Consider the following 276,639-nt stretch of genomic DNA (forward strand, 5'->3'; position numbering starts at 1 on the left):
ATAACCTAGAAGCCACCACCCCAGCCTGCCTCTGTACCCCCTCCCTCTGGTCTTCAGTTTTCTCATCTGTCAGGCTCATAGTCCCGCCTCCTAGGGCTGTTGGAGAGCTGCTACTGGGGCGAACACCGGTGATCCAGGCCCCAGGCAAAGTGCCTGATGGACGTGGTCTGTCTTACTCCTCCCTGTCCTCACCCCTCCCAACCAGCATGGGCCTGAGAGCGCTTGTTGGGAGCCTAGTGCAGGCCCACGGGCTGCAAAACGCCCGTCGGGACAGCCATCATTATTAACTGGGTTCCCACCCACCTCTCCCACCCTCTCCTTTCCCACACCCTCCAGTCGCGCTGTCCTTCCTCTGGGCTGGGAACAGCGAGCACTGTCCTTCCTGGGGCCCCCTCCTGCGCTGCCTACCCCTTGCAAGGCTGGCTTCTACCTGTCATTCAGTCTCGGCGTCTCTGAGCTCAGGCAGCGCGAGAGTTTGGAGAGATGCCAGCCGAGCTCGGCGGTGCCTGGCAGAGTGGGAACCTGTGGACCTTGCTGCCGTGTACCTCAGAACCCTGGGCCAGCCCCAAAGTGCCCAGGAGTGACTACAGAGCCAGCAGAAGGTCATCACTGTCAGAGTGAACACACCACGTGGCCTGAGAAAACACATTGACCTCCAGGTGCAGCAACTTTAGTTGTAAAATCCAACACTACCTTAAGGAATTAGAATTCTTCCAGTGAGAGACCAGACCCCGTGAACGGAGGCAACTTTGGGATTTTTAAGGCCATTTTCATGGCCCCAGGGTATCTTCCCTCCACCTTCTTCTCTGCATCCTTGTCCACTGCTTAGAGGAATCATGAAACAGGAAAGAGATTTTAAAAATCCAGCTTTAGAGAGATGGGCTGGGGGTGGGGGTGTCACTGCCCTGCCTTCCACTTAGTTTGTGGTTCAAGAAACTGTGGAACAATCCGGCTGGATTGTCAGATCGCCTCCTCTAATGAGTCTGCCTTCGCCTGTGCAGTCCAGTCTGGCCAAGCTGCCCGAAGCCGGGGCTGTAGCAAGCGCTTCCAGGCATAGATTTCAGAGTGACACTGGAACTCTAACACTCAACACCCAGAAGAGGAAGCCCGCTTGCCACAGGGGGCCTCGGCTTCCTACTTCCGGAGAAATCAGTGTGTGGTGTGGTCAGCGTGGACATCCTGTTTTGCCAGGTGTTCCAAAGAAGAGAAAGGTTCTTGACACTGTCTACCTCCAGGTGTTGGGAACCTGGCTGTAAGTGGCCCTGTCAGCATGCCAGCTAAACCAGTAAAGATGGTTAGCAACCGAAAGAACCGAGTTCATCAAAGACGAAGAATATGAAAAGGAATGTGTATGTCCATGTATGACTGAAACATTATGCTGCACACCAGAAACTGACACAATATTGTAAACTGACTACACTTCAATTTTAAAAATTTAAAAAAAAAGACAAAGAGAGAAAAGCCAGGTGAATACCCACAGAGAAAACCCCTCCGTTTCCCTGGTGTGCATCAGTGCAAAAAACGTGTGCGTGGAAACAGGCACACAATTTTTAAAAATGATAGTCTAGCATAAAATAATATATAGACATCGTAGGGGATCTAACATACTTGGAAAGTAAGACAGAAAAGGACAAAATACAAGGGGAGTGGTAGGTGCAGTTTACGTTGCGGCGCTGAACCCGGAGCAGACAGAGACAGACTAGGCAGAGGAGGGTGGTGGGGTGGCGGGTGCATGGAGGAGGGGACTTGATGGAAGGTTTCAATGGCATCATCTCCAGCTTTCCATCTCCCTAAAAAGACGGTGCTGTAGATGCGGCCACTTGAGTGTGGGCATCCTCTCTTCCTGGCCCGGTCCGGTGTTCACAAAGGGCCCCAGAGAACACCTGCCTGGTCGCTATTCCCCAGGTCAGCTGCGCAGCACAGCAGGGAGTCCCTGGGGAGGCAGCCCCGCCCACTGCCCACCTGGCAGGCCTGGAGTAGACCACGCCTGGTCCCCTGGGTGTTGGATCATTAGACATGTCCTTGGTCCTGTCCTTGCCGCCACCAGCGTCTGTAGAATGGATTCGGACAGAACAGCATTTTGGCCCATCTTGCTCCTTGCTGCCTATCTTGGTAATCCTGGAGTCATCTGCAGGAAGGATGCTCTCTGAGGCACGCTTGGCTGGGAGGGTAATTGTGGTGAGAGGCCAGAACAAGGGACCCTGTGAGGGAAGTGTGAGGCCCAGGGACACAGCTGAGCCCCCGCCAGGCAGCACGGCTCCACCTCCCAGCTGCAGACTGGCGCATCCAGCCGGCCGTCTCAAAGCAGGGCCTGTGTGAGCAGGCAGGCGGAGCTGAAGGCTCACATTAACTCCAGAGCCTGCAAGAGGGGCCTGGAGTTCCCGGCGTGGACTGCATCTGCCCCACAGCCCGCCTCCAGACCTTCATTTCAGCTCTGCTTTCCCCACAGAAAGGCAGGGCTGAAGCTCAACAGTTAGGTAGCTCACTAACCAGGCTTTGGGGCTCTGCTCAGTCGGGGTCAGGCTCGGCCGACGGGGGCCAGCTCTCTGGGCCTGGATGTTCTTGGCAGGATTGTGCTCTTTGGAAGCTGTGGAGTAAAAGCTGACCCGAGTCAGATGGCCCCCATGTTAAAACAGTGGGGACCAAACATTCAGTCTTGTGCCAGCACAGAGTGAGTTCACCCACCTTGGACTGCGGACAGAACAACAGCCTGTAAGGAAGGACTATGGCTCCTTTCTCAATTAGGGAGGCAGGCGGGGCAGAATTGAGAAGAACAGAACGGAACAGCTTCATGGCTCCCAAGACGGCGCCTCCCACCATGCATGTCTCTGTCTCCTGTTCTTACGAGGACACCACCCAAGTCCAGTATGACTTCATCTGAACTTACCTAATTATGTCTGCAAAGATCCTATTTCCAGATGAGGTCGCGGTCACAGCCACAAAGGGTCAAGAATATAAACTCTTCCTTTTCTGGTTGCAGCCGCGTGCGCTGAGGAGCTTTTGTCTAGACTGGCAGCCCTGCCGTCCGAGGACCCTCCGCGGTCGGTGCAGGTCTGCGGACTCAGGAAGGTGCCTACAGCTGCGGTGCACTGTGCGTGACAGGACGGCCTCATCAAGGTGATGGGCAAGCCCTGGGGATGACTGAACTGTGCACACTGTGATACAAACTACAGGAGTCCGTTTGGCTTCTGGGCAAGGAGTGATTTGCTGGTGTGGACATCCAAGTGCTAGTGAAGGTGGTGGTCATGTGGTCCATCCCAAAGCCTTGGTGGCCTATCACCAGAAGTATCTGGATGAGGCTTCCAAGAAGGAGATCGGGAGGCAAGGTATACAGCTCAGTGGAAGAGTGCATGCCTGGCACGCGTTGAGAAATCAGAAAAACCTGGATTCAGATTCAGCTCCCTCCAAGCCCGCCACACCATGCTGCCTCCTCAGCCGTGACTTTCAGAGTTTCTTGCAGTTATCTCGAGTTCCAGGGGAGAAAAACACACGCCCAGCCCCCAGACAACATGTACCTTCCTAACCATTTTAGGTTTGTACATTCTAAACCCGCATCATCGGACACAGCAGCCCCGAGACACAGGTGGCATTGAAGACTCCACATGTGGCTGGTCCAGGCTGAGATGTGCTGTGTGTGTATAATTCACACCGGGATTTAGTATGACAAAAATAATGTTACATATTTCATTGATAAGTTTTATACACGTCACCTATTGAAAATATTCTTTTAAATATTTATTTTTAATGGAGGAATTAGGGATTGAACCCAGGACCTTGTGCGTGCTAAGCACGCATTTTACCACTAAGCTATTTCCCTCTCTCTGAAAATATTTATTTTGGATATAATCAGTTACATACATACATATGTTAATTTCACCGGTTTCTTTTTACTTTTTTAATACTGCTTCTTGAAATGTTAAAGTGACCGCGTGGCTTCCACTAGGGGCTCACGCTGTGTTTCTGTCGGACAGCACTATCTCTATGGCCGTCATCTGTGTGGTCAGGGCTCCACCAGCTGCCGTAAAAGTGGACACTCAGAGCTTGCCTTTGGCCCATGTAACAGTGGTGGCCGGTACCGGCAGGTGCCGTCCTGCACTCCGGCTGACCGTAACTCTGCCACTCACAACCTGTGGCTCCCAAGAACCCCCAGAAGATCATCTCCATGCCAGCCGGCCAGAAATGGGGCAGGTACTCAGAGGAGGGAGCATGGAAAGCTCTGTTGGCCAGCTTGGAAGTGGCACACACCCTCCCCACGCAATCTGCCAGGGCTGCTGCAGCCAAGTGCCCCAGACTGGGCAGCTTAAACAGCAGAGACCTGCTGCCTCACGGTTCTGGAGGACCGAAGTCTGAGATCAACAGGTGTCGGCAGGTTCCTTCCGAGGCTGTGAGGGGAAACCTGCTCCAGGCCTGCATGCTGGCTTCCGGTGGTTTGCTGGTGATGGCTGGGGCTCCTTGGCTTGCAGAAGCACCCCCCCATGTCCGCCCTATGTTCACAGGGTGGTCTCCCTGTTATGCATGTCTGTACCAAACCTCCCCTTTTTATAAGGACACAGCCACGTTGCATTAGGCCTCCTCCTACTGCAAATGTGAACTCACCTTAAGTAATTACACCAGCAATGACTCTATTTCCAAATAAGGTCCTGTTCTGACCTTAAGATTAGAACTCAAGACGTGAATTTTGGCAGAGGGGAGAACAAAATTCAACCCACAACAGATGCCACTGACTGGATCTCAGTCACACGGCCACACTTACAGGGGAGGCAGGGAACTTGATGGTGTCAGTGACATCAGTGCCCCATTGGTCAGCTGTAAGCACCACGCCAGCCGGTGGTGAGGAAGGGCTTAACTGACTGTGTCGTCAGCAGTCACGTGGGTGCCCGGTTTCTAAACCAAGGCTCAGAGGGCTTGTCTGGCTGACGGGAGAGAATGCTGGAACCCAGCCCTGCATCTTCTGACGTCAAATTCCAAATTCTTTCCAGGCAGTTCTCCATACCTCTCTTTTCCTTTTTAAAATTAATTTTTTTATTATAATTTAAGCATATATCCATGCATTGTTCTTTGAAAAATTAAACCCAAACGGATATGGTTCCTACCAACCCAAGACATAATCACAGTTACGAATTTGATGTTTATCCTTCGAGAACTTTTAAAAACCTTCACACATGCACCATAGAATCGTTTAGTGGGTGTGTCCACACAAATGGTATCTTAAGGTGGGTAACATGCTGCAACCTGCTTTTTTAACTCAAAAATATGTTAGTGTCTATACTCTCTCGTTTCTTTAACTGCCACGTGACATTCCACAGTCTGTGGGTTCCATGGTCAAGACTCTCTCAAGTAGAGACACTTGAGTTGCTGTCCTTTACGAAGATCGCTAACGAGGTAGCGATAAACACCCTTGAGCCTGCTTCCCAGGAGACAGGCTCGTGTTTTGCTGGCGTGGCTTCCGAGAAAGGAGCTGCCGAGTCACAGATGGTGATAGGTTCTCCATAACACTGGTCCTGCCCAAGCATACCGATCTGCCCAGCCCCGTGAACGGGACTACCTCCGGGTTCCAGAATGGGTAAGCTCAGCACACGGGTGCAGGCCAAAAAGGGACCGCACCTCCATCATAGCTCTGGGGAGGGGCGGCCTGGTGGGCAGAACTTTGGGACACGCTGCCCTAAATAAGGAAAGGCAGGTAAGGGGGCCAGGGGTGACCGGCTTCGGTGGCTGGTCAGGAGCCTGGAAGGAGAAACCCCAGAAGACGGAGGACAAGAAATCTGAAAAGACTTGGGCTGTCTCGAGGGCTGGCCCAGACCCCGGCCAGGTCTGCCCAGGAGCCAGCAGGGGGCCCTGCTCTAAGACTGTCTGCACAGCAAGTTCTTCCTCAAAGGAAGTCCAGGAGCCAAGACTTCCTCGGCTGGGGCTTACCCCTAATGACGACGAAAATGAAACTTAAAACAGGCAAGTCCGCGTGGGGTGGGCTTGCTAAGTAAACTGCGAAGCACAGAGAGAATAAAATACCACGTGGCCACTGATAACCACATATTCTCTGTTTATTAGCACAACGATAATTCACAGCAATGACCGCGTGAAAATGTGCGTCACAGAGCACCGTGGATGGAATGGTCCCACTTACACGACTGTAAACACACACCCACGTGCTCACGTACACACGTGTGCGTGTCCTGGAAGGGGGGGTCTGGATCTATTGCCAGAGTGGAAGGGGGAGTGGGGATGGTGTCCTGTAGATTTTACAATAAGCATTTATGAATTTTACAAAAACACCAAAGCTATCACTTTTTTTAAATTTTAGAAAACACAAACAGCAAAGTTATTTTTAAAACTTTAAATCGTTTGGCAAACCTCGGTTTTCCTCCCAGCAACAGCACAGCCGCCGCCATCAGAAAGGGCACCCAGCTGCGAGGTGCCCGCTTACCCCACCTTCCCCCGGAATCCAGGAGGGCGCTGGGGCGAGAGGGCTCCTCTCCCAGACCAGGCTGAAATCCCTGCCCTTCCCTTTCTCACATGATCTGCCATTCTCCAAACCACTCTTCAAAAAAGCGTTCACACACAGGGAACAGCAGAAGGGAGGTCCTTTATCAGTCACCCCGGGGGAAGGGAGGAATCCCACCTGTGGATCCCCAGTTCCCTTCCCCTCCTCCGGGTCACCTGCTCAAGTTTCTCAGGTCCATCCGTAAGGCGGCATCTGGCACCACAGTGACAAGAACCTTCCGTGAGGCCCTCTGCCCGCGCCCGTCAGAGGCCCAGTCAGGCCTTCAGCAGGGCGATCTTGTGTTCCGGAACAGAGTCCTCGCTGACGTTGTAGGGCTGAGCCCCAGGTTCTTGCTTCAGGTATTTCTCTGCAGAAAACACAAGGTTTTCAAACACTAAAAAAGCAAAGTGAGGATGGGTCAGTTCACAGAATGAGATCAAAGGCCGGCATTTTGGGGAACTCATGTGCTGGGAGTTGAGGTCCTTGGACCGGTGTCCCTAGCCCTGGTCTGGGCTCACCAAAGTCCCCCAGCCACAACAGCCCTCCTCACTGCCGGGCAGGGTCCACCACTGCTTCCAGCAGCAACGTGGGTGCATCCAGCAGATACCACGCTGAGCCGAAGGAGCCAGGTACAAAAACATCCTTTTGATCCAGCCACATAAAGTTCTAGAACAGGCTACGCTAACCGATGCTGGGGGGAGTCAGAGCGGTGCTGACCCCCAGGGTGGGGAGGGGGCCACTGGAACGAGGAATGAGGGAGACGTTCTACATCCTGATTAGTGGACACCTGGCTGCACCCATCCGTGAGGACTCTCGGACTCAAGCACCGACCCTCCTGTCTCTCAGGGTTTCCGTCCTGCCCTCCTGACCCCATGGGGTGTGGGCAGCCGGGCTGCCTTGGATCTCTCTCTGATGACTGGCTGCACCCACCTGCTTCTTCCATGGTGGAGAAGTACAGGACGCCCTTCAGGTCAGCAGACAGCAGGACACGGAGAACGGGGACCTGCGGGCAGACAAACAGTGATTCCACGTGGGGATGCTCCTGCCAGAGCAGCCCACGTCAGACTGCCTCAGATCTCCGTAAGAACACGGAGATGAGCGCTCTGCACACACAATGTGGGATGCTGAGCTCTGCAGCGAGACACCGCAAGACAGGAGCCCGGCTGCCATCCTCGCTGTGTGCCCTTGGGCAGTCTGCTCAGCTTCTCTGGGCCTCGTCCCAGCATGGGGACTGTGATGACACCGACCTCACAGGCTGCCGACACTCACCTGCAGGCCAATGAGGGCAAGGGTGACACCCCGCTTGTGGAAGTCCTCCATGAGTTCCCCAAGCCCCTGCACCACGGTGTAGTCGATGCTGAAGACGTGGGTGCAGTCCAGGATGGCGCAGCGTGGCGGGGAGGCTGCGGGACAGGGGAGAGGTCACACTGGACGGAGGCCACCAGGGGAGGCCCTGGTCAGGGGCGCAGGCCAAGGAATGCCATCAATCTCTCTTCCCCGAGGGGGACGAGGAGGGAACAGGGACCAAAGACATTAGCTGTTTGGGGACAGCAGTCCGTTTCTGCTGCAGGTGGGTGAATAGTCTCCTTTCTCCCCTAAATACCAACTTTTAGAAGGAACAGGCCCTTAGGGACAAATGTTGGTGAACCATCACCCTTACTGCATGCAGACGGGGGGCCCAGTGGACACTGCTCTGAGACACCAGAGACACCCCTGGACCCGAGGACGAGCTCCTCTCTGACTGCTGAGGGCAGGGTCTTGGGGTCCAGCAACAGCCAGGCTAGGGCGCAGAGAGGGCGGCGGGGAGCTGGGGGGTGACCGCAGCCCATCTGGCCACATACTTCCCAAAGCCCGGTTCAGTATGTCCTCCCGGAGGTTGTCGATCGCAGGGAAGTGCAGGCCACCAGCCGGCTGCAGGATCAGCACCTGTCCCTCCGACACCTGGGGACGTGAGGGGAAGCCAGTGAGTACTGGAGGCAAGTCTGACCCGGCAGCTCTGCCAGGCACAGGCTGGAAGGGAGCGCGGAGCTGGTGGGCGCCCCACCCGCAGTGGGAAAGCACCGGTTTACAGCAGGAAGGCTACACCGTCCACCAGGTGAATGGTCACTCAGCAGTCCCTCGGGCCACAATTACATCAAGAGCTCAGAATGCCAGACCGTGGGGCCGAGGGCTCCACCTGCGGCATACTTCCCCCACCGGGCCCCCTGAGGCCAGTGGGTCCCCCTCAGGGAGGCCCGACGGGCTACCTGTATCTTGGGTCTGGCCACGGAGTGCAGGACAATCAGCACAGACACCAGGGTCCCGGCCAGGATGCCGTACTGGACTTCCCAGAAGCAGAGCAGGAAGGTCACGCAGAGGGGCAGCAAGTCCAGCCCTGGGAGAGGGGTCCAGCTGAGGGGCCGCCCCTCCTCAGCGAGCTCGGCTCCCAGCCACCCAAGTCCCCAGGGAGACCTACCCTTGTATGTGACTTTCCACATACTGAATAAAGGTGTCATGGACCCCGAGTAGCCCCTGAGGGGCCCCTGCATCTGGGGCCTTGGGGACCGATGCTGTTGACAGGCCATGCCAGCACAGGGCATGTCAGAGGCAGCAAGTCCCGCCCTGCCTGGGCTGAGGGACAGTTAAGACCTGCCTGGCTGGCCCTTCTCAGGAGACCAAGGAAGAAGGGATATGAGGACAGGGCCAGGCCTGGGATGTGGGGTCGGGGGAGGCACTGGGACGTCTCTGAGCTGCAGAAGGAGAAGGTATCACAGAGCAAAACGGGTGTGCTTGGGGGTCAGCCCTGGAGCCCACCCCAGACACACGCCTCTCGGCCAAGCCCCCCCGCCCCGGCCTCAGCGTCTGCCAGGGGTATCTGCTGTGTGCCCCGTGGCACGGAAACGGAGGCACAGCAGCGCGCGCTCCGGGGCTGCTCTGAGATGGGATGCGATGACACCTGTGCGCCCTGGTGCCGACAAGCACATGGCACGGTTCCCTTCTCTCTGTAACTCGTGAGGGCCGACTAGCAAGGAGCCTGAGAAGTCACGTAAATCCCTCCACTGCTTTGAGAAACAAGACAAAAACTAGCACAGTAAAGGGCCTGCAGGTTCGGGGTCCCTGGAGCCGCTGTGACTGGCGGGGAAGGGGCGGCTGCGGCGCTGGCCCCGCCGGTCACCCTGGGAAGCCCCGGTCTCTCTGCAGCCCGGCCGGCTTGGCAGCGGCCGTCGGCGGGGGGGCGTTACGCTCGGCGTGGACGGGGCATACGTACTCTTCACGCGCCACAGCGTCCGGACGATCTTGGTATCGAACAGGGGGACCACGGCCATGATGATGACGGCGGCCAGGGCGGACTTGGGGATGTAGTAGAAGAACGAGGTCAGGTAGTCGAGCGACAGCAGCACCAGGGTTCCTATGGGGGGGGGAGGGCTGCTGTGACCTCGCAGTCCGGCCACCTGACTCCCCCTGGGAGGAGCCCCACCGGGGCAGGGCCCAGCCCTGCTCTGGGGGACGCAGCTGCAGCTTGGCCCCGCGTCCCTTCCCCTCCTCTTACTGCTGCGGACACGGGGGTGGGGGTGACATGGTGTGTGTGCGAGGGGTGCTCACCCGTCATCAGGCCCCCTGCAGGGGTGCACACCCCCGACTGGGCATTCAGAGCTGTCCTGGAAGGCAACAGAGACCCGTTAGTGGCTGTCGGACCCCGGTGAGCACGGGAGGCGTCGGTCCACACAGCTGTGGCTGGCGTCCCAGACCGGGGCGGCGGGGACAGGAGGCCCCACCGACGTCAGCACCTCTCTCCACGGGGGACTCCCGGGCCTTCTCGGTGAACCCAGAATAACCGATCAGCATGTCTGAGAGGGGCCTGGACGTAAACCCAAATACCCAACAGAAGAGCCAAATTAAAACTCGCTGCCCCGGGCTGAAGTGCATCCCACCGCTGGGCCCCATCCCCACGCTGAAGCCCGGAGCCCTGCCCCTCAGGAAGTGACTGAGTTTGGAGAAAGGGCCTTGAAAGGGGTGTTTAAGTTAATGTGAGGGTGGGCCCTCCTCTAACACCCTTATAAGAGGAAACTGGGACACAGAGGAACGGCCAAGTGAGGACAGGGAGCAGGCGGCCATCTGCAAGCCCAGGAGGGAGGCCTCAGGAGCTGCCAGCGCCTTGATCTCAGACGCCCCCAAAACTGTGAGAAATAAACGCCTGCTGTTGATGCCACCTCGTCTGCGGTGCTTTGTTACAACGTCTCTGGTGAAAGAACACAGCACCCTACAACGGAATCCCCACCGCGGTGAGAAATGATGCCGACGCTCACTTTTACTGACGTAGAAAAAAGCTGTCAAGTGGGGGAATCCCACTTAATGTGTGTGTGTACATGTAGGCAGATCACATACAGGTGCACGCACACACGTGTATATACGTGCACGTGCAAACAGAAAAAACCTACGAGGAGAAACACAATTCCAACAGTGAGTGGACTGCCTGTCTGCAAAAATGCTTTCAGATCCAAGTGCCAGGATAAGCTTTCTCTGCCAGAGATGTGGTCCTCAGGCCATGTTCCCGTTTGCCACCACCAAGATGACGAGGGAACAGCACCGGGCCCCGCCTCCTCCACGCCTCCCAACGCCCTGACCGGGCTCTGTGCCCACCCATGCTTCCTCCAGAAATAAATTTTGTCTGTACGCTTCCCCGGAAGGCCTTCTCCTAAGTCACCTTTAACCTCTACGGAATTAAGCAGAAACTTCATTCATTAAATATCTATACAATTATTTCAGGACCCACTATACACAAGGAACGGTGCTAGATACTGAGAAATACAAAATATGACCTTGACTGAACAGGCTGGCAATCTGCTTATGCCAACAAAAACAAGTAAGTGAAACTGAAAAACAGAGGTTCTATTTCACGAACACTAACACAGCACCTACCGGGCCACCAGCATTGTTCTACGTGGTTTTCATTAAATTCTCTAAATAACTCTGAGACAGGCCCATCATGAGCCGTTTTACAGACGAGGGCACTGGGGTGCGGAGGCTGGGCAGTGTGCCCTGCACCCTCCGGGACACGGTGGCTTGGGGTGGCAGGAAGTTTGGTGCCCAGACAGGGTTGCTCAGGGTTCAGGACCTCGGCCCGGAGGCTGGGCACTGACGCCTCCTCCTCCAGCCACGAGTCACCCGCACACACGACCCCACCCGAGAGTCTGCATGCGACCCCGGGCCCACGTCCTCAGGCAGAGCCCCGCCCTTCCTGGCCCCGCTTTCTCTCAGGAGCTTTCTCTCAGGAATTAACTCCTGCGCCGAGAGGAGACGCGGGCAGCACTTCCACATGCGGGGACTTCTGAGTCAAAGGCCAGCAGGAAAACCAGCCGGGATGTGAAGGGAGGCAGGGCCAGCCCCCCGCCCCGCCCTCGGACCTCCGACCCAGCCAGACAAGAAGGAGAACGGCCTCCTCGGGGTGGAGGCAAGAGCCCCGAGGGGAAGCTGCTGCGTCAAGCCGATGAGGACCCTCTGCCTGGGCTAGGACGTCCCCAGAGACTCGGAGGAGGAAGCACGTGGTCACTCACCGTCCAAAGCTGCCCGTGACGGGGAAGGAAGAGAAGATGGAGCCCAGGATGTTGGTCAGGCCTGGAGAGAGAATGGAGGCAAAAGGCTTACCCAGGAAGAGGGGCGTGAACAGAGGGGAAAGGAGCTGGGGAGGAAAGGAGGGGAAACCAGAAAGGAAACGGAGACAGAGAGGGGAGGAGCCAGCCAGGAGGCGTCCTGCACGCGGCCGGCTCTCTCAGAGGGACAAGACAAACCACGATCTTTGACAAGCTCCCTGAGGTTGATTCTAGCAATGAAGTAATTCTGAGCCCGGCCTTGCCTGTGTGACTTAAACGCGCCTTTTCCCGTGTATGAGACAGAGGACCCCCACCTGCCCAGAAGGGGGCTCGCCGAGTATGGCAACTGTGCACAGACAGGCCCAAAGGGCCCAGGAAGTCCGCTGGCATCCCCCGCACTCTGAGTTCCTTCAAACCTACACTCCCTCGTGAGATGACCAGCCGAGGGGAGGGGCAGAAGGTCACGGCCAGTAAGCTGCCTTCCCCACGTGCCTCTGATTAATCTGCACTGGACACGAACATGCCCAAACCGAGATAACCAGCCCAAGTTCACCACCATTGGCTCCGTGAGCACCTGCCTCACCCAGGGGTCTTCACAAAACCCACAACCGGTCACAGATTCAAGGCCTCAAGACAACTCAGGTGACACCTAGGACACACCTGTGTGCAGTCAGGTGGCCTGGGATCCACTTGAGTCTTCACTCATCCACCTGCCCCACCTGGAGGGAGGCCCAGGGTGGGGCAAAGGCAGCCAAGAGCCTGCACAATCAGCAGCTCACCTGAAACCCCACCTGGCCGCATTCCTCAGTAATCTGACCATCACCCCAGGAAGCTCCCAGCCCAGCCCACGAGGAGCACTCGGGCGTTCCCCACCACAGAACAGCCACAGATCTCAGGGTCTGGTGCACAGCAGGCGCTCAATAAGCCTGAGGCAGGCTGGACGCCTGGCATCGGCTCCCTGCTCCTGGGGAATGGACAGAGCCACCCGGGACTGGAGGACAGGCCGCCCTCAGGCCACCTTTGCTACCTGCCCCTCAGCACAACCAGCATCACCCAGACCCCAAGAGCCGCTGCCTGCCCGCTGCTGGAGTCTTACCGATGGCCAGCAGCTCCTGGTTGGCGTCAACACGGTAGTTATTTTGAGAGGCTACAGAGAACAGACAATAAAAACATTGTCACTAGATGTATGCCATCAGGAGGCTGTTTATGAAATGAGAAAGCAGGTTACCTAGGTTTCTCCCTACAGCATTGTCTGTGTTTTGTAAATATAAGGTATAAACAGGGACAAAATACACACATACGTGAAAATGCAGTAGTGTTCCTGTGGGCTTACAATAAAAAAAAAATAGTAGAAAGACGTCAAGCGCAGCGCTAGCAGCGGTTAGCTGGGGCAGCGAGGGAGACCACAGGTGCTCTGTTTCTCCTTCACCCATTTCTGAACGTTCAATACTTGGTGCAACAAAAACCTACTGCTTTTATAATAAGGGAAAGATGCTTAAAACTAAAAAACTTCCTGGTTACTCAAAGTCTCATGTGAGGCCCAGAGAGAGGAGTGGGGAGCTCTGGGGAACCACGGAGGGGTATGAATTTAGGACAGCAGTTGTCCAACTTCCTGTAAAGGGCCAGACGACATTATTTTAGGCTCGAGGACCACGCTGTCACGGCTGCTCGGCTCACCGCTATGACTCGAAGCAGCCGTAGAACAAGAAACGAGCGAGCAAGAGACCATGCTCCAGTAAAACCTGACTTGTGGGCATCTCACCAAATCCCAATCTCCTTCAGAGTTTCCCTCCAAACACTTAAAAATGAAAAAGCCAGGGGAAGGGTGTAGCTCAGTGGTAGAGCACGTGCTCAGCATGAAGGAGGTCCAGGGTTTAAGGCCCAGTACCTCTGTGGAAAAATAAATAAAAATAAATGAATCTGATTACCTCTTCTCCCCCTAAATAAACAAACAAACCCACAAAAGTCATTCTAGGGTCATGAGCAGCAGGCCATGGCTTCCTAAACCCCTATTTAAGAGAATGACAACCTTTACAAATGAAAACAGGAGGGCGGCTGACTTCAAAAGAAAACAGTTTTCTAACCAACAGACAAAACAAGTAACAGCTGTCAGAAGCAAATTCCAAGATACCCTCCCCCAAGTTATAAAACAGATCAAGGGGGGAGGGTACAGCTCCGTGGTTGAGTGCGTGCTTAACGTGCACAAGGTCCTGGGTTCAATGCCCAGTATACCTATTAAAAGATATATGAATTTAAAAATTACCTGCACCAAAAAGACATTTTAAAAAATATCAGAAAAGTAAAAACTTAACAAGAAAGATGTGAGCTGAACAGGTCACAGACTGAACTGCAGTGTGATCTTGAGTAACTGCTGGCGTGTGGAAGGGAAACCCTTTTAGAACGGACGCTGGCCTAGCGGCTCCTTGGTATGCTCTGCTGGTCCACACGCCAGAACCTCAGAGAAGGAAGTGTACCCCTGGCACAACCTGGGCTGGGCAGTGAACACTATGACTTATGTCGTCATAATAACACACTCTATGTATCTGAGTTTTACCTTTAGAATCACCCTAGGCCCAAACAAAGGAGGACTTAACCCTGTTACAGAACAGAATGACCATGTCGTCCTCTTGGACAACACAAAGCTGGAAGCCCAGGGACCCAAGACGGAAGGGAGGACACGTGAAGGGCTTGGCAGCCTCAGCTCACGCGGAGGGAACCAGAGAACTGAGCCACACACGCGTAAGTAGATTAGCATCTCCCAGCCTCCCTGGGTACAAGGGGGGCCGGCCAGGTGTGCTCAGATAGCTGGAAAAGACACTTCTTAAAATTTTTAGGAATTTTTGCAAACCAGTTACCAAAAATAGCCATTATTACCAATTTAAAATTTTCAATCAAGTAAGTTACGTTAAGAACAAAGACAATGCCTAAAGCGTGTTGCTTCCCAGTTTGTTTTACTGCCTTTGATTAAGGCTGGTGAGGTTATTTAAGTGTATGTGGATGGTGGATGGTGGCTACTTCACATCGCATCCCAAAGTTCAACCTCCGTGGTCAGCCTGCAATCAGGTGGTCCGGGGGAGTGCTTACACCACACACACAGAGTGCAACTGGCAGAGGCTAAACACAGGACCTTTCATGTCCACAGAGAGCAGGCTGCCAAACGTTTCCAGACGCTGTAAGGAATCTTTCATTGTAAACCCATTTTTACTATAGATTTTGTTTTAACATGAGCATGAATCACTTGGGATAAAAATTCAAAGTTTTAAAAATCAGAGCAGATAGAAGCAAGCAGGAGAGCAGGGAAGCAAGGCAGGTGGGGCTCTGGGCTGAGACGCCAGGGAGGGCATCGGGTGGGCATCTTACCAAAGGATTTGGCCACTGCGATGCTCTCCAGGAGACCCACCAGGGGTACCACGGCCAGTCCGGCCCCCATGCCCTGAGAGAGGAGAGAGGGATGGTGAGGAACCCCCTGGGGCGGCCAGGAGGGGTCTGACCAGGCAGTGACCCGCTGGGGCAGGTGCTGACTCCTCGTCTGACGGAAGCAGACGTCCTTCAGCCGCAGGGCTGCGAGCTCACACCGCAGGCAGCGTGACGCTGAGCAGAACAGGACACGCTCCTGCTCGGCTGGCGTAAGACCCCTGGGCTCCAGGCAGAAAAGTAAATGCGATGTCCCTGGAGGTTGTGCCTCATCTAGAGTTCATTTGCACGCCTGTCTCTGCACCAGAGCCGCCCCTGGGGAGGACACGGCAGCTCCTGCTGAGCTCAGAGATGCCTGTCACTAAGCCGATGTATCCGGGACGTAGAGCCAGGCTCAGGGGCCACTGTGACCTCGGCTCCCTGCTTCTACCCACCTGCACCATCTCGGTGAAGGAGACTGTCCCGTTGGTGGTGGTCACTGAGAAGGGAGGGACGTGGGGTTCAGGCAGCCCCTCGGGTGTCTTCCCAGTTAGAACGAAGGGCTGGTATCCAGTCACCTCGAAGGAGTACGCGACCAGGGCAGCAAAGGACACAACTAGGGCGTTGCGAGCTAGGACAGACAGGGAGAGACCGTCGGTGAAACCTGGATTCTCCGGGTCCCTGGACAAATACGCCTCAGGAGGCGGAAGAGCCCGCCCCAGCCTGGGAGAAAGCACAGACACAAGCGCCCACGTGGCAGGCGTGAACACAGAACCCGAAATACGCCACAGCGAAGAAATAATAAAGGTTCGAGCAGAACCAACGAACTAGAAAACAAACCCAACAGAGACACCAATGCAATCCAAGTGGGTTCTGAGACGGCCGTGAAATCAGCACACTTCCAAATCAACTGATGAGAGAGAACGGTGGGTGACCTGGGAGCAAGGCCCCACTCTGCCTCATCCTAGCCGTGTGCCTCGGGAAGTCTGGTCTGGTTTGTCTGTTGTTAGAAAAGCAGAGGAAATAATATCCCATCTTCATGGGAATCAAAGGCAGTGACGCCTGCGACGTGCTTCCCAGGCGCCCAACACGTTATGTGGGATCACAGCTCATTCAGTTCCTGCAAGTCCGCTTTTTCACCTGCAAACAGGGAGACGTGACGGCTTTTGCATCTGCCCAACAAGGGTGTTCGGGGGCCAAACGACTTTTCTATGAATTGCTGAACAAATGCAAGGTTCTGCTGTAGATTAACCTGTACTCACTCAACTAGAATATAAGCTGAAATGATGACTTTCTGAAAAAGCACAGTTGGGAGCTCAGTAACTAGTTTCCTAAGGTGATGCTATGTGTTCTGGAGAGAGGAGACAGCAGCCCTCAGGGAACCTGCAGGGTTTCGGAGGAGCCCTTCTCAGACCTCAGCGCGCCTGCGAGTCGCCCGGTGAGCACATTGCCGTGCAGGTTCCGTGTCAGAGGGCTGGGTGGGTCTGAGCACCTGCATTTCCAACAAGCTCCCAGGGGATGCCCAGACCGATGGTCCGAGGCCACACTTTGAGTGTCAAGGTTTTAGAGGACAGAGCCTGTTTCCACTATTTTACAGGTGACAGCTGAAGCTCAGGAACTCTGGCAAGTGACACGTGCAAGAGCCAGACAAGTGGCGGAAAGCTGGGACTGGAAGCCGGGTGTTTCCACTGCGCTCTGCCCCACTCCTGACTGCTCAGCCTTCACCCTCGGCCTCCAGTCTGCAGGAGGTGGTCTGGTGAGTGACTCCAGGAACTGGGAGCCACCCTGAGCAGCTGGAAGTAACTTAAGGGCTGAAGTCTAGCCAACTCTCCTTCCCACAGCTGGCTGGGTTTCAGAAGCAGGGCCACGCAGGGTGATTTCCATTCCCCTCAGCTCTGGGAAGGCCCAGGAGACACTAACACTTTCTTGTTTTGCTGTACCTGCCTTCCTTTCTCGGTGTCACCAAAGGCCAGCTCAGTGGAGAGACTTCCGGCTGTCTCCCCTGCCCCCCAGACAGCCCTTGAGCCAGCCAGTGGTCTCACTGACCCTCCTCATCTTGTAGCCTTTTACTTCAGCCTTTCTTCACAGACCCTCTTGTTAACTGACTCATTCGATTGCAAGCCCAAAGCAAAATGTTTACCCCTGCCACCTACACAATTAAAACAGGACCAGCTGGCCTCAGGAGAGTTTGCTTCCTCCCCCAGGAACCTGCCTGGGTTCCTCGACCTTGGCAATGCTGACGCTTTGGGCCAGATCACCCTGCGCCGTGGGACGCTGTGCACTGCAGGATGTTTAGCGGGAACAGCCCCGCCCAGAGGGTCAACCAAAAACATCTCCGGGCACTGCCAAATATCCCCTGGAGGGCAAAATCCATGCTGGCTGACTGCTGCTGCAAAGCAGCGTTCCCCACCCTGGCTGCAAATCAGAACCACCTGGCAAGTGACGTGAGTGGCTCTAGTCAGGGGGGCCTCGGGCTCCTGAGGTAACCACACATGAGCCCAGGTTGCAAGGACAGATGTGGAAGCGGTCCCTCAGCCAGAAGGCCCCTCACCTGTCGTGGCAGTCCAAACCAGCCCGTGACTGAGCCGCACGCCGGGGGGCATCTCGGGGTGGACGGGAGGCACGTGGTCCCGCATCAGCTTCAGCACCAGCAGCAGCAGCATGCAGACCAGCCCCAGCACCACATCGCCCACCCTGCAGACAGATGCCACGTCAGTGCGCAAGCCCGCCGACAGCACCGGCCCTCGGGCCTTTGGTTGCTGCATCTGCTGGAAAGCTTCCTCTCTCAAACACTCTTTTTGCTTTTTCCTGAGAAATTTATGTTCCTGTTCTTCTTCAAAACCTAATTCAAATCTCAGTCGGGTAGGTGGGAGGGTATAGCTCAGTGACTGTGTGCTTGGTATGCATGAGGTCCTGAGTTCAATCCCCACTACCTTCATTAAAAAGTAAGTAAATAAGTAAATCTAATCACCTCCCACCTCCCCCCAAAAAACAAAACCAAAAATGAACATACAAAACCTCAGTAGGTACACAGGCCCTGGGAGTTGAGGCCCAGGTCACAGGGGCAGCCAAGCTACCAGCCCACGTCTTCAGTCTAGCTCTCTGAGTTACAGGTGCTTCGCTGGGTCCAGAAGATTCACTTCTGACCTCCTATGATGCTCTCTGACTGGTCTACTGCTGTTTCCACTGGCCCCCTGAGGCTGACCCCCCCCAGGTGCATCTCGTGGGCCGGAGAGCCCCTGACTTCTGGTGGGTTCAGCCCCTGGGAAGTCTCAGCAGCAGATCAGAAGGGGAGAAGACAACGGTCACAGGTCTCCCCCAGTCCCTCCTGCACTGCTCCCGCCAGGCAGCTCACCCTACAGCCCGCCCAGATGAGTTTCTTCTCCTGTCACTACGGCCAAAGAGATGTCCTGGTCCCCGGCTGGGTGCACCTAGGAGCACCTCCTGTTTGTCCCTTTACCCTGCCTGCCCTCTGGAGGGACCCCACTGTCTGAGGGAAGTGCTTGCTGCAGGAAATCGTCTCCATCTGCCACTGTCCCCCGGGCACCTGCATGCCTGCCTGCCCGCCTGCCCCTGCCTGGGTTGTCTCTTCTTCACTGAACCAGGAACCCTGTCTGTGACAACCTGCCTGCCTTTCCTCTATATGGTCCTTTCCCACTCCAACTGCCCAAGAAAGCTCTGCATGGGGCCACGCTAACCCCAACTCAGGCCACCTGAGCAGAGCTCCTCAAAGTTCCATGTGCATTCTGACCACATAGGGCTTTCATTAACCTGACTGATTCAGCAGCCCAAGCTGGCTGACAGCAGCCTGAGCATGCGTTTCTAAGCAGCTCCCAGGTGAAGTCCACAGTGCTACTCAGGGAACCTCTGCTTGAGCAGCAAGGCTCCAGGGGTCTGGAATAAATGCCACCTGGGAGTGGAAACGGGTAGAGGGCCAACAGAGGAGCCATGAAGGAAGAGCTTCTTTAAGAGGGGGCTGAAAAATAGCCAACAGGTACCTGGTCTCTCCGATGTTGCGAAAGATGTAATACACTTGCAGGAAAAACTGTCTGGGGATGTGCTGCAATCCCAACAGGTTCTGTTCAAACAGAGATTCTGATTAGACAACCTTCCCCAAAATAAAAAGCTAAGGCCACTCCCTTACAGCAAGCATCTCAGCAAGTCTTAAACCTGGAATCCCTTACCCCGCCAAAAGCCCTTCCTCGAGGAACATCTCCTGGCTCTCCAGAGGTCATCTGTCCATTCCCAAAGCCCCCAAGGGCAGCCGCGGGGAGGACCGGGCGGAGAGGGCATTTCACATTTGGGGATCAATGGCATGTCTTTGCAAATTACTTTTCTATTCGAGGAGAATCAACGTAGGCGACCGCAAAGCGGACACCCGTTCGACAGCGCCCTCGCCAGGCGTCCAGGGTCCGGAACTCCGGACCTACTGTCGCTTCCCCGCAGGCCCGGCCGCTATTGGCTCGTGGCCCCATCCATTATTTACTGGCCCGCCCTCCACTGGACAGACCGTGTCGCCATTGGCCCTAGGCCGCGCCCGTCATTCAGAGGCCCGCCCTCCAAGCACCACCCCCTGCCAGAATGAAAAATCTCGCCTAGCGGCAGGCTGATCCGCGCGCGGGGGCGAGCGCGGGGGCGCGGAGAGTGGGCTCCACTGGCTTCCAAGAAAGGGCGCTGGAGGACCCCGGCCATGTCGGGGTTCCTCGGGAGGGTAAGGGGGCGCTACTCTGTGCTTTAGTTCATTTGGCTCTTAATCTGAAGGGGAAGTCGAGGCCCAGACTCCCAAGATGGTCAGGCTCCAAAACCCCCAAAACCCGCCCAGCTCATAGCCCGGGTGGGGAAGGGCAGACATGGACAAGGGGCTTCTGTCCCAGGCAGGGGGCACCTACGTGGGCAGGTCAGGAGGACCCCCAAACCCACCGCAGCCTAGAGGCTCTCAGATGGCTGTCATGACCTAGTCAAGGTTCAGAGGGCCTGACCCTCGGGCTGCCAAACATGAATGCATACAGAAGGTACCCTCTCCCTGCACTATGAAAAAAGAACATTCTTGACACTAAAAATGAAGGATGTTTCCAGAATAAAGGACAGCTCATCCCACGGAACAGAACTCGCCAAGCTTACACACCCCGACATATGTGTGTACATAATCTGTAATTCGAGTTTACCCACATTGTTCTGGGCTGCTCCCTCATCTGAGTGGGGATGATGATCAGCCTACCTCCCAGGGGGACGTGTGAGCATGGAACACAGGGCGAGCTTCATCGGTCGCCCAGCATGGAGTGACCTGTCAGCTGCGTTACCCTCCCACCCCCACAGCGCCCTGGGCCCAACGCTCTCACTTTCTCACTCAGCCTCCATCAGGGAAGCCTGTCACGGACCCGCCTTGGAGAGCCCTGGGGTCGGGGCTGGGGCAGGCCCCGAGTCTGTCCCATTCAGCTGGGTTCCACTCAGAACACCCAAGCTCAGGGCATGGGGGCCACACTGGCAGCAGAACAGTGCTTGCCCCCCAGGCACTCGGGACCCGGGGGAGGGGGATAAACCCATGATCACTGATTCCGGCTCTTGTAGGTGTGTGAACAGAAACACAAAGAACTGGCATTTGAAAACAACAAAAGTTGGAAAAAAAGACATAAAAATGAAATCACCTAGCTAAGTTAGCATGTGGGGACAATTTGCTTGTTGGAATTTTGGCAGGAAGCTCGTGACCTGTGAAGGCCAGTGGTTGAGCGTGAGGTAAAGGCAGCAAGACTCTGCGAGGTGAACCAAGCACTCGGGTGAAAACTATGGCAAGAGCAGGGGCTGTCATTACTGGTTCCCCAAATCACCTGTTGTGGAATTTGGCCATTGTTCAGCACCTCTCCTGAGGGGTCACTTTATTACTGGAGACTCAGGCCAGCACTGCAGGCTCTGGGCCCTGAAGTAGCAAGAGCCTGACTGGCCAGCACACACAGGACCCCACCTTGGTCCTGCTAGCCAGCAGGTGCCCACGGGGCCAACTCATGTGCCTACCTTGATCTGTCCAAAGCTGATGGTGATGGCGGCAGCCGAGGTGAAACCTTTGATGACAGGGCAGGAGATGAAGTCCAGCAGTAACCCTGGACAGCCAAGAGCGAACACCAAGTTGGCCTAGCCCCACTGGGACCCAGAGGAAACAGGTGGATGTGGGCTGGGAGAGGTGGTATGGGTGGGACTGGGGCTAAGGACTAGTGGGGGGTATGCCCTGTTTGAGCTAGTCTGGAGAACAGGAAAGAGAGGCCAGGGATTGAGGTCCCAGGCACTTCTCCAAATGTCCTGGCCTCGAAGCACAATAGGGGAGGACTGAGGGCCACTTCTCCCAAGACACACACACACACACACACGGACAGCCCTTGGGATGCAAAGAAGGAAATGCTGAGGGCAGGGCATCTCCAGGAGGAGGTGCCTCGGTAGGTACCCCAGGAAGAGCAGATCTGCAGCCCACCCCCCATGGCAGAAAGGCCTGAAAGGCTTACCCAAGCGCAGAAACCCCATGCCTAACTGGATGCAGCCTGACAGGAAGGCCAGCAGCACAGCGTAGGCGGGCTTGCCGAAGGTGTAGAAGGAGACCAGGAGGGACATGATAGCGGTGGGGCCCAGAGTCACATCTCGGGAGGTGCCCAGAAAGAAGTAGACGAAGCACCCCATGAAGGCAGAGTAGAGGCCGTACTGTTGGGCAGAGAAAGCACTGAAGAGCCAGGAAGGACTCAGTGCACCCACGGGGTCCCCAGAGTGGACACCTGAGAGCAGGGACCTGGGGTCCCCACGATGGATCCTGGGCACAGCAGTGGACAAGCAGGGCTTGTGCTCACCCTGTTACCATGGTTGTGGGCCCGCAGGGATGAGGGGCCTCCTTTCCACCCACACCCAACCAGGGCCCCATGTGCTGATGTTCGAATCTGAGTCTGAGAAAGTGTCTAATAGCCACGGTGAGTCATCCCACTGGCCCCATCAGGCAATCCAGAACTAGCTTGGTGCCTGCGTGTGACAAGTGTGACAACAGGAGTCACAGAGGTGCAGGTCTGCCCCAAATCAGTCACATGCTCTAGGTTGTAAGCCAAGGCCTCCTGAGCCCCATGGGACTGGAGCCCTGGGTGCCCCTTTGCCTGGAGGAAATACTGTGCATTTCCATCTGCTCTGGGGCCAGCGCTGAGGCCTGGAGTGGGGTCATGCTGAGGGGAGGGGATGTGGCAGACAGCAGGGCAGAAATCTCACCTGGGGAGGGAGTCCAGCCACCTCAGCATAGGCCAAGGCCTGGGGGATGACCGTGAGCCCAACTGAGATCCCGGCGAGGAAGTCCATCTTCAGCGCGTACCAGGTGTAGTTGGGCAGCCAGGCCAGGAAGGGCAACCACTTCTGCATGGTCTCAGTGGACCAGCAGCAGGACATCGGGGCCAGGCCCGGAGGCAGGGGCCTGGCCGGACTCAGCGCGTCCACAGAAGACGGCATGTCTAGGGTGGGCGTGGGGAGACAGATCAGAAGTCAGAACCTAGGCTGCAGAAAACCCAGCAGTAGGGTGGGGGTCCAGGGACGTCAGAAGATGCACAATTGGTCTCCCCAACAAAGGGTGTGAGCCAGATGGGTTAAATCTCCTCGCACCTTGCTGATCTGAGACAGGAAGCCAACAGCCTGCGCAGAAGCCTCAATCAAAGGTGGAGTGCACCCCCTCCTGTCCACTGCTCTCCCTGAATCCCACCTGCCCAGACCCTGGGTGCCTTCTCTGCCTTCAACCACTGTGGCTGGAAGAAAATAATAAACGGTTTCTCAGTGAGAAATCTAAACGCTAATTGCACTCAAGGTTTCTCCTACCGAGGGAACTGTTTCCCTTTTTATTCCCCCCTACCCCGAGAATTTAAAGGGGAGCAGTGCAGAGAAAAGGAGGGTCCACGGGGGGCACCCAAGTCTGGCTGGCGGGGTGTGGGTGGGAAGACTAGAGGCTCTGAGCGCCCCGAGATTTTCCAAGTGCGCACTATAGCAGGCTCCACCCACTACGGCAGACTGCGGCGCGGAGTGGGGGGGGTCTCCCATCCTGACTCACCCCAACCCCCACCTGTGGCGTTCACATCTTTAGAGGAGCTCTGAAGATTCTAGTAGGTTCTGGGAAAACGTCAGAGGCTCCACCAGTAATTCAGGGTGCGCATCCTCTACGGCCCTGGCGCCCCCTGCGCGCAGAGCCGGTCCCAGACGACCCCCTACCCACTGCCCCGGCGGGGTGGCTCTGGACAGACCCTGTCCCCCACCCCTGAAGCCGACTGCCCGGACGCTAAGGTCTAAGGGTGGGGACCCCAGGCTAGCTGACAGTCCGCAGCCCGCCGGCCCCAGCAAGACGGAAGGTGGCGGAAACCTGGATGGGGACGTGGTGGGTGGGTAAGCGGGGTCCCCGCGGGAAGCGCCCGCACCCTGGGACCCCGCACCGCCCCCCGCGTCGGCCGCCCACCAGCAACCCCGGCCCGTCTCTGGCAGCTCGCCCACCTCGCCTCGGGCCTCGGCGCCGTCCGCCGCGCACTCACCGGACGCCGCAGCTGGGGTCTCCCGCGGCAGCCGCTGCGGGTCTGCAGAAACCGCAGAGAGACGGGGAGCGGGGGCGGGCTCGGGGCGGGGCCTAACGTGCACGTGACCCGGGGCGGGGCGGGCCGGGGCCCGGCGCTCACGTGACCGCGGGGCGGGGCCCGGCCGGAGCCGCCGCCATGCGCCTCCCGGTGCCGGCTTGCTGGGCGCTGCTCCTCGCCCTGGGGATCTGCCGTGCGCACCGGGCGCGTCCCCGGAACGTGCTGCTGATCCTCGGTGAGTGCATCCTTGCCGACCCGCCGCCACCCTGGGTACTGCCCTCCACGGCCGCCGGTTGTCGCCCCCAGACGCGGCCACTCGCCCCTCCCCACCAGCGATCAGTGTTGACCCTCCTGTTCCCTGCAGTCCCTGTTGCTGTTCATTCCTTGTCTCCTCTCTTTGTTGCCCCCAGACTCCTCGTGGTCCGCTCCTTGGAGAGGGGTAGGAGCGACCATGCGGGGTCTGGCGGTGTCGGCCCCAGCATTCCCACCCAATGCCTGCCCCTGTTCTGACCCTGCACCCTTACCTGTGACCAGAGCTGCGAGGCTAACCCTGCGGTCCCGGCCCCGCCTTGAGGGGCTGGGCGGCTTTCTAGAACCCAGCAGTGCCCAGATCGTAGAGGGGATTCCAGAACAGGGGCTGGCTGTCCAAGTCCCCAGAGACCAGCCCCGGGGCCCTGGGGCTCTCATCTCCACAGCAGTGATAATCCCCTAAATTTGCCCTTCCCTTATCAGACCCCGGAGCACTGTGGCTCACCTCTCCTTCTCCTGGCTGAAGGGAGCAGCCCCCTACCACCCACACGCCCTCTCCCGTGACCTCCCCAAACCCCAAGTTCCTCAAAAGCCCTGCTGTTCACAAGACTTCCTGCGTGAGTGACTACGGCCTGGCTATCACAAGGCAACCCGATTTTTTCCTCTTTTGAGGTCTGGCCTTTCGCCAGGGTCACTTTCTGATTAACTTGTGGTCTCAGGCAGGCCCTTCAGCTAATTGTAACTTAAACAGTATTCCACTGAGGGACTTCTTCAACTCCCCCTCTCCCAGAGGCACTGGGGGAGAACATCCTTGTGCAGTGTCTGCAGAGCCCAGGACTGCCCAGTCACACCTGCTAGCATGCCCACTGAGTGTCATGAAATTGGGCATCATGCAAGCCTGCCTGGGTCTCATGCCCGCCTGAGAGTCATGCCTCCCTGCTAGCATGCCCACCAAGTTTGCATACATGCCTGGTGGCCTTCCCACTCAGGTATCACGCTTGCTGAATATTATGCCCCCCTGGGCATCATATCTGCCTGGGCATCACTGGCTCAGGCCACGCAGCAGGACCCAGGTCTCCCTCACTCCCACAAGCTGCTCTTCTGAGCCCAGCCCACCGTGTGCTCTGTCTCCCGCCTTCTGTAGCGGACGACGGAGGCTTTGAGAGTGGCGCCTACAACAACAGTGCCATTGCCACCCCTCACCTGGATGCCTTGGCCCGCCGCAGCCTCCTCTTCCGCAATGCCTTCACCTCCGTCAGCAGCTGCTCTCCCAGCCGCGCCAGCCTCCTCACTGGCTTGCCTCAGGTGAGGGCAGCAGAGGGGCAGGAGGAGGGCATGGGGGAGGGAGTGCCCCCACGGCCTCTGTAGCCTGGAACCCCTCCCTGTTCTCCCTGGGGATGCGCCTGCCTTCCCTCCCCCACCCCCAGTCAAATGGTGGAAGTGCAGGCTGGGCTGGACGACCCACTCATGAGCCCTGCCCCACCACTCTGTGTGACTGTGAGCAAGTCACTTACCTCTGTGTGCCTCAGTCCCCTCACCTGTAAGATGGGGTCACAGTAACACCTCACTCATGGGATTAGGATGGGGTTGACCAAGTTAATACTTTATAAAGTACATAGCAAGGTGTCTGGCACGTACTCGCCTGGCAATAGTGTTAACTCCTGTTGTGATATCATCCCAGGAGCTTGTGTGACCATAAAAGCTGCCATTTAAGGCACTTACTTTGTCTTTATTGTGTTAAGGTGGGTAGTTAAAGTTACCATTTTAACTATCTTTGAGGCTACAGTTGAGTGGCATTGATTACATCCACGCTGTGCAGCCATCACCACCATCTGCCTCCAGAACTTTTTTCTCTTTCCAAACTGAAACTCTGTCCCCATGAAACACTAACTTCCTGTTCCCCTCGGCCCCGGGTCCCGTCCCTGGCAACCGCCATTCTACTTTCTGTCTCCATGAATTTGGCAACTCTGGGTGCCTCAACATAAGGGGAATCACCCAGGATTTGTCCTTCTGTGATTGGCTGATTTCACTGAGCATCGCGTCCTCCAGGCTCACCTGTGCAGCGGCACACGTCAGCACTTCACTCGTTTTCAAGGAGGAGTCACGTGTCATTGTAGGGAGAGAGCGTGTTTTGTTTATGCAGCTGTTTGTCGGTGGACACTTGGGCCGCTGCCACCTTTGGCTGTTGGAATGCTGCTGCAGTGAACTTGGGCATACACAGACACTTATTCGTGACGTGTTATCTCACGACGTTAACGTACGGGAGGCAGGTGTGCTCTGTGCATCCCCATCTGAGCGACAGGCAGCGCGCAGGAGACGCCCGTACAGGGGAGACTGCGGCCGGTACACGGGCGCTTCCTGAGAGGGTAACGAGGCGTGCGAGCCGCGCTCACTCCGGGCTGCGGGCTGCAGCTGAAGGGCAGGGCTTTCCTTTCTTCCATCTTTCGGTCTGGGTTTGTAACACGCACAGCAGTTTTTTCACACTGCGTGAAAGTTCGTTAATAAAGAGAGACCTGCTGCTGTGGTTTCCGCTCCACGACACGTGCTCATAGTAGGTGAGTGGGGAGGCACAGGTACCCAGAGAGAAGAGGCGCCCCTGACTTGCGTGATTTGCACCCTCCCAGTCTACTGTATTTCCTGCTGAGGGCCACAGGACGGGCCTGGGGGCCTGTCGGGCAGGGATTGAGGCGGGGAGAAAGCCTCTCTAATGGTTCTAAATGGGCGGCCCATGAGGGGTGGGGTTGGTGAGGCTGGGAGAGCGAGAGCCGGCGGCTGCCGGCCGGGCCGCCGGTGGTGCCCTGCCTCACGGCGTCTCTGCCGGCAGCATCAGAACGGAATGTATGGCCTGCACCAGGATGTCCACCACTTCAGCTCATTCGACCGGGTGCAGAGTCTGCCGCTGCTGCTGGGCCGAGCCGGCATTCGCACAGGTGAGGGGCTCCGGGCGGCCATGGGGGCGGAGAGCAGCTTCCCTCCCTGCCCTAGAGGAGTGAGGCCTGTCCTGAGCTCCCACTGACCCCTGCTCTGAGCACTAGGCCCCAGGGAGCCTGGGCCTCCTGGCTGGACCACGGGCACGTGAGAACAAAGGCCCAGCTGCCCTCGTGGAGGCCACGGCTCAGGGGGTGGGGGGTTAGGCCCAGGACTTGGGGGGGGGGTGGAAAAGAGAGCAGAAGGAAGTGGGAGACCGAAGGGCTCAGGACAGGCCTGTCTCCGCGGCTCCAGGCATCATCGGGAAGAAGCACGTGGGGCCAGAGACGGTGTACCCGTTCGACTTTGCGTACACGGAGGAGAATGGCTCTGTCCTCCAGGTGGGGCGGAATATCACTAGAATTAAACTGCTGGTCCAGAAATTCCTGCAGACTCAGGACGACAGGTGCGAGGAGGGCCCCGCCCCATTCCTGACCCCTCCCCGCCCTCCCACAGCCAGACCTCTGGGCACTTAGTACGTGATGCAGATCCCGAGTCTGGTTGGGACTCGTGGAGTCCCCAGACAGCTGGGGTGAGGTGGGGGAGGTTCCAGATACTCAAGTCGATCTGGCCAGAGGAGGTGGGGATGTGGGGAAAATGAGGCAGTGCCGATCATGGGGACGCTCTCAGTTATAGGAGAGAGACAAAACTGACGGGTGTTCCTTCCCAAAGGATGGGGCTCCCCAGGGTAGAAGCCAGATAGTGGGTCAACCGTCTGACCTTGACCTCAATGCTCAAGCCCATCCCTCCATGTGCAGGCCTTTCTTCCTCTACGTCGCCTTCCACGACCCCCACCGCTGTGGGCACTCGCAGCCACAGTATGGGGCCTTCTGTGAGAAGTTTGGCAACGGGGAGAGCGGCATGGGGCGGATCCCAGACTGGACGCCCCAGATCTACAACCCGCAGGATGTGCAGGTGGGAGGGCCAGCCCCTCACCATGTTCCCAAGATGCCCACCCGTCCTGCATCCTTGGCCTTGTAAATCTGGGGACCAGCACCCCTCCCGTGGGCTTGCAGCCTGGCCCCAGGTGTGTAATGAGAGACCCTCCAACTCACGGCAGCCAGGCCCCCGTCTGTGGGGTGGTACCCAGAAGAGCATATTCCGGGCTGATCCATTCTAGAAGGAAGATGACTTCGGGCCCCGGGAGGGAGGCTGGCACCTGCCTCTCCTGCCCCAATTCAAAGGCTAGTCACTGTCCTCCCCAACCTATCTGTTGTAACATTGACTTTCCACCCACCTGCCCCGTCCCAGGTGCCTTACTTCGTCCCTGACACCCCGGCAGCCCGAGCTGACCTGGCCGCTCAGTACACCACCATCGGCCGCATGGACCAAGGTGGGGTCAAGGAGTGCAGGCGGTGGCATAGGGTGCAGCTCTGGCCCCCGTCTTGGGCTGCAAGCCGGAAGTCACGGTGTCGAGGGGCTGTGTTCCCTCTGGGGCCTCTGGGGGCAGGTCCTTCCTCCCTCTCCCAGCTTCTGGTGGCCCAGGTGCTCCCTGGCCTGTGGCTGCATCCCTCCAGTCTGTGCCTTGTCGCCACGTGACTCCTCTGTGTCTTCTCTTGTTCTGTCTCGGTTTTTCCTGTAGAGACACTTGTCATGGGATTTAGGGCACACCTAGGTACTTCAGGGTGACATCTTGAGACCTGCGACTTAACTGCATCTGCAAAGACCCTCTTTCCAAATAAGGTCACATTCACAGGTTCCAGGTGGACATGCCTTTCAGGGGGACCATCATTCAACCGCCTGTAGGTGCTTGGTGCCTTTATAGTTTTCCTGTTGGTGCCATTACTTCACGGGGACCTGCAAAGGGGGTGGGCAAGAGGGAATCCCGTGTTCTGGCCTCGCCCAAGACCATCCCTGTTAGCTCTATGGGGTAGACGTGAGACTCCAGGAAACACGGAAACCAGCGTGTGGCAGGTAGCAGGTGCGTGAGGGTTACACGGAAGTGCCAGGGGATGGCTGGGGTCCCTGGATAGGGCGCTCAGGTGGAGGCCGGGCAAGTCCTGCTCCAGGACAGGGCACTGGGTAGAGTGCTGGGCGGGAGGCCTGGGCGGGTGGGAAGGATGGCCCGGGTGATCGAGGGAGATGACGGCACGGGGTCCAGTGGCTGATGGTGCAGCGGGCGAGTGCCCGCATGTTCCCGTGCCACCACGCCTGCCTGTGCTGAGCGCTGCTCCCCCTCCGCACCCCGCAGGGATTGGACTCGTGCTCCAGGAGCTGCGTGGAGCGGGCGTCCTGAATGACACCCTGGTGATCTTCACATCCGACAACGGAGTCCCCTTCCCCAGCGGCAGGACCAACCTGTACTGGCCGGGCACGGCGGAGCCCTTGCTGGTGTCGTCCCCAGAGCACCCGCAGCGCTGGGGCCAGGCCAGTGAGGCCTACGTGAGCCTGCTAGGTACGACTGCGCCTCCCTACAGGTGCAGATGCGCGGCTCGGGTGAAGTGCACGGCCAAAGGCCGCACAGCTCACAAGCACCGAGCTTGGCTTCTGGTCTGGGTCTCACCGCCTTCATGCCCATTGTTTCTCGGCTGGCCCGCTGGTGGGCGTCAGCCACCCGGAGCCCTTGGTAGCATCCAGAGGTCCCCCCCAGGGTGTGGTTCAGTAGGTGTGGGGTGGGGCCTAAGAATTTGCATTTCTGACGAGTTTCTAAGTGACAGTGATGCTACAGGCCCCTCCACCCAACTCTGAGTGGTCAGGGCAGCAGGGTGCTTGGGCCCCTGTGGCTCAGGGCTCACATCTCCCTTTGGCCCCAAAGCACAAGTCGGGGAGCACTGTGGCCACAGCACAGCATGGGAACGGCCCCTGCACGGTCCTCAGAGTCTTAGAGGGGTACTGGGTGCCACCAAGGTGGGCCTCTCCCTATGCCGTCGAAGGCACCATGGCCCAGAGATGACGCAGCAGTGACAGGCTGGCCTGTGGCAGCTTCTCCCTGTTGGTGACATGGTGTGTGAGGCGGCCCACCAGCTTTCCAGAGTGGCTGGGATGCAGCCCTTCTGTGGGGGTGGGCCTTGCCCCTGGAGGGCCCACCCCCTGAGATGCTGCCTCCTTTCCAGACCTCACGCCCACCATCTTGGATTGGTTCTCCATCCCCTACCCCAGCTATGCCATCTTCGGCTTGAAGACCGTCCAGCTCACTGGCCGGTCCCTGCTGCCAGCGCTGGAGGCAGAGCCCCTCTGGACCACGGTCTTTGGCAGCCAGAGCCACCATGAGATCACCATGTCCTACCCCATGCGCTCCGTGTACCACCAGAACTTCCACCTCGTGCACAACCTCCACTTCAAGATGCCCTTTCCCGTCGACCAGGACTTCTACGTGTCGCCAACGTTCCAGGACCTCCTGAATCGCAGCACGGCCGGCCGGCCCACGGGCTGGTACAAGGACCTGCACCGCTACTACTACCGGGAGCGCTGGGAGCTCTACGACAGGGGCCGGGACCCCCGCGAGACCCAGAACCTGGCCGCCGACCCGCGCTACGCCCAGGTTCTGGGACTGCTGCAGACCCAACTGGCCAAGTGGCAGTGGGAGACCCATGACCCCTGGGTGTGTGCCCCCGACGGCGTGCTGGAGGAGAAGCTCTCCCCGCAGTGCCGGCCGCTCCACAACGAGCTGTGAGGCCCAGCCCGCCCCCACGGCCGGGGACCCGCTGTCCTGGGTCTGAGCCATGTCCCGGCACAGGCATCTCAGGGCGCACCCGGCTGGTGCAGGGTCCCCACCCCATGACGAGGCGAGGGCGGTCTGGGGGCCTGCAGAAGAAGGGGCTTCAGAGCCTCTTGGTTCTTTGGAACCCACAGACGCTCCTGTGCCCTTCACCTAAGGGGATGCAGGCTTCCGTGTGCCACAGGGGTGGAGGGTGGGTGCAGACCGTACTCACTGTGGGGACAGCGTCTGTCTGTCAGCCCTGGTCTGACAAGCCCGGGGCTTGTCTTTGTCCTTTGCCTTGCCCACAGCCCGGCCCCGCCCCTCGGGCTGGGCTCCCCGAGGCTGCTGATTCTTGGTGGGCTCCCTGAGAGCTGAGTTCTAGCCTGGGGTCTGTAATGGCCGAGCTTGTCCTTTTTGAGAGTCCAGGGATGAAAACGCCCCATCCTCTGGCTGGGCCAGTTCTGCTTGGATGAACACAAGTCTGTGGCACAGACGTGGCTCACGGAATGCTCTAGACCTGCCCTGCCTCCATCCACCCGGGAGCAGAGGCTCTGCCAGGGAAAACCCAGAGAGGGGGCTTTCTCTCTTGAGTGGGTGGGCTCCCACCCCCATCAACTCCATCCTTGGAGGCATGGGGAGGAAGCCGCAGGCCAGAGCATTGTAAAAGCTTTCTATTTTAATAAAATATGCCAAAGTTCATTTTCTAAATTTATTTATGCCTCGGGGGGCATCAGTGGGGGCTCTGCTCTGTCCACACAACCGTCTTCTGCTCGTCTGCGATGGCCAGGCGGACACAGCCAAGCAGGGCATCCAGGTCGCTCCAGCTGTCGGGGGCCAGGCTGCTGTACAGACAGGGCGCTTTGTCCAGCTCACCCTCCTCCTGCCTGGCGGCCTCCAGGAGCTGGTCCTCCGTGGTGCCAAGCCGCTGCAGGGCCTTCCTGCAGGGGCCGGAGACGGGAGGGCAGCTTGGGGAGAGCAGCACGCTGGCCTCCCAGCACGGAGCCCCAGGAATTGGACACTGGCTTGGAATTCTCGGGATCCGGACAGACCAATGATGCAGAAGCTGCCCAGACGCCCCTGGACCCAGCAGCCTGCTTCAAGGGCACCCAGTGCTTCATGAAAACGATGTGACTCAGGCCCCAGAAGACATGCTCTGACTGGGGGCAGGGGTCTGGTTTACAGCCTCAGTTCTCACCTTATAACGAGGGCAGCGGGACATCTGGCTTTGTTCTAGCCCTGATCCAAGTGGGGGCTCTCAGCCTTCGTCCTCACCTAACACGGATGGACTGCCAGCTGCGCCCCAGGAAACGTGTGGCCTTGGCCAAGGTCAGGCAGGTTCTAGGGTCTCACCTCGCTCTGGGTTGCTCCCCGAGGGTGGGCCGTATGGCGTTTGTCCTGGGTGTTGTGGGGGAACTGCCCTGTGACACTTCAGGGGCTGGCATGGGTGAGTTCCTGGAAACTGTCATGGGCTCTGGACGTGCTCACCGTGGGCCTTACAGTGAGGTCTGGTGCCCGTTCTGACCCCCCCCACAAGCCTCCAGGGGGGCGCCTACTTGAATTTCTTTGCCACCTTCTCGTTGATGGAGACGTGGATGATGATGGGGAAGACTTCCATCTTGTGCAGGACACAGATGCTGTCCAGCCGGACATCCAGGAGGGCGTGGGTGTTCTGGAGGGGAGAAGTGGGTCAAGATCATGCACCCCAGAGGGAGAAGGGGGGCCCACACCTGGGAGTGGCGCCAAGAGAGGGGAGCGAAAGGTCAGGTAGGATGGAGGTTTGTAAGGAGAACAGGAAGAGAATTCGGGAATGCCCCTTTGTGCAAGGGTGCTTGCTGTACAGTTTTAAAAGTTCCCATCCATTTGATTTTTCACTTGGGAAGTCTAGACATTACAGGCCATTGGGACTGAGACCGCGTGGAGCTCACACCCTAGGAGCCGGACGGCTCTGTCAACCCCCTTGGGAGTCGGGGGTGGGGGGGATGGGGCTGTCCCGCCTCCGACTCAGCTGCCCTGGCTCTTTGAGTTCATATAAACTCGACTGCTTCCAGCGAGCTGCTTAGCGCACGCGCTGGGCCTTAGGAGGGCCGTCTCCATCTTACTCATTACAGGTGTTTATTGAACGCTCCCTGCTGCAGAGGAAGAGGCTCAGGGGAGCGAAGAGGCTCGCCCAAGATCACGTGGATTCCAGGTGGCAGAAGCAGGGTGTGTCTTCCTGGGATGGAACCAGACACGAGCTGAGTACTAACCTGGGGTGTCCGGGGGCCCTAGCGGTTGGCCTTTCCTGCCCTTTCCCACTGCCCTCCTCTGGAGCCCCCCCCTACCTCTTACCTTTTCCATGAGGGACTCGACTGCTCTGCGGGTCACACAGTAGTGGCCACCGGGTGCCTCCCTCTCCTGGATGATGTCCCCTCTCTGGCAGGAGGTGTCATACTCCTCCTGGCTCAGGTACTCTGCAGGTGACAGTTGATGGATGTCACACACCCAGCTGTTCCCGCAGGAGCCCGTGCCAAACACCCCTGCCCCCATGGACCCCCACCAGCTCTGGGAAGCCCGTCCTGTGTGCCCCTGCTCTTCCCGCTCCCAGGGGTCTGTGCCCGGCACGTTCACCCTAAATCATCAGACACAGCAGGTGCACAGTCAGTGCCAGGACATGGGTGGATGGTTGGAAGGAAGGAAGGAAGGAGGGACAGATGTAGATAACCCCTCTCCTATCACTTTCCAGGCTCCAAACTCACATATCCAACTTCCTGCATCCAGAAATCCCTCTGATTTCAAATCACTGGTTCTCATCCAGGGGCACTTTTGTCCCCAGCGTGCTCTCCTGCTGGCCTCCGCCTTCCAAAGTGCCCCCAGATCCTGGTGATCCCAGCCTGCAGATGGCTCTCAGGGCTGCCCTTTCCTCCTGACTGTGGTTTTGCTGCACCCCCTCTGGCTCCCGGCATTCTGGTGGTCCTCAGCTCATCTCCCAGCCCCTAGCCACGCCCTTCTCCAAGCCATCTTCACCACAGGCATTCAAGGACCAGGCCCGGTCATGTCTCCCTGCCTGTTACATAGCATGGCACGTCCGGGTGCCTGCCCCCGCCCCTGTCATGCCACCTGCGCCTCGGTGCCCTTGCACATTCTGCTCCCTTAGCCTGGACTGCCTTGTTCTGCTCACAAACTCCTGCCTGCCCGTCAGATCACAGCCTCCATCCCTGCCCCCTCCCAGGACTCCCGCTTTTGGCCATCACGGAGCTTACGCCGTGTCTTTAGGTGTTTTTCTCCAGCAGGGCAGAACAGACCTCCGAGGGCCTCTTGAACTCCCTGTCTCTAGCCCCCTACACAGAGCCTGGCACACAGCCGGTGCTCGCCGGAGGAACCTCGTGGACCAAGCCCGCTGCCCTCTGTCCCCTCTGGACTCCAGGAGGGAAGGGCAGGCCCTGTTCACACTCAGGCTGTGACACAGCTCTCCCTGGAGCCACCACGGAGGGGCGGTGGGTGGGTAGATGAAAGCGACAAGGAGCTAACTCCCACTCTCCAACCTGCCAAACCACCTTTCCTGCTGAGCAGGGACACTCAGGCTCTGTCCCCTGGGACCCAGGATCCCCAGTGGCCGGTCCGTCTCCATGGCTCTACACGGAGTGGCTTTGGGCAGGAGGACAGAGCCCTTTGGTCGTACAGCTCTGGTTAACTACAAGCCTATCTGCCGCCAGTAGCCGCTCCGGGTGGAATGACAGCCCCCCAAAATCCACGTCCACCTGAAAGCTCAGAAGGCAGCCTTTGTTGGAAACAGGGTTTTGCACACGGAGCTAGTTAGGATGGGGTCACACAGGAGCAGGGTGGCCCTAAGTCCAGTGACTGGTTCCTTGTAAGAAGATCGTGTGAAGATAGAGAGGCGAGGAGGCGGAGGCTGGAGCGATGCAACCCCAAGCCGCCAGAGCAGGAAGGGGCCGGAGGGCGCGCCCCTAGGGCCTTCAGGGGGAGGGCGGCCTGCGGGGGCATCCTGATTCCAGACTTCTGGCCTCCAGAACCGTGAGACAATAAATCTCTGCCTTTCCAGCCCCCTAGTTGGTGGTCCTTTGTCACGGCTTCCCTGCGACCTCCTCTGGCCATGCTGCCCTCCTGAAAGCAGGCATGGAGTGTTGCCGAGGCCCTGCTCCGCCAGCCACCAGCCAGGCGGGACTCCCAGCTGAGCGCCTACCTGCTAGGCATCTCTTAAACCCGTGGAGGAGGCACAGCTTCTTGATCAGGATCTTCCCGACTACCCCGGGCACGAAGAGCACGGGCCGGGCCTGGCTGGGCCGGCGGGGGTGCACCAGGGTGTAGGGCACCAGGGTGAAGCAGCTCTCGGCCCAGAAGCCCATGGTGGGGGGCTCTGCGGGGAGAAGAGCTGTGAGCCGCTGGGCCAGGCTGCTCCCTCGCGTCACCAGGTCCCCGGCCCCACCCCCGGAGGGACACGTCTGCTTTGCGCGCTGGTACAGCCCCAGCAACTGCAGGGCCACATGGGGTCTGGCACGATGCACTGTGCGCTCCACACCCACCCTGGCTGAGCGATTCCCTTGTGCTGGCTGACCAGATGCCCTGTGGTTCCCCAGAAGTAGCTCCGCAAGCTGCAGTTCAAGCTGTTCTCCTCATTTGGCCCACAAAGAGGATAGAAGCCCACTTTCTTCCTTCTAAACGATCTGGAAACCTCCTGTGTTGTCAGCCCTGGCCTCCAAGGACTCAACCCCAGTCCTTCCCTCCCTCCTGAGTCCCTCCTCTCGGCTCCTGGTCATCCAGGTTAGATTATGCACTCAGAAAACTTTTCAAGGAGAACATTCACCTTCCTCTAAATTCACTTCCGCTCATCTTCCTGCACAGTTTTACCTGCTCGGGGGTCCGGGCTGTGCTGGCCTCTGTCACGGCCTCATGCCCACACCCGTCCCTCAGCAGCTGTCTGAGGGGTCCACTGGTTTGTGCAACGCTGGGCACTTGGAGGGAGTTCACGCTGCACTATTCTAAAGGGACTGCTGACCACGTGATCGTACCAGTGGCTTCAGACCGTTTTATCAGGGCGGGTTACAGAAGTACAGGAGTGCTGGTTAAAGGACACTGAAGTTGTGCACCTCAACTGCTCTCCAGAAAGACACACAGACATCAGTTATGATTCTTAAAACACTGACTCTGGCCTAGGTGAGTGGGGTCACCCTGACCCAGCTGACCAACCAGAGCAACTCCCAGAGACCCTCCACCAGCTCCACCCACCTCACCTTCTGCCCAGCTTGGGTCCAACTGGCCCCCATCAAAGGATGACCACAGAGGGCTGGCCTTGGTTCGGTCCACACTGACGATGCGGACCAACTTTCGGGCTCCCCCAGAAGGCTGCTGGATGGGGGAGAAGGGACGTCCACACAGGACTGGGGGCCTGGTACCCCACCCCCGGCAAATCCAGGGTGGTCCCTGGACCTCCAGGCTGTGCCTGTCTTCCAGCCCACCCCAGGTGGGACCCTCTGAGTGGAAGGCAGGGTCGACTGGGCCCCTGCCTCCAGATGATGTGAGCCTGGGGAGGAGGAAGGCCACGGGAGAGAGGCAAGGCCCACCCGAGTGGGACCCGGCTTCCAGGATCTGGGCTGGCCGGGTGAGCTCGCCGCCTCACCTTGCGGGCGACGGTGCTCTGATGAGCCATGTCCTGGATGAGGCCGATGAGCAGCTGCTGGGCCCTGCACAGAGGAGGACGCCCCGGCCCAGCTTCAGGGAGGGCTGGGCGGGAAAGGACGCCCCGGCCCAGTGCCCCAGGACACCCCCCTGCACAGGCCGCAGTTCTCCACCCCGGAGGCCACTACAGCCCTCTGGGCTTGTAAAAACCTGCAGAGCATCCACCCAACCCTGGAGATGCCAGCTGAGTTGTCCTGAGGTGGGACCCGGCTGACGCAGTGTGAGCAGGCCGGAGGCCAGTGCTCCAGACCCTCACTTCTCCCGGTGTGGCCTGTGGACTTCAGCCTGGCATCACCCAGAGACCGTGCTGGAAATGCAGTCTCAGGCCTCTCCCTGCCCCCGCTGAGTCTGACCTCCAGGTGACAGAATCTGTACTGAGCCGGACAAGACACTGCGCTCTGTGCCCCATGGCTGATCCAGAACGTGGTTCTGCGCGGGGGAGACGCTGCTCCCAGGGAGGGCACCTGCTGGCCTGGCTGGCCCAGGACTTGGGGTTGCCCGGGATATGGGGTTTTCTGTGCTAAAACCAAGACAGCCCTGGACACACCAGCTCGATGGGTCACCTACCCCCAGGGTGCACAGGAGACATCCCTGGTTGTCACACCTGGGGCGAGGGGCACTACTGGCACCCAGCGGGTGGGGGCCAGGATGCCACTCAACATCCTGCAGTGACCTGGACGGCCCCCCAGGACGAAGAGTGAGCCAGCTCCAAATGTCAGTACTGCTGAGGGAGAGAAACTGGTCCTGAATGCTCTAGAGTGCTCTGGGACTGAGGTCCATCCCTTCTCACAAAGCCCCGTCTAAGCAGTGAACGTGGCATTCCACTTCTTTGAGGCACCCCACCCTCTACCCCTGGGCAGTGGAGGGAGCCTCAGGAAGGCTGTCCCTCCCGGGCAGGAGGGGACCCCCATGCTAAGTGAGACCACGCAGTGCCACCCCCCTGGGGGAAGGGGTGGGGCCCACGATGGCCACTCACCTCGTGTAGTTGGGGACAGCGCCGTGTTCGGTGCCCTTGGTGCATTGGGGGCTGACGCGGTGGGCATGCCAGCAGCTGCCCCCCTGGAACAGCGTGTCTGTGATGTGCAGGACGTCGTTGCAGTGCACCTGCAGCTCCCCCTCTGCCCGCCCCTCCATGGCCAGGTTGACCCGGATGTAGAAGGAGTCCCCTGACGTGGCCACTTTGGCTTCCATGTCCTGGACCAGCTTCTTATAACCTGATCAAAGAGGACATGAGGACAGGTAACCCTGGGGCCGGATCCCCCGAGAGGACGGTTCTGCCCCGAGAGCTTCTGCAGACTTGGGGCCCAGCCTGGCTCTGGAATGCGCTGGGAGCCTTGGCATTGGTGGCCTCTGGGGGAAGGGGAGGGGGCTGAGGACTGTGTACCTTCCACGTTGACCTTCACAGACAGGCAGCAGAAGCCGTTCACCCTCTGGAGAAGTCTGACGGCTCGCTCCAGAGTCATGCCCTCCAGGACGGCCTTGGACAAGGGCTCCGTTTCCACCTGAGGGCAAATCTCGAGGGTCACTGCTTTGATCAGGGTTCTGCAGCCACAGTCTGAGTGTAGGCGTGTGCCCCGCAGGAGACCCACGCCTTCCCGGACACCCACACGCGCCCTCAGAGCCTTCGTCCATCACCCGCCCGGCGTCGGGACGTCTTGGTACAGCGCCTCCAGGCTACACACCTTCCGCCCGAGATCGTGTACTGAGATGGCCCCTGTGCCCCGAGTTTCTGCCCTATGACATGCTCTGTTCCAGGGCAGCGTTCAGCCTGGGACTACTGACATCTGGGGCCACCCTGGGCCCTGCAGGATGTTTTGTGGCATCCCTGGCCTCCAGGCACCAGCTGCCAGGGCACCCTTCAGGCCACCACGTCCCCAGCTGTGAAACCCACGGGGCTCTCGTCCACTCACTCGTTCCTGGTGGTGTTTCACTTTAGGAGAGTTCATGTTTTTATGAGAAAAAAATGTGTTTCTAACACCGTTAGAACTGAACTGGCCCCACTGGGATATCAGGACTGTCTCATATAGGGGCTCCACTGCTGTAACCACAACGTGAGCTGATAATTGCGAACCTCGAGGACTCTCAGAAACGTGACGAGGGGCCTGTGTCGTGGGGCGGAGAGGGGTCAGACTACCTACCGGGTGACACATCAGGAGCTCCACATGTGACCATTCAAGAGCTCGGCTTGGCATGTGGACAGCTAGGGGGAAGCTGTGGGGTTCGCAGGACTCCTGACCGGGGGCACAGCCCCTCCCTGTCCACCCAGCACTTGCCTTCACGCCCTACGACCCACCCCCCGGTGGGGCCTCAGGAATGGGTGACGCCTGTTTGCTCATTTCTTTCTATTCTTAAAAGCTTGAAGTTTAATGATTCTGCTTTTAGGCGCCATCAAAGTCACCTCCCTGTCCATGTGTCTGCTTAATACTATAATTAGTTAAGTTGTACACTTAGGTTTTCTGCAATTTAATGAATATTTTACAATAAAAAAGTTTTAAAATGCCCCCAATAGTTAAAATAGTGAGTTTTGTTATGTGTCTTTTCACACACACACACACACACACACACAAACACACACACACACACGCACACACACAATGACAGTGAACAGTTTACAGTTTAAAAAAAAGCCCCCATCAGAATCGTACATGGCCTTTGTCGAAAGATCCCTGGGTCAAGACTACCGCAGCCCACAGCCCTCTCACCGCGCGGGCCCAGCCTCGCTCGGCTCGCAAGTCCACCCTCCGGGCCCGAGGATGTCGGCCTGCAGGAGGGTGCAGGGGCCTGGCGAGAGTCCCTGGGGCGAATCCCTGGGGCTCTCCTCTAAGTGGGTGTGACGCTCTGATTTCCATCAGCCCGAGAAGGAGCTCGGGCCACGCCAACACCACACCTTCGTGAAGCTGGGTCTGCGGCTGCCGCTACCGCCCCTGAGAGGATGCCGGGCTCCAGGGCACACTCACCATCGTGATCTGCGTGCCAGGGCGCAAGGCCATCTGGTCGGCCGCGGAGCCCGGTGTGACCCGGTGAATGAAGATGCCCGTGAGGTTCCCACCAATGACGCTTATCTGCTCCAGCAGCGCATCCCCCTGGAAAGCCAGCACCGTGACCTGGCTCAGGATCTTGAGGGCCGGCCTCCGCCGCACCGGGATGCTGCTGCGGGAGGGGAGGGGTACGAGCTCACAAGGCCCAGTGCAGGAGTGGGGCCAGGCAGTCGGGCGAGGCCGCCTCCCCATCGGCCCTCTAGCCCAGCATTCTGGAATTTTCCTTCCCCCTCCTTGACCTCATCCTCAGAAAGGCTGTCACCTCCCAACAGTGGTGGAACACAGCCCTCGCTCTGCTCTGCCACCTGCTGGCCCTGGCCCCCGCCCTCTGCTCACCTGGTGGAGAGGCAGGGGTCCCCAGAGGACGGCTGCAGGCTGTTCTCAGACTCTGGAAGGTCTAGGAGGAAGCTGGGCTTAGACACGGAGCCAGGCTGGCCCCCCAGGTCTCCCTACTCCTGACGGAGCCCCGGCTCACCTGTGCAGCTCCAGTGCCCACCCCTAGCCACGAACACCCCCTACCTGTCCTTTCAGGGAAGCTGAACCTTCTCTTCTGCCTCCCTTCCTTGATGTCTAGAATCCTGACTCACCTCCCTCAGAGCAGGAGTAGCTCATGGAGAGTTGCACCCACCAGGGTCTGACCTACGTCGTGTCCCTTTGCGATATTCAAATGAGTTGCCAACATTTTATAAGACAGGGACTCTGGAGCGTGGATTTCTGGTTTCACTTGGAAAATCAAATCAAGTGTAGCCCTGGGTCCCTACTTCTGTGTGGCAGCCATCGCCAGCACGCCCCAGGCCACACTGCCACCCAGCTGGCCGTGGCAGGCCCCTGAGTTGGCAGTCCCAGGACTAGAGGCCCCAGGGTCTCACCTAGGCCTGTATGCGGCCTGTGAGGCAGGCAGGCAGCCCTCAGCCCAGGCATCAGCCTTCCTGCAGGTGAGGCTCCCCTCCTCACCTCCCGAGCTGCTCCCGAGGACCAGGGGCCGGCAGCCTGCACCCAGCTCACAGGCACATGTCCACTCGTGCTTACATTCAAAGCCGAGTGAAATTATGTGTTCCTGACGTACTTGAGGTCAGTTCCACTAAAAGCATGTGAATCAGGACATTACGCAGAATCATACAAAGGACAATAAAGAGCAACGACTCCCCTGCTCCTGATCTCACATCCAGGTCGGTTCTGCCTTAGGCGGGTCCTCTCCGTTGATTCGAGTCAGAAGCATGAGGACTAAGCCGCAGGAGAGATGGGAGGTCTCAGGAGGGAGGACCACTCAGGTCAGAAGCAGGCACCTTGGCCAGGAGCAGTGAGCTCAGAAGCCTGATGCCCTCTGATGTCACTAGGAGGCCCAAGTGTCCACGGGTCAGAGCAGGGAGGGACAGAGAGAGGACACGCGTGCCTGGGGCTGCTGAACGTCAGTGCTGAGCTGGACATGGAGGTGAATGCAACTCCCCTGGCCTCCGGGGAGGAACAAAAGCACACCCAGTAAACAGAGCGTATCTGGACACTGGTTTGAGCTGCCAGGCAGCCTGGATTTTGCCACAGGCCCGGGCAGGGCAGCAGTCAAGTTCACTCCTCTCTGCCCATCTCCTGGAGAGCCTGAGGTGCCTCACCCACCTTCCTGAAGATCCCCAGCCCAGGGGAGGTAAGTGGCTGCAGAGGCCGGGGGGTGCACTCACCTGCCTGGTCTACAATCTCATAGTCCAGGTCGGCGTCGTCCACCTTGGCACCCAGGCAGCTCCCCTGGTCTACCTCCAGGATTTCCGGGCAGCTACTACAACACGTAAGAAGATGGAAGTCAGCATCCCAGTGGGCTGCCAGGGGGCCCGAGTCATGGGACCCCATTACCAGTCCTGCTCTACCTGAAAGACCAGGGGTCTTCCCGGAAGTCCTCCGCGGCCCGCTTGTATAGGGACTGCTGGCTGGGAGGCACGGGGCTACTGGAGCGGAAGCTGTCCACCAGCTCGCGGCTGGACGTGGCGCTCAGGTCGGAGCAGAGCTGAGACTGCAGGAGGTGGGAGCAGAGGTCAGCATGGGGCTCAGACGGGGACCACCCAGGACACCTCCCTGCTGCCCCAGTGTGTAAGGGGAGTCATAACAAGCCACAGCCTCCCCCTGACAGGGCAGAGGCAGTGAGACAGAGGGGAGGGAGGAGCACAGAGCTAGGTCACAATAATCAAGCACCTACTATGTGCCAGGCTATTAGCTGCGTTCTGTATCTTCCATTGCTTAGGTCTCATGATAAATCTACACGGTGGTGTATATGGTCTCCCACTTCACACATACAGCATCCGACGCCCCAAGCAGCCAAGTCACGTGCTGGTGGCGTGTAAACGTGCAAGAGCAGTGAGTGGCGCTGGAGGACGCAGGCGTGCAGCGTGGATCTGAGTGTACCCCTCCGTTCACTTAATAGGCATCTCTTTAGCATCTGCTATGTGCCAGGCCCCCTTCTGCCCCAAGAGGCGAGGGTGCACCTGGTCTGGGCCCCGCCCGTGGCACCAGAGGCACTGGCCGTACCTCAGAGGGGCTGCCGTCGTCCCGCGGGCAGAGGGCAAACGTGCGCGTCAGCCGCTGCTTCCCCTTCGGACAGGGCTCCCTGGGCCCCGCCTCCTCCTTGGGCTGCCAGAGACAGCCACACGGCTGGTTAGTTCAGGGATCGTCCTCGGATGCCCTTGGGGTTTCTACCAAGCCCTAACCCCCATCTCCAGCCTCCAGCCAGCAGGAGGTTTCCTTTCATTGGCTTCCAGACAAAACAGGTACGTCCCCTCCTCCTGGCCTGGGAGCCCGGCATTGCAGGCACCGACCACGGGGACACAGAGCAAGCGGCTTGGCGCCTGCACTTCGCTCCTTTCGGGTGATATCTCTTATACTCTCCTGGTTAGACAGATGGCACACACTTAACGTATAACACGTCTATGCAGGCTGCTGCGGCGGGGGAGGCGACTGGAGAAGAAAACAAAGTGGGCTCGTCCTCCCACACGCAGAGACGGCACGGCTAGCAGCTTGCTGCCCGTCCGTCAGTCCTTCTTACGCGCGTTATGTATTTTGTGAACATGGCTGCTGTGGTGAGGGGGGAGGGAGGTCGGGGGCCGCTGCACGGGGAGGGGAGGGTCTGGCTGTGCCTCCCACCCGGGTCCCGGGCACCTCTGAAGAGTGTCGCCCGCCTGCCAGGCTGCCTGGAGCTGCGTTGCTGACGAGGCTCTAATTAGAGGCCTTACAGTCGTGTCAGCTCCGGGCAGACGCAGACCTCCACACCGCGCGTGTCACTCCACACCACGCGCGTGTCACTCCACACCGCGCGTCTGTCACCCGGCGCTCAGATAACTGACTTGCAAGCCTCCCACGGAGGCTTCACCCACCAGAGTAAGTGCTGCCTGTACAGCTTCCTATGCTTTCTTTCTTCATCAAACACCACCCTTTACAGTCTCCAGAACCTTCTGCTAAGCTGCCCCTTCTATGAGGTGCACACTGTTATCATAAAAGAGGTGCAGGAGCAGACGCAGCCTGCCCAGCTGGGCCCCGTCAACATCCGGCCACACGGGCCGCTCACGGGAGCCCGCGCGGTGTTTGCAGTTGGACCCGGTAGTGCCAGCTGGGCCCGGTGGCCAGCTCCGTCCCGCTCCGAACACGTCTGTGTCCCCGCTCTCAGCTGGCGGCGCTCACCCCGGGCGGCAGCAACTTGGCCTGCAGCTGCTGGCGCAGCCGGCAGACCTGGTCTGTCAGCTCAAACACCTTCCTACGGAGGGCGTCCTTCTCCGTCAGGCTCTGAGAAATCTCCACCTGGGCTCCGTCCCTTGCTGAGTAGGCCTGCGGGCAGAGACAGAGCCAATGTCCAGAGCGGAGGGGCCACCACGACGCAGGAGTCCAGCCAGAGGGCCCCCGTTTCTGGCCCACGTTTATCCTGGACTCCGATGCTCTCTTCATGTAAACCGTGCGGCTTTAGTACACACGGCGGGTGGGGTGCACACGAACACCCTGTGCCAGAAAGGAAGGCAGGAGGGCGGTGTACAGCGAGCGTGGCACCAGACGGCAGCCGCAGGGAGTTAAGAAACCTCCCCAGGACCAAGGAGAGAGACCCCAAGTCTGGAACCAGCTGCCATTGAGGGTGGCTGACCCGGCTGGCCAGCCTTCGGCCACGCCCAGAGGGCCCTTCTGAGCGAGGCGCGCAGGGGTGGCACCTGCTGCTCTCGGAGCCATGCCTCTCCTGGTACCTGGTCCCGCTCCTTCTGCAGCTCGACCACGTGGCTCTGCAGGGCGCCCAGCCTCTCCTTGTAGATCTCACAGTCCGCCTGCGTCTTCTGGAACTGGAGCAGGGTCTGCTCCTTCTCCTCCCAGTACTGGGCAGAGGGGGACAAGGCCGGCCCACGGAGGTCAGTGGCTCTGGGGAGGGGACTGAGGACAGGTGCGGTGGGGGCCTCAGGGAGAGGGTGGGGAGAGGCTCTAGAGGGAACTTAGGCGAATTCATGCTCGCTTCCTAAGTGCTGGATTTCCGGCGCATCTACAGAGCTGCTGCGCTGGTCGTATTTTAATTTAGTCATCAAAGTGCACACGGGCGCTGCACGCCTAACTGTGTCTTATTTATTCCACGTCCCAAACCCATAAATAATTTCCCTCCTCCTGCCGCATTGTCTTCCACCGTCTTCTTTCTCCTTGTCCTCCCTGTGCCTTTTATAGCAACTAAATCAACCTCCGGCTCGCCTCTGGGGGCGCCACACACTTGAAATCACTCTGTGCTTTAATCATGTGTCTGCATGGCCTGTCTTCTGACCACCCCGCGAGTAGACGTGACCTCTAGTGTCAGACTGACGGTAAGGCTTTGATGGAGGAATAAACAAACGGGCCAACACCTTCATTAGGCAAAGTTGGTTTTAAGCTCAGTGTGGATTAAAGAATCTGATTCTCCTCCCCACCCACCCTGCCCCGCCCCGACGGGCAGTCCCGGCCCTACGCACAGCCCGGAGGCTCACCTGCTTGCGCTGTCTCTCAGCGGCCACGGCCCGCTCCCGCAGAGAGTGAATGCGGTCCACCAGCTCCTGCCTGGTCTCCAGGGCCTCGTCCAGGTTCTGCTCCAGAATGTCCTTCTCCGCCTGGCAAGGACAGGTCAGCCCAGGGGCCCAGACCTCCCCAGAGGCCTGGCCCTGAAGGAGCACCGCGGCACCCCATCCTGAGGGTAGGAGGCAGGAAGCTTCGAGGCTGGGTGTGTGGGTGGGTTTAGCCTTATTGTTGCACGGCAGGCAGGAGAAAAGGCAAGCTCAGCAACCGGGATGGGGCACGTGCATTTCCACTGCACACGCGCGTGGCGAGGGCACGGAGCAGAGAAGGCTGAGAGCCGCCAAGGGGGGCGCCGCACCTCCTCCCTCTAGGAAGTTTCTGCCCGCTCCTTTGACAAGTCCACCCCCGGAGCTTCCAGCAGCGGGAACGCCAGCAGCATGTCATTCAGTTCTCACGCCCACTTTAATGAACAATGGCCCAGCCCAGGCCTTGTGACGGCAGTGCCAGGGCGGCGGGCTGCCCCGCACCCCGTGAACGTCTATTGAAGGACCAGCTCAAGAAATAGATACTTTTGATTGAAAGGGACTGAAGAGGAGAAGCAGAGGGTTTGCATAATTCCAGGGCTTCGGTCACTAAATTCTCTGCATCCTACAATCCCCACACCCCTGTGCCCGTATGGGCAGGACGGCAGAATATTTTTCAGGCAGAAAGGTTCCCTTCCGCCCCCCACCCACACACACACCCTTAAAGCTAATCTCATCCTTTATAACCAGCCCCATCTACTTGAAAACAACACGGCAGCAAACCAGCTGAGGGAGGCTTCTGAGTTCGTCTGCAATAGCTGTGGGTTCTCCCAACGTTCAGGGCCGGGGGAGAGCAGGACGGAGGGACGTGAGAAGGAGCAGTGGGGGTGAGTCACTGGGTTTCATCTCACCCAGTCCTTCGCCACACCTCAACGGGACCACCTGTCAGCCATCCACAGTGTGGAGGCCACAGGCTGAGACCAAGGACAGTCCCTGCTGGGCGGGAAGCTGACCTTGGGGGGACTGGGGCAGGAAGCTGAGTCTTGGGGGGGTGCCGGGGGGGGAGCTGAGTCTCAGCAGGGTGCCGGGGCGGGGAGCTGAGTCTCAGGGGGGCCAGGGTGGGGGGCTGAGCCTCGGGGGGACCAGGGCGGGGGGCTGCATCTCGAGGGGACCAGGACCCACCAGGCTGAACGTCAGGGAGCGGAGTCTCTCATTCTCCTCCTTCAGGCGGCTCAGCTCCTCGTCTTCAGGCTCCAGGCCGCTCGCCATCTTCAGCGACCGCTCTCGAGACTCCCGCTCACAGGAAGAAGACATCTTCTCCCGCTGCAGCTCTTGCTTCACCAGATACAGCTGCAGGGAGGAGGCGCGAGGAAGGATGTCACTGCTGCCTCTCCACCAGACCAGCATCACATCTGTTCACAACCTTTCTCCTTAAGGATGCTGCTGTTCGTACTCAAAGAGGTCCCTCTCCTGAGATTTCAAAATCCACGAACGGGTTTTACCTGTATTAGTCCTAACCCCTGCCAGGGGGAGAAAAGCATTTTGGCTTTATTTTATAGATGAGGTGCAGGGGTTAAGTCACTGGCCTAGAGCCCCCAGGAATAGAACAAGGAGCCCTGACTACCAGCTCTTGGACCTGACGGTCCTTGCAGCCGGGTGAACGGCCAGCAAGCCTCCTCCAGCACGGCCCTGGCTTCTCTGCCTTCCAACATTTTGCTAAACAGGTCAGGTGAAGGGAACGTGGGTTCATGAAAATCAGTAAGTAAAAGAAGGGGAAGGCAAGTCAGATGGAGCCTAGGTGCCTGGGAGCACAGGACCCAGTCTGCTCGGACACACCTGCAATTCGCGTGCTAATGCGAGCCACCTCGCACCCAGCGGCTGCGTGCCCAGGGCCATGGGCTCCGGAGACCACCTGGTGAGGACCTGCGGCCTCAGCTCTGCTGGGTAGTGGTCCAAGAGAAACTTGGACCTCGAGCCAGCGGGCCTGGCCTCTCCGCGTACAGGTGTGGTGCCCCTGGGGAGAGGGCATTTCCCCAGAGGCAGAGCCAGGAAGCGTGGGTGTCGGGGAAGAGCCCAGCACGCACACTGGGGCCTGGGTCAAGTGGAGAAGGAAGAACCCCTGTGCTCGCACTCTCCCATCCTGACACCTAGTTCCCTTCCATAAGCCGTTCCCGCTTTCCTGCTACGGGCTGCCGGGATTCAGCATGTCACAGTCTCCAGATTCAAAAAGCAAAAAGGGAAGGGCGAGACCTAACACTGAAAGTAACTCAAACAGCTGAACCTAGTTACATTTCCAGCTATTACCACAACCACAATGAAGGGGGAGAGGAATTCAGTGCAGGGAGAAAGAGAGGAGGCAGGGCAGATACAGTAACTCATGAACATAGCCTTTAACCACAGAAGCTTGGGTGGCGGCAGGGGGAGAACTGCAAACCTCAGTTTTGTCCATTTTACCGGTGTGGGCAAAGTGACTCTGACACTATTTCAGAGGTGCCGTAGGGCTGGGCAGGCGAGGACCATGCCCGTGTTGCGGGAGCCAGGGCTCTCACCGGGGAAGGAGCACACGCAAAGAACGGGGTGGCGAGGAGAAACCCTGGGGGAGTGGCTGTAATTAGAGGTTTGGGTGTGAACTCATGATTTCTAAAATACGTGTCTGCACGTGGGTGCTGGCACGCACCTGCGTGTGCGCGTGTCTGTACACGCATGTGCACCTGTGTATTCACGTGCACGTTCTTAGCTCTGCCTACTGAAAGGGCAAAGGAGCAAAGACACCCAGGAGCAGTGAGCACACCTAGAGCCCAGATCGTGGTCTCCAGCAGGAGCAGGGCCCATCCAAGAAAGGGCTGACCCTGGAGCTGGGGCCGGGCGGCTACGAGATGATCCTAGAATATTTTGTGATGCCAGGAAGGGAGAGTCAGTGCTAAGAAAACGTGGGCCGTGTCATGTCACAGGACACAACGCAGATTGAAGGGGCCTCCACTGGCCAAATGTGGGACACGTTTAGCACCAAACTCATTAAGGGCAGTATGTCACCGACCACTGGAAACAGAAGTACAGGCGTCTGTCCCATGAATGGGTGTACAAGCAGGGAGAAGGAAGGGCTCCTCCTCGGGGTGAGGATGCCAAGGGCCACCTGGTCACACAGGGCGCCCAAAAGGCGGGGCTCATCCTTCTGCAGCCACCGCAGTAAAGAGGCGTTTGGGCAAGTCCAGGGGGAAGTGTTGACGAGGAGCAGGGTGCCCGCTGGTGTCAGAGTGCCCCCCCCCACCCCCAGATTGTTTACTAGCTGCTGGGAGTAACGGCATGACTGCTGATTTTGGTTCAGCACCTGACCCCGGACTGGAGGGAAAATGCCGTAAAGGGTGTAATTTAGGTCAACAGATAAAACTGGGACACTGACAGTAGACTGGATTGAAAAGATTGTATCAATGTAATGAGTGCCGTTGAGGGGATATCTGCTTATTAGGAAACACACACCGAAACGTCTAGGAGTAAAGGGCCGTGATGAATGCAGCTCAAGTGTTTCAGGAAAAAGCGCGCACGTGTGTGGAGAGAGACAGAGAGCGAGCACGAGTGATAAAGTGAGGACACGGGTGTCCCTTGTATTTTTAGCCATATATTTTGGGGTAGATTTGAAATTCTTCCTAAATAAAGTTTAAAATCAAAAAACAAGAAACAGTGCCATAGTTAAAAGCAAAAGCAGATGCCAAAACGACAAGGAATGAGCACCCTCAGGAAAGGACTCTTGCGGCTCAACAAGGTAATCACCCCAACAGGAAAACGGCTGAAAGACTGCTGGGGTTCGGGGGCCTCACTGCTAGCACTCCTGTTCTCCCACCTGAATCCAGGACCAGCCAGGAGAGACAAAGGAGGCGCGACAGACGTCCACCGTCCCCTGGTTACTGACGCAGCCAGAGGGGAGTAGGACCCCAGGCCATGATAGCCACTGCTCCCGGAGAGCCAGACGGGCCCCCAGACACAGGCGGGGGGGGGCCTCCCCGCAGCGGGCACTTCACAGGCCAGCCGGTCCACGGCAACGCCAGTGCAGGCCACGCGGGGGCAGGGCCCTGGTGGAGGAGGAGGGTCAGCCTCCCGCAGGGGGATCCCAGGGAGGGGCGGGAGTTTCAGGAGCTGGACCGGGGAGGGCAGCCCGCGGTCCCCGGCTACCTCCTCCTGCAGGCTGCGGCAGCGCGTGGTGGCCAGCTCCTTCTCCTGCAGCGCGTTGCTGTAGTGCAGCGAGAGGCCCAGCATCTCGTCCTTCAGCTTCAGCACCTCGTGGAAGCGGGCGCTGACCTCGCGCTGCATGCGGCCGTGCTCGGCCTCCAGCTGGCGCAGGCTCCGCTCGCGGGCCTCCGCCTGCTCCAGGCGCTCCTGCAGGCGCCGGCTCTGTTGCAGCAGCGCCTCCTTCTGCCCCTTCTCCTGGCTCAGCTCTTCCTGCAGGCTGCTGATGGCCCCCGCCAGGCACTCGGTCAGCTTGGACGTCTCCATGAGCCCTGCGGGAGGGGACAGGTGGGCCCGGGGGCTCCTCGTGCTCCAGGGTCTGGCTTCCTGCACCCAGACTCTCAAGCAGGATGCCCCTCAATCTGCTGGTTGCCTTAAGAGCTTTCAGGCTCAGCAGGACTCGATGTGTTGGTTAAATAAACAACACGGCAGGCGATTTTGGTACAAGGACTACCCACTCTCAGCCTCCCGTGGGGCCCTGCTGTTCAGACACAGCTCCTCCGACCCCCTCAGCCGAGAGGTTCATTCTCAGGTCACCCTAAGGAAAACATAACGAAGAATGTGGATCTGTATAACGGACCCTGAGTCCCGTCAATACGGCTGTGATGCGGAACAGGCAGACTTGCTCTCTCAGCCACAGCTGTGAGCCAGCCGGCCCGCTCCCGCTGCAGCTCCTCCAGGGCAGCCTGAAACCACTCAGTGAATGTAAAGGCTCCTCTCCCACCCAGCCGCTGGGAGCCTTCACCCAGCGGGCTGAGTGGACACACAGGAGGCTGCAGGCTCCTCTCCCAGGAGCAGGAGCTGGGCAGGGCCGGGGTCCCCTCCACCTCAGGCCCAGAGCAGCTGCAAGCAAAGGCTTTCTAGGGAAGGACACCGGTCCTCTGCCTGCACCTCTCAAGTGCAGATTCCACGCCCCGACGGGTCATCTCTTGGTGCTGGGTAATTAGGGACAAACCTTTTCTTTCTTTTTTTGGTTTGCTTTTGGGGGGGGGTAGGTAATTAGTTTTATTTACTATTTTTATTTAAAGGAGGTACTGGGGATCGAACCCAGGATCTCGTGCATGCTAAGCAAGCACTCTACCACTGAGCTATACCCTTTCACCCAAATCTTTTCTTTTAAAACCCAAGGTCATGGGCTCCTCCTACCCAACCCTACTATGGTTAGTGGTGGGGGGCCTCCTCACCCCCAGAGTGCAAGGGGCACAGGGACAGGAACCTCTGCCTGGAGGGGGCAGGGAAACGTCTGGAACAGCTTGCGGGCGAGGCAAGCCCCCCTAGGACTCCCCTTGCCCCCCTCCAGGTTACATCAAAGACCCAGCTCTCACCACTGAAGCTGCTGAAGTCCACGGCGGGCTGCAGCCCGGTGACCAGGGTGTAGACGTCAGGGTTGTGGAACTTCAGGCTCTCCAGGAGGGCAAGCGCCCCGTTCTTCCCTCGAGTCTTCAGCAAATCCAGCAAATGTCCTTGGGAGACAACGGCCTTAGCTAACCGGTGCTGGGCGGGTTCCGCGGGAGGGGAGCAGGCTGTGGGGAGGGGCATCTTTGCACATCTAGCAGTCAGGAGGCGAAAGCAGTTGTCCAGGGTCCCCAGGGTGGGGCCCCTGCAGCCCTGGTAGGCTCCTTGTCCTCCCGCCACGGCAGTCAGTCTGCAGAAGGGCCAGGCTGATATTTATTGAGGAACTGGTACAACCCAAGTGCTAAGAATTGGGGATAAAAGACGCAGGAGGCGGACCTTTGCGCTCAGACCTCCCAGCTGTGGTGGTGAACCTGTGCAGACACACGTGCGTACGGAGCAGGTGGGAGGAAGGAAGCAAATAGCAGTGGCCCAGGGCCCGGGTCCCCAAGAGGCTGGGCGCCTGCCACGCCCACCCAGATCCCATCACTCTAGCTCGAATTAGTAGCTCGAATTCATTTCTTCTGTATTTGATGGTCGTGAGGCCACAGGCACAAACGGCATCAGGCTGACAGCTACCACTCACTGCCTGCTTTCTGTGGCCCAGGCCCTGAGAATGAGTATCTGATCAGCAGTAACTCATTCAGTTCTCCTAGCAAACAACCTCATATGCTGGCACTGTTAGCTCCCCTGTTCTGGGATGAATAAATGCAGTTAGCCAGACAGAATCAGCTCCAGAGACACCCGGGGTGGGTGGAGTTGTGGACCCCAAAGTTATGTCCACTTGGAATCTGCCAGCAGAACCTTATTTGGAAAACACGTCCTTTGCAGACATAATTAAGGTAAAGACCTCAAGATGAGATCATCCTGGGCTATCCAGGTGGGCCCTAAATCCAAGACAAGCATCCTCATTAGAGGCAGAAGACACAGAGAAGCCGCACGACGACAGAGGCAGAGACTGCAGTGATGCCGCCACAAGCCAAGGATGCTGGGGCCGCCACCAGCTGGAGGAGGCAGGAGTTTTCTCCCCCGGAGCCTTCAGAGGGAGCTCGGCCCAGCTGACACTTTCATTTCAGACTTTTGGCCTCCAAACTGTGAGAAAAGGTATTTCTGCTGTTTTAAGTCACCCAGTTTGTGGACAGCAGCTCTGAGACACTAACACAGTGTCCTCGAGTGGGGACCTCACACCCCCTTGGTGTTGCTCCTTAGAGTCCCGCCCACTCCCACCCCCACACCAGCCTTTCCAGCACAACCTGCAAGGACCTGGCTCCGTGGGACAGGCCTGCCCCGGGCCTCACCGACTCTCATGGCCGTGTTGGTGAACCTGGGGCCATGCAGCACCTCCTCCTCGTCCAGCTGGCCCAGCACCTTCGCCTGGCGCAGGTAGGGGGTGAGGCGGCTGGGGCAGATGCTGCGCACAATCCTGCAGCGGTGGTCCTCCAGCATCTCCCACAGCACCTCCTCGTCCAGGGCCGCCAGCGAGGAGTCCGTGCGGCACAGCTCCGCCATGACGGGGCCTGAGCACCTGGACGCGAAGGGCTGGGGTCAGGGACGCGGCTTCCTGTCCGGGAGGCCTCTCCACCCAAAACCCTCTTCCCCACGCCACTGGTGGGGGGAAATGACCCATTCGGAGAGGACACGGCACCCACTCTGCCCTGGTGTCCTGTGACCTGCGGGAGGACACTCTTTATCCTTACTGCTGCCAAGTCCATTCCTCTACCTGGGGCACAGCAAGGAGAACTGGGTTTCTTTTGGATCCAGGAGACTGGATGTGCCTTTAAAACCCAGAAAGTTGCCCCCCAGCCTGGGGAATTGATTCACCGAATGAGCGAGATACTAAAAACCAGATGGCTCCAGAATACTCATTCTTCACAGGAATGACAGAGCTCCCAAGGGGCCAAAAACTGGTTCTTGAGCAAAAATTCTTACTCTTTTACATATAAAGCACAAATGTGCATAACCAGGCACACAGCACACCTGTGATATTAATATTTCATGAGAGGAAAAGGTGTTAGTATTGAAAGGAGGTGATGAGAAACTGCTTAGAGGAACCTCGAGGGTTTGGATGGCCGATCGCACCACTCAGCCACCAGAGGTGGCGCCCACGGTCCACCCAGCAGCGTGGGGGCGGGGCACTGTGGTGGGAAGCGGGCTGGGGGAGGGGTCCTGGCACAGAAAGCGCACCGGCTCTACCTGCTGTGGGGGACACCTGTCATCTTCCAGCAGCCCCAGGACACTTGTCCGGAGACACCAGGGAGTGTGCTTTGTAAAGCGTATTGCAGAACACTGTGGGACTCAACGGAATGGCTCTTTTGAGTGAGTGGCAAAGGCCTGGCCCCTTGGCTCGCGGGGTGTGCGGGTCTGATGGTGGCGGCCAGGTCTCTGAGGGGCCGCCTCCCCACCTGGAGGGCCGCGTTCACAAGCCCCGGCCATCCTGGGACAGAACTGGTGAAGCAGCCACCCTCAGAGCTCCGGGACAGCAGCTGCCCAGGGAGGGGGCGTGGGCGGGGGGCACCATCGCTGGTCTAGGACCCAGGACCTTCTGTTGGGAGGGGCTCAGAGGGCCCCTGCCCAGTCTGCCAGCCACGAGCACACCTGCAGCTGTGTTCCCACCTGAGCCCCCCTCTTCCCTCCAGCCCCAGCACAAGGTCATCAGCCCACTGATCCATCTAAATAATTCTAAGATGCTTTAAACTGCAGCCTGTTTCAAGCATATCAAAAAAAACCCCTGCAGATGATGTAAAACATCCTGGTCCCTGCCACACAGACGCAACCCGTCTTAACACCGAGCACTTGGGCCTCCTTTCTAAGGAAGGGCTCAGCTGACACAGCCCAGGCCGCGGTCTCCAGGCCCTGCCCTCCCCCACCCCCCAGGGAACCGCTGGGCCACGTCCTGCATTTAGTGTGTCTCACTGTGAGCAGCGCGGGGCACCTGTCTCTGTGTGGTTCATGAACCGCTTGGGGCGGGGCTCCACGCTCAGCCTGTTTCTGAGGTTTAGCAGATGGGTACATGCCGCCTGATACATTTTCACCTGGGTGCTGGATTCAGCTACCCGAATAAACCACAGCCGATGTGCCTGTGCACAGGCCTTCGCTACCTTTTCTCCAGCACTCTTGGTGCCCCAGTGACTGTCCCTGTGCATCCACTTGGGCACAGGTGGGAGCCTGTCAGGCCCATGAAGTCCTGGGATCGGGTTCTCTTCCCTTGGAATGACAGGATGGACCGGCCAGAGTCGAATACCTCTGGAAGGGGTCTGTGTGCTAAAAACGCTTGAAAATCAGAGCAAATCAACCCTTGTAAACTGAGAGAAATAGAAGATGGTCACGGAGGGTCCTGTCCGCACGGACAGCCCCCCGACAACCCACACCAGGGGCCTGGTCTCCAGCCAGTACTCACCGAGGCTGCTCACGTGCGCCTGTGCAGGAACTCCTCGCAGTGGGATGGGATCCGAGTCCCCCTCGAGGCCAGGTGTGCTGCCAGCCGCTGGGCAGGGCGGGGCCGGTGGGAAAAGCCCCAGAACCAGTGCTAAGATGAACTCATATCTGTTTCAAGCCACGTGACTTGCACCAAACTCAAAGTTCAGGCACCAAAGACTAATACAGGGGAGAAAAAAAAAAAAGCAGACTCTGATCCAGGAAATAATTCAACAGATCTTTGGCTCCTACAGTTGGTCAGTAACTATAAAAACTTCCTCAGGGTTTGAAAGCAGGTTTCTAGAAGGAAACTGGGCTTTGAACCCTAGAATACAAAGGAGAATGGGTAGGAGTAGTAGTTACCCGGTGTGTCCTGGTCATCACGGGGCCAGCCCCCACGAACACCCTTCTCCTAAGTCCTGCACCCAGAGCGAGGCGCCTGGTGGTAGGGGTGTGGGTGGGAAAGGCCTCACTGGGTGAGGGAGGAGAGGGAGGGGCTGCGAGCAGGAGCTCTGTCCTTAAGTGGCCCATTCCTGGTTTCTTCAGGGGAACAGTTGATGGAGGCTCGTAAATCAGGGTTTTATGGGTTGAACTGTGTTCCCTCCAAAGTCATGCTGAAGTCCTTGCTCCCAGCACCTGCGACTGTGACTTTATTTGGGAACAGGGTCACTGCGGATGTAATCAAGTTAAGAGGTTGTTAGGGTGGGCTCTGAATCCCATATGACTGGTGACCCTGTAAGAGAAGAGGCCCAGAGACAGACACACAGGGAGAAGCCCCGGGACCCCCAAGGCGGAGACTGGAGCGAGGCTTGTGGAAGCCAAGGGACGCCAGGGATTGCCAACAACCCCCGAGGCTCAGAGAAGGGCATGGAACAGACTCTCCCCTGGACTTTCAGAGGGAGCCTGGACCTGCTGACACCTGGATTTTGGATTTCTTGCCTCTGAACCCCAGAACTGTGAGCAAATAAAATTTTTTTCATGTAGAAAGCCTATTTTATTTATTTTTTTGGGGGGGTCATTAAGTCTATTTATTTTTTACTAGGGTTTTTTAAAAAATGGAGGTACTGGGGATTGAACCCAGGACCCCATACATGCTAAGCACGCACTCTACCACTGAGCTATACCCTCCCTCCCCCAATTTCTGTTGTTTTAAGCCATGCAATGTGGTAATTTGTTATGGTGGTCCTGGGAAACGAATACACAGGGACAAAGGGGATTTGGAAACTGGCCCAAGTCCTGGAGGGCTCATCCACGTCCCAGTTGTCAGCCATACACTTGAACGGAAGTCTCTTGAGCTTCTGGGGTCTCCACCCAGTAGAAGTCTGTGCCACAGGCTGTGGCCCTCCAAGTCAGGATGGCCTCCCCCTACTGCCTCAGGACCAGCTGCACAGTCCACAGAGCCGTACAAAATGAAAATATGGGCCCCTTGTTTAAAACGCACCCAGAATTTCCAGACGGTGACAGCAGAGCTTCAAACCAAGCGTGGGGCCCTGGGGACAGGTTCCACCCACGAAGCTGGCTCTGTTTGCATGCTCAAGGGGTCTCCAGGCCCCCAGTAGCTACCTAATTTATGCCTAAATTCCAAGTGATTCTTTTGCGATGACCATTGCCCTTCTGTGTATTTTTCTTTTAACTACCCCTGAAGATACAAGCATTCACTCCCTGGCGCCTGCGGGGGGTGGACTTGTCCAGAAGTGGAGGGCCAAATGGGACCCGCCTTCTCCATGGCTGCCAGGCTGGTGGCCTGGGGGTCAGGAAAGGGCTAGAGTCCAGATGGACCCACCCTGTGACCACAGAGAAATGGCTCAACCTCTGAATCTCCAGAGCAGAGGATTCTAACTGGTCAACCACCCAAGGACCCAGAACAGAGGATCAACTCCAGACCATTCCTTCCGAGCCCCATCCAGTCCTACAGGCAAAGGCCACAGTCTTTGTTCCCAAGTCCTGCCCAGGTCCTTTTGGAAACTGGGTGTGGGGGCAATAGGATCTCAGGTGCCCAGTCCTGGTGCCTGGCCAAGGAGGCTGGGCCCGCAGGCAGCTGACCATCCAGTGCCCCCAGCCAAGCTCCCGTCCTCTGCCCGAGAGGCCTTGAGAGGAGCCGAGTGCTTCTGCCCTCGGGATGCTGTGCGTTCCCTGCTGACCTCCTCCGTTACACCCCTAACACCTGCTCATTCCAGCCTCCTGTTCCCCTTGGCTGACCCCGTGACCCCCCAGGAATGCATCTCCACATGCTCGGAGGCATCTGGGGGCTCCCCTCTTGTTTCTCACATGACCACCTCATGCTGCAGTGGGGACACCACCAGAGGCGTCCCCTCTCTTGCTGTCCCCTCAGGCCTCCCAGGAAGAGCCAGCCCAACGTGTGCAGGGCACAGAGAGGGCGGGAGCAGACCAGCATGACGGGCATTGGCTGAAGTGGGGACAATTCTGGAAAAGGCAGAGGGAAAAAGACTTGGTTGGACCAGTCCTGCGTCAGTGGGGAATAGAACTGTTTCTTGTTCCCAGGACTGGATTTCTTAACCTTCCATTTAATAAAGAAGAGTGGAGCATCTCTGTAAAACCCAGCATTTCCCCACAAATTCCTCATAAAACATCCCCTCTAACACGCATGGAACGCAAACCTGTAGGCTCGAAAGCAGATGGGAAATAATCACACTGGCCCTGAACTTGGCTCCCAGGAGACAGTGACCCAAAAACTCAGGCTCACGGAGTATTAACTTTTGATTTCAGCACGTTACTCGCTGGCATGCTGCCTGGTGTCACAGGACATGGTCGCCACAGGTCGTGGTGGAGGTGGTGGCTGCGTCTCCAGCCTGCAACTCACGCTCTGGGAGCTCCAGACGCCCAGGTCTCCACGGATGCCCTGATGGCCAGGACTGGCAGGACACAGCCCCAGAGGTGCTCCCCTGGGTTGGGTCCCGGAGGTGCCAGTCCGCCCTGGGAGTGTCTTCCAGTCTGACTGCCAGCCCCACCCCTGCTTGCCCAGAGTGTACAGAACTTCCAAGGAAGGCCTCAGGGCACTCAGCTTTTCACAGACTCCCACTCCCATCAAAGTGACCTCAGAAAATCAGGGCCAGCTCAGGCGATGAGCTGCCTCACGGGGGCAGCTGAAGACAGGTCTCTCCAGGACTCTAAACTCCAGCCAACTCAGGGTTGGGATTCCTGGGAGCCATCAGCCACACAGGGTTTGGCTATACGTGGGCGAAGCCGAGTAGATGCCATGCTAGTCCATCCTTCATGCAGCTGGGCAGCTTACAACAGACCCCAATGGCAATTTAAAATATAGGCATTTCCTTGCAACTCAGCCCCCATTTAAATAGGGGCTTGGGGGGAGGGTATAGCTCAGTGGTAGAGTGTATGCTTAGCATGCATGAGGTTCTGGGTACCAGTACCTCCATTAAATAAATAAACTTAATTACCTACCGCCCCAAAAGACCCCCACAAAACATAAAAATAATAAAAATTAAAAATTAAAAAAAATCCTAACAGTAAAGAAAATTTAGCCGAGAGATGGCTCAGGATGTTTTAAACTATAAACGTCTTCTAAATCTACAGCAGTTCTAGAGAGCCTGAGATCAAAGGGTCCTGAGCATCTAAGATGTGGGTCCTCCTACATGACCCCTCCCCACATCAACAGTCTTCTCACATCCCGAGGGCAGATATTCTCCTGCCTGAGAAGTCGGGGAAAAGGGGCCAGTGCGTGTACGCACAGACACACGTACGCACACACACACGCAGGCACAGGCACACGCAGGACTCCAGAACAGGAAAGAGTGAGTTAGAGAAAGGGGACTGATGATCCACAAACACGGGGCGGGGTCACCCAGCACAGCAGAGGTGCGCCCCGCACCCTCAGCTGCAATCCCGTCCTACAGTGCCATCGTCACGCCTGGCTGTGCCCTCACCACCCACAGCAGGCCGCTGGTCGTACTCACATTATACCTGAACTTAGAAACCTTCCTTCCTGTTCTTTCACCCTAGGGCAGCGATGCAGAGATAAGAGTATGAAAGAGGGCATTCCTTCTGTCTAGCAGGGCCGCACTGTCTCACGGGGGTACACAGCAGCCAAAGAGTATCAAAGTCACTTAACTGAGCAAAACGGGAAGAGCTGTTTCCTCCTGTCCCACCCCCAAGCCAGGTACCACCTCCACACCTTATGCAGAGGAAGGGCCCCTCACTCCCCTGTGGACAGCTCTCGGCCCCCACTCCTGGCCTGCCCACCCTCCCCAGGTGTGCTGACCTGCTCTCCTCAGGACAGGCTCCGTGCACTCGTCTCCCTCGTCCTCGAGAAACGACGGATGGCCAGCCACAGTCGCGGCTGAGCAGCAGCAGACGAGCAGGTTTCGCAGGCACGTCCATCTGGGCCTGCCCCCGGAGCAGTGCCTCACCCTCACCCCTGAAGCTCCAGTACAGCCCCACAGCAGGGAGCGTGGGTTGTGAAGGGTCTGCTTTGCCCTCATGAGGACCACAGGAACCTTTAGGAACCATCCGTGCATCTGGTCAACCCACAGAAGGTGGTAATTGACATGATGGTGGAAAATCTTGAAGCTGATGGAATCTTCTCTTCTATGTAAACAGTCAGCCCAGTTCATCATAAATAGTTCAGAAAAATCCTAGGAAATTTAGGATAAATTCTGTAGTTCTTTGGTTTCATGAGCAGTTCTGTGAAGTTGCTAAATAATCCCAATATATTCATCTAAAATCAACATTTCATAATTACTAGTTAGATTCAGGCGAGAGTCTTGGTTCTTCCATGTTGAGATGTACCCAGAATCTGATCGCCCTCATCACTTGCATTGCTGTGATCTACCTACGCGGACTTCCGGAATGACCTCCTAGCTGCCTTCTCCATGCCCACACAGCGGGTTCTCAACGCAGCAGGTGGAGCCATCCTGCTAAAGGATGAGTCAGATCGTGTCACTCCCTTTGCTCTACAAGTCCTCAAGTCCTCAAGCGCTCCACACACATGGCCTTCCTTCTCTAGCACATGCTGACCTCATCTGCATTCATCTGCTCCACACCTGGGGCCTCCTTGCTAGTCCTTGAATGCTCCAGGCACACGCCAGTCCCAGGGCCTTTGCACTTGCCATTCCCTCTGCCTGCAATGCTCTTTCCTTTGCCTCCTTCAGGACATCACTCAAGGGCCACCTTCCCAGAGAGGCCTTTCCAGCCTTTCTATTTAAAAATTGTAGCACTCCCACCTTGGCTCCCCCTCCCCCTTTCCCTGTTTTATTTTTCTCTGTTGGACTCATTGCTCCCTGACATATTATATAGTCTAATTATGTATCAGTTTCTTGCCTGCCTCCCCATGACAAGCCTGAAACCTCCGGAGGACAAGAATTCTTGCCTTTCTTGTTCTCTGCTTTGTCCCCACCCAGAGAACAGTGAAACTTCACGCATACCAGTTAGGTGAATGAACAAACGCTGGCTCCCACTGATGCAGATAGTGGTCAGGAAAGAAGGGGCACTCCCCCACGGTCTGAGTGGGAAGGGCCTTAAGGCTTACCGGCCAGACAAAAGTCAACTTCCAAGGTCGCACAGCTAACTGATGGAGGAGCAGCAACCAGCACCCAGGCCTCCCCTCCTGGGAGTGGCGGGGGCTGGGCTGCACTGCCCCGCAGAGCAGGTGAGAGCGCAGGCCCGAGCTCGGCTCCGACCAGACTCAAGCTCCAGCGCGGAGGCCCACCCAGCCGCACACCAGCAACCCTCTGCGGCGGCTTACTCACAGTCCTAAGCCTCAGCTTTCTTACTTCTCCGGGGGGGCTGACGGCGGCACCTCACGGCGGGAAAGCTTTTCTCCCCGTGTCTGACACATGGAAGTTTCTAGATAGTTCTAAAAAACCCAAAACACTGTCATTCCAGGTAAAAGGAGCGGCCAGACGAGTGTACTGAAGGCAGCCAGAGCCTTGCTAAGCCTCTGCTAAGAACAGAAATACCGAGAGTCATAGGAACAGAGCTGAGGAAGCCCCAGCCTCTGAGGACTGTGAGCTTTCTGAGGGCAAAACCCTTAGTTACCACGACGTCTTCAGGACAACCCCCATGTGGGGAGTGGCCAGGGGAGGCTGGGAAGCAGCGATTTCCACAGGCGCGTGGAAGACTGGCCATTCCCTGTGGCTTTTCACATTCAAACACACAACTGCCTGCCTGTCAACTCCCCTTGGATACCCAGGCATCTCAAACTTAACCCAGTGACATCAGATCCATTTTTTAAAAACGTTTGTGAATTGAGGTACAATTCACATAATATAAAACCATCTTACAGTGAACAATTCAGTCCCATTTAGCACATTCACAGTCCTGTGCAACCATCTCCTCTGTCTAGTTCCAAAACATTTCTGTCACCCCAAAAGAAAACCCTGTGACCATCGAGCAGCGCCTCTCCTCCTTCCCGGCAACCGCTGCTTTCTGTCTCTATGGACTTGCCTACTCGGGACATTTCATATCAAAGGGCTCACACACGCGCGACCGTGGAGGTCTGGCTGCTTTCACATAGCACGAGGACAGAGAAAGAGCCCACTGTGTGGACGGACCATGCTGTTTATCCACTCATCTGCCGGGGGATGCTGGGTTGTCCCCACTTTTGGCTGTTGTGAATCCCGCTGCTGTGAACACATGGGCACATGCATTTGCTGGATCTGTTGGTTTTGCCCCCAAATCACCACAACGCTGCTGCCCTACAGCTTCCCCATCTCATGATGGTGCCACCCAGATGCTCACACTGGAAACCCAGGAGCCAATCTTTGTCCTTTAAACCCTAACAGCCCCCTCTACGCCATACATCAGCCCTGTTCCAAATATGTCCTGAGCCCTCCTTGCACCGTCTCCACTGCATCAGCTCCAGCGGCTGCCACTACCTCTCCAGACCCTCTCTGGCCCCTTCATTCCAATCTCTCAACCTCTTGCTGCAGCCAGGTCACTTGATCTTAGCCAAAAGGGTGAGAAATGACAAGCCAGATCATCTTTCCAAACTGTGAGAATGCATTCCTCTCCCCGCAAAGAAAGACCACCTTGAAGTGGCTCCTATTGGCAACCATGATGCATTTAAACTCCACTTCGTAGACTGTAAGACCTTCATGATACGGCCCTGCTCACCCCTTCTCCTACTCCCTCTCTTGCCCACATTGCCGATGCTACAACCACGCTGGCCTTCTGTCCCTGGATTGTGCCAATCTCCTGCCCACCTGGGGCCCTCCGCACACCCCGTCCCTCCTTCCTGGAAAGTGGGGCATGACCGTAGCCACCTCTTCTCAAAATTCACGTGGCACCTTCTTCCAGTCACCTGGTAAATCAGCAACCCACTAACTCTGTCACTTTACCTCATTTTGTTTGAATCACAGTAATTACAAAACCTATAATTACCTTACTGCCCTCCACTGGAACACAAGCTCCGAGGGCAGCGCTGTCCGTCCTGTTCACCGCCCCGTCCAGCCCCTGGAAGAGCGTCTGCTCCAGTGAGATGCTCCAGGCACATCTGTCCCTGGAACGTCAGATGCCAGGAGTGTGAAGCCCCGGGCCTGGCTGGGTGGCACCAGGTGGTGGTAGCAAGGTGCCACCGCGGCCAGGTGGGTTAGACAGGGCCATGTCTACAAAGGAACAGTGTTTGCCATTTAATACCAGGTGATAGGTGGGGTTTCTGGCAGGAAGTCGTTCTTCGGGGACAACCCCTAGGACCCAGGACATCAACTCTTGTGGTGATGACTCACGGAAACGCAGCTCAGCCCAACAGCACTACACCCAAAGCCCTTCCCGTCCCGGACAGCACGAGCTGCCTTGACCATCTACACTCCAAGTCCAACCGGGGCACAGGGAAGAGGCAGGTTGGCCCCTGAGGTGCAGCCCGCTGAGCTGTCCCCGTCTGTCCACGTCTCCTCTGGGAGTTCGGAGAGTCCCAGTGCTCCTCCTGCCCTCTTGCCCTGGGCATCAGGCACCACTGTATGCCGGACAGCAGTGGGGACAGCACAGACTGGGCCTGCCCTGCTTTAGATTAGTCCCATCAGGTGAGATACCTCTCTCTCACAAAGATGGAGTGTGGGAAGTGAGGTGCAGGGGACAGAGAGGGCTGCGCCTGAACATAACAGGTGGGTCCACCTGGGTGACGCAGGGCCTTGGGACAAAGGGCTCAGGTGTGGTAAGTCACAATTTTTCGGGTATTCAGAACATGGTAGCCCCTACCCGCTGCTGCGCCGGAGGTCACCTTAGCTTAGCAGGCTGGGCCTGACTTTTCCCAGCAGTAAAGTGGTTAAGACAAGATATTTGTTTGCACCCCGAGTTGGAAATGTAACTGATGTTTCTGAAAAGGATTGAAATGCCAATCTGGATGTCTCAGGAGTGGAACTGTCACCGACAGCTGAACTGGGCTGCTGATTCTTGCTTTGTAAGAATAGTTGACTCTTGACAAACAGTGGTTTGCACTATGTGGGTAACATCTACAGTGTTTTGTGTCACGTAAGCCAACACTGACTTGGGTGCTGACAGATGGACAATTCATCTTGTAAATGATGATGTAAACTTGGGGGGTCACAAATACAGTATAGGACAGTGTGTCTTCTCTTCCTTATGACTTTTCTTAACATTTTCTTTGGATCACATCATACAGGCCTTGTGAGAACCGGCACCATGTCTTTTCCTGAGACCAGCTCTTATCCTGGTTGCGATTACCCTGAGCCCTCTCTCCTGCGTAATAAAAACATGGCTCTCTATGACCTGTTGTCCCCACTTCTGGCTCCCAGCTCCCGGAAGACTGCAGGTGCACTCCCTAGCATCCCAAAGAGGACTCCTGGTCACTCACATGGACCCGCCCCTTCTGTTGGGTGCAGCGCCCTCGGTCTCTCCAGTCTCCCTTCCCACACTGTCTGTATTTGGGGGCAGGGAGGGGGTCATGCCACCAGATTAGACAAATCTCAAGGAAGACTAATACCGGCTTCCTTGTCAGGCATGTTTATCAGGTCAATTGTCTTGTAAGATGTGAACGTGCTCCGACGTCAGGGCAGGACCTTCCCAACAAGTAAGGCTCCCTTTACTTGTTTGCTGTCGACATACTGCAAAGGACTGCACTCCAGCGAGCCTGGTCCAGAGGATAAAACGATTACCCAGTTTTCACTAAGTTAACCTTCACAACAAGAGAGCACTCAGAAACTCCTGGAAAGAGGCTGTGGGGTAAAGATACGCCCAGTGATGCGACCCAAGCAAACAATGAGAAAGAACAGAGGTGGCACTCGGCAAGTCTAAGTTTCACAAAGTTAAAACCACGATTCTCACTCAACACAGAGGAACGCGCGTCAGGCGGTGAAGCTGGTTCAAGCCTGTTTTGAGGAGCTGGGCTTTGGTTAATATTCCACAGGAAAACCAAAAGCCATCCCTCATTGTTTTTGCAGGGCGGGATGTATCAGCGCCTCCACCGGACGCGCGCAATCTGGGGCCCTGATGAACACTGGTACGTACAGTCCAGCAAGGGCTCGGCCCAAGGTCCTGCGGCCAGTCCTGGGGGCCCTGGTGCTCGGGGACGTCGCAGGACCCCCACTATCCGACGCGCTCGACCCCGGGTAAGGGCTTTTCCATGACGGGGTTAAAAACCGGCCAAGGGAGTTGACAAGCAGGCAGTTAAAGACGCCAGACTACCCCAAAGTGGACATATGCAGTGAGGACTCCCACCCACTGGCAGTACTGACGAGGAGTAACGCGTCTCCCCCGCGCGCTCGGGTACACGCGGCGGAAAGGGCGCAGGTGGGGACCCGCGCCCAGGTGCCCACTAGAGGCAGGGCCGCCTGCAGACCCCGCACGGCGCAGCCTGTCTGCAGGTGCTCCGGGTCGACCGTCCCGCGCGGAGAGCCCGGTATCCCGGGGGAGCACGGCCTCCGCCCGAGAGCCCACCCGGGAGACCACCCCGCGTCCCGCCGCCTCCGCACCTTTTCCGGGTGTGGGCGGGGCCCCGTCACATCCCGCGGAGCCCCGCCTTTCTCCCGGCGGCAAGCGCCCTCTCCCTCTCACGTGACCAGGAGTCCCCGCCCCCTCCGAGGCGTGGCTTCGGCGCACGCTCGTACGCATGGGCGCGCACGTGATGGCGTCATTTCCTGGCGGCGGCAGCGGCGCGGGGCCCTACTTCCGCTTTCCTCTGCGGCGCGCGTTCGGTTGTCGGCCCACTCGGGATCATGGCGGCTACGGCCACGATGGCGACCTCGGGCTCGGCGCGGAAGCGGCTGCTCAAAGAGGAAGATATGACCAAAGTGGAATTCGAGACCAGCGAGGAGGTGGACGTGACCCCCACGTTCGACACCATGGGCCTGCGGGAGGACCTGCTGCGCGGTATCTACGCTTACGGTCGGTGGGCGCGGGCCTCGGGGCGCTCGGGCTGGGGGCGCCCTCAGGGAGGGCGGGAGCCCGGTCCGGGGGTGGGTCCCGAGACTGGGGGTCTGGAGGCTCCAAAGGCCTGCGTCGCGGCTGGCGCCGAGTCGTGGGGCCGCTGACGGGCGACCCCCGCCCCCAGCACGCATCCCCGCCCCGCCTCTCTGTCGGCGGGTTCGGGTGTTGTCCTCCGGGCAGAGCGCCGTGCTGAGTCCCGAGAGGGCGCAGAGTCCTCCCTGCGTTTCGGGGTCATTGATTTAGAGGATAACTTTGTTGTTGTATCTGCTAGGTGCTAGGGACGTTCGTGGCTCTAGGCACTGGGCGCTAAGCAGTGAACCAGATGCCTGCCCTTAGGGAGCTTACATTTGGGGAAAAAATAATACTTAGTCAAGATTGCTTTAGGCAGTGGTAATAGTTTCAAAGAAAATAAAGCGGGATAATTGAAACTGGGGGAGCGGAGAAAGTTAGAACAGTAGAGCAAATAGGTAAGGGGGCTCCAAGAGGGGCTGACATTTGAGCCGAGATCTGGGCTGAGGAGCCCATTATAAGAAGATTATGGTAGAACTGGGCAGAGGGAGCAGCTAGTGCCAGGGCCTTGCAGCTCAGAGCTGGGTGCATTCCAGGAACGGAAAGAATCCGCCTGTCCTGGGAGCCCCGGGGTGAGTTTGGTGAGGGAGGCAGGACCAGATCTTGAAAAGCATAGTGTGGGGTGATAAAGAGTTTGAATTTCATTTCTAAGTGCAGTGGGCGCCTTTGGAGAGTTTTAATCAGGGAAGTGACAGGATCAATTTACAGTTACAGAGGTTGTCCTGGGTGCCTGTGGATATGCGGGGGAGGTGAGGCAGGAGAGGAAGCAGGGAGACGTTTGGAGGTTTTTGCTCCAGTCCAAGGGAGAGACGATGGTATTGTGGAGATAGAGTGCTAACGGGGTTTGCTGACAGGTTGAATGTGAGCAGCAGGGGAAAGAGGATTCATGTGATTCCCAGGTGTGTGAGTAATCGAGTGGGTGATGCTGCCCTCTGCTCAGGCGGGGAACTTGAGGGACCTGTGAGCCATCAAGTTGGAGATGTCAGGATGTCTGTCTAAGTTGGGAGCCTGGAAAGAGGTGGGGTTGGGGACGCGGATGGGAGTGATCAGCATCAGTGCTTAATGCCTGGGGCTGGGTCATCTTTTCTCCAACTGTCCTTGATGTCGAGACAGTTTAGCAAAGAGAAGTTGCTGAGGGAACGGGAGATGCCGTGTAGTGAGGCTGACAGCTCTACCTACCTTTTAGCATCCAAGGCATCCTTGCCCTAAAACACTCTTTTAGTTTCCCATGCGTGTGCTGGGTCATCATGAGGGGTTTAAATCATCCGTTATATTTGTTATTATGTTATTTGTACATAAAGTTTTGTTTGTTTACTTGGAAAACAGAGGGATGGTGGTGTAGTTTCATGGAGCTGCATCAAGGCAGGAGGGAGTATAACCAAGAGCACTAGATTAAGTCGGGGAACCACCTGCAGACTTAATGCTGACAGGGAGTGGTGACTACAGCACTGAAGGGTTTGTTTTCCTTTCTTCTAACTTAAAAAGTAATGAAAAAAAGCCTCAGCAACAACAAACCCAGTGCAGGTTATTGTAATACAGTCAAACAGTACAGAAATAATTGGAGAAAAATATGAGCCTCCCTCACGACATTCTCCAGGGGTAACCACCATTAACATTTTTTTGACCTAACTAGGGTTTCTATGTTTTGCAACAATGTTCCTTTTATAGAGATTTTTGTAGGGATAAGGTCACATGTTAGCATAAAAATCCCCTTCAGCCTACCTCATTCAGCTGCTGTTTTTTTTTTGTAATTGAAGTGCAGTTGATTTACAATGTTGAGTTAGTTTCTGGTGTAAAGCAGTGATTCAGTTACGCATATATACATGTTCCTTTTCACATTCTTTTTCATCATAGGTTATTACAAGATATTGACTGTAGTTCCCTGTTTTATATAGAAGCACCTTGTTATTTATCTATTTTATATATAGTAGTTAGTATCTGCAAATCCTGAGCCCCCAACTTATCCCTCTTCCCTGCCTCCCCGCCACTGTAACCATAAGTTTGTTTTCTATGTCTGTGAGTCTGTTTCTATTTTGTAAATAAGTTCATTTGTGCCATTTTTTTTAGATTCCACATCAGCAGCTGTTTCTTGAGAGCTTAATGTATGTTGCACGTTGGGTTAGGGGGCGGTGGGGGACTTTAAAAAGATGGCATCCTTGCCCCAAGGAGCTCCAGTGTATGGTTGTCAGCATGCTGTCCTAGTGGTTAGAGCTCGTTTTTTGTTTTAATTTACAGGTTTTGAAAAACCATCAGCAATCCAGCAGCGAGCTATTAAGCAGATAATTAAAGGGAGAGATGTCATCGCACAGTAAGTGTTCATGCAGAGCGGAAGTCAGATGCTAGTTAGCACAGCAGCGTTCAGCAAAGTCCCGGGCTGTGGGACGGCCGCCTTCCCCAGTCCCTCACCGCTTGCCTTGACTTCAGCCATTGGCTGTCTGTTTTTATTTTTGTGTCCTGAATTCTAAAACACTTTGTTTTTTTAGCCAGCTTTACTTATCTATCATTTGGCATATGGAATTGTGTATAATACTGTTTTAATAGCTTTACTCCTGATTTACCTAATTTTTTAAAAAGTTTTATTTTTTATTGAAGTGTAGATAATTTACAGTGTTAGTTTCAGGTGTACAGCAAAGCAGTTAAGTTATACATATATGTGTATTTTTTCAAGATTCTTTTCCATTATAACTTATTACAAAAAACTGAATATAGTTCCTTGTGCTATACAATAGGTCCTGGTTGTTTTATCTGTTTTTATATATAGTGATGTGTATGTGTTAATCCCAAACTCCTAATTTATCCCTCCCACCATGGCCTAATTTTTAGACTCATTTACAAAAAAATAAGTTGGAAATCGTAGAAAAGAATTATATAAATTATATATAAACACCCACTGAAGTTACAGATTCTGCAGCTCCATTACCCCTTAATGCAAAGGCCACCTTTATGATCCATATCACATTATCACATGGTGACACTGTGCCTGAGTCCCAGCCCTTTGCAGATAAGATGGTGGGGAGGGGGTTGGGGGAAGCTGCCCAGGTGCTCTGCCCGCCGCCCGCCCGCCCGCAATGCTGGGGCAGGAGCAGGGCGGCAGCCCCTCATTCTAAGTCCTGTTTATCTGTTTTCTTTACTAGGTCTCAGTCTGGCACAGGCAAAACGGCCACCTTCAGTATTTCTGTCCTCCAGTGTTTGGACATTCAGGTAATCTGCTGCTTTTACACCTCTTTCATCTGAGGACATGCTTCTTGTAGCTCTGTGACTGCAGGATTCAAGTTCTTGAGCATCTCTAGTTGTACTGACTCAACAAATTTTTTTAAGAATCTTAATTGCACATGAGTATCTGAGCTAATATCCTGTCATAAATTCCTTTTTACTTAAACTAGGAGATTCTTTTAACTAGTGGAAATTCTTGTCTGCAAACAAGAATCCTGACCAGTATACCCCATTATTGCTGGATTTGCGGTTTAAGTAATATTCAGGTTTGCTTATCTGAGATCAGATGTGTGGTTAACGTGAGATAATATTCAAAGTAGATCTGAGACTGAGTTAGTGCTGTCTACCTTGAAAATACTGAGATTCTCTATTTTCTGATAAATACCAGGTTCGTGAAACCCAAGCGTTGATCTTGGCTCCAACGAGAGAGTTGGCGGTGCAGATCCAGAAGGTGAGACAGTTAAAGATGGTAGTGTTGTATTTGCAAGTACAGCTGACCCTTGAACGATGTGGGTTTCAACTGCATGGATCCACTTATATGCAGGTTTTGTTTTTAAATGAGTACACACTACAGCACTACGTGATCCACAGTTGGTGGGATCCGAGGGTGGGGAGGGCCAACTGTAAAGTTTAAGCAGATTTCTGACTGAGCCAGGTTGAGGGGTGTGTCTGGAGTAGGTAGCTGGCGTCCCCACCTGCCCTACCTCTCCCTGACCCCTTTTCAAGCCAACTGATTGACTTAATCTAATCCTGTTTCTCTGTTCTGTTAGTCTTTTTTTCCTGATTCCTAACATTTTGCCATAAAACACATATTATATGAGTTGCTGGTTTGTATTTTTAGTGTTGCTTGTTTTATTTTAGTAGTTTTTTGCAATCTTAGAGTTAAAAATAATTTTTTCAACAAAAAAATTACCTTAATAAAAATAATTGTAACTATTTCGTACTTATAGTCTAAACAATTTGGAGATGTGTATGTTAGGATGTTAATATTGTCTCTGGGTAGATAGGATTATGGATTATATGTATTTTTCTGTAATTAATGTATGTTGCTTTGTAATAAGAAACCAGTAAAACTGATTTCATTTGGTGTAGAAAAGGGGGGGGCAGGAGGCTTGAGCTCTGCAGGCTTGTGATAGAAACAATGGCATAAGTAACAGCTGCCGGTCATCTTAAATTGAAATCGAAATGATCTTCATTTTTGGGACACACAGCTGCTTCTGACTTTGTAGTGGTCTTGGGGCAGACCTTGGACATGAACCTGTGTTTTGTTCAGGGCCTGCTCGCTCTGGGTGACTACATGAACGTCCAGTGCCACGCCTGCATTGGGGGCACCAACGTCGGGGAGGACATCAGGAAGCTGGACTACGGCCAGCACGTGGTCGCCGGCACGCCCGGGCGCGTCTTTGGTAATTGCTTTTGTCCATACTGAGTGTGCTGCAGGTAGCATCTGTGAGAAGTGCTTAAACCGCACAGGTCAGTCTTCAGTTTGATGTGCTGCATGGCGGATTTTTGCACTTGAGTAACTTGTAAGAAGTGGAGGGAGGGTCCCAGAAATGCTATGAAAACCGGTTGAAATGGTTCCTCAAAGCTTGAAGTGTAATTATTTAAAAATCTAATTTTGCAGATATGATTCGCCGCAGAAGCTTGAGGACACGTGCTATCAAGATGTTGGTTTTGGATGAGGCTGATGAAATGCTGAATAAAGGTATGAGTAGCAGAGGAATTAGCTTTCTCGTGACGTAAGTTCTTAACTTCTCAGTGCAAAACTGGAACGGGCTGCAGTGTGTCAGCAGCATGTTGGAGAAGAGTCGTGCCTTGGATGCGCTGACGAACATAAAACTCACACTTTGATCTTTTTATGGTGGTAGTTTGTAAGCCTGATGACAACCAGAACTGCAGCGTTTCAGGCGGACCGAGGGGCTTTGCTCCCATGGGGGGCTCTGCACGGGTGGCCGAGGCGCGCGGCTGGGATGTGCGGAGGGGCCTGCGGCTTCGCGCGGGCGGGGTTCTGGGGTGTGATGCTCCATGATTTATTTCACAAGTTGTTTTGTTGGTTGTCCAGGTGGTTTTTACCCTTGTCAGTTACTTTTTAAGGTAAATGTTTAGAATTGGGATGTATCGTTTAGGCTTTTCATGTATTTCTACCAAAATGTATGAGGACCCGAAAGTGATAGCAGTTGTGCTCTTAGGGCAGCACCTGGGAAATGCGTAGCGACAGCTGTCACCTCGTTCTGCTTGTGAAACAGCTGTGGGCAGAGCCCAGCAGTGTCTTCCCGCCTCCCCTCCCTGCACACCCCTCCGGTCTCACCTCCACACCAGGGGGTCAGTGGGCCATCTCCGTAGACGCTGGGGTCACCTGGCGTGAAGAGAGTATCCTGCTTCCCGGGAGTCACCAATAACCCCGGGGGTTCTTCCCAGGTGGTTCTGTCAGGAACTTGAGGGCAATGCTGTCCTGTGGAGCTGCCCTCCAGCCCACCTCTGTCTGGGCCCTTTATCCCGAGGCCCTGCTCTCGAGCTAAGTTGAAGGCATGGTTTCTGCAGAGCACTCGAGTGGTTCCCCGTATCCCTTCGGCAGCACTTGTCAAATAAGGCCTGCAGGCCAGGAGTATCTGTGTCAGCTGGGAGCCTGGTAAGAACGCAGCTTCTGGCTTCATCTGCAGTCCAGACCTCGCAGCCGGCCACCTGCCCCACACTCACAACTCACCTTCTAACCCTGTCCTGCCAGGTCCTGCTTGCCAGCGGGTTTTATTCAGCCTGGACCATGTGAAATAATGTACACTTGTTGCATTATTTAACTGGGAGGTTTTTAAATTAAGGTACAGTTGACATGTAACATTATTTTCAGGCGTCCAACATAATGATTCGATATCTGTGGGAGATTTGTTTTTAATTAGAGATTTTTTGGTGAAAATGCAGATCTCTGGATTTACTTAAAATGTGGCAGATGTGGCCACAGCGGATGCAGATCTTTGCAGGGCAGCAGCAGCTGGAACTGAGTCACGGCCGCCTGCAGGGGTCCGAGCTTGTGGGCCACTCGGGCTAGGGTTGCTCTTGCTTCTAACAGGCGGCATCCAGGACTCTTGGGTGGGCTGTGATCCCCAGAGCACACCAGGGAGAGGAGAGGGGAATGCGAGAATTTGGATCACCTCTGTAGGAAGGTTCCTTGTGAAATCTTGCACCTTACAGCCAGTGCTGCAGCTAGTTCTGTGTGAACAGGTGATGTGCCACTTCTGGTTCAAAGAAAAAGGCCCCTGCGTGTCCCCTTCCTCACCCCAGGTTTCAAAGAGCAGATCTACGACGTGTACAGGTACCTGCCCCCAGCCACGCAGGTGGTGCTCATCAGCGCCACGCTGCCGCACGAGATCCTGGAGATGACCAACAAGTTTATGACTGACCCCATCCGCATCTTGGTGAAACGGTGAGGACGCCCCGCTTCACAGCTGGGAGCGAAACCAGCACAGTGGTGTTTGGGTTTTAAAAATGCAGAAATTCTTTCTAATTCTCTCTTTCAAAAAGCCAGCTTTTCTACTTTCTCCTTTGATCCAGTAATTCCAGATTTTAAAATTTGCTCCTAGTATTTACTTTCACTGAGATTATTTATCATTGGGAGTAAAATACACTGTTGAAGAGCTGAACATTTTGTTTAGAACCGTATACAAGGTGGACTAATTGTTAAAAGTCCAGACTGATCCAGAGCTTGGGCCCGTGCGGTGGGGGGGGGGGGGCAGGGGCTTCATGGCCAGGCTCCCGAGCCGCACACGCCCTCGCGTCTGGGTTGGAAGGAGCTGACAGGGTTGTCTTTGTCCTCCAGTGACGAGTTGACTCTAGAAGGCATCAAGCAGTTTTTTGTTGCTGTGGAGAGAGAGGAGTGGAAGTTCGACACCCTGTGTGACCTCTATGACACGCTGACCATCACCCAGGCCGTCATCTTCTGTAACACCAAGAGGAAGGTGCGTGGCCGTCCCAGCTCTAACGTTCTTGTGGCCAAAACGAAGACAGGTTCTCGCAGAACTTAGGTCAGGCGGTTTCTGTTGGGGCCCAGGAGTGCGCACTTCAGGCTCTGGGTACACGGTCTCTGCAGCGGCCGCTTGGGTCTGCCTTTGAGCTCAAAGTTGCCATGGACGATGGGTGGACAAGTGACCATGTCCTGGGAAAGTGTGTGCAGTACTGATCTGGGCCCGCGACTGAGGGCTCCGGGTCACTGGTTCAGGTGGGACCCAGGTCTGGGTTCTGTGCTTCCAGGTGATGCTGACGGCAGGCAGAGCTGAGAACCCTGGCAGCTCTCCTTGGAAAAGGAAGAGGAGTTGACTCACATTAAAAAAAGATTCAAATCTAACTTTCAAATGAGAACAGTGACATACTGTCTTTTTTTTTTTTTTTTGAGAATTTTTGCCCCAAGATTTGCTGGGTAAAATTAAGTTAAGTTCGTAAGTAATCTTAAGACGGTTAGTCTGAGTGTTGAGAGCACTTGCTTTATGAGTACCCATATCGGTTTTGCAAATAATTGATGTGAACTCCTGAGCACAGTCTCTGGTTTGGTTCACGAGCTCACAGCAGCGTCTGCTGATTTGATCCGTAGGTTGACTGGCTGACAGAGAAGATGAGGGAAGCCAACTTCACCGTGTCGTCCATGCACGGGGACATGCCCCAGAAGGAGCGGGAATCCATCATGAAGGAGTTCCGGTCGGGCGCCAGGTGGGCCGGCTGCACGCTCTGCGCAAGTGCCGCTGGCCAGCGCGTGCGGGGCATCCCCGAGTCTCCCCCCCGCGCCCCCCCCCCGGCAGCTGAGCTCAGGGCGTCAGGCAGATGGCCCCCCCTGGTGTGACAGGTTAGGCTGGGGTGAGACCTAGCCTTAACTAGATAGGTCGGTTGCTGCATTTAGAAGTGTATTTCTCTGTTTCCAAATAAATGGGGATTTTCTACTTCTCTTTTTGTATTGGTTTTAGCTTAATCCCGCTGTGGCTGGAGAGCAGTCTTTGAGTGATTTCACCCTGTCAGCGTGTTCAGACTTTCCTGTGGCCCAGCACTGGCTCAGTTTATAGATGTTCCCTGAGCAGCACTGGCGCCCTGCGCCAGGCTGTGCCTTTTGGATTTCAGTTGCTAAACGGTGTTGATCAGATCTTCTGCATCCTTGCCTTTTTTCCTTATCTCTGTTTCATCAGTGTTGAGGGTGCTGTCTTCCTCGTGGGGGTTCTGACCGTTCTTGCTTTGTGTGTCCTGAGACTGCGTGCATACGAGGTTAGAATGACTGGATTTCTGGGGACTTGGCTGTCCCTGTGGATGTGCCTGCCCTTACCTCCTAATGCTGTGTCCTGAGTCCTGCTGTGTCTGGCGCAGCCACGCCAGCTTTCTCCCTTCACATCTGGTTTGTAGACTCAAGCTTTAGATGGATTTCACACAAGCAGCAGCATATAGTTGGGTTTTGTTTTTCTTTTAATCATGGTGTGTGTATTGTTGGAGTCAGTCTGATAGTGTTTTGTTGAAGATTTTTGCATCTACATTCATAAGTGATTTTGGCCTGTAATTTTCTTCTTTTGTGATATTTTTGTCTGGTTTTGGTATCAGGATGATTGATGGTGGCCTCACAGAATGATTTCAGAAGTGTTCCTTCCTCTGCACTTTTTTGGAATAGTTTCAGAAGGATAGGTGTTAACTCTTCTGTAAATATTTGGTAGAATTCGCCTGTGAAGCCGTCTGGTCCTGGACTTTGTTGGCAGGTTTTAAGTTACCGATTTAGTTTCAGTTGGTCTGTTCATATTTTCTGTTTCTTCTGGTTCATTCTTGGGAGGTTGTACTTTTCTAAGAAGTTGTCCGTTCCTTCTAGGTTGCTGTAAGAGTCTCTCATGGTCCTTTGACTTTCTGCAGTGTCAGCTGTAGCTTCTCTCTCGTTCCTGATTTTATTGATTTGGACCCTCTCGCTTGTTTTCTTCGTGAGTCTGGCTAAAGGTTTATCAATGTTGTTTAGCTTTTCAAGGAATCAGCTTTTAGTTTCATTCATCTTTTCTGGGGGTTTTTGTCTCTATTTCATTCTGCTCTGATCTTTATTTCTTTCTTTCTTTAATTAACTTTTGGAGTTTGTTCTTCCTCCAGCTGCTTTAGGAGCAAGGTGAGGTGGTTTGAGATTGTTCTTGTTTCCTGAGGTGGGAGTGCGGGGAGTTGCAGTTCTAATTTGAAGACACTATAAACACTGCATGGAAATCAGTGAGGCTGTTGTACTTGAGTTTTTTGCTGGGCAGAAGTAAAATGTCCTTTCCAGTTACTGGCATGGGACGGGCTCTAAACAAATTTAGTGTAATAGACTAAATGCCTTTTTTCCTTTTTTTTTTTTTTAAATCACACATGACCCAAGTAAATACGTGTACCAAATGCACCTGCCACGCGGCTCGCTTTCCAGTGTGTCCCTGATGCTCCGGGCTGCAGAGGGGCCGGGGAGGGGCCGGGCGCGCCAGCGGCCTTCTTGCCCTTGGCGCCGAGGGCACCGCCTCAGATGCCTTTCTTTCTGCAGCCGCGTGCTCATTTCCACGGACGTGTGGGCGCGGGGGCTGGACGTGCCCCAGGTGTCGCTCATCATCAACTACGACCTGCCCAACAACAGGGAGCTGTACATCCACAGGTGCGCGCGCGGCACCCCGGGCCCCGCGTGCTGCCCCGCCGCCCACGCTCAGCGCCCCCACCCGTGCCGCGCCGCCCCCCCCCCGGCCCCCACGCGCCGCCCTAACACCCCTCGGGCCCTGCACGCTGCCCCGCCGCCCCCGCCGCGCGCCTCCCCGTGCCGCCCACGCCCAGCACCCCCACCCGTGCCGCGCTCCCCCCCAGCCCCCACGCGCCGCCCCCAACACCCCCCGGGCCCCGCGCGCTGCCCAGTGTCCTGCCGTGCGCTAAGGCAACCTGGCTCTATCTCGTGTCTCCCAGAATCGGGCGCTCAGGGCGCTACGGCCGGAAGGGCGTGGCCATCAACTTCGTGAAGAACGACGACATCCGCATCCTCAGGGACATCGAGCAGTACTACTCCACCCAGATCGACGAGATGCCCATGAACGGTGAGCGGGGCGGCCCGCCCTGGAGGGGGCTCGCCGCTTCCTAGCGCGGGCCGCTAGAGGCTCTCCCCGTTTTTCCCCCTTCTGCTTTGTTTTAGGGAGTCTTTCCTGAACCTTTAGTTAAACTTGCACATTTTCATTTTGTTTGCATTGCTCCTGACTGTCTATCTTTCTTCACTTTCAGTTGCTGATCTCATATGAAGAATTTGCACACCGGAGGCTGTCCACCTCTTTTGTACTCAATTTGGAAAACAATGGGGTTTATGTGAACTCTCAAAGCTCCCCCAGGACAGGGTCTGGGGATCCTGCCATCTTTTCTTACCCACGTGTAAATAATGCATTGCTCGAAATGAGTCTTTTTCATTAAACATTGGAAAGTTTTCCCATAAACTCTATATTGTATTTCTTAAGGTGCCCCCAGCTTTTCCAGTGACCTCCTGTACGGTGCTGGGCGGTCGCCTCACTCTGTCTTCTGATCTGTGAGGTGGTGACGTGGAAGTGGTAAATTGCCTGCTTCTCCAGACTTCCCAGGTTGACACCCGATCCCATTTCTTAGGGATGGCCGGTCGGGGCCAGCAGGGGAATCGGGGGTGGGGAAGTTGAGACCATAAATGCTTGTCCCCAGGTTGGCCTTGGGTCTGTGTGTCTGGGTGCAGAGGGGCAAGATAGCCCTGTGCAGTAAGCCCTAGGGAGGAAGGATTTTCCAGTCTGGCTTCTGGGTTAATGAGCCCACCGGTCAGGGCCGAGGAGGTTTCACACACACGGTACCATCGGTGACTCGGGGACGGGCCAGCAGGAAACGAGCCAAGAGGTAAGACCCCTGAGCACTTGACCTAACTCGGGAGCTGTCGAGTAGGGTTACAGAGAAGTGCAGATGTCCATAGAGGTGTGTGTCCTCAGTGGTGGTTCAGGAGTGGTGTGTGATCACCAGAGGTGGAATAACCATTAACCTTGACCACTGGCAAGAGTGGGAGTGTGGTGGGGGCCTCAAGCAGCCTGGCCCTTGGGCAGTAGGAGCGACTGGACGTTACTTCCCTTTGAGGGAGTTAACTCTGCCGTGGGCAGTAGTCTGGAGTGTAGACTGCACAAGTGAAAGATGTGAGTGCCCGTGATGATTATTTGGCAGTAAAAAGGGAGGCAGTGCTGGCTCACGCTAGGGTGCATGAACCTTGAAAATACACGACGTGAAAGAAGCCAGTCACAAAAGATCACATGTTGTGTGCTTCCGTTTCTGTGAAATGTCCCAAGTGGGTAAATCCCTAGAGACAGGCAGATGCTTGGCTTTCTGGGGGCTGAGAGGTGGAAGTGGGGAGTGACTGCTAGTGGGCAAAGGGTTTCTCTGGGGGCCATGAAGATGTTCTGGAACTAGACAGCGGTTAACAGCCACACGTTCTGTGGATGTTCGAGAAAGTACTGTGCCTGTTAAAGTGGTAAGTTGTGTGCTGAGTGACCCGTATCGGTTGCAGATCAGGTGAGGAATCAACACTTCTCTAAGGTGGTTATACTCAGAAGCAAAAAGGGCATGAGTGTGGGGGTTGGGGGGACACTAGGCAGAGGATACAGCCAGCCACAGGAACAGGTGGACCCCACCCCTCCACACCCGGACGCTGCCTGCCACAGCTGGCCTGAGCCCGGGACCAGGTTCCCCCCCGGAGCCGCCAGAGAGGAAGCTGCCCAGCTGCCTCCTGACTTCAGCCCAGTTGAGAGCAGGTCAGAACCGCGAGAACAAACCTCGTTTTAAGCTGCCGGGACTGTTGTTCCATTGCTACCATAACAAGTTACCACAGTGTATTTTATAACCAGTGATGAGATGAATAAATGCAAGTAAAAAGTCGCCAAAACACCTGAACAGACACCAGAGATTCTGGGCGACGTGAGTCCATGACAAGAACCCCGACACACCCCTCACTAGGGCTGCGTCAGAGCCGCGAGATCCGCCGCCCCTGGGTCGGCTGAAGGTGCAGCAACCACACGGAGTGACGCGGGGCTGGTGGGCGCAGAGCGGGCCAGCCGCTGCGGTAGACGGCTCAGCAGCTTCTTAAAACATTAACCACCACCCGCCCCTTCCTTACCACCCCTGGTATTTGCTCAAGAGAAATAAAAGCGTGTCCATTCAGAGACTGCTTACCACATCTTTATTCACAGTAGCCAGAAACTGCAAACAATCTTAACGTCTGTTAAAATTCTCCATGCGGTGGAAAGCTGTTGGGCAGTGAAAAAGCACACACAACGTGGATGAATCTCTGAGTAATGTTAGACAAAACGTGTATGCTATGCGACTCCATTTATACAAAATTCCAGAAAACATAAACTATGCTGACCAAGTGGTTGCCTGGGGAAGGGGGTGGGAGGTAGCTTTATCCACACGGTCCTTGGGGTGGGGGGCCCATCTCCCACTGTGCCTGTGGCACCAGGCCCAGCTGTGTCCTCGAGTCACCTTAGGCCGGGTGACATGGGGGTGTGCGGTGATGTGGGCGCACAATGATGCTGCTTTGAGAGCACAGCGCAGCACTCGCCCACCCGGGCAAGTCCAGGGCCCACCGAGGCTGGAGGGGCTGTTGCTGTGTCAGTCTGGAGACACAGCCTCCCTACCCCGAATCCCAGAAGGACCAGCAGAAGCTTCAGCAGAAGCATCGCAGATGCCCCTTTTACTAAAAACAATTGCACTTTAGATGAAGGGTGTCCCAAACCCTGTGAGTTCTGCCGAGTCCCCAGGCCCCTCCTCAGACTGGAGGACAGCCCCACCTGTGTGGGGCAGCGGCCCCAGGTCTGCTTCCATCAGGTCAGGGCAGCAGTAGAGCCGCCCGTGGTGGGACCCTGGGGTGCAGGTACCACGCATCCCAAGCACCACCTCTGTGCCACGGGCAGGCAGCGGTGGCTGGCGGTGCACACGTCACAGTGACAGGCCCCGCCCGGAGAGGCAAACCTTCCAGTGCAGCATTCCAAACGGCACCTTCGGGGCCCTGTGCCGACTGGGATCTATGCAAACAACTCAGACGAGCCTCTGGCCCAGAGCCGGGGAAGCAGACTCACAAGCAGGTTCGGGTGTTCAGGGAAGTCAGCGCCATGTGACACTAGGCCCTCACACGGCTGACCGAGGGCACGCAGTGCTGAGCCGCTGGGAAGTCTAAGGGACCACACACCACTGGGCCCTGAGTTAAGACCAACTGATGAGAAACTGCTTTCCCATCATCAGTGAGACAGGGATGTCCAGGGTCTGGGGAAGAGAAACAGAAGAAAACTTGGTCACTAAACACTTGGCAACAGAGGTGAGGCAGACAGGAGTCTGGACATGGGTGGGTGGTGGACACGGGGCCTTCCCGGCCCTGTAAGCTGCTCAGTGTGTTTCCCCCCAGCGCCCTGGGCAGTGGCTGCCTTAGTTTGCTTTGGAAGTTAGCTGAGCTGCCCTTTACCCAGTGGCGGACACTGGACACGGGCAGAGGAAAGATACGGGCAGAGTACGAGGAAGCCGATCTTCCTGCTCCTCCCCCGAGGAGCCAGTTCCTTTCCGCCCCCTGTGAGGCCTGAGTGTCCTCCCCTTTCTGGACAGTGAGTCCTGTGATGCCAGCTCAACGGGCACCTCCTGCCCCCTCACGCACCCCCTGGGGACAGGCCCTCTGGCCCCAGATGTGGGCCCTCTTGCCTCAGTGTCAGGGCTGTAGGTGAAGTTAGAGACAGGAACGCCGTTGCAGAGGACCTGCTGGGGGGCCATGGCCACCCCAAGGACGATCACCTTCCTCAGCTGCAGGCTGGCCCCCTCGCTGCTCACACGCACCAACTGGTTCACGACAGTGTTCTAGACGGAGCAGAGACAGAAACAGAACACGGTCTGTGAGCACACGGCCTGGGGCAGGGAGCCCCACCGGTGGGACAGGGAGCCCCGCGGGGCCAGCGCTGCTGGACAGCAGACAGGGAGGGCAGCTCAGCAGCACGCCCACGCAGACAAAGCCCGGGCCACTGGCGCAGTGCGAGGGGCTTGGCCGAAGCGCTCAGTCCATGAGCCCCTCTCCCCGCCAGTTGGGCTGACCCAGGGACAGGGGTCCACCCCGGGACCCCAGGCCAGCGCCCCTCACCAAATCTGGATGGTCACCCCACGATGGCCCCCAGCCTAGGCGGGCCCCAGAACTCACGTTTCCAGCCAGAAAGATGACCTGCGTGTAAGCCCCGCGCTCCAGCACCCCCAGGCTCTCCCCGTCGTCCCAGAACAGCTCCCCTCGGGCCTCCCCGCTCGGGGTCAGTGCCACGGCCAAGGCCATGGGCTGTTTGCGGGACTCTGTGGTTGTGAGGCCTGGGCCCTGGAGGAGATGGCCCATGTCACTGTCCCCAGCCTGGTGGAGGCCCCCAGACCCAGGTGTGGGGAGCACTGGGCTGTGACAGCGTCGTGTGGCAAGAAACCAGGATCCACAGGACAGCCTACAGCCGAGCAGCCTGGATGCCTGTGGTGACCACCCTGGCCCAGGTGGATCCCTCAGAGGACATAAGAGGCCCACAGAGGCTTGCTGACGGACTGTTTTCTGAGAATGGCCAGTGAAGCTGGCCTCCCTTCTGCCCACCCCAGCAGATATATCTGGCCTGGTTCATCCTCAACCCTCAGAACTATCATCTCTGCTTGGGGGCCTGAGGGTGGACTCCCAATTGAACAGAGGCACATGGGGGTCCCAGCAGCTCCAGTGCTGGACAGATGGGCTTGGGGGCCCGGCCCAGGTACCTGCATGGGGATGATGTGACCGGCCCGGACGTGGAGGTTGATGGTGTCCAGTGGGGCGGGTAGCATCACCCACTGCCCCTCACTGTGGATGATGGATGTTAGGGGTGCAGCGGGCGGAAGTGGATGGCTGCCAAAGGCCTGAACTGGCACCTGGAGGGTTTGTCATGTCACAAAGGGTCCTGGGCAGTGCCAAGACCCTGCGCTGTTGTCGAGAGCCAAGGGTGGAGACCTGGCCACGCAGTGGGGACAGTGTGAGAGGCCTGAGATACAGCATGAGACACAGCACCAGGGCTCCAGTGGGGCAGGTCAGAGGACACAGGGAGGGGCAGGAGTTTGAGGGCATGAGAACTAGAGTCCAGGCTCAGCTAGGCAGCAAGTCAGCTTAGCCTCAGTTTCCCCATCTGAGAAATGGGTTCCTCCAAGGACCGCAGGGATGATGCTGGTGGAGCACCCAGGGGAGGCCCACGTGTAACCAGGCGGGACTCGACAAACGTGTGCCTTTTTCACCATCTGGCCCACACCAACAGAGCCAGAAGGAGGGCTCCCTCGGGCTCCCCAGTCCTCCCTGATTTCAGGGGCCCAAGACTCACCATCTGCAGGTCATACCACGTGCCTCGGGGGAAGTAGCCAGTGACCTCAACCTTCCCGGCCTCGAGGACTGGAGTGATGAGCAGAGCCTCCCCCCACAGGAGCTGGTGGTCCACGGTCCAGGTGCGGGGGTCTCTGGGGAACCTTCAAGCAGGAGGGACCAAGGCAAGGGGGAGGCTAGTGACCTCTGAGGTCAGTGGGCTCAAAAGGTCCGAGGGGACTCGGAAAGGAACCAGGGGACCCGGGGTTACATGCGGCAGAGCTGGTTCTGGCTGACTGAAGTCAAGGCAGAAGCCGAGAGCGACCCCGCCCGGGCCCGGCGTTCTGGCGCGATGCACTCACACCTGCCGTCTGCAAGCTGTGTCCTTGCCCATGTGTCTGCTTGGCTCTTAATATTGCTTTTACCCCTGGTCTGAGGTTCTGGGCATTTAGGGGGCGTGAGCACCACTTCATTGACAACGTTTTCTCCCTTTCATTCCCCTTGGCAACCTACGTTCAGAGCGGTTTTAATACTTTTCTGTTTATGTTCGGAGAAGTGTCACTTTTTTCCCCCTAAGTTACACCTCCTTCCCTTTGTTTTTTGCTTTTGACGCTTAGAAAGCCCTCTCCTGCCAGAGCATAGAGAAGCACTCACTTCTGTTTTCCTGTGGCATTCTCTCCAGCTTAATTTTTGACATTTAATTACTTAATCCATCTGGAATTTATGTTTGTGCCGTGTGAGGGGAAAAATAAATTGATTTTTGCAAACAGCTAACTAATGACCTTACTACTGGAGAATCCTTAAGCCAATGATCTGAGGTGCCACTTGACGGCCGGTACAGTACTTCTTAGGTATATGACGTCCTATTGGGGGCGTCTACTGGATTCTTCTGTGGTCTTGTTCTCTTAAGCCCCAAATGGACTCAATCATGGGAGTCTGCAAGTTGCTTGACCGTCTGGTAGGCCTGGTCTGTACTCAGTGTGCCTCAGCCTAGGTTTTCTTTATGGAGTGCCCCAAGTCGGGCTGGAATCTAAGGGGTGGGGACTGGGGGTGCAGTGGGCACCCCAGGGAGAGGGCCCAGGTTTTGCTTCAACCTCCTCCCTCTCTTGGTGCCTGGTACACCCCCTGTGGCAGGACGGCCACCCTGGGGTCAGGGGGCCCAAGGTTATTGCTCCCAACCCAGACACTCACTCCAGGAAGAGGGGCCGAGCCACGGTCTCGCCCCTGACGTGGGCCCCGTGGAACAGCGTGTAGAGGTGGGGCAGGAGCGCGTAGCGCAGGCCCAAGGCCTTCCTCATGGCTTGCTGCGCCGTCTCGCTGAACCTGTACGGCTCCTGCGGCTGCAGCGGTGGGTGGAGGGAGCAGAGGAAACACCTAGGATCTGGGGTCCAGGACCCTGAGGTCCCCCCACCCTGGAGACCGGGCACTTTTGGGCCTGTGTCAGGCTGGCTGGCACAGAAAGTGGGCGTTTCACAGAGCACGGCCCGTGCCCTACCAGGCTGCTGAGGTCGTTGTGGTTCCGCATGAAGGGGTAGAAGGCCCCCAGCTGGGTCCAGCGCACGCACAGCTCCTCCGAGGTGTTGCCCAGGAAGCCGCAGACGTCCGCCCCCACCAGGGGCACCCCCACCAGATTGAAAAGCAGGATGGCTGGGAGGCAGAGTCAGACGGGTCTCAGGCTGCCACAGCCGGACCAGTCCAGAGCCAAGGAGACCGACAGTGTCTGCTGAGCTGGCTGGAGGCAAGGATCCCTCCCAACAGCCCTCCCACCAGGCCCCACCTTCCCCAGAGAGCTCAGCTCAGCAGACTCCCGGCGGCCTGAGGCTCTGCAGACGCTCCCACACAGAAGCAAAAGTCTATGAAAGCACATCCAGGCTGGGGCTTTGGCGGAGACTCTTTTTGGCTGTGGCCCAGGGGGTCACTTCTAACCCCTTCCCCAGGGCTCCCGAGCCCTCTCTGGGCCTAACACGTGTCTGCAGCATCAGAGCTCTCAGAACAAAAATCAAATTCCTCTTCGCAGGGTGGAGCCGGGCACTGAGATGAGGGGTGGGGGGTACCCTGACTGAGCTCGGATGCAGTTTCACACAGCCCAGGATGTGGTCACCAGAAGGGACATTCTGCTGGCAGACAGTAGCCAGCATGAAACGGAGATGGGAAGCTTTGGAAGAGGGGCACCACAGGTGAGCCCCTGCACAAGTGAGCCCCCCTGCATGGGTGCACAGGGCCCGGGGTGGGCCTCATGCCCCACAGGGTTTGGTGGTGGACCCCACGCCATTGCAGCAGTGTCTGAGGACCCAGCTCTGGGCAAACCTCCCCAGAGAGTGGCCCACGGTCCCCCTCACACCCCTCTTGACCGGTGCGCTCACCTGACACGGAGTAGGAGAGCTGCTCCCAGCTGCTCCACACGTCCCCTGTCCAGTGGCCAGCGAATCGGCCGTGGCCAGCAAAGGTTGAGCGAGAGATCACGAAGGGCCGCCTCCCCCGAGCCTTCACCAGGGCTCTGGGCGGAGCAGGGGGACAGGGCTGTGTGAGCGGGGGTCACCGGGAGCCCGGGGAAGCAGCAGGGTGGACGAGCTGGGGGCACGGAGCTAGCCGGCTGAGGCCGCCGCCAGTGTCTGCTGGGCAGTCAGCTCTGCCACTTGATGACACTCAGAGATGCACGTGTCACGGGAAGGACAAGCGTCCCTCGAGTCCCACGGGAGCCAGAGGTGCTGGTCAGCCCTGACCTTGCTGTCCAGGCACCACACCCTTCCTGAGGCACTAGGCGTGGAGCTGGGGGAGGGGGCTGGAGTGGCAGGGGACCTGGGGCCTCCTCTTCTCCTTCCCGTACCCAGCCCCTCACAGCACCTGGCCTGGAGCCCCTCACCTGTGGGAGGCGAAGGCCTCGGTCAGGCCATACAGGTTGTGCAGGTTGTAGTGCGTGGAGAGGAACTGCTGGCTGGAGGCGCAGATGGTGGCTGCCCGGAGAGTCCCGCCGACCACCCCTGGAGGAGAGGGGGCAGTTTCCTTGGAGCCTCTACCTGGAAGGCTGGTGCCCCTCACATTCTGGGAGCCCCTCTAGGATTTGAGGTGCGTCCCTGAAGTCTCCACTTTTCCAAGGACAGGACAAGGTGACGCTGCAGGCTGGCCCCTGCAGACCCCAGACCGCACATCCGCCTGCTCCTGAACCACTTCAAGTCTTGCCCTGTGCAGCTGCCAAAGTCTGAAATCCCCCCGGCCCCTCTTCCCCCGCAAAGGGTCTCGCCTCTGCTGCACATGCCCGGTCAGCGTTGCGTGGCTGGGGTCTCCCCACCTGAACCTTACTCCTGGGGTTCCCCTCGCCTTTCCCGGGGTGGCTGCTGTCCACTGGCTTCTCAGAAACCACAGCTTTGAGCCTCCCAAACCAGAGAAGGGAAATCCCTTATTTGAGCCATTAAACCCTCAGCCGACTGGTGCTGGTGGGTGGGCAGGTGGGGCAGCTCACCTGGCACGTAGGGCGGGTTCTCCAGGTCACTGTTGGGGCAGCCGTCCACAGAGCCCCTCACGAAGTTGGATGGCTCGTTCATGTCCTGTGAGAGAGCCCCTGGGGGTGGGCGCCTGGCCTGGCACAGAGGGTGGGACTGGTCCCCGAGACCACAGGACACCCAGGGGCAGGGCCACACTCACAATCCACATGCCATCGAAGGGCACCTGGGCGTGGAACTCGCCCACCATGTCCTGCCACCAGCCTAGGGCCTCGGGGTTGGTGAAGTCGGGGAAGGCGGTGAGTCCGGGCCACACCTGGACGAGAGGCCAGAGGGGAGATGGAGGCCCGGGGCATTCCGGCCGTGGGCAGGGCCGCAGCCTCACTACCTCCCCGGCGATGGCGGACGGCGGAGGGGAGGAGCGGGGGAACACACTGCAGGGAAAACCTCATCAGAGGCCACTTACAGGCGGGGGCCCGAGGCCCCAGAACCCCCTCCCCCTGGTTCGGGCCCAGCCTGGAGCGCAAGGCCTGGCCTCTGCCCGGGAGCTGTCGGGACGATGTGGAGGCCCCCAGGCCCCTGAGGGTCTGCAGAGCTCATGCCCGAGCTGCCCGCGAACAAGGGTCCCTGGCAGAAGGCTTCGAAGTGGCGTTTCTGGTCCTTGTCACCCCCAGTGTGACCCCCTCTCAGCCCCACTGGCCGGAGACCCCTGCCCTCTCACCCTTGCCTCCAGGCCCCGCCGTACCTTCCCAATCAGAGGCTGCCCGGTCTCGTTGGTGATGAAGACCCCCCGCCGCAGGCCCTCGTCGTAGGGGCGGTAGGTCCCGGCGGGGCTGGAGCTGCTGATGGCAGGATCCTGGGGTGAGAGGGACCAGTCAGAACGGGAAGACAACGCCTGAAGCTTTGGCACCATTGCCAGGAAAACGCGGAAACGCTCTCAACAAATGTTAAATAGGCCAGGCGGCCATGCACGAGCCGGCCCGCTGGGTGTGGACGTGCACGTGACCTCTCCCCTAGAGACTGGAGGCAGCAGGGGCGCCTGTGGCCAACGGGGGCACACCCGGATGCAAGCCTTACCTCCGTGTTAAGGGTCTAGGGTTTCACAAACGTTCTACGGTGAGCATATACTTCACTTAGAAAAAAAAGGAAAAGGTTCCATCTGACTTCCCTGCTCTGAGTGCCCCTGGACGCTGCTGCCCTCAGAGGGGCTGTGAGGATGGAAATGACCATCAGCCTAACTCCAAACGCACTTCCTGTCCTGAGAGAGTATCCACGGTGGTGACCGTTTGGTCATCTCAGCCCCTACTCCCCACCTTCTCCTTCTCTGGCTGCAGGCTGGCCCGGCCACACCAGCCCCGGAATCGCTCGCACCCCCTCTGGCTGCGGGGACTGGCCCGGGGAACGAGCCTTTGAGCTGAGCTGCCCAGGCCCTGCCCTCCTTCCCACAAGACAGCGCTGACTGGGGGTGGGGGTGGGGGCGGGGCCAGCAGCCCCGGCACAAAGCTCCACGGGCCTTCCATGCTGACAGGTGTCAGCTGAGCAACGCCCCCACCCCCACAGCTTGCTCTAAGCTCTGCAAGTAACCTGCGGCTGGAGGGGTCCTGAGCAATGGACAGAGGTTTCCAGGGATATCCCCAGACGGCAGGGGCCAAATCTGTGAATCTGATGTTCCCTCGACATCGGAGACCCTCATAAATGTCCTCAGTGACCGCGGCTGGGATGAGACGATGCCACCCAGAGTTGGAGCTACCAGACACTGGGACCCTCTTCTTCCCAAAGAAGACGCTCCACGTGGCACGGGGTGGGAGGGACAGGGCACTCACGACGATCAGCATGTACCGCCGGCCGCCCTGGTGGAGCTCCTGCACCATGGCCGGGAAGTCCCCGAAGCCGTCCTTGTTGAAAGTGAAGTCCCTCCTGGCGTCCATGTAGTCCACGTCGTTCCACTGGACGTCCTGCAGCCACAGCACAGGAGCAGTCGGGGCCCAGGCTCGCTGCGCCCGGCCGGCCGCTGCCCCAGGCCCCTCCCCGGCACTCACCAGGGGGAAATGGGCCCTGGTCATGTTCTCCACAACCTGGCGGGTGATGGCGGTGGAGGAGTAGCCCCAGCGACACAGGTGGAAGCCCAGGCCCCAGTACGGCGGCATGAACGGGTGGCCTGGGAGCCAAAGGGACTGTGAGTGGACAGCAGGGGCCCGGGAGGACGGAGCCGGGCCAGGAAGCAGGCCTACCCACGATGTCCAGGTACTGCTGCACTGCGTTCTTGGGCTCCGGGCCCAGGAAGACGTACAAGTCCAGAATCCCGCCTGTCGACCTCCAGCTGAGGGCTGGGCTTGGCTGCAGGACCACGTCTGGGGGAAGCAGCCCCAAGACTCTGAGACACATACTCGCCCCCTCCCCTTCCCCCACCCCCACGGCCTTCGGAGCTGCATCAATGGGCCAAAGCACCACTGGACAGGTGGGGTCCTCCCACAGGGAGCTTGGGGGCCCTGGGGAAGTCACTCTGAGCCCAGCTTGCTGAGGGACTTGGAGCAGGACAGGAGGAGGCTGAGCAGCTAGGCCCAAGAACCCTCTTTCTGGCCTTGGCCTGGCCCTGGGAAGAAGTCCCAGAGCCCACTTCAGGGGCACTGAAGGACAGAGCTGGCAGAGGCCACAACCCACTGGTCATTTCTCAGAAGAGCGAACGAGCCCAGACCCGCCTGCCTCTTCCTCTATCTTCAGCCTGTTGGGCAGGTAGAGAGCTCCACCTCCCTCTATGAAGGAGGGGGTGCAGTCACACCAGGGAAACCCTGGCAGGGGGCTCAGAAGCAGAACTGGCTGGGGGACATGGGGGACCCCGGTGCCAGCTGGCTTACCCATGGCATTGCTGTTCAGCAGGAAGACCCCGTGAGCTGACCCGTCGTCCTCCAGCACCAGGTAGAAAGGGTGGGACCCGTACAGGTTCACATCAGGCTGGGACACAGCGGACATCCGGCTTTAGTTCCCGGCCCATGCGGCCCCTCTGATCCCAGGCCCCGCCCTAGCTGCCCCTTTACCACGGGGGCGATGTCCCGATTCCAGAGGGTGACCTTGGTCCAGTTGGTGCTGAGCATCAGGGGCCCGAGGTGTTCGGCAAGGCCTGTGATGTGCTGGGATGGCAGGGAGGTGGACAGCTGCAGAAACTGGTCGGCAAAGAACAGGGGAGCCACGGTGGTGTTCAGCCTGCCGGGAAGAGACGAGAGGCCAATGGCCCCAGGAGCCCTCACCGTGCGCAGACACTGGGTAGGGGCTGCCTGAAACCCTCCTAGTCCTGGGAGTCGTGGCCCCGAGCACCTCCCGAGAGGGCCAGACTGCTCCTGACTCCGTGGAGCTGCCCAGCCAGGGGCTGCTGGGGAGCCTCGAAGCTCCCCCTCCGCCTGGAAGACAAGTCACGGCTAACTTCACGGGATGGGCTCCAGCACCACCCACCCACACCGGGCGGGACTCTGCTCACCTGCGTGCGGGTGTGTTTTCAAGACCAAGACCTGATAAATGCTTAGAAACTTCTCTCAGAACTCTGCCTGAAGGTCAGCTTCCCAGGCCGCCCCGCTGTGCCTGCACAGCCCGTTTCTGCCCTGGCACTGCCCTGCCGTGGGCTCGAGCTGCCGCTCCCTGCTGGCTCAGCCCCAGGAGCAGGTCCATCAGGCCCAGCCAAGAAATGGACGGTGACAAAAGCAAGAAATGCACTTCAGAAGGCCAGATCTCTGAAGATCAGGGCCCATACAAGTTCCCTCCTTTCAAGCGTGTGGCTGAGCTCAGTGCAAAGCAGGGCCTTGTCGGTCGGCACACATTTAGGTAGGACCTTGTGGATGAAGTGCGCGGGGTGCGTCCTGGGAAATGGCCTTGCACAGTCCAGCGTCAAGGCCAGGCAGCCGCAGAAGAACCGCTGGCCCTGCGGCTGGGGGAACTGGGCCGCTTCTGGGCCCGAGACACACCCAACACTCGGACTCACAGCCACGGCACTGGAGTCTAAGAGATGCTTCCTGCATCCAGTACCTGGGGGGTGGGCGGAGGGGGAGGCGAGGGCGAGACCAAGCACGGCCCTGTTCTCTCCACGAATATCCGCCAGGCCCTGCTGCAGGTCAGAACTGCTCTAGGAGCTGGCGGCTCAGGAGGGAATGGAAGATGGCAGCCCTGATCCAAGCAAGGGTAAGATCCCACAGGGGGACAAACCCTACAGGGACACGGAGCAGAGTGGCCAATAGCATGGACGCTGGCTCTGGCTCTCTCACTGCCAGCAAGGGCCTGGCCTCTCTCTGCCTCTGCTCTCCCGCCTGTAAAGTGGGGATGAAACAGCACCTACATCCGAGGCGTCGTGGGGGTTAGAAGGGTGAATAGCCATGGTGCCTGGTATGCTGGATGTGTGACACGTGGTAAGTGATAAATGAGGATAAAGCAGGGTAAGGTGCTGCCCGGGGTTGGGGAGCACTCTAGGCTGAGCCAGGGGTCCTCGGCCCAGCTCTGCTGACGTTCTGCTGACCGCTCCGTGTTCTGGGCTGTCCTGCGCACTGTGGGGTGTTGAGTGGCATCCCTGTGCCCTCACCCCCAGTACTGACATCCTAAATGTCTCCAGCTGTTGTCGAATGTCCCCCAGGGGAAAATCACCCCAAGGGGAACCCTGGGCTAGATGGTTGCAGGGGCCCCTGAGGGCTCCAGTTGGAGGGAGCAGTGAGCACCATGACCCAGGGGTCAGGAACACCAGAGTGGCCAGAGGGGGAGGTGGACCACCATGGGGTCAGAGATGACGTTCTCCAGCTCCCTGACCCTCCCACCAGGTGGAGGGCACAGAGACCAGGGCACTCACAGCACCCGTCCATCCAGCTTCCGCCGCACGACCACCCCAAAGGGGTCCTCCGAGAACGCCACACTGTAGAGCGTGGACGGCGCCCGGCTGTGGACACGCGGGGTCTCCAAGGGCACTTCGTAGCGCCTGTTGGCGGGATCTTTGATCTGGAAGATGAGAGCAGTGTTGTCACGAGGCCCTTGGTGGCCGGCCATCCCTGCACACCTGCCCACTCTGTCCTTCACCCTCCAGAGGAGCGAGGGGTCAGTTCAGGTCCCAGCATGGCTGCATGCAGCGTGTGCGCGTGGATGGACTGGTCAACATCCCTGAGCCTGCGTCCTTATCTACAGAGCCAGAAGCGCACCCCCTGTGGGCTGCCAGGTAAGATACAGAACGCCCAGGAAATCTGTATAAGTATTTCTTCAGTGTAAGTATGTCTCAGATACTGTGTGGGACATACTCGCACTAACGCCACCCCCAATTCCTTAGTTATGCAGAGTTCAAATCCGTGCTGGTATTTGCTGACCCTGGCAATGCTCTTCTGCCTGGCACACCTTGTCACAGGGGGAGTGACAAAACATAACTAGAGCACCCAACCCTCGTCTGGTGCACAGTCATCACCCAGGAATCCCGGGCTGTCGTCAATGACTTTGTTAAGCTAACGGAGTCGCACTGCGCCGCGTGCTGCAGGCTCTCACAGTCACTCGGCTGACGAGTTTTTACTGAGCACCTGCTCCAGGCACTGTCCAGTGTCTCTCCCCTTGCTGGTCTCGGTTGGGATGTCACTTCCTGGGGAAGACCTAACCTCCTACCCCCACATCCTGAGCCCTGCCCTCCAGAGCAAGTTCTGGAACTTTCTAGTCACTGTCCTAGTGACCCCTGTCCCCTGAGTGTGTGTCTGCTCACACCCGGACCCCAGGGGAGGGCACCACACACATCTGTGCGTGAGCAAACACCCGGTAGAGACCATCTTCACCCACGGCCCACACGCTCTCTGCGCCCCCCCCCCCCCCCCGCCCACCGTGAGGTGGAGCCGGCTCTCCGTCTCCATCAGCACATCCAGCCGTAAGGTCATGATGTCCTTGGGGAAGAAGGTCGGGGTGGTGCGCGTCAGGGTGGCTGTGTAGCCCGTCTCCGTGGTGGTCAGGTTCTCCAGCTTGTAACTGGGGTAGCCGGAAGGGAAGAAGCACCAGGGCTGCCCCATCTGGGCCCCGGGAGGCCGCTGCCTCGCGGGCACGTAGCAGCAGCCCCGGGCCTCGCACTGCTCCCGGGTGATGGCCTTGTCTGGGGCACAGTCGAAGCGGCCAGCGGGGGGCAGGTCACACCGTGTGGGCGCTGCCCTGGGGCTGCCTTGGTGCCCTGGGGCGGGCCGGGGCCCTAGGCCACTGGCTCCCAGCTGGCGAGCTTGGTACATCTCCTCGGGTGCTCGGGAGAAGCTGCACAGCTCTCGGGGGGCCACTGCGAAGCTGTACAGCAGGATGTGCCCCAGGAGGACCAAGGAGGCAAGGGCGCAGACCCCCTGCAGGGTGTGGGAGCAGGACGGCCACCTCATGTCTGGGTGCTGTGGGCAGCGGGTCCTGGAGGCCTGCAGACAGGAACCAGGCTCAATGGGATGGCAGGAGGGGTGGCTGGGGCCTCGGGGGCCTCTCAAAGCAGCTTCCAGACAGGAACCTGTGGCCCATGGACAGCCCCCAGGGCGGAGGTGAGGTCTGCTGAGGAAGCAGGGCCGACGTGGGGGAGGGAAGAAAAAGGAAAAAGAGAAAAGTCCCAAACAGGGTAGTGGCAGTGGATTTGAAATCTTTAGATATGTCCCAAACGAAACACATTTAGAACGTCTGTAAAAATGACTTAATAACGCACAAAGACCCACGGGACAGGCTGACAAGCGGAACGAACAAGCTCCGACAGTAGAGGGAGTAAGTCCCGCCCCTGTGTGGAGGCTGTGGCCCAGGTGACTACGTCCTGGCCAGTGGGGCGGAAGCGCAGCCCGCTCCGTGCCTCCCCGGCTGACGGGGATGCGGACATAGCCTGTGATGGGTCTCAGCCACTGCAGCCCAGGGGCCTACTCGTGGATGGCCCCAGGACTGGCCCCTGCGGTCAAGTGGGGGAGACTACCTGTCACGCGGGTCTGGTTCGGGGTCTCTGTCGCAGCAGCTGCACCGGAGCCTCACCTGGTGACTCCCGTGCCAGGGCTGTTACCACCTGTGCTGTGCTCACCTGCACGTTCTAAATACTTTATAGGGAACACTGTTGGTCCAGCTCCTCCAAGGAGCAGCAGACATCCACATGGGACTAAACATGTGCGGATTTTACTAGAGGAGTCCTTTTTATGTCTGAGAGGAAATGGGGAGGTTGCCGGGGAGGGCTGGGAGAGCCATCACACCCACGCAAGTCTGACCTCCCTCCCCGGGAGGGCGGTGGGTCCAAGAAGCGCTGCAGACAGCTGTGCAGGTTAAGGAAGTCTGGGCAAGGCCACAGGGCTGGGGGGTCCTTGAGCCAAAAGCTGGCAGTTAGAGGGGTCTCAGTCTCCCAGAAGCAGCCGGCCCTAGGATTATGGCTGGGAGGCAGCCTGGCTTCGCAGGAGATGCAGTGATGGACTTCTGGGAACAGCAGCCGAGCCTCTGTCTGTGGCAGGAGGTCTGTGAATTCTTTCAGCCGCCAGAAACATGCAAGTATTGGGAAAAAGTCACATGCCAGGGGGAAGTGGGCCCAGGTCACCGAGACAGTCTAAGTCTCTCACAGACACGGCCTGGCTAGTGTGGGTCCCTGGTACGTTAGGTGCAAGAGTGAATTGTTTTTATTCATGACACTGTAACACCAAAAGTGTGGGGATTTTCCACAGCAATCAATTCCCCCGTTCTCCAGACACCAGCCAGGTGCCCAGCAATTCAGTTCTGACACCAACTCCCAGAGTTAAGTTAGCGCAGACCTCACAGGTGGCGGGCTCAGGCCCCCAAGACCCCCCCCCCCCACTTCAGACACTAATCACAAGCCCCAGGTTGTCGCTGGCACTTCTGACTAAGAGGCTATAAATTCCAGGATTCACACAACACCGCTCACCTTCTCAAGTTCAACAACTGTCTTGAACAACTCACAGAACGCAAGAAAGCGCTTTACTATTATCTGTTTATTATAAAGGACACAACCTAGGAAATCCAGACGGTGCGGTATGGAGAGGGTATGCAGAGCTCCCACGCCCACTCCGGGCCGGCTGCCCTCCGAGCACAAATGTGTTTACCAGCTTGGAAGCCCTCCAAACCCCAGCCAGTTTAGGGTCATCATGTAGGCACGACTGATGACATCATTGACCGCCGGTGATTAGCTCAATTAGATTATCAGTGTCCTGGCTCCATCTGATCATGCTGCCTACATCTGACTTTGTGATCATGATGGTTCAGACACTGGGGAACTCAGTGTAGTCCAGGGGTCCTTGCTCCGGAGCCCTTGGGCAATTCCCATGGCCCTTCCCACCCAGACTTCAGAAGCCGCAGAGGTGGCCAGGGGCACGGCCAGGGGGGCAGCCAGGGCAGCATCACAACCCCCCACCCCGCTCCCATTTTACGGACAGTGGAGAGAGCCGCCCTCAGAGCGCTCGACAACTTAGAAAATGGGGAAGAACTGAAGGTCAGTAGGGCAAGAGGCGCTGCTGACCCGGAGAGCCTGTCCCTGCGCTTTCAGGGAAATGGCTCGGACCCGCCGCTCCCCAGGCCGGGGGGGAGGGGTTGGTGCAGACACGCCGCGAGCAAAGCCCAGCTCCACGCTGGGAGAGGGGAGTAAAGGGTTCGTAACTTCCTGTGCCTCAGCCTCCTCCCTGTGAACGGGGGCAAGCGCAGCCTCCCTCGCCCAGCTCGAGGGAACCGTGGAGCTTCCGGGGTCCCCGTCGTTACCGCTGCCCACCGCCGCGCGCGGCCCCCGGAACGAAGCGCTCAACTCCCCCAAAAGGAAACCTCTGACGACCAATCAATAGACAGATCGACCCCTCCCCGCTGGGCGGCACGACTGCCCCGACCCGCCAAGCCTCCGGTCTGCGGGGCTGCAGCGGACCTCCCGAGCCCCCGGCGCGCGCTGGGACCACCCGCAGCCGGGCCCGCTCACCTCCGCGCACGCGCGCTGGGCCTGCAGCGGCTCCCCCGGGATCCCTCGCGGGCTGGCGCGGCGGCGGCGGCGGGTCACGTGACAGGTCGCCGCGCAGGCGCCCTTGGTGAGGTGCGCCCTCTGGTGGCGGGGCGCGTCGGGACGTCCTCGCGCTCAGGGGCCTCGGCGCGGCGGCAACGTGCTGGGGAAGCGCTCCGGGGAGAGGCCGGGCCTTTTGGGGTCCGGGAGGGGCGCGCCCTCCTCCTTCCTCGTCCCGCCACCCTCGGCTTCATGGAGCCCCTCAGGCAGGCCCCAAGGCCAGACTGCGAATCTCGCCAGGAGGGCGGGCGCAGGTGTTCAGCACCCAGACGGCGAAAGTAGCGACCATCTGGAAGCAACTTACACTTATTCCGAAAAGGAAGACATTGTCATAACCCGTAAGACCGACTGTTGTGAAAACTGTCGGTGACAAGGGGCTTTCCGCACACTGAGAAACGGCGTGTGCTAAGATGAGGAAGCTGTCCAAAGCGAACTGCAAAAGCCGAAGCCTGTGACCCTGTCAGGCGGGACCGCGCGCAGAGAGCGCCGAGCGCCGCGTCAGAGCCCGACAGCCCCCCAGTTCCCGGACCCCCTCCCCCAACCCCCAGGCAGGGACGGAGTAAATGTTTGTGTGGATTAAAAAAAAAAAAAAATCCCTGGGCTGGGATCGGGGGCTTCCCCGCTCCTTTGTGGTTTCTGTAGTTCTGAAATGTTTTACAATAAATACGTTTCTTTCATATTCAGAAAAAAAAATCTATTTTCCTGCTGAAAAATGTGAAATTATTTTGTAGAACATTTTCCCTTTCAGCTTCAGAGAAGCCACAAGGTAGCAGGTACTCAGGAATCAGTGGGCGAAGGAGCCCTCGGGTGGACAAGGGCTGTGGGACAAGGGGACAGGCCAGGAGGGGGCTCATGTTCATGTGGCTGGACACTCTTATCTCAGATGTCAGGCCTCCACCGACACAGCCCGGGGGTCATGTCCCTTTGGACTTACTCCTGTGAGCTGTGAATCTGGATTTAACTGGAGCTGGGAGTGGGTGCCGGAGCAGAGACCTGGGTTTCCAGTTTTACTCGGACCAGTAAGCCGTTGGAACATGGGTTTGCCTTCACAGGCACTGCTTTTGCAAATGAAAGCCGCACCTAAATGTAACTGGAAATGTTGGGAGCTGACTTGGTTTACACTGCTGGGTGGCTAAAGATACAATTCCTATAGTGCTGGCCGTCTATTTCTCTTAAGCCGTGTCGTTCTTGGAGGGTAGAGGTGGCTTCTGGTGATACAGAAAGATTTGAGGTCCCTGATAAGACACAGAGGGCTGGACTTGGGGGCCGGGAGGTGGGCTTCAGGCGGCTCTCTAGGGCCAAGGTGACTCCAGCCTGTTGCTGATGGAACGGCTGACTTTGAGCAGGGCCTCCTGGAACTGGGGGTACTCGTCCTTCACGTGGTGGAGGATGGCGTTGATGCTGGCCAGCCGGTGGTCCAGACGCTTGAGCTCAGCCAGCAGCATTGGCTTGTTGCGGAGCAGGAACACGTACCGCCCATCCTTCACGGCCTCCAGATGCTTAACGCGCGTCTGCAGGGCCACGAGCGTGGAAAGGTTCTTGAGTGAGACGAGAGACCCCATGTCAGGTCATGCACATTAAAAAGAGGACACCCACTGGCCCTGCAGGAACTCAGACTTGAGCACGAGCCAGCGGGCGGCTGTGCTGGTGCGGGAACTCAGGCCGACGGTGCTCGGTCTACAAACCACATCCGGGGTGGAGCCTGGGCCCTCACGCACTGTCTAACCGCCAGGTGCCAGGCCCAGCACCCCCCTTTAAATATCCCCCCATCTCGGCTGATCGGGCAGCCCTGCTTGCCTCCTCTTTTCTGCTCAAACCAATCCAGCAGGAAATTCCACTGGGGCAAATTTGAAATTATGTGCGGAATCTGATGGCTTCTCACTAGCTTGAGGCTGCCCTGGTCTGTGCGCCCCCGTCTTCCTTAAGTACCAGGATGGCCTCAAACAGGCTCCTGTGTCCACCCCTGGCCCTTCCATTCTGCACTCAGCATCAGAGCCGAGTGATTCCGCTAAGCCCAAGTTACTCCCCTCCTGAACCCCCTCCCTGAGGGAGAAACCCAGGTCATGCTGGTGTCCCCCAAAGCCCTGCAGGCCTGGGAGCGCTCCCTGCTGGCCCCTGGCTGGCCCTTGGGCAGGCTCTAGCCCCTGCTGTACCCCACTACCCCTCAGCCTGGGGCGGCTTGCTCCCTCACCCCCGAAGTCTTGACTCAGAGGTCATTTCCTCCGTGTGGCCGTCCCAGACCACCCTACTTACAAGCGCTGTCCCCACCACCTGATGTCCCTTCTCTGCTTCATTTTTCTCCAGAGTATCTATCACCATCGGATACAGGGTCTCTTTTTTCTTATTAAGTTTGTGTATCATCTGTTCTCCCACCCTCAGAAGGTCGCCTCCAGGAGGACAGGCATTGTCGCCTTTTCTGTTCTGCTCTGCAGCCCTGGTGCCCAGGACAGCGCTGGCCGGTGGAGCCACGTGGGGTGGACGGAAGCAGCAGGCAGTGCTGGGATCTGCCCGGGCTTAGCGCCTGTAGCTCCAGTGGCCCTGGGGACTTGCCTACCTGCTGCTTGAGGGCCGCCAGCCTCTCCAGGTCGGCTTCGAGCTCGTCCCCCTCGGGCTGCATCCTCGACAGCTGCTCCTGTTTCTCCAGGAGGGAGTCGCTCACGCTTTTCTGAGTTTCCTCCAGTTCCAGGATGGCTTGGCTGCCCTCCTCGGTGGCCTGGGGGGCAGACAGGAGGCTCCTGGGACCCTGCCCCCTTGCTCTTCAGCAGACAAGAGAAGCGTCAGGCCGGAAGGGCCCACAGCCCTCTGTGCACACAGCACGAGAGGGTTCCCACAGAGGGGGTGCAGGAGAGTGTCATGGGGTGGGGAGCCCTAGAGGACCCTCGTAGGGGCGGGACAGAGAGGAGCCCTCAGCCAAGCTGGGCCGAGGAGGCCCCCGGGGGAGCCAGGAGGAGTGGAGAGGGACGGATGCCAGGAGAGGCCAACGTGGCAGAGAAATGCACAAACCAAGACCAGAAAAGGCCGCTGCCCTGCACCTCCAATGGCCACACCCCGGGTAACGTCCAAACAAGCAGTTGGGTCAAGTCCGTCTTTTTCGGCTACCCTTTCCTCATACAGGGCTCCCCCTATAGGGGCCACCCAACACTCTCCACTCAGCCCTCTGCGGGACCCTGCGAGGTGAGGGTCCGTGTCACGGGTCAGTAAGCCGAGGCACAGGGAGCTCGGACGACGCGCCTGAGCCTCGGGCTGGAACCCCCGCGGTGGATTCTGTCTCACGTGACCCTCACCACTCTGGGAGGGGGTTACTGCTCCCACTTCCACTGGCAGATGAGGAGATGTGGGCGTGGAAGGTTCCACACACCCCAGAGGCCACATAGCGGTCAGCGGGGCTGAAGGAGGTCTGAGCCCAGAGCCCAGCCTGGTGATCGCTAAGGGGGACAGCACTGCAGCCATATGGCTGGTCCCCTCCCAGGGCAGGGCCCACGTCACGTGCTTGGTTGACGTGGCCTGGGGGACGGGGACACGGGCTTGAGAGGGTGCCCTCCCCGTTCTCATCGGCCTGTCCCCAGCACCCACTGGGGGCAGTGACATGGGGCTCACGCCCTTCCCTGATGCCACCTCTGTTGGCAGAAAGGGGCCGGAACAGGACAGCCTCCAGCCCTGAGCTGCAGCCCACCCCACCCCGTGCAGACCTCCTGTTAAACCCACGGCAAGCTCCCAGAGCAAGGCCCTGCCAGCAGGCCGTTAGGGGCGCTCGTGGCCCCTCATCTTGACCCAGAGCCGGCACGTGGTGCATGCGGCTCGGGCTTTGTCCCCAGCACAGAAGAAAGCAGCTTGTCTGATTCCAAAGCTGAGCTCCTTCCATCCCCCTAACCCCCCACTGTCACCTTTCAGTCCCCAACACAGCAGCTGTGACTATAGCTCTGGGAATGAGGGGCAGAAAGAAAGGTGGTGAGGCAGGTAGGGTGGGGAGGAGAGACTGAAATCGCAGCCCAGGTGGGGGCAGGTGCATCCGAAAGATGGCCCTGGCCAGTGATGCCCGGCACGCCTGGCGGCGGGGCTGGTGACACACGCTGACCATCTGTGGGCAGGTGGCCCAGGGCGCAGTCCCTTCCCCAAGGCTCGGCTCCCCTACCTTGCGAATGTCCCTGATCTTCCGCCGCAGCTCGGTCTGCTTGTGGTGGAAGTCCGTCCGGGTGAGCAGCTTCTTGTCCAACTTGCACTGCCCCTCGGCCCGGGTGGAGATGGTTTCTCTGCGGGCGACAGCCAGCTCCATGTCCCGGATCATCTTCTCCTGCTGCTTCAGGAGCTGCCCGTGCTTGACCTGGGGCATGGGGCAGAGGGGCCGGTCGGCAGTCAGGACCACGCTAGACAGGAGAGGGGCCAGTGCCACACCCGGCCAACATCTGACGGCACCCGCAGGGAACCCACAAGGGTGATGCCCCAGGGTACAAAGGAGTCTGGGGACTTTGTCACTTGATCAGAATGATTTAAGAGCCATATAAAGAACACCCGGCAAACAGGGGACACTGAGAGACATCAGAGGTGGGGAGACATGAGGACTAAGCGCAGCCCAGGGAGGGGTCCTGGAGCAGAAGAAGGACATCAGCCAAAAAAACGGTGAACTCGGGTTAGAGTCTGTAGTTTGGTTAACCGCATTGCACCGAGGTTAATCTCCTCGCTGGGAAAAATGTACCGTGTTCTGTGAGATGGTGGCATGAAGGGTCTGTGGGGCCTGGAGCTGGGGCTTGGGTTGTTGGGGGAGATGGGCTTTGAGGGGCACGAGGGAGGCTTCTGCTGAGGGATAAGTCTACCAAAACACGTGCAAGAGCCAGATGCTGAAAGCTGAAAACACTGAGGAGGGAAGCCAAGCAAGACCCAGGGGAGAGACAGATGCCTGCTCACGGACTGGAAAGGGCAACACAGCTAAGGTTCCTTCTGGAGGGATCTGCAGACTCCATGCCAGTCGTGAGCCAAGCAGGGATTTTCAGAGACTGACAAGCTGATTCTCAAATTTTTATGGAACTGGGACGGAACAGGCTTTTGGACCAGAGGAACACAGCACAGAGCCCAGAGACAGACCCACGAAAACAAATATGGTCAACTGCCTTCCACAAGGATGTCACTGTAACATTGTTTATGGTGACAGAACACCACCACACTGGAAACAATCTGAATCTTCATTAACCCTAGAACGTTTCAGTGAATTATGTTACATCCGTAGTGTATTCCGCAACGCTTACAGAATGAGTTAATGTCCATATTATTTTTCTAAATACAAGTTGCTAAGTTATATGTACTATTTTTCAAGGAAAACCAAACCAAACCAAACCACAACAGGAGGGAGGGAGGAGGCAGCCCTGTCTGTGTGTGCGGGTGCGTGTGCGTGTGCGTGTGCGTGTGCATGTGTGTGTAAGCTCTGTGGTGCAGGGTCTGATCTGCTGCGGCAACACATGTGGCTTCTGTGGTTTGAAAAATCAGTTAAATGGAGCGTTTTTCAAACTTATCAGCAGCATAAGCATTTGATTTTCTCTGGATGCCACAGCCAGTGGGGTTATTACTAACCATGGCATCTACAAGAGATGTCACATCCTTGAAGCCCAGAATCTTTGGCTCAGTGACAGCCTGTGATTTAATTACTGGCCTTTTTTTTTTTTTTAAGGTGGTGAAGTCCAGCTAAAACGACAGCGGAGAGAAAAACACAGCTCGGAGGGGCAAGGTGGGGTGTTCTTTGACTCCTGTCACTTTTTGGTGAGGCTTTTTGGTCCAGTGGTGGGGTACACCTCACAATTCGGTCGTGGGGCTGGGGGAGTCACAGCCAGCATTTAAAAATATCAGAGGGCACTGGTTACACGGAGCGAGGGTGAAGCGGTGCCTGGCGAGCGCTCAGCAGGCAGCTGTGCGTGCTGCGGTTGTTGCTTCGGGGCAGCAAGAACAAGAGCCGGACAGACCCTGACGTGGGAGGCCAGCCGGGGCAACAGCGCATGTCCTGGTGCCTGGGCTGCAGGCTGCCGTGCGGGAGGGGCTTCCTCCCTGGGGCCCCAAGCCCCCAGCCCCCCACACCGCCCTCCCCCCACCCACCTTCATCCTTTGGACTTCAGCCTTCATGGCCCGGATCTCCGTCTGGCCCGTCTCAGAATCCACTGAGGCACGCATCTCTTTTGCCAGCTGGATTTTTTTCTCCCAAAGCATGATCTGGTGCCTTTGAGGGCAGGAGAGGCAGTGTGGGAGCTGGAGGAGGACGGGCTTTCTTTCTGCTGCTCCCGTGGGCGCTGTGTGCTGTGCCTGGGACTGGTTCTCCGCTTGAGGGGCCGTGTCTGTGGTGGGTTGACGGAGACCCTCCCCTGTCCCTCCACGAGGGGTGCCCTCGCCTGGCAGGTGGCACCATTAATTTGCAGGCAGGAAGGCATGGGCTTAAATGGAATCAAATGTCCCTCATTCTGGGACCAGAGGGTCAACTCAACCCCAGGGCCCAAAACCCTCACCCAGAGAGAGAGAAGCAGATATGTAACTTTTGGAGAAGCTGAGAAAAGCAAATACAAATGATAGGAGTTGACATAAAAAAAAGGGAAAAAACCCCAATAGACCAAGACCCTGAAAGCTATTAAAATGTTAGCAAAGATACATGCCCCCTGCTGTGGTCTGAATGCCCGTGTCCGACCTGTTGGAGTTCTGACCCCCATGTGGCTGGGTCAGGAGGCCGGGACCTGGGGAGGTGATGAGGTCATGAGGGTGGAGGCCCCGTGAGCGGGATTAGAGCCCTCATAAAAGGGACCACACTGAGCACCCTGTGAGAACACAGCCAGGAATCTGCAGCTCAGACGAGAGCCCTCAGTGGACCAGGCAGGCGCCCTGACCTCGACGTCCGGCCCCCAGAACTGGGAGCCATAAGTGCCTGCTGCTCCGTTACAGCCGCTGGGAGGGGCTGAGATGCCCTGGAAGAGCACCAGGCTCGGGTGTCACGTGTAGACTCTGTCAAACCCCAGGCAGGGGACGGGCCTTTGCATCTCAGCCCCTTGGAGAGCACCGATTAGGAGCTCTTCCAGCTGGAGATGCAGACCCACGTGCACCGACGGGAAGGACAGCCACGGAGAAGGCAAGGCTTGTTCAACGGGGGACACAAGAACAATCCCATTTATGCTGGGGAAAAAACAAGGAACAAATGCGCGGGGAAAATGGTGAAGGAAGAGGTTTGGGTTACGTGTGATTCTCGTTCCTACTCTGCACACAGAGCTACGGTTTTAAATGCTCATAACCAGGCACCAGAAAGATCATACAGTTCTTATAAAAGCTGGATTCAAAGGGAGCCACGCCATTTCCAAGGGTCACCGACTGCGGGGAGGGCGGCCCGGAGGGCAGGAGGCCAGACCCACCCCGATCCCGCCCGCGGCTTTAAGCGGATTCCGCCGGGAGGATGCGCGCCCCGCACTCACTCGGCCTCCACCAGGCTGTTGAGCAAGGCCGCCTTCTCCTCGCCGAGCTGACTCAGCCTCTCCTGCATCTCCACGGTCTCCCGCTCGGAGGCCTGCGTGGGGCGGGGCGGGCGGCGGGCTGTGGGCGGGCCCGAGGGCTGTGGGCGGGCCCGAGGGCGGGGCGGGCGGAGGCTGTGGGCGGGGCCGGGCCGGGGAGGCGCACCTGCTCCCACCCCCTCCCCCGCCGCTCCCCGCCCCCTCCCCGGGCCGGGCGCTGACCCTGAGCGAGTGCACGAACTCGCTTTCGGTGGCCAGGTTGTCCTGCCGCAGCTCCTCGGAGCTGCACCGGTTCCTGTTCATCAGCACGTTGAGCTTCTTCAGGTCGGTGTCCAGGTCCCTCATGTGGCGCTGGAGATGCTTCTGCTCCTTCTTCTCCTGGTCAATCTTGTCTGCGGGGCGAGCGGAGCGGGAAGGGCCGTCAGGCCCTCGCCAGCCGGGCAGCCACCTTCCCAAAGAGTAGCGAGCGGGGTCTCTGCCCACTGCGCCCTCCTCGCCGTCCTCCTTGGGGGCCCCGTGGGAACGACGGTCCGGCCCAGTCAGAGGAGTCGGAAGGGGACATGCTCGGCCTTCAGACACTGAGGCTCCAGGAAGACCAGCCAAGCTCAGGGGCAGGGGCTGGAAGCAACCACCCTGATCTCCAACAGGCGGGTCTGGGCGCCCCCAGGGCAGAGCAAGAACCGTGGGGAAGAAACGGGGTATGAGGCGTCCAGGCGGAGTGGGCCCGATACCTGGGCAGCACCTCCCGTGGGGCCGTGGGTGGGGCTGACCAGGTGGGACCAGGTGGGGCCAGGGCGCCTCAGCAGGGGGCCGTGGGGGGCTGGGCAGGGGCACTCACTCTCGATCCTGAGCTGCTTCTGCTCCAGGATGTGGAGCTCCTTCTTGGCCATGTCCAGGGAGACCAGCTGCTCCTCGCGCTCCTGCGTGGCCTTCACCATCTCCTGCTGCAGCCGCAGCCAGGCCACCTGGGCCTGCGTCATGCTCGCGTCGTGCTCCTCCAGCAGTCTGGTCAGCCTCTGGATCTCCAGCTCCAGGGGCCCCACTTCTTCCCCCTGAAAGTGATGTTCGCCAGAAAGCAGACCGAGCCCCTAGGTCAGGGCGGGCTGCGGAGGGTGGGGACCCCGTCATGGGATCTCTCCCATGAAGGCCCAGGTCATATGGTCAGACCCGCTGTGGGAGATTCGGGTCTGGAGGGTCTACCGCCCCCGCCCCCGCGCTGGTTCGGCCCTCCCACCCCCAGCCTTGCAGAGGCAGGAGCAGGGGCGGCAGGGCCTCCATTACCCAAGGGGACTTCGCAAGTTGCCTTTTAACAGCAGACTGTCATGGGGCAGGGTCTTCACTCCCTTAGAATCCTCGCGGGTTGCAGCTTTGAGACCATTCTCTGGTGCCTGGGGTCTCCCTAAGAGTGCACCCCCAGCCGCCCGTCCTGCTCTGGGGCTTGGAGCCGTCGGTGGGGCACTTAGGTCTGGGGTACCTGGAGGACCTATAGGACTGCAAGCCCCAAGCTCAACAGACCGCTTCACTTAGAGCAGCGGTCGGGGGGGACCCTGCCTGCTGCCTGTCGTCACACAGCCCGTGGGCCACACGACATTCTAAAGAAGAGGAGCTCATGCCAGGTGGAGGCTGCGGGATTCAAACTTCAGGGCCCCGGGGTGAGCTTTTCCTGCCCACGGCTATGCCCGTCTGTTCATGTGCAGCCACCGCGGGGAGGAGGGGCTGCGACAGGACCATCGGGCCATAGCGCTGAAATACGGACTGACCAGCCCGACAGAGAGGGTCGCAGGCGGCCTGCGGGATGGCATTCCGCACACGTGTGCTTCACCTGGGAGACGGGCAGGGACGGGCTGCCCAGGTTCTGTGCGAGCTCGCTTCTAAATGCAGGACAGCCCCCGGGGCCAGCTCCCCTGTCAGCCAGAGCGGCCCTCCTGGCCCTGGGACTCACCCCGAGCTCCGACACCGTCTGCTCCAGCTGCTTGTTGAGGAAGTTGATGAGGCCTTGTTTCCTCTCGATCAGGGTCGTGCGCCTGGAGATTTCGTTTTCGCTGTTGGTGATGAGGTCGTTGACTTTTTTCACTTCCGTGTCCAGCTCGGCCAGTGTCTTCCGGTGCATGTCCAGCCTGCAGTTGGTGTTTGTGATGTCCAGGGTGGCCTGAGCAATGTCGCCATCAATTTTGGAAAGATGTGTCACCTGAATTGGCAGAAGGAAACATGAATGAACTTTCTCTATTTTGGGGGAAGGCTCCAGAGGAGCGGGCTGGCTGCCCGTTTCCTCGAACATCTGGGTGTGCCCCTGCAGAAACTGCAAAACCTGATCAGAAGAGGGGGCTGTTGGCTTCTTCCCCATCTCAGGACCTGTCAAAGGACCTGCATGTTGGAACCCTGATGATCTATCACAAATAGTTAACATTATTGTTTTCCTTTATCAGAAAACAGTGACACACATCATGGGGGACGTGAAAACGCAGATGATTACCTATAAACCTGCTGCACAGTCGGCCACCATCACAGCTGAAGATCTACCCTGCCTTCCAGTCTTTGTATACAAACCCCCTTCCTCCCCTCCAAAAGCAACAACAGGATCACACTCCACGTGTAGGTTTGTAGCCGCTTTTCAATTTGACACATCTGATGTTCTCACATCACATCATTGCTAGTGGCTGCGGTGCTCTACCACATCTGTCCCAGAGCTGAGGAAGCAGGTCGCAGCTGTCCTGGGCGCACCCACCTGTTCCACAGCCATCACAGGCACTGCTCCCCGCGGCTCGTGTGCTCGGGGGAAGGAAACCGAGATGCCTGCCCTCTGTGAGCGTGCCTCTGTTACTGGTGTTGCTACTCTGAATAATGTTGTGGCAAGCTCTTAACAACTGCTCATTTCTATTCGATGGGACAAATATCCTTACATTTTACTGAAAAGCTGGACGCAGTCCTGGAGAGAGGAGATTGTATTGTGGGGCGCCATCTGCCACCAGCCAGGGGCACGTGACCCTGGGGCTCTCGCCAGCCTTGGGCTCTGGGGACAGGAGCATCTGCCCAGAGTGGAGCAGCCTGGGCCCTGCGGGGCCGCCTGCCATCCTGAAGCCGGGACCAGCCCACCCTGCCTTCTCTGCCGGCTCAGAAGACAGATTCGTTCTGCCCCTTCCCACGAAAGACGGCTGATCATAGGATACTTGTGAGAATCAGCAACAGGGCAGCTCTGGCTTTGGGACCAGGCCCTTTTTCCCTGGGCGCTGGCTCTGCCCTGACCCTGCCAACCCCCCGCCACTGGCTGCCCACCAGCTCCTGCCGGGCACATCCTCAGCTCTCTCCGGGCCCGCGGTTCCCAACAACCCCCAGCCCCAGGGTCATCTCCGTTTCGCCCCACGTGACCACGTGACCCCAGCTAGCTCTGTCACACACACACTGTCTGACTGGGTGCTGTGGACGGCTTTCCAGGACATCCCCAGATATAAAGCCAGATCCTGCCAGCATCTCAAGTCACCCAGCCCCTAAGGTCATGCCTTGGTCCCTCTGAGCTCTGGTTATGCCATCCCTCTCTTTGCCAAGACCACCCAAGTTCACCAGGTCTTCAGAGGGGCACACCTTCCTCTCTGCCCCAGCGCTCCACCCTGGAGGGGAGGGCTTCAGTTCCCAAGTCCCCTTTCAGCCACCAGCCAGGCCAGCCAGAGCACATGGCCTCCCTCCAGCGACACTCTGGCGCATTGCTCACCCTGGCATCCTTCTGGGATGTCAGTACGGCTCCTGGATTAACAGCGGAAACCCACACCTGCCCTCCCTGTTCACCTGTGCCCTCCCTCCCTCTGGACCCAGTTCCTAATGTTTCTGCCCATCCACAAACTCTGCCCTTTGTCCCAGATATGCCCACACCCCCTGCCACCAGCCCAAGGGGGTTTTGAACAGTTCAAGCAAAGTGCCCCCTTTTAAGAGCTGGATTTGCATCTCCTGGCAATTATTGCAACGAACACTGGCCTAGGACTCGTTTCTGTCCTCTGCTGGACATCGGTGGTAGTACACATGACACCCACCAATTGTAACAAATGCTGGACAAGGACTCTTTACTACCCTCCGGTGGACATCGGTGGTAGTACACATGCCGCCCACCAACTGTTGCAACAAATGTTGGCCCAGTACTCTTTACTGCCCTCCGGTGGACACCGGTGGTAGTACACGTGATGCCCACCAATTGTAACAAATGCTGGATCAGGACTCTTTACTGCCCTCCGGTGTACAACTGTGGTAGTCCACGCACCTCCCACCAACTGTTGCAACAAATGTTGGCCCAGTACTCTTTACTGCCCTCCGGTGGACAACTGTGGTAGTCCACGCACCTCCCACCAACTGTTACAACAAATGCTGGACCAGGACCCTTTACTGCCCTCCGGTGGACATCGGTGGTAGTACACGCGCCTCCCACCAACCGTTGTTCACAAATGCTGGACTAGGACTCTTTATTGCCCTCCGGTGGACATCAGTGGTAGTACAAGTGTGGACCAGTACTCTTCATTGCCTTCTGCTGGACATTAGTAGTAGTATGTGCGCCACCCACCAATTGTAACAAATGCTGGTCCAGAACTCTTTACTGTCCTCGGCTGGACATCAGTGGTAGCACATGAGCCACCCACTTTGGGAGCTGGTGAAGGGGTCTGCCAGGGGGCCTGGGGACCTGCCTCTGCAGTGCTGCAGCAGAGCTGGCAGGTTACTGCACGCCCACCATGCTCCTTAGCTCCTACAGTGCACCCTTGGGACCCCTACTTCTGTTCCAAGCAGGGAGTCTTGCCCCTCTTCCACCAGCATCAGCCCAGACATCCCAAGGAGATCCAGCCACGCTCAGTCTGGATTCCAGCCCTGTCTCCCCAGTCCCGTGGCACAACCAGGCCAAGAGCGAACTGGCTTCCTCCCAGGTGTCTGAGGGGGGTGAGGTGCCTCGGGCTGCCAGCCAGGTAGACGGTGGCCCTGAGGCAGGGGGTCATATCATGGAAAGAGCCAAAGGAGAAACAATTCAAGTAATGAATTGCTTTTCTAAGGACACAGGGACACCCCCCCACTCCCTGAGAAAAGCAAAACCCCTGGGGAAGCAAGAGAGAACTCATGTAGGGGGAGGGGAAAGGAGAGGGTCCCCAGGCCAGGAGGGCCAGTCACAGTCACTCAGGGCCTCCAGGCACACCCTGGGCAGAGGCAGAGGCTTGGGCAGCTCTGGAATCCATTTAAAGTGCTCCTGCCCATTTGACCAGGGTTTCTGCTGCAGTTTATCCTCAGACACGCAGACAGAGATGTGTGAACGTGCAAGTTCGGTGCTGAGCTGTTTATAATGTTTGAAACCTAAAAACAATCTGAAATGTCTAATGAAAGAATTGCTAAACAAAACACATGCACTCATAGGATGAACTGTGATGCACGAACTGTCATGTACCTTTCCTAAGAACATTTAATGGAAACCGTTATGCTGAATATGGCCAGTAATGTAAAATAAAATACTGTGCAGATACTGAAAAATTCGTCAGTTCCTACACTTGTTCTTTGTGCACTTTTCTGTGTCATATTTTCAGTAAAAAATGAGGAAAAATGGATCAGAATGGTTCCAAAACTGATAAACAGTAAGAGCCCTGTCCTCTGAGGCCGTGTCTGCATGTGTGTGTGTGAACATCTGTGTCTGGGCACGTGGGGGGGGGGCGTGTGTGTGTGCATGCGTGTGTCTTTGCACATATGACTGTGCGTGTTCAGAAAATTTTCCAGAAGAAAATATACCACAATTTCAGAAGAGATTGTGTCTGGACAGTGGGATTGTGGCTGTCTTATTTTCCTCTCATGCCTTTCTGTGTTTCTGGGTTTTCTACAATAAAAATGTATCGCTTTTACAACTAGGAAAAAACAACCACCACGAAAGGTGAACAGACGCGCCGCACGTCCCTTGCTCGTGCTGATGCCGCGGCGTGTGGTGTGTTCCCTGCGAAGCCGCCCCCACCCCTTCTCCCCGGGGGCACCTGCCTCTGGCGGCCCGGGTGTGTGCAGGAGACGTACCAGGTTGGTCTTTTCCTTCTGGAGCTTCAGGATGAGCTGGTGGAAGTGCCTGGTCATCTTGTTGGAGGTCATGTGCTCCTGCAGCTTCTCCACGATGCAGACATCCATCTTCCTCCTCTGCTCCACCTCGTGCCGGACGGTCTGCTGGAGAGTCTGCAATTCGCCGAGGGTCGCCGTGTATTCCTGGGAAGGGAGAGTCAGAAGTGGATGCTGTGCAGGCGGCCGGGAGGCACGTGGTGGGGGGACGTGGCCGTACCACGTGGGCCTTGCCCAGTGCGTCCTCCGTGTCCAGCAGGGTGAGCCTGTAGGTGCTGAACTCGTTCTGCAGGGCCTCGTCCTTGGCCAGGCCCTGCGAGATCAGTTTCTGCATCAGGCTGGCCTCTGTCTCCACCCGGTTCAGGATGCTGGCCAGCTTCTCGTTCTTTTCTTCCTCCTTCATGATGGACTTCTTATAGGCTTCGAGCTCGCCGTCCATGGACTTGACTTGGTGCTGGCATTCACTGCCAACACAGAGAGGGTAAAATAGGACATCAGAACACCAGTGCGGATGGTGGTACCCCGCTCGGAGGACGCCCACAGGGTAGAAAGAAAGAAATTAGGAGGCCAACTCTTCACAGCAGCCGAACCTTGACTACTGGTTTCTAGCACATTAGAACTATTACCCATTTCAAATTCAAGCCTTAAACTCTTGGGATGTTATGATTGTGGGAGGGGGAGATGGAAGGAAGCTGCTGACTTGTGCTGGGTGGGGCGGGGGTCGCCGCCAGCCCCTCCCCTCCGGTCGTGACCATCACCTTGGAAAGGAAATGCCGTCACCCCGGGTTTACAGACATGCACGCTGAGCCCCGAGCCTCCGAGGCTCTCTCCCCACGGCTGCAGTGACCGCCGGGACTGGGGGGAGCGCAGGCGGCCGTCTCTTCAAACCCCCTCAGCGTGCCCCTCCGTGTTTTAAAAATACATGTCTGACAAAAGAACTTGTATCCAGAACACATGAGAACTCATAATTCAACAAACAGATAAGTCACTTGGCTTAAAAATGAGCAAAAGACAGCTAATCGGGGAAGATCTATGGACGGCAAGCAAGCACACGGAGAGGTGCGCGACGGCACTAGTCCTGGGGAGACGCAAACTGAAGTCCCGGTGGGACACCAAGACGCACCTGCTAAGCGCCAAAACGAAAATGGCATTATCATGAAGTGCTGGCGACGGCGAGGGCGACGGCGAGGGTGACGGGGACTCGCGTCCCTTGTGGTGGGAGTGCAGACTGGAACGAGCCACTCTGGGAAACATTTTGGAGGTTTGTTCCAAAGTAAAATACACACTTACCAGCAACGCCATGGAAATGTCGTCTAGACCAAAACCCGTCCAGTGTGCACAGCGGCTTTCACGCCGGCCCCAAACTGGAAACAACCAGTTGCCGGTGTACCGTCGCCAGCACGGGCAGTGAGAACAAATACGCCATTGATCTGGCAACACGAGGACGACTCAAAGCGTCATGTGAAGTGCAAAACGCCAGGCAAGGAAGTCACACGTGTCGTGTGACTTCACGTGCAAGACATTCGGGAAATGACAAGCCTACAGGGACGGACAGCAGGGCAGGCTCTGCTGGGGGCTGGCGGTGGGGAGACGCGCTGACTTTTGGGGACGCAGGGAACATCTGTGACCTTGAGTGCACGATGCTCACTTGCCTCTGTCCATTTGCTGAACCAAACTGTGCACTGGAACAGGGTAACTTCTGTGCATCATAAATCACCACATAAATTATCCTCAATTCAACTGATGGGTTAAAAACTTACTCCTTTTCTCTTTTAGGAAGTAGCAGCCTCATAAATGACAATAAAACAAAGACATCCAATCTGTATGACAGAAGTCCGAACACTCGCTGAAATCTACCCACGGGGGAACAGACACCGGGACGCCAGCCGATCAATTGTCACCATTACAAAAGTGGAAAGCCACGGGTACTCTCACATCCTTGTCGCTTTTTCTAATTTCCAGTAACATGATCACTTACCTACCCTTGATAAAAATTACTTTTAAAGAAGACACTTTCAAAATTTCCTTGATTAGCAGATACCGATAGAAAACAAATGAACCCAGAAGAGCTGGTGGACTCCGAGGATGCCTGAGGCTTGGCCTAGCCCGTCTGAAAGTTAAGAGGGAACTTGGTACAGGATCTCAAGGTGACGAAGCTGACAAATTAACACCCGGCAAGGCCTGAGCCCTGCCCGCCCCGCGCGTTTCCTGCCAGGAGGTCCGACAGAGGCAGACAGCGGGGCACAGCGGCCCTCTCCCTGCGGGGGTGTAAGTTCTGGGCAGGGTGTCCTCCCCCCTCCGCCCGAGCTCAGCACAGTACTGTCTTTGTATTTTCTGGCCTATTTTGAGACACTTCACATGAAAATGACCGTTTGCTTCAAATGTATGACTTGCAGTGTTTGCTCCAGCCTCCCACGTGACCCTTCAGCTGGGGCTGTGACCGCCCCCCCTCCCCCACTGCGACTTTGACGCTAACATTGCAAAGATTTGGTGGGAGGCGCCGTCTTTAAAGCCTGGGTGTGGCGGGGACCCGTCTGGACCTCTCTGGTCTCAGGTCACTCCCTGGGTCCTGGTCAGCAGGACACGTCCACCAGCCTCGGGAGGCCCAGGGAGGGACACCGCTCGGCCTCCCCAAGTGGGGAGGAGGGACGGGACACAGTGCGTCATCGGAGCAATCAGTCCCCTAGGGCCTCGCCCACGCCCCACGTCCGGGGACACATTTCTAACCAGTGCCCTCTGTGGCGGCTGTGGCCCCAGGTCTTCAGGGCTGCAGGCACCCCTGGGCTCAGGGGAGGCTGGTGGGGAGGGGGCACCTCCTGCCAGACCCCAGGCCTGAGGGAGGCCCACTGGGCACGGTGGCAGTGCCCGTGCCCAGCTCACACACCCACTCACCCCTTCTCCACAGGGGAGGGATCCCGGCCCAGCCCAGACAGCTGCGGGGGGCCGGCCTCGTGCCCCACGTCCGGGCCACCAGCCCGGACTATCACCATTTTCGTTCATTTTCTAAAATGGCCAACATGCTACGGATTGGCATTTAGTATTTAGTTCAGCTGCTGAACTGGCCTGGAAGCCACAGGCGATGCCATACTTTGTTTTTGCGACGCCCTGACCTTCGCTGACCCGTCTCGGTTTCCTCCTTCACACCTCCCCGCAGCTCCGCAGCCAGAGCGCACGGCTCTCACGGCGTCCCGTGCGGGCAGCGCGTTCTGGGCGGCGGGGGCGCTCACGCCTCTGTGGCTGGCGCGGTTAGAGCTGCGGAAGGAAAGCCGAGCCAGAGTCGCTACAAGCCGTCGCCTGCTAGGAGTGTGTGTGTGTGTGTGTGTGTGTGTGTGTGTGTGTCTGCACGCGCGCGTGCTTTGATAAAATGAACGTTCCATGTGTCTGTTTTCAAAACATGACACCATTGTTTTTTTGTCAATCATTGGAACGGTCCAAACGTGTGACCACGGGAGCTGTCGCGGGACTCTGGAACACCGCCGGTGGGGGTGTGGCCGTCACGGCCCCCGGGAAGTACCTGCCAGACCTGCGGTGCTCAGACCCTGGAGCCCAGAGCTCCCCGGCTCGACAGGGAGCACGGTTACACAGCACAGTGTGCTTGCGACACAGCAGTCCCGGGCGTGGGCGTGGACGGCAGCCCTGGGGTGGGGCAGGTGTGCGGGTGACCTCAGCGCCCCCAGGAGCTGCTGGGGGACGGGGGGGGAAGGGACGCTCTTGCTGCTCTGCTGTGGGAAGCTCTCCAGGATGCTTTCTGAATGAACGCAGAGCAGAGGGGCCAGCACGGGTATGTGTATCTTCCTTCGCTGGCACGGCCGGTCGCGGGAGACAGGCCCAGGGGACCGGGAGCACGTCTGCGGGAAGGGGCTCTGGGTGGAGCAGGACGCGGGTGGGAGGGAGGCCTCGCTGCATCTGAGTCTCAGATGTTCTAACCAAGCAGCTGTATCATCTGTTCAAAAGATTAGAGTTCGGAAAAAAGAAAAGGAGGAATGGCCAAGCCCTGTCTCCGAGGACACGTAGGAACAGCCGAGGTGAGGAGGAAGGTCGCGGAGGGACACCCGGGTTAGCGCAGAGGCACAGGGCGCAGGACCACGGTGGGGGTCGCGGAGGTGTCCCTGAACCCCCGGGTCCCTGTGGGGGCACTCAGGCCGTGCGACCCCCGGCCTCGACCTTGCTCGAGGTGGTCGTCGGGGGCGAGGGAAAAGCGGCCCACCCGCCAAGGCCTCTGCTGCACCAAACGCGCGGCCGCCCTGCAGGCAGCGGGACCCAGTCCCCAGGGGCCGGGCAGGGAGGCGTCCAAGCCCGCAGCCCCGAGTCCGCAACTGCTTGGTCCCGCCACCCAAGTGTTTAAAGGGGAGGCAGGTCTTTAACTGGACGTCTAAGTTTTAATCCAGCCACTGTCCATGAAAATGGCTTGCTTTAAAAGCAGTCGAATGTCTATGCCTCCGTTTTTGTTTTTCTTAATCACAGGACCAAGAAGGAAACACCTCCGAGCGGTCGGACCATCGGCGGCCACGACAAAGTGCCCACTCTCTCCTCCGCACGGTGGGCAGGGCGCTCCCGGGCACAGCCCCTGCCAGGCTGCACACCAGGCCCCGGCATGGAGGCCGAGTCCAGGCCACGGTGCTCTCGCTCCAGAACCGGCTTCCACATCTGGGCCCCGAGCCCCCTGCCTCCAGCACCCGGCCCGGGCCACACGCCCAGCCGGCCAGCCGCCCTGAGCCCTGAGAGGGGAACGCTGGGTGGGGGGCTCCTCCTTGCCTCTGCGGGGAGATTAAAGCCGGATTGGGGCTGGAACCTGGCCCCCGGCAGAACAGTGGAGCAGGTATGGCGTTTGTGCACACAGGTGGTGAGCCTACAAATCAAAGGGACCTTCATCTCCCCGAGATAAACACCCTTCTCTCTCTCTCTCTCTCTCTCTCTCTCTCACTGTTTCTCCTTAATCCTCCCAGGAAATCTGAGCACGAAAGATTTGCTGCTCCCGGTGCCACGGGAAGTTTGAAAGGATTTAAGAAACACCGGAATCCTGGAGAACAATAAGGGGGCTTTCAGGACGGAAGCGGGGGCTGGGGGCGCAGGTGCACCCTCTGTCCCAGGGGGGCCGGGGAGGGGTGCTCGGTTCCCACCCGGGAGGAGGCAGGCACAGCGCCCACGCCCCGCCGTCCCCACACGTGCCCGAGCTCTCCCGCCACCTCCGCGGGGTACCTGAGCGCCTCCTGGATGGTCCTGTGGGCCTCGTCGCGGTGCTTCATGCCCAGCAGGCTGCAGGCCCACTGCTGCAGGACACGCCTCTTCTCCACGTTGATGGTGTCTATTTCTGCGCAGGCCTGCGGGGGGGAGTCCGGTGATGTGGATGCTGGCCTCGTGCCCTTATGCTCAGAGCCCCAGAAGGCCGTTGGGGAGCCCCAAGCTTTCCGGGTCACCTTCCTTCTCTGCTACCCTTGCTTTTCTTGTGTGTAATTAAACACGGCTCTAAAGACCCGTCCAACACCTGCCTAAATCCTCATGCAGGGTCCCAGGTCCCGAGTACCAGCACCCCCTTCCTGGGGCCGTCAGGTCAGACGAGACGGTGCCTGCATGCCCAGCCTGTCCAGCCTGTCCTCAGCTCGCTCAGGGCTGCTACGCCGTGATGCTCAGAGTCTCATCATTCCACTGGAACCACCGCACCTGGCCGTGTGCTGGACTCCCGGGAGGGGCACCGAGTGGGGACTCAGGTGAGACCCTCCTTGTGGCACTAGCACCTTTGTGGAGAAGCCGAGTCCAGCAGAGTTTGCTCTTGGTGGACGTGCGTGGGAGACGCTGGAGGAAGTCAGAGGAGCCTTGAACACTCACAGTGACAGTGCAAGGGCGGAGCTGGGTGTGGAAGGAAGCATCACCCCTGGGGATCCCCTTCTTGGTTGTCAGGGCTTAAAAATACCGCCGATTCATTATTATTATAGAGAATAAAGTGGTATGGATTAACTGTGCTATGGCTGGTGAGACATTTCTGGATTTGGGTAAGTTATTAACCGAGGAGGCCGCTCTGTGCCAAGGAGCAGGTTGTGCACTGCCCAACAGCAGGCACCAGAACCACCGGGCTCCTCGGGGCTGGGCCGCGTGGGGCTGGCTGGCCTGAGGCAGGGGCCCCGCCACGGTGCTCATTGCCAGACCAGGGCTTGCTGACCGAGGTGCAGGCTGAGATGCAAAGATCCAGGCTGAATTCAGCATTTAAATGTTTTAAACACCTTCCCCATTAAAAAAAAAAGTATTCACTCTGTGCAAATTAGAACATGGAGATAAACAGAAAGAAAATCGAAATAACCCCACCACTCGGAGCTCACTGTTCCTGACAGCCTGGCGGTGTCTTCCTGCGTGTGCGTGTGTGCGCGTGTGTGTGCGTAATCATGGATACATCGCTTTGTAACTTAGTGTTAAAAATGAACACGTTGTGAATGGGTTTCCACGTTGGTAAGTATTTGTTCCATTGGTGGGACAGTCTTCCCGTGCATGGATGTATCATAATTTGTGTAACCGATGCCCTCTTCTTGGAATCTTTCTTGGCTGTCACACACAACACTGGGTCCCCCGTGACTCTCTGTTCACCTTGTCCGTGGAGTCCGTAATGTATAAAACTTCGATATGCATGCCTGCTTTCCCTGGAGTGAAGTCCAAGCAGTGATGTTTTGGGAGACTTCGCTGGGGCGGCGGGGTGGTGAGGGGGTGGCCCTGACACGTTGTACAACATTGCCCTGGAACGAAGATCTCGGAAAAGCCGGATGTGCACCTCCCAGCCTGGGGGCCCCACTTCTGCTCCTGTTCATTCTGCCAAGTCGGTGGGAGAACCCCATCTCGTCCTCTTCCATCATCGATGTCTGCGGTGCACCTGCCACGCGCCCTCGCTGTTCTGGGTGTGGGAATGCAGGATGAACAAAATGGGGGACGACGGCCCTGCCCCGGCGACACAGCTGGCAGAGGGGGGTGCAAGGCACAAAAAGATGCAACGAAGGAAAAGTTCACAGCATCGCGTGTGAGCACAGCCATCACAGTGCAGAAGCGTGCACGGGAGAGTCCGGACTGACTTTCAAACCTTCCGCACCACCACACTTACAGAAAGGCCTCTCCAGCCCAGGATTTTATAAATATTTGTCTTTTTTCTTTCCTTCTGGTACAGTTTCCCTCATTTAAATACTTCGTCCCATGTGGAATGAGGAAACGATTTATTTTTCCCCCCGAATGATTAACTGAATGTCCCAATGCCCCTGGGTGCACAATCGACTTGCTCTCCATTAATTTATAATCCATGAAATTTCTATAGAAACGTTTCCTGGATTCTGAGCTCTCTCTCAGGCTCCACGGCCCACCTCGGACCCTGACTCCAGCAATTCATTATTCTAGCCTCTATTGTATGTAATGCTAGGAGGACCCACCAGCCCGGCCTGTCCAGGACTCTCCCAGGAAGTCCCACCTCTCAGGAAACCCGTCAGCGCCTCCCTGGACGATTCTCGGCTAGTTCTCTGAATTTATTTTCCAGATAAAGTTCAGAATCGCCTCACTAACTAAGAAGTTCTCCGGCTCCCCAGGGGTTCCGCCGGGGGCACAGCTGGGTTAAGGACATCCCCCGGCTGGAGAGAACCGGGTGCTTCCCCACGTGGACCCAGGTGTGTTTGTTCATTTCTTTGAGCCCGTCTTTCTTGCCTTCAATAAAAGTGTGTTGTTTCCTTTGTGCCATCACTGCAGATGGTGAGTCACAGATTTAAAAAGAAAAGTCATGGCACGTTCGGTTTCCAGGGCGGCCACTGAGTCTGGTGTGGCACTGAGTCCATGCCCTGCCTTACCCCGCATGGAGCAGAGATGTGGGCACTGCCCAGGGGCGCCGGCTGCCTGGGCTGAGTGGTTAGGGAGACCCCGGCCCTCCCCGGAAGAGGCCCGCGGTCGCTAATACACTTGCTAAGGATCCCCCGGCAAGCAGAACAGAACGTCCCAGCTCCTGGAGAACTTTCAGTCCATCACTGGCTCCGACAGGATAAGAACACGGGCCATCAGTCAGCGGGTATCGGCTGGGTCCCCACCTTGGGTCGCCGGGTGCTCTGAGATGCTCACAGGTTCGCACAGACGTGCAGAGGGCTGGCCGGCTGACGGGGGCCAGTCAGTCCCTCAGCAGGCGCAGCCCGGGCGCGGCGGCCGGACGGCCTCGTGCCCCTGAGCCCTCACCTCGCTCACTGCTTTCCTGAGCGTCCGGGTGTCCTCGGCCTGCGCGCGGTACTGAGCCTCGAGCAGGGCGGTCCGTTCCTCCAGCTGGTTGGCTCGGACGGTGAGCTGGTCCACGTGCAGGTCCTGGAAGCGAGGGGAGGAGACACGTCGTGAGGTGGGTCTCCACCGACCCCGACCCAGGCGCGCGGGCCCAGCTCCCGCGGCCGCAGGTTCCCGCAGAGGAATCACAGGTGGGCGCAGGCCCCCTCTCGGCAGGACACCTGCTGCTGCTTCTCCAGCTCGGCCCGCGTCCGCTCGGCCTCCGACTTCTTCACCACCTGCTTCATCACACGGATGTCGTCACGCACGTCCTGGTCCACGTTCTGCACGTAGAAGAGGTGCAGAGCCAGGGTATCCACCTCCGTCTGCAGGGCCGCCACTGCGGGAGACAAGAGGGCCGTCCCAGCACTGCACCCCGACGACGGGGAGGCCGCAGCCCCCCCGCCAGGTGGGTGGGCCTGAGAAATGGCGCTCAAACGACGAAGTCCCGGACCTTGCCTTCAAAGACCTCACAAAGTTGGAGAGACAAAAATATGTGCAATCTAGGCCCAGCATCCCAGCCATGAACTCGAGACCCTCCGCATCTAAGGATGTTCTGAAACAGCGCTGGATTACGGGGCCTCGTGTGAGTTCTACAGATTTCTGCTCACTCAGAGGCTGGTCATCTCAGGGACAAACCTAAACCCTCAGGAAGAAACTAGCCTGATGGGTGGGCTGAGCGCCACTGAAGCCCCTGGGACGGAGGAATGGGTTCCTTTTAACAAAACTCACGTGAGACTGATTTACAAGCCAGAACACCAGTGTATTTAGAGGGCAAGACCTCAACCTGTGGTGGCAGAGCTTGAAGGGTCATTTATGCAATGAAGACGGGGTGGGCAGAATTTTATACGCTTCCCATGACCTTTGCCCCCATGGTCACTCCTGTGATTAGGCTGTGTTTTGTGGCAAAAAGGGACATTATAAGGTGGGCCTCATCTAAGCAGGTGAGTTTTCTCGACTTGGTGGCAGAAGAGGAAGTTGGAGAGATTTGCAGGGTCAATAGGATCTGTTTAGTGTGAAGTAGGGGTCTGAGTGTTTATTTTCAGGTGGTCAAATGATCAAAAAATATTGAGTGATCTAACAATGCCACCGGCACATTCAGTTTGCAGTAAGCAGCTAAATGGACAGTTTTCCTTCATAATCCTTCTTTTTTAAAATTTTCTTGGATATTCTTGTGCACTTAGTGTTCCAAGTGAACTTTAAAATCAACTTGTCAGGAATGGAGCGCTTCTTGGGGGGAGATGGAATAGTCCCCAGCAGGCACTGATAAGGGGAAAAAGCTGCGAGGAACAGCAGTGGGCACACCGCGCAGCTACTTGTGTAAAAGGTACAGGACAAAACCCCGCACGCTTGTAACTTGGCTTTTATGTGCAAAAATATCTTCAACAGAACACGCAGGAATCAATACCACCAGGGCCTCTGTGGAGGGGGCTGGAGGTGGGGGCAGATGGGGAGACTTCAGAGGGCTTCAATGTTGAATAATTACTTCTTGAAAATAAGTAAATAAATAGGTTAAATTAATTCAAGTTCACCCAAAACATCCCGTCATGGATTGTAACTGGAATTGCACTGAACTACTTATTAACTTGGAGACAAATGACATATTCACATGGTTGTATCTTCCCATCCTGGTAATATGATTGTTCCATTTATTCAAATCTGTTTTAGGTCCTTTAGTAAAGTTTTATTGTTTTTCTCCAGACAGGCGGACCCACTTCTTGTTAGACTTCCTCCTAAGTGTTTCATGGTTGCTATCGCTGTTATGGATGAGTTTTTTTTAAATTATAATTTGTAATTGGGTATTACTGGTAGACAACTACAGCTCTGGTATCCAGTTACTTTCTAGATTTCTTTTTAATTAGGTTTTTCTTTTTCCATCAGTAATCTTGACTCCTCCAGGTAAACAATCATACCATTGGTGGAGAGTGAGCTTCACGATTCACACCCAAAGTCTACACCTCATTTGCTTCTGTCTTCTTGCATGGCTGGAACCTCCAAAACAGTGCAGACTCCCATCTCACTCCCGATCTTCTCTGTGACGGCTCAGGGCTCTCCCTGGAGCAGCAGTTTCTTGTCAGTTTCTGGCAAATACTTACAAAGGGCTTTCCTTCCATAGTTTAGGGTGGACAATGAGTTTTAGCCAAACACCCACTTGGCATCCCCGCAGAGAATCTTTTCTCCCCCCTCTCTCCTTTAATGTATGAATTTAATGCAATACGTTAGCAGATTTCCGACTTTCAGACTAGTCCAGAATCAAGCTCTTCTCGACTAAGAGGTATCTTTCTTTTCCTATATTGCTGAACTTAATCTTTTTGTCACTGAGTGAAAGTTTAATATTTGCTAATATTTTATTCAGGATTTCCACATGGCACAAGTAGGACCTGTTTATAGTGTTCTGTTTTTGGAGGTTGTAAGCTTTATCAGCAAGGATTACACCAAGTATTATAAAATAAGCCTGGGAAGAGTTTCCCAAATCTTCCACCCAGCTCCCTAGAGGGTTAATAACGCAGGAAGTGTCTGGCTTCGACCTGCTTATAAGCCTGTGGTATTTTTTTTTCCCTTTCCCTTTGGAACTTAAAAATTCCACCAACTGTGTCAAGGCATGTTTGTTTTTCCTTCCACCTGTCTGGCCCTCTGTGAATCTTTATAACTGAAGATTCACCTTTTGAGAACTCATGCAAATGTTTCCGTCTGATGTCACTGGCTAATGCCCCTAATCTCCTGGAATTTCTGTCTTGTGGACACTGACTTTCTCAGGTCTGTTTGTCCACATCTTGTATCTCCTTCTCAAAGTGTCCATCATGTTGGGTTTTGCCCTGAACTCTGGGCAGAATTCCCCCAACTGGCCTGTCAGTTTACAAGTTCCGCTTCCAGCAGTGCTGGTTTGTCTATTTAGTGCCTTTTTCTTTCTTTTTTTTTGGGTGGGAGATGATGATTGTTTTTTAATTCCAAGGATCCTTTTCCACAACACTTCGCTTTCATTTACCCCACGTGACGTCCTCTACAATCTCAAGTTGGACGCCAGCGGACGCGTGCCGTTTCCAGAAACTGGCCTGTGTCTGTGGAGGCGTCCGCTCTGTCGCTCAAGCCCTGCCCGCTCTCCTGTCTGGGGGCTGCTGCTGCCGCCTCACACTTGGACGAGAAGGTCCACTGGCTGCTGGGCTTCCCCTCCCTCCCAGGTGAGGCGGCCAACCACGGAAGTCCTCCACAGGCAAAGCCCCACGTGTCACCTACGGGACCGCACCTGGTGGGCAGGGCTGGGCCCATTCCCCGAATTCCTTAGTTTGGAGAAGGGGGAAATGGCGCTGTTAGAGGGGTCCTTGCTTGGTGGAACCCCCTTCTGCTCCTGTTCCCTGGTGACCTCTAGAAAGGATGCAGTGTCCACAAAGACGTTTAGAGCTTTCCAGAAGCCCACCCACACCTTGAGCCTCTGGTGAGGGGTGCTGGCTGGCACTTGCTGCTGTGTGGAGGGGGTGGGAGAACCTGTGTCCTCTTTCAGGTTGGTCTAAATTCTGTTCCATCCAGAGGACGCGGCTCTGTTGCTTTGGTGTGAATGCCCCGCTCCTCTCTTTTTGGTAGATTCTGTTAACTTGGCGGTAGTCAGGGAGGGGTACTCCAGAAGTGAGCACATGTCCCAACTCTGTCCATCTGGAAACCTCCCCGGCATCTCTCAGGGCCCCAAATGCTTCTTTCCAGCCATAGTTGAGATAAACGTGTGATGCCGTTTTCTTTCGGATTCTTTTAGGTCCCTCCCCCACCCCCCCAGTTATAATAGTAATACAGAGTTGATAAAGGAAGTTGGAAATGTGAAAAAGCACAAAGACTAAAGTAACCTGGGGCGACCGCACTGCTGACTGTGACCCACGGCCTGGGCTCTGTGCAGGGCCACTGCTTTGGTGGCAACAGTGCACGGTGACGAGTGGTAGTCCCACTACCTCTTCTGCTCCAAGGTCCCCCGCCCCCCTTAATCTGCCGCACAACCCGGGGCTGCAGGGCACTTGGGACTGGCCTCACCCATACCTCCCCACCTATTCAAAGCCTGTCCCTTCCCGCTCCTCCTGCCCTCTGGATACCCTACCTTCGATGCCACCAGCCTCTCCTGCTTTGACCTGTGTACCCCACCTGCCAGCTTTCAGCGTTTGCTGCTTTGCCTAATTAGGTCCCTTTTAAGACATTTATGTCTTCCCTCCCCCCAAAGGCTGGGAACTCCTCCAGGACACGAACACATCTTGCTTCTCCTGATGCCCTGTGACGGCCCTCGGGGACGCCCCACCCGGTTGCAGAGGCACGCGGGGACGCGCCACGAGGACACCCGCGAGGACGCGCGCGCCTTACGCTGTCTGCGCTCCTCGCCGGCGGCGGCGCAGGTCTTGGCGTAGAGCAGGCGCGCGCTCTGCAGCTCCTCCTCCTTCTGGCGCCTGGCGCACGCGGCGGTCGAGTGGCGGTCGTGGCTCTTCTCCAGCTGCATCTGCAGGCGGGCCAGGTGCTGCTGGACCCCGTAGAGGTCCACCCCCAGCTCCTGCCGCTGGACTCGGCCTTGCTTGGTGGCCACGCCCTGCAGCAGAGAGAGAAGCTGGGTCACGGGGCCGCGGGCGCACAGCCGGGTGGAAGGCGGGACAGGTACGCACCAGCTCCTGAAGCTCCAGCCTCAGCTTCTCTATCTGCCGGTTAAGATAGTTCTTCAGGGCAGCCTGGAATCTAATCATCAGGGGCTAAAACGACGGAAGAGCACAGCGGTTACTGCCCTGTCCCCTCCAGGGCTTAGCCTAAATTGCTACAGGAATGACTTCCAGGCGGGTGCTCCCCACTTCTGCCCGGGATTCTTACTCCGGAAGCCACAAAGTCAAAGCGCCCGTGGTCTCATCCTAAGCACTGAAGGACCTGAGTGCATATTTTGGCAAAATGACAGGGTGAGCTGGGGCAGTGGTTCTGGTTTTCCCCGGGGGTCAGAGGGCAGTGATGAGCAGCACGTGGGGTGCCAGCACCGAGTGAGTGCTCAGCCCCCTTTCCCAGCACAACCCGATCCCTCCGGCGGTGCCTGGAGCACCAGGGCTTTCCACAGGGGCTCATCCAATCAAGACCTGCCCTCCCTGCTTGCCAGAGGGTTGGGACACTCAAGTGGTCATCAGTGGAGTGATTTTTGTCCCCACCGAACACCCAAAGTCTGGAGAGATTTCTAGTTGTCACAGCTAAGGGGTGCTACTGGCGTCTAGTGGGTGGAGCCCAGGGATGCTGCCCTGTGGTGCCCAGGAAGCCCCCGCCAACAAAGAGTGATCCAGCCCCAAATATCAATGGCGCCAAGGTTGAGAAATGCTGACCCAGCGTATGAACCTAAAGGGAGAATACACTTTACAAAGCAGCAGTCCAAACCCTGCAGAAAAACCGTTGAGGGGGGAGAGACGAGAGCGTGGCGTTTGAGGGGGTGGCGGAGGTCTGCGGAGGGCAGGGTGGGAAGGGCCTCCGGGGCAGGTGCAGGAGAAGCGGAGTCCCTCTTCATCTGTGTGGGGCAACAGCAAAACCCGGGGACGTCTCCTTACGTGGTCTGGGTCCAAAACCACCAGCTGGGACCTGTCTTCCTCGGCCTCGTCGCTGCCCTCAGACTCCACTCTCTCCCCCAGGCCCCCTTCCTCCGCCATGCTTAGCTGCTGGATCCTGTCCAGGAAGGAGGGCGCAGCTCCTTCTCCGGGGGGGGCAGCGGGCTCTGGGGGGACAGCAGACATCACTGAGGCGTGAGAGAGGCGTAGAGAGCGTGCTTCTCTGGGGGTGTCATCAGGCAAAGCGGACACATTTAGCCTCAGGCAACATCGTGGGAAACAGAGAAAAAGCGCCCATTGGGTTAGTGTTCACACGTGCCATTCACAGGGTCAGCTGGGTGGGAGGGTTAGGGTTAGGGTTCCTACTAGTTGACTGAACATGTTCCATAGAAAGGATCACATTTTAAAAGTAGACAAGAAGGAAATACATTTTGTAGGTACTTTTTAAATGTATCTGTATATAAAGAGTGAGTAGAAGGTGGCTTCTTAACGAAGGACTAGATTGATTTTTTTTTAATGGGAAACAGCTGGTAAGATTGAGCAGCAGGGGCGTCTCAGTGAGGTTCTAGTTTCAGCTTTCCTTGCCGCCCGAGCCGGAGACATCCTGTTCCGTTTTTAACTCATTTGGGTGTGTGTCTGTGTGTCGCTTGTGAGTGACATGAGGCTTTGTTAGCTGGACCACCCGTGCACCCTCATCGTGTGGCATAAGAAATGCCCTGACCCATTTTCCCAGGTACACAACACTGGGCTACCGGAGCCAAGGGGAAAGACGGGGGTGTGCGGGAGAGCCTTGGGAACTCAGCAGACAGACGCACGTCTGCGGGGAGCTCCCCTCTGAGACCAGAAGGCAGTGGGATGTGTGGCCAGCGCTGTGGGCTGGGGTGTCACCAGATCTCAGGCCAGGCCTGGTCCTGCCACTGATGGGGACAGGTTGCTTAATGACTCTTAGGGTCTGTAAAATGAAGAACGGTTCCCTGCTCAGTGGGCAGTGTAAGGATTAAGTGAGAGGAGACAGAGCAAACGCTCCGTGTGTGTTCTCCGTATCTGTGAGAAATTCTTTCATCTTTAGGCTCGCAGCCTGACGGGCATGAGGTAGCAGGTGGCAAATGAGGGGCAGCCCTCGCGCAGAAGGGGGTGCGAGGTGGCTCATCCTGTGGTACCTGGCTCCTGTGCGGAGGGGCCCTCCACGCCCGGAGACGGCTGGTCCAAGTCCACGGACGCGTAGCGGCTCCCCTGGCTGTGTTCCCGGCGGTGCTGCTGCCCCAGAGGAAAGAGGGGCGCTTCCTGAGATTGTTTTTAGAGGAAAAACAACCAAGCCTGAATTAACGAGGGCAACTGGGTTGGAGAAGTTACTCGATTTTGATTCATTCCAGTGTTCAAAATTCAACTTAGTTATTGAAACAGTGGAAAATGGTTTGGATATCACCTGGCTTTTGCAAATGGTCAGAGCAGAAAACACCTCTCCCCACCCCCACGAGGAGTCCGGGAGCGCCCCGCCCGCTCGGTCTGCAGCGGGGCGCAAGCGCCGAGGCCCGGGCCGCGCTGGGCGCGGGCTTCCTGGCTCCCAAGCGCTGGTCTCCCCGCGGACGGTACGCAGCACCTCCGAGCATCCTCTTTATAAAAGGATGTGGGGGAGCCTGAGTCCGGCCAGGGTCCACCAGGGGGCTGCTGCTGCTTCTCTGCTTTCCAACTGTTCCACTTCAGAGACATTTCCTTAAGAGTGTTCTCTCAGTGGAACACCTGGCTCCACTTCAGCTCTAAAGGAGACTCTTGCCCTGGTCACTGTGGACAGTAATTACTGTTGATGATGAACTGGTGAGTATTCGTAACAACAGGCAAGGACCTTGCACGGGGACCCTGCGAGGCGGTGCCAGCCGTCTCTGTCATTTGTGGGGAAGCAGCTCACAGGACCCCAAGACCTTGCCGGAGCTCGCACAGCCAGCCAAGGGCCGTGCCGGCCCCCCGCTCCTGCTCTTTCTGCCGACCGTCCTCAGGTGATGCTGACTCTAGAAGTGATTTCTGAGGCAGCCAGAACCACACTGACATTGACGGGGCCCAGGGACAAAAGCCCACCTCTGGGTGTCCAGAAAGGGCTTCTCCTGACGGGAAGTCAGCGAGGCTTTGGAACACGCCGATGGCACAGGGGCCCCAACTCCCCAGTTCTGTTTCCTCTGAAGCCTGGCCCCGGCCGGGAGGAGGGGAACAGGGTTCTCTCCTCGGGTCTGTCTCTGCCCTTCTGGCTGATCAAATATGGAGACTGTTTTTTAGTGAGTTTCTAGAAACTGGAGGCCAGGATGGAAATTGGGTGTACAGCTCAACAAGTGACCTATAATTCACCCTTCCAGGCTATTTGAGAAGGTGGGGCACTGTTATAAAATTCTAAAAGGTGATTTTGATCATGTGTTTGCCATTTGTCATCGTAAAGCTAATTAGGGCTCAATGAGTATCGAGTTGTATTATTCTGCACAGTTATTAACTCTTCTAGATTTCACAGGCTGGGGAGGGATCCTGGCTTCACGGTTCAGAGAGCTGCCATCCCAGCTGGGTGCCTCTGGGCGAGGAAGCCCCTCGTCCCTCAGTCTCCCCATTTGTACAGCAAGGGTAATACTGATGCCCACCTCGCTGGGTTGTTGTCAGGATTCATTGAGACAGCACACGTCAAGGGCATGGAATTGTCCAGCCCTTGGAAGGGCCATGAAGGACACATGTAATGCGTTCTCTTCCTGCCCTGCCCTGCTGCTCACTTCCCTTCCAGAACAATTCGCACAATTTCTTGATTTTGATAGTTACACTGTTGTTGTTTGTGGGGAACATACACGGAAGCACTGGGAGGCAATGGAGATTCAGATTGGCAACTTACTCTCAAATGCTTAAAAAAAACCCCCACAGTTCTTATGGTATGTCAATTTTTCTGTAAGTCTATGCTTGTTTAAAAATAAAAAATGAAAATTATAGGAACGTAACCATTGTCATTACTATCTAGGATTGCACTGTCCAGGATGGTAGCCACCTGTAAGGTGGTTATATAAATTCAAATTAATTAGGATCTTTAAAAAAGTAAACATTTGGTTCCTTCATCCCTCTGGCCAGGCTTCAAGTGCTCTGCATCCACATGTGACTAGCGGCCACCATACTGCGCAGTGCAGACAGAGCCATTGCCATCATCATGCAAAGCTTTGTTGGGCAGTGCTGGACACCCGGATGCCCTCAGATGGCACTTTCCCACCTTGTGTTTGGGACACAGAGGGAGGGTCCAGAAACTCTCGGCATTTGACGGTGGCTCCTGAGACCCAAGTTTGCCGAGACGGTTCTGACAGGGGTTGCAGTGTGAATTATTTGTAGCGTGCCCTGATTCCCTCATGTAGGGTGGCAAGCCTCACGAGCAGTGAAACACCTGGGTGAAGCAGACCTCAGGCCACTCACCGACTCCTGGTCCACTTGCTCGGGTGAGCCTGAAGCTCGCTGGGAGGGCTCTGTGGAGGTGACCCCCGGTCCTCCGGATTGGGATGAGCCGGGGCCCTCTCTGCCTTCAAGACTCGCTTTCCCCCTTGCTCTGTCATGTAGGCGTGTGGGGCCGACTTCATCTCCAGGAACCTCGCCAGGGCTGATGTCGGAGTAAGCCACGTCTGTGGAACTGACTTTCCCTTCAGAGGACGGGGTTTCCATACCAGATTCTAATTCCTCTTCAAATTCGAGTTCGCCATTGGTTTCCTTTTCCTCTTGGATTTCGACTTCCTCATCGTCATCAGCCTCCTCCTGGGCTGTGGCTTCCCCATCTTTTTCGATTTCTCCTCCAGAGTGTTCTGGAGTACCCTCCGCTTCTTCATTTCTCTGGTCACTGCTCCCCGCTACTGGTGATACCTGTGCCACGTGGCAGGGGAAAAATAAGGAAACAAAGAATAAGGCTCTTTGAGGTTTGATTCTGAATAGAGGGTACTTACACTGATGAGAAGACTGAACCTGTGCGGTTCTGAGCGTCACTAAGAGGCTGTGTCCTGCTTTAATTTATCTGCTCTGGTTTTTTGTTTTGTTTTTTGTTTGTTTTGCATTTATTTTGCATCCTTTGTTACAGTAAGTGAGCTCTGAAAAACCCAGGGCAGTCTAAGTATTAGGAGATGTGAGTCATTCCTGCTGAGCCACAAACACTTCAGAATGGAGTGGAAGGAAACTGAGTTCTTCTGCAACTGGATTGAATCTGTTTTAGATCAAGGTCACAGGATCATCGTGCAATTTTCTCAGCAAGCCTGAAGTCTCTTTAATCCCTAGTAAACAGAGCCCGGAGTAATTCATTCCCTCAGGAACTGTACCCTGATGCCTCCGTCATTCTGGCCTTCTTCTCCTTCAGAAGATGATCGGCCTTCTGGGTGAGACCTGGTGGCAGAGAAACAATTTAACAGTTTCAGATAACATATTTCTTTTAGTTGGTATTTGTCACCTCCTTGATGTCTGTATATCCAGTTATTTACTTGTTAATTATCTGCCTTTCCCCCTAGGCTGTTGGCCATGACTTAGTCATGTTTGTCACTAACACCGGCACGAGGTCATGCTTGTCATGTGGTGGGAGTGCCCCAAAAGAGTTGCTCCAAGAATGAATGAAGAGTACAGTGATTGAAACATTAAAGGAACAGCACAAGTAGATTACACCAGGAGAGTCACCTTAAATATACTTGTGTCTGTGACAAAACTGGGGAAAATAAATACAGAATAAGAGAAAACTGCACAAAAAGGACAAAATACTCTAGAAACTCTTGGTTAATTTTCCCATAATTTAGACAGTACAAGAAGGTCACATTCTTAAATTGTTTTTTTTTTCAGATTAGAAATACAAGCTCACACCCACCAGCTAAAACAATTAAAAAAAGAAGAGCAAAAAACCCCCAAAAGTCAGCAGAACAAAGGAAATAATAAAGATCAGGGAGGAAATAAATAAAATAGAGATTAAAAAAACAATAGAAAAAAATCAATCGAACCAAAAGCTGGTTTTTTGAAAGATTAAATAAAATTGACAAACCTCTGGCCAAACTCATAAAGAAGAAAGAAGAGAGAGCACAAATAAGCAAAATAAGAAAGGAAAATGGAGAAATTACAACAAATAACATAGAAATACAGAATATCATATGAGAATATTATGGAAAACTATATGGAACCAAAATGGAAAACCTAGAGGAGATGGACAAGTTTCTGGAAACATACAGTCCACCAAGACTGAACCAAGAAGAAACTGACCATTTGAACAAACTGATCACTAGAAATGAAATCGAATTAGCAATACAAATCCTCCCTACAAATAAAAGTCCAGGACCAGACGGCTTCACTGGGGAATTCTACCAAACATACAAAGAAGAACTCATACCAGTCCTTCTCAAACTCTTCCAGAAGACTGAAAAGGAGGGAACACTCCCAAACTCATTCTATGAAGCCACCATCACCCTGATACCAAAACCAGGCAAAGATACCACCAAAAAAGAGAATTACAGACCAACATCACTGATGAACATAGATGCAAAAATCCTCACCAAAATATTAGCAAATAGAATCCAACAGCACATAAAAAAGATCATACATCATGACCAAGTGGCGTTCATCCCAGGGACACAAGGGTGGTTCAACATATGCAAATCCATCAATGTAATACATCACATCAACAAGAGAAAGGACAAAACCACATGATCATCTCAATAGATGCAGAAAAAGCATTTGATAAAATTCAACATCCATTCATGATGAAAACTGTCATCAAAGTGGACATAGAGGGAACATATCTCAACATCATAAAAGCTATATATGACAAACTTACAGCCAGCATAGCACTCAACGCTGAAAAACTCAAAAGCTTCCCACTAAAATCTGGGACAAGACAAGGCTGCCCACTCTCACCACTCCTATCCAACATAGTCCTGGAAGTCCTGGCCACAGCAATCAGACAAGAGAGAGAAATAAAAGGGATCCACACTGGAAAAGAAGAGGTAAAAGTGTCACTATATGCAGATGACAGGATACTATATTTAGAAAACCCTAAAAGGTCCACACAAAAACTACTAGAAATAATCGAAGAACTCAGCAAGGTAGCAGGTTACAAGATTAACATACAAAAATCAGCTGCATTTCTTTACACTAACGATGAATCAACAGGAAAAGAAAGTAAAAAAACAATCCCCTTAAAATAGCACCCAAAGTAATAAAATACCTAGGAGTCAATCTAACCAAGGAGGTGAAAGACTTACACACAGAAAACTGTACACCATTGATCAGGGAAATTAAAGAAGACTTTAAAAAATGGAGAGATATCCCATGCTCCTGGATTGGAAGGATCAGTATTGTTAAAATGGTCACACTGCCCAAGGCAATCTACAGATTTAATGCAATCCCTATCAGATTACCCAGGACATATTTCACAGAACTAGAACAAATCATAATAAAATTTATATGGAACCACAAAAGACCTAGAATTGCCAAAGCATCACTGAAGAAAAAAAAAAAAAGAGACTAGAGGAATAACTCTCCCAGGCTTCAGACAATATTACAGAGCTACAGTCATCAAGACAGCATGGTATTGGTACAAAAACAGATATATGGACCAATGGAACAGGATAGAGCCCAGAAATGAACCCACAAACTTTTGGTCAACTAATCTTCGACAAAGGAGGCAAGAATATACAATGGAATAAAGACAGTCTCTTCAGCAAATGGTGTTGGGAAAACTGGACAGCAGCATGTAAAGCAATGAACCTAGAACACTCCCTTACACCATACACAAAAATAAACTCAAAATGGATCAAAGACTTAAAAGTAAGATACAATAAACCTTCTAGAAGAAAATATAGGCAAAACATTATCTGACATACATCTCAAAAATGTTCTCCTAGGGCAGTCTACCCAAGCAATAGAAATAAAAGCGAGAATAAACAAATGAGACCCAATTAAACTTACAAGCTTCTGCACAGCAAAGGAAACCATAAGTAAAACAAAACGACAACCTACGGAATGGGAGAAAAGTTTTGCAAATGAAACCGACAAAGGCCTGATCTCCAGAATATATAAGCAGCTCATACGACATAATAAGAAAAAAAAAAAAAACCCAGTCCAAAAACGGGCAGAAGATCTAAACAAGCAATTCTCCAAGGAAGACATACAAATGATCAATAGGCACATGAAAAAGTGCTCAATATCACTAATTATCAGAGAAATGCAAATCAAAACTACAATGAGGTATCACCTCACACCAGTCAGAATGGCCATCATTCAAAAGTGCACAAATGACAAATGCTGGAGAGGCTGTGGAGAAAAGGGAACCCTCCTACACTGTTGGTGGGAGTGCAGTTTGGTGCAGCCACTGTGGAAAACAGTATGGAGATTCCTCAAAAGACTAGGAATAGACTTACCGTATGACCCAAGAATCCCACTCCTGGGCATATATCCAGAAGGAACCCTACTTCAAAAAGACACCTGCACCCCAATGTTCACAGCAGCACTATTTACAATAGCCAAGACATGGAAACAGCATAAATGTCCATCAACAGATGACTGGATAAAGAAGAGGTGGTATATTTATACAATGGAATACTATTCAGCCATAAAAACCGACAACATAACACCATTTGCAGCAACATGGATGTCCCTGGAGAATGTCATTTTAAGTGAAGTAAGCCAGAAAGAGAAAGAAAAATACCATATGAGATCACTTGTATGTGGAATCTAAAAATAAATAAATAAATACAAAACAGAAACAGATTCATAGACATAGAATACAAACTTGTGTTTGCCATGGGGGAGGGGGGTGGGAAGGGATAGACTGGGAGTTTAAAATTTGTAGATACTGACAGGCATATGTAGAATAGATAAACAAGATTATACTGTATAGCACAGGGAAATATACACAGGATCTTGTGGTAGCTCACAGTGAAAAAAATGTGACAATGAATGTATGTATGTTCATGTATAATTGAAAAATTGTGCTCTACATTGGAATTTGACACAACATTGTAAAATGACTATAACTCAATAAAAAAAAAGTTTAAAAAAATACAAGCTTGCTAGTTTTTTAAGAAGTCAAACCAATACAGAAATGTGTGACACAGACAATGGAAATCCTCTCTTATTTCTCCTGTCCTTCTCAAGATAACCAAGGGTAATAGTAAGAGATTAAAGGTATATTCTTTCAAATACGTTTCTATGCATTTATACCCACCCACCCGCCCAAATTAGAGATGACACTATATAGGTACTGATTTGCATTTAGTCTTGTCTTTTAGTGTAATCTGGACTTCTCTCCAGTACATGTAGACCTACCTTTAAAAAAAATGAAACGATACAAAAGTGTCTAATGTAAAATGCTGAAGTCTTTAAAATAGTTTCTGTCCTTTAAAACAAAGCGTAAGAGAGCAGAGGCCTGGTGGCAGGGTCTTGACTTAACTGCGGTGTATCTGTATTTTCAAGGCATTCACGGAGGGGCTGCCTGCCACCCACCAAACCTGGTGAGGGGGAGGGAGACGGGCCTGAGCTGGTCTCCCTCTCACAGCGCCTGGCAGGGGCAGCATCCCGTACAGAGACCCAGCTCTAGGGGCTCTTGGGCGGACTACCGCGCATAGTGGTTGCCATGGTTACCGCGGGAGAGCAAGTCCCGGGTTTCAGAGTGGAGCGCCCGGAGAGAGGGGAAAGAGGGAGGGTATGGGAGAGGACAAAGGGAGGTGAGAAAGGAGAACGGCGCGCAGGGGGTTGGGGGATGGCCAAGGGAGGGCAGGAAAGGCCCAGAGAGTGGGGATGACAAGGGCAGAGAAGAGGGGAAGGGGGGCGCCTAGGAGGCTACGTAAAGGGGAAAGCGTGGGGGCCGCCCCGAGACCCGCGGTCCCACGGCCGGCTTACCCGCGGGCCCCGCCGTCAGGCTCCGCCATCTCTCGTTGCTAGGCGACGCCGTCAACATCCGGCGGGCGAAGACCACGCGCCGGGCGTGCGAGGCGCGCGGCCTTTGTGCCATTCATGTGCACTAGAAATACGAAACACCTAACTATGCAAATATGTTAAAGCATACATACGCATTTTTTCCATCTCTATCTCTGAGTCCGAGCTCTACCCCGCCTGGCTCAGTTTCTGTAAAGCGACAACCGTGTCAACGTGCGTCCAACCCGGCAAGGCCGGCGCCCCGGGGGACCTGGACGGCTAAGTGCCCGAGGGTGTCAGGAGGAGTTGGGGCGCGAGGGTCTCTGGAGCCGGCTTCACTTTGTGGGGCCGAGCCCCCCGCCTAGTGCCCACCCGTCCGCCTCCAGACCTGGGGGGCTCAGCACCCACTTCCTGGGGTTCCTGAGAAGAATCCTTGGCGGAAGAAGGATGCCCCGTGGCCTCCTGGTGGGTGTTACTCTCTTTAACAAAGTAGTAAAAACCTCAAACCTCAAAATAGTAAAAATATAAGCGCAGAGGGTGGGAGAGGGACAGCGCCCACTTGGAGAGTCCGAGGGGTCATGCCTTCACTCCAGGGGCGCGGGGCAGCGAGGCCCGGAATGGAGTGGGGACGTCCGGGCCGGGACTCGGGGTCCGAGGGCGCAAGGTGACTGGGGCAGTGCCGCAGTAGGGTTGGGCCAGGGGACTGGCCGGGAGCCGGGTTGGGGCACGGGGGCGGGGCTGGCCTGGTTGGACCAGGGGCCGGGTTTGCGCGCAATTTGGGCCGGGCTGGGTCAGGCGGCAGGCGGAGGGCCGACCTGAGGCCGCGCTGGGGCGCGGGGGCGGGCGGGGTTGGGCCGGGGGCCGGGGTTGGGCAGCGTGGGGCTGGGGGGCGGGCCAGGGGCCGGGCCTCGCCCCGCGTCCCCGCCCCACCGCACCTCACTGGTGGCGGCGACAGTGGCGGCGGCAGCGGCTCCGGGAGCCGGCGCGTATCCGGCCCCCGCTGCGGGACCCGGGTGGGTATCGGGGCCCGGCCGGAGGCCGCGGGGGCGGAGTCCGAGGGGCCCGCGGGGGACCGGGCGGCGCCCCTCGGCAGAACGGGGTTGGGGGTGTGCGGGCGCGTGGGCCTGCAGCCGCGGGGCCCGGGAGGGCCCGGGATCCGGCCGCAGCCCGGAGAGGTGCGGGGTCGGAGCTGGAGCGGGGCGGGCAGAAGCACCCCAATCACGCGAGGAGCTCCCTGGGGCGCCCCTCCGCAGCGGGTGCAGGCACCCGGGGCCGGGAGTGGGCCTTATTCGGGGAGACTCAAGTCTCCTCCTGTCTGGAGCCTTGGACCGGAGAACTTGCGGTCTTTGTCTGGCTGAATCGTCAGAGCACGAGAATGAGAACTTGTAGGGGACCGCCGTTTGCCGACACAGCCCCCCAAAGTGTGTATTCAGCCCCCACAGCACGCGGGCTCTTAGCATTCCCAGCCGTAGGGTCCTGGTCTGACTGTTTAAGAGCCCCACGTCAGGAAACTCACTTCCTTTAGGCTCGGACTCTTACCCCTGTGTTTTTCTTAAAAAAAAAAAAAAAAAAAAAAAGAAAGAAAGAAAAGAAAAAGAAAAGAATAAAGACAGATGGAAAAGGAAAAAGAAAAATAATAGGCTATTTAAGATTGCTAAATGTAAGCTAAGGATCATTGCCAAAAGCCAGTGAATCTTGAAATCCTGTTCCCACACTTGGAAGCTGGTGTCGTATGTTGGCCACAATCTAGTTCAGATTCTATTCAGAAATAGGAAACGACATGATATGCTCTCCTTCCACACGGTGAAGTTTGTTTTGCTGCTTCCCCAAGTTCATAGGAGAAGCTGGGCTGGCTGTCCAGCCCCTGTGACTGGTGCCACACATCTTTCTTTACCACCCGAAGGCACCTATTCCTGTATCTGGAAAGAAGAGAGAAATGGTTCTCAAACAATGGCCATACGGTGGAGCATATTATCAAAGGGCAGGTGCAAAGGCCCAGATTAGAGAATTCCATCCCTAATCTGTCACAGATTGATTAGAGAACTTTTAAAAATCTGTGTGTTAGTTTTAGAAATTCCTCCTTGGAAGCATTCATGTTTAATTGATTAGCAAACATTAAACACGTTTAAAAACCAGGAAACTCTTGCAAGGAAAGGATTATTAAGGTGAAGAGTGCCTTTTAGTATTAAATGTCAAGTTCATTAACAGCCGTAGTTGTTGGTATGGGAAGGCGCGTTCTACGCCAAGTGTGCTTGGCTTGTAGGGTGTTTACGGTGAGCAGAGCCTCAGAATATGACTGAAGAAAGTTCTCATCAGTGGGATATTTTTAACCCTCCAGCCCTGACAGTTGTTGTGTAAATAGCTTCTGATTATCATGCATGAATTCACTTACCCCACTAAACAAACCCATAAAGTCAAGACTGAGGTTATCCCCATTTTACAGGTGGGAACCCTGACAGAGAAGTAAATTCCCCAAGTCCAAGCAGCTAGGAGTGACTAACTGGAAGCCTCAGGCCCCCAAAACCACTGTACCACACTGCCTCCCCTCTTATAACTGGCCCCAACAATTCACATGCACAGACTTTTCCCGGTCCCCTTTTTGCAGATAAGATAACATGGTTCCCTCTGCCACGTGATTCATAAATATGCAAGAGAGGGGACTAATCCGTGTCACAACTGTTCGCTAGTATCAGTTCAGTTTTGTCTGTGAAGAGCTCCCCAGACCTCAGTGTAAAGGCGTCTGAGGTGGGGAGGGTGTAGCTCAGTGGTAGAGCACATGTTTAGCATGCACAAGGTCCTGGGTTCAATCCCCAGGGCCCCCTCTAAAACTAAACCTAATTACCTCCCCCCTGCCAAAATAAAATAAATAATACAAAAACAGAACAAAAACTAAAGGTATCTGAGAAGACATTGGACTTGCAGAACCTCTACCTGCCTTTGTGGGTAGCTCAGTGCACTGGCTAAAACCATACCTCCAAAGGTAGACTGCTGGGTTCGAACACCAACCCCAGTACATAGTACTGACTTAATGCCTCTGTACCTTGGTTTCTCCATCTGTAAAGTGGGGGGCATACTACCTACCACAGAGTTCTGTTGCAACGATTATCTAAAGCACCTAGTAGTACCAGGCACATCCCAAGTGTGTATTAGTATAAATTTTTTATTGTTATTAATGACCATCATTTGGATTTATCACTTTTAATTAGATTGGTAAAAAAGGTTTGGTTTTGGTTTTTGGTTCATCAATATTTATGCTCTTTATAACTTTTCGGGGTGCTGGGTTCCTGAGGGCTGTTAGGGGAACAGAGTGACCAGGTCTGGAGTAGAGATTTTAGCATCTGCCCCTCACCAGGGCGAGGATCCCCGATCTTTTCACAGGCCTGAATCCTCTCCTGTGAGATCAGCGGGTTAGTTTCACACAGCAGTGTAGCTGGGGAGGATGGCCTTAGGCAGGAAGGATGTGCAGTGTGGTGGCTGGTTTTACTGGCGTGTGCTGTGTTGCATGTTGTTCTGTTGTTCTTGTGTTAGCCTGACGAAGGTTGACGAGGCCAGTCCATAGAAAAGAAGGCACAAGTCTCTACTTTCCTCCCCTCCCAAAAAAAGTAAATACGAGGAAATGATACAGGAAGTCTTCTCCCACCCACTGCAGTGCGGGCGGTCTCGATGCTGCTGAGCCCCCTCGCGTGTTTGCACCCCCACTCTTGCATCTCTAGTAAGTCTGCTTTGATGAGCTGTCTGATGGTATCTGATCTGAAGTCTGTCCTTTACTCCGTCTTCTGAACGAACATAGCCATCCTCATTGAGGGGCGGAATCAGACCACTTAAGACTAAGTTCAGTGTCGAGTTGCTTCAGTTGTATGACCAGAACCCACATCGGTTGTCCAGTCTGAATGGTCTGCCCTCTTCTGCCTGAGCCTCAGGTGGCTAGTCTGTCCAGGTGTCTAAAGTTGATGTATGAGATGAGGGATCTGCGTGGACCCGCCTGACCGCATACAGAGAGATGTGGCTGTATGCTTTCCACGCTCTTTCTGGACTGGCTCCTGTAGAAACCACCATGGAATGGGTGCATCCTGAGCCTGTGTCCACTGGCACGCACAGGTGTCTGTGCTGGTGTTCCACTGAGTGACCGTGCATTCAGCAGTCTGAGAGACCAGCCGTTACGCATTCCGGTGTTGGATTCGGAGCAAAGGGCGTTCTTAACACATGGCATTTGACACCCTTTCGTTTTTCAATTTCTGCAGCCACAGTGCTTTCCCTGTGCGAGACCACGTATGTTGTGTTCCAGGGGTGTTGTCAATACATTTCCCCCAAGTTTGATTTCTGGTTTGCGGTGCATTAGCTACTCCTTTACTGCAGACAGTGAGAAAGTCTGTGTGGTCAGGTTTGCAGGCTCAATACAGAGGTCAGGTGCGCCTCATCCACGTTGGGGTCGGTTGTTGGTTTTCTGGCTGGATTCACACCCTTGCCTGTTGGATATGGTCCTTCCTTGGTCCCCAGTCCTGGCTCACCTTTACATCTGTTTCTTCTTGCAGGCCCCACTTCCCTGGCTCTTTGAGGGGAGATGGTATTGGGGTATTCACTGTCGAGGGGCAGCAGATGGTCCTTGCCTTGAAAAACAGAAGCTCTGGGGCTTTCCAGGCAGTGGGTGATAATTGAAGTGACAGCTGGACAGTTGGAAGAGGAGTGCCACAGCTAAGCAGACCACCAGATCTCCCCGCGCCCTCGTTCTTTTAACCGTCTTGTCCAGTTACGGCCTCTCGAAGGTCCTTTTTCCTTATGGCAAATGGTGCAAGGTGCCAGCTCTAAGCTCCATGCCCTAAATTTCGTTCCTTCATTTTAAATGCAAGTTGCTTGTCCTGTCCTCACTTCTGCATGGGGGCCCTACCTTTGGGCCACAGCCTTTTCCCTGTGAATCCTGAATGCCACGTATTTGCAGCAGGTATATTTCTCTTCTGCAATAATCCCCTAATTTGAAGTTAGAGTCACCTAAGAGGAGGGGTGCTATCAGCTCACAGGTGTCTTATCTGGGCCATGAGACTGAAGGAGACCCGACCTCTCCAAACTGTGTGCCCCAAAGAATGGGGCTCCTGATCTTCAGGGTTTATATCACCGATTGAACCGCAAAGTTGGGGGTTCCCAAAAAGACCACGGTACACATGCCTGGTTCTGGGACGGCAGAGGGAGCTGGGGCCTCCTGCGAGGTGTGCTGGCAGCTGATACTTCTGTGGGAGGAAAGCGGTCCCTGTGTGCATGTGTCTGGCCCGTGTTTGAGATGGCATTGCCTAGTCCCGGCTTTGTGTTGACTGGGCTTTGAAGGCAAAGCAGACGAACCAGTTTCTGCTGGCCACGTGGCAGGTGACTAGGGCTCAGGGCATTTTGCTCCTGAGCAGTGTGACAGTGACAAGGCCTGGGGAAGATGCACTTGTGGGCTTTGCCCCATGACATGCCCCGCCAAGGGTCCAGTGGCCCCATTCCCTGCCTGCCTCCTCCTCGCTGCAGCGAGCAGCTGTCACAATGGGCGTGGGCTGCGTCCCTCAGGTGTGTGGGAACTGCCGGCCCTGTGAGGTGCCAGGACCAGGGTGGCCCGAGGCGGGCACACGGCACAGAGCCGTGGACGGGAGAAGTCCAGGCGGGGCCTCCCGCCTGCTGGCTCCGGGCTGCCCTGTTCCTTTGGTCTTCCTAGGAAGGTTCCAGGTTTGCTCCTTTGCGCTGTTTGTTTTCCCGTTTGGGAATTGGCGGAGCCCCGTGTACTGGCACCGGACCCAAGGCTCTGGGCCGAGGAAGCCGCCCAAGGGCGCGTGCCAGTCTGTGCGCAGCGCTTTTCTGTCCCGTTCTGCTGCCCCCTGGGGGCTTGGAGGCCAGGTTCTCTCCTCTCCTGGGTCTGGGCTGGGGTCCTCATCATGTTGCTTAAAGGGTGGTTGTTCTGCATGAGGGTTTGGTGGTCAGTGGAGATGGAGAGCCCCCTGGGAGTCAGAAGTCAGCTTTTTACATTGTGTCTTTGTGTGATGTGATTGGCGGAAGGAAAGTCCCCACAGGTGTCACTTCCTACTTCTGGGAACCTGTGACTGCGAGGTCACGTGGCAAAGGGGATTAAGGTTGCCGATGGGATTAAGATTGCCAATCGGCCAACTCTGAGGTGGGGAGGTTGTCCTGGACTGTTCGTGGGCTCGTGTCATCACAGGGTCCTCGAACACGAGAAGCGGGGCAGAGTCAGTGTCAGAGTGGTGCCCTGTGAGAAAGACTCCCCCCACATGGCTGGTTTTGAAGGAGGAGGAAGGGGCCATGAGCCAAAGGATGCAGGTGGATTTTTGAAGCCAGAAAAGGTAGAAGAACGGATTCTCCCTCTGGAGTCTCAGGAAGGAACACAGCCCGGCCGGCACCCGAGTTTACCCCGGTGGGACCCGGGCTGACTTCTGTCCTCCAGAGCTGCCAGATAATACCCTGTGTTGTCTTAGGTCACTGGGTTTGCGGTGACTTGTTACAGCAGCCGTGGGAAACTGATATGCTTGGGGTGGAAGCACTTCCTGAAGGAAGTGAGAGGGGAGACGTGTGTCTTTTCTAAAGGGCATCATTTCTTAATCCATGTTTGCTCATTTCTGGCTTATCGGTGATTTCACCTCTCGACCTAAGAGGACGCTCTTTCCCTGGGTATAAATCACCAAACCTCGGGGAACGAATTTGGGGTCATGTCTTAACTTCACCCCTGTAAATATTAGCTAGAGGAAGGCCCTGCCCCCTCCACTGCTACACGGGGTTTTTTGTAACTGCCTCTGGGCCAAGTGTCAGTGGAGACGTGGCTCCTAGTGGGAGGGAGGAGGGGACACATGTGGTTAACAGCAGGCCTGCTGCTGCCCACTGGCTCCAGCCCAGCAGCAGGGCTGGATCTGAACAGGGCTGTGAAGGAAGAAATCTACTCTCCTTCCCAGCCCCGCCCGCCTTCTCTTGGGGCTGCTGTGGTTTCTGACACCTTTCTCCTCCAGGCACCCCCACTCCCACTCTCCAGCCACCCCGAAACCCCTCTCTTCCTGGAAGCAGCCTTGAGCTCCCTTGGTCACCAGTGTAACTCACCGCGGCAAGCCGCGGAGAGCCACGCGTCTAGTTGTCAGAGGCGCGCTGGTTCTTAAGGAGTCAGGTTAGTGGGAAGGAAGGAGTCCTTAGTCTGGGGGTTTCTGCAGAGAGTCTTTTGTTTAATAAGGGTGTGTGTTTTTTCTGGGGGGAGGCCAAGTCTTTCCTTTCGAATTACACAGTGGCCTGTTTTGCAAAAATGTGGCCCTGCCTAGTGGCTGCTGATGTCTCGGAGCAGCACAAAATTTAACTTATAATGTGCGTCGATCAGAGATGATTAAGAGCCAGCTCTGGCATTTTCATTTTCTACCTTTTAAAATCATTACCTTTTTTTTTTTTGCACACCCAAAGCTGATGCTCATTCTAGATCTTGGCCTGACTCCATCACTGTATCCTTGTGCCAGCTGCCAGGTTGGCACTGCTCTCCTTACCATCAGCAAAAACACGGCGTTTGGAACTCTCCTGAAGATGGCATTCTGGTAGGCCCTTCTTAAAAGGAACTTCTCAGGGATGTCTTGGATTTAGGAGTGTGTAATCTCAAATCAGCAATACTGAAAAAAAATACTGACACGGATGTACCCATTTTAAAGGAACGATAATTAAGTGAATGCGTTCAGTGAGGTTTTATTGTTGTCAGAGAGCTATCTGGAGCTGTTTCTCTATCCACTTTCATCTCTCAGGATTTGGGGAGAGGATTTATAATCCTCGTACAAAGTGCTTTAAGCATCTTGGACTGCTATTTTGATTTCAATTTTGATTTCAATTAACTCTTAAGTCCTTACTAGAGATGCGAAAAGTCAAATAGCTGTTCCTGGCTACACTTCTCAGCTCCCTTTCGAGTGTTCACTGATTTTGTGCCTTAGGACCTCTGCTGATGGCATTTAAAGATTGTGCTAGTGTTCCCTGGTTCCCACTTCCGAGTAATTAGGAGAATACGCCTGGCCCATAGAAAGACCCCAGATCCGGGAAGGGGACCTGGGCATTCTGCTTGCTCAGGGCTCTATACCTGGGCCTTTTGGAGCACAATTTCTGGTCTATTGGGGGGAGGGGAGGGGCTATCTCTGTTCCTACTGACCCCATAGGACACCCAGTCCCTAAGGTCACAGTTGTAAACTGCTGTGCACATCTGAATGAGAACCATTCAAGGTCATGCATCTTTGTGGATTCAAGGACATTAGGAAGATCTCCCATCAGGTCGCTTGGTCTTTGCCAGGTCCTGGCACTGCTGCTGGCAGCCTGCCCTCAGTGCAGGGACCCGAGTTCTCTTTGTCACTGGCCTCCAGCCCTTTTCCTTGCCACCATCCACGTGATTTCACCCTGGCCTGGCCTCTTTGGGTGTGAACTTCCTGGTATCAAATGTCCTCTTTAAAAAAAAAAATTATTTTATTCTTCAGAGCAGTTTCAGATTTACAGAACTGAGCAGCTTTAGGTTTGGAAAATTGAGCAGTTAGTACAGAGAGTCCACACCCCTCTCCAGGTTCCACTGTTATTATGTTTTCATTGTGGTAAAGCACACACAGCAGGATTTTGAACTCTGAGCACTGTGAAGTGCACAGTTCTGCAGCATTAAGTGCATTCACATCCTTGTGCGAGCGTCAAGCCTTTCAATCCCCAGAACTCTTCCCGCCTCTCCCTCCAGGAGCCCCTCTCCCCGGGACCTCCTGGGTCAGAGCCTAGGGGTTAGGGATTTGCCCTGAGTTCTTTAAAACCCCCTGGTTTGGAGACGCACCGCGTCGGGTGGCCTGAGAGCCTCTGGCCCAGTGCTGTTCTTTGAGAGCTGAGCCTCCGCTCTGCTGCTGCTTCTCAGGGGTCCTGCTTGATTCTGGGGGACTGCACCTCTGAGGGCATCGTCCCGCCCGGAGGTGGCCTGCAACTGTGCTTTTTGGGGTTCTTTTCCTCCCCTCTCTTCTGGCAGGTGGGGGTAAACTCAGATTTATATTCACCAGCTGGAGGGCTCGGGTGGAACTGCCAAGGTAGGACGCTGCCAACTTGGATTGTGGGAGCCGCGTAGAAATTCACAGGGAGTGAGGAACCCGGCCTCCGCCGACTCACGTGCCGCCCAGCTTCCCCGCCGCGGCTGTCGCCACCGGACCCGAGTGGGGATGGTGGAGTGGAGACGGTGCTGGGGGGCTGTGGCCCCACCTGGTGAAGTGGACGAGAGGTGGTTGTCACTCTCGGCTTGGATGGAGGTGACAGGCCCCGCTGGTGTGAGGCATCCTGAACGCACAAGCCTTGCCTTCTCAGTAGCAACAAACCATCTCTTTAAACGGAAGCAAAATAATTTGGGAAAGGGGATCCCAGGGGAAAGTCCTGCAGGGGCTGGGGATGCAGGCCATGAGGGTGTGTTTGGGGAGCTTGCTCTCTGCTCCTTCCTTTGTCCCAAGTGAGGAAGCTATGGCCGGGGGGCCCCTGGGACAGCTGGGTCCTGGTGGCGGGAGGTGGCTCAGGCTGGGCGCGGTCACCATTCAGCTGCCCATGAGCAGAGCCTGGTTCACAGTACACCCTGGGGGCGGCCCATCCCACTGGGGAGAGGGGCTGGTGTAATTGAGGGCTGGCGAATTTCCAGAACTTGCTGTCGATGGTGCTGCAGGGGGTCGGGTGGTTCCCGGGGGAAGAGGTTGAATGACCCACTTCCTTGCTTCTTGCTGGAGCGTGTTGATGGCGGATGAACCACATGTGTCCGTCACGTGTGCAGCGTGGGGAAGCCGAGAGGATGCAGACCAGAACACGGGCCAGGCCACACGGGTCTCTGGGTTGCCGCTAGGGGCCCCCTCTTTAAAAATTTCCCGTGAAGCTTCACATGACAAGCATCCCAGCTGTATTAAGCTATAATTGATGTCCCTGTTTTTATCAAACAACTGAGTATACATCAAAAACAGGAACTAGCGATAGAAACAACACAAACCCTCGTTCAGCGAGCTGCTGACTAGTTGACATGGATGGCCTTCTCAGGTGAATGTATGCTTTGAACGAGGCTTTTTAAAATATCAAAAGTAGTTCACTGCAAATGGAAACCGTAAGAAAATTAGATATAGGGTGGGAAGAGATAGGCTGGGATTTCAAAATTGTAGAATAGATAAACAAGATTATACTGTGTAGCACAGGGAAATATACACAAGATCTTATGGTAGCTCACAGAGAAAGGAATGTGACAGTGAATATATATATGTTCATGTATGACTGAAAAATTGTACTCTACACTGGAATTTGACACAACATTGTAAAATGATTATAAATCAATAAAAAAATTTAAAAGAATGAAAATTAGATATAAATATAAGCCAACAATGAACGGATATTTGTCTTGGGAAGAGTGATATAAAGTATAAAAGTGTCAAGAAATCTCTAAGGAAAAGGTACTATCAATTTGCATGACGCTTAAAACCTCTATACTTCAAAATAGATAATATAATTAAAAGGCAAAGAGCAAATTAGGAAAAATATACATGCAGCAGCCATAGCAAAGGATTAAGATCTTTTCTATATAAAGAGTTCTTTCATATCAATAAGAATTCCAACACCCCAGCAGAAAAGTTGGCAAAGCACACTGACAGGAACACAAATGTTTAAGAAACATAGTACAACCTGCTCGAGTGAATCGATCATCGGAAAACCACTTTCCAATTACCAAATTAGCAAAGATCCAATTCCCTAAAAATTCTGGTACCTTTTTGGAAATCTATTGGCTGTTCTATGTCAGGGGTCCAGTTTATCCTCCCAAGGAAATAGTCAAGACTCCCAGAAATTATCCGAAGGAAACAGTGAGGATACGGATGAAGATTTGTGTATTAAAGTGTGAAGTTTATTATTTAAATAGCACTATTTGGAAACCAAATTATCTAGTGATGGTGGCTGGTTCAAGAATGGCGCGTCCTTGTAACACACAAATAGCAATTAAGGTGGAAGGTTGACATTTTGAATTTTTAAATTTGTTAATAACATGGTGTATTGGTTTCCTGTGGCCGCCATAAAAAGCACCGCAGACTGGGTGCCTCAAGCAGCAGAAATTTGCTTTCCTCTCAGCCCTGGCAGCCAGAGACGTGGGTGCTTGGTCCTCCTGAGGTGTCTCTCCCAGGCTTGTTGAAAACGGCTGTTCTCCTGTTCACGCCCCTTTTCCCTGTGTCTGTCTCCAAACTCCCTCTTCCCTCAGGAACCCAGGCCCACGGACCTGGGGCCTATATACCCTAATGATCTAGTTCTGACTTCATTATGTCTGTGTAGAACCTACTTCCAAGTAAGTTTGAATTCTGAGGTGTGGGGGTTAGAACTTGAACAGCTGAATTTTGGGAGGACAGACTTCAACCTGTATCGGAAGGAAAAATATATTTATGTTGTAATTGAAAGTAAGATATGGTGTCATTCCAGTGGGTGGCTTTGTGGCTTTTGAAAGATAGACACAGAAGATAGTAGAAAATACACAGATATTTTTGGACTGTGTGATCTAAGGCACATGTATTCTTTATACGTCTCCAAACACATTCCATAATTTGAAAAAAGAAAAAGCTTTAAAAACTAGGTCAAGGATTCTCTACTTCTACTTTGATAGCAGAGGTTGGGAACCAGGTTTCATTGAGATGAAATAGGCTCATAAAAGAACAAATACATTTACAAAGTAAATGAGGTTGGAGAGAGTAAATATTCATGGCTAATGTTTAACAGCTGTACAGGACCCACCTGGAGGCGTGTCCACCCCCTGGAACCGGCGGCGGGATTGTCCTTGCTCACCCCAGTGGCGGAGTTGGGGTGGACAGGAGCCAGAACTCCGGGTGCGGAGGACAAAGGTCTCGCGTCCAGGTGGCTGCCCCCTGGGCGGCTTGGGCTGTGATGCACCTGTTCTCTCATTTGCAAAACTACACTTCTAGGGTGCACCGTCCAGAGCCTCGGGAGGGGGCTTCACGGCTGGTGGGTGGGAAAACGCTCTGTTGTGAACGCTTGTAGTTTGGAATCCCCTTCAGGTCTTCCAGCATATTCTTTTGATTATCCTGAAAGGTGGCAAACCATCCTCACTTAAAAATGGTGTGGTTGTTGGACCCAGCTGAGTGTTGTTTGCAGCGCATCCTGGTGGTTAGGCCAGTTACACCAAGTAATACCGCTGGAAGCTCAAAAGGAGGTGGGGCTTCAGCCTGGCCCCAGCCTCGCCCGCCTGGAGGCCACGGGCCCCTGAGCACCTGGAACTTGCTGGTCTGACCTGACGTGTACTTCAGTGCAAAATACACACCAGCCTGTGGAGATTTAGCATGTCAAATAGCTCAGCAGTCATTTTTTCCATATTGATTACATGCTAACATGATATAATGGGTTAAATAAGAGTATATCATTAAAGTGAATTTCCATTATTTCTTTTTTACTTTTTAAAATTGTGGTTACTAGGAAATTGAAAATCGCATACGAGGCTCACGGCATGTATCTCCTGGGCAGCGCTGGTCTGGAGAAGGGAATTCATTTTCTTGTGTGGGCTCATCAACTGACCTTGAAATTCTGGAATGATTCTTGAATTCTAAAAATATTCTGGACAATGGAATGGAGTCATCATTAGAATGAGAATAGAGCTTTTCCAGACTATTACTTGGAAAGACAATGTGTGTGATTTTTTTTTTTTAAGTTTCATATGTTGGTTGTCAGATGGCCTCATGTGCCTCACAGTGTCCGGACAGTGGTTGAGACAGGGAGGGACACCCTCACGACCGGGGGTGGCTAGAAGGCTTCTCGAGAGGTCAGCCTGGGGGCGATTTGGGTAGCAAGGAACAGCCCTGCCTCGAGTATCCAGGAGGTGGCCCGGGCCGGGCTCGGCATGTGCAGCCTGTGGACCAGATCCAGCCTTCCATTTGTTTTGTATAGTGTGAGCTGTTAGGATGGTTATTATGTTTTTTAATGGTTGAAAAAAATTGGAAGAATTCTTTTTGTGTGACAAGTCAAAATGACATGAAATTGGCATGAATACCTGTTACCAAATTCTCGTGGGAGCACAGCACACCTGCCACGTGACATCTGCATTCGCACCATCAGGCAGAGTTGAACAGTCTCAACAGTGACCATCAGGCCAAAAATGTTTACTGTCTGGCCCTTCACAGAGCCAGCTGGCCTACCCCTCGGCCGAGGGGTCACTTGATTCTGTAGCCCACGTTGAAAAGTGGGGACTCGGGTGCCCTGCGTGTGGCTGAGGGCTGAGGAGACGAGGACCCCGGCTGGGCCTGGGCCCCCCAAAACTGGTGATTCAAGGTCATGCTGACGCTGGGAACCTTAGCAGTTAGGGAGAGAAGGGAGTGGTGGATCTTTCTGGGTAAATGCGCAGGGCGGCTCTTGGGCCAGCAAGGAGCTGTGGGAAGGATGCTGTGTTTGGGAGTTAGCAGCCATGAAGGCAACCGGAACATGGAGCCGTGGGAGACGGGAGATCAGAGCTGGGGGCCATGGAGGGGCACCCAGAAAGCCAGAAGCGGCTGGGGGTCCAGCCTGGAGCCGCGTGGTCCCAGGACAGTGAGACCGCCCCTCCCCTGCTGAGCCCACCGGACCCCCAGCCCCTGCCCTCTGCCCCAAGAGCCTGTCCGAGTGCTGGAGGCAGAAAGAACTCCATTTAGGGAACATCCTAAATCAGCTCTGGATGTGGAGGGAAGTGTACAAAATGCAGAAAATTCAAAGAACAATATAATATACCCTGAGAACCTCCACCTGTTGATAATTCAAAAAAATTTTATTGTGGTAAAAACACATGACATAAAATTTACCATCCTAACCACTTTTAGGTGCACAGTTCAGTAGCATTAGGTACATTCACAGTGTTGTGCAACCTTCACTCCCATCCGCCTCCAGAACGTCTTCATCTTCCCAAACGAAAAGTCTGTCCCCATTAAACACTCACTCCCGTCCCCAGCCCCTGGCGCCCACCATTCTACTTTCTGTCTCTATGAATTTGACTATTCTAGGGACCTCATATAAGTGGAATTCAACAGTATTTGTCCCTTTGTGTCTGGCTTACTTCACTGAGCAGTGTCCTCAAGGTTCATCCATGTGGTAGCAGGTGTCAGAGTTTCCCTCCTTCTTAAGGCTGAATAATAATCCATCACACGGATGGACCTCACCGTGTTTATCCATTTCCAATCGATGCTTGGATTACATTGACTTCAAGTCTTTCTTGTTTCTTTCCGAGAGATTGAGTTGCAGCTCCTCTGTGGTGCTCCCATCTGAGCCCCACACCCGGCCCCGAGGCTGGCCTGCCCCCGAGTCTCGGACATCCGTGACCTCTGACTGGGAAGTAGCTGTACACGCATCTTTTCATTTGCACATCATGTGTGCGGTCGTCCCACTCCCAGCTTGGTTGGTGGCCCTCCTGAGCCCCTTTGATGGGAACGTCTGGTTGATCCACGTAACTGCTGCCTGGCTCTTTGTTTTGCTTTTGCTGGAATTAGAGTTGCTTTTTCATTTCATATTCCCAGTCCTTCCGTTTCCCCGTCTGTGAGTCCAGATTTTTCTGCTGGGATATTGCTCCTTTTTGCAGAGAATCTTTAAGAGTTCTGTAGATCTTCTGGATCTGAACCTTTGATTTCTAGTTTATTTTTTTCAAGAATAAATTGTATGTAAACTCGGGTTCCTCATGAATCACTTGCGACCCTTCCCAGCTGAGTCGGCCAGTGTGCTTCGGGATGTCGGGCTGGCTTTGGGTTGACAGCCACATAGGCCGGCGGCCGTGGAGGAGGCGGGAAGGATGGGAAGGAGGAAGGGGAGCCAGGACCTTCCCTGGGAAGCACAGCAGAGAGCTGAGAAGTCCAGGAAGGCAGGGGCACCGGGGTGAACCCTGAGCAGAGAGAAAGCCTGGAGGTTTTAGGAAATTGCCGCTGTGGGAGCAGGGTCTTCTAGATCAGTTCTCAAGGGCAGTTTTGCCCCCTGGAGACACTTCGCACTGTCATGGTGGGAAGGGGTGCTCCTGGCATCTTGTGGATGGAGGCCAGCCAGGGATGCTTTAAAACATCCTGCAGTGCACAGGGCAGCACCCCCCTGCCCACTAAGAATGACCCGGCCCCACGTGTCCATAGCGCCACACTGAGAACTCAGTTCGCCCTCTCTGTGGCCTTATGGCCTGGCCTTGTGTTAGCAGGACCCCTTCTGTGGTCACTCAGCTTCCGTTCTGAGCCCACTGGTGTGAGGCTGGAGCAGCCCCAGTGCCAGTCCACGACCTTGGGCCATGCCTCTCCTCTCTCTTCCTCACCCAGGCAGGTCTGGACAAGCCCCGCCTGGGCCCAAGTGCACAGAGGATGGAAACACCCCCCCGGCAATGTCTCTGGGCCGCCTCCTTCGCCGGGCCTCCTCCAAAGCGTCGGACCTCCTGACCCTCACCCCGGGTGGCGGCGGCGGGCCCCCCTCCGTCCTGGATGGGGAGATCATCTTCTCCAAGAACAATGTCTGTGTGCACCCACCGGAGGGGCTGCAGGGGCTGGGAGAGCACCATCCAGGTGAGCCTGGGACGGGGAGGCCCCAGGGCACAGGCTGGGAGAGGAAGAGCTGGGGTCACAGGCCTGGGGAGAGCTAGCTGATCTCGCTGAAGTTCGCAAGCCCCAGCTTTGGAAGGCTCCTGGGTCATCTCCCCATTTGCCCGAATTGCCCCATCTGGGAAGCAGGCCAGTGACCTTTGATGGGGTGGGATGGAGGCGGGGGTGGGAGTTGGGGGGAGGACAGTTTAAGGGGAATTAGCCTGTATTTTGCAAGTGGAAGAGGGCAGTCAAGCACTACGGGGGTGCTGGGAGAAGGGAGCCCCCTGCCCACGGTGGCGGGGAGGGGGCATCCTCCTCTGCAGGAACTTGCCTAATGGGGGGCTTTCCCCCAGGCCCCCTTCCTGCAGCCCAGAGGGTGGGAGTGAGGTCCGAGTGGGGTGTGAAGCCCACCTGGGAATCAGGGGATATGGAAATCGTAGATCCTCTGCACCCTCTGTCCTTTAATTCACCGTTTCAAAATCATGAAGAAAACTCTCAGACTCTGTAGGGATGCAGATGGAGGAGGGTCCTTTCCTGACCCTCTGCAGGGAGCCCCGCGTGGCCCTGGGCCTTTCTGGAACTCTCCAGCCCACAGCCCTGGGCTCAGGTGGCCTGGGGGTGTTCGATCTGGTCCCAGCAGCCCAGCACCGACTCCTGAGTCCCTCAGCCTGGCTGTCCCGAGGAAGCATCGGGAAGACCGGTTCAGGAGGAGGGCATGAGCTCAGTGGTAGAGTGCGTGCCTAGTATGCATGAGGTGCTGGGTCCAATCCCCAGTAGTGCCTTTAAAAAAATGAATAAATAAGTAAATAAACCTAATTACCTCCCCCGAGGGAAAAAATTGGTTAAAAAACAAAAGATGGATTAGTGATACCCAAAGCCTGTGTGGTCCTTTGTCATTCTGCAAATGACTTGCAATAAATAAATGTATTGCTTTATTTAATTTGCATGACAACCTCATGAGAGTAGCCAGAGCCTGGGCAGGCCTCTGTCTTGGACCAGGAGGCCTGTGGTCAGAGATGCTCCCCAACCCCAGCCTGGGGTGGAGGTGGGGTGAGGACCCTGGACTCTTCCCATGGCCTCCCCAGGCTGCTGAAGAGTGCTTCTGGGTCCCTAGTCCCAGTGCACCTGCAGCCCGGCTGGGGCCCGCCTGAGTCCAGACAGAGGCCCCACGCCAGACGTCGGTACATTTGGAAGTTATGGATTACGGTCAGATCTGGGCACTTCACTGCATGCAAATTTTATGTCAACAAAACGTTAAATAAATTAATTAAAAAAGACAAGGTGTTTAAGTCATGCTAATAAACTTTTTTTAAATAGCAATTTTTATTATCTTCAACATGTCACCAGCCCACACTTGGGCTGTATGCTCTTTGATACCATTTTTTTTCCTTTAATAGTGGTGCTGGGGATTGAACCCAGGACCTCCTGCATGCTAAGCACACACATTGCCACTGAGCTACTTCCCCACCCACTAACAAGCTCTTTGAAAAGCATTCTATCCTTTCGCCTTGATATCTTTATAGTCGCCCGGACAGTTAGGTGCAGATTTAGAATCATTGGCCCCTCCAGGTTCCGAAGCAGGAGAGCCAGCTTCCAGCCTCGGCTCTTCCCTGCACTACAGGGGCCCCAGGCATTCTGCTGTGGCACCGCAGCTCCGTCCACGGCCCCCACTTACAGCTCAGGTTGGAAGCCCCGAGCAGGCGCTGGAAGCAGACTGGACTGTGTGGCAGGAGATTCCAGGGTCCTGGTCCCGGAGGGTGCTCTGGAAGGGGGTCCAGGTTCTGGGTGGCGTGTCACCGTGACCCTGTGGAGCCTGACCTCAGGGCCGACTCCGAGGACTCGAGGGGCTGGGGGCAGAGCTTCTAGGCTAGGGTCTGAGGGTGTTACGTGTTCCGGGCATAAACAAAAGAACAGCAGCAGATTTTGGAGGGCTTCTGGTGTCGTCCTGCTGTGAGAGAAGACGAGGGAAAGAGGGCAGAGGTCTCAGGCTCTCTTCCCGACCCAAAGCCATGTGATGAGAGGGTGTGAGACCCTTGGCCTCAGCCAAACGTTGTCCTTCCGCACAGCTGGCTGGCAGCCCCTGCATTCGCCTCATCTTTTGGTAGTAGGAGCTGTACCAAGGACTCAGGGTCGAGGACGAGCCCTGGGGCATGCAGGGGCCCCACTTTGGCCCCGGGGGTTCTCAGAACAGAGACCGGGAGGCCTGGGAACTTGGTGCAGTAGGCCCGGGCGTCAGGACACCCTGAAACGGCGCTGCAGGAGAAAGGCCGCCCTCCCCCAGCCTGAGCACTCGGGGGCCCTGGAGAAGTTGCTCCTCGTCTTTGTCAGCAGCCCAGGGCGTGACATCGAAGACGGCCCCTTCTTCCAAAAAGCAGCGTTAGAGAAGAAATGCTAGGAAGATACAGCCAACTGGAAAAGGCCCAAACGCCACTCATCTTGGGCTGACTCCTGTTCTGACTTAGCAGTCAAATCCGTAGGCTGCGTCACTCCTGAGACTGCGGGGAGGCCGTGACGCCGCGGGGCTCCTGGGCCCCTGCGCTCCCCCCCCCCCCCCCCGGCTGCCCGAGCTCACCCAGACGGGGCGGCTGGTGGCGGTGCGGAAGCTCCGGGGCCCCCAGTCGGTGGACAGGGTGGGGCTCCGAGCGAGAGCGGGAGGGAGAGCACAGGGCGGGATGCTGCATGAGGGCCCGGGCCCCTTGGATCTGCTGTGTGTGTGCTTAGAAAGTGCCCACAGCTTTCATCCATCCCATGATCAGCTGTGTCCCTCGGGTGTTTTCTTGTGTCTGGAGCCCGGCTGGTCTGCACACCCCCACACTTTTACTAAGCTGTGGCTCCTGTGAGAAACCAGCCAGAGGCACGGCCGGCAGGACCCCCAACCCCCTGTCCTCCTGACCCCTCACAGGCTACCTGTGCTTGTACATGGAGAAGGATGAGCTTCTGGGGGCCACCCTCATCCTCGCATGGGTCCCCAACTCCCGGATCCAGAAGCAGGACGAGGAGGCGCTGCGCTACATCACCCCAGAGAGCTCCCCGGTGCGCAAGGCTCCCCGCCCCCGGGGCCGGCGCACCCCCAGCTCAGGGGCCCCCCACCAGCCGTCCCCCACGGAGCCCAGGTCCACCCTGACCCCCAGAGACGAGGACATCCTGGTGGCGGCCCAGAGCATCCGGGACCCGGAGCACATCAGCCCCTCGCCCGAGGACGGGGAGAAGCTGGCCCCGGGCCTGGGGGTGGACGGCCCGCTCCCGGCCTCGCAGCCAGCCCACAGCGACTCGGGAATCTTGTCGGCGGTCAGTTCGCAGGACGGGACGGAAGAGGGCCGGGAGTCGCGGCCGGAGGCCGGCGAGGAGGAGGGCTCCTTGGAGCTGTCGGCCGAGGGCGTGAGCAGGGCCAGCTCCTTCGACTCGGACTCGGAGGCCTTCTCTTCGCCCTTCTGCCTCTCGCCCATCAGCGCGGCGCTGGCGGAGAGCAGCAGCTCCGTGTTCCTGGAGAGCGAGAGTGGGTGAGTTCCCGGCTCCGACCCTCTTCTCTGGGGCCGCGAGTCATGCACGTGGCCCTGCTCTGCTCACTGAGCGCTGAGGACAGGCGTCGTGTCCCGCCCGCGCCCGGCTCTCCCCATATCAGAGCCTCCGCACGCTGTCCCCGACTTCACGCCACCCTAGGGGACTGTGCTGGACGTGCAGCCTGGGGTGGGGAGCTGGGGGTTCCCGCCTCCTCTCCCCTTCCCTAGGACTGAGCAGTCCCCGCCAGGTCTGACCTTGGCATAACGCAGACCAAACCCCCCCGGGGCCAGGCCCCCGGGAGTCCTGGCGTCTTGTGCGCTGGGCGGGCAGGAGGTGGTTGGCCACAACCCCCGGGCAAACTTGGGAGGCCTGGGTGACAGCAGAGGGCTTGTGAGGGAGGCCTGGTCTCCAGCAGGCTCTGTGCTCTGCCTGTGGCCAAGCCAGGCACGTGGCCCATCCCGCCCGAGGGGTCCCGAGCCTTGCAACCTCTCACACCTGCAAGCTGCGTGAGGCTGGAGCACAGCCTCAGGGGAGATGGCAGCATTTACTCTACAGCCCGAGAGCCCAGCGGAGCCAGATGCCCGGACACGGTGGGCTCGCGGGCCCAGGCCACACACGCAGGGGCCAGGAGGGGCAGCAGTGGTACCTGCACCCTCCCCAATGGGGGAGGGTTGTCATAATGCCTTGTTAGCCACCATGCAGTGTTGTTAGGGGTCCTCAAGGCCTCACAGAAGTGGGTGTGCACAGGGCTCATGAACCATGGGCTTGCGATAGCCCAGAGCAGCTAAGCAGGTGCGGGATGGGCCACCTCTGACTTCTGCAGCCCCTTCCCATGCTCTGCTGTGGTCTTTGCTCTCATTAGACTTCCAGGCTAACAGTGGTGACGATGATGACAGTAAGCACTGACATCACAAACAGTCAGTGCACAATCACTGAGCTTGTGATGCGAGCGGGCGTGGTCCCAGCTTTGCCTGGACACTGGGTGTGTGTGCCATGGATTACTTATTCTTATGCTCACAACCACCCACACCCTGTGAGGTGGGTCCTAACATAACTCCTGTGTATAGAATGGGAAAGCGAGGCTCAGAGAGGTTAAGGAACTTGCTGGAGGTCACCCAGCCAGTATGGGAGTTGAGCCAGATTTGAGCCCAGCTGGGTCTATATGAGACCCGACACTGATACAAGCCCGGGAGACAAGGAGCGGGCAGAGGAATGCGGAACGCTTTGCTGGCTCCAGTGGGAAGGAATCTGAGATGGATTCTTTCCTGTTTTCGTAGGTATGGTCCATTGAAGCCCGAGGGTGAGCTGACATTTGTCTCAAGGACTGGAGGGCGTGTGTAAGAAAAGCGGTCAGCTGTGTCCGAGGACTCCAGTGCCCGATGCGGTTCACTGAGCCTTGTGTTTTTTTCTAATCAGGGAATCAGGCTGGGAAGGAAACTCAAGGCCTCCCCTGGGTCCTGCTGCTGGCGGGGCGCGGTCAGAGCTCCCCCTAGTGGTGCCACGTTGCCGGCCCCTCCCCATCCCCCTCCCTCAGCCCCTGAAACCACGAACCCACTTTCTGTCTCTATGAATTTGCCTATTCTGGACATTTCACACCAGTGGGATCTTGAAACTTGTGTCCTTTTGTGTCTGGCTCCCTTCACCGAGCATAATGTTCTCGAGGCCCGTCCAAGTGTGTCAGGACTTCGTTCATTTTTATGGCTGGCTAATATTCCCAACAATTTCCCCCTGAGGGTGGATTTGGGAGCATTATTCTGTACTGTGTGCAGACTTCTGAGCAGAGCTGGGCGGCGGCTGTCAGGTGTGGGAGTTTGGCCGCCCCGTCACGAGTCCCTCCTGTGGTCATGCTTTGGGAGCCCTAGTTTTACCTTCAGCTCCCTGCTCCACCCAGTGTGGTTTAGGGGTCGTGTGTCTGCGTAGAGCTGCCTAACAGACAGTGCAGCAGCTCCTGGGCGCGCTCGGAAGACTGCGGTGTCTTCAGGGCAGTCCCTCCCTAGCCATGGAGCCCCAGCAATTCCATATTGCTTACTCTTCTGGCCCCATCAGTCCAGTTCAGCCAAGGCTTTGGGCTGGGGCAAGATGGAATGGGGTCGCTCCTGACCCCCGGGAGCATGTGCTTCTGTTGGGGGTTGATGTAGAAATAACCTGTTTCAGGAAACATGAGAGGTATTACATGGAGACCCCCTGGTTCCCTACCCAGCCGTGCTTGACAGGTGGCTGGGAGCTTAAAAAGAAAGAAAAGCAGACATGGATTCTGAAAGGGGCTGGGTGGGTCCTGGAATCCTATAGTGCACGTTTACTTGCTGCTTTCTCTTGGAGCTGAGTTGCAGTTTTGTGTCCCCACCACAGCCGAGCCCCTGGAAGCAAAGCGGGTGCTCCTCTGCTCCCTCCTGGTGGTGGGCCTGGAAAGCTGGACTAAATGGTCAGTTGTACTGGACGCTGGCGTTCCCAGCCTGGTGAAAAGTGAGGATGCCCCGGGCAGCTTTGAAGGCTCCTGGTGCCCCGGCTGCACCCAGACCGACTGAACCAGAATGGCTGGGCTGGGGCCTGCCATGGGCAGTGTCTGAACTCCCCAGGGCACTCCCAGTGCGGCAGGGATTGATAACTGTCCCTGTGGCTGGGACCATAGGGAGAGGGGCGTGGGCCTTGTGCTTCGGGCAGAGGGAGTCTGGGGCGAGGTCCCGAAGTGCCGTCATCCACTGGACCAGACACCCTGCAGGGAGCTTGTCTTCTGGGATTTGAATGTGGCCATAGCGGCTGCAGGTGGAGGCTCCTAATTTAACTTGGAATTGGTCCCCAGGAGGGGAGCAGGCAGGCAGGCTCGCGGGATCCCTCTGGTGGCAGAACCGAAGAACTACATGTGGAGGCTGAGCTTGGGGCTGGGAAGGGAGAGGAGGAAGAGCAGCCCCCCCCCCGGCCAGGAGCCCCCCAGGCATTTCGTCATGTGGCAGGCGGCTCACAGAGGGCCGAGTGGTTAGAACGGCAGTGCCCCTTTGTGTGCTACCTGTGGTGTATGGCCAGGCATGGACTCATCCCTGGGTGGTAAGGCCACCTGCCATGGCCACCCCAGCCCCAGCAGTGATGGCTGGAAACCCTTGACCTTATGAATGTCCGAGTCCTATTGGGAGATGGATGGACAAGGAGAGCTGTGCCACTGACTCGCCATCACGGGCCCTGGTCTCACTGAGCTCTGAGTTCTAGGAGCAGGAGTGAGGGTCTGTGGCTCTCTTAGTCCCAGGCCTTCCATGGGGTCAGAAATCAAAGCTTTGGACTGCGATGAAGGTGAGGATGACCAGCAGGCAAGGTCAGTGGCCAGCCTGTCATTCATTTCTGTCCAGAAAGGTACCCAGTCCAGTCTCAAGGGCCAGTTGGGTGAGGGTGTCACCTAACCCCCATATGACATGTCAGTTGCCCCCCGCCTTGGGGAAGTGTGCAGCGATATGTATGAAACACAGCTCCTCCTCCCCAAATCAAAAGGGCTCTTCCAGAGCTCATCCTAAGAAATAATCTAAATTACAGAGACATTAAGCACGTTTGCATGAAGATGTTCATCGTTCTATTCTTTATCATGGAGGAAAAAGGAGAAGAATCTAGAGGATTCATCCATTACGATTCATCTTCCAGATCCAAGGGATCTAATGGGGGCCGGAGAGCCTCCTGAGGTCGACGCTACTTGCTACATGAGTGGTGATGGGTGTGCATTTTCCTGAGGAGGGGGCGTCCTCCGACTCCCCAAAAGGCTCAGGACCTTGGAATTACCAGACGGAAGAATGTGCAGTATTTGTAAAGGCTGTGCTGCAGCGTGGAAGTTCATGTGTATCAGAAACAAAGCAGGTAGCAAGTGACGTGCACATTTTGATTGGCATCCATGGGAAGGCCTGGGGCATGAGTGAGGCTACCCGAGCTCAGTGGAACTTTCTATATCTGTGCCTTCGAGGGAGCGACACTGCCTTACTCGGCTAGGGAACACTTGAAAGGTGGCTAGTGGCTCCGGTGATGAATTTTTGATTTTACATAACATTGATGGAGGTAAATTTAAGGGGCACGTGTGACTACCGTACCAGGCAGCACGACTGAAAGGAAGCTTGCCAATATGTTAGGACAGTGTGCTTACGTGTCATTTTTTTTTCTTTTCTCATGTTTCAGAAATGTCACACTGTAATTCTATTAATCTTATGATGACAACAAGTTTTAAAAATAGCCAGTTAAACGCCTGCATAGCTCCCCCTTGTCTGCTGTCTTGCATGCTTGTTAATGAGACATTAACAAGCCCCCTAGGGCTGTGTGAGGGCCTTCCAGTGAAGCTGATGCCACCGGCCAGCCACCCTTGTCCCCAGAGTCGTCGTCATCGGTGCTCCCACCCCCCAGGGTAAACGTGTGCGAGTTCTCCTCTTATTCCCTCCATCCTCTTGTCATTACTGGTGTTTGTTCAGGGCAGCTGTCCCAAGGGAAGGGTGGCATTCAGGTTACAGGACGGGCTGGGTGCCTTTCGACATGGGGCCTCTCACCGTGGCGTCCCTGGTGCAGTGGTCCGGCCAGCCCCGACTCAGGTCCAGGAGAGCCAGGCTCGGCCGTGAGGGTGGCGCAGAGCACTGGCCCTCGGAGTCCCGCCGGGATGTGCAGCTGCCTCCCGACTTCCGTCTCCTCCTTAACCTTGCTCACCGCGTTTCGGCCGGTGGGTCCCAGCAGACTTCCCCTTCCTGGCCGCCCTCCAGGTAGAGCACTGTCCCCCTACTGTTGAGACCCCAGTCGACTGGGTCTCCTCTGTGGGTCTCCTCTGTGGCCCCCACTTGCCCTGCAGAGCTCCTGCCTCTTTTCCCAGCCTCTCGTTTGTGTGGCATTTGGTGTATGCTGCCTTGCACTGTTGCATTTCCGTGAGACTTACTGGTCGTCTGGACCAGTGCCGTCCTATAGAACTTTCTGTGGTCATGAGGGCTGCCCAGTCCAGTAGCTGCTAGCCACGTGTGGCTATGGAACCCTGGACGTGTGGCTTTGGCAACTGAGCAACTGGACTTTAAGTTTATTCCCCTTCAACAAGTGTGAGTTTCAGTCGGCATGGGTGGTCAGGGCACGGGTGGTGAGGGCGCGGGTGGGGGGGGGCGCGCGTGGTGGGGGCGCTCGTGGTGAGGGGGCGCGCGTGGTGGGGGCGCGCGTGGTGGGGCCGTGGGTGGTGGGGGCGCGCGTGGTGGGGGCGCGCGTGGTGGGGGCGCGGGTGGTGGTGGGGGGCGCGTGGTGGGGGCGCGCGTGGTGGGGGCGCGGGTGGTGGTGGGGGGCGCGTGGTGGGGGCGCGCGTGGTGGGGGAGCGTGTGGTGAGGGGGCGCGCGTGGTGGGGCCGTGGGTGGTGGGGGCGCGCGTGGTGGGGGCGCGCGTGGTGGGGGCGCGGGTGGTGGTGGGGCGCGCGTGGTGGGGGCGCGGGTGGTGGGGGCGCGCGTGGTGAGGGGGCGCGCGTGGTGAGGGGGCGCGCGTGGTGGTGGGGCGCGCGTGGTGGGGGCGCGGGTGGTGGGGGCGCGCGTGGTGGGGCTGTGGGTGGTGGGGGCGCGCGTGGTGGGGGCGCGCGTGGTGGGGGCGCGCGTGGTGGGGGCGCGGGTGGTGGTGGGGCGCGCGTGGTGGGGGCGCGGGTGGTGGGGGCGCGCGTGGTGGTGGGGCGCGCGTGGCGGGGGCGCGGGTGGCGGGGGCGCGCGTGGTGAGGGGTCACGCGTGGTGAGGGGTCACGCGTGGTGAGGGGGCACGGGTGGTGAGGGCGCGCGTGGTGAGGGCGCGCATGCTGGCCCCGCAGGGCCAGGAGGGGCTTGAAGGGTGTAATTGTCCTCTTGGCAGAGTAGCCCCTCAGAACGCTCTGTCAAGAGGAAAAGGGGAAAAGACCGGAATGAGTGAACAGGTGCCCCCAGCCCCCACGCAGGGGCTAGTTTCCTGGGGGGTGGGTGGCAGGAGGGGTCACGGGCAGAAGCCAGTGAGGAGCCAGGCCCGAGGGCAGTTACCGTGACAGCATGCCAGCGCCCACCTGCAGAGGGACAGAGGGAGCCAGGCTGAAATAAATGGCATCTTAAGTGCTTTTTGCCTTTAGGAGGAGAAGGCTGGATGACACCAGAGTATCGGCGGTAAAGGCTGAATTATTCATACCTTCTCGTCATTGCTGGTGTAACTGGTCCTGCTCGCCCCACCCGGCTCTGGGGAGAATCCAGCCGCGGAGCAGGACCCGGAGCCAGTGAGCTCAGCGGGCCAGGTCCGGGTGCTGAGTGTCGTTGCCGCGGGGCTGCCACGAGGGGCCCGGAGGGTGTCGTCCAGGGTCGCCTGAAGCGTGGTGAGGGGCAGACTGTACCGTGAGATTCTTAGTCGCTTTGGGCGGTTTTCATAAATAGCCTTGCCGCTCCTCTTCTGTCCAAGCATCTCAGGGCAGGTGGGCGAGCCAGCGGGAGTGAGAGGTCCAACCCGAAACGGGAGAGGACGGAAACTGCAGGAGCGTGGTACGGATGAGGGGGACGCCCTTCTCGCTTTCCCATCCAGAGCGCTCTCCTAGAGGTGGGGAGCAGGGGTGGGGCCGAGAAGGGGGGGGCAGAGGACGGGCCCTAGGAAGACAAGGAGGGGGCTCATCGGGAGGGGCCAGGGGCTGCCACCGCCCAGGACAGCCATGGGATGGAGCACTGAGGCGTGAATGGGTTCTGGAGAGAGAGAGGAGGTGGAGTCGCCAGGAGTTGGTGAGAGACGGGATGGCCCAGTGCTGGCGGGGTGCACCCCCTGCCCCCCAAAATTTCAGTAAGATACCTCTGAGCCCGGTTGTGGGCCAGCCCAGGTGCTGCGGATGCCCCGAGGATGCTCCGGGAACACCCACCCTCACCCCTTCGGGGCCCCCAGCAGCAGCCTGGCAGCGGGGAAGCTGGCAGCTTCCAAAGATCTGTTGTTTGGGTTTGTTTGTGCTTCTGTAACCGGGAGCTGAGATTTATTTCTTTAAAACATCCCATCTCCCGACACCCTGCAATCTGTTCTGTGTGTCGTGAAGACAAATCTTGTCTTGTGTTTCTGTAGCACTCGGCAGGCTCTGTGCCGGCATCTCTCCCTCCACGACCCCCGCCTGCCTACTCTGCCGCCCGCCCGCCACCCCCCTAGTCAAGGTGGTAGTCACCCGCTGCTCCCCTGTGCCTGGGGGGTGGCTGATACCAGGGGTCCGAAGGAAGCCACTCCGAGAAGGGCAGCTGGCAGAACTGAGCCCTTGGACCGGTCCACAGCCTCCAGGCTGGAAACAGCCCGGGAGCCTCCCTGCCAGGGGAGGAAGCCAGGCACTGCCTGGGGCTGAGGGCCCTTTGCCGTCTGCCCCACGGCTCTGGAAGTGCGTTGGCAGGCGGCTGCCACTGGCTCCAGGAGCTTGGAGGGGCTGCCAGGGAATTCAGGCTGGGTCTCGACAGTGCCCAGTCCTTTGATGTGAGACTCAGGGCGGCTGTTTGGCTCAGACACACTGTCTGGGGCAGGATGGGGCAGGCTGGCTGGACCAGGCGAGCTCCACGGTCAGATGTCCAGATGTGAACCAAGCCCTGCCGTGATGCCTGGGGCATGAGCTTGGCAAGGTGTTTGATCTCTCTGTGCCTCCGCTTCCTCATCTGTTAAATGGGGCCATCATGAGGACAAAGCGATGCTGTGACTGAAAGCGCGCCACAGAGGGCTCAGTGCAGAGTTTACCGGGGTGATAAAAATGAAGGTGGCACTTTTATAGCACCTACCAGTGTGCCAGCCTGATTCTAAGTGCTTTGTGTTAACTTCCCGGAGCCGCCAAAACAAAGGACTGCAAACCGGGCAGCTTAGAACAACGGAGGTGGATTCTCACAGTTCTGGAGGCCAGAAGCCCTCAGTCAGGGTGTCGGCAGAGCCGGGCCCCCTCTGAAGGCCCAGGGAGGATGCTCCTGCCTTTTCCCGCTCCTGGGGCCCCCGCTGTTCCTTGGGGCCACCTCCCTCCAGTGTCTGTCTCTTTTGGCTTCGCCTCTTCCTGTAAGGACCCCAGTCCGTGGACTTAGGGCCCACTCTCAATCCAGGATGAGCTCATCTTGGGAGCCTTAGCTATTTACATCAGTAAAGGCCCTGTTTCCAAATAAAGTTCCAGATGGACGTGAATTTGGGGGACACTATTCAACCCCGCACACGCTTTGTGGGTACTGGCCATTTAACCCTTGAAACATTGCCTAAGGTCAGGGCTGTTCTTACCCCATGGGGGAGAAGGTTGAGGCCTAGCGTCCCAGCACAAGGGCTCCTGGCTGAGGTACCAACTCTGTTAAAAACAAAAAGCAAAAGAATCCAAACAAAGCCAGGCCCTTGTGAGGCCCGTTCCCATCATCACCTGGCAGTCGGCCTCCCCTCCTGGCCCAGCCCTGTCAGCCCCCGGGGTCTGTTCAAGAGCCCAAAGAGGCCTGGGGGGCCTGAGCAAAGATGCTGTGGAAATTTGCTTTATAAGTGACAGAAGTAAGGGGAGGGAAGTAGCTCAGTGGTAGAGCACATGCTTAACATGAGGTCCTGGGTTCAGTCCCCAGTGCCTCCTCTTAAAAAAAAAAAAAAGGACAGAAGAGTGATATATGTCCATCCTAGAAATTTGGGAGAAAAGGCATAAAGAGAGTATTTATGGCCATTGTTTGCCTCCAGTGTTGCTATTATAGTTTGGTTTACTTTCTCTGGCCTTTCAAAGACAGGAGTTGGAATTATCCATCCCAAGGGTCAGCAGACCTTTTCCTATAAAGGGGCACATAGTAGGCATTCTCAGCTTCTGAGTCACACAGTGTGTGTAGCTTCTTGGCTCTGCCCCTAGAGAGAGAGCGGCCGCTAGCACCATGGACGGGGTGAGTGTGGCTAGGGTCCAACAAAACTTTATTTATGGACTCTCTGAATTTTGTATGATTTTCGTGTGTCATGAAGTACTCCCCTCCTTTCGACTTTTTCAACGTGTAAAAATGGTCAAGCCCACCCTTGCTGTCAAAAGCGGCACAAGGTGCTCGTGCAGCTTCCCTCATAAACGCCAGGGTGTGGAAGACGCTGGGATGTTCATTCTTCAGGAGGTGAGTTGAGGAATAAGCTGGTGTATGTAGACAGGGGTTCTGCTTGGTGCTAAGAAGAAATGAGCTGTCAAGACAGGAGAAGACATGGAGGAAGCGTAAACGCATGTTGCTAAGTGAGAGAAGCCGGTCCGGAAAGGCTACAGACTGTATGATTCCAACTATCTGACTTTCTGGGGCAGGCACAGCCGTAGAGGCAGCAGCAGCAGATCGGGGTTGCCAGGGAGCAGGGGAGGGGAGTTTTAGGACCGTGCACCCATTCTGGACGGCCCTGGAACGTGTCACCGTACGTTTGTTAAAACCGCAGCATGTTCACCACCAGGAGTGAGCCCCAGTGTGAACCGTGGGCTTCAGTCGTTCACCATAATGCGTGACTATTGCTTCATCAGTCATAACAGGTGTGCCAGGCAAGATGTTAAAAACAGGGGAAATGCTGTCGGCGGGGCAGCCGCCACTCTAGGAACTCTCTGTACCTTCTGCTCAAATTTTATGTAAGCCTAAAACTGCTCTAAAAAAAAAAAAGTTCTTAGCTCATGGGTTGTGCAAAGACAGACAGCGGGTCATAATGTGCCTACTTCGGGTCTAAACCGGCACTGCCCAGTAGCAATGTAATGAGAGCCACACGTGTGAGTTAAAATTTTCTAGGAGTCTCGCTTTTAAAAACTTTATTTTGAAGTAACAATAGAGTCACAGGAAGTTGCAAAAAAATAAAAAAATATAGGGAGGCCCTATACACCCAACCTCCCAGGATGGCTACATCCTGCCTAAAATTTACATGGTACACATCCCAAACCAGGAAATGAAGGTGGGTACAAATGCTTTTGCATTTTGCCAAAAATCAGTAGGGGATATTTACGTCGGCCTAACAGCTACATTTTAATAAGTAAAAAAAGAGACATGTAAAATTAATTTGAGTAATTACCCAGTGCACCCAAAATATTACCATTTCAACACGTGACCAGTGTTAAGAATTGGTGAGTGACGTTTAACTAGTCTATCTTTGTACTAAGTCTTGGGACTCCTGTGTGTGCTTTACCCCAGAGCACAGCTCAGTTTTCATTCGCCACGTTTTCGAGTGCTTGATGCCACGTGTGGCATGGGGCCGCTGCGCTGGCCAGCTCTAGTCTGTCCTGGTTGGTAGCCTCCTTTTTTTTTTTTTTTTTAATATTCTCTGGCCAGCCCTCTTCCTTTGTCTTTGATGGCTGGATGGCTTCTAGGAGGAATTCTGGAAAAGTGTTCTGTTATCCCAGCTTGGGGGGTGGAGGGTTCTGTAGCCCTGACTCCTCCCTGACTCGGAGCAGAGATTCTGGAAGTCACCAGCCAGGTGTGTCCCCCACGGAAGCAACATTCCAAAGAGATTCCTGGCAGAGCCCTCGCACGGGCGGGTCTCCCTGGAAGCACGCTATTGTTGACTGCCCTCCCAAGGACTGTCAGCTCTTTAGAAAGCTGACCTCTTTCTATTAAAGCTGTCAGGACAGGGAGGAAATAAGTGCATCAACCCTCCTGAAGTGAAAAGAAGGAGTTCAGGCTCTGGGCGAGGCCATGCTCCCCAGGGACGTGGCACTCCCACTGCAGGATGGCTGTCGAAGGACAAGGAAATGAAACTGTTGTCGCCTCTCCCCCTCAGCTCCTGAACCATGACAGCCCTCAGGGGGTCCTTGACGCAGCCCTCGATGATTTATTGCAGGGGGCTGTAGGGATGCCCTCTGGGGGCTGGGCTGCTCCGACCGCTCGGAGCCGCCATCGGGAGCAGGAAGCCAGAGGCCCTGGGGCCGGGCTCTTGCATCAGCAGCCCTGGCGGCCGCTCTGTGGGGCCCACGTGAGCTTCCAGGAGCTCTGAGCGTGAGGTCACGGAGCAGTGACGTGGCAGTGCCCCCCAGGCGAGCAGGGAGCCCGTGCTCTGCCTTTGGAGACCCACGCCTGGCTGTTGCAACGTAACCCAATACCTGATGAAATCCTCCCTGAAGGCGGCAGGGGCTGGCAAACGACCTTTGTCTGTTGATTGGAACCTTCCATATCTGCTGCCATTTGCCTTAGCGTTCATTCCCAGCAGAGTAAACAAGGCATTTTTATTTGGGTTTTTCATTTAATTCAGCCAATGTTCCCTAAATGCCTGTGATGTACTGGGAGAAAGGGCTCCTGGTGGCCCCTTCACTGTACCCAGAATGTGCTTCCTTGCTTCGAGGGATCTGTTTTGGGAACCTGAGAGTGTGGTCTCCCTGACGATCTGACAGCTGAAGCCCAGCCATGCTGGTCACTCCAAACTGCCTGTGCTTTGAAAGCTGAGGGCCGGTGGAAGCAGACTTGGACTCTAGTGCCAGCAGGTGGCCTCAGACAAGCTTCAGACCTTCCTTAGCTGTAGGTGATGACGCACATGGTCCCTCAGTGTGGCTGCCCTGCAGCCGCGCCCCTTGTCACTTCCCAGCTCTGCCCAGCCACGTGCCCCAGCAAGTCTCCACCTTCGTTGCCCCAGCTTCTCCCTGACACGGTGGGACGGTGACCGTCCATGCCCACAAGGCCATCACGAGGCACGGCTGGTCAGCACACTGGAGGTCTCCAGGGCGGGGCACAGAGACGAGCCTGAGGGCTCAGATGGCCACACACCTCTTCTGCACATTTTGTGTGATTGTTTCCCAGATGAGGTGCAGACCCTCTAGAGAAGGATGGGCCTTTCCAGAGGGGCTGTGGGGCCAGAAAGGGCTTGTAGGAGGGAGGTGCCTGCCAGGGTCAGGGTAACATGGGAGGAAGAAGTCGGGAGTGGAAGTGTTCTGGAAGAGGGGAGGGTGACTGTCTCATGGGTCATGGGAAGAGGAGCCCCGCACACGTCTGGGGGGAGGGGAAGGGGAGGAAACCTGGGACCGAGCAAAGGGGGCGGGGCTGGACGTGGCCTCTCCCAGGAGCCGCAGGGCTGGCGGGGAGGGCCGACCCTGTGGATGGTAAAGGCATCAGGATCTGTCTTGCTTCTGTAAATATTTAAACACTGGGAGGATTATTTTTGGTAGCTACGGTCTCTCTCCGAGCCTGGCGGGCTGCCGGGCTGCCGGGGAGGGTGTCGAGTGACAGCGGGCTCCCTGCTGGCTCCCCCGGGCTCCGCGTGCTCACGGTCACAACGCCACGATTTAATTGGGGCCGTGGTCCCCCCCTTCTGGGAGGGTGAGGACAGGCACGGGCTCCTAAGCTTTCCCCTTCAGGGTGAGATCGATGTGACAAACACAATGTCAGCTCAGAAGTTTCCCTGACGGCCGTTGAAAGTGACAGTGCCTTGAGCTTCCAAACCGCGAGCAGTGAAGTGTAGGGCCAGCCGCCGGCCGGGCACCCCCGGGGAGGTGGCCACGCTCCGCCAGACCCACCTGGGGTGAAAGGACGCATTGTGTGCCCCGCAGAGCTGCGGGGCTGCAGACAGCCGTCTTCGTTGGGTCCACAGGGCAGACGTGCAGGGGAGCCTGCTCCCGGCGGGCGTGGACGTGGGGCGCTGAGGGCCACCGGGGCCCGGCCATCTGCCGCGTGGCGGCCCGTCTCCTCCAGCCTCAGAACTGAGTCTGGCCAGGCATCACGGCCCTGCCGCTTCCCCGTGAAGGAGGCTGGCAAACACCAAACCTTTGAAACTCCATTTTCCTGGAGGTGGCGCTTTGGCTGAGAAGGGCTCTCCGCGTGCCCAGCAGATGGCAGGCTTCCCCCAGATCAGCCAGGGGTGTCCACTGCCCGCCCGCAGCCACCGCACCTCCCGCCCCACCCCCGCCCGGGTCCCCAGAGAGGAAGTTCCATCTGCCCTTTGTTGCTCACCTGTCCCCCGTCTCTTCTCACTGCCTCCTCCCAAGGGGCTGCCTGGGGGTGTGCGTTGGGGAGGGAGCGCCAGTTCAGACCCAAGCCAGGCTCCCTCGACTGTGGGGCTGCTGGACACTCTTTTCCTGTGTTCGGTCTCCATTTTCAGCTGGCTTCCGTCTCCTCACTGACTTTCTGCCTCCTCTCTGGGGGTCTGGTGGGTGGACAGTTGCAGGCATGAGCATGACCCCCTCACCCCCAATCTTGTGCAATCCACTGCCTCCCCAGAGACCAGACGGATCCTAGACAGGCTTGGCCTCTGGCCCCAGAGAGGAGTGCAGGGCTGATGTTAGACCCGGGATGGGAGGGAGCGGTCAGCCGCACACCCCAATACGGCCTGCTTTCTGTCCTTTCACTGCGCCTGTGGACATGCTGACCCCTAGGACAGCCCAGCTGAGTCTAAAGGGTGGCCTTGTCTGAAATTTACTGGACCCCTTTCTTTTTAAAAAAATTATGATTTTTATATAGATAATACGTGGTTAATAGAGAAGTGTTAGAAATAAAGGGATGGTACCCCAGAGGACTGAAAGTAGAGGCTCAAACAGGTATTTGCACATCCAGGTTCATAGCAACATCATTCACAATTGGCGGAAGCAACTCAAGTGTCCATCGATGGATGAACAGATACACAAAGTGTGGTTCATCCGCACAATGGAATAGTTTTCATCCTTAAAAAGGAGGGAAGTCCTGACACCTGCTACAGCATGGAGTTGCCTTGAGGACATTACGCTCAGTGAAATAAGGCAGTCACAAAAGACACTGTGTGACTCCACTTGTATGAGGTTCCTAGAATTGCCACATTTATAGAGACAGGAACAGAGGTTACCAGAGGCTGAGCGAGGATGATGGGGAGTTAGTGTTTAATGGGGACGGTTTCCTTTTGGAAAGATGAAGGAGTTCTGAGATGGGTGGTGGTGATGGTTGCACAGCAGTGTAACCGTACTTGGCACCACTGCGCAGTACAGTTAAAGGGGGCTAAAATGGTACATTTTACGTTTATTTTGCCATAATAGAAAAAAAAGAGAAGGAAAAAGAAATTGAGATCACCCAGGGTAACAGGACTGTGGGAAACCACCCTGGGTGCACATCTTCCCAGCCTTCTAAGAACCAGCTTTTTCAGATTAGTCTGTAAGCCTGTGTTGATTGTCCCCTGCCCCAATATTGATCTGGGACTCCAGGCATTTGGCAGCCACATCTGTGTGGCCCAAGGCTGCTGGCTGGGGGAGTCCCTCTGCCTGGGTTGGAAGGAGAAGCTGGTGTGGCCGGCCAGGGCACCCTGGCCGGAGGGCTGACCGCGGCCAGGCTCTCACCACTGGATCTCCTCCTGGAGACCAAGGCCAAGACTGGTCACCACACAGGCCTCCCTGTAAGAGGGACGCACACCTGCTCTCAACACAGGGTGTTCCACACAAAACGAAAGCAGCTGAAAGTCAAATCCAGAGCTAGACCCTGAAAGCTGGTTCTTCCGAGACTCTGGTGGGTGGGGAAACCTGGAGGAAGCCCCCAGAGGTTTGCCAAGGTCAGGTCAGGAGATTCCACTTCCCCAGCCTTTTCCAGAACTTAGACTCTCCCCGTGTCTCCTGAGAATTGGGAAACTGAGCACGCCCTCGGGGTGCCTGCCGCTGAAGGGAAGGCACCATGTCTCCCTGCACGTGACCCCGAGCCCCCAAGTGCCCCCCAGAGGATGGGAGTTAATACTGGGAGTCCAGAAAGGGGCATCAGGTAGGGGCTGGCTGGGTGAGGCACAGCAGCCCGCCTCCCACACCGCAGAAACCTCTACCAGGAACAAGTATGAGGCTGGCCAGGCCAGTGTTCATGCCCTCCTGTAGCTGAGCACTGCTTTTTCTATTTTACTGAAGGTTCCAGAGCCCTCCCAGCCTACAGCAAAGCAAAGGGCAACTCAGGTCACGGGTGAAGTGAGCAAGGGCCACCGGGGAGGCAGGTTTGTGGGAACTGGGCTGGAGAAGCCGGCCTGCTCTCACCCCGCCTCCCGTTAGCCTGCCGGGCTGGTGTAAATGGTGGTGGCCGCCCTCGGAGCCCAAAGCCCTCTCCTTCCTGCCTTGGGGCCAAGCGGTAGGGGTAGGGTACTGCGTGGGGTGGTCCCCTGGAGGGCACGCCTGCCTTCTCAAAGGGACCCAGACGCCAAGTCCAGACGTCCAGAAACAGCAAATACACGGGGTGACCTTTGAGTTTGGCAGGTGCTTGGCCAAGGATCAACACGAACCTGCCCTGAATGGCCAGTGTCCCTGACGGCACAGGTCAGGAGCTCAGGCCTCCCTGGGAACCCACGCCTGGGGTCATCACTCACGGGATGGCCCAGCTGGGAGCCCAAGCCCCTGATGACTCAGCACCTGTCACCTCTGCCGGGACAGGGCCACCCTGCAGATGGTGTCTGTACAGACTTGCCCGTCTGCCCAGGCCGAGAGCAGCCCCGCCCACACGGGGAGAAGCCTTTAGAACAAGGTGTCCTTGAGAACATCCAGCACCGCATTTATTTTGGGGGGCCCCTCTGTCACTCAAACAAGGCTCAGAGTGGAAAGGTCACCCACTCAAGGCCACACCGATAGAGATGACAGCCCCACCCGAACCGCGGGGACCCAGTGAAGAGGCCTCGGGCATTTACCCCGTACAGAGCGGTAGTCCCCCAGCATTGAGGGCTCCGCTCCGATTACTTAGAGGCAGAGTCCACTCCTGTGCTCACGGCGCTTCTCCCTCAGGGGAAGGCAGTGCTGCCCGCGGGGGTCTCACTGGCCCCCCACACTTGGGTGTCCTTGGGGCCACCTCGGGTCCCGTCTGTGAGTGGGGCCGCCAGGCCGTCCGCACTGTGAGGTCACCCAGAGTTGGAGGTGGTGTGATGGACGGCAAGAGATGTACCCACTCCTCCCAGCGCTTTTTTTTTTTTTTTAAAGAAATGTCCTTTGGGGAAAGTTTTTTCCCTTTTATTGATTGAAAGGCTTGTCCTTGACAGGACGGAGGGTGTCGGGTCCACAGAAAGGGCCTGAGCGGGGGAGCCGGCGTGGGCGGGGAGGGGCGACGCTGGAGGCACGGCCACGCCAGCGCCTTTCTGCGGGGCTGGCTGGGGCACACTTACTGCGCTTGGCGGAGCTGAGCTTTGATTTTGTGAGGCTTCACCAGGCAAAACAAGCAGGGGCTGCCGAGTTTTGCTGTGTGACTGTAGAACCTTCCAGAGAAACTCCCTTGACCCCTAAAGTGAATAATTTGGGTTTTGTCCCTTCTGCGGTGGAAGGCGTGTGCTGAGCTGCTGGTGTGCGCTGACGAATTCTTGGAACGCGGGGAGCAGCCCCGGCTGGTCGCGTCTAACTTTCCTCCACCATCTAACTCCGGGCAGATCCAGGGAGCCCCATCCAGGGGTGCCCACCGTGCCCCTCGGGAGCTGACGGTATGGGGTTTGGACTTCACCCCCAGCTCTCTGCAGGTGACAAAGGAAAGCTAGCTCCAGTCTGGGCAAACTGGCCGCAGCCTTTGCTGAAGCTGGGAGAGGGGCCCGTTGGCCAGTGTGACTTCTCGGGTAGTGGTGTTTTGTTTTGTGACTTTGGAAAGAACATGAAAGACTGGGCAGACGCCCACTTACCAAGGAGGCCAGGGCTGGTGGCCAGGCCAGCACCTCCCTGGTAGGTGTCAGGGAAGAACGTTCAAAGTAAATAAATACAGTGATTTCTGGGAGCGCGTAGTACCTTTCCCCTCGCTTTCCTAGTCCCAGCGCCTGGGGCTGGAACCCCGCAGGGAAACGCCAGTCCTTTCATAACTGAAGGTTGGCCTGGCCTGGATGGGAACACGGATCCTGGCTTCAAACACACACACACACGCATACACAGACACAGGCATGCATTCATACCACATATATGCACCCCCCACACACACACAGTTTCAGGGAGAAGAACTTGAGTGTTTTGTTTGAGTCGGAAGAAAATATTCAGTATCCTCTCATTTTCCTCTACCTGTTTAGGTTTCCCTTTGTTTTGTTTTTTAATCACCTTCAGAATGGCTGGGCTAGTTTTTCCAAGTGTAAGGTACAGTCGGCCCTTTGTATGTACAGGTTCCGCGTCTGCTGATTCCACCAAACTCAGACTGAAAATACTCGGGGAAAAAAATTTCCAGAAAGTCCCAAAAAGCAGAACCTGAATTTGCCACTTGCCAGCAACTCTTGACATGACATTGCCATTGCGTTAGGCGTTGAAAGTCACCCAGGGATGATTTAAAGTCTACGGGAGGATGGGCATAGTTGTATGCAAATGTTATACCATTTTATGTAAGGGACTCGAGCGTCCATGGATTTGGGTATCGGTAGGGGTCCTAAAGCCAGTCCCTCATGGGTCCTGAGGGATGATTGTATACCCTCCAGATCTCATGCAGGCTCAGCATCCGAGACCCTCAGAGGGTTCCAAGCCTGTGGGCCTCCAAACACATGTGTTTGCCCCCTATTAAAAGCTCCACAAAGGGAAATTCCTCGCTCGCCTCTAAGTCAGGCCCGTCCGACCCCATCTCCTTGTTCCCACATGATCTTTCCCCTGAGAGCCCGCTTGCCGCAGCACCCAGGGCTCCCCTGGCAGCGTGAGGCCTCGTCCACAAAACCGGGGGGAAGACGCTTCCCTGGAGGACCCCGCGCCCCCAGCCTCCACCCTGGTCCACGGCCACAGGCCTGTGCCTGTTTGTTCTGTTTTTAAAATAACCATCCTTAAAGAAATTCTTGTTCCTCACCCCACCCAGACCTAGATGTTCCGGATAATTCCCGCTCTTGGTTGGATGTGGCCACAGCCTAGGAGATGCTCTGGTGTGTCTGATTCTGGCTGGAGGCCCGATTCCGCCCAGGGCAGCAATGCTGGCGCCCCACCTCGCTTCCGAGGGCCTCTGTGGAAGCAGAATACACCCCAGGTGGCTTTGCTCTAAGGCCACCGTGGGAAGGGAGCCCGGAACAGTGAGCAGCGGAGCCCACAGGGCAAACGGCACAGCTGGCCCCAAGCCCAGCTCCTCCCAGGGGTCACGGCGGAGGCAGCCCAGGGCGCACCAGGACAGCCTCCGCCCCACCCCGCAGGGTCTCAGACACCCATGCACCGCAGGCTTCTCACTCAGCCAAACCTTCCCGTTGACTTGACAGGGCGATGTGGCCCACTGAGGACGCAGGATAGGAATGTGGGGCTGAGCCACAGCCTCCTGCAGGGGCAGGTTTGCCGAGCCCTTCCTGGTGAGTGGGAGACCCAGCTGGGATGTTGGTGTCCAAGGTTAAACCCATTCACCCCCTAGAGCGGGCCCGCCCGTTCGTAAGACGTGAGGAGTGGGGTGTTGTGGACACCCAGGCCCCACCCGTCCTTCAAAGCAGGAGTTGCCGCCCGGAGCCCCTGCTGTCCCAGGTGGCAGGGGCAGCCTTTGTCCTCTGCTCTGTCTTGTGCAGGTCTCAGGGTGAGGAGGCCTCACAAGGACGCTCTGCAGGTGAGGGCCCTGGAAGGTGTCCTGGGGCTGTGGGGCCGCCCTGGTGGTGCTGAGGATGCAGGGCTGAGGGGCCTGTCCTTAAGCTCTAATGTGAAATTCCGTGCATTTGTGACAATCAGAAACACCCGCTTGGGTTGGACGTCTCTCTGGGAGGACGATCAGAGACATCCTTGCAGTGGAGAAGTGAACGCATTCTTGTGATGTGGAGCTTGTGCCCCACGTGCCCTAGAAGTACAGTCTGAGACCAGCGCACAAGCTAGTAATGGCCTTTGGCCCCAAGTGGGTGGATGTGGACCCAGCAGCACCTTTGCTGCCTCCACCCCGCACCCCTGCATGGGGACCACGCAGTAATTGGCGCCGCCGTGATTTCTGCACGTGCTAATCAAAAGCTTTTATTTTCTGATTATCTCTCCGTTTGATGGATGACAGATGCCGGAGCACTCAAAATACAAACAGATTCCAGTCGGAACATTTCAAAGGAGAAACCAGCCATTCTGGAGAGGAGAGGATGGTGCCCCTTCTGCCGCCTGGCAAAGAGTTTCATTGGGAAAAATTATTTTTCGCCACCTTTTTGCTTTCTATTTAAATTAAGCTTCGCCAAGCAAGTTTGGCAGCAGCGGAGGGCTCCTAATTTGGTCCCCCTTGACCTCTGCTGCCTTGATTGGCAGTTTGTTGCCGGGCGGGAAGTCGTGCCCGCGAGGTTGGAGCAGCAGAACAAATGCCCTAGGATAGCTTTGCGTCCCCCGAGGACCCCAGCGGAGGGGGAGAGTGCGCAATTAGAGAGGTCTTCACACAGAAAGTTAATTAGCTACTAAACAGCATTTAGCACAGTTTATGGTGGGAAGTACATGTCTGAGGAGCACATGGAGACTGGGGAGTGATATGACCACAAGGACCGGGTCCTGGCTGCAGACACTTCATCCCTCGGGCCTGACTCAGTGCCAGGCTCTCGGGGCACGGAGCCCCCGCTCCCTCGAGCGTGGAGGGAAGGAACCCGAGATGGACTGGCCCAGGTGCCCAGGAGCTGTCCCCTCTGAGAGTGAGAGCCAGGCACCCCAGGACCGGGCAGCGTGATGCCCCCCCCCCCGCCCCCCAGGAATCCGCCTGGCCTTGGAGAAGCTGTCCTGTCTTACACACACTGCCCAGCTTCCCAGTTGTAGAAGCCAGTTCAAAACGCCTTCCGTTACTGGGAGCTGTGTGTGCTGGGTTGAATGGTGTCCCCCCAGATCGTGTTCCCCCAGAACCTCAGAATGGAACCTTATTGGGAAGGGTCTTTGCAGATGGAATTAAGGCAGAGATCAAGGTGCGTCAGACTGGATTAGGGTGGGCCCTACACCCAATAAGTGTTCTTCTGAAAGACAGAGAAGGACCCCCAGACCCAGTGCGGAGGCCGGGTGACGCGGAGATAGATCACAGTGATGCAGGCTGCACACCAAGGATGGGGCGTCTGCCCTCGAGCCTTCCGAGGCATCATGGCCCTCGGGACACCTTGGCTTTGGACTTCCGGCCTCCAGGACTGTGGGAGAAGAGATCCTGTTGTTTTAAGGCGCCCAGTTTGTGGGGATTTGTTAGGGCAGCCGTGGAGGAGGAATAGTGTAGGGCCACACTGGAGCCCCTGCGCTGGCCCGTGGGAGGCCCCGCGTAGGTGCTGGCATCTGACGCCAGAGGTGGGTTGGTGGCCAGGGGAAAACCAAGGTCCCCGAAGGGTCCCTGTGGGCTCTGCTTTCGTCCCAGGACTGACTCGGGTGCTCCTCTGACCTGCTCGGAAACCGCAGGTTGATTGCTTGGGGCTATTTTTTGTTTGTAGAGGGTAGGTTTTCACTCTTTTTGGTTTGTTTTTGCCTTTGATGTTTTTTAATTATTTGGAGGGATTCATGATTTTAATGATTTTCTTCTTTAATTATAAAAGTAACACCTGCTTCCCAAAGAAATTTTGGAAACTAGGGAAAAGATAAAGCAAGGGGGTAGGACGCCCCCCCCCGTGACCAGCGCAGCACCGGTCAGCATCCTGGTGGACTTCCTCCGGCTTTGCACTTAACTTTTATTTTTTTGTTTCTGATGCCTAAGTTATTTCAGAGTTGCAGACGTGCTGTTCGTAAAATTTGGTCTCTTGATTTTTAAAAATAATAATTCTAAATTTTATTCTACTGGATACATGCAAAAAACATACATAGAATGTAAATGGCACAGCCTAAAAACAAAATGCTCCGTCATTACCGGACGCAGAGCTGCCGGGCTGAGCTGGCCCAGCCACAATGGCTCCTTCCTCCCCTGGAGGCCGGGCTCCGGGAGGAGTCACTTGCTGGAATGCCGAGGGCACCATTTCCTCCCCCTTTTAAGGCAGGTTGTCCACATCTGTGTATCTTTCCCAGTGACAGGTGCTTAGCTTTGACTGCTTTTGTGCGTTATTAACCTGCCAGCAGCCTTTGCAACCTTCTGTGACCAACTCTGTGTCTAAGATCACACGGTTCATTCCTTGTGACTACCGTGCAGTACCCCGAGCTGTGACTTGCTCCCCAGTTTGTCTGTCTGTGTTCCTGGCAGTCGCCATGTGGTGTGTTTGGGGGGGTTCTCTGTGACAGTTCTTGCGCCCATCTTTGGTGCAGGGCGCAAACCTCTGGGATGTGTGTTCAGCATCACGAGACACATCCATTGTTTACTGGGGCGATGGGCCGGCTTGCCCTCCCCCTCCCCCGACCAGGATTGTGTGTGTTCTGTCCTGCTATTTTCAATTCATGTCCTATTGGAAGTTCTCCCCGTGTCTTCTTAACGGCCGTCATTTTAAATGCCTGCATAATATCCTATTAGGTAGACATATGACATTTTGCTTGGCCATACATTTTTACATGGACATTGAGTTGTTCCCAGTTTTCTGCACGTCCTATAAGAAACCTGCATGTGTCTGGTGCTGGGGCACAGATGGGTTTATTCCTCCAGTGAGTTCCCAGAAGCAGAGTCAAAGAGGGGCATGTTTTCAATTCTTGAGACATGTTGCCAGTTGCTGCTTTAGAGGTTTGAGCCTTGGTTGTGGACAGATTCCCCGATGTGCACCAGGGCATGGATACTGCGTACACACACTCGTACCCACAGAGGTACACATCTGCATGTGCACAAAGGTCTGGTGTGTAATTTTATGCATGTACAAAGGTTTAACGCGTACACGTTCACACACCCTGAAATTCAATGTGATATTGTTTATTTTATAAAAAATTAAAACAGGAAACTTCCCAAGTCTTTGTCTATAGGGACTGTTTAAATAAAGACACAGAACCCGAAGCAGCCCTTAAGAAGAGGTGCAGCCGGCCGGATACACTGACAGGACAAAGGCTGCGAATACGGGAACTGGGAAAGACCCAGCTGTAACACAGTATTGGCAGCACGATCCTATTTCTGCTTTAATACGTGTGTGTGCGCGCACGCGCGCATGGGTAAACACCCACGGAGGACTGCGTGGCCCGCTGTTACCTGGGGTTACCGCGGAGGAGCAGGGTTGAGTCTGGGCTGAGGCTGGCAAAGGAACAAGCGATTTTAGTTTTACTTTACACGCTTTTCAGTGTCTCAATTTGTAACAGGCTCATTCCTTTTCCGGTGAAAGAAGGGCTCATGGAGAGGGTAGAGATTTGACTGCTCACTTCGCCTGGGGCGGGAGGAGGTGCCGGCCTCATGGTACCTCCCAGTGTTCCCCATGTTGCCTTCCACCCCTTTGAAAATAAATCATTGCTGATCCCTGGGCTAAAAACCACGCTTGTATGCATCTCTTTATGACCAACGACGATTTTGAATGTATTCCTGTATGTTTGTTCACTCTGTTTCTTCTTTTGCGACGTGTTATGGGCCTGTTTATCTCCTGGGTCTTTGTGATTTTATAGATAAGTGCATCAAAAAGAGAAAGCCCTCACCTGAGGGTCCCCAAATCTTCCTGCCAGGACCAATGTTTGGGGCTTGTGTTCACGGAGACCAGGAGGCAGGGAGATGCGCTGTCTCCCTGGGATCTGCCACTGCGCACACCCTGGAGTTTCTGTTCCTGCCGCCCTGTAAACCAGCTCCAAGGACGGACAGTTGCTTGGCATTCGAGGCCCACTGAGAGCTTCGGGGTGGGGCTGAGTCAGTCTGATGGGAGGACGGCTATGCCACCCCAAGAAGCAGAGCATTCTATGCCCGTCCTCCCCGGGCTGGTGAATAACCATTTTGCCCTAAGAAGATTCTGTCAGCCAGCGTCCCGATCCTGGCTTGCCTCAAATGCCCTGAGTCAAGCGAGCAAAGCCTCGGTGCCCAAGGATGCTGTTGGTCAGCGTGGAACCAGGCCCAGGGACGAAGGAACAAGAGTGGCGTGTAAGGGGTGTCGTAGGGAGGGAGGAAAAGGAACCAAAACAAGTTCCGTTGTGACATCACTCATGGGGCGAGGCGCTGTACACGGAATTCATGTCTGTGGCGTCAACCTTGTGGATGGAATTTAAATGAGCATAAATGAGTAGCCAGCGCACCACCCAAGAATGCAGGCAGGTTTCTAACTTACTGTCATCATTATTTGCAGTTTGGGGTTGGGAGTGGGAGAGAGTGACCAGCAGTCCCCCCAGAGCGCCCCCCCCCCAGCACCCTGGGCCCAGTCGCTGACCCCTACCCTCAATACCAGCAGCTCCAGGTCAGCTCTGGTGGGGTTCCCACGGTGCTCACGGCTCCCCTTCCAGCCTGCAGGGACTGTGGGCGCCCGGCTGAGCACAGGAGGGCACAGCAGGGCGGTCCCTGGGCCGTTACTCTGAGCATCCTAGATGGCATGTTGGAAAGAGCCCGTCAGGATTGGCCGCCTCTGCTAATGGGGCTCCCGGGTGGTTCACACAAACCCAGACAGGCTGACAGTGGAGAGGAGCTGCGTGGAGGGTGCAAAGCCCAGAGCTCAGAATCCGGAAGGCTCTGGCTCCAGCTCCGCCCTCCCTCCCATGGGCTGTGCTCCCCAGCTAGTCCATCGTTAGGGAAGCAGATCGATTCGTCTCCCGGTCTTTGAGGTGCTTCTGTGACTACATGCTCTTTTTCTGGATGGACCTCGGTTCCCCTGACTCACAACACAGCACTGCAAACCCCGACTGCCCTTCCCCAGAAGCCCCTTTCCAGAGGGACATTCCAGCCCGACAGGGGGAGGCCACTGACCCATGTGATGGCCAAGCAGTCCTTGCCGTGAAGCCGGGAGAGAAGGCAGATTTGGGCTGAAAGCCTGAAAAAGAGTTCATGAAATTTAATCAGATGCCTAAGGGGAACACCTAAATTTAGGCAAATTATTATTAGTATTCATTCCATTTTAAAATTGCCTAGGGGAACGTCACTGAAAAGTTGGGAAACCACAGCCTGGGTGGTGATGATTCTGTTCTGCAGACCTGGGGGACCTGCCAGGGTACTGAGGGGTCCCGGCCCACCGCACGGCCATGGCCCCCAGCACCGCACTGTGAACCACTTTTCTGGGTGCTGGGGTGCCTGATGCAGAGGGTCCAGGCGGAGCCGGTGCCCACGATGGGTCAGAAAGCCTGTCTGTGTTTGGCCATAACAGATGCGTATGGCCTCACGTCTGCCTAGGCCTCGGCCCCAGGCTTTGACCAACTGGGACGCGCACGCCCCACACCCCCCGCCACCACAGCAAGGCCCCTGGTCAGCAGCCTCCGCCCACTCCCAAGAGTCTGCCCCTGTTGCCGCGTCTCTGGCCTCCACCTCCACTGCTTCTGCATCTGGGGTGGGCTTTTGGGAGGAGGAGCGCAGAGGCCCTTCCCCCTCGGAAGGCCCAAGTGACTCGGGGCCCAACAGGTGGGGGGTGACTTTGTGGGGCTAACGGCTCATTCCAGGCACTTTTGCAGAAAAATCACGCGGACCTGCGCGGTTTTGGGGGGAGGTTATGGCTCAGTGGTAGAGAGCAGGTGCGTGCCTGGCACGTACGAGGTCCTGGGCTCAATCCCTAGCACCTCCACTGAAAAATAAACCTAACTATCTGCCCCCCCGAAATATTTTTTTTAAAAGACCAACATGGTGTCTTAAAATTTAAAAAAAAAATTTTTAACTGAAGTATAGTTGGTTTACAACATTGTGTTAGTTTCAGGTGTACACATAGGGATTCAGAATTTTTGCAGATTAAACTCCATTGTGGGCTATTATGAGATAATGGCTATAATTCCCTGTCATACAGTTTATCCTTGTTGCTTTTCTATTTTATATACAGTCGTTTCTGTCTGTTAACCCCATGACCCTTATTTTTCCCTTCCACCTCCCCTTCCCCTTTGGTAACCACAAGTTTGTTTTCTGTGTCTGTGAATCTGTTTCTGTTCTGTATACACATTCATTTGTGTTATTTTTTAGATTCCGCATATAAGTGATAACATAGTATTTGTCCTTCCCTCTCTGACTTATTTCACCTCGCGTAATATTCTCAGGTCCATCCACATTGCTGCAAATAGCAGGATTTCATTCTTTTCTATGGCTCATATCCCACTGTGTGTATACCACATCTTAATCCAGTCGCCTGTTGATGGGCACTTTGCTTCCAGGCCTTGGCAATTGTAAATAGTGCTGCTGTGAGCATTTGGGGTGCGTGTATCTTTTTGAATTAGTGTTTTTGTTTTTTCCGGGTATATCCCCAGCACTAGATCATGGGTCATGCGGCAGTTCTATTTTTAGTTTTTCAGGGAACCTCCCATACTGTTTTCCACAGTGGCTGCACCAATTTATGAGGTGCCTTTTTATAGTACTAAAGAACCTGACCTGCAGGGTTCTTCCCATCCCCAGCCAGCACTTAGATCACAATTGAATTTTGCTCCCATAGAAGGAAGATAGGAACATTCACGCCCAGGTGTTTGTCACAACCTGTGTTCCCTCTTCTGTTCTCCCCACCCTCTCCTGTCTTCCTGGAGCACCACCTTGTTAGTTTGGGCTGATGTCCTAACTTCATTTCAAAAGGGTCACCTGACTGCCAGTGCAGGCTGGGCTGGGCAGGGCCTGACACTGGGGGTGCCCCACCCAGGACCGTGTGTTCTCTGCCTGTCTCTGCAGCTCAGGGTGTTGCCCGGTGGCCCGCATGGGCCTTGCCTCCATCAGAGTCTGGTTCTTGCCGGAACTTGTGTCACTCCTCATACTCCCTCGGTCCTAAGAAACTTCCAGGAGCAACCATGCTGAGCGCACGCTTTGGTTTAGAAATATCTCATTTCTTACTCATGCTAAATTCCTGTAAAATCTGAGGGAGCTCTGTGCCTCTGTTTTTCCTTCTTTTTGAGTCAGAAAGCTCTCTCTGCTGGTGTCTTCTCAGTGAAGTCTGTCTCAAGGGTGGAGTCAGCCGGGGATGAAGCAGAACAATTGGTGCTCAGAAGCCTAGTTTGGGAGCAGATAGGAGCGGTCTCCAGGCTGCTTGGGCTATTAATTATTTTGCTTTATTTATTAGATGTACCTTGCATCCCTTAGCCTCCAAGCATATTTGCAAATGCCTTAAGGGAAAAAGAAAAACAAACGATCCCTGCCATCAGCGTCTCCAGCCCATAATGAATAATATCGTATAATAACATTAAGTGGCACAAGCCCCACACAGCATCCTGGGGACAGCCTGGGTCTACCTGTGTAGCAGTCATACATGTGTATGACACATGGATGCTCCCAGACCCAGGACAGCAGTCAGGCTGCTCGGCTGAAATTTTTCTTAGTTTTGCTTAGAGATCTGACGATGCCGTTCCACTCGACTCAGGAAAAATTAAAATAAAAGCAGCCCCCAAAGGACTGCTGCACTCTCGCCCCCCACCTGCCAGAACCACTCCCCCCTGCTGGCTGCAAAAGGAAGAGAGGCCCGGCCTGCTTATCTTTCCCTAAATTGTGTTGGTGATAAAGCGGAGGACGCGCCTGCTCTCCTCCCCGTGATTTACACCTTTCATAATTAGCCCGCGCTGCTTCCGTGGTGTCAGGGCGCCCGGCAGCAGTTAATGGCCCGAGCTCAGCCGCTGCCCTGCCGGCTCCCAGCAGAGCTGAGCTCCTGGCCGAGAGCCGTGACTTAAGCGGGGTCCGGCCTGTCTTTCCCGGCCGGTGACTCTCGCGTCCCTCTGGACGGGAAAGCCGGGTTGGTCTCAGGTGTGGCTGATGATGCCCCGAGCTCAGCCGCAGCAGGTTCTGGGGGCTGGAATAACAGAATCTTCCGGGCCACTGTGATAACTTCCCATTTCTACTTACGCCAGAAATGACCCCTTGAGCACAACAGAACGGGGTTCCCGTGGTGATCTTCAGCACTAAGGTCTCCGAAAGGCTTAGAAAGGGATGTCGCCACAATCGCCGGGTCTAGTGCTCTAGCCGGCCGTTCGGAAGCAACATTGATTGGCTGTCCTCTGGGTGCACAGCGGGGCTGGGTGCTGCCAGCAAACCCCAGAGCAGGGCCCCACAGCATCCGTGGTCAGCAGAAACCGGGCAGAGTCCAGCCCAAGGGGTGGATTGAGCCAGCACTGTGTGTGTGCGTGTGTTTGTGTGCGCTTGTGTGTGATGTTAATTATGGCAGACATGCCTATGGTTTTGCTTGGAACAGGCAGCTTCGTCTGCACCTTAGAAACTGCCAGGGTTAGAGAGCCTAGCAGGGTCTCAGAGATCAGAACCCAGCGCTGTCACTCCCACTCTACAGAACTAGAAATTAAGGTGCAGAAAGTGAGAATCCAGAGGATGAGGAGGACGTCAGGGTGCAGTGCAGTGGGCACGCGGACAAAAGCCGAGGACGCGGGTGTGGGACTGGGGTGGGAACACCAGGCACCCTGGAGGACATGACAGGACTGGCTGGGGTGTTGGAAGGCAGAGGATGTCCCGCCCGGGACTCACTGTCCAGCAACCACGTATAACAGCAGGACGTCGGCTGCACCTGATAAGCAGGCAGCTAGAACAGCAGCATCCACTTGCTGTGCTCAGCCGCTCAGCCCCTCAGCCCTGTCCCAGTGCAGCCCCTCCCAGCATCCCATTTTACAGATGAGAAGACCGAGGCCCAGCAGAGGTGGGTAACCCCCCCATAGGGGGCCAAGCCAGGATTGGTCCCAGGTCTTGAGGGCTCCATGCTGAGCAGAGGGAGGATTTCCCATGGGGCTTGTCTTTGGCAGGAAGGATGTAGCCACACCCTAGATGCGCCTGCAGTGGCCATTCATGTTTCAGTATTTAAACACACATGTGTGTGCATGCTGCTCTGACCCGTCTCCCAGTATCCTTTTCTCTTGAGAACTCTTCCTGTATTTTTAGTTGCCAGTCGGCCAGCATTTGGAAGCCCTACATGAGAAAATGCCGTTTGCTTGGGATGCGGTAGAGGTTTTCTCTGCTGCACAAGAGACAAGTTAGTGTAGCGATTAGGGCACAGAGTGGTCTTGAGCAATGACCGAGCCTCTCTGGGTCTCAGTTGTCACATCTGAAAAGTGGGTGTGCTGGCAGAGATGTGGTGGGGTTGCTTTACAGACCTTTAGGATCTCAACTGCTCTGTGCGTGTTGGTTCTTATTTTCTCCTGCCCTCTCGGCTTTGTCTGGGCAAGGCACAGTTAGTGAGGTCAAGATCGCAGGTTGACCTGTGTGTGGACTAGCTTTGCAGGAACAAAACAGAACTCAGAAATGCCCAGCATGGCGAGGCCAGCAGCACGTACCGGCTCCTCTGTTGCGGCGCAATGTCCTGGACACCCTTGCTGGCCACCTGGCCTGGGAACAGGCACAGGATGCGGGGGTGCAGGACATTGGTCCTTACGACCGAGCTAGCCGCCCCCGAGGCCACTGTCACTCTGAGACTCAGAAGCTCAGCCAGGTCTCTGCAGAGCCCTGTCCAATCCAAAGTGGCCGAGGAACAGCCCACCCACACCGTGGCCCAAAGTGGCCCTCAGGCGTCTGGTGCGTGGGCAGAGGGAGGCTTCTCCGGAAACTGCGCCTGTGCTCAGGGCTCCAGGGCCAGGGTCCCTGGGCTGCCAGCGTTAGGTTTGGGTGGTTGGGGGCCTGAACCTGTGAAGGGTTAGTGACACGCCGGCTGGGTTGGTGGCAGACTGGGGTGAAAATGGTCTTAAGTCTTCCCCAGGCAGAGTGGACCTTTGGCCGCAGCTCTCTGAATGCGCCCTCCTATGTCACTGAGCCTTTGCAATCAGGAGCCGGGGCACCCAGGGCATCCTGGTTGCCCAGGTTTTGTTCTTTTGAACCATCTTTTTGTCTAACAATCAAGGAATCTTCTCAAGAGCACCTGGCTGGCTCGGGGTAGCCCTTTAAGTAGGCACCGTAGGAGGCCAGAGTTCCGAGAAAATCTCGCAGCCCTCGGGGCCAAGCGTGTGACTCGGCTGGCCGGGCAGGCGGGCGGGCGTGGCAGCAGAGCCAGCTGGCCGAGTGCTCCCACCGGGTGGATTACCCAAGATCCGGTTGTTTTGTTCTTTCTCGAACCCCTCAGGCGGCTTTCTTGACATCGACTTTACCAAATGGGGAGACGAAGAAACAAAACCAAAAATGTGCCTTCCCCAAACCCAAAGCCCTGCTGTGGGGAGGGAATGCTGCACAGACCGGGGTGGGCTGGTGCGGGGGGAGGTTCTGTATCTCTCTGGGCTTTGCTTTCTCTCAGGAGCCCCTGGGGACAGAGCGTGTCTTGAAGTACACTGGCCACTCTGCTGGAGAGGAAGGGGCTGCAGGACGGTGCCCCAGGTTCATTACAGATGTTACCACCTTCCTAATCCAGGTCAAAGATGGAGGCAGGTGAGAGTTCGACAGGGAGACGGCCACACAGCCACTTTGGAAACAAGGTGGCCACGGCCTTTCCATGTTCTTGAACTTACTCCACAGTCTCACCTCAAGATAAAGCAAAGTGTCTGTGAGCAGAGCCTGCCAGTCTGCGTGCCTTCGCATGGGCCCCTGGGCTGGCCAGCCCTGCAGCTGATCCAGACCCGGGGTCCTGCCCGGCCTGAAGCAGGACAAGTTAGGAAAGATGAGACAACGTCATTTGGAATGGAGGAAACGGAGAAATTCCAAATCAGTAACCCGTATTAGGGTAAAATACGCATAATGTAAAATTTACCATCTTAACCATTTTCAAGGGGAGGTTCAGTGGTGGTAAGCCCGCTCGCACTGTTGTGCGGCGTCTCCACCGTCCATCTCCAGAACTCTTCCGTCGTCCAGAACTGAAGCCCCCGGTAACCTCTAACCTACTCTCTGTCTCCGTGAGTTGGACTATTCCGGGGACCGTCTGTAAGTGAAATCCTTCACTGTCTGACCTTTTGTGCCTGACGTACCTCACTGAGCGCAACGTCCTCAAGGTTCATTCATTCTGTAGCCTGTGTCAGGATTTCCTTCCGTTTTATGATGGAATAATGTTCCGCTGTACGTATAGACCGCATTTTGTTTATCCACTCATCTGTCAATGGACACTTGTTTTGTTTCCACATATCTTAGAGAATTGGCTGTTGTGAGTCATGCTGCTATGAACATGGGTGTCCAGATATCTGTTTGAGTTCCCGGCTTCAGTTCTTGGGGACAACCTGTTCAAAAAAATCAATGCCAGGGCCCTTCTCAGAATGGCTCCAGCCGGGCCTTCCGGCTTCCTCCTCAGTCCTGCCACATACGCCCTGCACCTGCCCAGGCTCTTCTTCCCACCCAGAGACACCCAGGACCGGCCCCCAGGCCACCTCCGCTGAGACGGAGCCTTTCCAGGGACCTCACCCGCTGCCCTGGGTGACACCCTCCTCTGTCACCTCTGTCACCCTCCAGCACTTCGTTCTTCTCTGACGGCAGTGCCCGGTCCACGTGGTGTCACCACCCACGTATCCATATCCTCATCTTCGCTTTCCTGTGAGATCCCATCTCCTGGTCCTCAAGTCCTCCTTGAATGAAGATGAGTGTTAGAAGAGCAAGTGATTTTACTTTCATGAGTCAAATTGAATGAAAGATTAGACTGTTCTTTTTGAATTGTGCCTGAGCCATCCTTCCAAAATGGTGTCTAAAGCTTCCTTCAAACACGTGAACGAGCCAAACAAGGCTTGGGAGAAGCATCGCCAAACTGCAGACAAGGACGGCTTCTTGGGGGGCGTGCTGGACAGGGTGCGGAGCTGCCGGGAGAGGTGCTTCCACTGCTGATTTTGCACACTTTTTTTTAAATCGAAGTATAAGCAACTACAATGTGTCAGTTTCTGGTGTACAGCACAGTGTCCCAGGCATGCATATACATACATATTTTCGTTTTAATATTCTTTTTCATTAAAGGTTATTACAAGATACTGAATATAGCTCCTAGTGCTATGCAGAAGAAACTTTTTAAAAATCTGTTTTTATATATAATGGCTAACATTTGTAAATCTCAAACTCCCAGATTCATCCCTTCCCACCCCCTTTCCCCAGTAACCATAAGATTGTTTACTATGTCTGTGAGTCCGTTTCTATTTTGTAGATGAGTTCATAGTGTCTTTTTTTTTTTTTGGATTCCACATATGAGTGATCACACTTTTGTATATTTTGAATTTGGAGGGGGGTGTAATTAGGTTTATTTATTATTATTTTTTTAATGGCAATACTGGGGAATGAACCCAGGATCTCCTGCATGCTAAGCATGCAGTCTACCACTGAACTCTACCCTCCCCCCTATTTTGAATTTTTAACCACAAAATTGAATGCATTTATTACTTGTAAGTGTTAAATTAGAAAAAAAATACAGGGAGTATATTTTAATGTAAAATTATTTGCAATATGAGATCATTTCCATTCCTTCACTAGGAGGAAAGCTAAACTCAACAATGTAGGCGCAAAATGAATTTCTGCTCCCAGGGTGGTGCTATGTTCCCCCGAAGGATGTAGCTAGGGATGGGCGCCAAATTTCCCAGCGTGCGCTGCTCATGTTACCTATTAATGCTCCCTGTGCTCTTTTCCCTGCTCAGGCCTCACCCAGGCTCCCCAAGACCACCCCCAAGAGTGGCTGGTCGCAGCCCCTCCACCTCCTGCCTGTGTGCCCACGCCCCATGACACAGTCACTCCCTTACACGTCTGCCCCTCATTCTCCACCAGAATGAAGGCTCACGTGGCTGGGGACGGCACGGGAGGCACTCAGAGCTTTGTGTTGAGTACACAAGTACTGGCTGAGGCACTTTTGCTTCGTGCAGAAGCCTTTGCCCGGGCACGTGCAGGTGGAATCAGAGAGGGGAGGGTGGGGCTTCTCTTTATTGAGGTATCACTCACATAACACAAAAGTCACTCTTTAAAAGTGGACGGTGCTGTGGCATTTGGTACCTTCACAAAGTTGTACAACCATTGCCACAGTCTAACTGCAGAATATTTGCATCTCTCCAAAACAGAAACCCCATACTCATTGCAGTTAAAGCCCATTTCCCCCTACCCCCGGCCCCTGCCAACCACTCATCTGCCTTCTGTCTCTACGGATTCACCTGCCCTGGATATTTCCTATAGATGAAATCGTACAACACGTGTGTGGCCTTTTGTGACTGGCTTCTCTCACTTAGCACGTTTTCAGGATTCATCTGCGTTGAAGCATGTGTCAGTACTTCACTGATTTAACGGCTGAATACTGTTCCATTATATGGACATGTTACATTTTGTTTATCCCTTTTTCAGTTGATGGACATTTAAAGCATCTCTCCTTTTTGGCTGTTGTGAGTCATGCTGCTGTGAACATGACCTCATATACAAGTTTTTGTGTAGATATGTAGCTTCAGTTTTTTTGAGTAAATAGCCAGGAGTGGAGCTGCTGCTGCGTCATACACGGTAACTCTGTGTTTAACTTTCTAGGAACTCCCAAGCTGTTTTCTACAGTAGCTGCATCATTTCTTATGCCCACCAGCAATGGATGAGGGTTCTAGCTCTCCACATCCTCACCAACCCTTACATTTTCCACCTTTTTTATTGTAGCCATTCTAGCGGATGTGGTTTTGATTTGCATCCCCCTGATGGCCAGGGATGCTGAGCGTATTTCCATTGGAGAGATGTCTGTTCAGATAGATCCGTTTTTGAATGGGGTCGCTCATCTTTTTATTGTTGTGTTCTAAATGCTTTTTTTTAAAAAAATATATATATTCTGGGCACTAGTCCTTTATCAGATGTTTGATTTCAAACATTTTCTTCCATTCTGTGGGTTGCCTTTTTACTTTCTTGATGGTTTCCTTTGAAGCACAAAAGTTTTCAGTTTTGAGGAAGTTCAGTTTATGTATTTTTTCTTGGGTGCTTGTGTTTTTGATGTCATGTTGAAGAAACCACTGGCTAGTCCAGGGTCATGAAGATTTATGCCTATGTTGTTTTCCTAAGAGTTTTACCATTTTAGCTCTGACATGTAGAGCTTTGACACATTTTGAGTTAATTTTTGTATATTGTGTGACATAAGGGTCCAGATTCATTCTTCTGCATGTAGATGTCCTGTTGTCCCAGAACCGGTTATTGAAGACTATTCTTTCTCCCGTTGAGTTGTTTTGGCACCCGTGTTGAAAACCAGTTGGCCATAAATGTGTGGGTTTACCTCTGGACTGCCAGTCCTATCCCGTCGCCCCACGTATCTGTCCTTACGGCAGTGCAACTTTGTAAGTGTGTTTTGAAATTGGGAGGTGTGAGTCCTTCAACTTTGTTCTTCTTTTTCTATATTGTTTTGGCTATTCTGGGTCCCCCCGCACTTCCATATGATTTTTGAACCAGCTTATCAATATCTACAAAAAAAAGCAACTAGGATTTTGATAGGGATTGTGTTGAATCTGTGGATCAATTTGGGGCGTATTACCATCTTAATAATATTAAGTCTTCCAATTCGTAAGCATGGGATGACTTTCCATTTATTTAGGTCTTCCTTGATTTGTTTCAACAATGCTTTTGTAGTTTTTAGTGTGCCAAGTCTTTTACGTGTGTGTGTGTGTGTGTGTGTGTGTGTGTGTGTGTTGTAAATGGAATTGTGTTCTTAATTTCATTTTGGGATCGTTCATCGCTAGTATATAGAAATGCAGTTAATTTTTGTATATCGATCTTGTATCCTGCAACTTTGCTGAACACATGTATTAGTTCTGATAAGTTTTTTGTGTGGGTATGAATTCCTAAAGGTTTTCTATGTGCAAGATTATGTCATCTACAAACAGAGATAGCTTTACTTCTTTATTTCCAATCTGGATGCTTTTTGTTTGGTTTTCCTTGCCTAACTGCCCTGAGTGCAACCTCCAGCAGAATAGACGAGGTGAGAGAAGACAGCCTTATCTTGTTCCTGATCTTAGAGGGAGAGCTTCAGTCTTTCACCATAGAGTGTGATGTTAGCTGTGGGTTTTTATAGATGCCCTTTATCAGATTGAGGAAGTTCCTTTCTATTTTTAGTTTGGTAAGTGTTCCTGTTATGAAAAGGAGTTGGATTTTTGTCAAATGCTTTTTCTGCAGCCGTTGAGATGGGTATGTGGTTTTCGTTCTTTGTTAATCTGGTGCATTACATTGATGGATTCTCATATGTTGAACCACCCTTGCATTCCTGGCATAAGTCCCACTTGGTCATGGTGTATAATCCTTTTTATATATTGTTGGATTTGGTTTGCTAGTATTCTGTTGAGAATTTTGTGTCTCTATCACGAAGGATATTCATTAGGGCCTAGAATGTTATGTTCTTATAATGTCTTTGTCTGGTTTGGGCATCCGCAAGTGAGTTAATACAGAGTCCAAAGCAAAACATGCAGAAGAGAATGATAAATTTCTAAGGATTTTGCAAGAAATTAAGGAAAATCAGCATATATTGACTACCCGTGATACATCAGGCACTCTGCTTAGCAGCTTCCCTAAAGATCAAGGGAAAGCAACACAGAGAAACTGGGTCTTGGAGGGTGAAAAGAACAGGAATAGAGAAGGGAAAGCAGGCAGCCCAGGGGAAGGGACCCAAGGAAGCAAATGCATGGAGGGAGGGCCTCTGGGGTGTCCAGTTTGCCTACAATGCAAGTGGGAACATCTGAAGAGGTGTACTGGGTTAAATAATGTTCCCCAAATCCATGTCCGCCTGGAACCACAGAATTTGGCTTTATTTAGAAAGAGCATCTTTACAAATGTAATTAGTTACGATGAAGTCATTCTGGATTAGGGTGAGCCCTATTCCACTGACTGGAGTCCTTACAAGAAGAGGACACGTAGAAATTCACACACAGAGGGAAAAAGGCCTTGTGAAGACGAAAGCAGAGACTGGAGTGAGGTATCCCAAGTCAAGGAAAGCCAAGGATTCCACCACAAGCTGGAAGAGGCAGGGAAGGAGCCTCCCCTAGACCTTCAGAGGGAGCTCGGCTCTGCCAACACCTTGATTTCGGACTCCTTGTCTCCAGGACTGGGAGAGACAGGGAGAGAGAAATTTTTATTGTTTGAAGCTATGCAATGTGTTAAGAAACTGATACAAGGAGGATCGGGCAATGGTGAGCGGATGCTAACTCGTGGGGCATATTACATGCCAGGCTGAGGATTGATGCTTTACTGGCAGACAAAACCTGACCGCTGACGATTTCAGATCCAGGAGCATGGGGCAATGGGGGGCCCTAGGTTTGTTTTCAGGGGCATCCTTTAAGAGATGCTTTTTAGAAGAGTTTTATTTTCCTCTGTATCATCCCTTTTTTTTTCTTTTTTTTTAAGTTGTTGCCATTGTTTCTGGAAGCCACACATCATAAGAGTCAGGAGTTTGAGCTTTGGATCAGCCACACTTGGTCCATCCCTGCTCTGGCATTTACCATCTGTGAAATTGAGGGTGTTGCTCCTGGCCTCTGTCTTCTTAGCTATAAAATGGGGTAAATCATATGTCCCTCATAGTATGGGTATGGGAAAGGCTTTAAAGCGATCAGCAGAGCTCCTGACACATGGGAAGCTGCCCATAGATGTTAACCGCGATGCTGATTGGCCTTTATACCTCACTGTCCTCTTTTCTTTTCCTTTCTTTTTGAAATTATCCTCATTGGTTTTGCAATATAAAAATTAATATGAGCTTCTTGTTTTAAAAAAGATAGAAGTATAGGAGAGTAGTTTATTATTTCTGATGATCAAAATGATATGTTACTTCTTTTAGAAAACTTGTTAAGAGAAGAAGATGAAAAGTTGAAAAGGCATTCTTTCTCCATTGAACGGCCTTTGCATCTTTGTTGATAATTAACTGATCATATTTGCCTGTTTCTGGGCTCCCTATTTTGTTCCATTGATTTAAAATTTACCTTTGAGCCAATACCAAACTGCCTTGATTACTGTAGGTTTATAATGTCTCAAAATCAGGTAAGTCCTCCAACTTTCTTCTTTTTCTATAGTTGCTTTGATTATTCTAGTGGTTTTTTGCATTTCCAAATGAATTTTAGAGTCAGCTTGTCAATTTCTACCCCCAAAATCCTGCTGGAATCTTGATTGGAATTGTGTTGAATCTATAGATCAGTTTGGCAAGATTGCCATCTTAACAATGTGACTATTTCAATCCATGGACATGGTATATCTCTTCATTTATTTAAGTTTCCTTTAATCTCTCTCAGCAGGGTTTTGTGTTGTTCACTGTAAAGGTCTTGAATGTCATTTGTTGGACTTAGTCTAAGTATTTTATGTGAGGGTTTTTTTTTTGCTATTATAAGTGGAATTTTTATTTATTACATTTTCCGATTATGTGTTACTAGTCTTTAATAATACAATTAATTTTCTACATTAACCTTTTATAATCCTGCTAAATTCACTGGTTGGTTCTAATAGTTGTTTTGTAAATTCCATGGGATTTTTCATGTAAACAATTGCATCATTTGCAAATGGTAACAGTTTTACTTCCTCTTTTCCAATATTTGTGTGTTTCGGTTTCTTTTCTTGCCTTCTGCTGAGAGTAGAGCCTCCCATTCGCAGGGGGAAACAATTCAGTCTCCCACCGTAGGTATGATGTGAACTGTAGGATGCCTGCAGGTGCCTTTATCCATTTGAGGAGGTATCCTTCTGTTCCCAGATCACTGACAGCTTTTATCCCAAATGAGTGGTAGATTTTTGTTAGTAGGGTTTTTCTGTATCTCTTCATGTACATGGTTCTTGTAGGTATCTCTGGCTATTTTCTCAGGATTAATACCTGGAAATGAAATTAAAAGGTCAAAATACATAAACATTTTTAAGACTTTTGCATCCTATTTCCAGATTGCCATTGAGAGAAATTTGACCAGCACACAGTGCCCCTAGCTGTGCAAGAGTGTTTCCCCAAACCCTTACCTACACTACATTTTATAACTTTTTAGTTACTGCCAATTTCATAGACCGCCCCCCCCCAAACTGTATCTTGTTTCCATTTGCATTCATTTCATTCCTCTGGACATGAAAATTTTTTTGTTTATTTGTATGTATTCTCTAGTGATTTGTCTTTTCTTGTCCTTTTGCCATTTTTCTGTTGGACACTGATTTTTTTTAATTTACATACTTTTTTCTATATTAAAGATATTAATCCTTGTCATATATATGTCCCAGTTTGTTCTTTGGCTTTTTCATGTCGTTTGCTTAGTTTTTTAAAAACAGACTTTATTTTTCAGAGCAGTTTTACGTTCATAACAGAATTGAGGGGAAAGTACAGAGATTTCCCATATACTCTCTGCCCTGACACATGCAAAGCCTCCCCCGTCACCCGCATCCCCACCAGAGTGGCACGTTTGTTATATCTGATGTACCTACAGTGACACATCATTATACCCCAAAGTCCACAGTTTACATTCGGATTCACTCTTGGCAGTGTACATTCTATGAGTTTTAACAAACCTGTAATGACACTTATCCACCATTATAGTGTCCTGCAGAGTAGCTTCACTGCCCTCAAAGTTTTCTCTGCTCCACTTAGTCACCCGTCCCCCTTCCCCATCCTCTGACAACCGCTGATTCTTTTACTGTCTACATAGTTTTGCCTTTTCCAAGTCTCATATAGTTGGAGTCGTACAGTATGTGGCCTTTTCAGATTGGCTTCTTTCACTTAGTAATATCCATTTAAATTTCTTCCATGTCTTTTCATGGCTTGATAGCTTATTTCTTTTTAGCACCAAATAGTCCAATGTCAGGATGTACTAAAAGTTTGTTTATCCATTTACCTACCGAAGGATACCTTGGTTACTTCCAAGTTCTGGCAATGATGAGAGGCCACCAAAGGTGGCATTATTTCCAGCCCCCCGCCCCCAGTCCTTCCTACCGCCACTCCGCACACACACAGCACGGTCCTCCAAAATCTGCACACCCTTCCCAACACGCTGTGTTCACCCCAGGGGGCAGGCCAAGGTGTGCAGAAACCAGAGACAGGATGGACACTCACTCTGGCAGAGCTCTGGGCGAAGCCACTGCTCCCCTGCTGTGGCGGGAGGAAGGAGCCCCACAGGGAGGGCCCCCCCCCCCCGCCACACCTTCCTGCAGCAACTTGCCTCCAGGCAAAGGTCTGCTTAATCCCTTTTACAACTCCTGAGGGGGAAATTATTTGCATTAATTAATTGATCAACTAATTAATTCAAGATACTATACTTGGGACCTACAGCTGGGGTTCTATCGACTTACTATTCCGCTGACCCAGAAGGATCAGAAGGAAGAAAAGCAAGAGCCAACTTAGAAGTTTGGATATTTAAAAATGTTAGAGTCTGGCTGCAACGTCTCTTTGGCCGTGAGGTCCACAGCTCAGTAATTTTGGAAGTTTCTTCCTCCCCACAAGCGTTTTCTGAGAACAGACACTTCCTGTGTGTTTCAGTTACCTACCGCTGCATAGCAAACAACTCCAGCACTTAGCAGCTTAAAATCACCACCTTTAAAAAAAATCCATTACATTCATTTTTTTCTTGTTAGTTTTTTGGGAAGGGGGAGATAATTAGGTTTGTTTATGTGTTTTAATGGAGGCACTGGGGATTGAACCAAGGACCTCGTGCATGCTAAGCATGTGCTCTGCCCCTGAGCTGCACCCTCCCCCCAGACCACTGCCTTTAACTTGCTCACAGGCCTTCGGGTTGGACTGGGCCCTGTCGGGTGGTTCTGCTGGTGCTCTTGGCCTTCCTCAAGCAGGGGCCACCAGCCGGGGGCAAGGCCAGTGGAGGGTCTGCAACGGCCTGTATCCACGAGGCCTGGGGACGCTGGTGCCGTCCGCTGGGTCTCCCTCTCCTCCTGTCTCTCGTCACTCACACCTGGGCTTCCGTGCACGGCGGCAGGCGTGCACCAAGAGTGAGAACGCAGCAGCGTCTTGACGCCAGGCTCTGAAGCTCACAGAACGTCACTCACACCACATCCTGTCGGCCAAAGCCACGCACGAGGCCAGCCCAGGTCAGGGCTGGGGAGATGGGCACCACTCTGGGAACTAGAAGCCACATTTAAGAAAACTTGCCATGTTTTGCTGTGGCAGAGCTGGCTCTTCCTACTCATTTCTGTTTTTGCATTTCAGTGCTCCTCAGAAAGTAACAAAAACCAAGAACCGCTGTATTTCTGAGCGTTTAGCTTCTTCTAGGTTTGTCTGTAGTGCATTTTTACCTTTTAGCATATTGGGAGTTATTGCCCTAAATAAACCCTCCTTATAATTTTAACATAACACAAATAATAATTTTACGAACAAGCCAAATTTTGTGCAGCACATATGAATAGTCTTAAAACCAAATTGCTCTGCATGTGTAAAAAGATAAAAAATAAAAACTACACACATTTCAATTTTCCTGAGATTTTATTTCCTGACTCTTTTTTTCTATGACTCCAAGATTCCCAGGCATTTTGTATTTTCAGCCCAGACATGAGTATGACATCTCTGTGTTCTGGGCCAGGCCTGTTCCTGGGAGCTGGGGATTCAGAAGAGCAGATGAGATACAGCCCTCAACCCCGTGGCAACGGGTCTTGTGGTGGAAACAGATGTGGTCCTAGGTGACCTGGATGACCGTACAGTCATCTGCTATGACAAGCCCTAAGTAACAGAGAATCAAGGCTTCCATCAAATTTGCTCTAGTTTGAACTGTGGAACCCCAGCTGTAGGGCCCAACATAATGTCTTGAATTAATCAGTCAATTAATTAATGCAAATAATCTCCCCCTCAGGAGTTGTAAAAGGGTCTAGGCAGACTTCTGCCTGGGGCAAGTTGCTGCAGGAAGGTGCGGAGGGCCGCTCTCCGGGGCTCCTTCCTCCCGCCACAGCAGGGGAGCAGTGGCTTCGCCCAGAGCTCTGCCAGAGTGAGTGTCCATCCTGTCTCTGGTTTCTGCACACCTTGGCCTGCCCCTGGGGTGAGCAGGATGCCACGTGTTGGGAAGGGTGTGCAGGTTTTGGAGGACTGTCCTGTGTGTGTGTGGAGTGGCGGTGGGAAGGACTGGGGGCGGGGGGCTGGAAAAACTGCCACCCTTTGGTGGCCCCCTCTGGCTGGGCTTGGAGGCGAGCCCGGATAGGCCAGCCCGGCCGGGAAAGCATGCCAAGCACATGCTCTCCGGCCGCTGTGGCCTCATTGTTCAATAAGCAGATTATGGAATGCTGCGTGGAGCGGCATGGTGGGGGGCTGGCTTCAGACCTGCAGCTTGCCTTGTTTTGCAAACAATCATTGCATCGTGCAGCCCGGTCAGGGTCCCCTTGGGAGGACTGGGAATCTCTCAGCCTTTTTTGGGCCCGAGTTTGCCGTGTGGCTGTATGCTTCAGCTTGTCCACCTGCCTTCCCCTCCAGCTGTCTTTCTCTGTTTCCTGAGAGAGCCCAGGTGCCCTTCAGAAATGGGAGGACCTGCTCAGCGCACTTCCTTAGGCAGGTAGGGGAGAACCGCACTCCAGGCCCCGTGTGGTTCTGGAAGCAGCAAAGGTTCTAAAAAAGCCAGGCCTCCCCTTTGAGGAAGTTCTGAGTTAGAGGCATTGTGCTTAAACGGTCCAGAGTAGCTTCATTTGGAGACCTGGTGCCCATCTGAGCAAGAGTTGCCTCATGATCCACTGCCTCCGATACTTTTATGCTCTCAGCTGAAACAGGAAAATGGGATGAAGTGATTGCAGTCTTCGCTCTGCAGGATACTGGGGTTGGGGTCCAGACCCATGGTTGCCTTCGCTCTGACTCTATTGTAGCAGGCATCTGCTGGATGTTACCATTAAATCTCAAGAGAGAGCATTTAACCTGTGGTGTAGCTGAATCTATGTAATAAAATATTTTGTAACTGGGGAGCCAAACAAAATCATGAATTTTTTGAATTTTTTTTTAAAGGAGCAGAATGAAAGAATGAGGTTGTGTTGCTGAACTTTGAACTCAGAGACAGTAAAATACGCTGGTGAAGACATAGGCCACAAAGTTTGGGTTCAAATCCCAGCTCCACCACCTGCTAGCTGTGTGACTTTGGGCAAGTTACTTGACCTCTCTGAGCGTCAGTTCCCTTCTGTACAATGAGGGTAATAACACTACTCACTTCCTAGGATTACTGTCAAGATTACACGTGATAGAAGCACAGGAGAAGTGGTTAACACAGGGCCAGGCCCAAAGAAGTGTGTACTCTTAGTATTAATAGTTTTATAATCCAAACGTCTCCTTATAGAACCAATATTTTTTCAGGAAAATACTGAACCAGTCTGAACCCATACGGAAGCCCCACGCTATCTAAAATGGCCACGAAACAGCTTCTCTTAGTAAGCCCTGAAAATCAGGGTGCCCAGCGCTGAGCGCTGTACAGCCGTTCATTCCACACAAAGCTCTGTTACTGTCTTCACTTTGCAAAGGAGGAAACAAAGGCTCAGAGAGGCTTGGTAACTTGCCAGGGTCACACAGCCAGGGCGCAAACCCAGTCAGTAGGACCTTGTCTGTCATTACAACAATCTAATGCTTCTACTGAGGTGGAACAGAATTTAATCATGAAAATGCTTCCCCATCCACATTAAAGTATAATTGGGCATGACCTGTGATAGGATTTATTCATTCACTCTTTCATTCGTTCATTCATGGGTGTCCCTGGAGAGACTCTGTGCTTGGCGTGTCCAGGCATGTCTATAAGTATGTTTAAGCCTGCACGCGTGTTTAAATGATTTCCCCACGCCCCCCTGCCTTTCCCCCGTGGCTGTGCGGCCCTCACATGACTCGCTCCACCAGCTCTCCCTCCAGCACGGATGCCCACCTGCAGTTCCCGGACGGCAGCGGCCTCCTGCAGCCCCCGCGCTGGGACGAGCCGCAGCGGGCGTGCGCCCTGGAGCAGATCTGTGGCGTGTTCCGAGTGGACCTGGGGCAGATGCGTTCCCTCCGTCTCTTCTTCAGGTGAGGCCCCTTGGGGCCACGTCCTGGAAGCTGCCTGTGTGCCATGTCCTGGGGGGCCGTGCTTGGGTCCAGGGCCCTGGGATTCCCAAACACCTGCTTCCCAACATCACCAGTCTGGTCGGCAGTGGAGCCCCACTACGGCTGCCCCACGGGAGCCGGGTCTGGGTAGCTCCCAGACTCCTTCCTCTGCCTTCAGGGTGATGGTGGCAGCTATTGCTTGGAGCCCTGGTTTGGGGAAGACGACAAACCAGGGCTGCCCAGAGAGTGGGAGCTGCAGGCTGCTCCCGGTCACCCACCCAGCGGCCCCACAGCTGGGTGAGTGCCCAGGACAGACCATGGCTTTCTAGAGGGAGGCACCATTTCCTTCATGATTCCTTACACCCCTATTAGTTCCCTGCCTAGCAGCCACCTCAAGTCTCTCTTCCCGAAAGGCAGGGTGTCCTAGCCACAGAACAGCACCAGCCGAAGATCTGTGTTTAGAAGAAGCAGGCATGTCTCCGTGGGGTTCCCAGACCCTGAGCCACATCCCGCCTTTCACGGAAGGGCAGCCAAGTTCAGGCGACGGCCCTGAGGCATGTGTAGTGAATTTCCCTGGAGGATTCTCCCAAAGTGCCACACGTGCTGGATGGGGAAGCCCGCTGGAGGGGCGTCCCTTAGTGGATTCCACCTCAGAGCATCCACCCTGGGGTCTCCTGGAGAGAAGGGAGGATGCCTGGCGGGCAGGAGTGGGGGCAGAAGGCCCCTCTGGCAGGTCTCCCAGAGCCAGGATAGTCCAACCCAGGGCTTCCCCAGGAGGCAGCTGCTTTGCCTTCTTCAGCAAAGGGGGTGATGGCTTCTGTTGGGGCATAATTCTGTCCCCTTGCCGCCAGCAGCCAAACTCCAGGGGGACTTTCCGTTTCCTGCCTCTGAGGTCAGCGAAGGCAGCCTCTGATTATACTTGGAAATACAAACCGGTGTTTACATATTCATCAGTCTTTCCTCCCCCGCCTCCAATGGCCGCCCAGCGATGAGGCCTGCACCAGCGGCCAGCTGGTCGTCGCCAGCCGGGAGAGCCAGTACAAGGTCTTTCACTTCCACCACGGAGGCTTGGACAAGCTGCCCGACGTCCTTCAGCAGTGGAAATACTGCGCAGAGACGCACCTCAAAGACCAGGTAGCCCGGAGGAGGGATGGGTGCTGCCCGCAGGGGAGGGAGACCCCGCCCCTGGAGGGACCTGGCTGCTGAGAACCCCCTCCTCTCCCGAACCCCCTCCCCTGCAACAGGGGCTTCGGACATGGGCCCTCTCCCGGGAGTCCCAGGCCTCGTGGGTGTGACCCGTGGTCGCTGGGGGCCCACAGAGCAGCAACTTTGGATCTGAAACATGCGCCCAGGCTTCTTGTAAAGGCAGTACTCCGCACTTGAAAAATCATGTTTTGACAAGGCATCCCGCCATATTTTGCTCAATCTACATACAAACGTAATAAAAGCTCTTTAATTATCTGTTTAAGATACGGTATGTGCTTATTAGAAATGGGCTGACTTTAAAATTCCCTTCCTTCCCACAGAGCCTCCTGCTGGCTTCCCTTATTACAGTAGCATGGCTTTTTTCTCCCCCTACATTGCACAACCTTTGATTTTTGAATTAAATGTCAGCTGCAGTTTTGCCCTGGGTCCCTGACTGCCCATGGAGACAACCTGACAGGCGGGCTCCCCGCTCGCAAAACAGCCATCCCTTTGTATGTGGCCAATCACATGTAATTTATTGCAGGCCCTCCCGGCAGAGGGAAGCTGGCCGTCCGAGGCATTAATTCCGTCTTTGCGGCGGGTTGGAGCGAGAGTGGGGGGCGGCGCCGGGTGGGAGTGGGCCGGGACCCGGGAGCGCGAGGGGGACCGTGGTAAGAGGATGGCATTTTCATTGTAATTGCGTCTAATTACACTTGCCATTTAGGGGTTTGTGTGCAGGGGAGACGCGTCCTCCTCCTTCGGAAGAGAGAGGGAGGCTTTTACATCCCGCCAAGAGCGCGGTTGGCTTGAAAGCCGGGCGTCCGAGACACTGATCTTCCCCGGCGGCTGTCCTCCCGTCCAGCAGGTCGCCGACGAAAAGACGTGCATGCAGTTCTCCATCCGGCGTCCCAAACTGCCGTCCTCCGAGACGCACCCCGAGGAGAGCATGTACCGCAGGCTGGACGTGGCCGCCTGGCTGCGCCACCTGAACGCGCTGGGCCAGGTGCAGGAGGAGTACAAGCTGCGCAAGGTGAGGCCCGGCGCGCCCGCGGGTGGGGCGGGGGTCCGGGCCCGGGCGCGGGGGCTGTGCGAACACGGCCGATGGAGCAGTCAAAGCCGCTGCGATGAAAAAGCCGCCTCCGGAGCGGGTTTGGGGGACCCCGCGCCAGCCTGTATAGAAGAGCTCGCAGCCCGCGCCGCGTTTCCAAAACCGGGATTAGGCCCTGACGTGAGAACGACAGGTTAATCTGAGCGCCGCACCAGGGGGGGCATTGACATTGAAATGAGCCTGGTTTGTGTCCTGTATGGGAATGGGGGGCCGGCACTTTCCCCTTCCAAACATGTGCAAATTGCAGCGATCTGAATCAAGGCGTCAGTTGTCAAGAAGGCGAAGCAAAGCCACCAAAACACAGATCTCCGGGGATTTGGGGGTGCTTTGAGCGGCCCTGCTTTGGCCCCTCCCCAACTTTTGCCGCTTCCTCCAGGCCATTTTCTTCGGCGGCATTGATGTGTCAATCCGGGGGGAGGTCTGGCCCTTCCTGCTGCGTTATTACAGCCACGAGTCGACGTCGGAGGAGAGGGAGGCGCTGCGGGCGCAGAAGAGAAGGGAGTACGCCGAGATCCAGCAGAAGAGGTGACCGAGGCGCCTGGCCGGGCCCCTCGAGCCGCGGAGGGAAACCCCCACCCCCCGAGCCGCGGAGGGAAATGCCATTTGGAAAGGCAATTTGAGGCGCAATTCAGCATTGATAATATGTTCCGTGACCCATAGTTTCCTTGGAAAATGGGTCTCCCAGGACCGTGAGCGATGGGGCAGGATAAGTGCCGTCATTACCCCAGCGCCCGGCCCCGGGACTGGCTCTCTTTAGCTCGCATGTCAAGGTTTTAGAATTCTTTTTCAACAGACTTAACGAGGCGCTGACATCCCACCGCTCAACGCCGGGGTGGCAGCGGGGCCTCGGGGTCGGCGGGGAGCTTGGACTGCTGAGGTCTGTTCGGGCCTCGCCTAGCGGGGGCTGCGGTGAGCTCTCCGCCGGGACGCTGGGATGCTGGGACGCGTGAGGCCGTGTTCACGCTGGGAAAGCCTTGGACTCCTATCCCACCTCAGCCCCCGCCCCTGCAAGTCAGTGGGAGCTGGAGGGTTTGCCAGCGGCCCTAGTTGCCAACCGCGAGCCGGGCTGGGAGGGACGCCCCGCAGACCTGGAGCGTGTGCCTGGCTGACCCCGGCGGGCGCTCTGCTCCGTGCCAGGCTCTCCATGACCCCTGAGGAGCACAGAGCGTTCTGGCGAAATGTGCAGTTCACTGTGGACAAGGATGTGGTTCGGACAGATAGGAGCCATCAGTTCTTCCGAGGCGAAGGCAATCCCAACGTGGAGTGCATGAGGTACCGCCTCCCCCCGCTAACAGCTTCCTCCCCTCTTGGTTTCACTCCCTCTATGTCTGCCACGCCAGGAGCCTCATCTCACCTCTCAGGCCTCAGCTGACCCTCTGGGAAGTGGACCAGCAGCTTCTGCTGGGGTCAGGGGTCTTTCTTCCAGGTTCATACAATCAATGCCCCCGAATCAGAGCATCCTTAGGGAACATCAGTGGGCCTGTTATGGTCCCAGCCACCCAGGGAAGCCCATAGGCCCCCTCCCAAGGGTGCCAGCAAAGGTCTCCACCCCCTGAGCATCCACCGAGCCTAAGCTTGCTTGGCTCACACCAGCTGTGGACCAGCCTCCCGCTGAGTGTCTCTGTCTCCCACTGGGTGGTCCTCAGGGTGATAAAGCCACACAGGCCGAGGCTGGCATCTTTGACATTCTGCTGCCTCCTGGCAAATAATTGCATGAAATTAGCAGCCCGTAAAAACAGCCCACTCTTTGTCATAGGCAGTCGACCATTAAGAAAATGAGACCCACATTCCTCCTTTCCCTGCTCTTAAGGGCCGAGGGCCAGGCTGGAGAGTGCCTAATTGCAGGCCATTACCTTTCCCCAGTCCCCAGAGCTGCCCTCCTTCCTCTGAGATCAAGGTGAAGGATGGGGGTATGGGCAGCCCAGGGTCTCCAGCCTGGGGTTCCACTGGGCAACACCCTGCTGTGTGGCCACCCTCTGCTGACCTCCCTGCCCTCTGCACTGCGTCCTCAGGAGGATTCTGCTGAACTACGCAGTGTACAACCCCGCCATCGGGTACTCCCAGGGCATGTCGGACCTGGTGGCGCCCATCCTGGCCGAGGTCCTGGATGAGTCAGACACCTTCTGGTGCTTTGTGGGTCTGATGCAGAACACGATCTTCGTTAGCTCTCCTCGGGATGAGGACATGGAAAAACAGCTGGTGAGGCTCTCGGATGTGTGCGGCTTGGTTGCGGTGGGTCAGGGTTCAGCAGAAAAGCCAATGTGGGCCTTGCCCGTGGGCTCTGGGGGCTTAGCCTTGGGCCTCTGGGGAAGGGCCAACTCTCCCAGGGGGGACGCAGCCTGCTCCCAAGTCCCAGCGTACGTGCTTCCATCCCCAGCCCGGGCTCCCCAGCGGGGTATCTGTCACACTTGCCCTGTGCTTTACGAAATGCGTCCTCAGCTGCATCTGGGTTGCTCCATGCAGGAGTGGGGACGGGAATGGGAGGGGCTCCTGAAGCATCCTGAGGCCCAATGGACAGTTGTCACACACCCACCTCAAGGGCAGCGGGCCTTCCCTGCTGTGCCTGGCCAGCACCCCTCCCTTCGGGGCCTCCCCTAAGCTACACAGACCAGGCAGCACTGAAAGGTGGGGGTGGGGAGGCAAAGGTGAGTATGGTGGGGCCAGGAGTACTCGCCCTTCCCTCTACCTAGCACCTGTGCACTCCAAGCACCTGGCAGGTGCTGCTGGCACTGGGATGTGGCCTCGGGTCCCCCGTCGGAGAGATTCTCGGCCTGGAAGCTGATAGTGGGAGGAGAGGATGCTGGGTGCCAGGGAGTGACACAGAAAGCACCCTGGTGATAAGTGGGAACCAAGGCAAGCATCCCAATGTCTCCTTGGACCACGCTGACCCCGTGGCATATGGGATCAGGTCCTGGATGCTGCCAGCCCACTGGGACTTGGCTCAGGAGACCATTCTGGGCAGTGACACTGGTCAGGTTGGTGGCCCACATGCAATGAGGGGAGAGCTGAATGCAGGGCCTTGAATGCCAGGCCAAGGAGCACATCCTGTGACCTAAGTATTAGGGGCCGTTGAAGACTGGATGGCAGAGCAGAACACAGCACAGGATTTGAGGAGACGGAGGCAGGAGCTGGGAGGTGGGGACTGGAAGCTGAGGGGCACGGGGGTGGGGGTGGGGGGTATCCGTGAGGGTGGGAGGGGGTCAGCCACAGGGAGGAGAAACTGGCCAGTCGGGCAGGATCCTCAGAATGAATTCCTGTGCCACCCCAGCGGCTGTCTCGAGTAGGAACAATGGGCCACTTGTGTGGGAAGGGGCCTGTGAGTCACCGAACCCCCACCACAGGATCCCCCAACTGCGCTCAGCCGAGCCGCCCGCTCTCCGCTCTGTTCTCTGCGTCGGCCCTGTGATGTCAGGTTTCCGTGGTACCTGGGGAGGCAATTACAGGCTCTGACGCGAAGGGCCCCGTGACTCGTTAGTTGCCAGAGATTGATTTTACAACGGAGCTGGTGAAGTCAGCAGCCCAAGCTGGGCGCTGCCAGAAATAGCCTCGATCTTGTCCCACGTCACTGGGTGGTGACCTCATGTGCAGGCATCGAGCCTCTTGGGGTTCAGAAACGCCCCCTCCCTGCTCTAAATCAGCCCTGGAAGGTGATGCATCTCGGAGATCAGAGCGGAAGGTGGCTGAGTGGGTGTGTGGGGGGTGAGTTGTCAGTGGAGGCTCTGCTCCACATCCCAGGAAGGAGGGGGTGTCAGAAACAGCACCACGCGGTGCCTGAGGCCTGGAGGGCTTCCCAGCCTCCGACCTGCCACCAGCCACTCGGTCCCCAGCAGGGTGTACACGTTGCCTTGCCCTGGGCCACGCCACAGTCTCCAAAACAGTCTGTAATCTGGGGTGAACTGACGAAAACAGCTGTGAGTCTGATTCCAGCGACAGAACAGAGTACGTGGGTGCAGACACACACAGCAGGTGGCGATCTCACTCGTGGCACACATGCTCTTCTGGGGGTGGGGATGGGCCAAGGGAGGGCCCCAGTGGGAGTGGGCTTCCTGGGCCAGGCAGGCGGGCCTGCCGGGGGGCCGGGGGCTTACCCATCCTGGCCTCACCCCTAGCTGTACCTGCGGGAGTTGCTGCGGCTGACACACCTGCGCTTCTACCAGCACCTGGTCTCGCTGGGCGAGGATGGCCTGCAGATGCTCTTCTGCCACCGCTGGCTCCTGCTGTGCTTCAAGCGGGAGTTCCCCGAGGCCGAGGCACTGCGAATCTGGGAGGCCTGCTGGGCCCACTACCAGGTGAGCCAGACGGTGGCGAGGGCTGAGGCCGGACAGCAGCCCCGGAGCCACGTCACCATCCTGCACCCCGCCTCCGAGGAGGGGAGGGTGCCCGCACCATGGTGCGCCTCCTCTGGGGTCTCCCTCCTCCACGACCCCTGAATCCCCACCACCAGCCAAAGTCGGCCCCTCACCCAGCAACTGCCTTCCAGCCCCACGTGGCCCGCCTCGGACCTGCAGCTCACCTCCCAAGAAACTGAAATCGATGCAAATTGCCCGCTGACTGTGCTCATTACCACGCTCCGGGGCTGAGCACGCTCCTGTCACAACCAATCAGCGTGAAAGACGTTGCAGGGCCAAGCGGGACGTCGGTGCCCACGTGCTGGAGCCAGCGCCCGCCCGCCCGCCCGCCCGCCCCCGTCTGGATGGCTCAGGGAGAGGGCCCGAGAGCCTGCTTCCCCCATCAGCCCCTCTGCGAGCCCGGGCCCAGCCCTCCGTCCCCTCCCAGTGATGTTGATTTCCACTTGCCGTCCACTGTCATCAGTGTCTCCTCAACAGATTCCCCTGAGAGCATCACGCTGGCCCTGTCACATGGCTTTAACGCCCAAATTAGCGACAAGCCGGTGATGTTAAAGGATAGGCAAGTCTCTCTGAATCCGTCAGCCTTAAAAAAATTTGCATTGACACATCTGGGAGGCGGCCAGGACCCTTTGGGCAAGAGTGGGCTCCATCCTCTTTGCCTCAGTTGGAGCAGCTTGGAGTAGGCAAACCTTGCAGATAGATGGCACACCCACCAGCCCTGGGAAGTGTGTGTCAGCGTTTCCCGTCCTGACCATTCCGCCTGACAGTAGTGAGTCTAAAAAACGGTGCAGGGGCCACAGCTGTCTTTGTGTTCATCCATCCGCCCCGCCCGCCTCCTCCTCCACCCTGGCCCAGGTCGGGGCTGTTTCCTGCCTGGATTAGCGTGTTCGATGCACACTGCGGGATGGAATCAAGGAAGCACTAGCAAGGATGGTCCAAAATGCTGGATCACATTTTAAAAAAAAAAATCATGTCCGCTTTGCAAAGCCGCATTGCTTGTTTTTCCAGCAATACATTTGCCACCCTCATTACATCATGTTTAGGCTAATGTTACAAGGGGGCTCAGAGCATCACCCAACAGACAGGGCCATTTCTCAGGTTAAATTTAGCCACATTTGGCCCCACCTCGATCAAATTAGTGGCAGACGATTGGAAGGGGGATGGTAGGATGATCAGAGTGGACGTAGGTTAATTCATTAGAGTGAGCTCAGTGGAAAGAGGGGGGTCACTACCAGCTGCTTCGACTTTTAAAGTGTCCCCTGAGTGAGAAGGCTCTATTTTACCCATCTAGTGCACTTCTAGTTTGCCCTCGGGGGCTGGGCTGCCCAGGGCCTTGTCCAGTACTGAGACTAGTCCAGAGACTAGTCCTGTACTGCTGTCCAGCCCCATGTAGAATGCGCCCCGCCTTGTCTTCCCCACAGTCCTCTCCCAGAGGGGCTGGACATGCACCTTCCAGGAACTCCTGCACCGTCTTGCCCCCCCACTCCCACCTCAGCCTTGGCCACAGTTCAAGCAGGTGCAGGAGGACTGTCCTGAGCCACAGTGAGACCACTCTGGATCAATTCAGAGGAAGGGGCCGGGCAGGCTGAGGACTGTCTCTCCAGGGTGGGTCGTGTGGGGGGCGTTTACTGCCCGTAACCTCTGCCAGCATGCAGGGTTCCGCCTGGCCCTGTTTGGGAAGGAACACGGTTCTGTTTGGCTGGGAGACCGAGGTCAGGAGACTAAACACAGGCTTCCTGGTGGTCCTTGTCCTTCCTCTGCCCCCGGGAGCAAGTGTGACTCAAAGACAGTGTGCCCTCGCAGCGTCCGGGTCAGAGAGTGCACAGGATGCATCCCGCCAGGACCTAGTGCCTACTTCCTGCCCGGGCCAGGCCCTGCTGGGCAGCGGCGAGGTCACGGTGGCCTCCAAGGAGGGCAGCAGAGTCCTCCATGGGCTCTGAAACGCTGGTTAAAGACGGTGGGCTCCTGTAGCCCCTCCGTGGGGGCCATCAGAGCTGCCGTGCTCTGCTCTGGGACATGAGCTGGGATGTGTGGCCTGGAGACAGGAGAACAATGACCGGTGGGAGGCTGCCAGAAGGGTCTCTTTCCCTGGCATGTCCCACGGTCTGCCGGAGTGTGCTCTGATGCACCATCTCTCAAGACCCCAGAATGGGCGTGGGCCAGCCTTCAGAGGAGCATGTTCTTTGCCCCCATGACGGAGAGCCCCCCAGAGAGCCCCCCAAAGGGTAACAGCAGCCCATGGGTGGCCAGCCCCAGTGTCACCCCTTTGCATGTCACAGTAGCCTTTGGATGTAGGTGCTGATGGTGGCCCATTTGCGGGTGGGGAAACTGAGGAGGAAGGAGGCTGCTGGGCCTGCCCTGGGCCACATGAACCCAGACACCCCAGAGCCCTCACCCCCCCACCTCTGCACTCGGCCTCCGTCTGCAGGGTCAGGGGCCTTATCTGAACCGCCCTCTCCACCCCGCCAGACCGATTACTTCCACCTTTTCATCTGTGTGGCCATCGTGGCCATCTACGGGGATGACGTCATTGAGCAGCAGCTGGCCACCGACCAGATGCTCCTGCACTTTGGAAACCTGGCCATGCACATGAATGGGGAGCTCGTTCTCAGGAAGGTGAGCATGGCCCTGCAGGAAGCCCTGCCTTCCCTTTTTTCCAGAGCCCCGCCCCTTCACTTCCAGGCCCCGCCCACAGCCCCCAACATAGGCTCCGCCCTCCATGTATGCAGAGGCCCACCCCACACAGCCCCTCTGGAATGCAGGCCCCGCCCCCACACTCCACTCTGGATGCTCCCCACCGACGCCCAGGGGGCCCAGGGGGCAGCTTGTCCGCTGCTTGGGGCACCCATCAGGCCATGCACCTGAGCCTCCCTCTCACGGAGTGAATAGATCCCTTGGGTTGGTAGGTAGGTCCTCCTCCTTGGGGCATCGCGCTCGCCGTCCACAGCCCGAAAACTGAGCAGGAGGCTTAGGGAGGGGAGGGTGGCTACTTCTCATCCAAGGTCAGAGAAACAAAGGAGAGCTTCCTCGCCTTCCCACCGCCCAGCCTCCTGCTGGAGATGCCACTTCTTAAGCTCTCTGGTACCTTCCAGGGCAGTGAGGAGGGGCCCGGGGCCAGCCGCCAGGTGGGTGGAAAGAGGGCTTGAAGAGGTCACTGTCCCCCACAGGGTGGTGGAAACACCCTGCAGGGCAGAGGGCTGGAGCCATGGGGCCAAGCTGAGCCCAGAGGGACAGGCAGGCCCTGTGCCGCTTTTGGCTGCCCTGTCCATCCTCCGTATGAAGGCCACTGGAGGAGCCTTCTTTGTCCCAAGCCCCATGGGAGTCCTGCTCAGAGAACCGCGTGGGTCTCAGCCGGACCAGGGAGGCTGAAGGGACGGGGCAGGCAGAGCCCTCACCCTGACCTGGCTCAGGGTGAGCTGCGGGCGTTGGCTACTGCTGCCCTAGCTCTGGGCCGTCCCCCCACCCCTCCTCACAGCCCGTCCTCTCTGTCTGCAGGCCAGGAGTTTGCTGTACCAGTTCCGCCTCTTGCCGCGGATCCCCTGCAGCCTGCATGACCTGTGCAAGCTGTGTGGGACGGGCATGTGGGACAGCGGTTACATGCCTGCCGTGGAGTGCACCGGCCAGCATCCGGGGTCAGAGAGCTGCCCCTTTGGGGGCACCGTGGAGACACCTTCGCCCAAGCCCTCCAGGGAAGGCAGGAAGGGCCCCAAGACGCCTCGGGAAGGCTTCGGTTTCCGCAGATAGGTTGGGCTCCCTGTGCTGGTCGAGGGGTGAGGGGACCTCAGCCAGGTCTCGAGCGTGTGGGAGTGGGTGGGGATGGGCATGGAGGGGATGGGATGGTAGAAATGTAAGGAAAATGCCCTCGGGCGACATGAAGGGAACCTTTTCATATTAAGGACAAAAGCTGAGTCCAGAAGTGACAGAAGTAAAACCTGCCAGCTGCCCAGAAAAAAGTCAGCTCCCAAAACCCAGCGGGACCAGAATGCATGGCCACCCCACCTGGAGACACACGCGGGCCAGGTTCTCATGTTACCTGCCTTTGATGGATCTGGATGCGTCCCAGGAGTTCCTCCAGCTTCATCAGCTGCTAAAGGGCATTGCCAGGCATCGGGGAAGGCGGGACAGGAGAGGTCTTCCTGTTCACCCACCAGTGCCGGCGAACGCAGAACAAGGGGGTCCTTGCAGGCCCAGAGACATCTTTGCAAGCCGGACACACCTCATAAGGCCTTCTCTGAGTGAGCCAGTCACACTCCACAGCTTCTCCAGACGCAGCTGCAAAGCTGATGCGAAGACATCTGCCAAAAGAAAGAAAAGCCCCGCTGATTTCAGGGTAGAGAAGTGTCAGAGCAGCGGGGCTGGGGCTTCAACACTGTCCACCTCGACATCCTGTCCTCCTGGAATGTAAAGGACTCTGCCACCTGTGAGCCGGAGCACCAGCTGTTGAAGTGCTGGACTCCTCTCCCTTAGTTGGGAATTGCTACCTGTGGTTCTCTGGCATTGTTTAAGGCCACCCGCACCAGGTACAGGAGCCAGCTGGGGGCTGGAAGGATCGAAGTGTGTGTGTGTGCACAGAAAATCCTCGGAAGGGAGTCTGCAGTGTTTGAGGCAAGGGACAGTATATTAACTGACCGACCAAGACAAAGGCACCTGCACGTGCTAGAAAGACCCCTGCCTCCTTGCAGGGCCTGCGGTCTGCTGTGAACCAGGCCTTCTGTGAGTGGCTTCTCAGGTGGTGGGACGCCGGGGCAACCACAGCACAGTCGCAGTCACTCAGGGCACCTCTGCTTTCTGCGTGGGAACCAGGTCTTCCCAGCACGCTCTCCCTCCTCCTCAAGATTCTCATCAGTTGCTCCTTCTCGGATTTAGAGAAGGACAGACAAGGGTGTGGGAGGGCTCCCAGCCAGTGTAAAGGCGTGGGGCCCTTTGCACAGGAAGCCACCTCTTGAACTGGTGAGAGCAAGGAGCCTTGAATCCTCCTGCACATCCTTCTGGGGAGAAAAATCCTTGAAGTGCGGAGAGTCCTCGTGGAGACACAGCCCCACCACATGAGGCTGCTTCCTGCTCTCAGCTTTTCTCACCAAGAGTGGACGCTGCTGGGTGGCACCACTTTAAAAAGATGTTTATCAACAGGAAAGAGGAAGTTATCAGCCTCCTCCCTTCTCAGCTTCTCTTCTCTCCGTGAGCCCAAGTCCTCCAGCAGGCAGGAGACTGAGACTGATACTTCCAAGTTTCCTGGCCCTCTGTCCCAGAGCCTTTTGGGGAAACCATCCTGGAGCCTTGTCAGTGCCCAGATCTTGGGGTGCTGACCATTATAGTCCAGCAGCAGGGTCCAGGCTGGATGAGGGTGGATTTCTCATCTGCTCTGCTTCTGGGGAAAGAGAATTGCCTTTCTATGTTGGCTCCTGATCCACTGGAATTGGCCCGAGTTACCCAGACACTCTGCTGACTCCTTTAGAGACCACTTCCCCATGAACAGGCATACCAGTTACCCATTGCCACAGTAAAGCTGCATAGCAAGTAGCCCCCAAACATGGTGGCCCCAAACAGCACGCACGCACCTAGCACAGGAGTCTGCAGGTCAGCAGCTCAGGCTGGGCGGTTCTGGGCTGGGTTGGGCTTACTCCCATGCCTGGAGCTGTTGAGCCCAGCAGAATGCTGACGCTCACAGAGGCCGGACTTGGCTCTCCTCCACGGCTCTTGCATCCTCCCCGCAAGCCAGTCCTGGCCAAGGCAAAGGTGCAGAATCAGAAGTGTGCAGGCGCCTTCCCAAACCTTGGCAGATGCCACCCCTGCTGCCATCCCTTTGGCCAAAGTAAGTCACATGCGCGGACCCAGCACCTAGAGGGGTGGAGAAGTGGACCCTCCCTTGCAGTAAGAGAGGTTGCACAGTGACGTGGTGAGGGGCTGGGAACTCATGAGGGAACGCGGAACCGGGCAGCTGGCACAGCCTACCAGCACCACCAGGTAGCCCTGGTCCAAATAGCACTGTCTTGGAACTTGCCTTCTAGCAGGGGCATGACTTCCCCAGAAGACACAGGAGATGCCTCAGAGGGGAAAGAGTGCTCCCCCCTCCCCACGCTCTGAAGCAGGAGAGCGTCCGTGCATTTTACTACGAAACCTTGTGCCTTTGGGCTGCTGTGACCGCGTGGGGGAGAGGGAGGGGATCCTGGGTTCCCCCACATTGAAGGGTCCTGGGTGGAAAGCACTCCTGAATCTCCTGGCTCCCACGGCCTCTCACTCCCACAGCTCCCCAAGACCTTGCAGCAAGTGCCACCCCCACCCTCACTGCTCCCCCCTCTCACCCTGTGGGCTGAGCCAGGCCCCACTGAGATCTGGGCTTCTTGGGACTTTGAAAGCCAAAGACGTGGATGCGTGGGCTCTGGAGGACCCACTGCTCCAGAGGGATGAGAAGGCCCGCCCCTGCACGGCTCCCTTAATCTGGATGCAATTAGAGGAAACCAGCCAAAAACCCTGCGGCAGCTGTTGCCCCAGGATTCTTCCCAGCCAGCAACAGGCATCAGGGTGATAATTCAGTCATTAGACTTCTAGCCTCCCCACCGCCAGCACGTGCAAGTACAGGACCAACCGCCCGGCCCGGCCGTCCTCGGCGATGCTGCTTGTTTAGCCCATTTTTTTTTTAAATGACACTTAATGTTATTGGCCGATGTGCATGTGCACGCATGCTTAAAAGTTTCCCCAGCACTAATGTCTGTGCTGGTGTTTCCCGGGGTCGCCGGGGCCTCTGAGAAGAGAGGGCGCCTTTGATGCGCACGTGCTGGCACGGGAAGGGCAGCGGGGCGCCCTCGCCAGCCCTGGGGGGTTCACTCTCCCAGGAAGGAGGGGACAATGTCAGGACGAAGCTGGACCCTCGAAGGTGGGGGATGCACAGCTAGGGAAACAGTCGGGGTTGGGGTCTGGTTAGGTGCAGAGGGAAATGGTGTGCTGTTCCAGAAGGTTCTGCCTTAAGTCCCAGCGGGGAAGACTTAGAACTCACAAGTCAAGGGAATTGGTGGTCTTGCGCCAGTTAGAGTGAGAGGGACGGATGGGCTGGGGAGGGGCCCCTGGCCCACCTCTGCAGAGGAGGAAGGTCTGCGGCCCAGAAGGGCAGTTCCGTTGGCAACCTTGTCCTGATCAGCTTTCAAGCGGGATGGAGGTTTTTGAACCTAGGACCTTTGAATTTTCCGTAAAAGCCTCCTGGGGGCAGGCGGCTGGACAGGATGAAGGCGCTGGTCCTGAAACGAGGGCAGTAGCTGGCAGGGGCCACCCAGCTCCGACCCTTGATGGGTGGACGGAGGACACGGGGCAGAGTCTGTGGACCACGGTGGGGGGCTCTAGGGCTCTCCCCTCTGCTTCCTGTGAGGCCCCCCGAGCTCTTGTCTGCTTCTTGTTCGGTAGAAATAGGTTCCGTGCCGGGAGGCTAGAGGGTGGCAGGGACGCCTGGGTTCAAGGGGCAAGGGGAAGGGAGCCTCTTCCAGTTTGTCTGCCCAGCAGGGGACCGTGGAGGCTGCCCTGCCTCAGAGGAAGGAGGAGGAGTTCCCCCGGGGAACCCCACACATATGCAGGGGTGCAGGACTGGCCTTCGAGCTGTAGCAAGGGAGGGAGCTTGCGGGTCTGGCCTGAGGCTGGGCGCTTCCCTGGAGACCCAGGGGGACCAGACTCTCCAGGATCTGATTAGCCCAGCGTTGCAAAGGCAGGCTGCAAGGCTGTCCCTCGAAGAGAAAGCATTCTGTCCCCAGTCGTCCCTGGCTCTGAGGGAACTGCCCCCAAACTAAACAGCTCATCCCTCTTCCCCCAAAGTTGTGAAGCCTGAGGACAGGACTCTACCGTAGTGGGTGAGCAGCACTGCTCAGCAGGAAGGCTTACCTAGGGGCCAGGAACCTGGTTCTTGCCCTCCTCTGACCCTTCCCAGGTGCATGACCTTCCTGCCCCCTGAGCCTCAGTTCCCTTGTCCTGGAATGAGAATGGTGCCACCCTCCCCGCCTAGCTCACAGGACTGCGTGGGGACCCTCCGGGTGAAGGTGTCATGAGGATGGTTTACCAGCCCCAGGGACCTCACCTGCCACTCAGGGAAGAGACCACTGACTTGGCCGAGAGGCGACGTGCTCCCGACCCGAGAGCTCGCCCTGCTTTGGGAGTCAGCAAACTCGCTTCCTTCCTCACATCCAATTTGCTGCGTCCCCAGCTGAGGGGGGCCTCTCTGTGCCTCTTGTGTGACACTCACCCCATGCCGCCCCACTCCTGCCACGAGGAAGGCCAACCACGGGCCCTGGCGAGCCCTCAAGATGTGTCTGTGTGCGGCGTGCCTCACTCAGCAGCAGGGACGCGGTCCGTGCCTCAGGGGCTCCCCCACGGCTGGGACCCACCCCCCAAGGGGGGCTCCGGCCTCCTGGGTCAGGCTGTGGGGACCAGAGACGGCTGCCCCCGGGGGGCGGGGGAGCAGGCAGGCGTTCACGCAGCCCGCCAGCACCTGGCCCCAAAACGCGTGCTGAATTTCTAGGTAGGAAGGCAGCATTCAAGTTCAGAGACCGAGTCACACGGCTGTCTTCTCTCCAGCGCCTTGGGTTAGTCAGAGGGCAGGGTTTCTGTTTAAGGGAAAGTTTCATGAAATTTCCACCGCTGCCAAGAGATTACCAGTGTCCTGTTGGCAAGTCATTTATTCTCTGCATTTTATTTTGTTTTGTTCTTTACTACAATCGCCCGCTGGTCCGGCTGTGCCCCAGGCTGGGGACTGGCCACCCTGAGCCCTGGGCCACAGCCACCAAAGTGCTTCCGGCTCTCACGGATTCTACAGCAAAGTAAATAAAAACACACTGACAACGAACGTATGTTCTGTGGCACCTCTAGGAGAAGGTCCCGGGAGCTTTGTAAGGGCAAACTGTGGCAGCTTCCAGGGCTGGGCCAAGGGGCCCCCCAGGGAAGGCCGGCCGCAGGCAGGCCCTGCTCTGGGGGGCTTCGGGCCAGGGTCTGTCGGGCGCCCAGAGCGGACAGGCGCTTGGCCTGCGGCGGGGAGGAGAGTTTGGGAAATGCTGGGAAATGCCCGTGAACCCCAGCAACCAGGGGCCCCGAGACCGGCCCCAGTGCCTGGAAACACAGTGTTTTATTGAGACTTAGCTGTCAGGGCTCCGATTTCAGGAAAAGCTGGAGTCTTGCATTTGTGAACTTTTTAAGGAGGCAAACAAGATGAATTTGACCTTGTTAGGGGTGGGAATTAGAGGAAGAATTCAGACATCAGCTTCTCCATGCCCTGGAGCCCCGCTGGGGGGAGCGTGCCCTGAGGGCTACAGGGAGGTGGGCGAGGAGGCTGGGCCAGGCCTGCTTCTCCTGCAGCGTGGTGGGGGTGGGCTCCCAGCCCTAGCCCAGTGCCTGTGGGATTGATTGAGAGCCGGTTGGTGTGTGCCTTTCCATCCTGCCTGCGACAGGAGGAGGGCCCAGGCAGCTCTCCCGAATGTCTGCACTGCTAGGGGTCTGCTGTCTGCGGGATCTGTCTCATCCTCCACCCTCACCCTCTGGGCCTGGCCCAGACGCGGAGAGTTTCTTCGCCCCTTCTCTGCAGGCCAGGGTGCCCCTGCCTGAGGCTGAGTGGCCATGCAGCCGGGAGGGGCAGCAGACCCAGTGATGCAGCAGCCGCAGTCCATGGCTGGTGGCTTTATCTGTCCTTTATCTGTCCTTTTAGGGGTGAGAGGCGCTGCTTCTCCCTCTTGTGGCCCTAACACAGGATGTGAAGCGTCAATAATGGCCGGTGAGGGGTGAGTGCAGGCAGAGAGGGGGCTTGGAGCCAGCCCCCATTACCACCCTCCAGGACACAGCCATGGGTCAGTTTGTCCTCAGGAAGGGACGGTCCTGCCCCTCAGATCAGCCCTGCAGGGGGTGAGGCCCATCATGGCCTCCACCTTAGGCCATGGGCCAGCCCAGGAGGGCCTTTCAAACCTGTCAGGCAGCAGGCTCCCTGGGTCTGGTCCAGCCAGGCTGCTCCATTGAGCATTTGTCTTTGCTCTGCTCTGATTCTTCCATAAGTAACAGCCATGTGGTCACGGCCCCAGTCGTGTGCCACCCCTCGAACAGGCCTGGCCCTCTGTTGTCCTGTGGTCCTGGGTCTGGGCCTGGGGGCTGCTTGTCTGTTGCAGCGTGGGTGGGCCGCCTGTATCACCCCAAGGGAGCCCCTTCCATCAGCAGAAACCTTCTGGAGGGGAAGGAGCACCAGGGCTTGACAAGTTTGGGAGAAGCTTGGAAGAAAACCACAGTGAGAACAGAGCCCCAGTCGTCTCTGCGAGTTATCAGGTCACACGAGTGGTCTTGTTATTGAAGGGGACACAAGCTGGCCTCCTGTGGGCATGTGTCTTCACACCCCAACCTCCTCACTGCCATCGGGGAGGTTGCCACCTGAGGGTCACACCCAGCCACTGTCACACGCTCTGCAGATTGGAGGACACCTGCCAGTGGCCTCACGGACCACATTCAGATGTTGGTCCCCGGACACCTCTGAAGTCATCATCCTCCTGAATCCACTCCCGCCCCCTCAGGTGAGGCCCTCTTCTCTCCGTATCTCAGGAGAGTAACCAGATCTCTGGGCTCCTGGGGTGTGTACTGTGTAATTTAGACAAAGCGGTTTGAAAATATGCCATTCATTCTCCAAATACGATAATACATCCACCTTGATAGGTCACATCACCGGCAATCTGACACTGAACAAAAGAAGGCACTTTATATTTTGAGTTGTTAGAGCGAATGGCTGAATGATTTTCTAAATGGATGCTTGGATGCTGAAACTAAGATGGTACAACAGAGGGATAGTGCCACAGTCTGGGTATAGCAGCCCCTCAGAAGGGAGGAGCAGGTCCAAAACCCCCTCAACCAACAAGAAATGTGTGTAGTGCAACAAAGTGGAACACTTTCACTGGAGACCAGACACAGCGTTCCCTGAGTTCATTGATTCCTGGCCATGAATAAGCACAATAGAAAAAGACACCAAGGGTCCTAGTGGCCACAAGTTAATGGTGAGTGAGCACAATAGCCTGGCAGTTTAAAAACCTAATAGTAGCATACAGCAATGGGCAAGGCCCAGGAAGCCTTCTGGGGTAGGAGGTCAGAGCCTTGGATTGGGTCACTGGAGAATTATGGCCAGTGCCTGTCTGGATGCCAGCTGCAGGGGGATGGGTAGAAGATTCTGAAGACTAAAAAGACCTCAAAGGACAAAGGATGGGACCTTGTCCAAAATAAAGACTGAAAGATAGTAGATGCGATCCAGGGCCTATGACTTAGTGATGAAAGTGCCAACTAGCTGTGCCCCACTTCTCTGGTGGGAGGAGCTGGGAAGAGGCGCTCACGGTCCCTGGAGGTGATGCCAAGGGGCTGGGCATCAGGAGGGCCACTCTTGAGTCACCGACCTCTTGGTGTCCCATCCCCTCTACCCTCCAGGACTCTTGGTGTGGACCCATCCTTCGTGGGAGAGGCCCGTCCCTCACAGGAGTCCTCACTGTCCAAGGTGCTCAAGTGCAGGAGGTGTGTGAGTCAGGAGTTCTGGCTTTTCATATGAGTGCAGCTGGAAGCCCGCTTTCTGATACAGGGTCTCAGTGTCCTTCTGTAAAAGGAAATCCAGGCGTGCTACAACAACCAGCTGAGATGGAAAGCCGACGGGGAGTATACACTGTGAGGTGGGTGGCAGGCGGCATCGCCCTGTGAGGCCAGTCCCCCGGGGCAGCGTCAGGTGTCCGGGCCCTGCCCTCTTTCCTGCCCACCTCCTGCTCCTTTCGGAAAACTAGGGAAAAAAAGGTGCTGGGACCCTCAGCCCTCTGGGGGAATCCCACCCGCCTCCCCAAATGGCAGGCACATTTCTATTTTCAAGCACATACTGCCTTTCTCCAAAGCCTGGGCATCCTTTGGATTTTCTGATAAATCCCCAGGTTCTGACGAGTGATTAATTTAGATGGGAGTTTCCCAGCTCCCCCCTCCCCCCCCGCCGACAACCCCCCCCCCCGCCATTCTTGATCTTACTGCTCGACTGGGCCACATGACTGCCTGAGTCAGGCTGATAAATAGCTGTGAACTTTTAGGGCTTGGAGTCAGCAGCCTGGAGCAGAGTGGCAAGGAGGGGGTGGGAGGTGTCCAGGCACGAGGATGAAGGGGTGAGGGTATTTCCAGGGGAGGTGGACTGCTACCGCCGAACAGGGATGAGAGACAAAGAGCTCAGCTCTTCCACACAGTGCCCGGGACTCACACTCACAGCTGACAGTGGGAGGCAGGCTCTTCCAGGGTGAGACCCAGGACCCGGACTCCGGCCAGTGCAGAGCTGCCCCGCAGGCGTTTCTTCAGGAGCTGGCAGGTGGGACAGCGCAGCAAGGCTGGGAGTTGGTACCCGCCTCCCTGCAGCTTCCGCCTCCCCTTCCCCAGCCTGCGGCATCTCCCCTCCCCCATGCAGTGGCTGAAGGATTCTGCAGATTTGAGTCCTGCCAAAAAAGACCACTGCCCTTACCCTCAACCCACTGGGCCAGAGTGCAGTCGCCTCAAAGAGGTTCCCAGGTCCCCAAAAGAGGGAGAGGCCCCCAGAGTCTGAAATGCAGCTACTGGGTCACCAAACCAGCCTGGCCTCCTGGGTCCCCGCACCAACCCTCCACTCCGATTGTGAGCCTGAAGCTGACCCAGAATGCCGAGGTCTGCTGGCGAATGGCCTTCTGGGCCCCCAGAATCTGGTCTCACCCCGCTAGAAAGCGTCCCAGGGAAGAGAACAGACTCCTGCGGCTCTCGCCCCGGCCAATAACGGGTACCCGAGAGGCTGGCAAAGCCTCGGCACGACAGGGCTCCCCGCGGGGGCTTTCTTTTCTAGAACGCAGGTTCCAAAGTTTGGGTCGCGGGACCTGCTTGGCATGGCCTGCCCCCTAGGCCCTGGGACCCCGAGGAGCTTTGCTGGAGGCTGGAGGTGGGCTGCTTGGCCTCCCCACTCCCGTTCTCAGCTGTCCTGATGAATCCCAGACACAGACCCGGCTGTGGGATCCAGCAGCACTGGCTCGCTCTGCAAAGTCTGGGCTTCTCACCAGGAACTGGTCTCCGGGGAGGGAGGAAGGGAGGCGGCAGGCGCTCCCGTCCCCGCCCCACCCATAAGAGGCCTGGGGAGCTGGGGTCTCCGAGCCTCCAGCCCCACCAGGGCCTGGTCAGAAGGTGGCGTGTGTGGTCACAGCGGGGCCCCGCGTCCTCAAAAATAATCCTCAGCGCTAATTCCCATTTCCCCAGGAAGAGGGCTGGCGTCACTCAGATCCATCCCACTTTCTGCAGAAGGGCATTGTTGCTCCTTCTTTTGATTTCACACCCAGCGGGCCTTTTCTCCGAGTGGGGGTCCTGCCCTATGCCCGGCACACGCCTCGGGGACACACTGAGGGCAGGGAAAGGCACCAAGGGACAGAGGCACACAGGACAGGACAGTGGCTGGGGCTTCCGGAGGGAGGGGGCGCGGGGAGTGGAGGGGACACAGGGCGGGGACTGGGACGGGAGTGGGGAAGAGGGGCAGGAGCGAAGGGAGCAGGAGGGGGGCCCCTCCATCCCTCCCGGGCCCGCTGATCTAATCACACCAGGTGTGCTCCAGATAAATATTAATAACCCGGTGACAGAGGGAATTTGGGAGAATCTAATTAAAAGGGCACCATGTAAGCTGGCAGCCTTACTAAGGAATCACTCCCGGTGAAACCCAAGGGCCAGGAGAGGACACGCAGGGAACCCCGAAGAGGGCCCTCAGAGGAAGAGGAAACCTCCCACCCACCCCCACAGCTGCCCACGGCAGGACATGATGTCTAGGTGCCTGGCTCCAGGGCCCTTCGAGGCCCCCTGCCCACCCCTGCCCTGGCCCACCCCTCCCAAGCACCACCCTGGGTGCTAGCCTGAGGCTAAGGCACCTGGCCACCCCCCACCATCCCAGCACGTTCACCTCCAGCTCCTCAGCCTCAAAAGAGCTCCCTGGGTACCTGGGTTTCTCCGGGGGGCACTGAGGTCCCTCAGTAATGCAGACCTGACGTCCCCCATGGGGGCCAGGCCCTATCCGCTGAGAGATGACCGTTCTTGCATCGGGCAGAGTCCTCATCCCCGATCCAGACTGGCCCCGAGCCATGACCAGCCAGCTTGGCAGTGTCGGTCTGCCTGGTGGGTCTCTTGTCATGGGATTCACAGGCTCCCAGGGCCCATTTTCTCTTGAAATCAAGATTTATTTGCCACCACCCCCCCCCCCGGCGTGAGCTAATGGTGCTCTGTGGCCTTCGTTGCCCTGGCTTGGTTCAGCTGGAGCAGGAGGAGCTGGGCCTGGGGCAGCCGTGGACAAGGACAAGTAGGGCCCTGAGCGCAGCCGAGGTCCCTCCTGGGCTCCACCACGCGGCAGCCCAGCCCCTGCCCTCCGTGGCCCCGGCCACGCCCTTGGCAGACAGATGGACGGCCTGTCCGGACAGGCTACTCAGCTTCTGGGACCCAAACAGCGGCATCACTAGCTCTTTATTCTGTGTTTTGGGGTAAACAGAGCTCTCTCTCCAGTCCCCACTTTCCCCGCAGGACTGTCTGCAGGGGAAGCCCCTGGGAGGGGTGGGGCACCTGGCTGGGGGGGCCTCCTCGGGGATGCCCAGGAGGAAAGGGCTTAGTTCATCTAGTACCGCTCCCGGCAGGGGCTCAACCCTCCTAGCCACACACATCCTGTCATCCGGAATAACCCCCATGACGGAGAACTTACTCCTTGGCCGGGAGTCATGGGACCTCTCCGTGGACTAGACAGGCCTGAGGTGAGCCAGTGAACACCGAGGATGGGGGCATTTGGAACACTGACCCTGCAGAGGCCTTTCCATCCATCTCAGCACTTAATACTTACAGCAGCCAGATGGGGGCAGTGCTGGGTTTACCCTATTTCTAAGAGGAAGAAACAGAGAGGTTGAATAACTTGCCCAAGGTCACCCAGCTGGCAGACAGCAGAGCCAGGACTGGTGCCCAGATCTTTCTGATTCTCCTATCCCTGTGCTTGGACAGTCTCCAGCCAAGAGCTTTGGACCATCCTTCCCTAGGGAAGGGGTCACCCTGAGCATTGTCCAGCAAGCACCATGAGTCTCAGTTTACCTGACTCTGCACTGGGATGCCCAAGCTCTCTCTGGATTCTCCCTGATGCCCACCCAGGGGACGAGGGGCAGGACAAGTGGGCTGGACATGCTGTGTGATCTCGGGCGTGATGCCTCCCCTCTCTGGGCCTCTGTCTGTGGGGCAGGAGGTTGGTGTGTGACCCCAGCCAGAGGTCAGAATCTCCACCTCTTCTAGGGGCCAGGAGCTGCATCCGGGAGTTCCATCCCCTGCAGGTGGGTGAGAAATACAGAGTCTCCTGCCTCGAGGTAGAGAGACACACCCAGAGTTGGATGCAGCCCTGGCCTTGGTCCTGAGGTCAGGGAGGAGGCCGAAGCCTGGGCCCAAAGGGCAGCTCTGGGATGGAAGGAGGGGCTACTAGCTTCAGAGTTTCCCTTGAGGCAGGGAAGGCGGTCCCTTAAAAAAGGGGAAGCGAGGGCAGGCCCACTTGGAGCCCAGAGGGTCTCAGGGGGCAGAAATGGGGAAGAGCAGGGCTGTGGGGTGTTAATTCTAAGTAACAGAGGCCATGCCTCTCACCCCACTGTCAGCTCCAGCCCCGGCCTTGCCACCCGGCGTGCAGTGGGGAGTCGGGGAGAGTGAGCTCTGGGCTCTGCCGCAGTCCCCCAGTTAACCACCTCAGCTGTAAGTGGGGCTCTTAGTGCGTTCCTCTCAGGGAGATTAGCAGTCACCATGCATTGAACGCTTGTTGTATACCAAACGCCTAGTCCAGGTAAAGGATGTGTTTTCAGGGGAGAAACAGACTGGGGCAGGGGAGCTGCTTGCTCGAATCCACAGAGAGGAGTCACGGGCAGATTCGGAACCTGTAGGGTGGACTCTTCACAACACTCTGCACCCCTTCCCCGCTCCCTTGTTCCCCCACCCAGGGCCCTCCCTCCTAATTCACTGTCAGGTCAGGTCTGCTGTGTCGAGGGCCAGGAAGGAAGAGATGTGGGCTAGCCTGAGAGATGGTCATCACAAAAATCACACAGAGAACATACAGGAAGCTTGACAACTCCGCTGATGACACAGAGGCCCAGAGGGAGTGATGAGTGAGGCGGGGGGCCGGGGGCTGTGATGGAGGGGCACAGCTTGTCACCTGGAAGATGTCTGCATCCTGCACCCCACCCCACGGGGCTCGGCCACCCAGGAACGGAGGCCCACCCACCTGCCTTCAAGGGGTGCCACACCCCAGGTACCAGGAGGTCAGTTCAGGGTCAGAACGCACGAAGGGTGGTTATGCTCACTGGTCATGCGGCTCTGTGGCGTCTTCGCCCTGACCCTACATGAGAATCTCCTGGGGACCTGAAACCAGGGGTGCCTGGACCCCTCCCAAATGCACGGGGAAATGGAGGAGGCCCCATCTGTTTGAAGGTCCCCTGCAGCCTCGGAGTGGACGCCCCAGCCCTGCCCTATAAGGGGACTGCTCCCCAGTGAAGCCTGGTGCTCCCTCCCTGCCCCTCCCTCCCCCGAACCCAGTCTGACCTCTGGGGCTGCTTGGAGGTACCCACCCTCCTCCCCTGGGGAGGCCCTGGGTGGGATCTTCCGACACCTAGGACCCCCAGGGCTCTTTTCATCTCACCCACACCCCTGCTTGTATATTCTGGCAACCACAGAGGTTGCCAGCACCTGCAAGCTTAGAACTTGACAGATACCCAACTTGCTGGCTTTCCACAGCGTTGAGCTGATGTGGCCGCCGGAGGCCTCACATCGCTTGTGAGAGAAGAATCAGCCCCAGCGAGCACCGCCAGGCCTGCCCCGCCCGCCCCGGCCTTCCGCCATCTCTGGGGCCACCGACGCAGGGCTCCGGGGTTGTAGCATGTTCTGGGGGAACAAGGCGGGACCAGCAATGCCAGGGGGCGTGGGGCTGCTCTCACCTCCACTCGGCTGGGCCCCACACGCCCCTAACAGCCGCGGCCTGTCCTCTCGTCCTGTGACCCCATGGCACCCTGTAGCTTCAGGCCCTGGTCCCCAGGAAGAGCAGTGCTGGGAGAGACTGGGGCTCTGGGGCTCCAAGGCCGTCTTCCATGGCGGCTGCCAGCCCGGGCCTAGTCCGAGGCCACGCGGGTCTCCCCTAATTCGGACTTTGACTCAAGGAGTGGGCGGGGGGCTGCATCTGTATTTGAACCCCACATTCCTGCATCCACTGTGAGACTTCAGCACATCACATGGCTCTGAACTTGAGTGCCAGCAACTGGACACTGGTTCTGCCTCCCAGAGCTGGCTTCCCCACACCCACCACTCCTGGGACTGCCCTCTGGGACCCTCACAGTAGGCAGTGTGTCAGAGGTACGGCCCCAGGGCCCCCACACCCAGCACGGAGCCCCGCCTGCAGCAGCCTCCTGGTGTTTGCTGAATAATAAATTAATAAACAAGGGCCCCTCCCTGGCGCTCAGCAAATATTGTCAAGAAGAAGGCACGTCACTGCCAATACAGACACATGTCAGAGTACACAGACCATAAAAGAGGCTGTGGCAAGTGCTGAGGGGGCCGATAAGATTAGATCCCAGATGCAGAGGCCGGCTCAGAAGGTCACCGAGGGGTGCACAGGGCGGAGTCTGAGAACATTCTCGCCGCTCCCCGGCATCCTCTGTGCATCGAGGGCCCTTTGGTTCTGATCCAGTGTCTCTCGCTGTGTGACCTTGGGCAGATCGCTTAGCTTCTCTGAGCCTCGTTCTGCTGCCGGTCGCACGCCGTCAATAGCAGTGCCCACCTCTCACACTTGTTTAGGGAGTTCAGTGGTAAGTGCGAGGTAACACGCAGAACGTGTCACATGCGCCTGGCCTGCTGGAAGCCCTCAGACGGCAGCCTTGTCGTTAGGGCCTGCCTCACGCACACGGAGTACACAGCTGCTGGACAGGGTGAGGGGCTTGTCCCTTGTCCTCAGTGCTGCTGCCGTGCACAAGCCCCCTGTCACCCACAGCCCCACCTCTGGGCCTTGCCCTCCAAGGGCTCAGTGCCTGCCCCACGGCAGGTGTGACAGGCAAAGGCCAGGGGACAGGGGACTGCACTGTGGGCCCAGCTCTCTGTCCACTCTTTGTCCAGTCCCCACGGCACCCTGCAGGCAGGCAGGCAGGCAGTTCCTGGGCCATTTCGCAGATGACAAAACCAAGGCACACAGAGTTTGTGGAACGTGCTTATGTCACTTGGCCTGACTGGGGCCAGCCCAGAGGGAATCGGGGATGTGTGGACACAGAGGGGCAAAGAGTACAGGCGTCCTCCAGATGGGAAGGCCACCTGGGCGTGGCCACAGCTGGGGTTTGCTGCAAACCTGTGCTCAGCGCCCTTGGTCAGGGAGGGACCACTGTGACACTCGGGTCTCCTACCCCAAGGCAGCACCAGTGCACTGGGGCCCTATGCACCCTTCTCTGGCTGAGGGGCTGAGGGTTCCAGGAGACGGGACCTGTCTGTAGCGTAGATGAGCATCTGCTGGATGTGACCCCGGGCTGGGCAGGGAGCAAGGGCCTCCCACATAGCCTCATAGGATTTGTGTCTTTCACGGGTCTTATTTTCAGTTGCGGGACAGGGCTGTCAAAGCACTGTGACCCTGGAGGTTTGGCTTGGGGGGAGGTGGTGGCAGGGGAATGGGGGTCCCTGGAGATGCATGGAAGGATGAAGGGATCATCAGAGGAGGGGCATCTCCCCAGGAGGGTCTCATGTCCCTGAGGAAGGGCCAGGGGAGCTGGGCCAAGGCCTCCAACCTGGGGGAGGGACTCAGAAACACGGTGAGTGACAGGGCTGCTGGCCAGGGGCCACCAAGCTGGGGGAGGGGCACTGGAGTCCCAAACTTGGGAGGCCGTTGTTGACCTAAAACAGTAAAACAACCAGTTACTTTACCAGCAAAATGAGTTTACCTGGGAAAGGAATTACAATTTGGTACAAGTAACCTATGGTAAACTACAGGCAAGTCCAGAGAATAAAGAAGCACCTTCTTTTATAGAGGAGAATGGGGTTGAGAGGAGCTGTCATGAACAAAGCGCTCATTGGAGGAAACTAGGAGGTGAATGTGTCGTGGCTTTTCATTGGCTGAGTTGTGACAGTCTCTCATTGGCTGGGCTGTTGCCAGGCAGAGAGAAATTCTTCCTTCCTTTGCTGTGGACAAGTAGTGACCTTCTTGTTGGAGATGCAAGGCGCTCTCTTGCTGTTGGGGCTGCAGCTGATGCTGAGTGTTGGACTGTGAGAGCTCCCCTTCTGGCCTCCCAAGTCAGATGATGCCACAAAGCTTGATTGGCAATGTCCCCTCTGCCCCCACAGCAGCTCCACCTGCAGTGGAGGTCCCCCATTCCTGTGGCGGTGGTCTGGGGACCCCAGGTGCTACTTCTAGTGGATGGCTTGTGCCTACTGGAGAAGAGCCAAGAGCCTGGCACAACTGATGGCAAGGACGCCAGTTCAGAACAAGGAGCGGCCTTGAGTTTCTGGGCCACAGTGGTTAGTCTACACAGTGAGGGGCTTGAGCTGAAGTGAATGCTTTGGGGGCCCCTACATGTGACAGGGACCAGCCAGGCACTCTAAGTTATTCCTCCCAGTGGCCGTGTTATTCTCCCCATTTCCTAGATTAGGAAATTGAGGACACAGAGAGGTTAAGCGAACTGCCTGAGGTCACACAGCTGCCTAGTGGCCAGCGCTGGGTCACTGCAGTTCCTCCCACTTTTGCCTTCCGTTCGTTAGGTTGCTAACGCCAATGGGAAGATGAGCGCTCGAGAACAGGTACCGCTAAGAAAGACTGGCCAAAATCAGGTCCCACGATGGGGGAGGGGCAGCTCGCACCAGCAAGCACTGAGCAGTGAGCAGGGAGGTAACAGGGCCCCCACTCCCCTGGCCTGGGCCCCCCGATTCCATCAGACAATGTCCCAAGGGAGAGAATGCACTGGACAACTGGAAATGACTGAGGACACTCAAGGCACAGCTAGTCCTCCCCACAAACTGGACACCAAAAGGGACAGGCTTATCATGGGATAAATAGGAGGCAGTGGAACATGATGGAAAATAGAAGCACACAGCTATGGTTGGGATCCTATAGCGTTCCATCCCAATCTGCCTGCCTCAGTTTCCCTGCCTGTCCAAGGAGGAGGAAGTTACCACCTTCCACACAGGGTGGGAGTGAGGAGTGAGTGAGTAATCCAGGTAAATAAAGCAGGTGCCTGGCACCGAGCAGACCCTCAAGGATCCAAAGCCGCTTTAGAGAATTTCGACAGAACCTTCTGAGAGGAAGCAGGCTCCCATGTCCTGGTCCCAGTGAACCCGCGGAGGACATGGGAGATATTGAGCCGGTCCCCAACCCCTGTCGCCAAGGGGATGGTCAGTCCTCGGCCTGGCGGAGGCCCTGGGGGCCTCCCGGAGGGGCTGCTTGCTGGCTGTCCTCCGCTATCTCTCAGCCTTGAACTTTCTGTTCTGTGTTGCAATCAGCTCAGAAAGCGGCGTTTCTAAACCCCCTTCTTATCACCGGGAAACTTCTGACGCTACAATAGCCAATTGTGCAGCTCTCCTGGGTGCGGCTGAATTCCTGGACCCCTCTCCCCACACCTTTTCTTTTTTTTTTTTTTGGTAGCTTTGGAACTATAATGATGCCATTGTGATTGGTCTGTTCAGGTGACAGTGTGACCCTTGAGTTTAGAAACATGAAGGATGGGGGGCAGGGACTAGGGGGCAGAGGAGGAGAGAGGGGGGACCCAGAGGCAGCCAGTGAGAAAATTAAGGGAAATCTTCTTAGAGCAACTAAAGGAAATTATCCTGCATAAATCATCCGCAAGTAGCAACACCTGGACTGGCTGGATTTGAAAATACGTACTTATTTGTCAAAACACCATTTTTTTAAAATTAAGAATAGAATATGTTCATAATTTTCACTGCCTCCTTGAGTCAGTAGGACTCGGCTGTGCAGAGTTGATACAGATTCATCGGAACGTAAAGGAACACAGGCGGTCAGATAAGAAGGCTTGGTTGGCCCTGGGCGGCCGTGGAAAGTGAGGCAGGCCCAGCCCCTGGCTGGCTCAGCTCTGCGGCCCTGGGCTCCAGGGCTCAAGGCCTGAAAGGGAGCAAGTGGGGCGCCTTGCCTGCTGGCAGGGCCCTCGGTTCATGTGTGGGTGACGGCCACCTGCAGGAGCCCTGGACTGGGCCTCACACTCCTACCTCTGGTTCACCAGCCTGGGCCCCCAGGAGAGGGCCCTGCCCAGAGCCCTGGGTGCCACCTGACCACGGTCCCCTCAGCCCAGGGGACTTCCTGCCTCACCCGGGCTCCTGAGAAAACCCTGAGGGGCATTTCTTAGAACATTCGGCAGTTGCTGCGCGTTCAGAGGGACTTGGCAGGGGCCCCAGCAGCCAGAACAGGGAAGCAGATTGAATTCCGAGACCTGGAAGCCAGGCGCCCTGGTGGGGAGATCGGCGGGGCCAGTGTGGTGCCGGCGTGGATGCTGGGAGCGGTCACTTGGTGAGGACATCAGGCGGGCCTCCCGCCATGCTGCCCCCCACCCCGGGTCTCCGTCTGCAAAGTGGCACCTCCAAGCCTAACTCTTCCTTGGCTGGCTGGTCCAGGTAAATGGGGACATGGTGAGCTGGTGTTTGACACCCTGCCTACAACAGAGTCATTATTTTTGTTAAAGAAAAAAATGTGCTTAAAGACATTGGAATTTGCCCTCTTCTGAGTGTCTCACCAGCTTTACCCCACTCAGCCTTCCGCACAGGATCTGACTGGAAAGAGGGAGGCACTTGCTCAAGGCAAGTCGCTGGTCAGCCTCCAGTTTCGTGGCAGGAGCTAAACAAGCAACTGGGTGACTCCAGGGCCCACATGCCGTGGGGGCTCACGAGTCTCAGGCTGTATTTCTGCTGAGACCCCTTGTCACCCTGGGTGAGGGTCCCCAAAACTTGGACTTCAGAAGACAGACCTGGCCCAAAGCCATCTTCCTACGTGGCCCGCGACCCTGCCCAGCAGGGGGCCTTCTGAGTCTGGGCTCTTGATGGACACAGCTTTGGAGAGCAGAGAGGGGGCGGCCAGGCCAGGGCTCACGGTTGGGAGGGGCGCACGTCAGGGATAGGGCGGGCAATTCAACCCAAGAAAGCACTCTCAGGTCGAGTCGGCCTGTGGGGGAGCCATGAGCACCCTGTCACTGTGCAGAGCAAGAAAGCCTGGAGCAGGTTCTGAGTAGCAGGTTTGGGGTCTACCAGATGACCTTTCCAGCCTTGTGAAAGGACCAAAGGCTCTGAGTGTTTAGTTCAGACCTGGGAGCGAGGGAGGAGGGAGTGGACTCAAGTCAGGGTGGGGCCAGGAGATGAGGGGGCCCACAGGGGCCCAAGGGAAGCCAGAAATGCATGTGTGTGGGTCCTGTCTGGCAGGGAGCCAGGGCACCCTGCCCTGTGTGCTGTGGACAGAGCCATGAGCCACAGGGTAGAGCCACTGGGCAGAGCCAGATGTGACGGGGACAGAGGCCACTGCAGTTGGGAGAAGCTGTCAGAGGAGGTGAGGTCAGCTGGGAGGGCTTCCTGGGAGAGGTGAGTCTCCTGCTGTCATACCTCCCTCAGGACACCCAGAGCTGGCAGGTCATCCAGGCTCTTGCCAAATAAGTGGCAGAAAAATCTAAGTCTTGAAAAAATAATAATTTATTGATGTGAAATTCATGTGCCATAAAACCAACCATTTTAAAGTGAACAATTCAGTGGCACTTAGCACATCCACAGTGTTGTGCAACCGTCACCCCTGTCTAGTTCCTAAACATTCCCGTCGCCCCAGGAAACCCCAGGCCCATCAAGCAGTGTCTCCTCATGCTCCTCACAGCACCTGGCAACCACCAAACTGCCTTCTGCATCCACGGATTTGCCATTCTGAGTATTTCATATCCTCAGTCATATCTTAAAGAGCAAAAAGTAGAGAGTTGGGACCCAGTCCCCTGTGTTTCCAGCTGTCTGGGCTAGAGCACATTTTGTCTCCCTCTGCCCCAGTTTCCTCATCTGAAAAATAAGCATAAGAATGCCACATAGTAGGGTTGTCCTGGGCATAGAGGGGTCATTGAGGCAGTGTGCTGAGAGCAGGGTCTGCCCCCGAAAGCCTTGGTGCATCTGAGCTGCTGTTGCCGTGAGCATCAGGTGTCAGGATAGTGTGGGACAGGACACCCTGCGGGGAGGGGTGGGATGAGCAAGCCTGGAAAGGCAAATGTGTTCTCCACGGGGCATGGCTCGTGTGTGGAACCCCGCGCAGGTCACATGCGTGTTTCCAGTCTGCATCTGCTCCTTCCTATGTCTGTGACACTGGGCCTCAGTTTCCCTCTCTGGAACAGCAGCGCAGGCCTCATAGTGTTGGAGGGGGGAGGACCTGGCATGATGCGGCGGGGGTGGGGGGAGGGGTGCTCAGGAAGGAACAGGGTTGCAGTAGGGACCAGGGTGTCCTTGGGAGGAAAGGCCTGGATTAGGTAGCAGTGGGCAGGTGCCACAGTAGTAGGGGGCTGGAGGGACAGAGGGCCCCGCCTGAGGGCAGACCGGCAGGGCCCTGCTCCTCCCGCCTGTCCTCTGCAGCCGAGCTTTTGAACAAGTGGCTGGATGCTTCCTGTCCTGGCTCTCCTTAAAGGCGCTCCGTCAGCTCAGCTGTTACTGTCCCGGCTGGCTGGCGAGTGGCCATAAATGCACCCGCCACCTCCCCCACCCCCCCACAAAGTGAGTGGGCCAGGTTTTATGTTGTAAGAACACTGTGGGGCGTCTCAAACACACCGCTAATGACAGGCATCATGAAGCAATAAAAGTGATGGGGCTGGTGGGAGGGGGCTGGCAGGAAGGGCGGGGGCGCCGGTCCCTGGCTCCCCTGGCAGTGGCGGCAGGAGCTCTCGGAGAATTGATTAGTCTTGGACGTGCTGACCTTTTTGTTCTTGAAAAATTGCTTTTGAGCAGCTGAGGCAATAAAAGTAAATTGATTCAGAGAGGACGAGGATGAAATTTGCGTTAGGCGGGGAGGGGCGGATAAACGCCTCCTGATGTCACACGCACCCCCTCCTCCAGTCCCAACCCCTGGGCAGCAGGAGGGCAGGACCTGAGAAGCCGGGCAGGCAGCGCTGCAGGGAGAGCTGGCCAGGCAGGGGCCTGGCGCACGCTCAGCAGGGCTTCACCAAATGTTTGGGCAGAGAAATGAAACTGATAGTGAAAAAGCGAGGGCCCAAGATGAAATAAAAAGAAGCAGGAGTGTGGGGAGGCAGAGGCAAAAAAGAGAAAAACACCTAGATGACAAAGCAAGGGGGATTTAAGCTAGACCAGAAGAAGGCAGTGAAGACCCAGAAGAAAACGGGAAAGGAGAGAAGGGATGTGACTAGCTCCTGGCCACTGACTGTGCCTGACCACCTCATCCCCACAAAGCCTTATTTTTGTCCCTATTTAACAGAATGAGGAAACTGAGGCCCAGGGAGTTCACGCCACCTGCTCAAGGTCACACAGCTGGGAAGTGGTCAAGCCCAGTTGAGCCCTCTGAGGGCAGGCAGGGGAATCCCGAGGGGGACCCTTTATAGAACCACTGCCAGCGCTCCCACCCTTCCAGCACCTAGGAGCTACTGTGAGCCTAACGCCCCCCCCCCAACCTGCCATGTCCAGGTGAGAGACTCAGGGCAGATAAGCAGCAGGTGGAGGCCTGAGTGTGGGGCAGTCTCAGCCTGCTGGCCCCTCACGGCCCAGAGCCCATTACCTCACTGGGGCCCTTGGGAACATGACATGAGTCCGGTCTGTGAAATCCAGAGCTATGGTTGCAGGTGCCAGAGACGTGCAGGGGGACTGGACCCAGCCGCTGGCCCAGTGCAGCTATGGGTCATACCGCTGGATTTGGGTTTGAGGGTTTGAGATGTGGAATCCTGTGACTTTGGTTGGAGTGTGTGGCCTCAAGTGGTGACTAAACACCAAATCAGGCCTGAGAAGGAAGTGTTTGATGTCACCCTAAAATGCAGGCATCCCAAGGGGAAAAAACCCAAACCCTGCCCAAGCTCTGTGAGCGATCCTGTCGCCGAGGCTGCCCTCTGCCCCCAGCTGGCCCCAGAGGGACCAGCCCCGAGTTAATCCTGGATCACACCCTGACACGCCGCCGCCCCCCGCCACAGGCACTGCACCCCGCCGGTCCCTCCTCTCCCAGTGTCTCACCAGGCACGCACCCCTGCGGCGCCCTTGCTCCTCGCCCAGCCTCGGGAGAGGCCGGGAGGCCTTGTTTCCTCTATATCCCCGGGAGGGTAAGGGCTTGCCGGGGTCTCCGCGGGGCCTGGGCTTCCTGCCTCCCTGGGTGTCAGCACGTGGCCGCCCGGGGGCCCCTGCCCTCCCACGCAGCTCCAGCGCTGGGTCACCTGACTGGAGCGGGCGGCCCAGGTTCCCTTGCAGTCTGCACCCCCAGCCCGCCACAGGAGGGAGGGGTTGTGCGGACTCGCAGGGCGCCCCCTCCCCCTCCCCTCGGGGCTCCCCGGGGCGCGGCGGGCCTGGGGCGCGCGGGTTGCCTGGAGACCGCGCCGTTGCCAGTGGAGACGCGCACACACACACTCCCCCCCCCACCCCGCCCCCCGGCTGCCCAACGCAGGCGGCGGGGGGGGGGGGCGGTGGGTGCCTGCGCCGCGGGGTGCCCGGCGGGGGCTGTGAGAGGGGCGCCCGGGGGCTCCTCCGACCCTCTCGGCTTGGGGGGGGGGGGCTCTGGCCCCAATTCCACAGTCGGGCGCGGGAGAAACGCTGGACCCCCATCCCTGCGCTTCCCGGCCTGGGCGCCAACACTGAACGAGTGCGGGAGAGAAGGCGGTTGTGACTCCGCGCGCGCTTTCCAGCCCGGCTGCCATCCTCCTGGCTGTTGGCCTGCGAGGGTCCCAGGAGGTTGGAAAGAGGATTTGTCACAGGAGATGGGTTATTTCCTTACTGGGAAACTGAGGCTCCCAGTGGTTCGTAAACTTACCCGAGGTTTTAACTGCTGGCAGCCCATCCGCAGCGCGGGAATTTGAACCCAGTCATCTCACGCTGCCCACTTCTTTCCATCGTTTGGTGGGTGAACCTGGGCGGGGCCATCGTCCTCTCTGGCTGCCCTCTCCCCGCTGTAAAAGGAGGCGGTTCCTAGATCCGGGAGTGGTGACTGGGGTGCAGGCCCAGCCTCCCTCCCCAGAGCGGCTCTGACACTGCCAGCGCATGAATAAGGCCTGGCACAGTTCCGGGGAAGGGTGTGCAGAGGTCAGCCTAGAGGGCTGGGCAGGCAGTGTTCCTGGGACTGGATGCCAGGTACAGCTGGGCGGGTTCCCCCTGGGCCCAGACTGTTTGTCTTCCCCTGGAGCGGGGGGCAGCGTGGAGTGAGGTGGGGCTGGGGCCCCTGGGGCCCTAGACTCCAGGCTGGTGAGCTCTGGAAACAGGGGACCCAGCCAGCCACGTGCTGGAGCTGAGAAAAGGTCAATTTCCTGAGGTTTTAACCCCTCATGCTTTCCTCCTGAAGCTGGCAGAGGCTGCTTTGGGAGGTCCTTTCCCCTGTCTTGACCAGTGGTCCAGCCAGTGGCATCCACTCCAGGATCCACAGCAACATCCTTGCATGGGTAGGTTCTAAAAGGCTCCAGAAATCCTGTGCCCACAAATATGGGAGAAGGCCATATCTAGTATGTCAAGTATCTGGTCTGGGATTACTCAGTCATCGAAGATTCATTCAGCAGGTTTCAGTCATCTCAAAACTGTTGTGATAAAATGCAATTCTTATAAAAGTCTTCTGGACTTGAGAGTAGGTCTTGTCATTGTCAGATACTAAATGTGCCATCCCAATGACTGTGACATTAAATGGGCCCCGTTCTGGGGAAAGTAGACCACCTCTGACCTAAATAATACACCCACCCAAATTTGTCTCTCTCCCCAACACCCGAGGTTAATGGAAAAGGAAAGCCCCATGGGCTTTGTAGGGCTGTCCCCGTGGTGACCTGTGAGCCATCCGCTCACCATTGGTCCCGGCTGTGCTGGGGACCCTGGGAACATGGCACGTGGCACGTGGAGGGGGTAGTCAGGAATGCTAACTGCACAGACCAACTGCCCCTTTGAGGATGGAAAGGGAACATGACCCCACACTGTGTGTGCAGCAAGGGAGGTGGCATCTGTGAGCAGCCTGGGGAAGTGCGCCTTCAAGAGGGGCCACCACACATCTGTGGATGATGGTGGCAGCCATGGAGGGGGGTGGTGTCCTGTGTGTACATCATCCACAGGCAGGCACTCGAGTACAGTATGCATCCATGCACACACACGGCAACATCTGAGCAAACACTTTTCCAGGGTAGATTGAAGACACACCAAACAGTTTGCAAGGGAAGGGACTTTCCAGGGAACCCAAGCAGTGTCCAGCCAGAGAGGCAGGTGGTCCCAGCCCTGTGGCCAGAACTGCCCCCCTCCCTGCACCTAATCTGCAGGAGAGACATTGACATAGAACCCCAAAGGTCCCAGCTTTGAGTCCCCCAGAAGCCGACATTCTGGGGAGATCTGCAGTGGCTTCAGTGGTCTGCCAGGGCTGAGACTGTCTGGGGAACTGCCTTCTGGAATCAGTTGACAAGACACATGAAGAATTTACTCCCATTGCTTTGCAGCCTCCTTCAGGCTTTGTCTCGGTTTGGCTTTTGATTGTGCAGTAAATTCTACCTCCAAGCTGCATTGCTCACTTCTCCCACCTGATCTCAGTGTCTCCTGACCATCATCTCCATCATCAGTGAGTGATGATTTCCCGCCAGAAAGGCCATCCTGGTAGTGTCTGTTGGGTTCTGGAAGGGGGACTCAGACCTGTCCCGAGCATGAGCACTGCACAAGCAAAGCCAGGCGTGCTGGAGAGGCTGGAGACTTCCCTGGTCTACATGTGGTCAGCCAGCATGCGTCATGCCCCTCTCTGAGCGGGTCCTGGCAGCACTGGGGGTAACTGCCTGAGCCTGGAAGTGGGGAAGGGGTGTCCCTGTTCTCTGCAGAGGAGCAAGTGACCACGCGCTCCTCCCGTGGAGTAAATGTGCTGTGAACAAAGACAGGAGCGCAGCTCATTCCAGCTCTTTCCAACTCAGCCTCTATACCGGCCTTTAGGCCTTCCAGTGGGGCTGTGGGTGGTCTTCCCAACGCAAAGGAATGCTCGCGACAACAGAACTACCCCATAAGGAGACATGGTGTAACCCCAGATCAGAACGCTGAGCACCCATTTAATGTGGGGCTTCCTAAAATAGACCTTCGTGTGGTTGCATTTGTACGGAACGACTGCAATAGAGACAGAAAGATTACTGGTTGTTGAGGGGCGGGGGGAGGGAGCGCGATGGGGAGAGACTGCTAATGGGGGCGATGAAAACGTTCTGGAATTAGATTATGGTGATGGTTGCACAGCTCTGTGACATTACCGAAACCACTGAATTTTACACTTTCAATGGGAAAATTTATGATATATTGATTGTATCTCAATAAAGCTGTTAAATATCTTAGGTCTCATCGGGAAATGTTCCTGACGTATTAACCGGTACGCACATCTGATTTCATCTTTGTAAAAAAATATGTGCACAGATGTATGTAGTGAGAAGGCGGGAAGGAAATACACCAAAAACATTGACAGTGGCTTTGTCTGGGTAAAGCGGTCAGAGGAGGCTTTATTTTTCCTGCACAAACAGCCAGGGGGCAGGATGCATCTAGAGTTGGGGGTGACACCGAGGCCCCAGAGCCGAGCCCCTGGACAAGCCCATCCCTGCCTGAGGTGGACCTTGTGACTCACCAGCGAAGACATCATGCATCAGGCATCAGGCAGCCAGGGGTCAGCTCCTCCCTGGGGAGGGAATGCTGCAGGGCCGGCGGGGCAGCCAGGTGAGGCGGGCAGGGTGGGCGTGGTGGGCAGGCTGGTCCACGAGCCCCACTCTGGCTGTGAGCTTCAGCTGGTTCCCCTCCAGGCAGACAGGCAGGAGAGGTCAGGCAGGAGAGCAGCGATAATTACCCCGCCAGGCGGAGAGGCTTGGCACCTCCTTCATTCCCAGGTACAGAGGTCACCCCGGCGCCCGGGCGTGCCCTGGTGGCATTGCCCAGGAGTGCGCTCTGGCGGGGCTGCTCATGGTCCTCCAGGATGGGTCAGGCATTGGGGCTGGTCCAGGGGGAACCACCAGGGGTCCAGCATGCGGGCTCTGGCCTGACTCTCAGTCCAGACCCCCAGCAAACCCTCAGCCCCTCAAGTCTCTGTTTTGAGCATCCGTGTCCCACTGCTTTGCAAAGGAGCTGGTTTCATAAATAGTGGGGGACGAACAGATGAATGAATGAAGTGGGAGAGTGGCCTGCCTGTCACCTCCGGGCTGGCGGGAAGCACACGCGGCCTTGTAAGGGAACGTGCCCAGGGAGCAGGGCCAGTACCGCTGGCACCGCCTGAGTCACTGGTTATTCCTGGCCGTGGAGGACATCCGAGGCGGGAGTGGGGCTGAGCAAGGGGGCCATCTGGCCACCCGGGGGCTTGATGAGGCCTCAGGCAGGGATTAGCCCTGGAGTGAGTGGAATAGGGGTGTCTGGAGTCAGGGTGGGAGGTTTTCGGAAAGCTGCTGGGGCAGCCAGGGGTCATGTCCATATCAGGACCTGGGTCCCACTAATAGGGATGCAAAAGCTCGCATCTTGGTCTGCTCTGTGCCGTGAGCGAGCGCTTCCTCAGGCCCTGACTTGCTCAGCGGACAGGGATGTGACCATGAATAAGGAGCCACAATTAGCCCTCCTTCCACTGCCCCGATGCTGGCCCGGCTGGCACTTGGAGAGGAAGGGCAGCCTGGCAGCACCCGCTGCCTCCAGAGCCCAGGGGAGCCCAGGAGATGACAGGTGCAGGCAGCTTCGGGCACCAGCCCAGGGAGGTCTGGCTGACGGAAAGCTCAGTGTGAACTCACCACGGGCTCGCCTCAGCACAGAGAGGCCACTGAAGTAGTGATTGCCTCCAGAAATCTGAGTTCACAGCCCAGCTCTGCCTCTTTCTGGCTGTGTGGCCTCAGGCAAGTTACCTCTCTGAGCCCTGGTCTTCTCCACTGTAAGATGAGGTTAAAAATACTGGGCCTCAAACTCTGGGATTTTAAGATGCTAACTCCTGTATATAAAATAGATAAACAACAGGGTCCTACTGTATAGCAGAGGGAACTATATTCAGTACCTTGTAATGGCCTATAATGAAAGAGAATGTGAAAAGGAATATATATATATATATATAAATGGATCACTATGCTGTACACGAGAAATTAACATGACATTTTAAATCAACTATACTTCAGTTAAAAATAAATTAAATTAAAAAAATGCCGAGTCCCTGAGTCCATGCAGAGCTCAGTGCAATAAATACTATATGCAAGCACAGGGAACTACATTCAATATCTCGTAATAACATTTAATGAAAACGAATATGAAAACGAATATATGTATATATGTATGCATGACTGGGACACTGTGCTGTGCACCAGAAATGGACACACTGTAACTGACTGTACTTCAATTTTAAGAATAATAATAAACACTGTATTCAAAGTGCTTGGCATGTAGTCTGTGCCCAACACGTGGCAGCCTTTGTTATCCTGTTGCTCTTACTTATTAATAGAGTTAATATTCACATCACCACTATTATTGCTGCCCAGTCTTAATATCTCTGCTCCCAAGACAAGATCTGCCCCCAGGGCCACTCCTCAATCGTTCAGCTTCCTCTCCCTTTCACACACCTAACCCTGGTGACTTCGGATATTTTAAGCTATTTTTCATGTTTGGGAAAGGGTTTGCCCCCAAATCTCTTCTGACTTTGCAAAAGCTCCTAGTGCCCTATCTGCTTCATCCTCAAATTTATCCACTTGCTTTGTGACCATGGCTGCCCTCTCCTTGACTCTGGCGGCCTCCAGGTTGGCCCTCACTAGTTCCTGGAGACTGGCACCCTCCCCAGTCAGCAGGGACCCAGAGCAGGACTGGAGTGGGAAGGGGTACTCTAGGCTCTGTCCTGGGCCTTTTATACCCTGGCAAGCCCCAGCTTGGCGGTAGGAGGCAGAGGGAAGGGGCTCAGGGAGAGGCCAAGGAGAGAGGAACCTCTGCCCTTCGAGGTCAGCCTGTCTATTTTTACATCGCTTCCCAAAAGGGGCCAGGATGACAGCCCTGTGGTGGTCACTCAGCACTGCTGTAGTCCCCAGGGAATTTGGTGTCTTTGGGAAACTGGACCCAGGCTGGGGATGCTCAGAGGCCCTCAGTCCCTAAGGGGGGGGCCTGAACTGAGGGAGCTCCTGGCCTCTGGAGTCAGACAGCGAGGTCTGAGCAGAGTCTGGGGCCAGGGGCGCCACCTCCAGGCCCTAGCTTCTGCTCTGTGAGACAGGCAGATGGGCGTCACAGCTCCTGGCCCACTGAGGTTTGAGGGACAGCGCTGCAGCGGGGCTTCTGGGCGGGGTCTGCTGGGAAGCAGGCCAAGAGGGCCAGTGGCCTCGGACCTTCTGGAAAGGATTTGCCCTGGGGAAGACCCTGCTCCTCTGGGGAGGGCCCTCTGAGGCCGTGGGTCAGGGGTCAGCACACTGATTTGCTCAGAACAGCAAAGGCCTCAAGGCCTGACTGGTGAGGGTCAGGAAGCTTCAGGGAGCGGGGGCAGGTCGGCTTTGGGAACAGGGAGCTGACTTCTAGCAGACAGCCCTCCACTCTCAGCCCCTGGGGGAGGTTCCCTCACTCAGTGGAAGAGAGGGCCTCCGCCAGGGCCACATCCCTCCTGGGGCAGCGGGCATCTGATGACCAGAGAGGCCCCGCCTGCTCCGGCCAGCCCGACAGCCCTGAGCCCAGGTGAGTCTTCCTCAGGGCTCCTCGAAGCTCCACCCCCTCGCACTCCCATCCCCTCCTCGGGTGAGGTCCCAGACTGTCACACCTCCTGACCTCGAGGCTCCCACTCGGTCTGCTTCCCGGGGACCTGGTCCAGGGATGAGCCACTTGGCCTCGCACAGGAGGCTGGGCAGGTGTGAGGTCTTGGGGAGGCCCCGCACAGACACCTGCCTCCGTTTCCCCAGCAACAAATCCACCTCCAGGCCTTCTGTAGCAGGTTGAATTGTGTCCCTCCTAAATTCCTATCTACTCAGAACCTCAGAAGAGGAGGACACAGCGTCCTTACAGGTGTCATTAGTTAAGGATCTCGAGATGAACGCATCCTGGATTTGGGTGGACCCTAAATCTAATGACTTACATGGAGAGGAGAGACAGAGAGACAGAGAGACACACAGAGGAGGCTGACGGAGACGGAGGCAGAGATTGGGGCTATGCAACTAAGAGCCAAGGAACGTCGAGGGTTGCCTAAGTCCCTGGAAGCCAGGGTTTTCCTCAGGGCCTCCAGAAGGAACAAGCATTGCCTGCATTTTGGTTTTGGACTCCGGCCTTCAGACCGTGAGTGAATACCTTTCTGTCATTTCAAGCTGGTGATCTGTTACAGCGACCATAGGAAACCAACACAATTTCAAAGGCAAAATGGTCTAAAGACACAGGATTGCCGTCTGTCCCATCCAAGCTGCCTTTTCCCCAGGTGCTACTGGGTAGTTTCATCCCGAAGGCACTTTGGCGTCTGAGCCGAAGAGAAATGAGATAGGATTTAAGTTATAGGAATAACTTCCTTGCAGCTGTTCGGGAGCATTTGCTGGAGGGGAGCTGGCGTGGAAGGAGGGGCACCAACACCTCGTTTTCGCACTGCAAATCCCACGCCCGAGAAACCTCTGTCCTGGCCTCCTGGACGCGGAACAAAAAAAAGAACATTAAGGAAAAACTAAGGAAATCTGAAGAAAGCATGGGCTTCAGTTAGTAGTAATATGTCAACATGAGTTTGTCTGTCCTGACGGACGCGCCATCTCAATGTAAGGCATTAGCGGGAGGGGAAGCCAGGCCAGGGGTCGGGAATCTGGGAACTCTGCGCTGTCTCTGAAATTTTCGGTAAGTCTAAAACCATTCTAACATGAAAAGTTCACTTTTTAAAAAGCAATAGAGCAACATTCAAAGGGCACAGGTAGTCAGACTATAAAAGGAAAAACACAAATGGGTGAATAACCATGTAGGAGAATTCTCGAGCTTTCTGATAACTAAATAAAAGTGAACACAGCGATGAGAGAGCGTTGCCTTATTCTGTGGGACAGGTGAGAACTCCAGTAATGCCACACGTTGGGGGAGGTGTACTGAAACAGGCATGTGTTGTTGGGGATGAAGAAATAGGCAATGTGTTGGTATCTGTTAGAATATTGCAGCTTCACTGTGAACCAGCCGGCACACCTCTAGAGACGCAGCCTCCAGGAACACTGGGGTGAAAACATTTGCTCAAGGGCACGAGGATGTTTGAAGCTGTATTGTTTGTAAGCGTGAAAAGCTGAGGAAGAAGAGTCTATGAGCAGAATATTGATTAAAAACATTTGGATACATTTAATGGATTTTATGCATCCACTTTAAAGAATTAAGTACATTTTTTGCAGAATATATAAAGTGTATTCATATATAGAAAGTTTTCCAAGCTAGATGATTTAAAGAGGCAGGTTGTGAAACATTCACATGACCACATACACACACACACACACACACACACGTACCTGTGAGCACAGGCAGGGCTGGTTTCATGGAGAGCGACTTCTGCAGTTGTACAGGGCCCCATGCTCAGAAGGACCTGGGCTTGGATTAAGGGTCTGAATAATTTTATTTTTGAAGTTGACTTTTGCGAGTCAAGTTTTGGGCCGATGGAGTGTGCGCAGGGGCAGACACTTGGATGGACACCCCGTTGCACATGAGCATGGAGTTCTGTAGACCCTGCTCACAGGGAGTTCGGTGAGACTCCGCATGAGAACAGGGCAAGTGTGTTATGCCTGCAGCCGAGGACGAGGGGGGACATGGATGGCTCCAAAAGGCCACCCCTTCCCCCTTCTGTTTGAACCAGAACTTACTCTGAATGCAGAAAGAATGCACTGAGGTTCCAAGAAATAGAACGAGCAGGAAGCCCTATCGTTTCCTCTCTGACCTGTCACTTCCTTGTATCAGCCAAGCACTTACGCTGAAATGATGACGTGGAAGGCAATGAGAAGACAGGGTACCCCCTCCCCCCTTTTCCTCCCAGCCCTCCCCTGCTATGGGAAGGCAGGAGGTAGAGGGTAATCGGAGGGTGTGTGTGTATCAGAAGTGAAATAAAAACAGACGAGTTAGTTTGGGGCAGCATTTCCACTCCTCTGGCAAAAAACAAGGTACATATGCGCGACAAGCTATGAAATATGAATTGTGTTATTTCAGGGATTCGGCCCCCAAGTTAGATGTTCTTCTATCTGCAATTAAGACTCTCATTGCATCATATAAATACGGATGGTAAAATCCATGCTAATAATTTAAATGTTTCATTTTTCTTTCCTTAGAGTGGCATTAAAAGGCAAATAAAAACACCGTAATAGATAGAGACTGACTTTGTGTGGAAGGAGCGAGAAGGCGTTCTACCTTGGTAGCTTTACCAGCACTTTGCTCCTGTTCGGAGGAAGGCACAGTCTACGCTAAGTGGAAACGCCAGACCTCAACCCCCCCCCCCGCCCTGCCCCCCACCCCCGGCAAATGGCAGAAGAAGGACCAGAGCCTGGGACCTGAGGCCAGGCTGGAGTTCCGTGTGAGGCTGGCAGGGCCACCAGCCACACTGCCGTTGACCAGGGCGATGCGGTGCGTGCCGGTCGGTCGGGGCGCGCTCCTCCGCAGGGCAGGGCTGACAGCAGCAGGTGTCCTCCCAGACCTCGGCTCCCTGACGCCAGAGGGGATGACAGAACCCCAGGGGACAGTGCTCGCTCCTCTGAAAGGCAAGGTGAGCAGAGGTCTCATAATAAGCAGCAGGATCGGACGGGGCTGCTTTTCCCAGCAGTTGCCCCATTTTATATTCCCACCAGTGACAGCGAGCATGCCAGCTCTTCCACATCCCCCCACCGCTCGCAATTTCCCCCTCTTTTTAACCCTTACTGTCCTGGTGGGTGTGAGTTGGGGGTTTGGTTGGCGTCTCCCCGATGGCTGGTGATTTTGTGTGTCTTCTTGCGGAAATGTCTAATCAGGTCTTTTGCCTGCTTCTTAATCGGGTTGTTTGCCTTTTTGGTGCTGAGTTGTAAGAGTTCCTTATATATTCTGGACACTAGATCCTTATCAGGTTCGCGGTATTTCTCTCCCTTTCTGCAGGTTGCCTTTTCACTCCCTTGATAATGTCTGCTGCTACGCAAGAGGTTTTAATTTTGATGAGCACCACATTATCTATTTTTCCATTTGTCGCTCATGCTTTTGGTGTCAACTCCACATTTAATAAGAAAGATACCAGTTAAAACCGTCCGAAAGACAGCTTTTCAGCTGTATATTTGGCAGAGACCAGAAGCTCTGACCACACGCTGTGTTGGTGGGTCAGCGAGTTTCTCGTACGTAAATATTAGCGCAGCTTCTGGGAGAGCATCTTTTCAGCGTCTAACCCGGCCAGCCAACCAGAAAAGCATCTAACCAACCAAGAAAGCTTGACTGGACTCTTCGACTCGGTGATTCCAGTTCTAAGGATTTTGCCTAGACACTCTGGCGCACGGAGACATTACGTATGTACAGCTATGTACTTATGGACATTGCACGGTTTTTACTGATCTGCTGTGTGACCTGGAGAAAACCACACACACTCTCTGTTTCCATTCCTCATCTGTCCTAAGAAAGAAGCCTTGAGGATCCATCTTGTCTAGACTGAAGGCTAGCCCAAGAGCGCTCAAGCCGTAAAGGAAGGGGACAAGACAGATCAGTGGGGAAATGGAACTGGGACAAACTGGTTATCTACAGGGGAAGAAATGGGCTCCCCACCTCACTCATATATAACAATTTCAATTATTTGTAAAGAACTTGAACATTAAAACAAATATTTTGTACTTTTATATGAAAATATAGATAAATATTTATTCTGGAAAAAAAAGGAATAAAAGGATGAACAATTTTGGCAGTACCATAACTCCAAGACAAAGAATTTCAGCAGCATATTCAGGATGAAGAAACAGGCTCAAAAGGTACTCAGGGGAAGTGCCTTCAGTTGGAAGCAACAGGACACCTGGTAAATTACAGCTCAGACCAGCAAGGAGCTAACGCACGCAACAAGAAACTCCGAGAAACTCTTGGACAGGCAGCAGCACTACTGATCCAGCACTTGCTTGTTGCCATCTGGAGCTCAGCCTCCTCGGCCACCCTCAGCACATCCTCATGGCTGCAAGGAGGCTGCTGCACCTCCAGGTCTTGAGTCCCTGCTTTCAGCAGCAAAAAAGGAAGAGGGGAGGAGGAAGGAATAGCACCAGAGCAGGAAAGCAAAACCTTTCCCAGAAATCTCTAGACAGCCCTGCACACCTCTCATACAGCTAACTCCAGCTGCGGAAGAGTCTCATAAGATGAGTATTTTCAGCTAGGCACATTGCTCCCCCCAAAAAATCAGGGCTCGGCTGAAAAAGAGGAAGGGGAGATGCAGGGGAGGAACCAGTAATATGTTCCCAAGGCCATGCAGCCAATAAGCAGGACAGAAAGATCACCAACCCAGCCTGATAATGCCTCTCTGGGCCGCATTCCCTCCAGAGCTGGCGCAGCCCGAAGCCCCCAGAAGCCCCAGGGTCAAGTTCCTCTGGGGCCTGGATGGGAGAGCGGGTGGGATCCACCCCCAAGCAGCTCATCTGGCCACTCCTGGAACCAGGTAAAGCCCAGTTATCAGTCACAACAGCCTGTTTGATGCCGGACTTGGTCCTCAGTTAACAGAGAGCAGAGAAAAATCACTGTGCCTGTGAAAGCTGGTACTGAGGGGCTGAGCGCAGCCAGCCCCAGCCTCCCCTCCCTCGGGCAGAAAGCCACTGGCGTGGGGTCACGGAACGAGGGCTCCCGGGTTCTGACGCGACTCCCTCTGGGCTGAGAGCAGGGACTCTGCCTCCCTGAGCCCCCTTTGCTCACCCACCACAGGGGACATCGTGGGCCGGCTGTAGAGCAGGCCTTGAAGAACCACTGCTCTGTCGGATTTTCCATCAGGCTCACTGACGCAGCCTCCACCAGTGTGGGGGGCGGGAGTGCGGGGGTACCCAGAAGTGTCGGATTCAGGGCTGGGCTCCGTGCCCCAGCCCCACCGGGCAGGGCATCGCTTCCTTACAGGAGGCGGGGAGGGGAGGAGAGGCCCGGCAGGCTGTGATGGGGCAGGGACACATGTAAGGCCTCGGAAAGCTCCCCTCCCACACAGCCTCCTCAGGAAGAGACTTAGATGTGCTCCGGCCCAGTGATGGAGCGCCAAGAGGGAATGGGGCCTCCTCCAGCAGTTCCACACGACCCAGCGATTCCACTCGCAGGGACGTCCCCCCAAAGACTGAATGCAGGCATGCGGGTGAACACGTGTGCACACACACTCAGAGCAGCTGGATTCACCGCGCAAAAGGTGGAGATGACCGAAGTGTCCGTCAACGGGCGAGTACAGAGACAAAAACGTGGTCCTTCCACACACCGGGATCATATTCAGCCTTAAAAAGGAAGTTCTGACGTGTGCTCCAATGCGGATGGAACCCTGAAGACGTGATGCTGAGTGAAGGAAGCCAGACACAACAGCCACACAGAGTGTAATTCTATTTTTATATGAATGTATCCTACACAGGACATCCAGAACAGTCTCTGGAGACAGGCAGTAGAACTGTGGTCTCCAGGAGCTGGGGGAGCAGGAAACGGGGAATGATGGCTGAATGGGTTTCCTTCTGGGGGAAGAGAAGCTCTGGAACTAAAATGAGGCGGTGGTGGGTGCACAGCATCGTGGATGTGCTAAATGCCACCAAATCAGCGATTCTAAACGATTCATTTTATGCTGTGTGACTCTCACCTCCACTTAGGAAAGGGAGCGGTGGTCATGCTGCTGGCACTGGGACTGGCGCTGCTGGTGCCGGCAGCACGGTGGTGGTGCGAGCGGTGCTGGCGGTGTTAGCAGCAGCGGTGGTACTAGTTAGTGGCAGGAGGAGCAGGGCCCGGGGCTCCTCGGTGCCCCCCCAGGTGAGGCGGGAAGGGAAGCCATTCCCAGGAGGCCAGCCCTCCAGGCCGGAGCAGGGCGAGAACCCCAGAGGGTCTCCTCCCACAACAGAGGCATTTCAGAGGCTCTATCTATTATTGACAAGTTGGAAGAGCCCCAGGATGAGAGAGAGGCAGGCAGTGCCAACAAAAGGGAGGATAGAGGCTCGAGAAAAACACTGAAGCCGCAACCATTATACGCTGCTCGGCTGTGCGTTGAATTTTTATATACAGTCGTAATAACATAACTGTTATTGATCTTCCACTTTTAGTACCAACCTATAAAGAAGGCATCGACCGTAAGTGGTTAGAGAGCAGATGACCGTCGCCAGCGGCCTTGGCGACGCCCAAGAAGCAGAGCTGCGGAGGGGGTGCGGCGGGAGGGGAGCCCCGAAGGGCGGGGCAGGAACACTCATATCCTCAGCTTCCCAAAGGGAAGTCGAGACATGTTGGGGCAGTGTCCTCTGTGGCTCCAGAAATGGGGTGGAACAAAGTTACCTGGGTGAGTAACAGGGGAGCTAAAAGCAGTGGTCCACCTATATTGGAAAAAGTGGGTGGAACTGAATTTAATCCTCAACCATCACAGCAAGTACCCAATAGATTGTCTCAACAAGGATTAAGAGATAAGCTCTAAGTGGTGATTTTGCCCAGTCCCATGGCTTTAAGCAGCATCTTTATATATCAACTCCTAATTTAAACCTCTAAGTTTGTACCAAACCATTCTCTGAACTCCACTCAACCACATGCAGTGCTAAAGTTGACATCTCCACTGCGCCAGCGAGGAAGCAACCCAAACTCAACACATCCAAAACTGAACACCCAGTCTTCCCTGTACCGGCTCCACCCACAGGTTTCTCCATCTTGACTCTGCCAACGCCATCCTGCCAGTTGCCCGGCAAATTAAACGTGGAGTATCTGTGACTCCCATTTTTTTTCACTCCTCACCTCCAACCCATCAGCAAGGCCTGTTGTCTTTGCCTTTAGCATCGGCCCAGAACCTGGCCTCTTCTCTCTCCTCTCCACTGTGCAAGGCTTCATCGTCCTGCCCAGAATATAGACAGACTGGTTCCCTAGCCAGTCTCCCTGCTTTTGTCCTTGTCTGCCCCAGAGTCGATCCTCAACAGAGAAGCCAGGGCACAACGCTAAACACGCAAGTCAGTGCATGATCAGAATCCAGCAATAGTTCCTCCTTTAACTCAGGAAAAAAAAAAAAAAGGCTGAAGTCCTTACAGTTGCCTACCAGACCTGAGTGCTGGGGCATCCCTCCCAATCCTCTCTCCGACCTTATCTCTGACCCTCGCCCAAGCCCTTCCTCCAGCCCACCTGCCTCCTTGCTGATCCTTGAATGCACCATGCATACTCCCACCTCAGGGCCTTTGCACTGGCTGTTTCCTCTTGGAACACCACCACCTGCGCCTCCAGTACCACATGGCCTACTCCTCATCTACTTCAAGTCTTTGCTCACATGCCTCCTTCTCAATCCAGAGCCCCCTGCCCAGCCTATTTTAAACTGCACCTGCCTCTCCCTGGCACTCCTGATCCCTGCCACTCTTAACCTCCTCTGTATTTTCCCAGAGTGCTTATTGCATTTTCAGATGGTGTCCGCCTGACATGTTCATGTTTACTGTCTGTTGTGGGTCTGCCCCTGCTGGAATTGTATTCACTGTAGGATGAGGGTAGCCACATCTGTTATCTGGAGGGCAGAGATCTTTGCCTTGCTCACGGAATCCCACAAGGGCCTAAAATAATGCCCGGCACACAGTAGGACCTCGGTAGATATTTGTCAAATGGGTGTTTGAACGAGTATGCCACCTCTGCCGTCTGAAGCCATGGCCAGAAAGGGCTAAGGGTCCTAACAGCTGGAGGAGGGACTGAGGTCACCGGAGGCCTTCTGCTTCGCGTTGAAAAGTCCATACATATGTAGTACTTTGATCTTAAAGTTTATTTTTCAAAATGAGTTTGTTTGGCCCTGTGCATTTCCCCTTCAAGAAATAGTCTGCTGGGACTTGTTACAACAAAAACAACAACAACAACAAAAAACCCAGGCCCAGATGGCGCCACAGGTGAGGGCTACCAGGCATTAAAGAAATAAATGATACTGACTGGACACGAGCTTTCTCAGAAAACTGAAGCCAAGAGTCACACATGCTAATTCATCCTATTAGCCTGTGTTACCCTGATGCAAAAATCAGACGAAGATGTTACCAGAAAAGACGGCTACAGGCCAAAATCCCCCATCAACACAGGTACAAAAGTGCTAAACAGAATTTTAGCAAATCAAATCCGACATCACGAGCAAGCAGGGTTTGTGGGGGACAAAGCCTGATCCAGCATCTGAAAGTCAGTCAATGCAGTTCACCGCTTTGACAGACTAGAAGGAAAAACCATCCGATCATCTCAAAACAGAGGCAGGAAAATGCATTTGACAAAATCCAACATCCATTCATGACCGAAAAAAAAAAAAATTCTCAGCGAACTAGGAAAAGAAGGGAACTTCCTCAACCCGATAAAAGGCATCATAACGGGCGCCAGAATAAATGGGAAGAGGTCGAAAGCCTAGGATCAGAAACAAGACGAGGGCGACTCCTCTCCCCACGTGACCCGACACTGTGGGGGCGCTTCTAGCCAGTGAAGGGAGGCGGAGGGGAGAAAACGTTGCAGGAGAAACATCAGTGTATGAAAATCAACTGTATTCTATATAATGGCAACAACCAGAAAGTTAAAACATCTAAAATATCATTTACAGTAGCACCAAAAATATGAAACACTTGGATGAATCTGACAAAAGATGCTTAAGAATCGTACACTAAAAACCACAAGTCATTGCTGAGAGAAATTTAGAGATCTAAGTAAATGTGGAGAGAGAGCTTGGAGGACTCGGTAGCTCAGTTCTGTTAAGCTGTCCTCTCCCCCAGAGTGTATGTAGATTCAGTGTGGTCCCGGTCACAGTCCCAGCAGGCTCTTTTTTGTAGAAATGGGGAAGCTGATTCTAAAATGCATATGAAAACATGGAAGGACCTAGAGTAGCTGAAACAACTTTGGAAAAAAAAAGAAAAAAGCATGAAGTTGGAGGGCTACCGTTACCCAATTTCAAGACTTATCACAAAGCTGCAGCAATCAAGACACGGCACTCACGTGACGATGAACGCACAGACCGGTGGAACGGAAATAGAGCTGCACGTCCATAAACAACTGATTTTTCACAAAGGTGCAAAAACAATTCAGTGAGAAGTCTCTTCAACAAATGGAACATTTGGATATCCATATGCAAAAAGACCACTCCAATTCATTCCACCCACCCACATAACAAAAAGCAACTGAAAATGGATCATTGACCTAAATGTAAAACCTAAAGCTGTGAAACTTCCAGGAAAAAAAAAAAACATGAGAAAAAAGTTTATGACCTTGAGTTAGGCAAAGATACCTTAGATACAGTACCAAAGGTGGGATCCACAAAAGAAAAACGGGATCAATTGGAATCATCAAAGTTCAAAACTTTTATTAGAAGTTGCTTGGGGCTGGGGGGGGGGGGGCTGCTAACAGGAATGACCCGATGAAAATGTTCTAAACATTCTGAAGCTGACTGGGACGTATCTGGGAAACATCTTCTGTTCCACTCAAGTGGTATTGCCTGGTGTGTGAAGTGCATCTCAATAAAGCTATTACAATTTTAAAGAATATTAAGACCCTGCTCTTTGAAAGTCTGTTAAGAGAATGGAAAGACCCGAACAAGGGAAAAATATTTGTAAACCATACACCAAATGAAGGATGTGTGCGAGGAATATAAAGAGAACCCTCAATGCTCAATAGTCAGAAAACAGAAAACCCCCTTCCGCCTCGCACCCACCCCTGCAAAAATCCACACACATGATGTGAACACGCTTCATCAAAGAAGATATGTGTATGACAAATAGCACATGAAAGACGCCAAACGTCATTAGTCATTAGAGAAATGCAATCAAAACCACGCTCACATACGCCTCTTGGACTAAAATTAAAAGTCTGATGGCGACGAATGTTTGATGAGGCTGTGCAGGACCTAGGATTCCCATACACGGACGGTGACACTGCAGAAGGGCACAATAGCTTTGAAAAGTTTGACGGTTTCTTAGAAAGTTAAAGATACCTTTATCATATGACCTAGCCATTCCATTCCTAGGTATTTAAATGAAAGCGTAAGTCCATACAAAAACCTGCACACAAATGTTCTTAGCAGCTTTATTTGTAAGTCCCCAAAACTGGAAACAAGCCGTCAACAGGTGACTGGATAAAGAAATTGTGTTATTTCTGTGCACTGGAACACTGTTCTGCAATAAAAAGAAAAAAGCTATTCGTGCACACAACAACGTGAATGAATCTTAAAACTGGGCTGAGGGAAAGAAGCCAAACGAAAGAGTACGGACTGTGGGATTCCATTTATACAAAACTCTCCAAAATGCAAACGTGTCTGTGGTGACAAATAGCAGATCAGGGGTTGCCCCGGGAAGGCTAGGGCGGGAGGAAGCAGGGAGAGGGGGAGGGGGAGGACTGGGAGAGGGGGCGGATGTGTTCATTCTCTTGTATACATATTTCAAAACTAGTCGAAGTGTACCCTTTAGATATTAACGTGAGCGTCGTATGCCAACTGTACATCACTAAAGCTATTTTTACAAAGTAAAGTATCTTTTTTTTTAATTGACGTGTATTAGTCAGTTTACAATGTTGTGTCAATTTCTGGCATCTTCCACTTCAACCTATGCAGGTTTAACTCCTTTTCAGGGCTGCACAATAAGCCACCGTGTGAATTTGTGCAATCATTCCCCTAAAGATGTGCTTTTTAGTTGCTTCCGGTTTTTTGTTTCTGTTTTGCTTTGGTTTTGCCCTCCATGAACAATGCTAAAATGCATCCTTTTATGTCTTTTTTCATAGACTTGTTTTTGTTTCTGTAGAAGAGGTTCCCACGGCGGCATCGGTGGGTCACAAGGTATGCGTATTATTTTCTTCTTGGTAGATGTTGCCTGATTACTTTCCCCGAAAGTTGTTGCAATTCACAGTTGCAATTCACGTTGCCACTAGGCAGGCGCAATATGAGGTGTCTCTGACCCCCATGTTTTTGCCTCAGTGGATCTGAGTGTTTGTATTAAATTTTAGCAACCTCAAGAGTGAACAATGTATCATTTTGAATTCTCCTATCAGTGAGGTGAAACCTTATTTCATTTTGCCCACTAGACACAATGCGGGCCTTGTATCATTTCCTTCCATCCGGTTTTGTTTTGTTGGGATTTACATATGTTCTAAATTCCATTGACCATTTAAATCTTTTTTTCCATGAATTACCTGTTTATATCCCTTGTCTAGTTTTCTGTTGGGTTGTTTAGCTGTTTCCTATCAAATTGTGTTAGCTTTTCACATATTGAGATTAAACATATGATACACATATATACAACATATAAGTGCGTACATCACAAACGTGCAAACCCAAAACACGTGCGTCACGCATGTGCACAACCATTGTACACACACATGCAGCACACAGCTACATGTATACATAGATTCCTGCACATGCATCATGCCCAGTATACACACACGCCTGCATGTCACAGGCGTGACTGCGTGCACAAGTATAAACATTCATGAATGTACCCACACATACACACGCACACACTCATACAGTACACAGATGCATAAGCACATGTCTGCATGCACATACACGCATGCATCATACACTCATACACACACACACACACACACACACACACACACACACACACACGTCACACACTGTGGGGATAGGAGTGCACTCAGGGCACGTTCCAGCAGGAAGACCCAGGGCCTGCGCAGGGTGCAGGGTGGGGCCCCAGGAAAGCAGAGGGTGAGGAGATGGGTGGTGGGTGGGCTCAGCGGCCACTTCAGCCCTTGGAAAGGATTTGAGAATGACCTGGTGCTCTGTGACAGCCCCCACCACCTCCTGGCACCCAGACAGTGAGGCCCTGAGACCCCCGCACACCAGCACCCCAGCACCCCTGGCCACCGCATCTTGCTGAAATAAAAAATAATGAGCACAGCACGTCCTGGCAAAGCTGCGGAGACACTGGGCCACTCCGCATTGTGAGCAGGAATGTGAAATAACACAGCCCTCTAGAAAATGGACTGGCGGGTTCTTACAAAACTGAACACACAGTTGCCGCGTGGCTCAGCACCCGCGGCCTTCAGCGCTTGTCCCGGAGAAGTGCAGGCTTGTGCTCACGCAGAACCCTGTCCACAGATGTGCGCGGGAGCCTCGTCCCTAATGGGCAGAAATCGAGAGCACCCAGGCGACCCCCGGCGGGCGCGTGGCAGAGCGGTATGGCCACACCGCGGAATGCCGCTCAGCAGCGCAGAGAGCTACGGACACGCGCACAGCTTGGGTTAATCTCCTGGGACTGATTTTCGGTGAAAAAAGCCAGTCCCATCAGGTTACGTTGTGTGCGATCTCATTTGTACAACATTCTTGAAGTTACAGTTATAGAAGTGGAGATCAGACGAGTGGCTCCGGGTGGGGGGGCGTTCCGGAGGCAGAGGGGGGTGGGGTGGGAGTGGTTATAAAAAGGACAACACAAGAGATCCTTGAGGCCACGGGACCGTTCATTGTCTTGGCTGTGGTGGCAGATAGATGAACCTACGCGGGCAATAGAATTATAGAAACTACATATACACACTGGGGGTCGGGGAAGGGTGTAGCTCAGTGGTAGAGCGCATGCTTAGCATGCACAAGGTCCTGGGTTCAATCCCCAGTCCCTCCATTACAACAACAAATACACGCACAGATGAGCGCAAGCAAAACTGGGGAAGCATCCATCAGGTGGGGCATTATACCCACGTTGATACCTTGTTTGCGACATCATACTGTTGGGGGACCCTGGGCAGACAGGATGTCTCTATGTTACTTCTTACAGCAGCATGAGAATCTATAATTATTGCGACATTAAAAGGTCTATTTAAAAAAATAAATGGATAAAAAATAAACAAAACAAAACCAAACTCCCCCCAGACTGCGCTGAGCTTCAGTCCTGCTGTCAGGCTGTTTCCCCGACTCTCCCACCCGCGTCGCACCCTGGCCACTCCCAGAGCCAGCGCTCCAGCCCCCAGTGACTACAGTATGGCACCAAATTCAAGGTTATGGCTTATCCTGGATTCTCCCAAACACAAAGGCTGCAACGGGGTTGGCTTGATTTGTAGGTGGTTTATTTGGAGAAATGATCCAGGGAGTAGGAGTGAAGAGAAGAGAGCACGAAACGGGGAAGGAGGCGAAGCAGCGAGAGGGTGCTCTGTGGCGCTGCCACCACTGCGGGCGACGGGGCGGGCACCTGGGGGTCTGCGGAGCACAAAGGGGAGAAGCGTCTGCTGGTAGCGACACCCCATCGGTCAAGGGTGACTCTGAGGGGCGTACCTGTGGGTGCACTTGCCTGGGTGCTGAGGGGCTCCCCGGGCTCCCCTGCCTTGGACAGCAAGGAGAGGAGCCAGAATTCCAAGTCCAGGGAGGGGCTTGTGTCCGCCTCCGGCCTCCGACACTTCAGCCCCCAGTGGCACCCCGGGAGCCTCCGCCCGTGGTCTGTCTGGCAAGCCCTCCCCTCAAGGCTGGCCACAAGGTGTATCAGTCTAGGATGAGGGTGGGTGGTGGCTCTGCAGCGCCTGGGGGCCCCCCAGGTCACAGGTCACAGCCCTGGGCCTTCCTCCCAGTCCGGGATGGTTGTGGCAGGTGTCCAGCCCTGCTGAACAGGATTCGGGCTTCTGTTATGAGTCTGTCTCTAGGCCTGGTGTCTTCCAGACTCCATGTCCCCCAGAGCACAGCAACCAGGGCTTGGGGAGCTTGGTGAAGTTGGCCCTGATCCAGAATGAGTGGGGTGGGCATGTGTGTCCTGAGAGGGGAGGGGGCCTCTACTCCACCCCGGGCTCCAGCTGTGCCAGGGTTCCCCAGGCATCTCTCTGCAAACCCAGGAAGAAGGGTTGTGTGGAGTTCTCAGGCCACCAGGAAACCAGAGTCCCGACCCAAGGCCACAGCGGGGGTGGGGTGCTGGTGGTGATCTAGACTGCCGCCCCACCCCCATCTTCACGTAAGGATGGGGAATCTGTTCCTCTAGTTCATCTGAATCACAGTTCACTGCCCTCAGTGCCATCAGAACTGCCTGGGCGATTCTGTACAGAAAAGAAAAAAAAAAAACCCAGATTCTGAAACAGTTGGTCTGGGCGGTGCCCGGCCTGGCGTTATTTTAAATCTCCCCTTTGGTTCTACTGCGCAGCCCAGGCGGTGACCCTGCTCCCATCCCCAGGGGCGTCGCAGTGGGAGCTCCTGGTACCGCGTTACCCATGACCTCTCCGGAGCGCCACATGCTTATCTATAAAATGGGAGCACGACGCCTGCCTCCGAAGGATGTCATGAGGAGTAAGCGGGAAAACCCTGGTGGGTCTGGGCCTCAGCAGGGACCCCATAACAAGCTCCCCGTCCCCCGAAAGTTCTTCCCCTGTGTTGTGCACGTCCTGGCCTCTGAGGCAGCTATGCTATAGTGGAGCTGGAACCTACGGCCCTGAGTTCAAATCCTTCGATGCTGTTTTCCAGCTGGGTGACCTTGGGCAAAGACCATAGGAGACCCCAAATCTGGGGAGTTTCTAAAAATAGGACCCTCACACCCCGTTCCAGGCCTATTCAGTCAGGATTCTCCTGGAGCAGGATCCTAGCATTTCTATTTTAACCAGAACACCAGGTTCTGGAGGCAGTCAGCCAGATGCCCTCTGCTTGGGGTCCACAACTTTAAAGCTCAAAGCCTTTGTTTTCCCCTCTGGGAAATGGGGTGATAGCAATGACCTCACAGCACTAAATGAGGCCAAAGGTGTGAAAGGGCCTCAAGGGGAAAAGGCAGAAACAGGCGAGGCCAGCAGGGTTCCACTTCCTCCCCTCCCCAGGCTCTTGCCCCCTCTGGGGCTCTAGCTGCTGCCTCCAGGTGGCCTTCAGGCATGGCTGGTGTCAGGGGCTGCTCAGGCCTCACCTGCCACTGGATAGCCTTCTCTGGGGTAACCCCCGGGGCCTCTGGCCTGCCTTCCCCGCCAGCCGGCGGTCTGGCTGGTGACTCTGGAGGAAAGAGAGGAACGCTGTTGACTCCCTCCGCCCTCCCTCTGCGGGACCCACCAGCTGCACCAGGCACTGACTCTCGCCCGCCCGGCCCAGCCCTCAGGGCAGGCCCAGCTGAGCGATTTGTGGGGCCCAGTGCACAGGAAAGTTTGGGGCCCTTTGTTCAAAGATTATTAAAAATTCCAAGACAGGGGTGGCCCAGCACTAAAGCAGGCTCGGGGAGGGCGGGGGTGCCTGTACCGCTGGGTGGGTCGCCTGCAGTGAGGCCGCCCTGCCCAAGGGGGAGCCCCAGGGGTCCAGCTCAGCCAGTGACGCGGAGAGAGAGCCACAAGCAGAGCCAGTCCCCTCTCTGGCCCGGCGCCCCCTCCCCTTTCAGAGCCCTGCCTCTCACTCTTGGTTTACGCAGTGTAAGCGGCACAGAGGGGAGCTGTTCACGGACGCGCTCGAGACCCTGACGGTCCTCAAGGAGACTTGGCAAGAAGAAAACCACACCTGGGCCCCGTCTTCTAGACACAGGGGCCCAGGACGCCAGGCCTTCCCTGACCCCGTTCAAATCCCTCTTGCTGCAACACCCACCCTCTGCTGCGTCCCCAGTGGTGGGCGGGGCTCTCTCACCGCGCCTGTCAGGCCACTTCGTCCTGAGCCCGGACCTCAGCCCTCAGCGCCTCCCCAGCGCACAAGGGCCCCCCCCCCCCGCCCACAGCTCGCAGCACCCCCGCACCTCCTCGCCACCTCCTCATCAGCAAACCCTGCAGGAGGACCCACCCGCCTGCACTCGTCTCCACCCCCAACCACCACACTGGGTCCCAGCCAGCAGCCTCCCACGCCGAGCTGTTGCCATGTGGCCTAACCACCTCCCTTACTTATCCCTCTAGAATGTCTTCCAGTAGCACTCCGGCTCCAAGAACTTTGACACAGACCTCACTTTCAGGGCCCTGGATGAAAAGATCCAAGATACATGGCCCCAGACCAAAGGACCGATCCCCCGTGCCCCAACCCCATGCTGACCCCCCGTTGGAGCTGGGCTGTTTGGCTCCTTGATTTCCAACCTGTAGAAGGTCCCTCCTGCCCTGCTCCTCCAGGCTGAGGCTGGCAGAGGGCCGGGGACGTGTGTGTGCCTGAGGGGCGGGCGTGGGGCAGGGAGAGGCTGACACAGTTAGACCCCCTCCGTCTGCCTCTTTAGCAGTTGCTGGGAGGAGAGCCCAGCTCCAGTCACTGCCAGGCCAGGGTTTCCTCAGGAGGTACCCACCCAGCCGTCCCTCCTCCCCGAGACCTACAGTCCTCAGAAGCGGGTGGCCATGTCCCTAAAGGAGGGAGGAAGGAGCCAGGTGGGCTGGTGGGTGGAGGTATAGAGGTAACCCCCTCTTCTTTCTTTCCACCCCATCCCAGAGCTGCTCTGTGGGGTAGGGTCTCAGGGACAAGCTCTTAATGAAGAAGCGAGTCTGCCTGGCATCTCCCTGGTGCTGTGAACGCAGAATTCCGGGCTTTCCTGGCTCGCACTGTACCTGCCTCTCTGCAGGTGATCCACAGGTACGCCTGTGTTTAAGAACCTTGGTGAGGACCAGAGAGAAAGGGGTGAACCCCAGGGGTCTGCCTGCTGGGGGGAGCAGGGTGAGGGGCTGCAGGGGGTGGGGAAGAGTTGGGAGACAGACCGACTCCAGAGCCTTCCGAAGGCTCTGCCCATCCCCCAAGCCAGCACTTAATCCTTCAGCTCTGCTACTTAACCTTTCCCACCGGGGGCCGGGCACTTCAACTCCATTTAAATAAGCCCTTGAGGGCTTAGAAGAAATTGTTGCCAGCAGTTCAAAAGCCCTGAACCCTGAAGGCAGTCAGCAGCTTTCTGTCCCGCTGCCCTGGGTTCCAGGCTGTCGCCAGTGGCCTTCCCATGGCTCAGAGGCCCTGCCTGCCAGGGGAGGAGCTCTCCCAGGAGGGGGCCTCAGTACCCCAAAGCCTACTCTAGGCTTCTCAGGCCCCACTCAGTGTCCACCCAGCTTAGCTTTCTCTAATTCTCTTTGGCCCAATCCAGGGGATCCCAGTTGGGCCTACCTGGACCCAAATCCCCTCCTCGGCCAAGAAATCCTGAGCAATTACTCAGCCCAGTTACTTCCCTGGGCAATTACTTCCTTTTCTACTGAACAGACTTCACAGCCCTTGTGAGGGTTAAATGAGTGCTACCCGGGCCTGGCCCCTGGCAGGTACTCAGGTATAAGGCCAAAGCAAAGAGCCCCCTGGAATCAGTGATGGTGTGAGCAGTATCTGACCTCCAGGTGTCGGCAGCTTCGGTCCTCCCAGGAGACTTGAGCCCCAGTGTCTGAAGTCGCCCAGCACCCAGGAGGCAGAGCTACCAGACAAGACAGAGAGCACCGTTAGACCTGAACATCAGATACACAACAAACCCGTTTTTAGTGTAAGTATGTCCTGGATGTGCCTGCGACGGCCATTGTTGACCCAAAATTCAAATTTAATTGGGTGTTCTAGAGGTTTATTTGCAAAATCTGCCCATTTTTAACTGAGGGATCTCCAGTAACAAGGGGTTTGGTTTTAGTTTTTTAAATCCCCGGATGGGAGGAGGCAAGATAAGAAAGTTAAGCGAAAAGCTGGATACAGATCTATAAATACACTGTCATCATTACATGTTTTTAAATTTTAATGTTTATTCGTGTAGAGAGAGAGGAACCCAGAGACAGACACCAACCGAGCTTGAGACGGAGACAGAGGAGACGGACAGACACACAAGAAAGGCTGGGAGGGAAGTTCTGGTAGGTTAACGGTGGCCACCTCTTGATCGCAGGTTTCTAGGCAATCTTGATTTCTTGCTTTCACTTTTTAAAATTTTTCCAGCACTTTTCAGGAAACAAGTATTACTTGAAAAAAAGTACATTTTAAGTCCATCCCTTATTTGGAGAACCTTAAAATTGCTATTGCATTGTTAAGGGGTGAGCAAATAGAAGAAAGAAATTCTCACGGCGTCCTCTCACCCTGGCACATCCTAAACACCCCTATAAGATGCACGGCGCCGCCCCAACCGTAGACACATGGACACCAGCGTGCTTCATCCTGCCCTTGATGGGTCTGGTCCTTGCGGAAGACCTAAGGCCCCTGGAAGACGAGGGGCTCACCCTGTGCTCCCAGACCCAGACCCTCGTTCCCACGCCTGCCTGTGCCTTTTGAGCCTTGCACTTTGTTTTGTTTTTATAGTTTTCAGTTTCCTCCCTGACTGTTAACTGTCATTGCTCACTGCTGCCCACGTGCCGGCCCCCAACACTCACTTCTGTGTTTTCCCTCCAGCCCTTGGTGAACTCTGTGGTTAAGACGGTGTGTGAAGTTCGGGCTCAGAGTGGGAGCATGGTTGCCCTCCTAGGAGAAAAGTCGGGGAGCGGGGGGTACAACTTCACGGGCCCTTCTGGGCTTCCGCGGTCACTCAGCGCCACGGTTACCCGCCTCAGCAGGCTCCGAGTTCTCTGAGGTGCCGGCTCATTGTGCTTTTCCGGAAGTGTTTGCCCGATATGTGGACATAACGAACAGATTTCTAGGCCCCACCTCAGAGCCTGCATTTTTTAGATGCATCACCAAATCCCACTGCGATGAAAACACATGGACATACCCTGTGGAGCTGGGTGGGAGTCCCAGACTTGAATGAAAGTCACAGGACATGGTTTGAGGTGACCGAGGTGAGGAGGTGTGTCGGTCAGGGTTCAGATGGAGAGAACAGAAGCCACTCTGGCTACTTTCAACAAAAAATGAAAGCAGGTGCTTCTACAATCCTTGGAGGACTGGAGAAGCAGGCTATCTATAAACCGGGGCTTCCAAAATGGGTCCCAGGACACCACCAAACTGATCACCTCTCCCTCTCCATCAAGAAGGTGGGGGACCAAGAGGACAGCTCTGGGACCACTGGCTTCAGAGCACCTGCAGCACCAGAGAGCCACACCTGGTAGCCCCACCCTGGACAGAAGCTAGACAGCCCTCACCTGCCTCTCAATACCCCCAGGGCCACTGACCCCCCAGCACGCCCACCGCCAAGAGAAACGAGCTCAAGTGTGGCTTCTCCATTGCTTCCCGCTTCCAAATTCCCAGGAATGCATCTGACTGGCCAAACCTGAGTGGCAGAGAAACCTTGGGAATGCCACATTTAGCATCCTCTCTGAGACAGCCAGCCGGCACATCCAGCACAGAGGTTTGGGAAAGGAGGCATAGGTGAGCGCAGGACTGAGAGACAGAGTCGACCATCTACCAGTCCAGAAAACGACCTTCAGGAGGTGGGGGCGGCCCTGGGCTGCTGCTCAGAGCACCTGGGCCTGGCGCTGCCCCTGTAATCCCTTCGCTGTGTGATCTTGCCTGGCTCCCACTCATTGCAGACCCAGGATCCAGAGGGCAGGATGAGCCAGCTCCCAGTAAAGTCAGGCCATGGGGAGATACCGTCCCACAGGTTAAGTTTCCAGGAGTTTGCCAGCTGGTTAACTTCACGTTGGTAGTTTGGAACTGGCCATGTGGAAATAGTCACACCCCAGGAACTGGCAAACGTGATAAATTGGGATTTTTGTCCTCCTCCCTCGGAGATGATTATTAAACGTTTACGGGCACATCATTGATTCAGGCAATGAGGATGGGTGAAATCTCTAGAAGGCTGTGAGCTTGGTGGGTCTGCACCTTGACTCCATGTGAGGGTCCCCTGAGGAGTGCTTATCAAATCCCGAAGTCCAGATCCCACCCCGAGATGAGCTGAATCAGAAATTGGAGGAAGCAGAGGAATCAGGGCAGATGGCTAGAGAGGGTCACGGGGTGACGGGAGGAGACCCCCAGAGCAGGTTAGCTTGTGAACAGAGAGTCCTTCTGTTGGGAGGTATGGCTGACGCAGATGAGAGTGTAGGCAAAGGGCTCAGCCCTCGGAGAAGCAAGAAGGAACGAGAGCCTGAGGCCCGGTGGCCCCGGCCACCGGCAGCTGTTGGCGTCTCCTCTTCCCTTGCTTTTGGCAGAGTGGCCCAGTCTAGAGCTTCGACCTGCTCAGGAATTCAGACAATAGCATAGAGCAACAAAGAGTCCCCAGGGGCCCGCGGGCTTACCATCTCCCGTTTCTCAGTCTCTCAGGGCCCTTGGAAGGTGGACCCCATCCCATCCATTTTACAAAGAGCCTGGGGACCCCCACCCGTGGTCAGGGCAGAGCCGAGACTCCAACCCAGATGATTCCTGACCATTCTGCCACACAGCCTTCCCCGCTGACCGCTGCTGGCTGCCCGGTCACTGCAACGCCACCCACCCAAGGGCACGTGCCCTCCTGGTGACCTCCCTGCCACCCCTTTCTGCCAGCATGGTTCCCAGGGCCTGCTACCCACACCATCACCCTGCTCAGACAGGATGGCTTTAGTCTGTACTGTTGCAATAACCTGCTCTTGTCTGCCTGTTCTTGTCCACCCCACCCTCTGCTCCCAATTAATCTCCCGAAAACACTGTCGAGAGTCAGGCGTTTGATTGCATCACTTGTCAAGTGTGGGGTTGCGGCTTGGCTGTGGTCAGCGTCTGGTGAGCTCAAAGAAACCCTTTGGAATTCTGAAGCCCATTATCCCTGAAAATGTGTGCGAGCTGGAGGCTTCTGCAGGCAGCGCTGGGTGTAAAGGACATGCTGTGGCTTGGAGGAGCCCCAGAGTGGGGCTGGCTGGGGCTCCCCTATTGCTCTGGGGTCTAGCCCAGCGAAGGGCCGGAGGGAGTCCCGGGGCTGCCGTGACGAAGGACCACTCACTGGAAGACTTAAACAACGGAAATTGCTTGTCACAGTTCTGGGGGCCAAAAGTCCACAATCAAGGTGTCAGCAGGGCTGGGCTCCCTCTGAAGGTCTAGGGAGGACCCTTCCCTTCCTCTTCCAGCTCCTGGTGGCTGCCGGCAAACCTTGGAGTCCTTGGCTCGTGACTGCATCGCTCCAGTGTCTGTCTCTGTCTTCAGGCGGCTTCCTCCCCAGTTATGTGTGCATCTGTTTCTAAATTTCCCTCTTATCAGGAAACCAGTCATAGTAAGTTAGGACCATCCTAACGACCTTGTCTTAAGTTGACTACATTTGCAAAGACTTTATTTCCAAACACATTCCCATTCTGAGGTTCCAGATGGGCACAAAGTGGTGGTGGGGGGGGGAGAACGCTATTCAGTCGCTACTGCGGCTGCCCCAGCAACGGAATGGGAGGCCCGGAACGAGGCTCACGGACACGGCCAGGAGAGGCCCAGAGAAGGGAGGGGGTGGGGAGAATTTGAGGAGGCTGGGGCTTGTGAGTGGAGGGCAGAGAGAGAACTGAGGACAGAAACTGTGGGAGAGGGCAGAGGGACAAGGACAGCTGGGGGCTGGCAGGGAAGGACATCCTGGGGGCAGAGGCCGTGGCTGAAGGCAGAAGGTGCCCACCACCAGGACTGTGTGCCGGTGGCCCCGCCCCGCCGGCCCTGCGGGGGAGCGATGTTTCCACCTCAGACAGAGTTGGTGTTTTCCTCTCGGGTGTCCGGGTGCAGCGAAGGGAGGCCCTGCCTGGAGTCCCAGCGATTCATAGCTCACTGAGCAGCTGACAGCCACCAGCCCTGCAGCAGACACATGCGCAGACCCATCCTCAAGGATGCAGCCCCGTAATTACCTTCAGCTGCCAGCAGACAGCATCCACGTAAATGATAAGCAGATGCTCACGGCCCGTCCCGGGTCCGCTCCGGGCAGCATCCTACAGACACCTGGGAGTGCACCCTGTCCCGCTGACATCAGCGGCTTCCTGCCTGTAACAGAAGCCCAGACCAGCACCCGGGAAGAAGAAACCCCTCCCCAGAGGAACCCACACCCCAGGCGCCCCCCGCCGGCCAGCCAGCCTCCTAAGCCACTGGAACACTGCCGTGTCCCTGGAGGGGCCTTCAGAGTGGGCTGGGTGTGCAGGGGACACATCGTGGATGTGCACTTCCAGCCCCACAGGTGTCTTTGAAGGCCACCACCCACCCCGACGACTCTGACCTCATTTTCTAAGTCAGCCTGGGCGGCCCTCCAGGGGGAGGTGTGCTCTTGATCGGCACTTGCTCTGGCCCAGAGGAAGCCCCCTCGCCAAGCCTGGTTCCAGGCCTGACCACACGAGGCGCACAAATGACCTCAGGACCACTGACACTGGGCCCAGCCGCCGGTGCTGCCTCAGGCCCCCAGGGCTTCGAGGAACGTAAGCCAGGGACAGAAGTATCATACAGCTCTAACAGGTCGGTACCAGAGGGGTTTGCTCAGCCAGAGTTTAGGAGTTACAACATCCGGCCCCAGGCCCACTGTCCAGTACGGGGCCACAAGCCACATGGGGCCTTCAAGTGCTCAGAATGCAGCAAGCACCCGTGGAAAGGCACCCAAAGTGCAAAATCCAGGCCTGATTTCCAGGACGGAGAACAACCACAGAAGTGAGGTCAAGTATCTCCTTAATAACTTTTGTACTGACCTCATGATGAAACAATATTTTGGGTATAAAAGGATAATAAAATATATCATTGAAATTAATTTCACTAAGTCTCCTTTTACTTTTTTCACGTGGCCACCAGGGAACATGAAACTACAGATGTGGCTCCCACGACACTTCTGCTGAACGGCCTAGACCCTCGCGATACATAGAAAAGCCCGGAAGCCGTCCGGACTCCCCGAGAGCAGCCAGCCTCCGGGCGCCAGCCCGCCGCCTGCTGGGCGCCGCGTGCGTGGGCTCGCCGGGCCCCTCTGGTCCCGCTCTGCCCGGGGACGAGGAATGAGGGGTTTCGTAAGGTTCTCCGCACCAAGCGCCACAACGCCCTGTGAAGGCATTTGGGCCTGAAATTCAGCCCTAGAGGTCAGTGTCACTGTTTACTTCACATTGTACGCATTCCTTCAGAATGAATCTCCCCCGACGGGCCTGAAGCCTGCAGGGGACACTGGAGATGCTGAGGAAACTAGGCAAGTCCCACCAGCCCCAAACTCACAGCCGAGTCGGGGAGCTGAGGCCTGCATGTGCACAGACGTGAAAGCGCTACGTCGCCCCCGCGCCGCGTGCCAAAGTGTCAACACAGAGCCACGGATGTGAGGGCCCGGGGCGGAGCCCCGGTCTGCGGGCCGTCCGCAGGGCAGGCCTCCGTGGCGGCCGCGCCCCATCTGACGGCCCGGCGCCCGGTAGGTGCGAGAGCTTTGCCGGCCGTTTGGCACCCCAAGCCTGGAGCATAGCGGTTGTGTGAAGCCATTTAGTTGGCATCTGAGCCTCAGTTTTCTCGTCTGTGAAATGAGGATAAGATTAAACATCAGGGCTCTTCGGAGGGGCCAGCCTGTGAGTGAAGGGAGCCCGGGATGCAGGGAGTGCTCGGTCAGTGTTTCCCCTCTCTCCTCGCCCCCAAAAGGGAAGGGGCATGGCCTGAGCTCGGGGGTGAGGGAAGGCTGCCTGCTGGGACGGGGGGGTCCCCTGAGGGGGGCATCGCGACGGGTAGGGCTGAGGAGGAGGGGCCGGGCAGCCGGCCGGTGCCCGGAGAAGGCCCTCGGTACTCTGACGAGAGGAATGGGGTGGATCAGGCGAGAATGAGTAATGAAGTGGGTATGTGGGCATGTTCGGGAGGGAAGACAGGAACAGAGACCAGAGCTACGGCGCGTGCTCTAAGCCTGGCATTTGGAGGTGAGGGCGGGCCCAGGGCAGGAGCCATGGGAAGGGAAGGACCGAGAACAACCCCAAGAGGTGTATCTTTCCAGACCTTTCCCTGGGCTCATGTGTCTAAAGGGGCACTATGGGGGCTGAGGCCGACATACATGGGGGGGCTACTATGTTACCCTTTATCCCCCCAAATTTACATCCATCCCACATGCAGAGCACGTTCACCTCCTGTGCCTTCTGTCAATCATTTCACTCTCTCCCTCAGTTTCCCCAGCAGAACCGAGGGTAGTGACATCACGTGGATAAGGAAAGCGTGTGTTCACCAGGCCCCAGCCCACCGCTTGGTGGGCCCAAGTCACCAGAGGTGCCATCGGCCAGCCCTCAGCCCCCTCCTGAGGGCTGGGCACAAGGTGTGAGGACCCAGGGCCTGGTTATGACCAGGGAATGAAGGAAAGGCCCTTGGAGCTCGTGTTCCGGCTGGAAGTGTTGAACTTGTCAGGGCGGGGCTGCCCTGGGTGCTGCTTACTGGGGAGAGAGAGTACTTCTGAAATGCTTCTTTGGGGTGGGGACAGGAATGAGGTTTATGTATTTTTAATGGAGGTGCTGGGGATTGAACCCAGGACCTCATGCGTGCTAAGCACGTGCTCTAACACTGAGCTATGCCCTCCCCCATGACTGGATGCTTCTTAAAAGATGACCAGGTGGAGAACGGGTGAAGCCTAATCCTGCAGCTCTCCTCAAGGCCTGGGAACTTGCTCGGCGTCCCCAGGGTCTAGGCCTGACCTGGTTATCTGGCCAGCATGTCACAGTCTCCCCACTTAAAACCTCCAAAGGACTTCCATACAATTAGAATCAAGTCCAAACTCTTCCTCACAGCCACTAGGGCAAACAGCCTCCATCATTCTCCAATTTGCTCTCCCACGCTGATCCCCCAGTTCACACTGTCTCCATCTCCTGCCTTCCCTCTGGTCCTCAAACAAACCCAGACTGTGGCTGCCTCAGGGCCTTGGCACCTGCTTCCCCCTCTCCTGGAACAACGTGAACCTCCCTACCCATCTTTACATGCTGTTTCCTTCTCAACATACAGGTCATCATTGACAAGCAACTTGCTCAGTGAGGCCTTCCCCGACCCCCTAGTCTGAAGCACACTTTCTGCAAACAAAGTTACCGAACAAAAAAAAACAAAAGGATAATTGTTTCCCACCAGCAAGAGGAGGGTCAAGGCTGGGGTTGGAACAGCCCCTCCTTGGGTTTGGCAGATACTGAGGCTGGGAATGTGGACATGATCAGTTCTAGGACACAAGGTCCACTAACAAGTTGGAAGGACAGAGAGAGCAGGATGGAGCAGCCCTGAGGAAAACATTTGTCCAGCGGTCTGTGGCCATCTGCCTTTAGGACAATGGCTTAGGGGTCTGAGATCCTGGGGGTTTGTGCAGCCTACATGAGGGGGAGGGGACGTCCTGGGAGGAGAAGCTCCCGGGGTGCTTTCCCGAGAGGCCTTGGCTCCCCATCCCTGGGGCCTTCCCTCATTGCGGTCCTCTCAATGTGCCAGGTCTCCCTGGGTCCTGCACCCATCTGGGTCCTCTCGTGATGTTCTAGGGTCCCCGCTCCTACCAGCCCCTGTCCCAGGCCGGGGTCTTTCCTCCCATCTCCTGGCCTTCTTTAAGGTGACCTATGGAGCTGAACTATTCCCCTTAGCCCCATTTTATTAAATATATGTATTAAATAAATGTATGTTTATTTACAATAAGCTAAATGCCTCCTCTGGGCTGGTCCCTGTATGAGGTCCTGATAAATGTTCAGTATTGGCACCCAGTTCCAGAGCGGGGGATGGAACATAGATAGATATAATTTTACTGACATAAAGGATGTGTCTCATACAGTTTACAAATTATAATGCAATACACAGTATTCTTTACTGTAAACTCTGCATAACCAGTTGATCCACAGAACGCTTTCATCATTTTTGGCCAAACAGGCAGCCAACCTGTGCTTGCAGTGGATGAATGAATGGAGTTCTGACACGAACATTAGTTAATAGTTAAGCCAACCAGTAAAATGAAAGTGAAACAACAAAGAAGAAAATCAAACTTCACTGGTTCATAGCGATGTGAGCAACTTCATCGCTGAATCAGATAAGAGGTTTTTTTTTTAATACTGGAAGAATATTTCCTCAATTTTTTTGCCATTCATAATGCAATGGCTACAGACATGACACAGTTATAAATCTAATCTACATAATTAACATTTTTTCCCATCATTTTCTTAAGTCTAGACCATCAGCAAAACAGTGAAGCAAGCCGTGATTCGCAGTGTTTGCCCGTTTCTGCGGTGTAAATACTCCCACCATGGCTGATTTCAAGCTGCCGACAGGAAATCACCAAACAGGGAATTGGGACAAGATGTGACGGCAGCCACGATTATCCAGCACTTCCACTATCAGATGCAAATAGATGTGAATCACCCCAAGAACAAGGTAAGTGGCCAGTGGAGTGAAATCATTAGAAAGAAATCAGTTTTACGCATTTATTGGCTTTGTTCTTAACATAATTTATTTCATTATACATTTAAATAATTTAATTTTTAATAATGCCTGTGTTTAACAACTGGGTTACAAAATTTCTGAAAATTAAACCCTTGGCTCTCAAGAGCAGTACAAGCCAGCTCCAGCACGCCACTGTCGGCAGCATTTTATTCCTGGAAAAAATCCTATTTATTTAAGTCACTTAGATGTTTCCTGGCGTCTACTATGTGCCAGACCATGTTCTAGAGGCTAGAGATGCATCAGAGAAAGCAGCTGAGCAGGACCCTGCCCTTGTGGGTTTCTGTTCCAGCAGGAGAGAGAAAGGGGCATCACCGATACACAGAGGGCATTGCCTGCTGGCGGGCGAACGGGGCGCTACAGGAAAAGGAGGGACTGGCAATGCAGGTGGGGGGAGGGGCACATAGAAACAGGGCGGTCAGGAGCAGGATCAGCATGTTGAAAAGGTGACATTTAAGCAAAGACTTGAGGGAAAAGGAGAAAACCATGCACCTATCTGAGGAAGAATGTTCCAGACAGTGGCCACAGCGAGTACAAAGGCCCTGAGGCATATGCGTGCCTGGAGTGTTTGAGGATCAGTGGAGGGGTCCTTGTGGCTGGAGCAGAATGTGCAGAGAGGAGAACGGGAGGAGAGGAAGGCAGGAGGTGATGGAGGCAGGTCACACGGGGCCTTGGCAGCCTTTGCAGGGGCGCTGAGCCGAGGTCTCCTTTTTGCAGATGAAGAATCTGAGACCTGGAGTTACGCAGGTAGCAGGTGGGACTGCCAGCAGAGGCCAGGGCGTGTCCGGTCCTGGTCGCTCTGCGCTCCTCCCTCCTCACGGCAGAGGGACTGGCAGCAGGTGCCCGGGGCCCTCCCCATCCCAACAGCCCTAACCGGCTACGTCTGAGGGCCCCGTGAGCCGGAGCCGCTTGAATCTCCACGCTCCTGGCTGGGCAGCTTGCGGGGCGCGCAGGGAGGAGGAGACACATTCCCTCAGGTGTCAGGGGTGAGGGCGACCAGGTGTGTAAACGCCAGCTGGAAGGGTTTTAGCAGGCTTGTGGGCTAACAGGGCGCACCCAGACACCTGCCTTGGCCCAGCCCCCTCCTAACACTCCCTCTGCCACTAGAGCCTGGTCATCTTGGCCGGAGCTGGACACCTGGCCACAGGGCCACCGTGAGAGCCTCCCCGAACGGAGATGGGGGGACGACCTGGACAGCTGGCCACCTTTCAGGCTCTGACTGTTGGAGTGAGCTGGTCTGGTGGGCTTGGGGGACCAGAGACTGAGACCCAGAGGGAACTAGAGACTAGAGAAATGGGTGTCTGTGGAGAACCAGCAGGGACTGGGCAGTGAGCTACTGGGGTGGGGACAGGGCCAGGAGGGCGCCACGCTGGTTTCATGCTCCATCCTGAATTTGTTCATAACTTTTTAACGAAGAGCGCCACATCTTCGTTTGCCCCATAAAGTGGCCAAGCAGTCCACCAGCTCTGCCTGCGTCTGACAGGCTGGCAGGCAGGTCTGACAAGGGGGTCATTCCCAGGGGTGGCTCTCTGGGTGAAGAACGTGCTTTGTGCCACTCCACACGTGCGCGTAGGAGTGTCGGAGGAAAGAAACCCAGGTTTCCTGGCTAATGTGTCCTGGGGGTGGGAGGGCTTTCTGTCCCAGGAGACTGCTGTCCAGCTGGGATCCTGTCTGCAGTGCTCTGGCCCATGAAGGGGAGGCCAGAGACTGACCGTTTTGACAGAGACAATTCCGGCCACTAGACCAGCCTGTTCAATACTCTATTGACAGATTCACCTTGGCAACCTGGAGCCCGCAATTCCGTGAGCACCTCTCCCTCACTGCCTGTCTCTGGTCTTAAAGGCACACCTCCCTCCCTCCCAGCAGGGTGCAGGGCCCAGGGCAGTGGGCTGCGCTGAGCACTGGGCTATGACACGAGCAGATGATGGGGGGCCTCCTTGCATCCAGCCAGCAGTCCCACTTCCATGCTGCATGGGGACCTCCTTCTGGATGCACCCCATCCCATCCCAGGAAATTGCAAGTCTTGGCTCCCTGGGGCTGGGGTGACAGAGGTAGACACTCTACCTTAAGCCTGTTCTTCTCTAGAAGGTGGGCTGAGGAACCCTGAAGTGGCAGGTCTGGGCACTCCTCTGGGAGGTTGGAGGGTCTGAGTTTAGGGGGAAATCGCTGGTGTGCGAATAACCCGGCGTCTAATGAGCGCCGTGAAAAACAGCATAATCGATGTGGAACAGGGGCAGTGAGCACCAGCTCTGCAGACTGTGCACAGACACCAGCCTGGCCTTCCTGAAAACCAGAGCTGCCCTGGAGCTGGGAAACGTCATCCAGGACACACACAGGTCCCATCGAGGAGCACAGGGCTTCTTTGTCATTCCTGCTTCACAAGCAAAAGCCAAGACAGGATTCAGGCTGAGAAGCAAGTGGGAAGTGATCAGGGGCCAAGTTACCCTCGGTTCAATGGCTTTAACACCGGCAGCATTGCATCTGTGTGTGTCTGTGTGTCTGTGTGTCTGTGTGTCTGTCAGGGCCTATTTGGAGAAAGAAGGCAGAAGGCAGGCTCAGTGTCAGTGGGAATGGATCTCTGCCAGCGGTGGGTAGCCGAGAAGAAGGTGAAGCAGTCCCAGCAGCCGTGTGGGAGGGAGCGAGCCCCAGCTAGCTCCGTGCACAGAACAGCTGTAGCTGGCTTTCAAAATTCTGAGAAAGACTTCTCTCCCACGGAGGCTTCTGCGGCAATATTTCTCCGGTCCTGGGGAATATTCTTGGCTTCCGTGGCATTTGTTGTTGGTCTCCACGCTGAAAAAGAAACCAATAATCCCTAATAGGTTCCAAAAGAGAAGGACCCTTTCTCTACACGGATCTTCTCCCTAAGACTCTGCCATTTCTTTGGAATCAAAGAAAACATCAGTTTCAAGCAAGGGGGTGGGGGGTGGGAGGTACAGGTCCGTTCCTGAACCTTCCGATCTGAATGAGTCAAAGAATACAAAATCACCCCATTATGATCATTACTGTCAAATCAAGGGCAATCAACTCGCTGACACAGGCCAGATGGACATCCGGGGGGAATCCAGAGAGGCAGAGCTGGTTCTAAGCCCTGCAGAACTGAACTCTTTAAATCAAAGGAGGAAAGAAAGGCAGGCCTTGTGTTTTTTTTCCTGGTGTTCCCTGTTACTTTTGTATGCTTTCTACTTCAGTAGCATCAGACATTTCTACATTTTCAAGGCAGGAGAAGGGGCCCAAGGATACCTACAGACAGTAAGGCACACATGCAGGTGAGTGTTCTGGACCCCCAGTGCCATGCACCCCAGGACAACAGCTGATGCACCTGCACCCCTCCACAGGGAGAGCTAGTGGTCCCCACATACCAAGTCTCCCCAGACCTGCCATTCTTGAAAGTTCTCTCAGAAGCAGGACCACATTCTAAGGGCCCTGGCCACTCTTGTCTTTGTGGACCCCACCCTCCATAAAAAAGTGTTAAAAATTATAGTTTATCACTGCATTGATATAAAGATGAACACATTAATATTCTGTATTAAAATATTTTCTTTGAACTTAAGAGGTAGACACTCTACCTTAAGCCTGTTCTTCTCTAGAAGGTGGGGCTAGGAACCCTGAAGTGGCAGGTCCACTTTTTCTTCTGATTTTAAAAGAAATTAGATATACATACAATGGAATATTATTCAGCCTTTAAAAAGAAGGAAATTCTGACACATGCTACAACATGTATGAAACTTGAAGACATTATGTTAAGTGACATAAGCCAGACACAAAAGAATAAATACTACATGATTCCACTTAGATAAGAACTTAGAGTAGTCAACTTCATAGAGACAGAAAGTAAAATAGTGGTTGCCAGGGGCTGGTGGGAGAGAGTGGGGAGTTATTGGTTAATGGGTAGAGTTTCAGTTTGAGAAGATGAGAAATTTTGGAGATGGATGGGGGTGATGGTTGCATAACAATGTGAATGGACTTAATGCCACAGAATACTTAAAATGGTTAAAATAGTAAATTTTATGTTATGTATATTTTACCACAATTTAAAAATGACAACAGAAAGAAATTAGAACATTTTTGTGGGCCCCTAAAAGTACTGTGGGCCCTGGCACTGAGCCTCCCGGGCTGATGGAGAAGTGGCCCTGCCCATAAGCACATGGCCTGGCTGGCCACTGGGCACCCACTCAGGCCCCTCGTCAATCCCACACTCATACAGCTACACTCAGCATCAGCAACCCAGGAGAGTAACCCTTACAGGGACGTGTCAGAGCACTTTTAAGATGTGGAATTTGTCAGCCAAGCCCAATTTTTTTAGTGAACTTCAGTTTAGGGAAGAGAGTTCCTGAATCTCCCACTCCCAACTCCTCCATGAAGCCAGCTGGCTCTCTGGAGAAATCTGGCACTGTAACATCAGTTTACGTCTTATTGGCCCTTTGATAGCAGAACAGGGGCTTTGTGATGCTCTTGACCTGAGATGTCCTTTAAAAACCTCAAATTAAAAAAAAATGTATATATGCTTTTCTTGTCGACTTCTGTCTGCGAGTGAAAGGGGGCTGAGCAAGGGGCCGGTTTGGGAAACAATGGCCCTGGCCACTGAGATGTGTTCAGTCCTGAGTGTGCAGGGACTCCTAAGGTTCAGTCAGCTCTGGGGCTGTTTGTTTCTGGCTGGAAAGGCTGCAGCCTCCTTGGAGGCAGAGTGAGGGGGAGGGGTGGGGTTGTGCCAGAGGCAGGGCGCCGGGTTCCTCTGCTCACCCCCCACTGCAGCGAGACCCTCATTTTGCCCCACGTGCACACCTTCCCAATCCAGCAGGCGCGGAGGGCGGCCCGCTCCAGCAGGGCCCAGAGGCCGGCCAGCCCTAGGGGAGCCCGCCCCCTAGGGGAGGGCGTAGCGAGTGCAGGCTCCTCGGCGCCCCTGCCCCGGCCCCGCCCGGGTACTCGGAGCCCGCAGGTGAGGTGGGGTCCAAGGTCCCCGGGGAACCCAAGTGGGTCCCTTGGGGGGGCCCTTAGGGACCATCCCAGGAAACGGTCCACCGGAAGAAGCTAGGGAGGGGCACTTTTTGGGCAAAACCGGAGGATCTTTCCGGAGGTGGGGTCGATGGGACACCCACCCATTTCTATCAGGATTCAGGAGGGCGGGGCGAGGGGGATGGACTAGGTGACCATATCCGACGACCTCGTCATCGGGAGTGGGGGTTGGGCGGTGATGGGGGCCTGAACAGGGAGGGACGAAGTTTCAGGGCAGCCAGACTCAGCTCCGGAAGTGGCCAAAGCCACCCCAACATAGACAATATGGGATTTGGGGGGTGTCCGAGGCCTTATTACCCCCCGTATCCCCCGGGCCCCGCAGCACAGGCCGAGCTGTGCTCTGGCTGGGCCCTCCCGGCCGCCATCCCACGGTCGCTGGATCCCTGAGCACCCCCTCCGTTCTCCCTTCGATCCTGCCTGGACACCCCCACCCCAGGCGTCCAGCGGAGCTCGCTGTGCTCCCGCCCCTGGGGATCGATCGGCTGGCTGGCGACGCGCGGCCGCGGCTCCGGAGCGAGCGCCCCCTCCCCCGCCCGGTCTACGCAGGACGCGGCCTCCGAGCAGCGTCCTCGCGGTTCCGGGCCAAGGCCGGACTCGGCTCGGGCCAGCCGGGGAGGCGGAGGCGCACTGGGCCCTTCCGATTCTCGCCCCTCCAGGGTTGGCTGGAGCGAAGTCGGGGGCGACGTGGGGAACGAGAGCGAGCGAGCCCAGCTTCCCCCGCTGGCGGCATTCGGCACCCCCCCCCCAACCCCAGCTCCTCCGCGGTCGCCAACTACCCACTCGGGCACGCGCTTAACCTTCGGCGCGCCGCGAGGCCGGGAGGGGGGTGCGCATTGGGTCGTGGGGAGGGTGGGGAGGCAGTTGCGCGTCGGCTGACGACCATTTCGGGGTCCGCCTGGCGATTTTTATTTTATTCCCGGATTTGCTGCAGCAGCTCCTGGTTGGAAAAAGGAAAGAAAGCAAGCTTCCCTGTGTGTGGGCCCCGCCGGGTTCGGGGGGGTGGAGGGGCTCAAGGGAAGCACCCGAGAGCAAAATGTAGGGGCAGGCGTGGCACGCCGCACCTCACAGGCACAGGAGGCCCGCGGGGAGGCCTTGGGCAAACGAACCCCAGATGAAAAACACACAGTACGCAGAAGCCGTTGTGAGTGCGCGGCGGCGGCGGCAGGCGGTGGCAAAGACACCAAAGATCATATTTGAAATACGGATCCTGGGGGCGCATACCTCCAGGCCTGCGGAAGCCCTGCGACCGAGCCTGGGCCAGAGGCGGGTAGGCTTCGGGCGAGCCTGGGAAGCTGCCCTGACGTTGGGAGTGGGTGGACCAGCCGACGTCGTAGAAAAAAACGCTACCCGCTTCCGCGCCTGAGACCCCTGCGTGCCGCAATTCAGAAGCGCGGCCCTGCGGGCGCCAGTGTGGCCCCGAGACTTGCCTGGGATCTGCCAAGGGGCCACGGCCTTGTGACGCGCCGGACCGGTTCCCGCCCGCGCACCCGGCCCAGCCCTCTCACCTGGAACCCCAGCATCAGCCCCAAGCGGCCCTCTGCAAAGGCACGCGGCGTGTCAGGGGCTTCCCACCCAAATGAAAGCCGACACTTCACGGGAGGTGTAACAAAGAGCAGAAACATGGGGGTGGGGACACAGAAGGCAGAGAGGCACCCTTAGGGACAAAGCCATCAGAGGTGCATGGGGTGGCATTCGGGGCTCCCACACAGCCAACCCCCTTTACTGCCCCCCCATCTCTCCCCCTCCCCCACAGTCCCACCAGGTGAGCTTCCCTTAAGCCAGCGCTAAAATGCAAAATTACATATGCCAGAGCTTAAGTGGAAGACAAGTTCCCATACTAAGAACAGAGGAGAGAAGCGAGCTCTTGTTAAAGCTTGGGCAGATTTTGTAGTGGTTGCTAGTAAATGCTCCCTCAGCCACTTAAAATCCACCTCTGGGGGACTAAAATGCCACACCACTCGAGAGCTTTCTTAGTCAGGGACTAGCCCGGGGAGGTCACAGTCGGCCCCTTCCCGGCAGAGCCCAGACCTGGGCTCCGTGGGCGGGCAGTGGCATCTCCTGGCAGGCAGCATTCATTCAGGGAGAGAGTTTCTTTAAGAAGTCGTTTGTTTCCCCAGGTTGGTGCGGGTCAGGCCCCTTGGGGACACGGACTGTCAGTGACCAGCTTCGGGTCCAGGGACGTTAAAAAGTTCCTGGCTTCTCCAGGGTCCGTTCTTTTGGCCCTTTCCCCTCTCAGCAGGAGCCTTCGGCTCGGTGAGAGAGCATCGCTCCTCTCTTGGGGCCCTTGAGGGCCCCTAGGGGCCCCAGACTGAGGTGGCACCCAGAAGGATTGGCCCCTCAGCAGAACCTAAGGGCATAATCTGCCCTTGGCTGGGAGGGGGCAGCGTCAAATGCGCAGACGGGCGACCCCTCTCGGGAGTTTCCCTTGGGACTCGGGATATCCCAGGTCGGAGGCAGGGGCCCCAGCTGAAGGCTCTGGGAATCCCGAATTTAGAGCTCCACTCGCCTGCAGCTCCCTAGGAGGGACCAAGACAGGGGGTGGGGCGGTAGGGGAGGCCCCATGGGAGACTTCCCAGGAGGGGCGCGCTGGGCGCATCAGGGGAGCTTCCAGGGCGCTCATTGTTCCCCACCCCTCAGATTCTGTCTCTGCCTCCTCCTTGCAGCCCATTCACCGTCCCATGGACCTGAGCTACTCCCTACACCCGCTTGAAAGTGAAGGGTGGTCTAGGGCCAGCCGCGAAGTGAGGCTAGGGTCCTGGGAACTGGCCTCTCTCCCTATCGGCCCAACCTCCACCAGGACAAAATAAGTAACAACGCGAGTCTCCGCTTTCGGCGGGGGGTACTTGTGTATTTAAGCCACTTTCCATAGAAAGGCTGGGAGCGGGGGCGGCCGGGGACTCCCGCGGCTTCTGAGGAGCTTGGGGGCGTCCCCTCCTGCAGTCTTGGGGAGCCAGCGCTTGCTCTCACGGCCACACCGGCCGCTCCAGAAAATACCCGCTGTATTGGCCGGCGGGAGCCACCATTCCTCCCCAGCTTGGCATCGGGCCCAGCCCGGCTTCTGCGCAAACTCGCCGTCGGGGCACCAGGTGCCACCGCGTGGCCCCTGAGATCTGGAGCGCGGGCCCCATAGGGGCGCGGTTGGAGCCAGAGGAGCCAAGGCCTGCAGAGTCCGACGCCCCTGGTGGCGCGGAGGCTGTAGCAGCCGCTCGGCGCCCCTAGTCCGGGACGCCTCGGAAACACCCATTGGAAACAGATTTTCCGGGGGATTTTCTAGCGAGGGGGCAGGCGGAGTTGTCGGGAAGCTCAGACCCTCCCTGGACGAAGGGGATGTCCAGGACAAGGTCGCTGCAGACCTCCCGACAGACTGACAGAGTCCACGGCCTGGCAGTTGGCAGGATCAGCATGGAAATGTGACCGTCGCGCTGACAGCGCTTCCCCCTCCCCGCCAGCCTCAGGGACCTTTCCCCTTCTACGTTCGGCTTGTCCCACCTGAGAGCTCCTAGCTCTGGACACGAGTGTCAGAAAAAAGCCCAAAATACAGCAGGAGAAGGAAAACTTTTTCCTGTGTCCCCTTCCCAAAGAATTCTCCTCCCTCGAGTTCTATAAACTCAGACAGCCCCTGTCCCCCAGGACAACAGACATTGGTTACCCCAACCCAGGCTGGTAAACCCGCCCCACCCCCACCCCACCCCTTCTCGGAGGAATCTTGGGTTTGTGCCTCAAGCTTGTCAGAGGGCAGTCGCTGCAGACCGAGACCCTCTCTGGGGCTGCCAGAAGACAACCCCCCACCCCTAAGAACCCCTCCAGGGGAGGAGCCACGCAGGCCGTCTTGGGCAGCAGCCGCCTGGGCAGCAGGAGCCACCGAGCCGCGGGAGCTGCGAGGCAGTGGTGAAATGGTAGTCAACGTATGCGTCCTTTAAACACCAGACCGTCTCCAGGCTTCCCCAGGATTCCTAGGAGAAAATGAGCCCGGCGCATGCTTTGGGGGTTCGCTTCCGCACCTCGCCCCTCCCCCGCTCCCTCGAGTCCCCGCTCAGTCCCCACCCAGCATTCCGGGACGTGTGTCCAGGCGGGAGCGGAGACCCGGATGGCTCTTTGCCCGCCCCTCTCGCTCTTTCCACTCTCGCTCGACTTTTGCTCCTTTCTTTTCTCCATGGACGCTCAGCCAAAGGATTGCGCAAGCTTCCTGCTCCCAGTCCTTCAAGGGCCCCGAGCTGGGGGCCCGGACACACCCCCATAGAGGCGCGCCCCTGCCCCTGCCACTCGGGTCTCCCTACCCCCTCCCCAGGCCCCCTCACTCCTCATTCCGACTCCACAGAGCTCGCGGCCCCGCGGGCGGCGCCCTCGGGAGGCCGCGTGGGGCGCAGCAGCTCCCCCAGCCGGACGCTAGAGCTGCACGCTGGAACGCGCCGTCTCGCCGCCGGAGGTGCTAAACTTCACACTCGGCGGCTTCTCCGGCCGCGTAGGGAGGGCCTCGGCTGGGCCGCGGCTGCCTGTCGGGGACCAGGGAGCGCGAATTCGTGACGAATGGTTGGCTCCTAAGCCATTCCTTTCACCTCCCCTTCGTGCGGCCCCGCTGTGCCCTGCTCCGCTTCAACCTCTTCTTGGCCATTCCCATTCCCTCTTTCGAAGCCCTTTCTGGGACCCTACGAAGTCCCTTCGGGCCCCCACGCTGACTGGACATCCCCTTCGCCTCCTCGCTGTCCTCCCTGCCTCTCGCCCTGCTTGGCTTCAGGGTGGGGGTTGGGAGGTGCTGCTGGAAACGACATCCAGCCCTCGCCCCGCCAAGGAGAGGGCTAAGGGTAAATTAGGATCCTATCAGGATCCGGGATGGGGTCGGAGAATCCTCTGGTAAGGTTCTTGAACGCTTGGGCCCCAGGCTGGCTGCTCGTCTGTCCGCTTTCTCCTCTCCGCGCTCACCCTGGGGATCCTTTGTACCTAGTCCTCTCTCTTCTCCCTGCCCTTTCTCTTCCATTCCTCGCCTTCCTAAATGCCCCAAGCCTCGTGGGGCGGGGCAGGGCGGCGGGACACAGAAGGTCGGGGTGCGACCTGCCCCTGCCCCGATTCCGCCCCCTGCCGGCCGTTCCCCCGGCGTCTGCACAGGACGCAATTCGGTGCAAATGGAAACTGCAGTGGATGCTTCCGTGGCCCCCGGCAGGGGTCCCTGGGCAGTGCACACACAGACTGAGAGGCGAGGGGGCAGGCCGAGGCGCTGGGCCGCAGGCGAGGGGTCGCTGCCAGACCCTTGCGGCCCTGTCAAGCTCTCCACTCCCCCCTCCGCCCTCGGCGGCCGACACACCTCTCCGGCCCGGTCCCGCTCCCGCTCCCTCCCTCCAGCGTCCTTCTCCCAGGCTCTTGGATCCCTCCCCCCTGCACCTCCCCGGCGCCCTCCTCCTCCGGGCCCCCTCCCGCGCCCTTCCTCCTCTCCCCCCACCCCTCCCCGCCGCCCAGGCCCGGGGCCTCCGGTAGGCCCGGCTGCGCCAATCCCGGCCGCGGCCCGCCCCCTGACGCCGAGCAGGGCCTGGCGAGGCCCCGCCCGCTGACGTCCGGATTTGCATGAGTTCTTGTGCAGCCGCGGCCCGGGCTCAGTTGTCTGAGCGAGCGCGAGCCGGGAGCCGGGGCGGGCGCGGGCAGTGGCGGGCGGCCGGGCTGTGCTGGGCGAGCGGCGGCGGCGGCGGCGGCGGCGGCGCGGGCAGCGGGGGCGCCTCGGCCGGGGCGGCAGCGGGGCGCCGGAGGGAGCTAGCAGCGTCTGCAGCCGCGCCGGCCGTCCGCGCCCCGGCGCGCTCCGGCTCGGCCATGGAGCTGCCAGCTGTTGGCGAGCACGTCTTCGCAGTGGAGAGCATCGAGAAGAAGCGGATCCGCAAGGTAGGGAGGCGCGGGGGCGACGGCGAGGCGGCGGGGGAGCGGCAGCCGGAGCAGCCCGCGAGGAGGCGGAGAGGGGGTGGGGAGGCTGCGGGCCGGAGCCGGGGATCCCGCGGAAGCTGATGGAGTGCTGTCTCTTCCCCCCTCAGGGCAGAGTGGAGTATCTGGTGAAATGGAGAGGCTGGTCCCCCAAGTAAGTAGCGGCCGAGGGGCGGGGGAGCCTGGTGCCGAGGCTTGGGGCTCCCGGGCTCCGGACCCGCCGGGCTGGTGGGGTGGTGGGGGGAGCGGACGGGAGGCGGGGTGGAGGTGGGGTGGAGGGAGGAGGGGGTGGGGAAGTCGGTGGCAGGCACTGGGGAAGCCGAGCCGCCGAGCCCGAGCCCGGCGCCCTGTGTTGTGCTCCGCTCTCCGGGAAATGCCATCACTAATTTATGCACTAAAAGGAGCCGGAGGAGCTGGAGAGACGCGGGGCCGAGCCGGGGAGGCCGGCGGAGGGAGGGAGGGCGCAGGCACTGACTGATGTGCAGCAGAAAATGGCTCCTTTCCCCTTTCCCTCCACCGAACGGCTCCATATTGCAAAACCAAAAAAAAAAAAAAATTAGAAAGCGACGAAAATGCAATTGTGTGCCTCTTCCCTCCTAGCGGTGCAGGGCGAGGAAGAAAAAAGGCTGAAAATGTTGGGAACTGTCACTGCGGCGCTTTTGGTGGGGGATTTTTTTTTTCTTTAATTTGAAATGCGAAGGCACCGGATGGAGACAGACGCGCAGGCACACGCACACACACACTCACACAGAGAGAGAGAGGCATATTTTTGTGTTGCTGAGTATTTGGGGGTGCTTGCCCGTGACAGCGGGCTCCAGGGCGCGAGGGGGTGTGGGGGGGCAGCTTGGCTGACGGTTATCGGATTAGGGGTCAAATGGAGAATGGCTGAAGCCCTCGCGGAGACTCGGGGCTGGGGAGAGGAGGAGGGGACTGAGACTTTGCATTTAGGCTGCTTTGCACGCAGGGTTCCTGGTGAGCAAAGTGGCTTTGGAACATGTCGCAGTAACATGCTTAAAATTCTTGACAACTGCAAAATAAACTGCTAGTTTCATTTTCCTTACCCCTCCCCTTTCTTCCTGCTCTTGTGTGTTTATTTTGACTTGGGGAGGGTGTATCAGGGACTGTGTCAGGCCTGCAGAAATTTACCCTCACCGCCCCCCCAACATCCACAGCTAAATAGCTTTCGGTTCATGAAGACAGAGTAGGGCCTTATGTCATTCCCCACCTGGAGGCCGCAAAGCTGGCTCGGTTTTTTTTTACGCCGTGTCCCCCTCCCTTTTCCCTTGCAAGATATAACACGTGGGAACCCGAGGAGAACATCCTGGATCCCCGGCTGCTGATCGCCTTCCAGAACAGGTGAGCGTCCCCCAAGCAGCCGCCGCCCGCAGCCGTGACCGTATATGGGAATGGGAGAGTGGGCCAACGCTGCAAGAGGACAGGGGGAGAGGGCCGGGAGGGGGCCCGCGGGAGTCCCCTCCCCCCGACGGGCCTGAACGGGCACGGCTGAGGCCTCGGCTCCTCTAACCAACGTCCTTGGCGGTTGCTGCAGCCTGGGTGTGGGGGCGGGGCAGGGCCGGAGAAGGAGAGGCTTGTGTTTGGGGGGAACTGCGGGAAGAGTGCGTGTGAGTGGCCCCACAGCTGCGCGGAGAAGTCGGGACTGCGCCTGGTTCCCCGCGGGGGCCCCTCCCGTCGCTACTTTGGAGCCCCACCTCCAAGCCTAGGTGTTGCTTTCCTGCAGCCACTGACCACTTGGCACGGGCAACTCTCGGGGCAGCTCCGAGGGAGCTGGCATTGTGAAACCGCCGGACGTCACGGAACTGAACTTAACCTGTTGGGGACTGGAGAAAAGTTGACGAGGCCTTAAGCCACCACCCTCACCCCCAGGGAGTTTGGGATTGGCAGGGGGCAGATTCTGTCTGGTGCTTCTTGCCCTTCACACCTCCCACTAGGCCACTTGGTGGGTCTGGCTCCCATCCTCAGGGCAGGGGAAGCTTGGCCCAAAGGGCGTGAGATGGGCGCTGCCTGATGGTGGAGGGGTGGCTTCTGACGAGGGGCTCATCCTCGTGTGCACAGATGCTTGTCACGCTGCAGCTGCTGCAGCTGGATACACCGCCGGTGGCTGTGGTTCTCTGTTTCGGGGAGAAGGGGGAAGGGCGAGCGAGGAGGGGAGGAGCGACAGGAGCCCGCAGAGCTCGGCCACCCCGCTGCCTTCCATCCCCCCTCCCCCTTTTATTTTGCATTATTTCCTGTGGCGCGTTTGGCGCTAAAACTGTAAACCCTAGACCCTTGGAGCGAGCGACCAGTAAGGAAGTTGCTCTCCCGCGACGCAGGGGGGCGCCGAGAAGGGATCCTGCCCTGGTTCCACCTGGGAGTTCCCCACCCTGTAACCATGTCAGCGGCTGATGCCATGTTGCATAATGGGTCCCTGAAGAATTAAAACGCAGGCTGTTGCAATGCCATGCAATTTCAGAGTCAGGCCCTGGCCTGGTCCCCCAGGGTCCAGGGGGGATGCCTAGGGTCGCTGGAGAGCGGGTTTCTGGCCCGGGAATGGGCTGCAACTTTGGCCAACGCTGGAAAGGCACTCCCATCTCCCACGGAGGGCTGGACAGTGCTGGGACCATCCTTTCTCCAGCCTCAGGTCACCTACCACCAGGCCGCAGGGGGAAGCCTGGCAACCGTTGTTGACCGGCGCCACTGCCCGTGGGCTTTATTAATAATTTGGAAATGGAGGAGTCTGGGAGCCCCCGTTCAAACAAGAGATGGTGCTTCTGCGCCCCCCGCGCCCACGCCTTGCCCCGCCCCGGCCAGCGACTCCGCCCCGGCTGCGCCGGAGCCGGTTCACCAGGTGGCTGCGAACCTGGCCAGGCCCGGCCTCGGAGTCTGGCCCCCGCCCCCAGCCCCTAATTGGCTCATTTGCCGCTGTGTAAACAAGGGCGCAGCCCCTCCCCCTGTTTAGAGACTGGCCTTTAAGAAAACGAGTCCTCCCTTCTGCCGGCGGCACTCGTTATCTGAATCTTAATGAGGTCATTAGCATCCCTTGCCTCTGACGGGGAGGCACCGGGTCCACACACACCTCTTTTGGAGTTGCTTGCAACCCCTGAACCCCTTCTGTGCAGGGCCTCGGGCCCAAGGGTGTGGGTACCAGTGCCAGCGACCCAGCCCCAGGCTGCAGGCAGAGGCAGGGTTGTGGGGAGCGCCAGTTCAGGTGCAGACATCCGAGGGGAGGAGCCCTTTGGGCAGATAAGGTTTGGTGCTGGCATAAAGCAGGACTCTAGGACTGGACCGAGGTGCCCAGCTGGCAGCAGAGGCGACCTTCTGTCCTGAGCTCTTGATTCCTCCGGGCTGTGCTTCACCGAAGGGGGAGTGTCACCACAGGTTGGGGTATAGCGAGAGAGGAGATGACCCTGAGGCTAAAAGCGCTGCCCTCTGTTCCCTCCCCGCAGGGAACGGCAGGAACAGCTGATGGGATATCGGAAGAGAGGGCCGAAGCCCAAACCGCTGGTGGTGCAGGTGAATACACTCGCTGGCCCTGGCAAGTCTTTCCCTTGACAGTGCCACCTGAACTCCCACCAGGCCCAGAAGGCGGGGGTGGGGGGTTCCTCCAGAACACACCCAATTCCACTTCCTTTCATCGACCTCCCATGCCCTGCCCCGCCCCCTCCCCATAACGCAGCTGGCGACCTGGTGAGGGCTGGGACACTCCTGATGCTCGAGACTTGCTCTGGGGCTGGCCTTACCCCTCTCACTTCCCCCTGCATCCCACCCCGTTCCCCCAGGTACCTACCTTTGCCCGTCGTTCCAATGTGCTGACCGGACTCCAGGACTCCTCGGCTGACAACCGTGCCAAGCTGGAGCTGGGTGGTCAGGGCAAGGGCCAAGGGCACCAGTATGAGCTCAACAGCAAGAAGCACCACCAGTACCAGCCGCACAGCAAGGAGCGGGCGGGCAAGCCCCCACCGCCCGGCAAGAGCGGCAAATACTACTACCAGCTCAACAGCAAAAAGCACCACCCCTACCAGCCAGACCCCAAAATGTATGACCTGCAGTACCAGGGCGGCCACAAGGAGGCACCCAGCCCCACCTGCCCGGACCTAGGCGCCAAAAGCCACCCACCCGATAAGTGGGCCCACGGCGGGGGGGCCAAGGGCTACCTGGGAGCTGTGAAGCCCCTGGCCGGTGCGGCCGGGGCTCCAGGCAAGGGTTCCGAGAAGGGTCCCCCCAACGGGATGACGCCCGCCCCCAAGGAGGCGGTGACGGGCAACGGGATTGGGGGCAAAATGAAGATCGTCAAAAACAAGAACAAGAACGGGCGCATCGTGATCGTGATGAGCAAGTACATGGAGAACGGCATGCAGGCGGTGAAGATCAAGTCCGGTGAGGCAGCCGAGGGCGAGGCGCGCTCCCCCAGCCACAAGAAACGAGCTGCTGAGGAGCGTCACCCCCCGGCCGACAGGACTTTCAAAAAGGCTGCAGGAGCTGAGGAAAAGAAAGCAGAAGCGCCCTCAAAGAGGAGGGAGGAGGAGGTGCCCCGAGCCGTTGACCCGCAGCCCCAGGAGGCCGGCTCCCGAAAGCTCTCCCCTACCAAGGATGCTTTCAGCGAGCAGCCCCTGCAGCTCACCACCAAGCCTGACCTGCTGGCCTGGGACCCCACCCGCAGCACCCACCTGCCCTCTCACCATCACCACCACCACCACCACCATCACCACCACCACGCTGTCGACCTTAATCTCTCCCACGCGCGCAAGCGCTGCCTCTCGGAGACCAACAGCGAGCGAGAGCCCTGCAAGAAGCGCCTGACGGCGCGCAGCATCAGTACCCCCACCTGCCTGGGGGGCAGCCCGGCTGCCGAGCGCCCCGCTGACGTGCCCCCCTCTGCCGCCCTCCCGCAGCCGGAGGTCATCCTGCTGGACTCGGACCTGGATGAGCCCATAGACTTGCGCTGCGTCAAGACGCGCGGCGAGGCCGGGGAGCCGCCCAGCGCCCTCCATGTGAAGCCCGAGGCGCCTGCGACCACGGGAGTGGCAGCTGCGCCGGCGACAGCGGCCGAGAAGCCTCCGGCCGAGGCCCAGGACGAGCCCGAGGAGCCTCTGAGCGAGTTCAAGCCCTTCTTTGGGAATATAATTATCACCGACGTCACCGCGAACTGCCTCACCGTCACGTTCAAGGAGTACGTGACAGTGTAGCCGGAGGGCGTCGGAAGGGGAAGCACTGTCCCTGGGAGCTTAGCACCTGGGGCCTGGGGGTGGACTCCTCCCTCTCCAACTGCGGGAGATCCGGCCGGCCCCAGCACGAAATGCCCAAAGCCGCAGCAACCGCGTCCTTCTGCGTCCCGCTGTAGGGTCCTGGCCGGGGCGCCCGGCCCGCACTGGCGCCTTCCACGCTGTGCCTGCGGGTCTCGCCCCCCACCTGCCCCATCCCCTCTCCCGTGGACCTCCGGGACTGACAGGGCAGCCACACTCGGTGGTCTCAGAGTTATAGTATTATATTTTAACCGTGCTAACTTGTCAAGTGCAGACTTTACTCCCGTTTGTACGTGGTGTTATTATTGAAATGTATTGTTTGAGCTCAAAAGGCCCACCACCCCCTTCGGGCTGATATATATATATTTATTTGTAGGTATTTATATATTGAAATATAAAAACCTAGATTTATGGAGTTTCCTCTAGATCATGTTATATTCTATATCAGACAAACTATTTTCTGTTGACCTTTCTACCCATTCATTCAGTATTTCAGTTGATTTCATTTCCTCCCCTTCCAGGAACTGTAATACCAGTAACCTTGGTATATATTTTTTGATACTGTACACATGGATGTGTTGTTTCTATGTGCAAAAAAAAAAAGTTTGTTAAAAGGCTAAACGAGCTCTCTAGAAACTGCTGCTACTAGAAATGTCTAAACTATAAGCTTCCAATTATTACCTGCTTGAATGTAAATATTAAATGGAGATGTTGAAGGTGCACTTTCGCTGTTGGAGATTAGCGCAGAGGGAACTTCGGAGGCTCCGGAGGCTCGGAGGCGACTGGACCCCTCTCCCCACCCCACTTCCGCCTTAGATGGGGGTGGAGGTGAGGGGAGAACAGATCATGCCTTGAGCTAAACCTTTGCAAAAGCACAGGGGACTGGTTTCGCGGGCAGAGGCGCCCGCACCCGGAGAGTGACCCCGCTCCCCGGAAGTCGAGAGGCTCTCCAAAGGAGAGGGGAATTCCTGCGGGGGGGTGTGTGCAGGCGTCGCTCCCGCCCCCAGGGCTTTCAGGCCTTCGGTGCCCACCGCAGTGGCAAGCCCGGGACCTGTGGGGGGAGGGGTGCCCGGGGGAGCGAGCGGCGCGGAGACGTGGGTGGGGCTAGCCCCCTGGGCCAAGCCCGCCCCGCACCTGCTGGTCTTCGCCCCCCAACCCCCCGGGGCGCAACACACCTAGGCGCTGGCCCTGGTGGGGCAGAGGTATTCCTTCCTAATAACCCCTGCCCGGTAGGGCAGGTTCAGCAGGGAGGGGACCCTCCCACCCTCTCCAGCGTCCCTTGTTGGCATCGCTGGCCCCGCCCCACCGAGGAAGCTGCCGAGGCTCTTTCTCTGCCAGGCTCTCTCCCCGGAAACCACCAGGCCAGAGGCTCCGACTGGAGGCGCCGCGAGCGCGGCCCGGGCAGGGGGCGGGGGTAGGGGGTGGCTTCCTGCGTGGTGGATGGGGAGTGGGAGGGGGAACAGGCCTGGCGAGCAAGGCCTGCCTGCCCCCACTTCCTTAGTGAGCCGGAAAATGTGGGACCCCCATCTCACCCATCCTGCTTTGGGTGGCAAAGCTGGGCCCCTTGGTTTCGCCGGGCAGGAAGGAGTTAAGGGCCCCGAAGGGGCGAAGGGAGTGGGCCGAACTCCGAGGTGCTGCTCCCCAGGGCCGGGAAGCCGCCACCGGGGTGTGCAGTGGCCGTGGCCAGCTTTCTGCAGACGCAGCGATCTTCCTCCTGGCCGGGGTGGCCGAGCACGGCCAGGGGCCACGGGACGGAGGGCCTGGTAGGCGCGGGGCTGCTCCCGGCTGCCAAGCCTCTTGCCTGCCCGTCCGGGCCTGAGGGACCGAGCTTGTGCAGGGCGTCGGAACTCAAGAGGTCAACGCGGTTCATAATGGGGGGAAGGTCGGGGGGAGAAGTGGCGAGGGAGCGCAGTGTTGAGAAGGCCAGGCGAAGAGATAGAGGGCCAGGAGGGCGGGAGGCCTGAAAGCGGACAGTGTGGCCAGTGTTGGCTGCAGGCCACCAGCGGCTGGAGGTGGGGGAGGGGAGCCCAGCGGGGGGGAGGGGAGGGAGGAGAGGGAAGGTCTAAAAAAAACCGTTGGGAGTTTCTAGCCCTGGCTTTTGTGAATTGTCCCTCCCACTACCCCCATCACCCCAGCCCCCTTTAGAGTGAGTTAAACACTCCCCCTCCCCCCCCTCAATGTAATGAATGCCCTTTGCCACCCTGGGAGTGGAGGGAGGGGTGATCTTGACTGCTCCTGGCAAACTGCCTGCTCAGCACTAGAATTGGGCCTGTCCTTCACTGGCTGGTGCACAAAGGCACATGCCAGGCGTGGATTTTGTCTCCCTGCTTTTCTGGTGGAGGAGAACTAAAAACTCAGGGGTGGGAAGGGGAGCTCTCAGGTCTGCACAGCTGGTGACTTGGGACTGAGACTTAGCCCCTGGAGTGCCCCTTTTGCCCAGTGGGTGGCCTCTGCCAGGCTGAGCCTGGGGCTCTGTTGGTGGGCAGGAAAGAAAACTGGTCTGCTACCACTTGCAGAAAGGTATGGACTTCAGGTGACTTGAGGCCTTGAAAACTGGGCCTGGTGGTGGGCCTCCTGGAGTGGGTCTTCAAGGAGGATGGTCCAAGGAAGAGCCTGGAACTTGAGGTCAGGTCGGCAGTGGGGCAGAGGCTGGTGGGTAGGTCGGGAGGAGCTGCAAAGACGCCCACCTGGCATCAGACTCAAAAGTGTCCAAGGCCCCTTCTGGCCCAGGAGGAACAGAACTCTTGTTAGCTGGGCTCCTCGGACATGCCAGGGGCCCCCTGAGCTTCTCGTTCCATTCAGACCCCACAGGGGTTGAGGTTCCCTGTGGGATGAGAACCTGAGGTTCTGATGGCAGAACAGCCTGTCCAGGTCATGAGACCACTGCCCAGCTCTGTGCTGATTCTAGAATTAACTAGGTGGTCTGCTATCATCCTGCAGAGAGGTACCCCACAACCACTTGTCCCACACCAACCTCTCAGACGCAGATGTGTCCAAGGCTCAGGAACAGTCAAAGGAGGCCAAGGGCCCTGACATTGGGACAGAGGAGGAGAGTCCAGCAGCTCCAGGTCTTGCGGGTGCAGACTGCTTCTTCCTAACATGGGATCAAGGTGTCTGTCGAAGCCCCACACTTCACAGGCAAAGGGTCTAAAACCCTCTCTCTGAGCCCAAGTTTAGGGGAGAGAAAGAAAGCGGGAAGCTGGGATCTTAACCCTGCATACTAGGAGACCCAGACTTCTCTGATTTTTCTCCAAATGAACCTTTCTAATGAGGCTAAGCCATGAGTATAGAGGCTGGGGCCGATTCATCTCGAAGAGAGGCACTTGTGTATCCATTTATCCTTCAGAAGCTTGTCCCTCCTGCACCAGCCAGGTCCCAGACTCCAGCTTTGGTCTCCCTGTACCTCCTCCCCCAATTCGTTTTCACAAGAGCCAAGTTCAGCCCTACAGTGTTTGCGCCATCCTTGGCTCCCACCAGGGTGCTTTGGAGCTAGGGTTGCCAGATTGAACACATAAAAATCAAGGATGCCCAGTTAAATTTAAATTTCAGATGGACAATGCACAATTTTTCAGTATGTCTCATGAAATACTTGAGATACACTAATCCTAAAAAATAAAATAAAATTCATTCTTTGTATGAATTCAAATTTAACAGGGCATCCTGGATTTTATCTGGAGACTCTATTTTGATCCTGAATAGTCCACTTGGGCAGCCTCTGCCCTCAGGGAAGTTTCAGTCCCATAGGAGAGAGAAGGTGCAGAGAACTGAGCCCCATGGGTCCTGTGAGGGCAGTGACTGTAGTGATATTGAGTATGGTGGCATGGCACGGAATGGCTGCTGGATGCCAGGGGGCCTTCGCTTGTGATTTAAGGTGGGGGTGGTGTGACATGTGACAAGACCTCGACAAAGGGGTGATGAAAGACCAGAATTAGTCCCCCCATCTGTTGGCCCACCTTGGGCTCCTGAGTTGGGGCTCCTGAGTTGAGGCTCCTCCCCAATCCTGCCCTCCCCACCACCAGAGCAAAGTCTAGAACATACAAGGAAGGCAGAAGAGCTCCGGCTGCAGTGCCCACTACCCTCACCCGAAACCCTTCTCTTCCTGAACCTCAGTTTCCTTAGCACCTTCAAAGACATGCCCTGACAGTGAAGGTGAACTGGGTCGGGAAAGAGCCTTGAGTGCTTCTGGAAAACCCCCTAAGTAAACACATGAGTTATTTTTTTTACCAGGGAACATTAAACATCCCACGTCAGATCCAAATGCCTTCTAACAACTCTGGCCCAGAGGCTCAGCTCAACCGAGGGACAGACATCCAGTGATGTTTACCTCTGAACTGACTGCTGGGTCTCCCTCCCCAACCCCTCCGTCTCCATAACCCAGCGGGCCCCACCCTGCCTTCGGTCCTCACTATCCATTTGGTGGATTACCCAGTTGATCTGGGACCTCAGCCTCAGCCTCTTCAGCTTGATCCTGGGACAGGATGACACTGGGACAGGAGAGAGCTAGGAGCTAAGCTTGCACTTGGACAGAACCAAATGCTCGTGCTTTTTTAACTGAGTTTCTCCCGTGGTTCCACGTTATGTTTGCTGCTCATCTGAGAAGGTGAAGACTGAAGAGGAAATAATACTGAAGGTGGATATTCTGGGATGCAAGTGTCCATTTCCTGCAGCCGTAGTTTAGAACCCCACCCCACCCCCACCCCTGCACCCTCTTCCTCTCCCCCTTGTAGTTACTGCTAACAGCTAACATGGGTTGAGTGCCCACTACCTGTGGGGCACATCAGGGCGTCATCTCATTTAATTCTCTCTGTCTCCATGCAGTAGGTCCTGTTCCTGTCCCTATCTCACAAATGATAAAATGAAGGCTTAGAGTAACCCATCCAAGGTCAAACATCAGTAAACAGGGGAAAAGACAGGGGTTCTGAGCTAGCCTTGTCTGTCTCCAGGGGCCATGCTCCCAGCTTCCAGGATTCTGCATGTCCTTCAAAGGCCAGCTCAGGTTCCATCCCCTCCCTGAGGTTGTTCTAGATTATTCCAGCCTTTACCAGGGCCAGCTATGCCTGAACTCCTGAAGTATTTCCTGCCCTCGCCCCCCAAAACTTGAGTGCCTGGAAGGCAGGGGGTGTGTCTTGTGTATTTCATGCGCTCTCATAGCTTGCGCACAGTTTCCAGATAAACAGCTTGGAAGCAGAGGTCTTGATGTGTATGTGTACAGAATCGTGTGTGTGTGTGTGTGTAGGGGATGGGGGCTTTTGGACAATGATGCTGATTTCTGCACTAAAAGCCATTGACAGGATTCACAAGAAAGCTCCCCCACGCTACCCCCGAGCTGCCCCCAGGGGCTCAATTCCCATGGCCACGGAAGCTGCACCGCAGAAGCCCGCACTCAGGCTGCTGCTTTTTGCCCTGCCACCAGTGGATGTCAGACACTCGGGCACTCAGCTGCTCTGGGTTCCTTCTGCCCCTTCACCCGTCACCTGATCCATCTATGTGAGTTTCAGGAGACTCTAGGTAATTACGTGGTAATTGAATTTAGGGAAACAGACCCTAAGGATAATCCCAGAGTCAGTTCCAGGAAGACTCATGGTTTAATTTCCGTGTTTAGCTACTGGTACATGTTATGAGGTTCCTGACAGCACAGCAACCTCCTCATCCTTATGTATCAGTTTTAACGTGAAGTTCGGAACAGTAGAGACATGGGTCTGTGACTCCAAAACATACACACACACACACACACACACACACACACACACACACACACACACTCTATTAAGGACAAGCAGAAGACAAAGCACACACCCCTCTTTTATATCTGTATGTGGTCTCTGCGTAATCTGTGTGGATCCTTACCTGACACATAGTAAGAATTCACCAAATGTTGCCTGTAATTGTTATTTTGCTTAACCAATTATCTGCAAGTTCTCAAATCTAGGCAGGGGCAGAGAGCTGGTGTTGCCAAAGGATGTCCATGGCACACGTGCTTTCAAGCGAGTGTGCGTGTGCACGTGCATTTAGGGCTGGAGGAGGGTGGCGGCAGCGCATCCCGTACTGGCAGGAGTGCCTTCCACTTGCTGCTCGAGTGAAGATCCTTTCAAACACACCCTAGAATTTAATATTGCCAACAACTGGCCCTGAGTCCTTTCAACCTGCGCCAGGTGTAATGTACACCTCCCTGCGTTTCCTCCCTTTCCTGTTTCATCCGAGGAATTCTTCACTAATTCCATGGTGTCTGGTTTCTCATTGTTTCTCTCTGCTTTCTACAGCCCCTTGGGGTGGGCTTAGGAAAGGTGTGCTTCATGCTTTCAGCCCTTCAAAATGACACGGGCTCTTCCCCCACGCCCGCCACCATCCTCCAGAACCTCTTACAAGGAGCTTCGCTGGCTGTCAGGGCAATATAAGCCATCACACCTTGGGGAGATGAGCAAATGCTGATCACAAAATCAAAGAATGGTCTTGGATGGTCACTTCTGTAAAGCTGCATCCAAACTGAGCAAAGGGTCTGTCATGCTCAGCCCCTTTGTCCTGTAACGCTGAGGTTATAGTAATGTTACAGCATAATGGCATGTCTTCCATTCTTTGTTGAAGTCGTGCTGTTGGGGGTGGAGGACAAGGAGGAATACAGCCCTGCTGGAGGAGGCCTGGGCTATTCCAGATGCAAGCAGGGGACCATCTATTTCCCTCTGACTCTCTAAAGGAGGTGGGATTACAAAATCATGTGAAAGTCGGGGGGGGTGGGGAGAGAAGAGCCTGGCAAGCAGAACCTCTCCTATGAGCAACGGAAGTGAGCATCCTTATGGCCATTTCCTGCTTTGTTTTTCCTGCTCCCCGACTCTCCCACCAGGGCTGAGCTGGGAGAGGAAGCACGGGGCAGGGCGATGGAGGCTGAGGACTGGCCCGGCTCCTCTCAGCCTTCAATGCGTCTTCCCACCGTCTCCTCTCCTGGCATTGAAAATTATTTATGTTGCAAATTGCTTTTGAC

At 56.0% G+C, this 276,639-nt stretch overlaps 8 protein-coding genes and 2 long non-coding RNA genes across 34 annotated transcripts; 5 read left to right on the forward strand and 5 right to left on the reverse strand.

Moving 5' to 3' along the window:
• Positions 1-6,020: 6,020 nt before the first annotated feature.
• SLC26A11 (solute carrier family 26 member 11) lies at positions 6,021-24,036 on the reverse strand. Of its 2 annotated transcripts, none has more exons than XM_031469269.2 (17): positions 23,967-24,036; positions 22,672-22,907; positions 21,933-22,125; positions 21,451-21,536; positions 19,440-19,519; positions 17,993-18,135; positions 15,897-16,072; positions 15,409-15,481; positions 13,145-13,195; positions 12,013-12,073; positions 10,061-10,116; positions 9,726-9,866; positions 8,725-8,852; positions 8,320-8,419; positions 7,748-7,881; positions 7,409-7,481; positions 6,021-6,845 (listed from the first exon to the last, which is right to left on the reverse strand). In XM_031469269.2, the coding sequence occupies exons 2-17, from the start codon at positions 22,903-22,905 to the stop codon at positions 6,754-6,756; spliced, it is 1,821 nt and encodes a 606-aa protein (XP_031325129.1). In that variant the 5' UTR covers positions 22,906-22,907; positions 23,967-24,036; the 3' UTR covers positions 6,021-6,753. The 2 variants fall into 2 exon arrangements, with proteins under 2 accessions (XP_031325129.1, XP_031325130.1); XM_031469270.2 differs by having other exon boundaries at positions 23,929-24,035.
• Positions 24,037-24,110: 74 nt separating this feature from the next.
• On the forward strand, positions 24,111-31,560 carry SGSH (N-sulfoglucosamine sulfohydrolase). 2 transcript variants are annotated; one of them, XM_031469273.2, is made up of 8 exons: positions 24,111-24,240; positions 25,399-25,559; positions 27,079-27,184; positions 27,477-27,627; positions 27,980-28,136; positions 28,473-28,554; positions 29,413-29,616; positions 30,275-31,560. In XM_031469273.2, exons 1-8 carry the CDS (start codon positions 24,144-24,146, stop codon positions 30,832-30,834), a joined length of 1,518 nt encoding a protein of 505 aa, XP_031325133.1. In that variant the 5' UTR covers positions 24,111-24,143; the 3' UTR covers positions 30,835-31,560. The 2 variants fall into 2 exon arrangements, with proteins under 2 accessions (XP_031325133.1, XP_064351482.1); XM_064495412.1 differs by having other exon boundaries at positions 30,321-30,474.
• CARD14 (caspase recruitment domain family member 14) lies at positions 31,557-63,597 on the reverse strand. Of its 12 annotated transcripts, XM_031469248.2 has the most exons (26): positions 63,511-63,597; positions 60,965-61,188; positions 57,846-58,218; positions 53,972-54,277; positions 53,592-53,788; positions 53,293-53,464; positions 51,493-51,719; positions 50,128-50,265; positions 48,749-49,074; positions 45,764-45,931; positions 44,534-44,653; positions 43,778-43,903; positions 43,230-43,373; positions 42,084-42,185; positions 41,429-41,571; positions 41,246-41,340; positions 39,909-39,969; positions 39,492-39,684; positions 37,919-38,036; positions 37,511-37,748; positions 36,476-36,539; positions 36,090-36,204; positions 35,042-35,215; positions 33,190-33,311; positions 32,415-32,530; positions 31,557-31,799 (listed from the first exon to the last, which is right to left on the reverse strand). In XM_031469248.2, the coding sequence occupies exons 6-26, from the start codon at positions 53,370-53,372 to the stop codon at positions 31,592-31,594; spliced, it is 3,078 nt and encodes a 1,025-aa protein (XP_031325108.1). In that variant the 5' UTR covers positions 53,373-53,464; positions 53,592-53,788; positions 53,972-54,277; positions 57,846-58,218; positions 60,965-61,188; positions 63,511-63,597; the 3' UTR covers positions 31,557-31,591. The 12 variants fall into 12 exon arrangements, with proteins under 12 accessions (XP_031325108.1, XP_031325113.1, XP_031325122.1 ...); XM_031469253.2 differs by lacking the exon at positions 53,972-54,277 and having other exon boundaries at positions 60,965-61,082; XM_031469262.2 differs by lacking the exon at positions 53,972-54,277 and having other exon boundaries at positions 39,492-39,681.
• A 105-nt stretch (positions 63,598-63,702) lies between these two features.
• On the forward strand, positions 63,703-74,673 carry EIF4A3 (eukaryotic translation initiation factor 4A3). The gene is made up of 12 exons (XM_031469276.2): positions 63,703-63,922; positions 66,269-66,341; positions 67,168-67,234; positions 67,635-67,697; positions 68,520-68,652; positions 68,871-68,951; positions 70,523-70,664; positions 71,058-71,196; positions 71,826-71,941; positions 73,752-73,859; positions 74,159-74,286; positions 74,468-74,673. Exons 1-12 carry the CDS (start codon positions 63,754-63,756, stop codon positions 74,482-74,484), a joined length of 1,236 nt encoding a protein of 411 aa, XP_031325136.1. The 5' UTR covers positions 63,703-63,753; the 3' UTR covers positions 74,485-74,673.
• A 1,728-nt stretch (positions 74,674-76,401) lies between these two features.
• GAA (alpha glucosidase) lies at positions 76,402-91,985 on the reverse strand. Of its 5 annotated transcripts, none has more exons than XM_064495417.1 (21): positions 91,896-91,974; positions 89,916-90,448; positions 88,822-89,509; positions 87,822-87,967; positions 86,035-86,200; positions 85,855-85,951; positions 85,231-85,350; positions 85,039-85,157; positions 84,823-84,954; positions 83,745-83,855; positions 83,202-83,315; positions 83,020-83,104; positions 82,423-82,540; positions 81,923-82,056; positions 81,055-81,206; positions 80,751-80,899; positions 79,582-79,723; positions 78,992-79,141; positions 78,414-78,578; positions 77,927-78,079; positions 76,402-77,500 (listed from the first exon to the last, which is right to left on the reverse strand). In XM_064495417.1, exons 3-21 carry the CDS (start codon positions 89,350-89,352, stop codon positions 77,441-77,443), a joined length of 2,844 nt encoding a protein of 947 aa, XP_064351487.1. In that variant the 5' UTR covers positions 89,353-89,509; positions 89,916-90,448; positions 91,896-91,974; the 3' UTR covers positions 76,402-77,440. The 5 variants fall into 5 exon arrangements, with proteins under 5 accessions (XP_064351487.1, XP_064351486.1, XP_064351484.1 ...); XM_064495416.1 differs by having other exon boundaries at positions 88,822-89,512; XM_064495414.1 differs by lacking the exon at positions 89,916-90,448 and having other exon boundaries at positions 91,896-91,985.
• Positions 91,986-92,652: 667 nt separating this feature from the next.
• On the reverse strand, positions 92,653-128,891 carry CCDC40 (coiled-coil domain 40 molecular ruler complex subunit). Of its 2 annotated transcripts, none has more exons than XM_064495419.1 (20): positions 128,149-128,891; positions 123,594-123,657; positions 122,710-123,147; positions 120,447-120,570; positions 119,290-119,453; positions 118,381-118,464; positions 118,088-118,307; positions 113,935-114,092; positions 113,675-113,797; positions 110,690-110,811; positions 105,711-105,954; positions 105,455-105,637; positions 101,382-101,627; positions 100,278-100,491; positions 99,662-99,831; positions 99,404-99,495; positions 98,052-98,172; positions 96,106-96,294; positions 94,528-94,686; positions 92,653-93,484 (listed from the first exon to the last, which is right to left on the reverse strand). In XM_064495419.1, exons 1-20 carry the CDS (start codon positions 128,175-128,177, stop codon positions 93,266-93,268), a joined length of 3,363 nt encoding a protein of 1,120 aa, XP_064351489.1. In that variant the 5' UTR covers positions 128,178-128,891; the 3' UTR covers positions 92,653-93,265. The 2 variants fall into 2 exon arrangements, with proteins under 2 accessions (XP_064351489.1, XP_064351488.1); XM_064495418.1 differs by having other exon boundaries at positions 92,653-93,511.
• LOC116157841 (uncharacterized) lies at positions 108,892-111,445 on the forward strand. Its single transcript, XR_010384528.1, has 5 exons — positions 108,892-109,271; positions 109,445-109,515; positions 109,955-110,309; positions 110,437-110,562; positions 110,996-111,445. It is a non-coding gene; the product is annotated as an uncharacterized LOC116157841 (long non-coding RNA).
• A 224-nt stretch (positions 128,892-129,115) lies between the features above and the next one.
• On the forward strand, positions 129,116-204,096 carry TBC1D16 (TBC1 domain family member 16). Of its 6 annotated transcripts, none has more exons than XM_064495421.1 (12): positions 129,116-129,176; positions 143,433-143,672; positions 146,593-147,190; positions 188,454-188,615; positions 189,620-189,767; positions 190,681-190,848; positions 191,303-191,451; positions 192,064-192,198; positions 192,939-193,125; positions 195,036-195,215; positions 197,745-197,891; positions 198,771-204,096. In XM_064495421.1, the coding sequence occupies exons 2-12, from the start codon at positions 143,495-143,497 to the stop codon at positions 199,017-199,019; spliced, it is 2,301 nt and encodes a 766-aa protein (XP_064351491.1). In that variant the 5' UTR covers positions 129,116-129,176; positions 143,433-143,494; the 3' UTR covers positions 199,020-204,096. The 6 variants fall into 6 exon arrangements, with proteins under 6 accessions (XP_064351491.1, XP_031325101.1, XP_031325104.2 ...); XM_031469241.2 differs by having other exon boundaries at positions 143,437-143,672; XM_064495420.1 differs by lacking the exon at positions 129,116-129,176 and having other exon boundaries at positions 142,781-143,672; positions 198,771-199,019; positions 199,172-204,096.
• Positions 191,450-193,138, reverse strand: LOC135323236 (uncharacterized). Of its 2 annotated transcripts, XR_010384531.1 has the most exons (4): positions 193,003-193,138; positions 192,515-192,624; positions 192,281-192,386; positions 191,450-192,116 (listed from the first exon to the last, which is right to left on the reverse strand). It is a non-coding gene; the product is annotated as an uncharacterized LOC135323236 (long non-coding RNA). The 2 variants fall into 2 exon arrangements; XR_010384530.1 differs by having other exon boundaries at positions 192,281-192,624.
• Positions 204,097-264,215: 60,119 nt separating the features above from the next.
• On the forward strand, positions 264,216-270,385 carry CBX4 (chromobox 4). The gene is made up of 5 exons (XM_064495423.1): positions 264,216-264,387; positions 264,534-264,577; positions 265,714-265,779; positions 267,867-267,933; positions 268,200-270,385. The coding sequence occupies exons 1-5, from the start codon at positions 264,319-264,321 to the stop codon at positions 269,604-269,606; spliced, it is 1,653 nt and encodes a 550-aa protein (XP_064351493.1). The 5' UTR covers positions 264,216-264,318; the 3' UTR covers positions 269,607-270,385.
• The last annotated feature ends 6,254 nt before the right edge of the window (positions 270,386-276,639 follow it).

This window comes from Camelus dromedarius, chromosome 16 (assembly GCF_036321535.1).
Source record: "Camelus dromedarius isolate mCamDro1 chromosome 16, mCamDro1.pat, whole genome shotgun sequence".
Classification (NCBI taxonomy): domain Eukaryota; kingdom Metazoa; phylum Chordata; class Mammalia; order Artiodactyla; family Camelidae; genus Camelus; species Camelus dromedarius.

Coding starts and splice junctions, on each gene's coding strand:
- SLC26A11 (XM_031469269.2), bottom strand. CDS start 22,905: ATGCCGTCTTCTGTGGACGCGCTGAGTCCGGCCAGGCCCCTGCCTCCG. Junction 9,867..10,060: donor TGCAGGGGGCCTGATGACGG/GTGAGCACCCCT, acceptor CCCCCCCCATAG/GAACCCTGGTGCTGCTGTCG. Junction 8,853..9,725: donor GACGCTGTGGCGCGTGAAGA/GTACGTATGCCC, acceptor CCCCTCTCCCAG/GGCTGGACTTGCTGCCCCTC.
- SGSH (XM_031469273.2), top strand. CDS start 24,144: ATGCGCCTCCCGGTGCCGGCTTGCTGGGCGCTGCTCCTCGCCCTGGGG. Junction 27,185..27,476: donor CCGAGCCGGCATTCGCACAG/GTGAGGGGCTCC, acceptor CCGCGGCTCCAG/GCATCATCGGGAAGAAGCAC. Junction 27,628..27,979: donor CTGCAGACTCAGGACGACAG/GTGCGAGGAGGG, acceptor CTCCATGTGCAG/GCCTTTCTTCCTCTACGTCG.
- CARD14 (XM_031469253.2), bottom strand. CDS start 53,372: ATGGGCCTGACAGGCTCCCACCTGTGCCCAAGTGGATGCACAGGGACA. Junction 50,266..51,492: donor CAACACGGCCATGAGAGTCG/GTGAGGCCCGGG, acceptor TTGTCTCCCAAG/GACATTTGCTGGATTTGCTG. Junction 35,216..36,089: donor GGACCCAAGCTGGGCAGAAG/GTGAGGTGGGTG, acceptor TTCTCCCCGCAG/AGCCCCCCACCATGGGCTTC.
- EIF4A3 (XM_031469276.2), top strand. CDS start 63,754: ATGGCGGCTACGGCCACGATGGCGACCTCGGGCTCGGCGCGGAAGCGG. Junction 67,698..68,519: donor TGGCGGTGCAGATCCAGAAG/GTGAGACAGTTA, acceptor TGTTTTGTTCAG/GGCCTGCTCGCTCTGGGTGA. Junction 71,942..73,751: donor GAGTTCCGGTCGGGCGCCAG/GTGGGCCGGCTG, acceptor TTCTTTCTGCAG/CCGCGTGCTCATTTCCACGG.
- GAA (XM_064495414.1), bottom strand. CDS start 89,352: ATGAGGTGGCCGTCCTGCTCCCACACCCTGCAGGGGGTCTGCGCCCTT. Junction 86,201..87,821: donor AAGCTGGATGGACGGGTGCT/GTGAGTGCCCTG, acceptor TCTTCCCGGCAG/GCTGAACACCACCGTGGCTC. Junction 79,724..80,750: donor GCTCGGCCCCTCTTCCTGGA/GTGAGTGTCTGG, acceptor TCCTGCTTGAAG/GTTCCCCAGAGACCCCCGCA.
- CCDC40 (XM_064495418.1), bottom strand. CDS start 128,177: ATGGCGGAGCCTGACGGCGGGGCCCGCGG. Junction 105,638..105,710: donor CACTGGGCAAGGCCCACGTG/GTACGGCCACGT, acceptor CTCCCTTCCCAG/GAATACACGGCGACCCTCGG. Junction 99,496..99,661: donor AGTTCGTGCACTCGCTCAGG/GTCAGCGCCCGG, acceptor CGCCCCACGCAG/GCCTCCGAGCGGGAGACCGT.
- TBC1D16 (XM_064495420.1), top strand. CDS start 143,405: ATGCCTCTCCTCTCTCTTCCTCACCCAGGCAGGTCTGGACAAGCCCCG. Junction 147,191..188,453: donor TTCCTGGAGAGCGAGAGTGG/GTGAGTTCCCGG, acceptor TCGCTCCACCAG/CTCTCCCTCCAGCACGGATG. Junction 197,892..198,770: donor GGGAGCTCGTTCTCAGGAAG/GTGAGCATGGCC, acceptor CTCTGTCTGCAG/GCCAGGAGTTTGCTGTACCA.
- CBX4 (XM_064495423.1), top strand. CDS start 264,319: ATGGAGCTGCCAGCTGTTGGCGAGCACGTCTTCGCAGTGGAGAGCATC. Junction 264,578..265,713: donor TGGAGAGGCTGGTCCCCCAA/GTAAGTAGCGGC, acceptor TTCCCTTGCAAG/ATATAACACGTGGGAACCCG. Junction 267,934..268,199: donor CCAAACCGCTGGTGGTGCAG/GTGAATACACTC, acceptor CCGTTCCCCCAG/GTACCTACCTTTGCCCGTCG.